Source organism: Carassius auratus, chromosome 25 (assembly GCF_003368295.1).
Source record: "Carassius auratus strain Wakin chromosome 25, ASM336829v1, whole genome shotgun sequence".
NCBI classification, from domain to species: domain Eukaryota; kingdom Metazoa; phylum Chordata; class Actinopteri; order Cypriniformes; family Cyprinidae; genus Carassius; species Carassius auratus.
In genome coordinates this window covers 13974793-14251236 of record NC_039267.1, presented here as the reverse complement: position 1 = coordinate 14251236, position 276444 = coordinate 13974793, and the positions used below count along the sequence as shown (strand labels likewise).

The 276444-nt window shown below is 36.4% G+C and overlaps 2 protein-coding genes across 4 annotated transcripts; one reads left to right on the top strand and one right to left on the bottom strand.

Moving 5' to 3' along the window:
• Positions 1–90462: 90462 nt before the first annotated feature.
• On the bottom strand, positions 90463–92306 carry c2cd4a (C2 calcium dependent domain containing 4A). The gene is made up of 2 exons (XM_026203466.1): positions 92062–92306; positions 90463–91949 (listed from the first exon to the last, which is right to left on the bottom strand). Exon 2 carries the CDS (start codon positions 91916–91918, stop codon positions 90554–90556), a length of 1365 nt encoding a protein of 454 aa, XP_026059251.1. The 5' UTR covers positions 91919–91949; positions 92062–92306; the 3' UTR covers positions 90463–90553.
• A 5030-nt stretch (positions 92307–97336) lies between these two features.
• tln2b (talin 2b) lies at positions 97337–258811 on the top strand. 3 transcript variants are annotated; one of them, XM_026202816.1, is made up of 58 exons: positions 97337–97442; positions 169490–169663; positions 171884–171981; positions 172074–172203; positions 173201–173353; positions 173580–173722; positions 185290–185417; positions 185689–185752; positions 187296–187400; positions 190453–190608; positions 191157–191258; positions 191450–191526; positions 197266–197449; positions 199080–199193; positions 199345–199453; positions 201461–201669; positions 201957–202055; positions 202850–203017; positions 205311–205605; positions 208541–208707; positions 212929–213057; positions 215133–215246; positions 215335–215448; positions 215531–215665; positions 216690–216818; positions 216898–217000; positions 221580–221788; positions 222290–222409; positions 222599–222796; positions 224788–224927; positions 227565–227658; positions 229586–229675; positions 229763–229885; positions 230248–230391; positions 230509–230670; positions 230854–230994; positions 234666–234847; positions 236597–236729; positions 237964–238065; positions 238443–238613; positions 238815–238961; positions 240256–240357; positions 240435–240554; positions 242159–242305; positions 245523–245689; positions 245822–246005; positions 246450–246575; positions 247763–247879; positions 248647–248832; positions 249171–249278; positions 249362–249467; positions 250017–250022; positions 250856–250980; positions 253285–253410; positions 253762–253824; positions 253926–254108; positions 254194–254319; positions 255850–258811. In XM_026202816.1, exons 2-58 carry the CDS (start codon positions 169528–169530, stop codon positions 255976–255978), a joined length of 7638 nt encoding a protein of 2545 aa, XP_026058601.1. In that variant the 5' UTR covers positions 97337–97442; positions 169490–169527; the 3' UTR covers positions 255979–258811. The 3 variants fall into 3 exon arrangements, with proteins under 3 accessions (XP_026058601.1, XP_026058602.1, XP_026058603.1); XM_026202817.1 differs by lacking the exon at positions 97337–97442 and adding an exon at positions 142626–142703; XM_026202818.1 differs by lacking the exons at positions 97337–97442; positions 250017–250022 and having other exon boundaries at positions 169528–169663.
• The last annotated feature ends 17633 nt before the right edge of the window (positions 258812–276444 follow it).

Below are 276444 nucleotides of genomic sequence, written 5' to 3'. Positions count from 1 at the left end.
TGCTGTAGCCCTTAGGCAACGTCTGTTATGTGTGTTTTTGGATGCGTGAGGGGCATTTGGCCAAATGGTCAGAGAACAGGACGTATAAAAGGGGCGTGATCTACAGCTGAGGTTATTCTCTGATAATATCACCAGGGAGACTCATGCAAAACCCAACATCACACCGGGGGATGTCAGACATCTTTGCCAGTATTATGCAAAGCCCCCCTGCCTGTCAGATTGCTTGAAAGAGCAGAAGCGTGTGTTTTCCTTTCTAATAAAATGCCCCTTCGGTCTCTCTTGGTCTGCCCCAGCCACAGGAAATCTATCTTGAAGTGATTATTTCATCAGAGTGGTCAGGTCCCCTCCGAGGGCCCGGCTGTGTGTGCATCTGTGTTCTGTGTGTGTTGCTCTCTGGAGGAAGTCTTTCATTCGTGTAACAGGCATGAACGATTCAACCCTTCGCTCATTTAAAGGGCTTTTCCTGCAGTCTGCAGTCGACACCTCTGCCTTGAGGCGATGAGCCATGATGGGGTTGCAATGAAAGCCGCCAAACAGTAAATCCTTCCTTTTCGTTCACCTCTGCTTTAACACCAGCTGTGGTGTGGTGTCTGTCAAAGTCTCAGAACCACAGAATTATTTTTGTGCAAAACTAAACATGATAGTACCTAAACAAACTACTATAAAAGAATCGGACTGAAAAAAATAAAATAAAAATAAAAAAACAACAATAAAGCAGCAAAACATAAATTAATAAATAGATACTGTACACTAAACCAAAACAAAAATGAAGCAAAAAGCAAAGCAAAATGCCAAACAAAACAAAACAACAAAGCATGGCAAAACAAAAATAAAACAAAAACTGAACACAACCAGCGAAAATAAATTAATTAATAAACAAAAAGAAAAGCATCAAAGCACTAAACCAAAAACCTGAACACTACAAAGACAAACAAAATGAAAGATAACAAAACAGAAAAACCCTAAGCAAAACAATAATAAAACAAAAACTAAACACAACAAAGCAAAAATAAATAAATAAAACAAATTAAATAAAAAGCAATAATATAAAAATAAGGAAACAAAAACTAAAACAAAAATGGAAAGGACAACAGGGCACAACAAAGCAAAACTAAACTATACTTTTGGCGCACTACCAAAACAATAACAATCCCGTGGTTTGATGACGCTAAGAAGGAGCATGATGGGATTTGTTGTCTTCTACCCAACCGCTGACGGCCATCAATCAGATGGAAAGATAAATCATGGATTTAACGGATGGGTTAAAGTTTTATAAATGTTATGTTTGATGTCATAATTTTCAAACACAAGTTCAACGATTTGCGCGAGTAGATAACATACAAAGTCAATGCAAAGACGCGTTCAGACTATGGATCAGAAGCATCCTAGTGCGGGTCTAGAGATGCGATGCCCCACGTTAGGCGTGTATGCCCCATAATACTAATCTTGTTGGTCTTTATAATAGCATACGTTTTTTTGTAAAGATACAAATCAAAACAACTCACCTGTCGAGTAAAACACAAGCGAGATCAGCATCTCTTTCTAGTTGAAGTTTGTCAAGAAGCGCTCTCCATCTAGAAAATGCAACACCGATATTGATCCTCGCTCTTTTCCTCCTCTTGTTCGTTCGGTTGGCCCGTACGCTTACGTTTACGGGAGCTGTCCTTGTCGACAGAACCAACGGCAGACAGTGAACAGTAATTATGTTCCATGATTAAGTAACATAATCCACCATGAAATGTGCAAGAAGAAGTAAATAAGGAGCTGCTTGAAGCAAGCTAGTGGTTTGCTGGACGCTAGACACTACTTCCGCATTTGTCCACGACACGGTTGTCATGTGGTTTCTACGTCAGTAAAGACGGTCACAAAGGGATAACGTCATTGACAGGCGACTGCACTGCCCCGTGTCACTGTTTAGAACGGGGATTTTCTCATAATTTACAAGTAGTTGAAAACATTAGAGATATTGTTGGTTATCAGCTGGAAAAAATATATAACACTAGCCTAGTGGCTTTTGGATATTTTACTGCAAAAATCTTACAAATTGTACTTTTAAAGCTGCGGTAGGTAACTTTTGACGCTCTAGCGGTTAATAAACAGAACTGCTTGCGTCTTGCGGAAGAACATCGTAGCCGGAACTACTTCGCTCTGTTTATGTCTATGAAGAATCACAAAGGTACTGGGTTACTCCGCCGCGGTACCCCCGAAGCAATCTAAAATAGTCTGAATATAAACACTTATTATAGGTGCACCCTAGTGATTCAGGACAAGCTAAAAACACGGTTTGGAAAATGGATTCATGGTGTACTCGCTTATCATATACATTTTTCTACATTTTGAACACAAACAAAGTTACGGACCGCAGCTCTGATTGGTTGTTTCTTACCGGGAGCGATGGAGTTTCTGCAAATGGCAATAGGACCACTGGGAGGAGCCAGAGGAGCTTGATTTTTTTCACAGATTATCTCTCATATTCTACTGTCAGGACATAATGACAGGTTTAATAAATATGTAAAAAATATATTTTTACAAAAGTTACCTACTGCAGCTTTAAGATCATCAACTTGATTGTGGACAAAAATGGGCAATGTATGAAATCTCCTAGCAGAATTCAATAATTTATCACTAAATATATAATATATTAATATATCAAGAGTTTATTTGAAGAAACAGCTAACTCTTTTTTAATTAAAAAAATCATGTTTTTATTGTGTTGCATTGTAATAAGCAGTTTTTGTTACCTAATCAAAATAACCTAACTGCAATTTAACTAAATGCACAATTAAAAAAAAACATGTTTTCTGAAAACTGTTAAAAACTGAGTTATCTGTTTTTGTAAATGAACTCTTCATATTCTATTTTTTTGCAACTATATTTTCTTTTTTAAGCATATGTTTGTTTGTTGTTTTTTTTCTACAAACCAAAGTTCTGTTAACAATAACAACAACAAAAGTGGGTATAGATTTTGTAAATGTTGCAAGCTAGATTTAAATTCTTTCTGTATTGGCCACATTTTTGACTTCTCAAGTCTGCTTTGGTAAAGATGAATAGCAATGATCCATAGGTCTACGGTGTGGTGTCATCTCGGGGACGACGGGAGGAGATGATAACTGCTCTGATAAATGGCCTTATACTGTCCAGCTCTGCCTATTAAACATGTTTCTTATTATCGATCAAGCTAAACAACCTGATGGAGGGGGAGAGAAGTCACCTTGACATAATTCTATCTATCAATCATTCCTGAGGCCCTCGCAGACACGGCTGGCACAGACTTTAGCACAGACTGGCATTATGTTCGGGAAGAAGAGCTACTTGATCTTAGGTGATTAGACTGATGAACTGTCAAGCATCACATATAAAATTATATTTTTGACTCATTCCAATCTAATTTACTCTGGTTGGTAAAATTCTGAACTTCTTTTCAAAAGTATTACAGACATTTTGGCTATGTTTGTTTCTCTGGTTCTTTTTTCTTCTCCCAATCTAAATGCATGCTAGCTATAAAAATATAGGCTTGGTGAAAATATACGTGCTTGGTGTATGGTTAAGCTCACTCCCCTTCTAGACTTCTAGACTGTATTACCATAATACAGAAATCTACCATGAAAAATTAGTCAAGAATGAAAAGTCTAAGGAGCTCAGATATCGCGTAAGCCTAAATCCTGGGGCTAAAAATAGCCCAAAGTTCAAAATATGGGCATACTGTATGAGTGTCATTGTATGCTTTCTGGATTTCTAGAAAATGCTGTTTGTTGATACCATTTAAATGTCATTTTCAATGCTATTTCATGTGGCAAATCAAGCATATTTTTCATTTATCAATCACCAGGAAATATTTTCCCTTCCTTTTTTATTTATTTTTTGGCATTTCTACTATTGTTCTAACCTCAGACTGCTTTCTCCCACACAAAACAACTGCTGATGGGCCTTCATCCTTTGTGTATAACCCAAGGCCAGAGTTTCCAATGGAACTGGAATGGAAAAACACAGATCTTACATATTATAAGTCATTATGGACCATGTAAGAACACTGTATAAAGGAATGGAAGACTTTCAGATCTCACCAGGATCCATGGGGACTGCAGAGATGGTTTTCTCTCTCAGAAACTTGACTAGGAGCCGATACCTCTGATTCCAAGGATGCACTTTTTGGAATTTCAATCATATGCACATATAGAAGCAAGAAAGCTCTTGGGCAGCATGGCTGGGACAGTGCTCTTCAGCTAATTGAGTGCCTTCAACACCATTTGGATTTAACAACACCATCAGAATTCATGCAGTATGTTAAGTTAAATATTTTAAACTAACAACTTTTTGGTTGATTTTGGTATGTTCCTCATAAACAACTATCATAAGGCTTCATAAGACTTGAAATATTGTTATATAGACCACCTTTTATGCTGCTTTTTTTGGGCCTTTTAAGAGATTGACAGCGCTCATCCTCATTGACTGCTATTATGTGGAAATGAGCAGCTTGGACATTCTTCTGTTCAACAAAGGTTTGGATTTACATGATGGTCTGTAAATGATGACAGAATTGTTGTCTTTTAAAACGAAAAATGGGTCATCTGTAGGTTCAAAAGACTTAAACTAAATGAGCAAAAATGTAATTTAAATCACAGACCAGAGCTCATGTATCAGATAATTATAGCTAAATGTTGTCTGTTTAAAGCTTGCAATGATAAAGTAATCACAAAATAAAAAATGAAAATTTACCACCAGGCTCCTCATGAGGCTCCTTTTCTCAGCTAAAGGTCAATGACTCATCCATGTGGCTGCTGCGGCTCTCCTCTTGTTCTCCAGCCGCTCTCCAATCAGGAAGGCGTGATGAAACAATTTGCCCAACACCTGGTCTGGGATCATGCTGGAACACGCTCGGTCTGCACTCTTTCGGGTCGCAGCCGTGATGGAGCTCTCGCGGCTTCCAGAAGTTTCTGTTCTGTTGAAAGACATATGGCTAGGCACGGTTTTGCGTAACCTCTCTGAGCCCTTACCATCTGCCTGCAGGCCCAGGTGTGCCCGGTCTGGCAGGCTTCACCTCAGCTTCCCCACACCACTGGAGTGCTGTCATTCACCGCTGCACTTCAGCTGATCTCAGACCGGCTCCAAACATTAAATCAATGAGCCCCACAGTGGCATGGGCTTCAATTGAATCAACAACAGACTAAAAAATTAACTCTGTTCCTCTGATCTGTCATACACTAAAACAATATAAGGATGTTACCGCACGACAGAACCATAGACTGAATGGTTGTTTGCTGCTCCAATATTTTGAACAAAAAGATGAGGAAATCGCATTTTTGCCCGGATTGGATTCAGAATGATGATCAAAACACAGATGGAGTAGATCACTTCCATCAACACCCCATAAAGCTGCACAGTTCTATATCATATCTTGGGTCAACATTTAATTTGTTACCATTAGGAAGTTTTGATTTATATAGTGTTTAAAGGGATGAAAATTCTGTCATTATTTCCTCACCCTCGTGTCATGCCACAGCTAAGATGTTTTGAAATCGGAGAGCTTTCTGAACCTCCATAGACAGCAACGCAACTGACACATTCAAGATCCAAGAAAGGTAATCAAGACATCATTAAAATCCAGATCCATGTGACATCAGTGGTTCAACAGTAATTTTATAAAGCAATGAGAATACTTTTTCTGTGCAAAGAAGACAATAATAACTACTTTATGTAACCAATTCTTCTCTTCCGTGTCAGTCTTTAAAGTGCATTCATGAGTTTCATGATGCATACGTCTGCATTCTTTGTAACCACACATGCAGCATTATCTTAATTTTCATAAAGTAATTAATGAAATAATTTTCATTTTTGGGTGAACTATCCTTTTAATGTTTGATGATCGCGTTATTTTATACATGCATATGCTTACATATGCAATCGCTTGTTTCTGGTTCTTCTTTGTGTTTTGATCCAGGAATTTAGTACTCTTTCATAATATTTCATGAGTTTAGGAGTAAAAGCACAGAAAGCCAGAAAATTATGTTAGCAAATCATTTGTTAGCATACTCCTTGGAATAAGTTCGCGATCTACTAGAAAAGTTATTATTTTGAAATCAGCTACTATTTAATTGTATTGCTACGCTTTTCCAACACTGATTTCAGTTAGCCATTACTAAGGTTAGCCAAATAGCTATTTAGCCATTGTTTTAGCAGCAACACCATCATCAGCTAAAAACAGTAAAAAAGGCGTTTTGAAAATGCAAACTTGTTTCAAAGAGCAAGTTTTTGGAAACAATATGGTTATAACCTCTGTGTAAACAAGAAAAATTAGATTTTGTGAAAACCGCCATGTCAGGCGCATGTATGTGCACAGGCACATAGTGACATCGCCATCTACTGGCCTGGCATGCATAATACAGTGTTTTAAGTCATTCTCGTGGATCCGTGTGAACGGGAATTGCTTTGACAAGATTCTCGTCTGTATGCAAAACCGGTTTCCAAAACCAATATTTGTTTTTTTCAGTGTTTAGTACATTGTTTGTCATGTAATCATGAACTCAGTCTTGCTCTATTCTAATTCATTTTCAATTAATTCACAATGGATAAAATCCTAACCATTTTTTTTTCATTAAACATCCTGTTTTGTACAGAAATGTGAGATTTTAATAGCTTCTGACAAGAGCAGAATTTTGTAAATTTTAAAGTCGTTCTGACTTAAATACACAGACGACAGACTTCAAAAGATTTCACAGCGTCTCTGCACATATAATTCTTCTAGTTGTAATACATGGGTGAGGATTATGCTAATTATGAACAAGCAATTTATTTACGAGTTACTGGAATTCATTAACATTGATGTTTGACTATTAAATATGAGGTGTATGACTGTCACTGTTTGTGAATCTGGAGGAGTTTTTCTGGAATTACACCGAATTTACTCGTATATCTACCAAAGTTTAATGGATGAGGTCCATTGAGTTGAAATCTAATCGCAGATTTTCTACCACAGTTGTCTGAAAATGTGCAAAAGTGTGCACTGGCAAGTTCAAAAAAGCCCAAGAGAGCTTTCAGAAAACAAATGTTTTGGTTTTGTTGACAATGAAGCCATAAATATGCCATGAACACACTCTACTGAACTTGTCGGCTGTACCCCTGACCTACAGCTTTCAGAGCATGTTGGAGGCCTTGATCTATTTTATCCATTTTGCCATTTCATTTTAAAACACAACCATACCTTTATCCAGTCATGAAAAGACATGCCGTGATTGTAAAGATGTGTTCGTTCAATAACTTTAAGCCCCTTGCTGTGCCACCTGTTGCCAAGCAGGCAAGTCCTCTATTGTGCTTCCTGCCATTAAGGAGCCAGTTCAGAACAACTATAGCAACTCATCCATTACAAACGCAGGCTTCAGCTCTGCACGTTTTTGTTCCTTAAAGGAAAATAACAATTCCAGAGTCACAAGAGCATTTTGTATTTTTTTTAGGGAGGTTTTTGAGGACCTACGAGGTTGTGAGGGACGTTTTTTTTTTATAAATGTTGATTGTAGGGACGTTCTGGTAACATGGTCTGCTGAATTATCAGACTACAACATAGGATCGTACGGAGAAGGAAGCAGCGTTTGATCACTCATCAGGTGTCAAGGGCAGCTCCGAAATGCAGGCCGAGGCGGCAGCTCTTGTTTGTGTCTCGCTCGTAGCTCTTCAAAGTGCCTCTGCGGATCACCAGCGCTCATTTAAATGGAAACTTTCTTTCAAATTTTCACCGCTGCTCCTGTTGACACAGGACAGTTTCCCGAGGAAAAAAAATATATAATACAGTTATTTCTTCCTTTATTCCTTTTGCTCTTTTTTTCCCTCTGCCCTCTTCTCTCGCTCATGTTTGTGAGGATGATTAATGGCTGGATCTGAGATGCAGAACAGAGGTTATCAAAGGATTTGAGCTGTTCTACAACACCACATTAATTACATCACACGGCAGGGAAGGTGCCGGGCGGCGCTATAGGAAGTACAACAAACACGGTTTTGATTTGCACAGGAACTGTGTTCTGTATTTTCATGGAATTGCATTAGAATGTTTACAGTGTAAATTTAAAAGTACTTTATTATAAAATTCTAAGATTTGTGGTGAAAATGTAACCATACTAGACTACACTACACTGTGGGATAATACTGTGTGTAAATTACTAAAAGGAAAATGAAAATTAGTTTTTTTTCTCTCTCTCTTAAAAAAAAAAACAATTAAATGTAGAAGTTTACAGATGTTTATTGATTTTTCTCCCGAGAAAGAAAAACCCAGTAATCTCGCACGTGTTTCCTAGAGTAAAAAAAAAAAATCTGTGCTCAGTTTCGCAAAAATCCCAAAGCTGTTATTAATGCTGTAGTTATGTGCTGTATGTAGGTATATTTACAAATGGCTCGGTGTCTATTGCCATCTTAATCTTTTATGACATTTTATATGAATACTTTTTTTCATGTTTTTGAATGCAACCACAAAAATAATCAAAAATAAAAACTAAAATAATAAAATAATTTATAATGTTTATAATTGTAATCACAAAAAAAATTATAATAATGTTAATATATTTATGTAATAGACATTTAAGGAATAATGGGCAATTTTAATAATATTGTAGCAATTTGTTTAACCTTTATTTTGGGTTGCTAACTTCGGTAAATAGAAATTAACACTCTTAAATGATCTTTGCTTACAAAATATTACATTTCAAAACAGTATTATTACAAACTACCTTTTTTTATGCTGGGAATTAAAAGACAGCAAAGTTATTACAAGCAATGTGTAAATATCAGTAACAACAGACATAGCTGTGAATCCCGATTGATTACTACTAATAAACTTTATTTTTACTACTCTAAAACTGTGAACGCACAGCTACTGTAGCAGAAAGGAATACACTGTAAATTCACAGTACACTACCTCTATATTTAATGACGAAGAGATCATCTGATCCCGTCATGAAGACGTATGAAAGAAACTAGCCCGCTCCCGTTCAGTCGCAACACCCTTCAGGAGCAACAGACAACCTTAACTTCTCAAGTTAACTTTAACGAAAAGGAAAAGAATCGAATCTCTGTATATACGCCGAGATGGTAAATGTTAGCCCGCCTGCTGCATCCTACTCCATATCACTTGGCCCGTTATGAAAAATAGTTTGCTATTTTGGAACCCCCTGGCAGCCATAGTGGATCACCACAGACCCCGAGCTCATTTATCTTTTGTCAGAGATGAAGCCAAACTAACGCCATCTCCCGAAGCAGCTAAAGAATGAGGAGGGGAGAAGGGAGGTAAAAATAAACCGCCGGCACTCAGGTAACGACACGGAGAAGTCACTTTACAAGTAATGTGTGGCTTTTTAAAAGTGGAACTCTGTCGTTCCATTAGGACATTAAACACTTTTTGTTCCCAGGCAACCTGATTAGAAGTGTCTTTCCCCAGCTGAAAGTTTGGGAAGAAACATGACGACAGGGAGCAAAATAAGAGAAGTGTTTTGCTGACTGGTGAATGACTCGCTCGCTGTCCTGAAACATTAATGTCTGACAGAATCAGCTCAAATTGAGGCGCGATGGAAACCGCTGAGAAACTGTGATACAGTTACTGTATGCTTGTTTTTCTCTCTTTCTCTCCTAACTCTCACAGAGTGGTTGTGGGGGTATTAATGTAAGCTTGATCTTTATAATTTCATTGTAAGACGGTGAGACGGTGGCTAGTTGTCACAATAGATACAACTCAGTAACTATAAGGTTTTAAAATCCACATAGCATTTTTTTTTTTACTTGAATTTCACAAATTAGGATCATTTTGGTGAATTTTATCCACCAAATTTGAATTATAATAAATGTCATGTTTGTATTTTTGGGTGAAACCAATAAAACCACAATAAGATTCAAGAGCCAGCTATATAATTAAGCAAGTGTGTATTTTGTGTGTTCTATAGATTTAATATTTTACAAGTTTACTTTCTAATTTTAGGCAGTTTATAAATTACAGTAAATGTCAGCCATAGCAAAGGCTGTGTTACCCTTTTAAATTGTTGCTATTTTACAAATTGTTCAGTGTTTAACAATTGTTTTAATGTTTAAATTGTGCTAAACAGCATTTAATACATTCTTAAATGACAAGTTCCTATTGTGACAACATGCCCTGCTTTTAAATTAGCTTAATATTTTTTTACAGAATAATAGAATTTCGCTGTTTATGATTTGCTACTTTATTGTTTCAATTCCTCGAATAAAGAAGCTGTACATATTTTGATTGAATTTTCAATGGAATTTCATAATTTATGAATTGCTTCACTTTGTTTTTCATATAAAGAACAGTTTTCCCATCGAATGTGCATGTAAGTGCTGTAGTAAGGCTTGGATAAGCATTTGTTTTTACCTAATAGACACTATTTATTTTTACAAACAAATGCAGTATACTTATTCTATTTATCTGTATCGTATTTGTATACTATATTCTTAAATATAACATTAACTGGGACAATATTAATGTGAACATTTTAACTGTACCTAACAGACAAATAACCGAAAAAAAATAAAGAAATGGATTATGGCATGTGAGCAAACATGGCTGTTGCAATCTCCTAGTCTCAAATATCTCTGACTCTTCTTTGCCCGAGGCCATGTGATTGTCCATCACTCTGTGCACGACTGAGTGCACTCCCCACACGATAATTCAACCGCCTCTGAATAACACATCTGCCTGACAGGGCAATGATCGGCCCGCTCTCTCGTCTGTTAAATAATCGTCCCAGGTATCAGCGTTTATGATTTTCACTCCGGCATAGTGTAGTAGGTGACAACCACAATCCTCGTCCCGTGTGCTCAGTGTTGCAGCCGGCTGCCTCGCCACGACAAAGACTGACTGACTCCTGCTTCTATCACAAATACACACGCACCTCAGGGGAGCGCCGTCACAGTTTCGTGGCATCGGTCCAGAGAGATAAACACTCTGGCCCGGTGCTGTACCTCTGCAACTCTGTCAGTCAGGGTGCATGCTGGGATTATAAATAAATAAATATACGACCGCTCCGTCGTGATTGCCTCTCCATGCCTGATGTGGCACGCTGATGGCTCACGGCCGTCGGAGATGAGCACATGATGACCCGTCTGGAGTCAAACAGCAGCAAATGACACACTGAGAAACTGTCCCATGATGCAAAATGATGATACAACAAGATAAAACAAGTTTCTGTCTGCCTTAGTATTTCCCTTGTAGCATTTTTGACATTTCGGCATAGTTTCTACTACAATATTCCACTCAAAGGTCAACTGCTAGCAAAACGAATGTGGATTATGATAATTATGGACCTATAAATGCAATGTTTAGTTTGACTTAAAACTGCTGTAAGGTATTTACCAGATACAATTTCATAAATATATCTTTGCGAGACAATTTAAGTACACAAAAATGGCCAGAAAACATGGTTTCAAAAAGTTAGATGTGACCTCTGACCTTCATAAGCCATTTCAAAAGATTATTTATGCCGCTTTTATTCACTATTTTTATGCGCTACTGTTCAAAAGTTTTTTTTTGTTGTTGTTGTTTTTTTAAAGAAGAAATCTGTCATGTGTCAAGAAGTCAAAACAAACAGTTATTTTTAGATATATTAGTCATTTGCATGTTGTTTAAAACTTCCTACATATAGTGGATGTTGAGTTAATTGACGTTCAATTCTAATTTCAATTAGCGATCATATTTCTGAAGGCGTCTTTCTAGTCTTGCACACAGTGGATGCTCGAGCGAGCCTTGCTTTTTGTGCCTTTGTAGCACACCAAAGTTTTAAAGGGGAGGGGTAGGGGAGCACTGCTGCTCCCTCTGGGAGGGGTAGATGTTGCCCTCGTTCAGCTTTGGCCTGCTTTCTTTGTTTTATCCTATTCTGGTAACATTTTTTCAACGCCAACCTGGTAAAGTTGTGAAATGCCCATTGTTCTCCTGACAACAAGAGTTGCGGGGGTTGAATCCTTTGACATGAACCCAAAGGAGCGCTCATGATAAGTTATTGAGCTCGTGTAACCTGGGCCACTATTGCATCTGCCTTTGTCTTTTTATATCACATCCCATAGCACTGTCACAGTCATGCACAACCATTCGAACAAGTAATTAAAACTGCCCTATAAATTCAGTTGCGATATAATGTTAGCTTGTTATTTCAGCACAAACATATGGAATCCTGTTTCCCCTACTGAATAAAAAACAAAAATTCTGATATAAAGTCAGAATTGCGAGATTTAAATCCACAATTGTGAGAAAAATAAGTCTAAATTTTCTATCTTGCAAATCGGACGTGTGAGTTTACGTCTCGCAATTCTGACTTTTTTCCAAACAGCTGCGATTTTATATCTCACAATTCTGACTTCTTTTCTCATAACTGTGAGATATAAAATCAGAATTGTTAGATGTAAATTCTCAATTGTGAGAAAAATAAGTCCGAATTTTATATCTCACAAATCTGACGTGTGAGTTTACATCTCGCAATTCGGACTTTTTCCTCAGAATTGTTTTTATCTCGCGATTCTGACTATTTCTCACAATTGCGATTTTTTTATCATGCAATTCTGACGTGAGTTTACGTCTTGCCATTCTGAAAAATACGGAGAATTGCAAGTATATTCGGCAGTTTATATTAAACAATTCTAAGAAAAAAAGTCAGAATTGCGAGATGTAAACTTGCAATTGAGAGAAAAACTATCAGAATTGCAAGTTTATGTCGCATTTCTGACTTTATAACACGCGATTGCACATCTATAAATTTAATTATAAATGTAATTGTGATATTTTACCTCATAATTCTGACTTTATTTCTCATAATTGTGACTTTATATCATGCAATGTCTTTGTTAAGAAAAAATGTCAGAATTGCAAGTAAAAATTTGAAAAATTATCACAATTACCTTTTTGATTTTTATTCAGTGGTGGAAAGACTAGTGGAAGACTGAATGAAAATGTTCATGTGGAAATCATTTACATTTAATAACAACATGTGCTCTAGCTTAAAATTGTATTAGTTTAGGATAATAAATGTAAAATATTTTTATTATTCATATGTTTTATTATTATTATTTTTTTCATACTTTATTGTTTAATAAATGTATTTATATATTTTAATTATAAGTTGGCTTTTGACTTTAACACAGGCATGTTTTTATATGGCAATCACATTCAGTGAAGCACACAAACAGTTAACATTGGAAGGAATAAGAAGACATATTTTGGAATCATGAAAACCGCATATTGAATTCCTTTAAAACACAGCTAAACAGAAAGCTGGGTATTATTTGGAACATTGTGCTTGGAGCAAGTTACATATCAAATATAGGCATAAAGGAACATCCATAATCTGAAAAACCTTTCTCGGTTATGGGGCATTATTTTCACGAGTGAGGTTATGCACACGAAACACACAAAATGTTAATCTGCAGTTATGAAACAGTGTTCCCGGTTTTAAAAAAAAGAAAGTCAAAAGATGATAAAGGCATTGCAGACAAAGAAAAGAGTTCCTATTTAAAATCACAACCATGAGGATGTGATAAAATCTTTCTTTTTTTCTCCTTGCACAAAGGGTCTACTACTGTAACACCCTGTTTCTCATTCAGTCAAATTCTGAGGCTATTATAGTCATATATGGCACTAACTATAGTGTAAAACAACAAATGACCAAATACTAACATACATAAAACATGCCTCAGCGAATCCAGAATTTGTGAGGTAATGCTATCTACAAGTTTGTGAGATACAATCGCCAAAAACAGCAGTATGCTGCTTAATATTTAGACCTATTATTAGAATATTATGACTACGCATGTGCTAAAGTTTTATACAATACATTGATGAAAATGTTAATAATGAATAACATACTTTTTTTTTTGGCCAACAGAAATGGTTTAAAACAAAGCCACGGTAGATTTGTCACAGTCACGTCTTTGAGCAACACACTACAGTACCGCTGCTTCGTTTCTGAATAAATCCGAATGTTTGTTTGTTTTTAATAGGCTGATGCTTCTGTAACAATATAATTACTAACTTGGGGTTTTGGAGTCATAATGATTGTTCTGGAGATTGATATACAGTGTGCATAAAAAGCGGTATCATTCGAGAAAACCACAAAAAATATGGACCCTTCAGGGAAAGAAGTCTGTGTGTTTCACAGTGTCCAGGAATGCTGTTAATAACGAAGGGTGTTGTTAGCGAGCATGCATGAGTGTGTTTTATGTGTATGCTTGAATCCATGCGTAAACATACAAACAGACTGCAAACACTGCCCAGCCAACTGGCAGTCGCATCCAGCTGGGTTACAGCCTGACTGCCTAATGAAAGTCTCTCTCTTTATTTTTGCCTCTTTCTCACTCTAGAGACTGCAAGCCTTTTAAACTGTACACTGTATAAGAAGAACTGAGGGGGCTTGCTCTGGCTTCTGCATGCATGCTCTCGTACACCCTGATCCCCCCCAAAACACAGCAGGAGACAAACACAAGCACTGGCTGACGGTGTATCGCTGAGTTTACGTCTCAAAATACGTCAATATCGATAGCCCAGCTGTGCATCAAAAGCCCAGTAATGCAATAGTAACCTGTTTCAAAAAACTGGAATGCATTAATGCTGCAGAAGATTGCCAATAGCAGTTTTCTGAACCAACTGCTGGGGGTGAACATAAAAATGATGGCAAATCAAACGTCTGGACATGAAACTGCTGTTTGAAAAAAGTCCATATTGATTTTTTTTTCTGATAAAGTCAATTGCATGCACTTTATTCAAACTGACATGTCCTCCTCAGGGAGTCTTTTGCGTCTAGACTCACTTATGAGGTCCGTATGTCGATTAAACTGAAGGAGCAAGACCAAAAGACATCTTTATTACTCAGAGGTTGCTCTTTCATTGCTTAGGAGACCTCATTTTTTATTTTAGATTACAATTTTATGCTTAAACAATTGGTAGATATCACTGAAATACCTCTGTGGCAGCCTTAAGACTCGTTCACACCAAGAATGATAACTGTAAAGATAACTATAATGATCACTTTATTAGCGTCCATAAGCGCACAATGCAGTTTTGTCAACTGCCCCTTTAAATTCTCGAGCTCTTCAGTTGTGTCCATTCTGATTGTTTGTTAGTGTTTTTATTGTTCACCTATGGAAAAATAAATCGACTAAAATGTATTTGAAAAACATTTATTTCATGCTAAGTATATTACAAATACATTTACAAATGTATTTACTTACACCCTGCAATTGTACTTTTAGTATATTAAACTGTTTTACTTAAAGTCCACTAAATTGGAACAACTCATTTTGTGCTTGATGTACTTTAATTGTGTGAAAGTCCAACTAAAGATACACTCAAGTATATTAGATTCTACTAAAGTTCAACTATTGCAAGTATATATCAATTGTACTTTAAACATTTTGCATTTAAATTATTCAATATTATTCGATAATTGTGATAATAGAACACATATTAGGCTTAATATTAAGAAATGTGCACTACATTGTGCACTAGAAGTACTCAAAAGAGAGTTTAATTATATATATATATGTGTGTGTGTGTGTGTGTGTGGGTGTGTGTGTGTGTGTGTGTATGTGTGTGTGTGTGGAAGAAAAGGAATGTGTTTCTACTGTGGTCAACCAGGTCATCAATATTGTTCATGCCCTAACAAGCCCTCCCAGATCAAAGTGAGTACTTCCTTAACTACTATGCTGACCAGTTGTTTTACTCTTCTCCTCACACTCAACCAATTCAATGCTAATTCTGCTCATTGTGTTCCAGCGCTAATTGACTCCGGTTCTGCATTAAATTTGATTCATCATAAATTGGTCCATAAACTCAACATACCTGTTATCCAGTGCATACCACCTATTAACATCACTGGCATAAATAGCCAAACTATTGGTGGACTGGGAAGGCTATGTTCCAGAGGAGAGATCATGGATGGCTGCCAAGGACATTCTAGACCCGTCGTTGACCCAGGAGTTCCACCAGGCACACCCTAATCATCCTGCACCCAGACCAAGGGGACGGCCTCGGAAAACACCTGGATGTGTTCATAGGGGGAGGGATTCTGTAACATCCGCATCTCCCGTTTATTCATCCAACCGCCAGAGGGAGCTGTCTCCCGAATACTGAACACTGCCGCTTCTTCTCTCATCACTTCTTGCCTGCACCTGTTATAAGCCATGTTGGTTGTGCATTATGTTGCGAAGTATTGCTAGTTTACCCTGTCTCTACCAAGCGTCTATCATAGTCACGGATTGTTTGCTTGTGTATGTCTTTTGCCTGCCTTTGACCTTGTCTTTTTGATTTCTGATTTGGATGTGTTTGTCAGTCAGTCCTTGTTACACACACACACACACACACACACACATATATATATATACAATTTTACAAGGGTCATTAGCTGGGGAAAAAAACCTGTCCTAAAGTGATTCCTATTCGTTTGTCTGTGTCTCTATTATAATAATTGTAGTGTAGACTTCTGAATGTCAGTTAACTAGCAATTATTAAAACTTTATAGTTATAGTTTATCTGTATAATTAGTGTCCTTGGTTATAGTTATTTGTATTCGTATTATTTTAATTTAATATCATAATTATAAATTATTTAGTAGCACAAATAGTTGTACCGTCTATTGCACTTCGTTATTCTTCTTTTTATTTACCCATAGCAGCTAATAGGTCAGAAGTTTTGCATAATCGGAAAATTGTTACTAGTTTACTAGAAAAATATGGTTGATAAACAGCATTAAATATTTAGGGGCATAGCTTCCATGTTCAGAATATGTACACAATTTGGTCAAAATGTCACAGGAGGGCGGTTAATATAAATGTTAGCAAAACAGCTTAAATCTCTAACATTTAAGTACAAACACTGTGATGAAAAATAGAGCATTGCTTCGGACATGATTTGGTGACGTTTTACACCACAGTGCCAAAATTGCTAATCATACAAAGTAAACAAAAATGTTCCTAAAACAATCAATATATTTCTTTCCCCCCTTTTTTAGGCTCTGGTCCATATTAGTGTCCGTCTGATTTGGCCTGATCTGTCCATTTAGCATTAGCATTTAGCATGATTTTCCCCTGGCTCTTTTTCTGAAGGCAAAACAAAAGCAGAAGACCTCAACAATATGTTCCGTCTCAGAGGAGCAAGTGAGATATTATTTGTGATTTAGAAGTATCTAAACTTCCTGTCAGAGACTTTTGAAGAGACTTGCAGTGCCTCGCTCACCTGTTAAGCGCTTATAAACAACAATGTTCAGAAACAGTCTTTTTCTCAGAAACTGGCCTTTGCTCTATGGGCCTATATATCGTGACTGTAAGGTCTAATAAAATGTTCAAGTGAGAGTGAGTTTTTTAGGGGAGGGAAAGAACAGCGTTTTCCTCCCTGTGCCCCGCTTCCATTAGCACAGATCCGTTGTGTATAATGACCAAGCCCAATGCTTATCCTGGCATAAGATGTAAAGTGACTGAGCCCCTGCCTCGAACGGCACGGCTAGAGCGATTCAGGAAATAACGAGGAGCCGCGGCCCCGGCCCTGACCAGGTCTGGAAACAACTGAACGCTCATTAACAACGGACTGATGGGAAAGAGAGAAGCTAATGCAGCGAGTCAAACGGGTTTACTTTCTGTCATTATTTCGCTTCCTGTCTCTCTATCGGCTCACTTCCTGTCCCCGCAGTCTCCCTTTAAATAATTCTTCTCATGCCTTCGTAATCAGAAAACGAGAGGGTGCACTTTGTCCATTTAGAGAAACTCTTCAATGAAAATATTTAAGCAGTCTAGTCAAACACCTTGTGGAGAGTTAGAGCCTGTAGAGGCTAGAAAAAGCGGCCGTGAGCCAGGGAGCAGTTGCTGAGAATGAATGATTAGGGGCCGTCCACTCTTCGCCAAGTGCCACGCGGCCAAAGTGGCTTGGGTTTACAGGGGCGTTATCGATAATTTATTGGATCATCTGCTTTTTCTCTCACGCCAAGCCAAGATAAAGCGGAGTGAGGCCTCTTGACAGAAGCCGGCGCTCAAACTCACTCCTCCAGAGCGGATGGTTCGACAGACGCCAAAGAGTTATTTGCATCAACATATGGGATTTAGCCTTGTGACTGCATTGTAACGCTGTTGTGTTGAGAGAATGGGGCATAATTAGGCAGTTTGAAGTTTTCTTTTCCATAGAGGAACTTGAATTTGACTAATGGCTTGAGTAAAGTGAATCACATTTTGGAAAAACTCCTTTGACGGAGAGAGTTTTTGGCGGTAACAAAGTATCTTTTCTTGCACATTACAGTACATCAATTCTTAAACTCTGGTTGAATTGCCCATCTCCCGTTACACGTATACTGTATAATATGATGCATTGCAGTAAAAAAGGGATATTCAACAAGAACAAAAAGGGCCATTAAATAATTGGACTGTGAAAAGTGGCTGTTCGATAATAAGAATGGAATCAGAAATGAATGTCAGTTCATTAAATTGGCATCCAAATAGTTATTTGGTTATTGGTTAACAATAATAGCATGATGCAATTTTTTCAAAAATACATTGAAATGTAATTAATAAATATAAAGACTTGAAGACACAATAATTTTACAAAGCTAGGAGAATAATTTTTCTGCACAAAGAAAACAATATGGTCTTCCACCCTTTTGGAGAGAACCCCAGTGCATAAGCAATGTAGCAAGATTAGGGGTCATTCACATATCGCATCTTTTGTGCGCTCAAGTTTGTTCATTTAAATGAAGACAGGCAGGCGCCCTAATAATGGAAGCAACGTGGGGCTCATTTTTTTCAGGTGCATCCGCAATGCATCGAGATGAAAAATGTCAACTTTTCAGAATGCTGAAAGCACACTGTGGGTCACGTGACAACAACTAACCAATCAGCTTCATCCTTTCCCGTAACAACATTGAAAGTAAAGCTAAGATGAAGGAAGAGCTGATCATAGCTGTAAAGGGATATACATTTTTAAATAAATTTAGTAGCAATTTTAGTGCTGCAAATCAATTTATAATTTCCTGAAACTTCCGCGTCTTTATGGAGAGCACAGATCATAACTGCATAGCAATGGCAGATACCTCCAGAGAACAAGTGCCTGACCACTTGTGCACCTATTGTTTTCCACTCGTTTTAGGCGCGACATGTGAACGGCACCTTACTCTCCAAAATGGCGTTATAGGATGACATGGAGGAGACAAATAGTTGAATTGTTGTTGTTTTTGTTTTCTTTGTGCACGAAAAGCATTCTCGTAGCTTTGTAAAATTAAGGTTGAATCACAGGTGTCACATGGATTATTTTAACAATCTCATTATTATGTTTCTGAGCTTGGATCGTGTAAGTATCCTAGCTGTCTTTGGGAGGGTCAGAGAGCTCACAGAATGCATCAGAAATATCTTAATTTGTGTTCCGAAGATGAACAAAGGTCTTACGGGCTTGAAACGAAACGAGGGTGATTAATTAATGACACAATTTTAATTCTTAGGTGAACTATCCTTTTAAAGTAAGTGGGGTCCATATTATTTTCACGTTCACTCCACAATGCATTCAACGGTTTGCTCCGAGATAAAACCGCCTTTTGTAATGACAGCCTCTCTTCATTATCTTCCCAATGAGTCACTTGTGTCTTGAGCTCGACGCACAGTCGTATATGTGAACATGCTTTTACCTCAATAATTCATAATCGGGGAGGGATGCTAAATAATTGAACTGAACTTGAAGGCTTTTTTGCACAGTGGAGCTTTTACATTGGGCTTGATGTATCTGGAAGAGAGCAAGAGTGGGGAAAGAGTGCATAGTGCTAAGCTGTGTTTTCACCACTCGTCTCATTGATCAATAATTTAGAGAGACCCTCTGACTGGGACCGGTGCACGCCAAAAACTAGTCAATGACACAACCCGAAATCCCTTTCCACGCTCCTTAATCCACCATTACCTCATACTGCACAAAGGCACGCTTGAATTCTGCTAAAATGGAAGTGGGCCTCCACAGTTCTAGGAAATACTGAGGCAATATTACAGTAAGTGCCTTTCATCTAGGAAATGAGGATTGCTGGTGGAAAAAACAGCATAGGCAATACCAACCAATGTGGGCACTGCAGGGCATCCATGCTCGCACGCTCCCTGGCTGATGGGAAAAAGAGCAGCGGCTCAGGGCGGCGCTTTATCACACGAACAAGCTCCTGAGCTCCAGCCCCACTCGCCAAACCATCATCAAAGGCTGCGGTACAGAGAGAAACTGCCCCGTGGACTCTGATCTCGGGTTGTTAAGGCCTGGCAAGTGACTAATTAACACAAAAGAAACCAGCGGGGCCTGCGGAGCACTAGGATCAACTGAGGGATGCTTGAATGTACCTGGGGAGCACATGAATTCATAAAATGTGCAGAGGCTCGTTTAAATGGTATGCAGATGCACTTTTGGGAGGGTTGCATCAAGTCCTGGAGACTAGAGATCCAGAGGCAGTTTGAGGACATTGATTGCGCTTCCTCTGATCTCGGTTTGCAGACAAACAGGTATGGGTAGCGCAGAGGGTGTTAGCAATTTATACTTCAGCCAGACTTGATCTTCAAGTGCAAATCATTTGTGCTCTCCTCAAGTCCTTCTAGGGCAAAAGAACAGAACACTTTAGCAGTTTTAAAAAGATGGCTTAGTATGGAAATAAAATATGCTTTTAAATGAATAGTTTTAATTTTATTTGTTCTTACAAATGTAGTTATAAAACCTGTACAAGTTTATTTTTTTCTGTTTACCTCAAGAGAAGATATTGTGAAGAAATTCCCACAGGTTTGGAACAACTTGAGAGTGACTTAAGTGTGAACTGAATGTAGTGGGTTTTTTTTTTAAGACTGTTTATTGCAATCAAATTAAAATCTATTGCTGTTTATAGTACATTTACATTAAATTAGATTGTACTGAGTGTACTGCCTAATGTACTGACTAGCATTTGTGGCAAACTAAAATATGCTTTAATGTAATTCCTATTGAAATTTTATAATTATAATCAAATACAATTTTTTTTTTCCTCACATTAAAATAAGTGTACTTCTATAAAGCACAACAAATGTTTATTAAAATCGAATGACTGACAAAATATAATATAATATAACTTTTAATTTGACATTATTTAAATGTGTTAAGAGACGGTCATGAAAGTATCTCGAAGTACACTTAAGAGGCCTTTTATTTAATATGTTATATAATATTATTATCATATTTATTAGAATTGTATTATGATTATAATTAAATTTAAACAACATTTATTCAATATTACTTAAAGCAGATATTATAATATCTGGAAGTACAGCTTGCATTGATTACAAGGCTTATCAATGTCATTTTGACCAAAATAATTCAGATGGCTTAAAGTGGATATGTGAGTATGACTTAAGTAGGTTTTAACATTTTTACTCATCGACAAACCAATAATACTTATACAGGGTAGTGCCACTCTTAATTTCTGACAGGAATGAAAACAATATGAGGGACTGAAATACAATGGATTGTACTGATATTTAACAGCACATTGACTGTTTGGTGACACAAAATGTTCTGAAAAGCCTTCAAGGGACAAAACCCCTGAAAACTTTTTTAGTTCTGAGTTGTGAAAATTGCGACCTGGGATCTTTATACAACACATGCTATTGTAAAGACTAAGACTATCCGTCACAGCCTTGTCCTGCATATAATTCAATATGGCATCTAACCAGACTAAGGCCTAAGTGAGAGCTTCCATCTACTGGCTCGAGACATGGATTGTTTGTTATTCCCGCCTGGCCCGTGGGATTACTCAAACATTGTTCAAAGCTCAAACCAAGTCAAGCAAACAAACTGCCCGAGGATATGAGCAACCCTCACCACTGAGAATCTGAATATGACGACATCTCCTCCATTTAGAGGTCAAGCTGGGCTTTGTCTGATCTGATTGATGATTCAGAAGCTCACTTAGGACTACTGAGGAAAATACATGTCACCCTGCGCTGCTTGGTCAGAAAAACAGCATCTGATCGCTGGTGATAGATGGATCTGTTGGTAGCCGGAGCTTGTGGAGATGAAGACGGCACAATATGTCCGAGGCAGTGGTGGTTAATCTTCATCTGTGGTCAGAGGTTCCTCGTGTCCTCTGAAGTTCATGTTTCCTGTATTGATTACAGGCTGCTGGTTGGGCCCCCCTGTTTTGAGGGGGAAAAGTTATCTGTGATGAGTTTCTCAACTGACTTACCTCTATTGTTCAGATAATGGATAAATAGCTCAGCACTTGATAGAAAAACCACAAAGGACATCTCTCTAATATCTCAACTGTTTCCCCAAAATCTCCAGTGATATCATATGGAGCGTAAATGGAAGCTTTTGCACAGGTTTCCTGCTTCTCAGATGTTTCTCCTGCAAAGAAGTCCCTTCATTTCATTATATGATCAGTTCATGCATTTCCCAGCAAACGAACACATGACCTTGGCATTGCTAGCGTCATTTTCTCTAGGAACTCACTTCTGCTTCCTCCAGAGCTCCAGAAGAGATCTCAACAGACTCTCAAACTGTGCTCAGACTTGCCAAAGTATCAAATCTACAAGTAAAAAAAAAAAAAAAACTTTATGTATAAAAATATAGAAGCAATCAAAATGAGAATTACACTAGAAATTAGGTGATATAATAATTACTAAAATATACTATACTAATTTATATTTGGTATATATCATATTTTAAAGGAAATTTAAAGTGACTTCTGAGATGAATAATATAATATTACTTGATAATAATGCTAATATTATCATATAAACATTTATAAAATATTTATCATACTCATTTTATTATTATGTCTTATGATAAAATGTAAAATGTAAATAAGCATTACAAATGTTTTTAATACTATAGGCCTACAGCATGTCTCTGTTATATGTAAAATAATAATAATAAAAGTATTTTTCTAAGGAATTTTAATTGTATTTTTTTTATATAAAAATTTTTTCTAAGGAATTTTAGTAAAGTAAGTGACTTTAGAGAAGAAGTAATATAATATAACACTTTTATATTTCTGTCATTATATTATGAATTATTCCTGATTAAAATATTATAGAGTATGTTTCTTTTGAATGTAAACATGATGAATGTTTTTTTTTCCAAAGATTTTTTTAAAACTGACTTCTTAAAGAATAACATTTTTAACTCCTACTGTAATAAATATAATTGTAACTATAAATTATCACAGACTATATTAAATTATTAGATAAATCATGTCCCTGCATGTGTAAAAAATTATATTGTTTGTTTCTATATTTATTTTTCCTAAAGATGTTTATAAGTTTATAATACATTATACTACAGTATAAACATTTTTATGTTTATTATATTATCATTATGTTATAAATCTTACTGTATTGTACAGTGTGTCCCTGTTCTATGTAAACAATGATTTTGTCTGTTTCCACATTTTCTTTTCCAAGGGAATTTAAAAGTGACTTCTGAAATGAAGTTGACTCTTCACTGAAACACTGTGAACTGTTCCGTCTAAATAAAATATTCCTCTGGGAAACTGAAATAGTCCTCTGTGAGTTTGACCTTACTCGGCTAGTCATACAAACCATTCGTAATGCTAATAAAAACATCTACGTAGCTTTTGAGTTCTGAAAGGTTTGATCAAATATGTAAAAACATTCAATTGAATGTCAAGCTAATACTGAGCACAATAGACCGCCTTTTATAAACACAGACATGGAAGAGAATCAAAAGACAGCAAGTATGCCACCAGCCGCCATGAGAAAGGGCCGCAGCGTCTCACATCTCTGTCTTTCTTCAGCAGAGAAAAAGACAACAGCGGCAGCTAAAACGCAGTGCGTAGTCACGCAGGTTATATCTACGCCTGTGTTCTACAAACACATGATGGCAACAAGCACTTAATTTGTGGTTAGGCCTTTATAGTGAGGTGTGCTTATCCCCACAGGAGTTCATTATATCCACAGGCCTGCTTCATTGTCTTCTCCCCCCCGACACACTCCTCTTGTGGGATGATTTAATGCAATTCTCTCGGTAATAAACAACTGAAGTGCATGACCACAAATACGCTGCATATATTATCCTCTTGGTTTTTTTTCTCTCCTTTTTTTTTCCCTTTTTGGAAGGTTATTCTATCATGTAAATGAGTCCGTGCCAAAACATATTTTTTAGCCGCTGTTATTATTCTCGCTGAGTATCATTTGCAGTCAAGAATGTGATTTTTATTCCCCTTCGGTGAATTGTTACAGATTATTTTATTTTGCAACAGTTAGGCCTTTAAATATGTGATGAGATGATTATTTTAAATATGACAATATTAATGTCAAATGCAACACATGACATCTTAAATAAATGGCTCAAAAAAAAAAAAAAAAATATTTTTTATTATTGAGAAACGTAAAAATTCAGAAATTTTTTCAGCTACTAATCAGCATCTTGATATGCCACACCAGTGAGGTGGATGGATTATCTCGGCAAAGGAGAAGTGCTCACTAACTCAGATTTAGACAGAGTTGTGAACAATATTTGAGAGAAATAGGCCGTTTGTGTACATAGAAAAAGATTTTTGAGTTCAGTTCATGAAAAATACTTTCATATAGATTCAATGGATTTATTGCATTTTGAGAAAAAAAAGTATAATGGATTTATTGCATTTTGGGAAAGAAATAATAACATTTTAGAATAAATCTTATTTTTTAAACAAAAAACAACAACAAAAAGAGTTTGGTTCCAAAACGCAATAAATCCACATATATAAAACAAGAATTGTAACGTTTGGAAAATTATAAATTTTAGTACTTTCTATTGTTTTAGTTTTGGTAAACTATTATATATCTGGTATGAACTACATTTTTAATATGATACTTAATGAATCCAGACAAAGTGTCTTGTCTTTTATTTTGTTTGAATCAGTGTCCAGACTGTACATTTACTAGAAACGCACTTTGTGCAAATACTTATGAACACTAATCAATAAAGTTACAGATCTGAATCTATCTTTGTATGCACTCTTTGATTTTATCTCTGACTGCTTTTACTTTACACACCCAGTTGCTAGACAATGGCATCTAAAAGTGTGTTCTCTCACATACAGAGCTGTGTTCTTTAAAGCCTCGGTTCAAGTGTTCGTTTTTAAACCTTTGCCTTGAGCTGCGGCGACTGCGGACCATCTGTGGCGGCGGAGGGGACAACTGTTGCAATCTAAATTAGCCAGCTCCATCATCTTGATACATCAGTGGAGTACCTGGGCTCTCGATGACCTTTCCCTCTCCCTGTACCCAGCCCTCTGTCCTCGCTAATATAGATGCAAACAGAACTGGGTCAAGCTCCAGGTATAAATCTTCCTTGGCAAGGCACAGCACTGTTTGCCAGGTCTCCACTGCGGGCACGTGTGACGGACAGAGAACGAGAGAGAGGGAGAGACGGAGAGAGAGTGTATAGGGAGCAAGGCTGGAGGCACGGATGGCATCGTCACTGCCCGTGGGTAAAGAGCAGGCGGTTGCTGCCCGAAGGCCTGCCTCCTGCTCAGATAGCAGTTGGTCTGTACCTTGTGTTTGGTTGACAGCAGAGTGTGTTTTTATAGGAGGGCTGACAAAGCATTTATTTCCTGTGCCTAAAAGTCATAGAAAAAAAAAATTAAACGGTTAAGTATTAAACACAAGTGTGTAGCAATATAACTGTTCACACACATTCAGTATATTAATATATATATACTGGGCTAGTACTGGGTTGGACCCCCTTTCGTCTTAAGGACTGCCTTAATTCTTCATTGCATAGATTCAACTTGGTGTAGGAAACATTCCTTAGAGATTTTGGTCCATGATGACATGATAGCATCACACAGTTGCTGCAGATTTGTCGGCTTCACATCCATGATGCGAATCTCCCGTTCCACCAAATCCCAAAGGTGAGTAAAGTGAACTCATTGTCATGTTCAAGAAACCAGTCTGAGATGATCTGAGCTTTGTGATATGGTGCATTATCCTGCTGCAAGTAAACCATCTGAAGATGGGTACACTCATAGGCGGAGTGCGTGTAAGGCTGGGGAAGGCTTAGTCTCGCCCTGGCCACAGGGTCTAATTGCAGAAATGCCACTAAATAGGACAAAAATGCTCCTGCACAAACAAATTAAGTCTATTGCTAACTAAGTGAAAATTAATAGAAAGTGTCGACTGCGGCATTAGATTTAGATCTGCTAATGTTGCACCGTTTTTAATTCTAGGCGTTTTTACAGTTTTGCGCATTATAACCAATCCCACACTATTCTGTTAAGCTTAGGAATCCAATGGACATTGAGTCATTGCTGAAACTCATCAGCTCTGTTGAGTGCGTGTGTGTTCGGTGACTAAAAACCATAGACTGTATAAAAATATAAAAACAAACCAGACTTTTGTGAAGAGATTCATTCAGTGTAGACAGCTATTTTTTTTGAGAGAGAGTGCTCAAACTCACGAAAGGTCAAAGTTAGTGATAATGTCACTTTCTGTAGGCTATGTAATTTATTTGCCATTTGAATAACCGTGAAAAGGAAACGTTGTATAATTATCAATTTATGTTTTAATTAAATTGTAATCAGGTTAAATACAAATTCAGTCCCATTAAACATATTTTATTAGCCTACATGAAACCCATGTCTGGTTCTTGCCTAAAAAGACATGATGTGTGTATTTAATAGATTTTACCGCTTTTAGCCTTACCCTGGAGTTGCTTCAGTCTCCGCCTATGGGTACACTGTAGTCATAAAGGGTCAGCAACAACACTCAGGTAGGCAGTGGCATTGAAGGGGCCCAAAGTGTGCCAAGAAAATATCCCACCACCAGTGCCCGGCCTGAACCATTGAGACAAGGCAGGATGGATCCATGCTTTCATGTTCTTTACACCAAATTCTGACCTTACCATCTGATTGTCGCATCAGAAATCGAGACTCATCAGACCAGGCAACATTATTCCAATCTTCTATTGTCCAAATTTGGTGACCCTCTGCAAAGTGTAGCCTCCGTTTCCTGTTGACAGGAGCACCACAAGGTGTGGTCTTCTGCTGCTGTAGCCCATCTGCCTGGGTTCGATATGTTGTGCATTCAGAGATGGTATACTGCAAACCTTGGTTGTAACGAGTGGTTATTTGAGTTGCTGTTTACTTTTTTTTATCATCATCACCAGTCTGCACATTCTCCTCTTACATCTAACATCAACAAGTAATTTTTGTCCACACAACTGCTTTTCACTGGATATTTTCACTTTTTCGGATCTGTAAACCCTAGAGATGGTTGTGCGTGAACATCCCAGTAGTAGATCAGCAGTTTTTGAAATACTCAGACCAAGAACTTCTGCAAGTCGTCTTCACCACATGCACCGAGTTGCTGCCATGTGATTGGCTGTTAAGTAATCTGTGTTACCAAGCAATTGAAAAGGTATACCTAATAAAGTGGCTGGTCATGGTGTGTATATATGATAAAATTTTGTTGTTGTTGTTTACTCCAAAAAAATTAATTAAAAAAATGTGCTGCTAGGATTAAATTGTATTTCCATAGACTGAAAAAAAAAAAAGATGGACAATGCATCTCCACTTCCTTCCACAGTAGAAAAGTGTAGCCAAAATATCCCAGTAATGGCTGCTGTTATCTTGGACCATATATTTCATTTGGAGCCGGAGTCTGAGAAGTAGTGAATCATTTGGAGCCCGAGTCTGCACAGTTGTGATTCATTTGGAACCCTAGTCTGGGCAGAAGTGATTCATTTGGGGCCCGACGGTTTGTTCCAAATGGGATAAATCGCCCTCCGTCGTGCACTTCGAAGTGAAAACAATCATGACTGTCATATTGAAGGGTCATTCCAAATCAAAGTGCTCAAAACTGGCCACTTCATAGGGCCCTTCGAAATGAAGGATTTCGAAGGGTATAACTGATAGACACTTTGGGCTTCCACGAACCTTTGCGCAGTTTCTTAGCATGATGACAGCGCCTCCGTGTGGGCAAGTGATGACGCAGAAGGGCACTTCAAGAAACAGTTGTTTGGTCTCCTACACCCTTCAACCCTTCGAAGCTCTCACTTTTCAATAAGGGCATAGGGATGAGCCATTCTGAATGGAACGCTGGGCGAGTGCGCACAGTAGTGAATCATTTAGAGCCCGAGTCTGAGCAAAAGTAATAGTAATAAACCCCTCCCCTCAAATGCAGATGAGCCAATGGCAGTCGAGTAGCAGTTGCATGAGGAGCAGAATTCGGACATCTTTAGGTTACAGCACCATAAAAAAACAATGTGTCTGTGGTACTTGTAGCACTGATTCCAGGTATACAGAGAGGATGGGCAATAGAATTTATTTTATTGCATTTCCTAAACTCAAACAAAACAGAGCAAAATGTCCCTAAGCATTTAACCCCTAATTTCAATGAAGACAAAAACAGTCCTTTCCTGTTTGTCATACTCTCATTAAGTTACAGCTAATGTCATCTTGTGTTTAGGCAAAGTATCTCTGGCTAAAACCAGCTAACATTAAAGTTAGTGAGTCAGTGCTATTATAAACCTAAATAGCGAACTGTTCTCACATCATGTACAGTGCAAGTTAAAAACACATAAACGAAGGTCTACATTTCACTGTATCTAAATATATATTAAATCACAAAAAGAAAAAAGACAAAGAAATAATAACTGTGTAACGGTGTGCAGCGGTTAAGAGCAGCGGGGAGAAGACACAGCCCTGAGGAGCTCCAGCAAACAGTGACTGACTGTCACAAAACTGACAGAAATTCAATGACATCGGTATAATGTGATTGTTTATCAAGTCACATGATCCAAGTTGGCCTTTAAACTTTCTCTAATGTTAAAGCATGTTTTTATTCATCATGTTTTAGAGTGTAGTTTAAAAAGAAGAAGAAGAAAAAAGCAGAAATGGTAAACTTTGTGTTATTTGTTGCCTCTGTAAATCAATTTGCTCTTTTCGTAGAATTTCATACCCAAGATGTTTTGGAGGAGATGTGAGAAAGAAATAGAAGTTATATTTCCCTTATTAGAAGTTAATCAGATTGATTGTGAAACTGACATTTGAATGAAAAAACGAAACAAAAAAACGTGTACATACAGTTGGTTTTCAAACCTGAAAACGCGATTCAAAAACATGCTTTGTTCCTCACTACAACAATAAAAATATTCCTGGCTTTCTCTGTTTTTTTTTTGCTGAATGAAATCCGTCCTCACAGCTATAAAGCGTTTAGGCATAATTACGTTTCAATCACCTTGTGCAAAGGACAGTAGTTTTATGGACATCATGTCTCTTTGGTGACATACCGTCTGTTTAAAATTAAATCCTCACTCCAGCATTACATCTGTGTGAAATCATAACTCAGGTTTGAGAGAACACAGGCCTAGTCTGCAAAATACAGTCCTAATCAATTTTACAGCTGCCTTCTGGCACGGCGCAGGTAATGAGAAAGAAGTGGCTACAAATCTGAACACTGACAAAACCATGAGTGACTAGCTACTCTTTTTTTCATAAAACCATTGAGGCTTTATTGCTTTAACATCTGTTGGAGCTTCGCTCACTCAATATTTACAGCCGGGTGCAGAAGTGATGACATGATTTAAATGGACGTTTGCTGAGGCGCTTTTTTATGCGAAGGCTTTTAGGAGCTGTCTTTTTTACAGTGACGACGGGTCGTTCCATTGCCCCATTCCGCAGGGGTGTTGTTTGGAGAGATTTCATGGAATTGTGCCACTTTACCAAGACAGACCTATTCCATAGGCTACCATTAGCCTCATGCTCCAACGTACACACCTGCGACTGATATGTTCTTTCCTTTGAGCTTCTTTGCTTATGTAACATATAACTGGCCCTTGGGTGCTGTGAGGCAATATGTGCTGAAACCTCACTGTCCTTGTTTGTGTTGTGTTTTTTTCTGTGCTAGCTACTAGCGCCATGTGAAACTTGTCATTTTGAGTTACTTTAACCCTTAAGAAAGACTAGTAAGTGAACTACTGACTGAAGTTAGCAAGTTAGAGACTGAGTTCAATGGCAAAATGCTATGTAGCTCTGCATGCTATAGAACTTTCTACTACTGTCTGATATGGATTTTTTTATGAGGAAATCTTAAATTAAAGTTAATAGTTGCAAGAAAAAGTCTGAAATGGATTTGGGGGTTAATTCTTCTGTAGAACCTCCTTCGGCAGCGAAAACTTTGACTAAACACGTCTTGTAGCAGCCAAGCAGATTAGCACACAAATTTGAGAAGATTCATCCTTACATTCGTTCATTGATATTTTTGGGATTCCTTGAAAGAACAGTTATCACGCCACTGAATATCAATCGAGTAGGTCTAGAGAATTCAGAAAAGAAAAGTTTTCACAGTTATTTTGCAGTTAATGTACTTAATACAATACAGAAATGTAAAGAGATAGCCCCCCCCCCCCCCCTTCTAAAATTAAATGTTACAAATGTTTTTTAAAAAATAAATATGTCCATACAGTGGGATTCAACAGAGTCAAGTTTTGTTTTGGACCCCATTCTATAAACAAAAACAGTAGAAACATTCTTCAAAATATCTTCTTTTCTGTTCCACTAAGGAAAGAAAGTAATACAGTTTTGGAATGACAAGAGGGTGAATAAATAATTAATTTTCAGTGAATTTTCACTGGGTAAACTGTTCATTTTAGAATCATTCTAGAGCATTTCATATTGATCACACACACAAATATGGCTTACAGCCATACCAGCCTGGCTATGCCCGATCTCGTCTGATCTTGAAATATCAAACACTGTCCTTTTCAGTTTTTTTTTTTCTTAGGATAGCATAAGGGAAGACAAAAAGAGAAATAAAAGAAGAGTTTTTTTTTTCAACAACTGCTATAGCTCATTCTCATCTGCGGAAAATGATCAAAGAAAAAAAAACAAAAGCTTCAAAACCAAAGTACTGCAGCTTTCTGTAACAATCAGTGTACTTACAGTAAGCCAATTAGACCATTACAATTGGTCTTAAAACGCCACAAAACATTTATATCCTTGAATCTGTGTTCTGGCAATTAAAACAAACTGTCACAATTTAAATACAACAGTTTATCAATCAATCAATCATTCTGATTTGGAAGATCATTCAGTCTGGTTTAGTAACTAGATCAACTGATTTGTTGAAAATATTTAACTCAATAGAACTATTTGTTCATAAATACTTTAATACTTTAATCATTAACGTGTCAAAGAAAGCTAGATCTTGCATAAAGCTATCAAATGACTTCAGAAGACTTGGAATAAAGTGCACAAGTCACACTTGTGCAATATTTTTGCATTCTCTTTTAAGTTTTAGTCAAGTCTCAGCCTTTGGTCATTGTAAAGACAATTTGAAATTTTTTTTAATTTTTTTTTTTTTTTTTGCACCATGCAGCAACATGAGGATTAGTAAATGACAAAGCATTCATTTTGGGGTGAACTATTCACTTACAGAATTAATAGACAGATTTTTCATGTGTGTAATAATTCGTTTTTTCCGACCAAACAATTGTAGAAAACCTTGAAATGAAACCCCTAAACAATAATTAGGCTGGACTCAGAATCATGTAAAGAAAGTGTTTACATCACATTTACATCATTTACTCACACCAGAAATCTTTTAATGCATCATAAAGGCAAAAATGAAAGAGAATTCAAAATAAATCCTATTGATATGGCGCACTTTCTCCTTGAAGTTGTTTTGCATACTTCAAAACAACTACACATACTGGAAGTGCCAGAAGACAAACTGCAGTACAGTTCAAACAGATGAAATCAATGATTATGGAGAAGCATTACCCACAGCGACGGCTGAGTACCAGTGGAGTCTGTGAACCAGGAGTTTACACCAGGGGTTTTGGGTCCTCTTTTGCACTGATCTCGAACCTGTTTTTCTGATGAGTACCTAATGCTATATTTTCAGAGATCTGGTCCAAGATCAGCATAAAGAGACACCCACCCTGGGGCTCTAGCAGGGACTAAAAAATCCACCTGCACGAGTGTATGCATCAGGCGGACTCCAGGCCGCTCGGCAGATAAATCGTGCTCTCTCCGAGCGGGACTGTGCCGCCCTCCAGGTGCTCTCGCTAGTCGAAGTGATATTTCCTGCTCTGCTCCTCGCAGCGCTGTGCCATTGCCCGCGGATGCAGCAAGACTAAATGAAACACGGACACTGTACAAGTTTCCAATCAAAATTTCCATAATTCATTTCCATGCCATTTTTTTTCCTGGAGTGCATATTGGAGGGAGGGAGCGGAAACCCCCAGCACACTCTCTCTGGGAATATGAATCCTAATCCTAACATGGACTGAAGAGCAGAGTAACCTGCCATCAATACACTGACATTTTCAGCCACTGAACACTTCACCCAAAAGTCACATGTGGAGATCTGAAAGATGCATTTGAACTGGAGATACCACTGATCCATTTAAAATTACCCAGGCTTAAGCATATATTGTAAATGCTGGTTGACTTGCTGATTAAAAATTATATTATAAAAAGTTATGCTATACTACAATGGGGGAAAATTATTATTATTATTATTATAGACAATACAAAATATTTATAATCATTATTAATAATGCTAATTGTAATATTTTTAATTCATTGTTAATAAATATTATTACAACAACATCTAATTTTAAAATTGTTGTTGTGGTTTATGCATTATTATTTATAATTAATATTGGTGTCATTTTAATTACATATCAGTACAATACTAATTAATTATGCTGTTGTAGAATAATTATTTTATTGTGATGCTTTAGATTTGATATTTATTAATCATTCTAAATAATACTGTATTATCATCGTTATTCTTTAGAATAAAGGCAAAATAAACAAGAATATTTATTACTGCTATTATTGTTTTTATTATTATTATTATTAATATTATTGTTTTTATTTTGAGTTACATACCCTTAGATTACAATACAAAGTAATAAGAATGATATTATTATTAGAATTATTATGATTTTTCTTTAGAATTACTTTTTAGTAGTTTAAAAAAAATATTTTATTATTTTATGTTATTTTTTTTTTTGAATAAATAACAATAACACCAGTAATAAAATCACACGTAAGAACAACAAGAATATTAATGTATTATTGTTATTAATTATTATTATTTTTTAATGAATTGCATAACATTAGACAACAATACAAATTCAGTCCAGTTTTATATCTGCAGATTTTCCGTTTTCAACCAGTAATTGTATTTTAACATCATGAACTGATGGACCAAACCAGCTGTCTGTGATGCTTGGCATGCCACAACTTTGAAAAGCCTCCACAGCTTGCCTGAGCATCAGCAGCGTTTCATCTCAAAGCTGCTTCCTCACAGTTGTTTCTTACCTTATCAATAAATAACGTCTCGCTCTTTTCCTCCTTTCCCACTATCTCTTTATATTTATCTGACTGGCTCGTTGGCTTCTTCACGTCTTTTGGCTGCCGTGGGATGTCTAGAGGCTGCTGTAAAGAGCAGTAGCTATTCTCTTTTTCTGTACGGTTAAACGTTTCCCGGCAGTTCGGTTGTAGTTTCTCCCTTAATGCTCTCCAGAACCGATTTTTCCTCAAACCTTTTTTTTTTTTTTTTCGGAATCGTTCCAAAACGACTGGCCAAGCAGATAAACACGTTTGATCAGGACTACTTTGTTGTTTACGCTGTATTTCCAAAAGAAACAAAAGGCCTCAGACTTGCTCAACCGGCGTAGCAGACGCACAAACACGCGCGCGCGCGCCGCATGTTGCTATGGAGACGCGATTAAAATTTAACCGCGCTCTGGAGCCAGACTTTCTGATCCTTCATCTTCGCCGCACTTCCACCTTTAAATTGTTTATGTCTCCTTTACATATAATGCATTATACATTTTATTGACGGTTTTGTCAAAGAGCTTTTTAATTAGAACTGGCAAAGGAGTACATTTCGCAACATAACCAGAAACGCAGCCAACTTCCAAATCCAAACCGTTCCTCCCGCTGTCTCTGTCTTTTCCCGCTCTCTCTCTTCTTTCTCCGTTGAAAGGGCCTGGACACCAGGTGCTCATGTAGATGTAGAGCATTTTTCCCTGTGGCGTGATAAATTGGTCCACATAAAGAGGGTATTCATCCAAAAAACTACAGTCTGCCTCTCATGGTCCTGTGTAGAGAAAAAAAAAACAGACAGAAATGCAACTGATAACGCTTAATAAGTCGGCATACACTTCGCAGTCACTGCCATATTGCCCACAGGTTGGATGTTTGTGTGTGAATGTAAGGTCTGTCATCGTTTACTTTTCCTCATGTCCTTTCTAAACCTCTATGACTTTCTTTCTTCTGTGAAACATGAAAGAAGATATTCTGATGAGTGTTTCAATTGTTTTGTCATACAGTCAAAGGAGTCCAAAATATCTTCTGTGTCCCATATATACATTTAGAACGATATGAGGGTGAGTAAATGATGACTGAATTCATTTTGGGGTTAAATATACCTTAAGAGATGTTATGAAATCAAAAGTCAAAAGTTTTGTGGCTTTTAGTTCATATATCTGTTAACATTAATGCCGTAGTGTACTCAAAACAGTTGAAAAAAAAAAAAAGAAAGAAAAATAAAAAAATATTTTAGCAAATATACACACATCAATATGCAGACATTTTGAGAAAACAGGGCAAAAACGTAAACTTATTTTAAGGAACAACAACAATTTATTAGAATAATAATTATTATAAGGCCTATTATTATTATTATTACCATTATGTTTTCACAGAAGGCTGCATATTAAAATATTATAGTAGTAATAGTAGTAGGCCTAGTAGTAATTTAAATTATTCATAAAAAAATAATATTATTCTATTACTGCTGTTATTTAGACTTAATTTATTAACAATAATAATAATTGTAAAGACAATATTATTTATTATAATTCTTATTATTATAAGGCTATATTGATCTTTTTCTTATAAGCCTGTGTATTAAAGTAATAATGTTAATAATAATAATAATTTGAATTATTCAAAAAAAGTAAAGCTATTATTTTTAAATATTAATTCAAAATGATATTATTTTATTACTGTTATTCTTTAGACTTAATAATAGTTTTACAGAATAAATATCATATTCATTATTATTATTATTATTATTATTATTATTATTTAATGTATTTTTAATAATATTTTTGTCTGTTTTCTCAGAAATCTGTAATAATAATAATAAGAAGAAGAAGAAAATATACTTTTGATGTATTGTAGGTCTATATTTTGTCCCCTTTACTCAGAAGTATGCATATTAATAATAATAACAATAATAATAAACCAGTGTAGGGAGCTTGGGCAATGCTGCATCACTCTTGTGTGTCTGTACATGTGAAGATCTCTCCTGGATTAAATATTTACAAGCACAATACAGCAGTGACAGCAAACATCACTTCTGCTCTTGAAGGCTCTGCTCTCTTCAAATCTCCCTCTGTTGAGTCCCGTCACCAGAATCCTGCTTGCCGGAGCACTTTTTCTCCACTGGATTACAAAGATAGTATCGCCGCCTGTTCGACGATATCGGCCCAATACTCAGTGGCAAAAAAAAAAAAAAAAAAAAGAGTTTATTTTCTTCCCTCTCGGTTATCAGCCGAGGATGAAGAAGACGAAGAAAAAAGCTGAATCCTCAGTGGGAGATATCGCCTGAGGTAAGACACAGGTGGATGAAGCCAGGAGCAGGGTCACGGTAAAGATTTATATTATGTACAAAGTAAAGAACAAGAAGAAAAATGGCCATCCGTGGAGCATTGCAGTGAAGCGAGTGAACCAGCTGTTCATGAAGCGCAGGGGGAAGTGGTCAGGTAAGACAGAGGCCTGGAAATAATAATCACAAGCCCATCTGCTGACCTGAGACTGTATGGCCCCAGGGCCCAAGACACATCGCCCTCCGTATGGAGCTTATCGCCCCAACAGGAGTACCGCATTCAGCCCAGGCATGGGCTCGGTGGGCTCCTGACACACGGCCACATGCTCCTATTCTGTGTTTGCTCCTGATACTGTGCTGAAACAATGTGAATGCTGCTAGGTTATTGCTGTGACGGCTTTATGCAGGGGGTGAACGTGGACGGGTGTGCAGTTAGGGTCACTTCTGTCCCCGGGGTCGATTTTCATCAAATGAACACATTGAAGTGTTTTACCCTTCCACTAGATCCAGATATTTAAACCTAAAATCAATTTTTAAAATACATTTTTAAAACCTACTGATATGAAAGAATAGTTTTATAAATATTTCATATTAAAATAATTTTCAGCAAAGGGACAATAGTGTCTGTGATGAGTTTTAGATCAAATGAGTATATGTAAATAAATAAATAAATGTAAATATCACTTGTAAACAGAATTTGTAATTTCCACAACTGTAATTTGGTTTAATAGTATTTAAAAAATAAAATAAATAAATAACAAAACACACTAATTTCTTAATAAGTATTATATATTTCAAAATATTTAATTTAATATATATAATAAATAATTTAAAAAAAAATTCTCATGAGTTGGTGAATTTGTCATCACAGAAAACAGAAAATCAAGGTAAACTGATTGTCAACAGAGCATTTTTATTGTGCTCCATTTCCAATCAAGCTGCAATTTTGTCAAATTATGCAAAACATTAATTGTAAAATTTAATGTATGAAAGTAGGCTATTACTGTATATTAGCTATAAAATTAGCCTTAAAAAGACAAAGCAATCATTTCCACAACAAAATACCAATATATATATATATATATATATATATATATATATATATATATATATATATATATATATATATATATATATATATATTCTTTGAGATGAGATGGAGATCAAATTTATACAGAAAAATTACAGAAATCTCTCAAATAGAAAAATCACATTAAATAAATTAAACTAGTGGAAAAGTAAATTTTTGAAGAAAACGTACGTTCCTCACAGCACCAGAAGTGGCCATGGTTGACGAAACACCCATCTACATTCACCTGCGTGCGGCGTACCTGGAAAATGAAGCCTGTTGTCTTTCTGTTTATACAGACTGATTGCTTTAGATCCCACATTTGTCTAATGGCTGTTATCCCACAGCAAGTGTGATGATTTATCAGACTTGTGTTAAATGTGATGAATTTCACGCTGCGGAATAATACACAGAGGGCGCTTTTCAACATCAAAGCTGAAATGCCTTGAGAAAGCCGATCCAGGAGCTCATATGTCTAAAAGCCAAACTAGTTTAATTTAACCATTTATTTGGCGGTTAATAGCAGCTTGAGATGGCACATTAACGAAACCTGGGATTAAAACATTTATCATATTAGAGTGCTTATAGCTGATTTCCAGCACACAAATCCGTAATGGCCTCTCCTGGAACAAATCAATATTGTGTTACACCATAATTGACCGATTAGGAGGCTAAGAAGAGTGAAAAGTCGAATTATAATTATATGTGATAAAAATAAAGGGCTGGAGGAACGTGAGGAGAAGCCACAAAGATGAGCCGAACTAGAAGGCCCCTAAACACTGGCTCCGATCTCACGGATCCACCACTCGGCGCTCCCTTTGAACCCACTTAACAGGATATATGACAGACGCGAGTCTTCAACGCGGCCCCGGCTGCTAATTATGAGTGCCAAAGAAGAGGATTTTTAAACTAAACCCCAGCATCTGCTGCAAGAGGCTACTTTCCATTGAGATGGTGAACATGGGGCTTTAACAGTGACAGGAAGTGAGCCCCGGTCCGGCATATGAAGAACATACAAGTCATAAATCACAGTGGTGTAGGACAGGTGCGTGGGCCAAAGACGAGACGCTTGAGGAGGGAAGCACTGGAGTCGACTGCATGGAAGGTCTATGGAGATCTATGGAGAGGAAGTTATAAGTAAATGTATACTTAACAACCAAGACCTTTGACTCAGAATCCAATACAGGGCCTGATGGGCTTCCATAAAGGTTGAAGTTGAGCCTTTTCTTAAGCTCCGCCTCCTTTGGTTACTGTTGCTCGCTCAGACAAGCTTGACAGAGCATCTCATAATAGTGAAGATACTGGTGAAAAGAGGTAAAAATAAAACCATGTTATTCTTGGCTTGAATGACATTATACAAATATTACACAGTAACACAATTAAAAATGGAGACTTTGAAGTCATTAAAATACTTAATAAAACTTTTAAGTTAAATATTAGTTAATACAATTAATTTAAAGGTATAGTTCACCCAAAAATGAAAATTTGATGTTTACCTGCTTTGTGACTTTGTTTTTTTTTTCAGTAGAACACAAACAGAGATTTTTAAAACAAACCATTGCAGTCTGTCAGTCTTATAATGGATGTGAATGGGAATCACGGCTAAAACATATAATAAAAATATATGTTATATATATATATATATACACAAACAAAACCAAATGAAACCTTGCGGCTCGTGATGATACATTGATGTGTAAAGAGACAAAACGATTGGTCTGTGCAAGAAACCTAACAGTATTTATATAGATTTTTTTACCTCTAATGCACTGTAATGCCTGAACTGCACAGCGAGTGAGGTGTCTTCTTCTTCTTGCTTGATGGCGGATCGCAGACTTATAAGTGCATTACCGCCATCTCTCAAAAGCCTCATGTGCAGTTTTGTGGAGGCGCTCATACAGTTCAGACAGGTCAGTGCATCAGAGGTAAAAAACTATATAAAAACTGTTCATGTTGACATCAACATGCTTATATAAATTTACATTTATAACACTAAAAATAAAATAATTTGAATATAATTAATGGTAATTAAAATCTAATAATGGAGAGTCTATTTGTAAATAAAGTTAAAATTTTAATTACTACCATTAATTTAACATAGGATTTAATTCATGGTCATTTAGTAGAATATCTGAAAAAAGCTTTGCAAGCAATGAAAATTTTGCGATACATCCAAAATTTGTCCACTGTCAATAATGTGTAGTGTAACAATGTACTGGTCACATTCAAGTCACTTTAAAACCAAGCAGCTTTCTGGTGATCGATCTGGCAAATGTGGGTGAAAAACCTGAATTTGTTTTGTCTTGATGCGAAACTGCAGATCACACTGTTTTGTCCATGAAATTTCACAGAGCATGGTAAATGTGATCATGCCATTAGTGACAGGTTGTTCAACAATTGCTAAAGTAGGATAGGTCATCTATGTTTTTAAGGCAGGGCTTAGCAAAAGGTAAGTTAAAACCAAAAACAAACAAAAGCAGCCCAAGGAATCTGTTTATCATTCACTCAAATAACCGTTTTTAAGATCTTTATAACTAAGAACCCCTCAAAGCAACACACTTAATTTTGAAGAAAATGTTCAATAGCAATAAAAAATGTAATATAATTTAATATAAATAATGATTATTACGAAATTAAATGAAAAACGTGACATTTGTACATTAGATGCAGAAGTGCCAACGATTTTTCTGTAAAAGCTCACAGAAACTCATACACACGTGAGATTCCTGACGTGTGCATTCAGTATGCGTAACACAAAAGCAACCTTTATTGACTCTGATGGAGAGCAATAAACAGATCATCAACCCATCACAGCCATCATATTGCTGACCTAAACAGATGTTTTGTCTTACAGACAACAGCCTGTGAAGTTCGCAAGCAGGCTGTCAGTGACGATAGTATTGATGCAATTTTGAGGGCTGAAGAAAACAAGAACTTTGCTGAGGTTCCCACTTTGAAACGAGAAGGAGATCCACAAAGCGAAGGCAAATTTTAATTACATCGATTCAGCTCCCCAAAATGTATAATTCTTCCACCCAGTCAGCACAGTCTGTGTTTTCTCTCACAGCCAAGGGGAGATGGTGTGTTTTGTAAAGCCTTGCACTTCACACAGTCAATACACAAAAAGCACCAACACAAAAGCTCAGTTTTGCCGCTATCAACATAATAAGTGAAAGTTCTGTGACAGAGGAGGCAAAAAAAAACATGCACATTATTCAAAAGCTCCACTTAAAAATGATCACCATCGCAAAATGGCAGGGAGGAATATGAAAATATGTAATTATAGAAAGAAGTGAGATGTGTGTTTACCCCATAGTGACTAATTTCATATTTTATTAACACTTCTGTTTTCCTGCAGCAGACACATCTGCCATGCTGATCCACCATTTTGCAGAAGGTAGCATTTCTTTTTCTAATAGTAGACATTATGCATACAGATAGCCTTTCAATGTCAGCAAGATGACAAAGGAAGAAATGCATAGCAGACATATGTGGTTCAAAACTCAGGAGAAAAGAAAACATCTATGATTCTCTTTTTGGGATTTTAAGGCCTCAATAAAAATGGTTTTATTATTCTGGTTTTATGGTTTTATTAGAGACTGCGTTCGGCAACTCGCCCGTCCCCGGCAACTCGCTCCAGCCCACCGCCTCGAGCGTCCATGGCGGCACACAAAACAGCGCACCAGCCCCTCACGGACGACTGGCGCGCATAAATAAAAACCAAAACATGAAATAAGGCCCAGGCCTGGTCCTTTCTCGTCTTTCATGGTCTCCGCTCCAGTTTTATATCCTTCCATCTCCTATGTGGGACTCGAGACCGGTGGTGGGTCGCAGGTGTAGCTCATCTCCAATCACTACACCTGGCCTCACTCCTCGTTCCCACGTCTCTCGGCCCCGCCCCACTCGTCACAGTAACTATTTTACCTACTGGCAATTTCGGATGAATTTGTACAATGTGATTGATCCAGAAATATTAGATTTTTTGAAAACAAGCAAGCATGAAGGTGCACCTCTAAGCCTAGACTTCAGTAAAATATAAGCTAAACATACAAATGAGATCATATCACCAACTCTCAAAAACATAAAATAAAAAAAAGAGGGTGTTGATATTAACTTTATGCTCAAGGACATGACACTGCAAGGTATTTATTAGAGAAGTAATAATGTTAATATTTCTAAAGATTTTTTTTTCTACACAAAATTGTGGTAACAGGGTTACCTCTGCACACCTCTGCAGCATCACGTGGCGGTCAGGGACAGTACCTCTGGAATAGCAGACTGGGGTGGTGGTCCCTCTTTTCAAGAAGAAGTACGTGTTAGTGTGGTAGAAGTACGGAAGTGTGTTCCAATTACAGTGGGATCACACTCCTCAGCCTCCCCAGGAAAGTATATGCCATGGTACTGGACTGGAGAATTTAGCCGATAGTTGAACCTTTGATTGTGGTTTGACGTGGAATGTCGAACACTGGACCAGCTCTACAACATCTCCAGGGTGCTGGAAGGTTCATGGGAGTTTGCCCAACCAATCCATATGTGCTTTGTGGATTTGGAGAAGGCATTTGACCGTGTCCCACGCATCATCCTGTGGGGGTTGCCCTGGGAGTATGGGGTCCAAGGCCCTCTGCTAAGGACAATCCTCTGGACAGGATTTCTAGGTGCAGCCAGGGGCTGGAGGGTGTCTAATTTGGGGACCACATGATTTTGTCTCTGCTTTTTGCAGATGATGTTGTCTTGTTGGCTTTATCAAGCCAGTACCTTCAGTGTTTGCTGGGATGGTTTGCAGCCGAGTGTGAAGCGGCTGGGATGAGAATTAGCACCTCCAAGTCCGAGGCCATGGTTCTCAGCCGGAAAAGGGTGGTTTGTCCACCTTCAGGTTGGTGGAGAGCTCCTGCTTCAAGTGGAGGGGTTCAAGTATCTTGAGGTCTTGTTCAAAAGTGAGGAAAGGATAGAGTGGGAGATTGACAGGTGGCTAGGTGCAGCTTCTGCAGTGATGCGGTCGATGTACCGGTCTGTCGTGGTAAAGAAGGAGCTGAGTTGCAAGGTGAAGCTCTCGATTTACCGGTCGATCTACGTTCCTACTCCCACCTATGGTCATGAGCTGTGGGTCTTGACTGAAAGGACAAGATTCCGGATACAGGTGGCCAAAATGAGCTTTCTCTGTAGGGTGGCTGGGCGCCCCCTTAGAGATAGAGTGAGGAGCTTGACCACTCGGGAAGAGCTCAGAGTAGAGCGGCTGCTCTTCCACATCGAGAGGAGCCAGCTGAGGTGGCTCGGGCATCTGTTCTGGATGCCTCATGGATGCCTTCCTGGGGAGGTGTTCTGGGCACGTCCCACCTGGAGGAGATTCTGGGAAAGACCAAGGACACGCTCTAGGGACTACGTCTCTCCGCTGGACTGGGAACACCTCGGTTTCCCCCCGGAAGAGCTGAAGAAAGTGTCTAGGGTGAGGGAAGTCTGGGCGTATACTGCCCCAGCGACCCGGCCCCAGATAAGCAGAAGGAGAAGAAGATTTTATGAAATACTGTACAATTATTTTCAAAGTGCTTCTTGTTCTTGTCAGTCAGTATTCAAGAATTTATAATACTGACATTTCTACAAATTTTTTACTGTACAAAATCATAATAATAGGGTTCACTATTTAAAATCCTTTCCCTGACAAATGCAACTAAATATTATTAGTACTTTATATAACCCTGAAAAGTCATTATAACTTCATTTTAACGGGATGTTATTATGATAACAGTGTTAAAAGCCTGGAACCAACTTCAGATATTTTAGTAAACTATTATAATTTTTTTATTATTATTAAATTATAAATAATAATTATTATTATTATTATTAAAATTATTAAAACATTCTGAAATATTATAAAATATTAAAATGTAAAATCAGTCTCAAAGTGTTTCTCATTATAGTTATACAGTATTCAACAATTAACAATTCTGATATTTCTACAGATTTTTTTACTATACAAAAATTGTGGTATCAGGATCGATTAACATTATCCCCTGCAAACAAAACCCAACAAAATATACTTTTTTTCTATTACTATAACAATTGGGTGGAAAATGTGCTGAATTTTCATGAAATTAATGTCAAAGTATTCTTAATGCAGGAAAAGAATATTTAAAGCAAAATGTAATCAATCTTCATGAGATTCATCCTGTTTAAGGGTGCAAAGAACATGTCTTTGTAGCCCCACTGCATTTATGATACAGTTTACTGTATTACATACGAATTGATCTGTTTCACCACTGCATGCCCAGCTCTCAGTCAAAAAAGAAGAAAACAGGCGAGGAGAAATGATCCGTGTTCTACGGATTGCCTAAGGCATGAATTAGTTTCCACCTGCCCTCCTCTGTTACGCACTTAGCACCCTCTTTTTCTCTGTAATGGCAGTTGGCGAAAGCCAGGGGCTAAAATAACCTCTTTCTGTTCACTGGCTTGTTTTGAAGGCTGAGTGTGGAGGTGGCCATGGATAATTTTGTTGGGTTAACTACTCTGACCTAAAGGTAACTGTCATAAAAAGTGCTGTCATATGCCTTTTATGTCTCCCTTCCTGTGTCTTTCTTTAGTGTGAGCTAGTCTGCTGTGAGAGAACGAGAAGAAAAAAATACAACTAGCTGCAACGGCAGCCACACAAAGCTTTAAGTCGACATTAAATCAAAATTTACTTCTTTTTTCAATTTCCTTAATACATGTTGAATGGTGCTGATTCTTTGGAGCCAGTAACTGAACATTTTACTACATATCCTGTCTCTGAACAGACTGATTCTTTATGTAATTTAAAATCAGCTTTTGATGCAATGTTCAGATGCAACAGTATCATTATAATTTGTACAAGATGAAATCATATAACAACTAGGCTTTTAATGGTTACTTTAAGTTTTTGACCAAACTGTATAAAATCTTGCAAATCAAGAGATTAGATATACTAAATATATTTAGAAATGTTTAGTAAAAATTATATCAATTCACACATTTGCAAATAAAATCATATTTTTGACTAAAGAAAACCAAACATGTGGCTGGTGAAATTATATAAAGCCTATTTTAAATAGCTGCAAAGGAAATTGATGGGAAAATGTCCTAAAATTGTGTGTGGCATTTTTATGGTTAATTATTTAGTTATTTATAAAATAAATAAAACATTAGTATTACATTTATTAAAAATATAAATAAAAACATACATAACCAATTAATTTATCATTTAAATAATTTACATTTAGAAGAAAAAAAAGTTTAACAAACAAAGCCCCAGCTATAGAAGGAAGTGATGTAGTTTTGTTTTGCTAAAATCTTGCTACACTTCTTGCTCTATAAATCTAGAAAAACAAATGAACAAACAAATAAATTAATTAAAACAAAATATATATTAGATGGGAGTGGTCTTGTTTTGCTTTGCTTGACATTTTGTCATTCTTAAAAATGTACTTCATAAAAAAAAAAAAAAATGTCTAAGCTATGTGAAAATGCTATTGTTTTATTTTTCTTAAATCTGCCTAGACATTTGTTCTCCTTAAAAATGTACTTGATGAAAACACAACAAACAAACAACATCTATAAATGAAACATTATAAAGGTTTGTTTAAGATACAGTAAACTATGCAAGACTTTTGGTTCTTTTAAACAATGTGCTTGATGTAAACAAACAAACAAAAAGATAAAAGCACAAACATGTAAACAAACAATATTTAAGTGATATTGATTTGTTTTGCTTAAATCTCACTAGACTTCTTGTTCTTCTTAAAAATGTACCTGATGAAAACAAACAAACAAATCAGATATAGATAGGAGTGATCTCTGTTTGTTTTGCTTAAATCTTGATAGACTTCTTGTTCATTATGAAAACATTTTAAGGCTTGATGCATAAACTTCCTAGCCTAAATCTAGAGTGGAAATGGTTTCATATTGAGTGCCAATGCCCTGCCAGTAAAAAAAGTTTGTGTGATCCTAATTCAATAATACTCAACCCTATTAACATCTGATTAGTGTACAACTAACGCGCCCATCTGTGAGGTCCATCAGTTTTGAGTACTTCTCAACTCGACCTGAACCGTGGCCTCTGAAATCACCGTTAATTGCACGAGGGAATATGGATGTGAAAGCCCACTGCGAGATCCAGGCAGGGCTGCTTGAATTATCAACCAGCTAGGTTGATGTTTCAACTCGCTGAAGCTTTGACAGCGCTTTGTACTGAATGATTGTTCTCCAGACAGCTGAGCGAGGTAGTGCGCTCGCGCTCCGTGTTGTTTGAAAACCCAAAAGGATACGGAGCAGCATCATCATCAAAGTCCAGCACGCCTTCCATGTGTCAGCCAGGCCTTAATCTCCCTCTCTTAGGGCAACGTCTCTGATCACTCGATTCAATCGATGGTGTTTGAATAAAGGAATATAAAAGATCTAGCCTGCAATATTTCAGTGCCATACAATTACGGAAAAGTATCGGGCGGTTTTATGACTCTACTTATGACAGATACTATCAATCACTAGTTCTACCAACTCACACAGTAGATAAAGTTGATATTAGCCTAAATAGGACACATCTGCTTCTGTTAGTTGAGTCAAAGTTTAATTAATTCTCAAGTCGTTTTTATTTTTAGATGCCGTATTTTTATTTATTGCCATGTGGTAATGAGGTTGAATAATGGAAATGTGTTGCAGTTAGCTGGGGGTATGCGATGCATCGATGCGCAACACAGCCATAAAAAACCCAAACGTAGCGCTCTGCCTAAACCCCACTTTGTACCTTTTTCGTCTTTTATATCACCTCAAGACTCCGGTTTACACTGGAGAATCACTGGAGGATCATTTTTTTCCTCACAACTTTTTAAAGAGAAAATTAGTCTTCTTCCCTCCAGCGGAGTTCAAGGACAGGTCTGTACAACCCAGAGAAACACACAGCAGCTAAGACCTTGGCTTTAGATGGAAACGGCATCTAGGGACCCTTTCATGCCTGGATTGAGCTTAGACAGAGGCGTAACCTTAAGCCCTTTGCTTCCTAGATCAATAGGAGTTGAACCAGTGCAAGTGCTTTGTCTTCACTGGTCCCTTTCCCAACAGTTAAGCCCCACATCTTTGAGTTAGCTGAGTTAGCAAGTCACTGGTTTAAGCTAATGGGCAGTGTTAGCATGGCATTAGAAACAATATCTCGGAGTACGAAGATTTCTATATCAACACTAATTGATTGCATGTAAATGCCATTTTTAGGGCATGTCAGGGTGGTACAACTCTTAATAAAAAGAAAAAAAGAAAAGAAAAAACAACAACAACAACAACAAACAACTCTATTAAAATCTCAAAAAAATTAAATGAATAAAAATTCTGGCAAAGAAACCTTATTAAATTACACAGTTTAGCTTAATTATTAATTATTAATACATTTTTGGGGGAAAAGTCATTTGGTGACACCAAAAACAACAACAACAACAACAACCATATTTCCTGATTGTGTTTCAAGGTCAATGAGTGACATAAGTGACCTAAAATATCTGATATTTGTGGTATGGCTTTCCCCAAAAAATATAATGATATTTAATGAACAAACAGTTTGATATTTGCAAGAATCTTTTTACTTTGAAAAATACAAATCTTTTCGAAAGAAACTGAACAAGCAACAATTATGCAAAGTGTAAGGAAAATGTTTTATTTGGTTACACCACATGACATCAAATTAAAACTTTTCTTGGAAGTTTTTTTTTTTTTCAACATGAATAGAAAAGTACATTTCTAAGAACTTGTCACACATTTTTAACTTTTTAACTTTATTGTCTACACTGTCATTGACGAATGTTACATAAAACATTTTGAAAAAAAAAAAAAAAAACTAGAATTGCATCTATAAAGTGATTCTGTTTTGTGGCTAATCCGCTTTCTGTTTCTGTTTAATAACTCTCTTGTACATTCACATCTCTCAATTGCCTTTCACCGATCATGTCCCACAGTAGGGAGTGACGGCTATAAATTCATGCCTTACAAGACTTTACTATAATTAGCCTAGCGTGAAAAGTTATTTCCCTGGTCAGATGGTCAGCGCTTGAGGGCAATATGTCACACCGCGTGGGCACAAAAGGTAGCCAAATAATGCCTATTGAGGACCAGGTGCAATGGCGCAAAAATTTAGCTAGAGTCTGCCAATTTTAGGCAATGCTAAGCTAAATGAAGTTTGCCAGGCTGCTAGCGAGAGACTAGTATGAGACATAGCTCTACAATTCACCCTCATGGACCAATTGGTGCCTCCTCAACCAAACTTAAGGAACTTGATGTCCTTGAATGACTCCAGAAAGTTACAAAAAAAAAAAAGGAACAGAGGGAGGGAGAAGTCAATGTCCAACAAAGCTGAAAAATCAACTATGGATCTCTGTAATACGTTCCAACATCAAATCTAAAGACGCTGTTTGGCTTCAGAACTAAACAAATGAGGTTTGTCTCCATAATGATGTATTTGAGCAGAGCGCTCCATGCAAGGGCAAGACCTTAATCTGTCTTCATTTGTTTGACTGCGTGAACTCAACTCAGTTCTTTTTAGTGGATTTGGGCAGCCTTTCAGACATCTAATGTACTTGGCTGCATCAATAAATAGTATATTGTAAAAGAACAAAATCAGTGGTTTTCCACATATTATCATGCTCTATGTCTTCAGATATAGCTTTACCTTTGTTTTAAAGTGGTTTAAAAACTTTTAGTTTTTAAATAGGATATATAATGAATTATTTATTTATTATAGTATATTTATTACATATTTATTGAATATTTATTAGTAATTTCTTAAATATATATTTAAATTAAATTAAATTAAATTCAAACAAATTAAATTTATGCATTTAGCTGACACTTTTATCCAAAGCAACTTACAGTGCATTCAGGCTAACATTTTTTTTACCTAACGTGTTCAAATGTATATTTTATATATATGTCACACACACACACACACACACATTAATTAATTAAAGGGGCTAGCCATGATTGCTAAATGGCATCTCATTTTAAAAATAATAATAATATTCAATTATTCAATATAAAATCTTTCTATATTTTTATATATAAAAAATTATAACTATTTAATTAACATGAAAACATTCATTCATTCAACATAATATAATGCAAGCTTTACCTTTAACCTTTAAATGCAGAAAAAAAAAATCATTTAAAATTTAAAATGACAAATTATTATAAATAACTTTATATGAGTTATAAGTGCAAGGTTGTTGTAAAACTAGTAAAACATTTTTTCTGGCATGCTTGCGGAACCTATGACCGTCTGTTGACCTCTCACATCATTCCGCCTCAAGTGATCTCCACACCCTTTCACTTCCACAGGGATTTCACACCATTACGTAAAATTGCATTATATCTATTGTGTATCATATGTTTTCATTTACTGTAGACACAAGATTCTTAATCAAAAATGGTAGTTAAATAAGCAAAATGATGTAATAAAGATGCTTTATTTCCTATCCTTCATGCCCCAATCATTAAAACTTCCCGATATTTATGACTGCTGACTTTCTCGGAACAAAGACTGAGTGAAAATGTTTAAAATTCAGAACAGTTTTTTTTTTTTTTTTTACATTCCTGTTGAAGTTTTGATCAATGAATGCAATCCCAATCCCAACCAGCACAATAAAACAAAATGGAAAAAGTCTGAAAGTCTGGAGGTACCGCTAGTTATCTGTTTCCCAGCTGAAGTTTTTGGGTTAGGATAAAGGAGTGCGGTGTCCTTGTAGAATATGGATGATAAATTGTTCTTGCCGTATTGATACCGTGGTTATGAATCTTTCAAGGTAGACGGAATGTGAGAAGAAAGGCATCAGAGAATAAACATTAATGACGGGTCAATTTTTTGCGACTCCCAGATCAATGCATAAATAAATAATCATCATTCAGTGAAATGTATTGATTGTCCGCTAATGGGTAAGATCAGGTTATTTATCACATTTCTAAACTTGATTAACAGCGTCCTGACACCTTTTCAAAACAACAGGAAGTAAATGATGTGCAATTTAAGACGAAACAATCATATTGTGATTGTACTTGCTCTCTTAGATGCTGATAACTTTCTAACTCTACAGTCTTTTGCAGACTGAACCAGCAGCCCAGCAACAGGACGAACATCAGTATGGACCCTCGGTGCGTGGTACGGGTCGTGACCTCTTTACACGCGGCCCCGCGGAGGCCCGGGTCAGCACACACCTGAACCCTACCCCTCACGCTGGGCACCCGGGCTCAGAGCCACTGAACCGGCCTGACCTCCACTCCACACTCTTACTCCTCTGAGACTTCACAAACAACACAGGAGACACACACTGGCACTTATACTAACATATACTTCACCGTCCGCAGCCAGCCAGGGGAAATACGGACAGAGATGAATGTACAGACACTCAGTTTATAGATGATCTTATGGGTTGAATTTGTATGCATGATGGCAAGAAACTCTAATTAGCTTTATTAGAGATATTGCTATTTGTGTTAGAGTGATTATACACTATGTAAAAGTTGTACATAAAACAAAAGATTAGTAAATACACTTTACGTTAAATTTAGCATTACTTGGCATTTCTTTGTAATTATTCGCGTAATTTACTAGCTGTTTACAAGTAAAAACTGATTTTAGTGTATTTATGAGATTTATAAGCACACATGAATGCCACAACAATACCATAATTACACAAAAACTCATTTTGTCTCGTGTTCCTGTAAAAAAAATTTTTTTTTAAATGTATTCAAACTGAAATTATTTAAAACAAGAAATATATATATATATATGGTTTTATATATAAGAATGGTTAAAGAACAGGTTTATATTTAAAACTGAAACCTTAAGATATACTCTCTGAAAGGAAGTCAAATTTTATTTAATTATCTTTATTAGACAGAATTTAAAGGGTGTTTTGACAGTTGGAAAACAAGACAAAAACAGAAAATGCTCATTTATCCAATTTATGACAGGACAGCTTGCATGACAAAACTACATTTCCCATCATTCTCTTCTATCTTTTTATTTTGTTATCAAATGAGCTTCTTGTCTTTGTTGAGACATTGGAAAAGGAAGTTCTCCATTATGTCTATTTTACACCAATCTGAAGGAACGCTGTATTGTACTTGTGACTTCTAAATATCTCCCAACTTCCCAGGAGGACCTGAATGCATATCCTTCTCCATTAAGCCAGGCCATTAAAAATCAGCCTGTATTTTGGTCAATATCACCATCTTGTGGACATGAACCTGTCTGTGCCCAGGGTGTCTCGAAGAAGAAAAATAGCTCAAAGAAATCACATTACCTGAGATCTACAGAAGAGGAATCTTAATGCCACACCATACAATGACATTCTAGGAAACCACAAGCTTTCAACACAAGTTTGGTTTGTTTTTTGTGTTCTAACATGAACATGCAAGCAAGTTTCATGAAATGATTTACAGAGTGACCTACACAAAATCCAAACATCAACACTTTTGAGAAGGACTGAAACCTTGCTCTTGTGTCTGGAAGGAAAGGAAATCCCTGCATCCATGTAATGGAAATCCCTTCCCAGAAGAACATTTTATCATCCATTTAGCAGACGCTTTGATCCAAAGTGACTTACAGTTCATTCAGGCTATACATTTTACCAGTATGTGTGTTCCCTGGGAATTGAACCCACAACCTTTTGCGCTTACCTTTTGTGCTATTTCTTCCCATACAAGTCAATAGGCTTCAGAAGTTCTACACATAAAGTAAGGTGAAATTGATCCATACTATTTGAGTGATATATTTCAAATCTAAAGTGGCACAATCACTTTGTACATCTAAATAAAAAACAGAAGCACACACATCACAGGAAAAATTCTCAAACATGCTGCCCAACAAAAAAATATTGATAACAAAAAAATTAAATAAAAATGTATAACAGACACACAGTTATTAAATATTTATGTTTTTGGAGCCTAGCCTTTACGCAATTACTTTGTTTGAATTATTTTTATTTTTAAAATGTACATATTTACACATAAATAAAATGTTTACATTTAAAGATTTTAACAAATATTTTTAAATATCAATTATTTAGAAGATTTTCTGTAGAATCAACATATGCATGCACAGACTACATCAAATAAAGCAGCACCTTAAACACTGGATCATGCATGTCACATGACCAAACGTCAGGATTTTTGTGATTTCATTTAGGAGTGAATTTATTTAAATATCTTCTGTGGATTGCAGATGAAATAATCTCTACGTGAGGGTTAATAAATAATGAAAATTTTTATGTTAAGGTGAAATATCCCTTTAAGACAGGTGGTTTTTGCTTATTAACTAAATGCTGGACAAGCTCACATATATGTGACTCTTTGGTGCTTGCATTCTTTTGCCAATATGCTGTATTAAGAATTGACACATATGTACTAGATATCGCACATTTACAAAAGAGTGGGATTGTCCAGAGACTTTCCAGGAAAGAGTAACTGGTAAAAGAAGAAACGCTGTAAACAAGACACTCTCATGAGTGAAGTCATTTGTCCACATCTTCACCTGCTCAGGGTCAGACAGGAAATGAGATGACTTTATCATTGTTGTCACTTTGTCTTTGGTTGGTTAGGCAGCTTCCTCTCATGGATTGGCTTCGCGGATGATGGCGCAGGTGAGCCCCGCCGAGAGATCGCCCACCTCTCTCCAAGAGCCCCACTTTTTAATATGCAACATCTGTGCCGGGGAGAGCATTCCAAAATGGCTGCTCCTTGGAGGATGACAGCGGAGTCTGCTCAGAACTTGGGCAGGGGGCGTTTGTTACTGGGAGGTTATACACAGATGTTAGCGATGTTCACAATGTCACTTTGTCCTTTGTTACAATGGCCCGGGGAGAACTATTTTGGGGCGAATACTTCTTTGCTTCTACTCTCCACCGAGTTTCCGCTGTCCATCTAACAATCCGGCTCTCGGATCGTTCAGGTCAGTGGACTCCCGATCGACCAGGTGCTATAGCGGTAATCTGACATGCAGCGAGAGCTCAGAACTCTACGGAGTGCCCGCATGCTCCACCAGCAGGCTTATCCGAAAACGTAAGAATGTGAGCGAGGAGGTTTGTGCACCTGCCGCTCCTCTGGGATCTCTGGATCTTAGAAGAGGAGGCCTGGGGACTTGTTAGGCATCACAGGGATGCTGGAGATTTAGGGGAAAGTGTCTGTGTGTGACTGCCTGTGTATCTTGTTGAGCAGACCATCTCTCTGCAGACACTGGAGGATTCACAGACGAACAAAAACACTGTGAGAATGATGACGGAGCCCTGAATAAAGACACGTGGAAAGAGCACGGTGACAGCTGAGAAACGCAGACCTGTGTACTGGATGTACACACTGTGTAAATGGGTATATATCTAAGTGCTACGCTATTTTTAATCTTCTTCAGAATTTTCTGCAATTAATTCAGCTCGAGCCGCTCGAGGGACAGTTCTCCCAGAAATGAAAATTCTGTCATTATTCACTCTAATGTTGCTTTTCCCCCCTGGAGAATCTCTCAAGAATGTTCACGTAGCTCTTTTCCACATGACTCTAGAAAAATAACTGTAAACGTGGTCCATGTAATATTTGCCCTATATTCCAAAATGTTCTGAAAACATACAGTTTTGTGTGAGGAACCAAAACATTTGAAAAACGGTTGGGTTTTTTGTTCCGTTGCCATCCATTCACATGCATGCGAATGCATCAGACTGGAAACACAATCTTGTGCGAGAAGTTTCACATTTTGCTGCATTTCTAAAGTTCAAGCTTGGTGAATTCTGACCACAATCACATGAAACTGCTTCACACTGGAAGCACTGAACTGTGACCGACCAATCAGCTGTAAGCATGAATTCAGCAACAGTTAAATGGATGAAACCCATGTATCCAAATTAATTTATAAAAGGAAATCAAGCTCGTTAAAGCTGGAAGGATTCTTATTGCCTGTGATTGTTTTTATGATTCATCAGTTATCGTTAACATTACAGTTATAATGAGGACTCTGGCAGATCAGACACATCTCAAGCTGACATATACAGTATATAAATAGGAAACAAAAATTGTGTCTGTCTTTTCTTCTCTATTATTACATATATCCAAGTAAAACTGTTTTGTCCATGTAGAATTGAGTTTGAGGTTGTGTTGAGTTCTTCAAGCTTGCAAATCCTTTCATTATAACAATGTGTAGATACGATGTAAAAAAGATATTCAAAGTGCTGTGCAGACAGCTTCATTGATTAACAGAACATCGTAAGAGCGCGATGAACTGAAGTGAATAGCATCTGTTAGTGATTATAGAGGTAGCGCTTTTTGCGCGCATTCTAGGCTGTATAATACAGTGTGTCTCAGAACGGATATATTAACCCCAGAGATGAATGAATCATGTTACGTGTCATGATTTTATGTCTTGATGTTTTAAAATAACTCGCTTATGTACTTTTCCTAGGTTTGCCAGTGCAAACTGCCACACATTACCATATTTTCCGAACTATAAGTCAAACTTTTTTTCATAGTTTGGCTGGTCCTGTGACTTCTAGTTAGATGCGACTTATTTATCCAAATTAAATTGACATGAACCAAGAGAAATGAACCAAGAGAAATGAACAAAGAGAAAACATTACCGTCTCCAGCCGTGAGATGGCGCTCTATGCTGTTCAGTGCTCCTGTAGTCTACACTGAAGACATAGAGTGCCCTCTCGCGGCTGTAGACGGTAATGTTTTCTCTTGGTGCTTGGTTCTAAATAAATGCCACTTATAGTCCAGTGCGACTTATATATGATTTTTTTTCCTCATCATGACGTATTTTTGGACTGGTGCGACTTATACTCAGGTGCGACTTATAGTCCGAAAAATACAGTAGTATAAATGCGCGAATGCAACGACTTGAGATTTTCTCTTAATAATACATTACATTTTCAGTTTTTTTTTCCTCGGCAAACCCTACCGTATGCCTCAAGTACACTTGCGATATGGAACGAGTTGCATGGGATAATTTTTATGACATTTGAATCCTTTTTGAATCCTTTTTGTAAAAAGATTAAAGAAGTTTAGGCTACAATTCATTAAACGGACAAGTGCAAGCTTATATAACGTCTTCTTTTGTGATCTGAAAAAATAAGGTAGCCTAATATGGCTTTAGAACAGCATCTAGTTGACTAATTATTTACTTAAAGGGATACTCCACCCCAAAATGAAAATTTTGCCATTAATCACTTACCCCCATGTCGTTCCATGAATGTATTGCTGTTCCTGCGTTCAGTCGCTTACTAGTAGTCTAAGCGCAGGGCTCCAGACTGTAGCCGAATATATACTAGTGTCTGTGAATATTAAACTGAAACATACTATTAAATATTTCTCCTGCAAATTCTATATCTCTATACAGCTGTACATACAGATAAACACCCAGGTATCGGATCAGTACTCGGTATCGGCCGATACCCTGAGCCCAGGTATCAGAATCGGTATCGGGAAGAGAAAAAGGGTATCGGAACATCTCTAATTCTCATACACAGTCAAGTGTCTGAGGCAGTGTAATTTATGCAATAACCGAAGCCTAAAATATAACCTCACCTGAAACTTCAACACGATTCTTGCTGCCACTCATAGATCCTTTTGGAATTGCAAATCTAGTTTCATTTTTGAGATTTAAATTAAATAAATTATTATCTAATAAAACAGGAAGGACAGGCATGAACACACTCACTTTATCAACAGTACAGTGAGGAATAAAGCATGAGCTAAGTCACAACAACTGATCCCATCTGTGCGACAGCGGGGAACAGTCTAATTCAACGCCAGTTTATTAATATTCCCCTTCTTTAAAGAACAAAAATAATTCAGCGATGATCTGAAGGGGTCTGTCAGTGGGATTACATTGCCAGTTTTCAACCAAGACACTGAGGAGAAACCAAGAGCGGGAGAAATTAGAAATGAGTAAAGAATATCCGGCGATGGAGAGCTTGATTCTTTTTGCATGCTTACGAACACATTCATATTTAATGCTCATCATCAGGGGCTGCGTTTGAGCATAGGAAGAATGCGCTGCTATTTTTCCCCCACACCCCTTGAGCCAACTCCTTGTGACAGCCCTCCGCTCCATCCTAGCAAATTATACGCATGAGTTCACGCGAACAAAAACAGCCCAGTGCGAGCGGAGCGAGGCCCGGCCACGGCCGCCGTCCTGCGACAGGGGAGGGGACGGTCGAGCACGTCACTTCAGATCAGCCGTCTCTCCATACCTTGCATCATCTCAGTTAGAGGATGAATGTAGAGTAAAGGGAGTTGAGTGAAGATCCCAGCTGCCGTCGCAGGAGAGGACAGAGATAATGCAGCCATATGTGGAAAATGGCATGAGATAAGTAGCCGCTGAAACGCTGAGGTGGCTTTCCAGAGGCCTTTGATGCTTGTGGAGATGCGAGTTGACTACAGGCCTTCTGAGAAGACTAGTTGTCTTGACATACTGTGTATCGCTCAGATTCAACTTAGTCTATTTGATGCAACAAATAACAGCATGCATGCTGATAGTAAAACTATAGACATGCAATGCGAACAACACGTGATTTAATAAAAATATCATTATAGCTGGATATTAAATCAACATCTAAGCATCTTTAGATCATTGAATTCAAAGGCACAGTCTTTTATCTGCGTATGATAATGTATTTAATTTATGCTGCTGGCTTGGCAAGGCTACAGCACTAAACTGATGATTTTTAAAAAATTCGTTTTTTTTTTTTTCTAAATTCTTTGAACAAGGTAAAATAAAGATGAAACCAAAATAAGGTAATCTTTTTAATCTGTATATTTAATGCACTATAAAAGTGTCCTAATGCACACATAATGTTGTGAACATAATTATACATACAATGTATAATTATATTTATGCTCTTATAAATATTTGTAACCAGATATTATTAATTATAATACTGTACTATAAAAAATGCATGAACACAAAAATAAGATAATTAACTATTTGAATTCGTATTCTTAGCCAAAGTAAAGACTTTTTAACTTTTAGTTTTTTTCTTAATAAAAACAGAAATGAAAATGACATTTAAAAAAAAGTCAGACCTCTAAATGCATAAGGAGCAGTATTATGAAAATAGTATTTTATGAAAATATATAACACGTGTACTATAATACATTAGGATTATATTACATTTTCAGTTATTTCCATGGTTAAATGACCAGTAATGTAGCTCTCCAAATCAAACTGTAGTGTATGTGAATGTTGATAATGAAGAAGTCTTTCCAGCAGGATTCTAGAGGATCATCCTCACATCCTCACACAGTGTTTATATAGAGTGCAACAGCACCCTCTCCTGGCCAGCTCTGTTATGACACCTTTAAGATGAAGAGTTTGACCACTGGTCCACTGAGACCTGATTAGTAAATCATCTCTTCTCTGGCCTCCTTCTCAAGGATATGAGTTGACGCCGAAGGAGACTTGAAAAATTGACTATCGTAAAAATAAACTTGTCTTGGAAGATACATGCTCAGCGAGCCCCAAATTGGCCCAAATTTAAAGCTATATACATAGACATCCCTTCAATTACACTGACTCGCAAACTACACAGAGGACGGAGAACCTTACAGGACTCAAAGCCTGGTTCTTTTGATTTATGCACGACAACAAAGCCGTTTTTAATTGACTCTGGAATACGATAAATCAAAGTTGTGCATCACGGTGTTCAATTAAAAGCAGCGTGCATCAATTATGAATGAATAATGAGTTTTTGCATACCCTATTTGAAGAACCTACGGATGACAGATTTGGCTTTAAACTAGTGCACTGGCGTTTCAAATCTGGCATAAATAAAAGCGCGAGAAAATAATCGGAAACATAATTTTCATACATTTTTATAAGGATTCCGCCGGTTTGGTTTGTACAGAGCTGTATGTGTTCGCTCAAATTAGTTGTAGGGATTTGTTAGGAACCTAAATCCTGAAAAAAAAATAGCATAATCCTTTTGTGAAAGCTTTGGAATGTATTGCTGTCACTCTGCCTTCTGAACAAACAGCACGAGCTGGATATGTCTCCTAATTGCTGTAATGGAAGACTTCTTGTTGAGGATTTATGAAAGGTGCATACGCATTACCTCCAAGCATGTTTGTGTTTTTGTTGCAGCTTTTTTTTTTTTTTTTGCTCAAAACCACATTCAACAACACGGAGTGCCATCCATATTCATGCGATATTTGCTGGGAGGCATTTTTGTGTCTCCTAAAAATAGCACGTGGAAGAAAAAGAGACTCACAAAGCCACAATGCTGCGTTCGTACGAGCTTTCTGGAAGGAAGCCGGTAAACAAATGTCTCCTCATTGAACCCTCCGCTCCGTCTGCAGTGTAAACAAGAGTAAATCATTTGCAAGGTCACTTTAAGGTAAAGTTCAGGGTGTCGATACACGGGAAGTGATGAAATAACGTCGCGCTCTGTGCCTCTGAGGTCTCACACTTATTTCCATACGACAGCGTGGCGTCTTATGAGCTCATAACTCATGTCACGTTTTTGGCGCCTAAATGATTGCGTAAAGTAAGAGCTGCGAGTGTGTTTAGTGTGTAGCGGTAACAAATTTATGGATTTCGGTATTGGCTTGTGAATATGTCACTCTGATTTGTATGATTTAGATGGAAGGTTCAGGCTTTTATGGTAAATGTCACAAGTGTTTGCTCAGATAGAGAGCAACCAGAGTTATGTATGGTGCATAAAAAAAAAATGTTTACCCACCTCATACACATCCATTTTCAAGCTGTAGATGAGTTTGTTTCTTCATCATAACAGATTTGGAAGAATGTAGCATTATGTCACTTGTTCACCAGTGGATGCTCTGGGTGCCGTCAGAATGAGAGTCCAAACAGTGGATTAAAAACAAAACAGTAATCTAGAAGTAATCCACATTACTCCATTCCATTAATGAATGTACTGTGGAGAGTTGTAATAAAGAAATTCATCAAGGCGCTTTAACTTGATTCTGTTGATAATAATACGTAATTCGTAAGAGTCCTCTGTTGTTCTCTCAACATGAACATATTTGTTTAGAACCATTTTTGGATTGTTTTCGCTTGTAAATGGTATTTAATTTGTGCATATTTCTCTCCTGATTCAGAAAATGATTACTTTTTCATTTTAAAATACAGTTTAAAATGCCTTGAGGGGCTTTGTTACAAACAGTTTTTCACATCTCAAGACATTACCTGATGGACTGGACTGGATTATTGTTTTTATCAGCTGTTTGGACTCTCATTCTGACGGCACCCATTCACTGCAGAGGATCCGCTGGTGTGCAAGAGATGCAATGCAAAAGTTTTCCAAATCTGTTCTGATAAAGAAACAAACTCATATACATCTTGGATGAACTATTTCTTTAAAGAGCATTGTAATGATATTTGATCAATATTTTGCATAATCGTCCTTTAATTATAACCTATATAATAAATATGCAAATATATAATATAAAACAGCCTAATAAACAATAATTTTACACTTATTCTGAATAAATTTAAGGCAAATGTATCCAAATACTACCTTTCTTTAACACATTTGATAGTAAATGAGCTTTAAATATGCATTTTTTTTACCACACAAAAGAAGATAGTTTGAAAATAGTTTTAAATGGACGAAATAAGTTGGAACATTCTTCAAAATATCTTCTTTTGTGTTCCCATTTTTAATAGGTTATATGAAATAGAAAATCGGGAGGGAATTTGTACCTTTAATATATATATAATGATATTTTAAAACAAAATTGGTATTGTTTTTTAAGAGAGGGGCATGAGGGCAAGTGAATAAGCGAATGATTTGAATAATCTGAGCTTTCTCAAAACAGCAGGTTATCACTGCCTCCAGTAGATGACAGCACTCGCTTAGTCTTTAATGGTAACCACCTTTTGTCATTCTAAATTAATTCAGTCTGTTGTGAGCAAAATATATTTCATTCTCTATTACCTGAGAAACCACCAGCATTTAATTAGACCTACAATACCAGATGGAAAATACTGACCTCTGTCAATTTAATCCTTTACATATATCACATATAATCACTTAATGGACCTTCATTTGGTAGATTAAATGGATAAATGTTTCTCGTTTAGCTTTATGCTTTGGTTGAAAAGCTCGGTTGTTTCTTTTGCATGCTTTTAGATTAAATTAGTTGCATCAGTTTTTAGATTTTTATCACTCTGCTTCATCCGTTTTAGCCAATGTGCTTCCGATCACAGGCGATATTGGTTACTTTTAAGGTTTAAAAGGTTAAAAATTGCGTCCGGCTGGAAAAGCTTATTTCTGGGAAGCTGGCAATTAGCTGCCGTGCCTGAGGCGGTGGTCTCAAACATGTATGTACACACACACACACACACATGCATTTAGAAAATCATGACAGACCTGCAACTGGATATGGTGACATGGAAGATGTTGACCCAGATGTGACCCAGAGCTGAGCCTCAGATCAGAACCTCAGATATGATTAGACAGGGATCAAGCTGGGGATGACGTCTGATTGATTATTAAATGATGTCTGACTGGGAGAGAATAGATTATAAGAGATAAAGAACATGTCGCACGTCACACACACACATATATACTGTATATATACACATACCCCCTCCCCAAAAAAAACTCATCCTTTTACTGATATCATGAATTTAAGACAGTCAAATCACATGTATAATTATGTAATTGCATGTGTAAACTCCATTTTTAATATTAAATTAAAAAAAAGAGTAAAAAAAAAAATGTAAAGACATCGACTCTATAACAAGCCACACAATTTGAGATGTCATTGAAGCCAGTTGCACAAACGGTGAGGGACAAGTTGCACACCAAAGTTTAATACTTAAGGTGTGTTTTGAATCAAAAATCAAATCTATGAATTTATTTCATGCCGTCTACTGTCAGTCAGGGATATCGTTTCAAAATAATGAGACAGAACATGAGCTGGATCTCTTTTCATAGGCAGGCGACATGCTCCTTATGAGCCTTGATGTTGACAGCATGCAGGGCAATTAAGACTAGAAATGAAGCACACGCGGCACAGTTTACCCCTCTATGAGCTGTTCAGATGCCAGGGGCTACACTGAGCTGTCAACCTGTAGGATGTCTCTACAGGTACCTGTCACACACACACACACACACACACACACATCCAGCCTGTCATCGCTTCCACCATTAGAAAGTGACATGTGTACAAACAGCCTCATGCTACGAGATCTACAAAGCCACCCACATGGCATGTGGATTGTGACCTTAAAGGCAGGAATCAAATGCGTGTTGAGCCAGTAAGCATGCAGACATGTGTTTTTAATACACGTATACACATAAATAACTTTTTATTCATCAAAGAAAATCTGAATTTTAGCTTCAGGAAACCTTAGCAAAGCCTCATAACACCTTGGCTACAAAACACATGAAATTAAATAACTCCGCAACCACAGAGAACGCTTAAGTAAAGGAAGGGTAGGTGAGTTGGTTCAAAACTGATTCGTTTTTTTGTCATGCTGGTTGAAAGTCTCTTCATATCATGAGAGCAAACAATAAGTGAAGTGGTCTAAATGTTTTTATATGCATGTATATTGTCTCTGGAAAGCGTAGGACCATAAAATGTTCATCCACTTTGTATTGTGTTGAAAGCCAGAATATTAAATGTCATGGATGAACATTTACGGAGTAATCTATGATTTTGTAGAGGGGGGTCACAAAGGCCATTTTCACCTGAGATACAGAGCCAAATTACAGGGGGGTAAAAATTACTTCAGAAAGATGGCAGCATTATAATGTTATTTTTATACAGAGATAGGTAGGTCTGTTGGTAAAATCTGTTGACTTCAGCGATCAAGATATCTTATGTGCCAATCGTGACCATTCAAAATGGTGAAAGGGCACTTTTCAAGTTTTATCTCTAAAGTTTGCATGCCTGCAACTCAAAAGTATAAAATATATTTTAATGCCCTTTTAGATATTGTATCTTAACAAACTTTTATTTTGGTATCTTCATTTTTAAGGCCCTATATGGTTCGGTTCCAGAGATATTGGAATTTTAATATGGCTGCAGGAGTAAATCGTTAAATTGTAAAATTGTACATATTGCACAAAGAAGAATATGCAGTGTTTTTATACATTTAATTATTTATAATTTTATAAAAAAAAGAATTAATTTAGGCTAGCATTAGGTTTTTGTGAAATTGACACCGGTGACAAGAATTATGAAATATCAAGACCTTATTTAAAGCAATATATATATATATATATATATATATATATATATATATATATATATATATATATATATATATATATATATATATAGTGATACATGTCTTTATTGTGAAATAAAATTGCTCATATTGTGAAATAAGATTTTTTTCCTATTACCCACCCCTACCTAGCAGCCACATAGGAGCACCTCAGCAACAAAAAAACTATCTAACAACAGCTCCGCAACCACACCGAACACATTAGGAAGCACCCTAACAACTACATTATACCTTAGCAATCACCAGAGTTCTCAAAAAAACATCTAGCAACATACTAACAATGAACAAGGACTTAACCTAACAAGGCCACAGCAAACACCCAGAACATCATAGCAAAAATTTACGAATTAGCTTTAGACACTACCCTCCCTTAGCAACCACTGAGCAACACCCTAGCTACAACATCAAACAATTCAACCACACAGAACACTTAAGTAAACACCTAGCAACACCCTAGCAACCCTTCAGATCTCCTTTATCACCTAGCAATGTCCTACCTACTCAGAATACCTTAGCAACCATCAGTATGCTAAAACAATTATCTAAAAATATCATAACAATAAGCAATAAACAATTAACAACTTAAAAACTACCTAGCAACCAGTCGAAACACCTTAGCAACCATCTAGCCACATCTTACCAATGACCTAGAGCACCTCAGCAACCACCAATCAACGCCCTAGCAACCAGCTAGGACAGCTTAGATAATGCATAGTAAACACCCAGAACACTCTAGTAACCCTCTAGCAACGAGTCAAGACACCTTTAAAAGAACTATCTACCAATGCCCTAGCAACCAGCTAGAACACTGTAGCAACTGCCTAACAACCACCCAGAACAGCACAGACATTAAATATATTTTTATTTCTGAGACATGATAATGTCAAGACAACATTTATAGTTTATTTTGTCAAACTTTTCTAGTTTTCACTCTGTTTTCTTGAAGGTCGTTCATGAAAAGCGGTGGTTCGTTATAGTGTTTTAAAGGGTGCTAAGAGAAAAACAACAACATCCGTATCATGATTCACAGTGGAATATTCAACACTGTTAATTGCAGGCAGTATTTTTCCACAACACTGTGACATTTTGAAGCGGAAACCCTCTCAGACAAGGTGAATGGATTGGTTTAGCACTTCAAAAGACACTTTACAAAATACTGATTCAGCATGAAAGGGCCTTGTGCTAGCAGAGGACTGGCCCCAGACACCAACCAACCTCTGATGTCTATGAAAGGCCGACATGAAGCAAATATTTAATGTTTGAGTAGTGCAAGTAACAAAAAACTAGGTATTTGCATAAAAAAAATACGTGTGCCAAAACTCACCAACTTAGCTTCAACAGAGGACAATTTAACAACTGCTCAACAACCACACCAAACACTTTAGTATCCACCCGAGCAACCACTCGAAAGATCCTAACATCTTAAAAACACTCAGAGCACCTTAGAAACCACCAGAACACTCAAATAGCCATCTAGCAGCATCCTAACAATGAGCAAAGACACCCTAAAAACCAAAGGAACCACTCTAAACAGCTTAGCAACTATCTAGCCACATCCTAGCGATTACCATGGCACTAGAAAGTTGCAGGTTGTTGCCAGGGCACTGATATGTGGTTTATTATCTTGATTTTAATGTTAGGGGTGTGTTAAGATCACTTACCTTGAGTATAAACGAAATATGAAAGTGTGTTTCAAAAGGCGCATTCCATTTGTACTCCGAAGTTGGAAATTCTGGATTCCCAGTTAGAACTTTCAAGTCCTAAAGTCACAATTGTGAGTTAACATTACACTTACAAAAAATTAAGTTGCAATTTCGAGATTTAAAACTTACGTTTTTTCCTTCCATGGCAAGCACCATTAATAAGATAAAATGAACCTGTCAAAACATGACTAATGGACTTGTAGGTGTAAGTCAGTTCAGACAGGGTGTAGACTGCCCTACATTAGCAGCATAACCTTTATTAAACTGTGACATTTACAGGAGTAGTTCACCTGATGTACCTCAGCGGGTTATGAAAGATCCTCTCCAGACCAGACAGACCAGACATTCATTATTAACACTCGTGATGTTAAACCACATTCAATGTACGATTAATTCAATAAATGGTTTTATACAGACAGACTTTCCAAATTTAGGTTCTCGCATTGAAGGGATTATCATTTAATGCTGTCCTGTTTAATCAGAAATCTGACATTTCACCTGACACTATCTCACCCACCCCCACCCCCCCACAGAACATTTTAGAAACCACCTAGAAACCACTTACAACAGGGTTTCTCAAAATGTGTCCCCTTGAAGGCCACTGCCCATCTGAGTTTTAAACCAAACCCTGATTAAATGTATCTAATTTTACAAGGAATTGGCTCTCCAGGGATGGATTTCAGGAACCTTAATCTAGAACCTGGGCATCCTTGAAGTTTCTAGTAATCCTTTATAATTGACCATGATTAGCTGGTTTAGTTGTGTTTAACTAAAACTGGATCTAAACTCTGCAGGACAGTGGCTGTCCAGAAAAGGATTGGATACTCCAGAACACCTTAGAAACCACCTAGCAATGGATTAGCAACAACTCAAAACACCTCACTAACCTATTCAAATGACCAAGCAACCACCTATAACAGGGGTTCCTAATCCTGCTGCTCAAGGGCTAACATCCTTCAGAGTTGAGATACAACTTTCTCCAGCACACCTGCCTAGATTTTTCTGATTCAGGTGTGTTTAAATAGGATTAGAGCTGATCTCTGCCAGACAGTGGCCCTCCAGGAGCACAACTCACAAAATGCTAACCATTTTAAATGCCCTAGCAGCAACATAGAGCAGGGGTGCCCAATCCTGATTTACCATGGCATTACCATTGGATTCTATCACTGTGCCTTGGTACTGCCACAGTACTTTATAAGGGTAGACAAATATCTTGAAATTGAAAATAAACCGAGTGTCTTGCAAAAAAAAAAAAAAAAAAAAAATCAGAGGCTGTTCCAAAGCTTCCACGTGGCTCTTTTAAAGTCAGGGCTTCTTTGTGCTACTCTCAGATGTTTTGCAGAGCTTTTGACATGCTTGACTGCTGCACTTATTCTGCTCTCGACTCCTGATCTCTGAAGCTCCTTCAAAGTTATTGTTGGCCTCTCTGTGGCTTTTCTCCCATGTCTGGGGGGTTTGATATAGCTTCCATTTCCTGATAACCCAATATGTTGTGCCCGTTTGGGCATCCAAGAACTATAATAATGTTTTTTTAATCTTTTCCTTATTCAAGCATTATTTTGATTTTATTTGTTACCTGTTTGGAACACACTTCAGACTTCATGTTTACAGCTATCCTTCGTCAACAATTATTAACTACTCGGGGGTTTTGTACAAATATGTGGCAGAAATAGTGTTATCCGCAGGCAGAGGCAATAGCTGTGCCTCTCAAAGGGACAGTCTTCCTTAAAAAGAAAATGTGTCCCCATTTATTCACCCTAATGTGATTCCAAATCTAAATCTCAAAACTTTCTTCTGTAGAACACAAATGGAGATTTAAAGATTCAAGCTTCAAAAATGTAATACAGGGGGCTGTTTCATAAAAGACGTTAAGAAAAACATTTTAAAAGTATTAAAACCTAACATGAAATAACCGAAGAAATCAGTCTGTGTTAAAGCGGTTTCAAAAACGGAAATTTAAGTTCACGCAATCTGACCAATTCGATTCAGTTTCAATGAGTCAAAATAATTTGATGTGCATGCTTAAACATCCCTTAATGTCGATCAGGAATCAAATCAATCCACCATTGCAAACAGTTAATTTTTGTGCTGTTTAATGCATTGAATTGAGACATTTTATTTTCCTCAGTGCATAACTGATACATCACAGGTATATTTTTCATCAAGTCATGCGAATATATCCAGTTTGCAGTCAGGAGTAGGCGAGGAACGAGCAATGCTGTGTGCAACACAGACAGAGCAGAATAGAATAATAGCGCAATAATTCTGAATAAAATAAACATTCTGCAAAAAGAATTGTTGCCAGTATGTGATAACTCATTTTCATTCACTCATTTAGTGGACTATGTTAGCCACCATATGATCCCTGTGGTATTGCAATATATCCTGACATCTGCTGGTGTGGATGGATGAAAATATTGTGTTGTGATTAGATGAGACATGTGAGAACCAGTATTTGTTTGAACATTTTCATACTTTCATTTTGTGAAGAAGAAAAAAATTTTACATCGTATTTGAGTTCCACAAAAGAAAGTAAGTTATTTGGATTTTAAAAAAAAATCATGGGTGAACTAACCATTGGCACGTTTCCACTGAAATTACCCGGAACATTTGTACTTTCTGCATTTCCACCATGGTGTACCGGGAAGATTAGGCAAATAGACTGGTGACATAGGTCTGCGCACATTTCTCAATACAAAGTACGCTGATTTTGGACCTGCATCCTCCTCGGTAGTTCAGACTTTGTGCATTCGACTCGGGAGTGTGATGTCTGCAACGACGCACGTCCGGTAAATCTGCAAAAAGCAGCGAACTTAACTTCAGTCAGCTCGCCTTGACTACTGCTATTTTCCTCACTGTACATTTACAATAAAATGAAATAGGATATCAAATACCACTGCCTCTTTTCGTTTTCATTTAAACATAATAACAGCTGCAGAAATGTACTTAGTTCAGGGATATGTGTGTATATAAACAGCCATTACAATGAAACGAAATATTATATAAATTTGCCTTTTTTATTTTTATTTTAACATATAGATAAATTGAATACAGACCAAAGAAAACCTGTTAGATTTACCCAAAATGAATTATACTTTATTTTTAACCACTAAAGAGACATCAGAAGGTCTAGCCGAGGTGAGGCTGCTTCTCGTCGGATACATGATCACTGAGCTCTCGCTGATAGCGTGGAGCTCACCGTCTACGAGATCGGCGAAACACATTTTTAAATAGGCGCTGTCTTTATAAATAGACCACAGATTTGAGTTTTAACTAAATTCTCACCTGAAATACTTTAAAAATTACATTTCACGACACAATAAAAGTAATATTTAAAAAAATGATCCGAATAAATGGTGGTTGAACTCAACCAATGCTGCGTGAACTCAACCAATCAGGATGTTTAGCGCCCAAGTCCCGCCCCCGAAAGTTCCGGAACTTTGAAAAAGTATCACCTCACCAGCAGGGACTTTCTGAGGGGCATTTTTTTACCCAGAACTTTATTTAGTTCCTGGTTCCTGTGGTGGAAACACACCGAGTACCAGGCCAAAGTCCCTAGGTCCTGGGTAAAGTTCCTGCGGTGGAAACGGGGCACATGTGAAGAACACAAATCAATGTCACATTTAAAGGGGGGGTGAAATGCTCGTTTTCACTCAATATCCTGTTAATCTTGAGTACCTATAGAGTAGTACTGCATCCTTCATAACTGAAAAAAGTATTTAGTTGTATTATATTAATAAGAGAAAGATAGTCTGTACCGATTTTTCCCGGAAAAACACGAGCGCCTGTAGGCGTGACGTGTGGGCGGAGCTAAAGAATCACGAGCGCGAGTAAGCTTTTGCGTTGAGAGCGTTTGAAAGCTGTGACAGCTGTGAAGGCTGAAACTGAACGAGAGCAGCAGCAGCAACGACTCGCTCCGAGCGGGGCTCGAACCCGGGTCTCCGATGGGAGGCGGACACAATAACAAGGAGGCAGAGATAGTTGAAGCAGTTTTACTCACCGCCTGCGGTTCCAACACACGATCGTGACCCTTTTTCGTTGGGATTGCATCATCCTTAAGAAATAAACGATACGCAAATCCGTTGTCAAACTGGGCCTTGTTTGTAAAACAAGCATCTTCGAAATGCAGGGAACAAACACAAACACTTGCACAACTCCGTTGATGCTCTGTAAAAATAAACTCCATCCACTGGTCCCTTAATGCTGTTTTTTCTTTGGTAATCTGTGCAGGGTTGTCTTGCCCTGGCAACCAAAAACACACTCCTTTTGTGACATTTCGCGACGCTCTCGCTCTGATCAGTGATTGTCTGTGCTCAGCCTCTCAGTGCTGTGCTATACGGGAGCGCGCGCTCTTCCAGCAAACGTGCCCTCAGGACCCATATAAGGAAATTCCGCTCCATCTAACGTCACACAGAGCCATACTCGAAAAAAACTTTCCGAAACTTGTGAAAAAAAAAACAGTGTAAAAAACTCAGTATGCATGAAATAGCATTACACCCCCCCTTTAATAATCAGTTTTGTTTTCAAGTGCTTAAAACTTAAAATATGGAACTTAATTTCAAATGAACTTTTTAAATTTCAATAAAATTGCTAAATAAGATTCAGTTAAGGCTCTGGATACTTGTGCAAAGCACGTAAGTGGTTCAATAACTAAATAACCCACTACGTGTGTATATGCTTTTTGAAGCGTTTAATGAAGCCACTGTAGCTCCTTGTATTCATGTGAGTGAAACCCTTTACCTCCGCATCTGAAAGAGTAGGATTGAATATTACATTCTCTGTTTGGTCTAAATGACGTTAATTGCTGCGATTAAAAAGGCTTTTCAGATGAATGCGGCATGGATTCCTCTCCCTTGTTGTGTCTTTAGCGGAAAGCGTAGTCACAACGATGGCTCCGATGGTAGGTGGGTAGGTGTGTGTTTTGGCTAGTTGTCTCATGCAATAAGCTTCTTCTCCCACACAGTGATTCACAAAGCAGCGTATACATATACAAAGGCTAATAAAACAAAACAAACAATAAAAAAACGGTTTACTTTCTTTATCGTACAACATTAAGCCTACTTTATTGTTTGTAGAGCTCACATTAGAGTTATAGTACCTACATTTAAAAGAAGAAACAGAATTTTAAAGGGATAGTTCAAGTAAAAATAAACATTTTGACATAATTTACTTACCCTCATGTCTAAATCAGTTTGCCTTTCTTCTGCAGAACACAAGAGATGATATTCTGAAGAATGTTTGTTCTGTTTTTATTTATACTTTGGATCCCAGACTTTCACGGTATGAACAATTTATTATTATTTTTTTTTATCATTTTGTACAAGCCAAAACATTTTCATTTTTTATGTGTGTGCATATCAAAACTGTAAATTCAGCTCCATCCATAAACACAGAAATCTATAGGTTGAATGCAGAAACATTAGGGGCCATTTAAGATGAGCACTGCCGTTTTACTAAAACAACATCCCACATGATAAAAGGTTTTCTGGATCATTTCACGTTACCCAAGAGTCACCTCACTTCTCATTTAAACATCTTGAGCTACAAGCAAACAGCCCAACACTAAGGCCCTGAATTAGCTTTTCCCCCACAGTCTATATTTAACCAGATGGTTCAATCTCTAATTAAATCAATGCAATGTGATCTTTCACCACCATTTCATTTGCAAAATGCCACACAATAAGATTTTAATGGGTGAATATCACAAAATCTGTTACAACATGGCCTTATTCGTAACTATTTTACATTTTGGTGAAATGGCGGCTAATTCTTATGAATTTGTACAATCTAATTTGTGTACTTTTTATGATCTATGCCCTACTGATGGTTGTTTAGAGGTATACTATATGATTACTTTTTAATTTGTGCATTTCTGTATGATTTGCATCTGACAAATTCATACGAAATCTCCACTTTATATTATACTTGCATTTTCTAGTTGCTGCATTTCCATTACAGAGTTGTACAAAACCTTTTTAATATTTTACAGATGTCAATAAAAAACTATTGCATACTGATGTTATGCGAATAACACAAAAAATTTTACTCTCATGATAAGTCATGGCAACAGATGTTGGTAGGTTTACATATATGTTTTCAATTGCTGTTAGCTATTAAAACATCAGTGTTGTTATTGTTAACTTGAACGAAAACTGTTAAAAACAGTAGAAATAAAACTGACTAGAAACTAAAACTGAAAAAAAAACTAAATATTTGGAAAAACTATTTAGAAACACTTTTAAAACAAAACAAATAAAATCTACAAAAGCACAACAAACTACTGAAAATGTACTTACCCTAAACCGTAATAAATAAATACTAAAATACAACAGGTTACCACTGAAATTGTGTATCTGTAATTGTATATACAATTCAAAACGTGGAGCTGAAAATAATCTTTATACATAATTAAAGTTGATTTCTAGATTCAACAATATTTACGATTAATATTCAGATATTGTTGAGCGATATAGTGACAAAAAACATTGTCAGGATTTTTTTTCTCATTTAAAATAATAAATCATTTTAAATAATTAAAATAAATCTTTTTAAATATAGTTTCTGCTAATTAGCAAAGCTTACAGTTAACATAAGTAGATACACTCTGGGCTTAAAAAAGCATGTTTCTCAACAACAGCGACAAACAAAAAGTTAATCAAAAATGACCTGTAGTAGATATCTTTCTCCTTGGTTTTGTTCCATTTCACCATTGTTAAACATACATGTATAATTTTTCATGCTTTACCCAATTGCTCTGGTCTTTCCAGGAAAAAAAAGCTCACAATATCAAAACCTGTTGTAGAACTAGCATTATGTAATACAGTGAACTCCATGAATCATGTACACGAGCCGGGATACTGTACAACAAAACCACAGAGGGTAAAATAAGGAAGAATTCACAGCGGGAGCTCTAGCAATGACAATTTAAAGCTCTTCACCTGCTGCGGCCCCACCGTGAGCCTCTCTTTGCTTCTCTGAGCACCTGATTATGCTGAGAGAGGCTGCTTTGCGCCGCGCTATTGTGAAACAAATATCTGGATGTCGTCGGCACATCTTTCCCCGGTTTATTCCTGACATCTCCAATAATAACTTCCACTCACGCTTCAATGATACTTATGTTATTCGAGCACTTTCTTTAGCGGTTAGCGGTGTCTGCTGCATCTATTTTTGAACCAGGGGAAGTTATTTAAGATGTTCACTTAGAGTGAGATGTTAATTTAATTACTGCTAATTATTTCAGTTTTGTCGTTTTACTTCTAAAATATTGTCACTGTAAAACAACTGTAGTTCTGTTTCTATAACTACGGATAATATTGAAAAAGAGCAACCATATAGACTATAGAGAAATGCCATACTATGGTATCAGATGGTAATACCATGGTACTTTCATACACTTTCACAATGAATGATATCATGTTTATGTACTATAGTTTTTTCAAGGTAGCTCATATAATACTATTGTATCACTATAGTATTTTTTTTGTTATTTTTTTTTTTTTGGTGTAATCTAAAGTAGCATGGTATTTTTTTGGTGATAAATAATAAACTTGAAAAGGAAAACTGGGACATTCTTTCGATAAAATAAAAACGGCGTTTTTTATTTTTGGCTTAAATCTACTTTGCTTTTAAGATGAGATTGGACATTTTGTCTTTAGCAATGGGATTTTTCTCATTATTAAAGACGTTTCATGTCATTGGTTGTTTTAATCAAGACTCCACTGGTGAAAACTGATATGTCACGCAACAGGATTCAGGTTTCCAGAAATAACCACGAATTAATTTACATATTCGCAAAATAAGTGGCTGTATTAATACTGAAACTTGAATTAAATTCCATTGGCGTCCTGTAGGGGTCGCTGCTGTCACAGAAAAGCAAATATTCATTCAAGTGTTGAGTGCCTTATTATAATAATTTGGAAAACACTTATGATTTATGTAGGTCACTTACTATAAAAAATATCTGTTTTCTAGGTATTTTTCATGCAATTTGTAGACTCATATGCTAATACAAAACAATTTATTCTAATTCTCCTCCTAGAGACTTCAAAGTAGTTCTCAAGGTTTTAATGCATCATAAATGTCCTTCATACCTAAAATTAGGCTGTTCTGAATTCATGAATTTCACCAGCCTGTCATCCCAAAGTGATACCAGCCGTAATTATCCCACCTATAACATTCCTCTTGCATTTTACGTTCAGTGGTAGCTGTAGCAATCTGAAAACCTGATTGGCACCTATTGAGATTATTGCTGCTATCATTCAGCTGTTGCAGCTTTTGACGAATGAGGACACAATTTAGCGTTGAGTGTTTCGGAGAAAACCACTCCAAAACCTTTTTCTGTTGGACAAAATTTCCCTCCTACAGCTGTTTGAAGAAGGTCAAGGGCGCTAAACGTTAGCAAAGCTATTCGTTATGCTAAGGCTACTTTTTAGGCCTATAGTGACTCTAAATCAATGTGTTTATTGCTAAGTAACTATAACAGTAAACTTGTTGTCGCATATTGTTTTGTTTCAGTGAGCTGGCAGACACGTATCTTATTTTTGACCATGATTGTTCATTAAGCAGCACAGTATGGGGATCAGATGTCAGCCACCTGGATATAGGTGAGTCAGTCGCACTATTTGGCTTTGGCCTTGTTTGTGAGACAGTATTTCTTCTTTTGCACAACATGGCCAGTGAGAGAGATTCTAATGATGGGTCATCTTTTTGCAAACTGTGCTTTTTATTTGCTGTTTTATTTGCAATTTGCTAATAATTCTTAGTATATTTACACAAAACCCACTACTATGATGCTAAGCTGTTTATGTGGAGTTGATAAGGTGTTCTGAATGTATTTACCGTTTTTTAGTCTGTTAGACAAAAAATGATCTGTCTAGAAAAATTATAGCACACTTTTCCACAACCATTCACACGATTATGATTCACATCTGTTGGGACAAGTTACACGCCAAATTTTAATACCTTTTCACACTAATATTATTGTTCGGCACCATGCAATGCATTTTTTGACACTAGGTGGCGCTTACAGGAACGCCGAAAAACCTGGTGACTTACTTACAGTGTTTGCGCAACCTTCTGACACCTGTTTGTTTGTGAAAAGATTGGAAGTCTGTTTGTGAGCGCCACCAATTTGTAGTTTCGTGTAACAGCAGCGGCTCTTGGCATGTGGCCGAAAACACAAATCTCAATGGTTGGCCAGTTTAGTAGTCATAGTGTGATGGGAAAAAGGATTAGATCACCTCTCTGAATAAAATAAATTATATATGTCACACTACCAACATGAAAATGTTCTTGACAATCTGAACAGACATTTAATGGCCATGTATATAAAATTTAAATATTAATTACACCATATTTTCACACTAAATATTGATTTTGATGTGAATAGCAATTTAGGGTTAAAAAAGTATTAAAATCTTGAATTTTAAGTAAGAGTTATAGCAATAGTAATGTGCTTGTTTAGCAAACACCGCTAAGTGTTCGCTCCAATGGAACACATTTTTGCGTTTAAAAATGTAATGCACAGGACAAAATGAACTGTAAAAATGTTTTAAGATGCTTTTTAAAAGTTGAACTATTTTTAGCTTACCAAATATTTGTGTATGTGTATTTAAATATAAAATCACAAAATAAGCACTGAAAACATGTTCTGTGTAAAACAGCTAATGCTGCTAATTAACATTACACAAAAACTACACTACTAGCATTGCATGTGTATTATTCATTTCATTTAAAGGTAGAGGTTGTAAGACCTGCCACTAGAGGGCGCACTACCAAAACAATAACAATCGCGTGGTTTGATAACGCTAAGAAGGAGCATGGAATGATGGAATTTGTTGTCTTCTATCCACCGCTGACGGCCATCAATCAGACGATGTGAAAACGATTACCACTTGTTCAACAAATATATACACTCGTGTACATTCAAACACAATAATTGGGCATACACAGCAAACTCGAGTTCAACGATTTGCGCGAGTAGATTACATACAAAGTCAATGCAAAGACGCGATCAGATATGGATCAGATGCATCCTAGTGCGGGTCTAGAGACGCGATGCCCCACGTTAGGCGTGTATGCCCCATAATACTAATCTTGTTGGTCGTTATAATAGCATACTTTTTCTGTAAAGATTCGAATCAAAACAACTCACCTGTCGAGTAAAACACAAGCGAGATCGGCATCTCTTTCTAGTTGAAGTTTGTCGCTTAGCTCTCTCCATCTAGAAAATGCAACACCGATATTGATCCTCGCTCTTTCCCTCCTCTTGTTCGTTCGGTTGGCCCGTACGCTTACGTTTACGGGAGCTGTCCTTGTCGACAGAACCAGCGGCAGACGGTAATCAGTAATTATGTTCCATAATTAAGTAACATAATCCACCATGAAACGTGCAAGAAGAAGTAAATAAGGAGCTGTTTGAAGCAAGCTAGTGGTTTGCTGGATGCTAGACACTACTTCCGCATTTGTCCACGACACGGTTTCTACGTCAGTAAAGACGGTCACAAAGAGTAACTAACGTCATTGACAGGCGACTGCACTGCCCCGTGTCACTGTTTATAATGGGGATTTTCTCATAATTTACAAGTAGATGAAAACATTAGAGATATTGTTGGTTATCAGCTGGACAAAATATGTAACACTAGCCTAGTGTTTTTTTTTTTGGATATTTTACTGCAAATATCTTACAAACTGTACCTTTAAAGAGTGCTTTTGTTGGTGTTTCAAATGTCATTTTTTATCTTTCATTGTTTAACTTCTTATATTGTGTCGTTCTAATTGTAAATTGTATAAACTGTATTTTAAGAAGTCTGATTCTATATATGAGGAACATGTTAAATCTCTACTGTATGTGTTTGACTTCTAAATAGTGTTTGTTCGTGATAACACCCTGGAAAATGATCCTCTTGTGCATGTGCCAGTCTCACGTGAGGGCTGTGGCACATGCAGGGCTGATGGTTTGGCATAGGTGTACACTGATGCATAAATGCCTGAAAGCGACCAGGGCCTGGAAGAGAGCCTGAATGAGCAGCAGCCACCGGTCCATCAGTGAACTATCAAATTAAAGTATCTGAATAAGGAAATATCTCTAAGATATAGCCATTTTTTTTATCTTATACAGCCTTATGCCCAGTGCTAACAGGATCTCATTTACACTATGGTATTTTTATCTGGCACTCCAGAGTGGCTTACTTAAAGTGATTAAACATAAGAGACCGCCATGGTCAACAGATGGAAAGCATGATATTCAGAAAGACATCTGCCAGGAATAAAAAAAATCATTACCTGTAAACAATAGTTATAGCTATAAATGTCATCCCAGGTCATTTATAACAGTTTATAGTAGCTTCAATCAACGTGTCATTATTACATAACATGTTACATATATAGTGCAAGTCAGTTGTACATGTTCTCTTATATATTCTCTTATATCTCTTTATATATATATAATTTTATTTATATATTTATTTTTGATATGATATTGGCTTAAATAAAATAAAATTAAATAAATCTGAGAAAAAGCCCAGCTGATATTTATGGTCAGTGTGGGAGTGTGGATAAAAGCCCCTTCCAGATGAAAGGCAGGATCTGTGTTTTTTTTCTCCCATCCTTTCCAGCCTTTCTGTGTTGCCATGGATGAGAGAAAGAGAAGAGACATTCAGGCACAAAGGTGCTTTTTTTTATGCTAATTTGGGATGGTTTTCTTGCTCTGTGGGCTGTATTGATGAACTGTATTTAACAGTTTGCAACTCTGTGATTGCTTCTGTCTGGTGTTTTGAATTAAAGAAAGGGGTGGAATAAGTGGAATTATGACTGCTTATTTAATTCATATATATATATATATATATATATATATATATATATATATATATATATATATATATATAGTTTAGATTTGCTGCTTAAATAATATAATCACAAGGAAGTGATTACTCTGTGTGTTTTGAGCTTTGGATCTTGCTGTAATCTCAGTGTTTTCAGCCCTGAATCAACATCCAGGGGGTTTCCCGTCAATTCTCAAAATCGGGCTGATCCCTGGGCCTCCAGGAGGTGCTGTTTGCATATTAAGAAATAATTATTATGTATATTATTATGTAACATCCTGCTCCATAATAATTAAGCGCACCTGTTCTAATATGATGGAGCCTGGAGGCATAGCTTATTTGACTTGATCCAGCCCCCTATATAGGGTCAATCACCAGAAAGCCTAGGAGTTCATTGGAGCAAAGAAATTGTATATTATATAATTATATGGCAAGGAAAATATGAGGTCATATCCATAATATCCCTTGCATATATGAAGTCAATGATTTCTGGAACAAATGAAGTAATAATAGTTTTTAAAAAACTTAAAACGATAACAATAAACAACAATAAAAATAGCAACAAACAAACAAATATGGTATTTGTATATTCTAGAATATATGTTGTGGAAATTATGTGTCGTAAAAACATAACGTGTTAGTAAAAACTTAATAATTGTAACCAATTGTAATTTTAAAAAGGCATGACATATGACATTTTGTTAGTCCATTAAAAAAAAAAAAGGTAAATTTTAAATTTTTTATTTAATATATAAAATCTCAACAAAACAACATCTAAAAAATCTTATCCTTATTACAAATCTTAGTGAATTATCTTTTGACTAGACTTGCTAATTGAAAATATTTGTTTTAATGGCATATTAATCCATAAAAAGTTACATACAGCTACCAAATTCCATCTACAAAACATGAAAAATCATATCATGCATAACCATTATTTTTCCTCTAATTTAATACTTTCTTTATTCATAAAAAATACATTTTTAATTTTAAATAGACTTCACTCTATTTTCGTGGTGGACTGTAATGTGTTTGAAGTTAAAGAATCAGCCTTAGACCTGCATGATTGTTGATTGTGGACACCACAGCTTGTCAAGGCTATTGCCAGAGTACGTGTTCTCACATGCATCATGTCTAAAAGGTGTATCCTGTTTACACAGCCATTATTAGATCTTCACTGTAATCAGCATCTTGTCATGGTTGTTAAGAGCAGAGCCGGTCATGGTTGATGTCATCTCCATAACATGTATGTGTGTTTGGACACGTATGTGTCAGGATTACAGCGACTACATAACCCAGGCCAGCTGCAGACGTCTCCAGACGGGTCCAGTACGTGCCAGACTCACACGTGCCCAACAAACTTAATAACCCCTCTATACAGTACCTTCCGAACTAGCCAATTCTACATTCAAAGGGATAGTTCACCCAAAAATTGGCTGTTAATACTCATCCTTATCCCATCCAAGATATAGATGACTTTTTTCCCCAAGAAGAACAGATTTTTTTTACCTGAAATTGTGGTCCTTGGTGATTAATAACATGCTAGTCATCAGCTTCCATCACTTTTAGAGTCAAAAAAGAAGAAACTCATTATTACCAGTGATCTTTAGCCTCAGGCAAATGGTCCAGAGTCCGGATTGCGAAATAATAATTCTTTTGAACTGGTTGTTTTTGGTAAACTAGTTGAATCAGTTCACCAAATCGAACTGAACTGTTTTAACAGTTTGCGGCTCGAGCAGCACAGATCTACTAAATCTTACTTAATTAAAACTCACTTGCTGATGTGTCTGACAATTAGTGAGCCTGTGATATGCATATGTGTGAACCAAGCACTTGAATGAAGGGGCGATATGAAAGTTTTTAGGGTTTCTTATTGTTTATGTTAAAAGGTTAGTTGATGAACACTAGCCTATTCACTTCATATGCAAAAATCCACATTTCACATCATTATTGGGTGCAATATAACTGTGTATATGTTACATCATTGCGTGATTATGTAAATGAAACTAGTGAACTGAACCAGCTCATTGAAATGAACTGTCCAAAAGAATCAGTTTGCGGAGAAGAATAAGATTTCCCCGTTGCATGATACTTAGGATTACAGGTAATAAATGTAATAAATAATGATCAGTTTCTTGCACAGGCTGATTGTTTTGCTTCATAAGACCTCAATATATCATCAGGAGCCGTAGGTATTATTTTAATCTTCTTGTTTTTATGAATAGCCAAGGGCCATGATTTCAGCTTAAAATCTTCTTTATTGTGCTGCTGGAGAAAGTAAAAGTCACCTACATCTTGGATGGCCTGAGGGTGAGTAAACTTAAGGCTGGTTCACACGGCAGGATAATTAGGCCGATTTTAGCCCCGATTCACCCCTTCCGACAATCTTAGGATGCTCCGATTATCGTAAAATAATCTGATCAAATATTCCTGCCGTGTGTGGTGTGTTAAGACCGCTCTCCTCTGCTCGGAAGAACGTCGGGACCGCTCCGATCTCAAATCGGGGATATCCAACATGTTGGATTTATTTGGCCCGATTTCTTCTCGTGTGTGGTGTCCCCCGAGGACAAACAGTCACACAGCCTGTGGACTGTGGCGTGTAGCCAATCAGAGAGTGAGGTGACGAGGCGGTGAGGAAGTACCGGGAAACAAAATCAAAACAGCCGGCGTATATAATAAAACAAATATAACAAATACAAATAAAGTCGATGGGCATAACTACATCCACAACTGCAGTCCACCAGAGTACATGGAAACGAATATATGAACGTTTATTTCAACGGTTATTAATCTGTGTAGTACGTAACAACATTTCTATGAGATAAAACAACAACTTTCCTCCATATCATGATGTAGCAAGTATAGTCCATGCTCGCGTTGTCTCCACCTCTTTGACCATCGCCTTTTCTTGTTTTTCTTATGTTTTTTTTTCCGTTAAAAACAAAGCACAAACTATGACCACTGCATCCTCTTCGTCCGCCATGATTGTTTACTCTGAAGTCACGTTTGATCTCGAGGGATTTTGCGAGATTTCCCGTCTGACCTGGGAATGCTCGGGAGTCAAATCGGTTCGTGTGTGATGTGTTGATATTGCCGTGTGGCTGCACACCACACACTGAACGACCAAAACTGTTAGACCCGTGATTTTTTATCGCCGTGTGTGGGGTCTCTCAGGTTTGGAAAATCGGCCGACAATTTTAAAATCGTCCCGTGTGACCCAGGCCTTACAGAAGATGTTAGTTTTGGGTGAACTGTCCCTTTAAGACTGCTTATATGTGTACTTGATGTTAGCATAGTTGTCAAAGATTCTGCAGTTATAAATGCTAGCGGCATTTATGATTTTTTATGAGGTCAGAACTGGAGAGACTGTTAACTCTTTAAGCCAGCTTCCTAACAATTGGGAAAATCAATTGATTTAGGATGTGTTCAGCATGTCATTAAGTCATAAACATGACAGAGGAACATTGTGACCTCCATGCACAATCAAATATATGAATCAGACAATGAAAGGTTCACCAAAGTGCAAGTGTAATATGAAACTGTAATTGACAAGGTGTTAATAACAGTAGATGCTCAGTGCAAAAGGTGTTAATCACAACATTTAAAGCCAAGTTAGTCAATGTGCTACAACACTGTACAGCACACTACATAGTGACACTCTGGCAACCATCTAGAAATCAACACTAAACACCTTAGAAACTGCACATCTACACTATCAATTACTCCACACACACACACAAAAAACATTAGTAACCACATATCAGTGTCCTGGCCACTGCATAGTAATATGCTATAATGGAGAACACCTTAGAAACTGCATAGCTACGCTCCATCTAGAAATCCAGCCAGAAACCACCCAGAAAACCACATAAAACATATAGTTCGGCAGTGTCCTAGCCACATTAAAACACAGAACATCTCAGAAGACTGAAAAACACACATAACATGTTTAGAAACTGCATATTAACACATCGGAAGCCCCCCAGAAAACCATCCAAAGCCCCCATCAACCATATAACAGTGTACTAGCATCTGCATAGCACTGTGCTAAAAAGATTGTATACCTTAGCAACTACATAGCGACAACATGGCAACAATCTAGAAATCCACAAAAACACTTCAGTAACTACATAGCAATTCCCTGGCAACCACCTAGAATTCCATAGTAACTGCAAAGTGTGAATGTGCAAATAAAAATGTGCTAATAGAAAACCTCTTAAAAAGCACCCTGGCAACCACCCGTGAACCACACGAAACTCTTCACAACCACAAATTAGTGATTAAGCGGTTGCATAGAAATGTGATAAAAGCACGGAACACTATAGCACCTGCATAGCAACACCCTGGCAACCACCCACAAAACAACATAACACCTTAGCAACTGCATGTCAAACCATCAACCATCAGTCGTCCGTGAGGGGCTGGTGCGCTGATTTTGTTTATTTTGAATTATTAAAATGTTATTTGATTGTCCGCCGGTTCCCGCCTCCTTCTTCCCGATGATTAGGAAGTTTATTATTACATATATATTAAGGGTGTAACGGTACGCAAAAATCACGGTTCGGTAGGTAGGCCTACTTAAGAGCAAAGAGCAAAGGTCCGTTTAAATTTGTGTGGGAAACATATACATTTTCGTGTTTCCAAACGAACATATTAAGTGGCGGAAGTCTCCGTGTTCAAGGATCTTGTCTTCAAAACAATATCTATACTTCATGTTGAGCATAAATATAAAGCCTACTGATAAAGGACACCATCAACAGTATTGACGGCAAAATTTAAAAAAAATTGTTAAAAAAAGTTAATAGTAATAAACAACCTGCAGTTTAATGTTTGCATTTATTTCCCTTACTGTACTGAAAATGAACCGAACCCTGACTTTAAAACCGAGGTACGTACCGAACCGTGATTTTTGCTTACCGTTACACCCCTAATTATTTATATATATATATATATATATATATATATATATATATATATATATATATATATATGGGGTGTAAATGTCAGTCACTATGTGTTCCTACAATTAGTCAGAATGTTTTTGTGGATGCACATCCATGCATGCTTCTTGGGAGTGATAGAACATCTGTTCAAGTGGGTACCTGGATAGCAAGGACCAGTGGAAAGGTGGAGAGCAGGGCTCAGGCGGCCATGTGGAAGCCAATCCTCAAACGGGCATTGTGCCTGACTGAGACAATTCATTTTAAAATGCTGTGATGCAGGAACATGAAGATGCACTCATAATCGTGTCCTGCTGATTACTCTCAATGATCGAGACACACTGACTCTAAATGCAGAAGGCCGACAAGTTCAATTAACACAAAATGTACTGTAAACACCTAACACGACAGGCAAATAAATTGATGTTAAATTGAGAGGTCTCGCTACTCCCTTGATGAGGATCAGGGCCTACAGAGGCTCGCCGCTCAGGTCCCATGTTATTAGGATTTGAAAGACATCCAAATCAGTCCCAACAGAAGAACCTAGACCACAAAATGTTTGTGTGTGTGTGTGTGTGAGGGAGAGAAAAGGCATTCGTGTGTATGTAAAGTTTGATGATGTTGTGTAGGGTAAAAACCATGGTTCGCACTGCAGACCTTTCGCAGCCAGCACAAGCACAATTATTACGGCTTACATGAACTGTGTAAACAGACTGTACAAGGATCTTTCATTTTATATTTATGATACAAAAGGAAGATACACAACAAAAGAAAAAGTATATTCACGTTGTAAAAGTCAAACATGTGATATGCTTTTCAGAGTACTGATATATTTGCATACATTGATGGCAATTCTTTTATGATCCTCTGTAATGGAAAATACGTTTTTTTGATTGCATTTGTTCTGATTATCACTATATTACTGCTGTGCTTTAAAGGTTTTGGTCAATCCTAAACCCTAAATATTGACCTTCAGTGCATAACTCATGCCACACTGTTTGGGCATCAATGCACATCAAATCAAGCAGTTTGTTGAGGAGAGATGTGATATCATTTTTCATCAAGTTTTTCTAAGGACACATTTCTTTTGCACATTTGCAAAGCCATATGTTTAAAATCTTACGAAACGTCTTTAAATACACTTTAAAAGGCACTTTAGCAATTGCATAACAAAGCCCCGGCAACCACTCAAAATACCACACACAAAACATCTTTCTGAATGAAAGAATCTTTCAAACAAACAAACTAAATAATAGATTATATAATAATATAATAATACTCAGAAACTGCTGACTGTGAATGAATCAGCAGAGCTTGTAAGAGCTTTTGTCATCGTTGAATCTTTCTCAGACGTTTCCAAATGTCGAAATTGGCTTGCGCATCTATCTGTGCAAGATGGTGTACAATGACTCCGATGATTTTCTCAAAGTTGGGAATAATCAAAGGAGAGCTGCGGTCCTCAGTTGGGCAGGAAAGGCTAAACCTGCTGGCCCTTGAGTGTCAAATGCACATTCACCAACACCGAGAAAAAATAGGCCCTTTATGCGCTGCAGCATCTCAGGCAACCAATCAGAATACTATAATGACTGCATGGCAATGTGCAAACAAAACAATTTAGCAACCCCATAGAAACACCCTGGCAACTGCATAGCAACACTTTAACAACTTTAGAGCAATGTGCAAAAACACACACACACAAAAAAAAAAAAATTAAAAGCTGCATATTAGTGCTCTAGCAACTGCAATGTAATGTGCTAGAAACCTCAGAAAACACCTTAGCAACATCAACAGTGCACAGTACACCCAGCAACTACTGTGCCAAAACACATACAAAACCACATTTTCATTTGAGTTTTCAAATCCTTCTCTTTCCAATCAGGAGAAATGAAATTAACTTGACTGTGACTTCACCATGTCACAAGACTTCTCAAATAATCTCTCCACAAATAACGCAACCTCAAATGTAAACTAGATGTTTAATTGGCAAGCCAAGCCAAGACCCTGTCAAAATACAAACAGACGATAAGAAAAAAATACTGTGCTTGTATCACCTCCATTGTTGTTGGAACTGCATGGAAGGAAGCCAACGAAGTAAAACAAACATGCCATCTTTTACCATGTATGACTGTTTTTACTTTATTCACTGAAGGAAGTATTATTCCTTTATTAAAGTTTATTAAGGGAAAACCATCATTCATTAAACATGCAAATAAAGTGGCATCTGAAACGGTCACTCCTTGCAACAAAATGCACCATCCGATATTTGGTATAAAAGTGGTCTGGTCCTAAAACAACAGAAAGCTGTATCGCTAACAGCATGATGTCACAGCCATTACAGAGAACAGGAAGACAATTTGCCAGTTGTCAATTGATGTCCATGTTGACTCTCATAGATTGCAAATACAGCCAGATGCGACCGACAGTGATGTTGAACATAATAAACTCTGCTCTCACGGATAACCGATAGCTAATAACCGGCTTATGAAAATACGTCCACGCAATATGTCCATTTATTAATGAGGTGGACAAGTGACAAGCTAATCATTTTTGTTTTCATAAAACAGATGTTGCTATGCATTAAATCGTCACTTTGACATCATGTTTGACTCTAAAACTGTTCAATATCCATATCAGAACTGCATGCTAGTGAGTTTTACAACAAGTTTCTCCTGTCAAGGATCAGATAAGGCTCACCTTTTCCTGTTATTAGCATTAGCTCACAGAGTACATCCTTTTCTTTCTGGAAAAACAAGAAAAAGCTAAAACTGTAAAGATACTGACGTAATGGCAACTGTTCTGTTCTGTCGTAACTGTTAGTTTAGTACTCTGTGTGCAAACACGTGATAGTTCTGGATGTTTTTTACTTTAAACTTGAATTTCTGTTAGCGTGACTAGCCAGACAGAACATTACGACCAGGTATGCATTTCCGAGGAGGGGACGATTCAAAACCTGGCTCCCTAATCAGGCACTTCGAGTTATCTAGCGCTGTGCCTGGCACAAAGAGATTACAACATGTTTGCTCTAGCTGGTGAAGCTAGTTGACTCATGCCACACTGTTTTTCTTGATGCATCACATTATATAGTTTGTTTGTTTGTTTGTTTTTTTAGGAGAAATGTTGTTAGCAACACCCTAGAAACTACATTGCAACATTCAGAACACCTTAGCAACCACATAACAACACCCCAATTTGATGTCATTTAGCATTTATGATTAGCTACTTAATTCTTTTGTTAATCTATAATGAAACTACTTATGAATAAAAAGTACCATAAATTCCCCGAACGTGCACCTATGAAATATGTTTTATGAGGATTGCAAGTGTAAGGCCAGTGATTGGCAAATCTTTTATGAAGTTTTATTGGTTAATTAGGATGTAATATTCCTTTCCCAGGAATATAAGATTCACCTGCATAACTAAGCAATGGATCATCTTGCTGGACACCACAGAGGATTCGTCTTCCTGTCCAGAAAAGACAACCGCTTGACAAATATTCATATGAATCCAGCATCATCTGCAAAGCTTTGGAAAGATCTGAATAATACCATGAAACACTACATATTCATCAAACATTTCAGCTGAAACACTAAACTGTGCATTACAACTGTGCATATGACAAATGTGCACAAAATACCAAAAAAAAAACCCTCCTATTTTCATTTATTTATTAATTTATATCAATTGCATTATAGCAGCCGTATAGAAAGTATAAGATTAAAGGTATAATATAATATAATATAATATAATATAATATAATATAATATAATATAATATACAAAATAGCAGAATATAAAAGTGCTTTGTGGCAATATTATCATACATTTTAGGATATTAAATATAATTAATCTAATGAGACTACGTGGACCCTTATTCTTTATAGATACTGTAGTTCATATATTATATTATATTATATTATATTATATTGTTATATGTCATATAACAAAAAATATATAAATTTTTGGAGGAGGTGGATATGTTGTATATCTACAGAAATAATTTAAGTTGTAATGTCAATTCGCTTAAACATAAGCTGTTAATGAAATATGAAGATAAATGGTTTGAAAATGTTTTATTAAAGCCAAAATTAAGAACATATATGCATATAAAACAGATTTTTAGTCCAGAATTATATGTTACATCTCGTTTACCTAGAAGCCAAAGATCTTTGGTTGCACAGCTGAGATGTGGGATTTTGCCTTTAGCCATTGAGGTTGGTCGATTCAAAAATACTCCAGAGGAAAACAGATTGTGTGTGCTATGTGATCTTGGTGAAGTGGAAAATTAATCTCATTTCCTTTTGTATTGTACACATTATGATGATCTAAGGGAATCTTTGTTTCTGGAAGTTACACGACAAATTTCTGAAATATTTTGGTATGCTGATGATCAAAAATGATTGTGCTTGTTTAACTATGATGTGTTTAATTTTGCTAACTTTGTTTCAAAGCTTGGAAAAGAAGGCAAGCCAGTTTATTTAATTAGATTTAATTTTGTTCTGTGTAGGATTATGGGTTTTTATGGGTGATTATGTGAATAAATGAGAATACATGTGTATAGGATTACATACATGCATGAATTTGAACACATATGTACTATTATTATTATTAATTATATTACTATTATTTGGGGAGCAATGTATTCTATGTACTTTGGATCTGTCTATCTGGTACATCTATCTTGTATATTAATCCTCTTACTTATGATTATTAATGTTGGTGTCTTGTAAGTCCATGCGGGCTGGGCGTAATTATATGCATGACACAATAATGAAACTTCATTCATTCATTCATTCATATAAAATATAGTGCTTTATTTAGCAATATAAATATATTTCAAGTTATTAATAAATAATTTAATGGGACTAAATATACCCTGATGTATAATATAATATTTAAAAAAATCATAATAATACATTTCATATGAATAAATCAACCTGATTACATTAACAAAAGGGTCAGATCAGGTATGAACAATAAAAATGTGAAGAATTTCAAAAAATGTCACTTCCAAACCTTGAAAAGTAATATAAATTAATAAAATCTTAAATTCTTTCTATAGCCAATATAAATTTTTCTATGAGCTATAAATGCCTCTTCGTAAATGCAGTTAAATGGGTGGAAATGTCCTGAGAATAACATAGGACACTTTTGCACAGCAGTTTCACAATGAAAGGCAATCCAACACATGGCAATCAGCCACCAACCGGCAGTGGGAACCACCTGTAAATCCCATTAGTAACAGGACCATGTCAACTGAATCAACATGGAATATAAAGATGGCTGCTATATCTGCTCCCACACAGGCTCTATTGCAATGGCCTGTTGAGCAATAAACATTGCTCAGATCTATGTGCAACGGGGCGGCGATACAACACAGCAAATGCTGACGGTAACCCAGACTGAGAAAACCCATTACACCAAGCTCCTGAACAATAAACACAAAATCAAGGTGGTCTTACTCCTTTATGTTAGCGCTAGAAAGGGGGAGAGGGGTTAAACATATGCCACTAATGGAAATCACAAGATGGGGCTTCTCACATGATCGTCATAAAGAATTGTTAAATAGACACATGCAACATTGTGGAGTACAGTATGTACAGTCATGTAAAGAATATAAGTCAACCAGTCATGATCGCAATATAAACCCAGCCAGTGGGTTTAGGAAACTCCGAATGGTTTTGCATCACCCTAAAGGGGTTAATTGGCTTTGTTATATACATACAGGTAAATATTGAGTCATTACAAAGAATAAAAAGACACTATAGAGATACAGCATTTAAAAATGATTTGTTCCAAAATTCTTAAGTATGGTTATGTGAGTTCATATGATTTGAAAACAACATGGGGGTGAATAAATAATTTTTTTCTCAAGTCAATCTCTGTATATAAAAGCAGTACCTAATAATAATAAATAATACATAAAAGTGAAATTTATCTCGATACAGTGAATGTAAAAGAAATAGTACATCCATTACATAAACATTACTTTCCCATCTAAGATAATGATTATAATTATTATTATAATTTTTTTTTTTTTTTTAATCTAAACAGATTTGGAGAAACATAGCATTTCGTCACTTGCTCACCAAAGGATCCTCTGCAGTGAATGGGTTCCATCAGAATTAGAGTCCAAACAGTTGATAAAAACATCACAATAATCTACAATTTCACACCACTCCAGTCCATCAAGTAGCCTAACATCATTTTATGAAGTAAAAAGCTGCCTGTCTGCAAATGACACTTTTTTATTTCAAATGAGTCATCTATCCATAACATTGCTTTCACCTTGTCAGACTCAGGAGAGAAATATGCATAGATCAAGCACTGTTTACAAGAAAACAACCCAAAATGATTCTAAACAAATATGTTGGGGAATTTCTGTGAGAGGAAATTTTTTTTTTGGAAAAGTGTTATTATTTGCACTGTTAAAACGTCTTGATGGATTTGTTTCTCACAAACACACAGCTTTCACTTCACAAAATATTAATTGATGAACTCGAGTGGTGTGGATTACTTGTGAATTACTGTGATGTTTTTATAATCTACTTTGGACTCTCATTCTGACGGCACCCATTCACTGCAGAGGATCCATTGGTCAAGTAATATAACGCTGAATGTCTCCAAATCTATTATGATGAAGAAACACACTAATCTAGATCTACATGGCTGGCCTGGGGTTGATTAAATGTTTAGTAATTTCCATTTAATTGGTAAATTATGTCTTTAAGTCCCAAAACCTCACAATATTAGGGAATTTTCAAAAGCCCCTAGAAAAGCAAAATAAATGAATGCAATTTGCAAATCTTAAAAAGTCATAATTAGTAATTCTAAACCTTCAATGGTCAAAAGGATGATGGACACAAGGAATTGTTTTAAAGGTTTTTGTTTGTTGTTACCAGAGATTTTAACACATTAAATATGATAATGTTGTCAATTTTTAATTGGCCTGTACATTATTATCCCCTTAAAACATTTACTTTTTACTTTTAACCTTTAAATCTAACTACGATATTTTATTATTTTTCTTAGTTTGCATATTCATTGCACATTTCTTGGCGCTTCTTTATAGCGCTCATCCCCAGAGCCATACTAAAAGCTTTAAGCTTAATATTTAACCACAGATATCACTAACCTAAAATAGCACCAGATGCTCTGAATGATACATCAGCACTGCTGAAAGCAATGCATATCACTCCAGAAAATGAGTTTATGGTCCTGTCTGCTTTCTATAAAAACAACCAGACAGACTATTAATAAATAGGCTGCTGAGGTAAGAACTGTACTTTGGGCCTCTTAGCTAAGTAGAAATACAAGCAAAGAGACATTAATAAATTAAATTTGTCCTTGAAAGCCAGATCAGACACATTCAGTGGATGTATTTAACAAATACTGTGACTAAACCAATGTTTTTTCCTGATATCAGGAATTATGCATAAAATAAGCAGCTAAGTAATGCAATCTACTTTGATTGATGCCAAAGCAGATGTACTCGACCAGGCTGATTGCTCATGAATTAAATGCATAATTAAATTGAATTTGAGGACATAATAACAATACTACTGAACAACAATCAAAAAATGCTATACACTGTTGAACAGGGACAGAAAAGAACATTCATTCATCTGGAAGTCCAAACAAATAGCAGTGATTGCTGTTGACAGTGCCTAACTGTGCAGAGCTCGACGTGGCAAGACTTTGGGCCTATCCATGCTGAAAGGAGTTGCCTGGCAACCATCAGCTCGCTCTCTTTCCCCATAGAATTAGCCTGGACTTTCTGGAAAAATGTGTATAAAGTATAACTAACTACAATCTCTCTATAGAGGAGTCTACAAAGGAGTATGATTTGGGGTGTTATTTCTTGCACTGCAATGCTACTTAATGCATTTTACATGCATTTCCAATTACATGCTATTTATAGTGCATAAGGAATCATACTTAATTTAAAAATTTTACTAACATGTCGACATAATTAAACGGACAATGATGGACAATAAAACAGGGAAAAAGACATAAAAACTTTGGAGTGTCTATTAACACTAAGGGGGCGTTTACACAACAACATTTTCAACCAAAAACTTTAAACGTTTTATGCATTTTGCCTGTTTGTTTACACAACAACGGCATTTTGGTGACGGAAAACGCTTATTTTTGAAAACGTGTTTCAATGTGCAACTTTTTGAAAATGCCACCGTTGTCGTTTGCGTGTAAACACCTGTGACGAGGGGGCGGGGCCGGTGGAATGATTGGAAATGAGTGACACCTGCTCGACCCACTGGTCTCGAGTCCCACGGAGGAGATGGAGGGATATAAAACCGGAGCGACGACAGTGACGGACGAGAGAGGACCAGGCCTGGGTTTTAGTTGTGTTTGGTTTTTATTTGTGTGCGTCAGTCGTCTGTGAGGGGCTGACGCGCTGTTTTGTGTTTATTTTGATAATTAAAATATCGTTTGATTCTCCGCCGGTTCCCACCTCCTTCTTCCCGTGATCATGGAGTTTTAATTCGTTACAACACCTAATACAGGATTCTTTGAAAACGTTGATGTCATGTGCATGCGCAGTATGTGTTAGGTATGTAGACATGCGCAGTACGTGTCGATTTTAAAGGCAAATGCAAACAAACATACACAACATTGGTGGAGTATATGTTACTGTTGTTGCTGCTCGAGTTAACTAACGCTTCTTAAGCAAAGTATGGATTTACTTCACCAGTATTACAACCAACAAGCGGAGATGCATCATATGCAACATATAATCGTCACTTCTCTACGTGTACTGTTTACTAACTAGGAGATTGCGCCAAATACTGGCCTGGCGTACGTAATACAGCGTTTTTGGCCATTTACACAGATATGTGTACAAGTAAATTGTTTTGAAAACGCTGTCGTGTATGAAACTTTTTAAAAAGGCAAGGGAAAACGTTTCCTTTTTTGAATACATTGTTGTCGTGTAAATGTATCCTAAGTGCAAAAAGTCTGCCTTGTTGGCAGAGGCTATTTACACTAACTCCACTCACCAATGTGTGAACGGAGGTCAATGAACAGTTCCAGTGATGTAGATGTATTGTAGTCATTTTGAATGTGACCCCCCCCCCCCCTTTTCAGATCTCATCAGAAAGGCATTTATTTTCAAATAAAATTTTGAAAATAAGTGCCTAATAATTTAAATTAAACATATATTAAGAAATGTATATATTTATAAATAGCCTTTATCGCTATTTGCACTTAGTTAAGTGCCCATGTTATACCTAGAGCAACCATCCAAAACTTGCAACATGCAAATACATAAAAATCTAGTTTAGAATGGTATTTTTAAAATAATTTTAAATAATACGTTTTAGTATACAATTTTTACGTAATCCAAAAATATATGCAATATTAATCATCATGTATAGAGTTACATTTGGTAATTAATTACTTTCTAAACATGACTCTTCATTAGATTAGTTTAAATGAAATGATTCAAAACAGTCATCCATGACCATCTGTCAAAAGCATGCTATGAATATTGTCATAGTTATTGATATGCATGTTCTTCATGTATATGTTAAGAGGCCTGAATTCCCTCTTTCATTCATTTCCACTAATGCGTCTCTCTCTGCATATTGATATCATGAATAACACTGCACATAACCCAGAGCAGGCTGTATGTGGTTTTGTTTTCAAGTATTCCAGCACATGCATAAATGCGACAGTTCGGCTGGGAAGCACATGACAAACCCATGTGCTTCAGGGTGTTATGTGATCAAAGTGCTTTGCACAAGAAAGAGTGCTTTATATGCACACTAAAGTAAAATGATAAGAGATGGATGAGTTTGACAAAAAAAATATATATATATTCATGGGTTTCTTACACTCCTAAAAATAAATGTGCTTAAAATGTTGTTCACAGCGATGCCGTAAAAGAACCATTTTGGTTTCACAAAGAACCATTCAGTCAAAGGCTTATTAAAGAACCATTTCTTCCTTACTTTTTTATAATTTTAAGAACTTTCTTACACCAAAAATAACCTTTTGTGAAAAATAAAGGTTCTTCAGATTTTAAAGGTTCTTTATGCAACCCTTTAGACAAAAAGGTTCTTCTATGGCATCATGAAGCCCCTTTATTTTTAAGAGTGTACTGTATGTGATACATTCTGTGAATGCTAACTAGAATGGTAATTCTTTTAATGGAGTGGGCCACTTTGAAAACCTGATTTTGTTTTATTTTTTTATCAGTATACTCAGAAATCAATCTTTGAAAACAAGCTGGAATCATTTTCGGTCTTGAAGTGGTTAAGATCAGGGGTTACGTGATTTTTTATCAAAGGAAAATTATAACCTTCCTTTTACTAAATGCTTGCCTAGCTGGCAAGCCTTGGCCTAGGCAGCAAGCCTGTTAAAAAAAAACTGCTAGTTTAATGAGAATGAGCCATCTTCTTCTCAAGTTACTCCGGGTATTTATAATCCCTGCAAAGGTCAGCAGGAAACAACAGGTTTAGATGAAATCAGAGAAGGTGAGTTCTTTTGCAATCATTGCGACTTGTTATTATTTACCTCCTCCAATGAAAGATCAGTGATTGGTAAGCCCCACCATTTAGGTATTACTGACGTCTCAAATGGCCTAGCACTCTTTTAAGTTTAATGATGTGGAAGCAATCCATCATCAACACTCTCCACCTGTTCTCCACTTGGGTTGAGCTGTTAAAGTGCAGCCACTGTAATCCCAACTAATATCCACCCCACTTACTTTCAATCCCAAAAGATACCTCTGTGAGGGGGAAAAGGAATCCATTGATTGATATACCTTGCCTAATGTAATAGTTAAAACAGCATCCTCATTTGTCTCCCACAAGAGCAATTGATCAGTGATTTCACCATAACTTGTATATTGCATTTAAAAATCTTGTTACATGTAAACGGCTATGTGTCAGGGTGTAGTGTCAATCATGCCGCTCAAGATGAGACAAGGAAAAATGGAGGCCATTACGGAAGCTTTTAAGACTGCCGTGCTTTGATTCAGTCACAGCTGTTCTTATCATGAATAAAATATTATTGGTTGACTGAATACCTAAAATCATTCTTCCCGTCGAGAACAAAAGACCACAAGATTGATATAGTTTTTGTTTAATAAAAAAAGAAGTCTTTGGCAGATAAACAGATTTGGAATTAAATAACACTTCATATAATATATACAAATACATGCACGTACGTACTCACACAAAATAAATTAAGCAGTTGTTGGATTTATAATGTGACAATGCTAGTGAGAGGAAGATCACAGTTGCCCAAAATATAGTCTCTTTTCATGCTGGACATCTTGTTAACGACTTTAAAACGGAGCCACCTCTGGCAGAGATCATCCTCCGTTATACCGTCAAAGAAAAAGTCCTCATTAAAGATTGGATTGCGGCTTTTCCTAATGACCGTGCTGCGCTGTTTCTGGACTTTTCCAGGCATAAGAGAGAGACTGACGCTGCAGTTAATGCTTTTAGGGTCCACTGACAGAGCGTACAGGCCTTCCGCACTTATGAGGCGGACACGCAGTCTCTGGTTTTCAGGGCAGTACTCCGCCGACAGCCGCAAGGTACCGTCCCTTCCTACGGGCACCAGATTCTCCTTCATCACCCTCTCCCGGTGCAGAACTAAGTCCATGGGGAAGATAGCCGGAGGCGCCAAGCCGAATCCACATGGGAGAGGTTCAACAAGGCCTTCGGATGCTCTTCTCATTATATTGGGGCTGTTGTCCGTGGAGCTACCCTCATCCGTTGATAGGGAATTGTTTCTGGACATGGCAACCTTCCGGAGGTTGCGGTAGAGTAGTTTCTCATGGTTAAGTGCTTTGAGGAGAGAAGGTTTTGGTGGGCATCTGTTCAGGAGAGGAGAACTGAAAGGGGAGGACTCTGCTGAGGAGGTGGTATCACTATCTAGAGTTCCCTGTCGGTGCAAAGTGAAGCCTTTCGGAGAAAGTCTAGAAGCAAGAGTATTCAGGCTGAAGGAAGAAGGGGAGGATGAAGATTTCAAAATGGGGGAAGCTGATTTGGAGCAAGTGTTTGATCTACTTCGCGGAAGAACCAAGGGGATTCCACTCGAGTTGGGGTCGTTGTGGAAAAGGGACTCCTTTCGCCTGGTGTGGGGACTTTCAAGCAAGGTGCAAAAGCCGTAGCAGGTTTGAGCTTTAGCTAAGTGGGGCAGGGAAAGTGCAGCCTGGCTTTGAGGATCAGCATTGGTGGTTTCCTCATCACTACAGCCGTTGTCAAACGGCCCATCATCAACACTCTCCACCTGGATTATATGGTTATTGGAAAGCTCTCGGGCAATGACTTCCTTCTTTGGACTTCCTCTGTCACACAGAGACACTCGGATACATGGAGTCTGCCTCCCCTGCTCCATACACTTGCCCTCAACTGGGGTTGAGATCTTGGGGGGAATGCAGAACTCGGGGATAGTGTCCGGGGTAATGATGTTGGGACACAGCAAGACTTTCTTGGATTTGTCAATGGATGTCTTGTCTCCGAACATGATGTCACCGATTTTGAAGCTGTATTCCGCTATGGGAAGTGGCAGGTTGGTCCTCTCGACGGACACTCGGATCTTCTCTACCACCCACATTGGAATTCCGTTTGGACTCAAAGTAGGAACTCTGCAAAAGTGGAAGGTCCTGTAGTTATAAAACTTGTCCACTTAGATTTATTCCAAAATTGTGCAATAGTCGAAGTGTCAAAAGTTTATACAAAGTTTTGAAGGCTGCTTACCTTGTGCACCGCCAGTGGAGGTCTCGAGCATCGGTTTAGACAGGACTTTGTTCTACACACTGCATTAAACAGGGTCTTCAGGGTGATAGCCGAGACTCTCTAACCAGCAGCTCAGACTCTCTCCTGTTAGACCAGCTTGTCTTTGTGACTCATGTGAAGGGCTCTTGGTCTTTTATAGAGGACAGCACTGTGGGTGGGGAAAAGGGCTATTTGAACACACCCTCGAGTGGTAAGAGAGGGCTGCCCTTCTTACAAGGCTATTGGTTCCTATAGAAATGCAAAAGCCATGACATTTTAATCTAAGCAACCCAATGCTGGGAAAGGTAAAGGCCAATGCGATAAGATAATTGCAATAAATTCCAACGCATTTGGTTGGTAAAACAAAGTCATGTGTGCGTGTTTGATTTTCCATTACTCTGTGTGAGAATTGTGATGTTAGATGAGGGTTATAGGTTAGTAATGATGCACATCCAAATGCCTCTGGCATTTCTGATGCAAAGACATCAATACTGGAAATACCAGTGACAGAATACAGCCTATGATGTATCTAGGTCAGCAAATATAAAGGTCTAAAGCAAATTTACTGAGCTTACTAACACTAACTTACAAGCTTGGTACAATAATATATAGTTGCATAAAACTCTATTTGAAAGGGATCTGCTGACTGTAGGATTTGTGTAAGAAAGGTTGTTGGTTAAAATTAAACAATTTTTGTCCATTTTGCTATTTTTATTCAGAGATATTTTCATATCGGATGAACTGTTGGTTAGTCCACATGCTGAAAGTTTTATAATATAAAGATTAGCGACAACACTCTTTACTTTAGTAATTTTTTCATGCAGAAAAAAAAAAAAAAACGTTTTCATGCGCGATCTTACACTGAATATGCTTAATACTCGACAATGTGTATTGTCATTAAAACAAGAAAATGCAGAAATATAAAAGTGATACCTTTGCAAGACATTAATGGAATAACAAATACAGATATTTCATCGATGCCCTCTTGCGGCAGGATACAGAACCGCTCTGCAAAACTTTAATGTTGGATTTGCTGTGTAGTTCTCTAATTCTCAAATATCTCTGCAATATCATATTAGTTGTATTTCACCAGATATTTCCTACATATTTGTTTTGATAAAATGTGTGCAGAGTAGTATTAGGTTATGTACCTTCACATGGGTTATTTACAGTATCTATCTCAAACTAGACAGCTGTATATGATGTCATGTTTGGTATTCACATCTTTGTTGACTGTTAGCTCATGGTCAGAGTTCAAGGGGGCATTGCAGTAACCTTAGAGAATCAGGGAGGTGGATAGACGTAATGATCCTAGAGTGTGGTGATGCCTCGGAAATGGTTTCTAAGAACTGTTGTGATCAGACTGAGTAATATTTAAGGCCTTTAACAGCAGGAAAGGCTGACTCTAATGTTTGAAAAGCATGAAGTAAACAAGTGCTTCAATGCTGATAAAAGTTTTTTAAACAACACTTAGAAAGTCATTTAGAGATTACAAACAGCTGTGCAGGACATAATTGCCTTATGAATAGGATTGTGTGATATACCACAGCAGAAGTCACCCCCTGCTGGTCCCACACCATTATGGTGGATGTTCTTAAAATTACTGCACTTTAAAATTGAGTGAATATAACACTGCATTAGGCCAAATGGGCAACTTCAAACTATTTGAACAAGCTTTAACCAGGTTTCAGTGCATATAAATAAAATTACTACTCTGTTTATCTTTGTGGTAAATTATAGTTACTTTTTAAGAAAATGAATTCTTATTTTTAACTACATAACAGAGGGACACATAGGGGCTGTATACACAACAACGTTTTCATCTAAAAACTGGAAACTTTTAGGCATTTTTCCTGTTTCTTTACACGACAACATATTTTGTAAACGGATTTCAAAGTGCAAGTTTTTTAAATGGTTCCGTATCATTTCCGTGTAAACAGACTGCGCATGTGTAGTACATTTTAGGTTTGTAGACATGCGCAGTACGTGTCGATTTTAAATGCAAACGCGAACAAACATATTAACAACGGCGGAGTATATGTTACTGTTGTTGCTGCTCAAGAGTTTGCTAACGCTTCTTCAGCAAAGTGTGGATTTACTTCACCAATATTACAACCAACAGCGTAGACGCATCATAAACAACATATAATCGTCACTTCTCTACGGGTAACTTTACTGTCCAACTACTGTGGTGGAATTCTAAATACAGCATTTTTGCCCATTTTCACGGATATGTGAGAATCAGGGGGGCAGGGTTTCACATTTTTTTGAAGCACCCCTGGGCGCCGCCATTGGCTAGCGGACCCCCACCTGCTGTTAGCATTCCATTGACTCCCATTCATTTTGGCACCACTTTGACAGCGAATAACTTTACATCTGAGGCGTTTAAAGACTCCATTTGTCCAATAATTATTTCTAAAGAAACACGAAAATGTATAAAAGGCTCCATTACCTTGTATCAAACGTTATGGTCCCGTAGAAGCAGTTAAAAAAAAAAAAATAGGCTAATGATTGCGTCATTACCTGCGACTCTCTGTCGCACAGTAGATAAATTACCGTATGGACAGGAGGAGAAGCTCGCAGACAATCTTTTACTGTCTATGAGGCTACCGGGGGGACGTGGAGGCATGAAGTCAGGGGAGATAATTAATCAGAATACTTACCAAAATTTGCTCCTGTTCGCGCTCGCCTTCTCTGCAAGATTTGGTGGGTGATTCAGATTTCCCCTGGCACAGCTATTAGAAGACTTACAATTGTCAGACAGGTTGCTCACGTGACATCCACGTCATCAAGTTCAGTTTGAGTCTGCGCAGTACGCTCGACCCCCAGGAAGTGCGTGCTCCTAATTGACTTCATTTTTCTCTGTTGAATCCAATGGGGTGGCTGTGTCCATTTCTTTTACTGTCTATGGTGAAAATGAGGATCTTTTGAAAATGTTGTTGTGTATATGTGAAACTTTTTTTTACATTTTCACTACATTATTGACGTATACGGGGCCTTTGATCACATCATACATCTGAGGAAAAAAAAAAGTTGTATGCACACACCATTCACAGTTCTTACGTTTTTTTCTTTGTTTTTTTTTTTATGGGTCTCTTACTTTGAGCAGCAATTGGTTTTAATGATCATGGGTCACCATGTAATGAACATCATGTGTTTTAGGGTCACCTTTAAATGTGACCTCAGAATACCACCCTGAGAACTATTTTACTATACTGCTAAAAAACAAAACAAACAAACAAACAAACATTAGAGGACAAGAATGCCTTTAAGAGCATAACATTAAAAAAAGGCAAGGTTTAAACCCAGCAGGTTTCAGTGTGAACACTAGAGGACAGCATCCTGTTAGTTTTGGGACTAAAGCTTCTCCATCAAATGACACTTTGAGGTCACAGGGGCATGGAGATAAGCTGACTGCGCCGATGACTGTTCATGACTGCTTCTTTATTTACATTTCATAAATAAAAATTAAATAAGTATTAAAGTGTGTGTTTTTGTATGCATACTAATTTAAATGTAACATTTGTGTAAATATGTGTTAAATACACTTTTGTGTTCCATCTGCGAGTACCAGTCACACACCTTTCACAATTCTTTCTTTTTGCATTTGACAGTACATAACTTCTAATAATACATCTAATTTTCTGCTCTATTAGCCTCATTAGCAGTGCTTGCATATTCATCATGTACACAAGCGAGCAGCAGTTCAAGCTCCATCACCACGACAACACTATCAGTTACAGCCACAGTTCCAGATGAGCTACAGTGCACACACATACACACACAGAGAGAGAGAGACCAAATGAAACCAAATCAGAGCTTATATATGACTGTATGCTTTAGGAGAAATACTCAATACATACTTCATAATGTCCCAGACTGGTCACTGCAATAAAGGTCACACTGTGAGCAAGACGGACTGTGGACAGACGTCTGTGAAAGTCTTCAGGGACCGGCCTATAAATGTTTGATGACAGCTCTCTCTGAGTATCACTAACATATGGAACCTGAGCATCTCTCTGAAAAAGACAATTGACTCCAAGCCTGTTTTTTTATGTTTAAGTTGTAAATGCAACACTATGATGTTAAGTTAAGCACATTTAAGAAGTATATTATCACAGGCTGACACAGTATTGTCTCAGACATATCTAGCCTCAGTTATGGAGCCTTCATTAAAAAAAAATCAGTAGGTAATATCACGTTATATCAATACACAGTTAGATTTATACTACACACTGTAAAAACATGGTTTTCTAAAGTTGCATAAATTCAGCAAATATTATTGGACTAAAAAACTAAAAAGAAAATAGTTTCTTTCTACCAAAAAAAAAAAAAAAAAATCACATTTTGTAAAAAGTCATGTTTAATTCAGTGTGTTACTTGCCATTTCTATTTAATTATGTGTGAAAATTACTAGAAATCTCTGAGTGAGAATATTTTTCTGGTTTTGGCCATTCTGAGAAAATCATGGACTGCCAAAAACAGAAATGAAAATTATTTTGTGCATTATTTCTACGGTAAAAGTGTAGATTCTTGCTTTCTTATTTATTTGTGTGTGTAAATATTTTGTGAAATATTTCTAATTTATATATATATATATATATATATATATATATATATATATATATATATATATATATATATATATATATATATGTGTGTAAATTATATTGTAGATTTTATGTATTAATTTTATTATCTACAAAAAAATATTTATATATTATATTTAACTTATAATATATATTTAGTGCAGAAGGACTGATATTTGGGTTTTCTGAGAATATCAGCATCTGCTGAATATATATATATATATATATATGTGTGTGTGTGTGTGTGTGTGTGTGTGTGTGTGTGTGTATGTATTTCTACAAATCTGTGTGTGTGTGTGTGTCACATTAAATTATAATGTATATTATGTATGTATGCACACACACACACACACACACACACACACATAAACACACACACACACACACACACACACACACACACACACCCATATGAATTTTAATATCTTTGTTTTGTCCACTATCTTACTACTACTCCTGCTTCTTCACTATGCACATTTAAAGGTCCAGGTTTAGAGATCCACACAAGTTTCGCTCGCTCTACACACACTGATGCATGCATGCATGTATTTAGATTAATATATGGGTGTGTAACGCTGATAGTAGGCAACGAATCGTTCAGTAATCGCACTTGAGCTGAAGGATTTATCTCAACATCCTATCGTCTCGATGGGGGACCCTAGTAACAAGAGGGGCGGGGCTTCGTGTTCCAGAGGCAGGACCGCAGCTCAGCTCGCGCTGCCTCTAAATCAACTCAATCATCTCTCGCGCACGAGAGCGCGAGCTGCCTTTCAGGTAAGAAATCCTGATATTTTCCTTGTTCTTATTTGCAAATTAGTCGTTTTGAGGCAACGCACGTGTAGTTCCTCTCTCGTTCGGAGTTCACGCCGCTTTGGTGTTGATTTATGGTGGACGTGTTATGATGGAGCCGAATGAATGGGCGGTGTTGAGTCTCGTGCTGCGTGCTGTTTGAATTCTGCAATCTGTCAGTGAATTTGAAGCCACTGATATATTCTTTCTCGCATGGGAGTGGATTAACCGTGCATATTGATGATCTGTCATAATTTCGCCTGTTGACAGGTTTAATATGTTATTCTCGAAATTTCAAAGATAATTTAAGATATTCTAGATGCATGGAGAGTTGCTTGACACAGTTTTACCTTTTCTGAATAAATTGTTGGAAGTCACGCTGATTTTGGGTTGCATGGAGTCCCACAGCGTTCTGACATCGAGGAATGGGGTCGCGTAGCCTCCCTCTCACGGATGATGGATGGAAATCTTTGGAAATGATATACGCCCTATTTACATGCAATGTGCCAACGCAAGCTGTTTGCAAATGACTTAAATGCAGCGATTTGATAGAATCGTTTTTTTTTCTGGACCTGTCCAATGAACCGATTCACAAAACTGTTCTGAATAATTCGGTCCAAGCACTTCTCGAGTCAACAACTCAGCGACTTACTGAAACCAGAACCGTGACTGAATGGTGTTTTTATTTATGGAATATCTTTGCTGTATACAACATTCTGTTCGAATTCAGTGCGTTTTCTTCGAATATGACCAAGTCGCAGTGAGCCGGGTTAACTATTCGTTTGATTCGAACACGTTCGATCCGTAATGAGTCGAAATCCCAGGAGTGTGCTGATTGGGTGAGATGATTTTGGAGGGAAACCAGAATTTGACTTATTGGGCGAAATTTAAGTTGCTTGAGTAAGAATGACATAAAATACTGAATACATCTGGTTTTATTAACGAGCATTTAAAAAAAAAATTGTAGTGTCGTTTGAAGTAAATGCAATTATTATTGGCATTTAAAACGGTTATTATCAATTTATTATTTTATTTTTCTTATCTAAATAATGAGGTTTACTTTTTTAATATGTCACAGACCCCCAAATATGAACATCTTAATACCAGGGCCCCCATCCTAAAATTCAAAAGACAACTCTATGTGGAAAATTAATAATATTTAAAAAAATATTTGAATAGTATTTTTTATATATATAATGTTACATTTACTCTTTTTCTACACACTACTGTACTGTCATATTTATTATGTAATAATTTATTTTTAAAATCAATGTATTTGTTTAGGCTGATCTAATTTCGCACTAATTTTTGTACATTTTTTGTTTTTTACAAATTTTCCCTTCCTCTAAACCAAAGTACAACCAACTGAACAGAAAAATTAAATGACAATAAATAACATTAGCGATAAAACTTAAAATCCAGTTAAGCTTTTGTTTTTTAGTACCTTGACAGCACCAACAGAGCTAATAAGTGAAGTTATCATCTACGTGCCCACATATAGCCTATGTCAAAATTGTAAAAATAAAAAAAAAATTAGTTAAATAGCCCACTCTTTTAATATTTTGTCAGCTTCAGGTAGCCATGTTGAATTAAAAATTGTCTCGTCTTTGACCATTTTCACATTTACATTACATGTTGAGACCACATGTATGGTAAATTTGGTAGGGATCAGGCAGAAGAAAAATTTTTTTTTTTGCAAATGTAGTTTATTTTTTATTTTTTATGTAATATCCCAGATGGAATGCGTGTCTTGAACTTACAATGTTGTATCAAGAACATGGCTCTTGGTAATTTGTAGATTAATTGTACTGCCATTACATAAAACTGTCAGTTTAGCCCAATGGCTACTTGACTGCAAGAGCATCATAATAAACATCATTATGATAAGCCAGGAAAGCTAGCAGGTAACATCCCAAGATGATGCATTGAACCCTCACTACAAAATGCATTCTTGTCTATAAAATAATGTAGCCATATTTGCTTTAGAGTCGCACACACATCTTTTTTCCAGCAAGCAATATCAAAGCATCACACACTGTATACACTTTAATGGCAGTCTTCTCCAGAGTTAAAGCCTGAAATGGATTATTGTCTTAGGTAATCACATATAAATGGATATATGGACTGTTTGGAAGTCATATCCATATATAATGCATTTCAGGCTCTTTGAAGAAATCAGAGTTTTTCTCCGGTGCAGTTTCACACACCTTGAAATCCATACTTCAAAGATATGACAGCTCATAATGTATGAATGTACCTTAGAGCAGTGCATATCAGTAAATAAGAGACTGAGCTAGCAAAGCCAGAGGCATCAATAGATCTGGATTTGATCATTTGGTGTGATCAATAGAATTTAAATGTAAACCGAATGATTGAAAGTGCATTTCATTTCTTCATGCGTCACATAAGGCAGGATGGCGCATACAGTATGACTGTGACACAGATAATATGCACTTTGACCTAGTTTTAACATAGTCAATCAATCATGCCCTTATTGCTTCCAGCTTGGTTGCTTTATAAAAAAATATCTATCTATCTATCTAAAATTTATCCAAATTGTATTTATATATTTATTTATTTGTATCAGCTGATATTGCATATTTAATTATTTATACTCATTTCTCCATTTTTACATATAGATTGCCATCATCTGGTGCTAACTAGATTAAGTTAATTTAATTACTTAACTCCGTTAACTGTTGTTATGTTTATTATTTTATGTGATATTTTTCTTACAGTACATTATAATTTTGTGGCGCCTAACTGCAGTTTTAGATTTAAAGCTCTTAAAATGACTTACGTTTTTCATGTCATTTTACTTCATTTAGAAAAATGTATTTGAATTCAAGTAAATTTCAAAAAGTTGGCCTATTTGCAACAAAAATAATCATCAGCCTATCAGTATCAGCCTTCATTTTTTATGTCAGTTCATCCATGAATGAGATTATTTCTGGGCACAACAGACTAATTTGGTTGCATTCTTCTGATTCATGAAGTCTGACTGGTGAAAAGGCCTCTGGTACTCTGACTTGACTTGACAAAAGAGAAAGGATGAGTGTTTTTGTGATGAAAGGGCACGATGGGAATTAAAATTCATGGTTAATGGACAGAGAGCTTGATAGTAAAGGTTATTGCTCATTATGTGTATTGATTATGTTCAGCCTCTTTTTTTTCAGCTGGGTGATGTAAAGATGTAGTGCGTATCAACTGTATCTTGGTGGAAGGTTTCTTGTTACTTATCCTATATCTCTCAAAATTGCTTGTATGGCCACTTTGTGTAGAGTATATCATTCAATTACGATTTATTCTTGCTGTTGGTTTTTCAAAAAAAGGTCAATTTGTCAAGTGAAATGTATGAAATCATGCTTGAAATTACTAGTTGGTCATGCTTTACTTTGCATTAAACTGAAATCTTATTCAAGTTATGAAACTTTAAAAAAAATTGTTTCCATATCATCGGAGAAAATACAGTTAGCACCTGCTTTCTTCTGGCTGTATATCCCATATGTGAGGTTATAATTAGCTCTCGCTCTAAGTGTCACAATCTGGGATGCAGCTTTTTGCTTGCCAACTAAATCTGATAAAATCAACGGCACCAGTGACACCACACGCAGAGGACAAAACGAGAATAAAATGGAGGGCATTGGGAAAAGAAACAATCAGCTGAAAATGTAAATTCATGGCAGGAAGGCTGGCTTTGGCTCTTGATGATCCAAAAATATTTCCTGATGAAAAAAGATGCTGCAATTTCTGTGCTAGTGTACAAGAATATCTCATGAGAGTTGACTACTTGACTAATAGTCCAACAACTGACTAGTCGAATAGTGGGCCCTATGACATTTTCTTTCTTTTTTTATTCTCAAATTAAGTTTTTTATGAAGTGTTTCCATTAATTTTATGGATCCCATTTTAATTGTTTCATTCAGTTTTAATAATCAAAAGCATTTCTAATTAATTGATTTCATAATGTTTTTTTATTATTATTTTCTTTCTTTTTTTTTCAGAAATACTGTGTTGGGGATAAAACATTTTCGGCTAAATAAATTCTGGTAAATATTCCTTCAAAAATAGTCTTTTAATACAAATTTTAGTAGTAGTAGTAGAACTATTATTACATTTAAGTAATATATTTCTGTCACTGTTTCTTCAAGTTAAACCAAACGTTTATTTTGATGGGTTGCTGTCTCAAAAGATGCTGTAAAGTGACTCTCAGAGCAGTTCCAGAGATTTTTTTTAAGTGTTCATGTATGAGTCAGAGAAATTTGCATTGCGAAAATCACCGGGCCCTATACAGAGTAGTTTGTTGTTTTTAGTTTTAATATTTTAGCTTGCTATCATTTAGACAGGTTATGCAGTATATCTCCTTTACGTCTTGAAGTTTAACTTTAAGCCCAGAGTAGAGCTACACGATTAATCATTAAAAGGTCGCGATTTCAATTCAGACACCCTTTCGATCTCATTTCTAAATGACAACGATTCCCCGAGTCTGTTAAACCTTTGACAAAGTCTTAAGCCGGGCATACACTGTGCGATTTCTGTGCGATTTCGGCAAGGTACCAACTCACACTGTACGAGTAGATCGCGTGCGATGTAAAGCCAAGGCTCATGATTTTTATGCACTCACTGTACGGTCCGATCGTAGAGTTACGATTTGACTGCTCACACTATACGTGGGGAATCAACACATAGAATCCCTCAGAAACCGGATATTTGTGGCTGTTTCAGAATAAACATGCTTTTCTGGGATAAACGCACTGCTTTGTGTCGCCATGGTTTCGTTTATGGTTTCGCGCAATGCGCAGTGAGGGAAATGCGGAAAACCGGTTCGTAGCCCTGCTTCAATAGTGCGATACCTCACGAGAGGCGACAAAAATTTCTGACATGTCAGAAATCCATCCGACCAACCGATTGCCAGTCGGGAGAGGATAATCGCCTCTCGTTTGCCCTTGTACACTGCTCGAACACTGAACGACAAACGACGCACGAAAATGCTGAAAATTGTCCCAACCCGAAAAAGAGTCGCACGAGTAAGAATTCAGCTCAAAATCGGATGAAAATCGCAGTGTATGCCCGGCCTTACCGGATCATTCAAATCTGTGCTCGCACTGCCGCTGACACAGAGAGAGCAGTTAGCATTTTTGGTTAAAAAAACATCTTCATAAACGGTCTTTTCAACTACACAGTATTATTTCTGTCTTACATTCATTTATATTATCACAGAAATACTGGGATAAAGTTTATATTTCAGATAAAAATATTGATGATTATATGGCAGCGATCAAAATAGAGCAAATCCCATTTTGAAAGTACTGCACTTCAAATAACGTTTGGGTCGATTGCACGGCCAGGTGGCTACAAGTGTCTTAAAAATGTTTTTGTCAATGAATGAATTTTTCATTCAAGAGAATCGTTCAAAAACGCTGATTCGTCCAGTAATGAAACAAGTGAAGTAGGTTTATGAGTGAGTCTTTGAATCAGTTATTTAAACAACTTTTTTATCATTTTAATATAGAAAATTGGGATCTTAAATATATTATATATACACTACCAGTCAAAAGGTTTTGAACCATAAGATGTTTTTTTAAAGAAGTCTCTTCTGCTCACCAAGCCTGCATTTATTTTAGCCAAAGTACAGCAAAAACTGTAAAATTTTGAAATATGTTTACAATGCTTTCTATTTGAATCTATTTTAAAATGTTATTTCTTCCTGTGATGCAATATTGAATTGTCAGCATCATTTCTACAATCTTCGTTGTCACATGATCCTTCAGAAATTATTTTAATATTCTGATTTTCTGTTCAAAACACATTTATTATTATTATTATTATTATTATTATTATTATGTTGTAAACAGTTGAGTAGATTTTTTTTCTTGTTTCTTTGATCGAAAGTTCAGAAGAACAAAATGTATGTGAAATAGAATGATTTTGTTATAAATGACTGTCACACTTGATCAATTTAAAGAATCCTTGCTAAATAAAAGTATTCATTTATATACATTTGTGATAATGATAACAGTAATAATAAAAAAATATATAATTAATAATTTCTTGAGCAGCAAATCACAGCATATCAGAATGATTTCTGAAGATCATGTGACTCTGAAGACTGGAGGAATGATGCTGAAAATACAGCTTCGAACACAGAAATAAATGACATGTTAAAATACATTTTCAAGTAGAAAGCAGTTATTTTTAATTGTAAAAATATTTCTCAATAATATTATTTTTGCTGTATTTTGGATAAAATAAATGTAGGCTTTGGTGAGAAGAGGATTATTAAAGAGAACTGAATTCCAAAGAACTGTTCCATGAATGCTAAGCCTGAGCATTTCCATTTAATCTTACTGACGAATTCCGTAGCGCCCCATTAATAATGTATTGATTGATTGAGACAAAGTACTGTGAAAGCACAACTTTCAATATGCTGGAAAAACTTGTGGCAGCAACCAACTTCATTCTGAACTCCTCTGAAATGGGTATGAGGTAATATGATTGGGTAATTAATGTGAGTCATATCATCTTACCTCTTGTACATTCTATTCTCCCTATGTGTTTTCACAAAGAGTGTAATTAAAATCATGCTTTCTGAATCAGTTTCTTTCTTTTTTTTGTTGGATCATGGGCCTGCTGTTAAGGAGGTCATTATCAAATGGCTTTAGATTACATCGGGCCATTACGTCTTGGGATATTTGGGCTGTCCTCCAAAATTGAAATAGTGAAAAGGCGGGAGATTGTTGTTTGACTGTTGTGGATGGTTGGCTAATCTGGCTAGATTAAACTAATACTCTTTAACAGGCCTATAGGCCTTTTTGCATTAGCAAGGTGCTAATGATGTTGTGAATCCCTAACGATATGCCATATGGTAAAGGATATTAGTCCAGGATTTAAAAAAGTCACCTATTTATAGTTATTGGGGTAGTTCACGCAAAAATCTACACATTGGACATCAAATATTCCACTTCGATTTTGTTTTGCATGTTTTATGAATTGATTGTGAGTATTTTTATACATTTTTTTCCCAGTTTGCTTTTATATTATGGAAAAGAGCAGCTTGAACATTCTGCAAAATGTCTCCTTGTATATTTCATAGAAAAAAGACGCATAAACAAATTAAGGCGAGTTTGGGGTGAGTAAATCTTCAAAATGCTCAATAAAAGATTTCCAAAATTCCTGTTTAAATATCCCATAGTATTGTTCTTTGGGAAAGTGGAAAAATAGTGGTGTTACTGTAGGTAGACCAGTATAGTTGGCAGCCAAAGTGAAGATTTTAAAATGTTTTCTTTTGGGTGACGTTTTACGTAGCTGATTTCTGAAGCTTTTGATTATAATGTTTATTGCATATGGTTCATTAGGCTAATTGAATCAAATTTGCTCACTTCACTTATGGAATTGGTTCTGAGTAATTAGTTTGCATCTTAATGAGCAGTGGTTGATTTGCTTGGTTAATATGTGTTTTGGTTAGGTAAATTAATGTTTTTACCATATTAAGACCACTTAGTCAAAATAATACAGTACTGAGCTGTACTGAGCTGATAAAGCTTTGTGTTTTCTGCACAATAAGCCTAGTCATTATACATACAATGGATGGAACATATATAGTTTCTTGCTTGTTAGTTTAACTGGGTAATTGTTGCCCAGTTTAATGTTATTAATTGTAATAGCTAGTAACTTGCATTTAACACAATTCAAGAGCCCTAAATGATCAGCTGTATTGTATTAACTAGACCGACTCCCCCTTTCCATCTGCAAATCAATTAGCAGGTGCTTTCCCTCTTTCTGTTGTTGCAGTTGTTTCATCGCCAAGAATAACAGGCCTGGTTGGAATTCCTCAGGAAATGTTTAGTCGATGGACCAGGAGACGAAAAGTTTCATTGCTCATTGTTAGTGGAGAAAATCAGTGTAGAGTTTGTCCAGAAATTAGTGTGATTCTGTTTTTTTTTATTTTTTTATTTTTTTTTTATGGTTGTACTGTTTAATTTTAGCTAAACCTCTGGGTTCTCCATCCCACTGGTAGGCTAGGTTACCCAGCAAACATCATACTGGTCTATGATGATTTTTCGCTCCACATCCAAAAAGTACCTTTTATAACAGGATCTTTGATGGATTTCACTGAATGGGCAAAAATACACTTTCTTTAAAATACCACTATTTTTGTTTTCACAGTAAAAATAAAGACATATATATGGTATGGTATATATATCTTTATTTTTACTGTGAAAACAAAAAAAGTGATATAGCCTATTTTTTGCACTTCAATCAAATCTCCATGGATAAATTAAGTCCTCCCTTACTTTATTTTGTAGTGGATATTCATTGTCACTCTTATGGAGTTAAGTTATATTTTAAGTTATATTTCTAATGAATCATGTTGTCTTTAACACAAGGATAATTTATGAGCTCCTTCAAAGATTTTAATTGCATGGATCCATGTTGACTATGGTTTGAGCAGTTAAAATTAGCTCTTTCATTCACTTGCCAGCAGATAAAAGGAAGAAATGTGGTGTTATATCTTTTGTTCCCAGTGAGGCTGTTTGGCTTGAATAGAGGAACGTTAATCGGGCTTGTCCATATGAGGAGTCCTCATTGAATGGTTCTTGTCTGGCCTGGTCCTGCTTGTAAAGGTCTTGGGTGAGGATTGTGTTATTGTCAGCTCTGGTACTCTGTGGATTTGTAGTGTATGGTAGTGGAGGACAATGTGGTATTGTGTGTTAAGGTCTATTTTGGATAAGTACGTCAAGTGCAATCGATGAAAATTGTGCCATTGGAAAGCACGGAACGTTAGCGTATTTACAGCGCTATACTCTAAAACCATTAGTGGTAGTTGCATGCCAGCTCTCGTTAAAGTCAAGATGACAGAATGTTTCCCACGAGTGCTTATGCAGTTCCAGAACCACACCTCTAAACTTATTTTGCCTTTCTTTCCCAGTGTTTTTCCAGAGAACTAAACTCGGCAGAAGAGCAAGGAACTGGGGGGTGGGTGTTGTTTTTTTTTTTTTTTTTGGTTCTATGGGTCTCATTGTTGGAATGATTCTCTCCCCCTCATTCACATTTTCTAGCTCTCCACTCACTTCCTCTCACCTCTCCTCACAGTCGGAGGACACTCAGAGGGGGCTCGTTCGGGATCGGAAGTAAGCAAAATAAAAGGGAAGACCAACAAAGTGTGTCCGAGTGTTCGGGCGGTGCTCTGTGATTTGACTGGACTCTATCTCTGTAGCTGTTTTGTGGATCTGTTGCTGGGTTACTGCTCAGGGAGCATGGGGTGTTGGGAAATGGGTCGGTCATGGAAGTCATTGTTTGGTCAACTTTGGAAGGTTTGTACAGTTGCCAGGAGTTTTACCCTGGAGACTTGTTGTTAGAAGATTGTTGCTGTCCATGTTTGACAGATGTTGATTATGATAAGGACGGAGGTGATTATAATTGCAGAGTACATGTTGGTGATGGCAAAAGTGGCAAAGATAAAGATATTACTGTTTACTCTTGTGTGGGCTGCAGTTTCACAATCATCATCATCACCGTCAGCAGTATTTATATGTGCTGAAGACTCATGTGGACTTCAAGGTAGAAATCAGCGACTTGTAAGATCTTGGAGCCTAAACGTTTTTCTTGGTTAAACGTAACTCTCACCACTGACAGCTTCACTGAATTGATGCATCAAATGTGGTTTGGATACAGAGCCACCATCAGTTTTCCTTGGTTTACATAGAAAGGAGGTTTATAATTACTGCACCACCAGCTGCACCATACGGAATTGCAAAAATAACCAGATTTGTACATTTTCTGGGGAAATGAAACTCCACAACATGATTCTGGTCAAGCTTCATTAAAGGGATAGGCCTAGTTCACCCAAAAATTCGGTCATTAATTACTCACCCTCATGTAATTTCAAACCCGTAAGACTTTTGTTGTTCTTCGGAACACAAATTAAGATATTTTTGATCAAATCCGAGAGCTTTCTGACCCTGAATAGACAGCAATGCAATTGACATGTTCATGACCCTGAAAGATAGTCCATGTGACATCAGTGGTTCTACCGTAATTTTAGGAAGCTACAAGAATACTTTTTGTGTACAAAGAAAACAAAAATAACAACTTCATTCAACAATTTCTTCACCTTTTCCACGTCAGACTTTAGCGTGACAGTATCACAACGCATTTTTACTGATGTCATTGCTACCTTTCTGGGTCTTAAACGTAGTAGTTGTGTTGCAGTCTATGGAGGGTCATATTGCTCTTGGATTTCATCACAAATATCTTAATTTTGTGTTTCAAAGATAAATGATGGTTTTACTCATTTGGAACAACATGTGGGTGGGTAATTAATGACAGAATTTTTTTTTTTGGGATAAACTATTTATCCCTGCTCCTGGATACCCACCATCCTGCAGAATTTAGTTCCAACCCTAATCAAACACAAGCAGCACATCTAGTTCTTCAGGATCACTTGAAATGGAGCAAGTACCTTTAAGTAAATTTCTGTGTGGTGGCTTGCTAATGTAGTCCGAGTAGTATTAGGTGGGTACTTATAGGCCCAAATCAAAAGATTCCACTCCAAGTGATTTTCTTATGCCTGTGGCTTAATTGCCTTATGGTATTTTACTATTAGGGGTGGCACGGTTTGCTGAAAAAAACCCGAACCGTTCGGTTCACCCCACACGGTTCGGCACGCGCTGGGACCGCGGTTCAACTTAAATCTGACAAAGCATCTGTAATATGGTTTGCAATAAATAAAACGTAGAACAAACTGGTTTCAACTAATATATGTTTCTGTTGATGCATGCGCATTCTGGATTCCCAGACATTACAAGGATAGCGATGAGGAAAAAAAAGAAATAGAAAAAAAAAAAAACCTGGACGAATCATTCACTCTTGATCATTGTGAATGCCTTATGCTGGATTGAGCAGTCATTTATTCCGTCATCACCCAGGTGCTGATAGCGCACGTGCACACAGATGAGATATGAACAGCACACGCTAATATGTATTTAAACTAAACTAATTTAAGCTTTGTCATATTTAAGAGCCAGAGGACGCGAGCTTGCGCACGCAGTGAGAAGAATTGTGCATGCATTCACCTAAAGCGTGCAAACCCGCGCTTCAGAACGTGCCCAAATATCTCTCTGAAGTGTTGTTTAAATAGACAAATTAACACAAAAATGATGTCAAAATGCCCGTTATGATAAGTATCCTACAGCAGACATAGCCCTCTGAACATAGGCCTACTGTATCAGTACATTGTCTTAAAGTGCCTTGATATTAATCAAACATATACCGAACTGTACCGAAAACCATGACTCTAAAACCGTGAAAAAGTTGAACCGTACCACTCCGATGTACTATGGTCATTTAGTAAGTATAGTCATTTAGAAAAATTGTACCTATGGTTAGCCCAGCCCCAAACTCACACAGACACATCATACCACTTAATCAAACGTAGCAATGTTTTGATAGAACCACAGAAATCGGTGTTTACACTCTTCAGGTTTATAGCAGGCATAGTTGTCTCTTCTCTTGAATCGGATGGGTATATTGCTTTGTTTTTGTTTTATTTAATTTTTATTTGCTTTTTATGTTTCATGTTCCCATACGTAGCCTTTCTTATGCAGTGAATATGAATAAAGCTGCAAGATAGACACGTTCTGTCAGATGTTTTCTTTCATTTCTTCATTTTTTTTTCATTTCTGATTTGTCACAAATTTTATCACTAAATTGCACAATTTAGACTTTTTTTTAAATAAAAATATTCTCTAGTAATATTACACAAAGGTGCACTTATTCAGTAGTATTGTATTGAGTCCAGCTGTTTACTCTGTTTAAAGACTCTCCCTGGAGAAAGACAGCAAATACAAATATTGACCCTTGTGAACTGTTTTGACCCATGGGTCAATTCTTTGTACAGCCTTTGCAACCTTAAAGCAGAGGTCAGAGGACGCATGCTGGTAGGATAGACAAGACAAAGATACACACTCTTGGGGTTTTATTGATGGATTTTGAGGGCACAGCTGGTATGATTGCTCATATATTGAGGACACTCTGGTAATTGGCTTGGAGGAAAAGTGTTTACATATTGTCCTTTCATTAATTTTCTGTGGGACATCATGTGATACTGTCTCGCTCTCACAGAGCATTATGGAAAAGGGCAGTGGTTGATTCCCTCAGGCCACTGTTCACACAATGTGGAAATGAACTCTGGGAAAGTAAAACCTCAATGAATATGAAGCTTCTGTTAAGCAAGGCTTTTTCCTCATTCAATTTACACCATTTAAAGAAGTCTGTTGGAAAAGTTTCAAACATTTTTGCATTTCAAAACGGTTAATTGATTAGCCATAGTGTTCACAGTTTTGCTTAACTAACCCCCTGCATAAAACCTGCTTGCTTAAAGATATAGGCTAGTTCACCCAAAAATGAAAACTACCCCATGATTTACTCGCCTCAAGCCATCTTGGGTGTATATGACTTTCTTCTTTCAGACTAATACAATCAGAGTTATATCAAAAAATGTCCTGGCTCTTCCAAGCTTTATGATGGCAGTGAATGTGGGTCAAAATATTGAAGCAAAATAAAGTCCATCCATTATTAAAAAAGTGCTCTACACAGCGCCAGGGGGTTAATAAAGGCCTTCTGAAGCAATTCGATGCATTCGTAAAAGAAAAATATCCGCATATAAAACTCAAATTTGTATCTTTTGCTAACTGTTTTACACATGTTCATGAGAGAGTGGCGTTTCAGTGGATGACGTAAGATGTAGGACGTAGCATAAGCTCCAGTGAGAAGTGACAAATGTGGAAGTGCAAAGGAGAAAGCAAAGCAAAACGCAAGTCACAAATTAGAAGTTCTGAATGAAGATTAATGAAGAAAAATGTTAAAGGATTTCAATATATCCGAGGAGATAGCAGAAAACAAAACTTTGTTCTTGCAAGGCTAGCTGATTCTCACTGCTGCTTAGGGGATGCCTGCATCATCCATTGGAATAACGGGCATACGACAGTTAGCAGAGGCTGGAGATTATGGTTTGTTTATTGTTTTAAAGTTTTAAATATGGATAATTTTCATACACACATGCATCCTGTTTGCTTCAGAAGGCCTTTATTAACCCCCTGGAGCTGTGTGGAGTTCTTTTTATGATGGCTGGATGCATTTTATTGGACTTGAATCACAACACCCATTCACTTGCCATTATGAAGCTTGGCAGAGCCAGGTTTTTGTTTTTTTTAGATATATATTATTCATCTGAAAGAAGAAAGTCAAAAACATCTAGGATGACTTGAAGGTAATTAAATCATGGGGTAATTGTCATTTTTTTGAGCGAACTGTCTCTTTAAACCCGCCTGAGATTAAAAACAAGCTGTTTTTATAAACTTCCTAAAAATAAAATATACAAATTCCAAGCATAAAGATTGCATGGAACATCTGTAAAACTGTTTTAGCTACACAGAGCCGTTTTTAAGTGACATGGGAAAAATTGGAAACCACTTCCTTGTTGGAATAATGAAGTGATCTTTTGGAACATATGTTTGCGAAAAGTATTTTCGTAATTTCGTTTAGTGACGCTAGTTGGGCAGAAACAACTTTAACTGACCTAGAAACAACATGCCACATCCTCTCTGTATCAACTAGCATCCCTCAGCTCCTTCTGTTCTCTCCAGCTAAGAGTGAGCGTGCCCATTGTACTTTTGGCAGTGTCACTATGACTCCAGTCCATTAAGAGAATTAGCATGGGGCTCTCCTGAGGCAATGCTGGATGGGATTGCCCCACCAATCAGCACACAGACAGTCCCACTTGGCAGCTCGTCCCCTCTGGAGTCGTAGGTTAATGACAGGGCTGTTTAAGAGATTGCTCAGTACACAGCTCATTCAGAATGAAGTGGAGAGAAGAAACGGCACGATAAATTGATCCGGTGCTGATGGGTTTCTGTCTGATCTCCGTACGGAGGCATTGATTCTGTGTTACTGAAGACTTTTAATCAGCATTTGCGGGTAAAGAATGGCCACCATGGTTGGAACATTTATTGTTGTAGATACTAATAGCTGTGATTTTTGAATGACTGGATGCAAAGAAACATCTAAAGATCTTCTATCGAGAATCACATGCAGTTATCACCTGGCTGGAGGATGTCCTTGTGAGTGTCTAGTGAGAATGTCATGCCTGTTCTCTGTTTACTGCTGGGAATACTGCTGTGCTCTGCTGAGCTTTTGTGTGACAAGTTGCTGACCCAGCAACAACAGCAGCAACCTCTCTTCCTCCGCCTCTCTTTCTGCCGTTCACTGTACTCCACTTGTCTACTTCCTTTCCATTCCTACTTGGAATGGATTCACAGCTTTTCTTTTTCCCTTGTCTTTTGTCAAATGCTGTTCTATCTCATGTCTTCTCTTTTCCTTTCCTTACCTTTTACTTGCCTTTTCAATGCATTCCTATCCTATCCTAGATGCTTTTACATTTATTTCTATTTCTTTGCCTATCCTATTGCATCTCTTTTTCTTCCCTTACTATCCTATCCTATCCTATCCTATCGAATACTATACTTTGTATCCCTTCTTGTTTATTTGCTTATCCTATCTGTACATATCTTTTTGCATCACTTTTTGCCTATCCTATCCTATCCTATCCTGTCCTGTCCACTGCTTTCATATCACTACTTGTTTTTTTGCTCATCCTGTCCTTTATTTCTTTCACATCCCCTTTTCTTTACCTTTTCTGTTGACTAGTTTCTTATCCTTTTCTTTGCCTTTTTCTGTCCAATCCTTTCCTTTGCTTGCGCTTCCCTTCCTGTTTCTTTGCCTATTCTGCACTCTTAAAAATGCTGGGTTATAAACAACCCAACTTGGGTTATTTGGCAACCCAACACTGGGTAAATATTGGACAGAACAAATCAACCCTATATATATTGTGAGTAAATCACTTTCATATGCACAAAATCTTCACTCTGGGTGACTAAATGATGTATAATATTAGCCAGTGGCTAATAAATTCTCAGATTTTACTTGCCAGTGTGTGAGTTGTAGGGTTGATTGCACAATCGATCGGACCAACCAAAAAACAAAAAAAGTTTCGAAAATGAAAATAGGGAATCGATTTTAACCAAATATGTACACTATTAATTTTAAAATAATTCAACAATAAAAAATATAGATGTAACAAAACTCAGAAACCAGCAGAAAAAGAAAATAAAGAATTCTGAAAGTGAAATATGCCTTGCGAAAGCTAGACAGAAAATACCAGAAATTTTACGCGCCTATAAGACCCAGTGACGTCGAAAGCGACCTCTTATGCTGCGTTCACACCAAACGCGAATAGAGCGTCTGGCGCGAATGATTTCAATGTTAAGTCAATGTAAAGACGCTTTTATGCGCATCTAGAGCATAAGTGTCGGTTACATTCAATAAAAAAACACACATGGCCTGTTCTAAAGTCCATTTAAAGATTAATTTTTTTTTTTACAGTTGTTTGAAATGGATTGAATCATTATTTAAAATAATCTTGGAGATTTTTGAATTGCCTAAATCATAAATGCAGCCGGGTTGAAGCCTGCAGTGATGTTTTTCTTTTGTTATGGCAGCCGTCCCCTCAGCTAGGGGTGCTCCGATCACGATCGGCCGATCGTTATGACGAGATGTCAGTAAAGCCGGTTCTCTAATCAGCGGATAATTCCATCAGGTGCGTGATTTCACAAAGAGCAGCTGTTACTACACAGAGCCGTTGTTAATAGAGAAGATGCACCAAAAAACGCTGAAAATGAAGTGGATTTGCGCATCTTCTCTATTAACAACGGCTCTGTTGCACCTAAAAACAAACAGTACTGAGATTAGAGAACAAATTTTAACATCAAATTAAATTACACTCAGTATTATAATGAATAAAATCCATTTATGTTATGTAAGGCAAAAGCATTTCCAGCTAAACAATCTCTGCTGACACAGCTGACTTACATCTCTAACCTATTAAAATGACCCTACAAGCGTAATCCAGCATTTTGTATTTGGGTTGTTTTTTTGTTTTTGTTTTGAGTGTACCCTTTCATATTTTTCCTTTTTCCTTTGCTTTGCTTTCCTTTCCTTTCCTTTCCTTTCCTTTCCTTCCTTTACCTGTCCTAACCTTTCATATCTTCTCACATTCCTTTTTTCTTTGCCTTTTCTATTTAATCCTTTCCTATTGTCGCTTCTGTTTAATCCTATCCCATGCTGTCGCATGCCTTCTGTTTCTTATTATTCCCTTCAGTTCACCCCTTCTCATTCTATCCTGTCATCTAGCATCCTATTTTCAAAATCACTTAGCAGATGGTTTGCCTAAATGGGTAGTCGACTAATCAACCTCTGTATAACTGTTTGGGTTTTGGTATTTGATAGATTTGGATTGATTTGAGGTTCACCCAATCAGACATTTTTCATAGGGGCTGTTTGGAAGGGTTTTCATGTTTAAAAACGGGTAGATGGAGTGCAAGGGAATATAATACAAATGCAAATGTCTGCTTTAAAGGGGATGAATCAAAAGGAGCAACTTTTATGATGGGTTTTACCATGCACACTGTAAACTAGTCATACATACATGTAGACAAACTAATTAACCTTACTAATCGACAAGTCTTCTGTTGGTTTACTTATTGACTAGCTGACCATTGTGACTTATCAGACTTGGATGAGATGTGTGTAAACACAGCATGCTTTCACCTGAGACATACACACAGCTTACAAAGAGAGAGTTTATATTGTGTATCATTTATATTACGCATATTGCATAATCATTGACCTCGTCTTAAGGTCACACTTAGGTTTTGTTCCTTCTGAAGATAGCAGAGAAAAGGCATGAGTGATATGCCAGCTTTCATATCAGAGATACATGTGGTAGCTTGCTTTGCAAGCTCTTTGGTCAGTGTGTGTTTTTTGATGTGTCTGCAGTGTGGACTATCTCACTGCAGGACCTCTCTAATTCTGCACATGAGCTTTTTCATTACCCTCTACATTAACTGTCCGTTCTAATCGCTGGAGCAATTAGCAGCCTGAAACGGTGCATATGAGAGGGTGGAAGAAAAGTAAACGTCAGGATCTCTAAGGAATCTTACCTCCACAGTATACTTATGATTATTTTGTCCTCTAAAAGATAAAGACATCATGCCTGGGAACAAGAATAGCTGAAGACAGCTGTTTGGTTCTCCAGGTGTCTTATGTACTGAGCTGTTTGCCTGTGTGTATGTATTTGCGCTTTTGATGAAGAGCAGGGTGGAGGACTTTTATCAGGACAGTAGTACAACCACAGAGCAGTGGTGAGTGAGCTGCCTTTGAGGTGCTTTTGTATCAGGTAGAAAGGCACAGTATCATATTCCTGTGTACTCAATAGCTATATCCAGCCTCCTGTGTTCATGCTTACCTGATTGTTACCGGCTTACAGATTGTTATTCTGCTAAATACATGTAATAAAATGATAGTCTTTTGACAAGGCACAAAGTATTTATGTAATATCATATTAAGCAGATACCTATGTTGTTGGAAACACTACTTGGGGTTATCGGTCACATCAGATTTCCAACCCTGTTGCTTTTTTCTTTTTGTAAAATGGCAAAAGTAGCAATGTCAAAAATATCAAGGATTCAGTTGATACCAAAATAAAAACATATTAATTGCATTAAACGTTAAGCTACATGATGTAATTTTAATTGGATAAGATTTATTATATTATTGTTTACACTGTGTGTTAATATACTGCAAAGAAGTGTGTTCAGCAGCATATTAGGTTTTGCTGCAGTCCTGAAATTTGTATTGAGAATGAATAATGACATTTTAATGGTAGCGGCATTGATTATTGATATTTTGATAATCTGAAGAAGATTTTGTCCTCTACATTAGGGCTCATTTTTATTTGTAAAGGGTGACATGGTTTGTGATTTGATGATATTATTGATATTATTTGATATAGTAAGCATGCATTTGTTGTTCAGACAGGAAATTCACTCACTGGATAACCAGACTTGATGTCGGAGGTCAAAGTCATCCTGTGTCTTTCAATATAACTTCATCAGTTTTTCCATTATTTTGCCTGTTCGAAACAAAATCTCAACACAAAGGGAATAAGCATTGTGTTTGCTCTCACAAACTCAAGTTGACATTTAATTTCCTATTTAAATTTAAGAAGGGTAAGCAAACCTGTGCAGACCCTCTTCATCTCCATGCCAGAAAGCTGCGTAAAATTCAAGCAATTCACACGGGTGCAATCAAACAAATATGCTGAATCTCAATTTGCATAATATCCATCCTATGTAGTCTTCAAGATAAGGATTTGCATATTCTTAAATCACGTTTTACAAAACATCTCTGGGATGGTGTACTTTTTCTGGTGGATTTTTAAAGTATGTATCCGTGCATGCGTTTTTGGTAGTTACCCATAATTCCTTGAGCCTACACAAGATGTTTGTTTGCGACGGTTCTATTTTGGATATCAAGACTCACTTTGTGCATAAAACTACATATATTGCTACATGTATTGTATACATATTTCAAGGTTTTTAGTTTAGCATTTCAGCTATTACCCTGTCTTGTTAGCGAGACAGAATTTGGCTTCATTTGGAACCAGTATACAATTTTTTTCTTTCCCTTTGTGGCTTTATATTTACATCCGACTGTTTTTCACCCTTGTGTTTAATATATAATACTCTGCTCATTAAAGTGTGCTGTATTCATGCACTGCCTCATTATAAGGAATACGAACAGAGTGTTGGCCCCTTGAGAGCTTTGCTCATGAATGCTGGGTAAAGGGTCTCTTTTATTAATGGTAGAGGAATACAAGGTGCTATGATTCACTGAGGCAAATGAGTCCGTTAATATCAGTTGCAGATAAATACACAGTCACAAAAGGACATAAGTACTAACACGTACCAAAGCAGCAGCCAAAATGAGCAGAAATGCAGTTCTGAATGTAGTGGGTGGCGAGAGATGTGGTGCAGATGGTCTTGTGTTGTAGACAAAAGAATGGGTCACATGCTCAAGTGTTCATAATGCCATAATGCATGATGGAAAGATATGGGAAATGTAGACTGGTGTGGCTTGCCATTGGTAATGGAGTGGCACAAGTTTAGATATGATTCAGTGGTTATCCCGCTCCACCTGCATCCAACTGAAAATCATGGAAAACAAAGGGATGTTGGTGAATAGATGGCGAAAGACTTGGTGTTGCAATTAGATGGAATCATGAATACACACATTTCGAGCTTGTTCGGTTCTGGTTAGTCTCAGCACACCTGCAGACTGATGAATGAAAACATTCAAGAATGGAAAGAGCTGTCCAAAATTTGCAAGCTTCAGTTTGATTTACTGAACATTCCCAATTTCTTGTGTAAATGTTTTTCTGTTTTAGATTATCTAGTGATACTCTAATGATATGTGCACGCTGAAAGCGATGCAAGTATTTGCATCATGTTACTCGCTTACTTAATAAGTTACACGCAATTGAGGTGTATTTTGATTTACCCATCTATTCGCGTCTTTATATTTGACTTTGTATGTAACTTGTATTTGTTTTTGTGCAAATAATTCAGTTTGCTTTTGGTATGCACATACCATAATATTCACTTAGACTAGTTAATCTCTAAAAAGCACCAACAGTTTAAAAGTAAAATCCGTAGCAGATCTAAAAAGTTAAAACATTTTATTCTATACATTTACAGTGTTGTGAAATGTACTTTGTGTTTTTAGACAAATTTAAGATTTATTTATCAATCTTAAGATTTGGATTATCATGTAGTACAAATTTAAAGGGATTGTGATGGATTATGCCATTTTATTATCTTTTTTATTCATTAATATAATAATATAATTTAACTATACTATCGTTACAACAAATTTACAATATTGCCGTATATTAAAAGTATTATCATTTATAAATGCCTTAAGTCTTCAAAGTTGGGTGAATTCTGATTGACTGCCAATTTTGAAGACCTGATGCATTTATAGTGATAATACTTTTAATATACAGAACAATATTGTAAATTTGGTGTATCGGTATAGTTATCAGCCTTGGTGTGAATAGGATTTATTTTGTTGTTGTATTTTATTTGTAGTTTTAGTTTTATTCATTTTTGTTTAAATGTATTTGTTTTTAATAAATTTATTTAAAGTTCTTGAAAAATTTACTGATAATCAGTATTTTTCTGATATTATAATCGTTTTAGCCATTTATTGATTATTGTTTAACAAACATAATTCAGTTTTTCATATTAGCCGGAATTTTAGTACTGATGAATACCTTAAAACATTTGTAGGAATGTAGGATTTCATTGATTCCATCAGGAATCAAGAATTGTATTGCGAAGAATTGCATTAAGTATCAGAATGGAATCGGGAGGGTTATTTCTTTGAAACAAATGAACTAATGATTTGTAAGACCATGAATAGGGCCTATTTCTTTCATGTTGACCTATCACAAAGCAAGTTGTGTACAGTGTGTAATAGACCAGACTTCATTCCAATAGTCACATATCTCAGAGTTCTGGTTTATAATAGTGCATTATTTGTATTGTTCCACAGAAAATATTTTATGCACTGCATGCATTTTTAAAGATCCTATCATAAGTGCCACGAGCTGAACTCTGAATCCGTGCCTCATTTGCCAGCTTTCATATCATTCCTTTTCAAAAGAGGCTATGCAAATGTCACATGATAAAAAAGTTATACAGAAGGATATCTAATAAAGATGTTGCAGAGGCGTTTAGGTTATTTTGAATGATCGAATCGTGTGCCTTCCACGCAACACTAAGCACTTAATCTCCCCCTTAAAGTGACCATGCATTACCTGTTATCAGTCCTTCAGTCACAGCAAGAGTTAATTTCCTTATCACTGATCTCAAATCAGTGCTACAGGCAGGACAACAGAGGCATTGATTTAATGACTGTCAGTATCACTGCAAGTAAACCGCAGACCGGGGAAGAGCTAATCGCAGCAATGGAAATATGTGCAGTATTTACAATTTGATTTGATTTCTCTGTTGCCAGGGGAGAAAGGCTGTAGTGAATTATGAGGCCGTCATGCCAACGCAGGCGCATTAATCCACAGGGTGTTTGGCGGGTGCTCGAGTTGCTAAAATGTGCATTGTTTGATGAGAAGCCAGATTTGGGTAAAACTCCCGAGGGTCTCCTTGACGGTATAGAGTGCAACAGTCTGGTTCGAGAAGTAAAAACTCCATTCATTTTCAACATGGGGAAATAATTTTTTTAATGATTACATACTTATAAAACGATAAAAACAGACCTACTGTGAGCTCCATGATTGTTAATCACTGGTATATGGTTTAGTTAAAGTAGTTAATTTGCATCATTTAAACTTCTCTTTAAAATAATCCAAATTTGACCAACGTTTAACAGCTGAATTTGTGCTGAAAAACTACATTACCCATGATTCTGTACAGAAAATTCCACCAATCGGAGGCCACATACAAACTGTAAAGTTTCAAGAATCACAGCTGCATTTAAATACTGAAGTGTATACACTAAATTGTTATGCTCAGTGACTAAATCACTGTTGATGTTTGGAAGGCTGGTTTACAGAGCATGTTCTTAAATAGTATCAATATCTTATTAAAGGAATAGTTTACTCCAAAATTAAAATTGTCAATAATTACTCACTCTTATGTCGTTCCTAACCCTTAAGACCTTCGTTCATCTTCAAAACACAAATTAAGATCAAATATTTGAGATTTTTGAAATCTGAGAACTTCTTCCCATAGACAGCAAGGATCTTAACATGATCAAGGTCCAGAAACGTAGCAAGGACATCATTAAAACTGTCCATGTGACAACAGGGAAGTATGTGTCATGATATTATCCACAATGGCAGCCCACCACATACAAGATGAGGAGGAGAAGAATTGTTGAATAAATTCATTATTTTTGTTTTCTTTGTGCTCAAAAAGTGTTCTCATAGCTTCCTAAAATTACGATTGAATTCTTCTTAATTCGGCTGTGGAAAGTGGTCGTCATTGTCATAAATTACTGAACTGTGTGTGTGGATTAAGCACTAAAAGTTGAATTGACATACAATTTTAGCAGCAAAACTCAAAAAATCATGGCCAGAAAGTTGCGGCAGGAAAAAAGCTTGCAAGAAAGCTCACCACCATAAAGCTCACATTGCAATAAACGTAGTCTTAATTAGTTCTATAAATGTGGTCAACTTCAATTAAAAAATTCTATATAATTTATTTGAAAAAAATTGTTTAATAGCTGAATTTGTGGTGAGAAACTACATTACCTGTGAAAATTCCACCAATCAGAGAATTGCGCCAAAAGACCTTCGCGCAAAAATCACTCCTGTGAAGCACCGCACATGACATAATTGCGTAAATCTCAGTATGCTGTCAAAATACTATGCTATTTTGAATTTGTAAATATAAAAATAATGCCTAAACATTGACTTTTGAATATACATTTTTGCAATATAATGCATTTTAAAGGGCAGATGTCTGCAAATACGTTATAAACCGAAATCTCGATTTATGTCATAAAGGCGCCCAAACAACAAGCTGAACATGTTCCCTTAAATCATGCACCTTTCTTGCTAAACGTAGCCCTGGCATGCTTGGCCATGTGTGGACAGACGAATCTGATTCCTTTCATGACTTTTAGGTAGTGAGCTAAGCTTAGAGACTAATTTCATTACCACTCTTCCCATCAACCCCCACTGAATAGAAGAGCATCACTAATCATTCAGAATCCTTTGAGGGGGTGGGGTGGGTACGAGTGGTTCTTTTTTAGTCGGAAATGCAGTGTAGTGCACACTGTAGTTTAATTTGCTTGTAACTCTGACTGAATACTGTGTAACTCTACACCAATTTTTTATTGAAATGGAATGTTTTGGGATTTCATTAGTGATTTGTCTTTTGTCATTTAGAGTCCCTTGACATATGTTATCCAGACAGACACTTTATGGATCATAACTGTGTCACGCAATCATAGAAGTGCCAATATCTCATCTAGCCCATAAAAAATCTTGAATTGTGTCATCTTAATGATTCTAAGTGGCTAGCACTTACACCGGATGCGAGCATCGTGGTACGATAAAATTCTATAGAATCTATTATAATCAGTGATGCTGTCTACTCTGGATACAGCGTGACATGAAACGACAAAACCCTGACAGTAAACCACTGTGGCATTCTATATCTGACGTACTGACACAAAGTTAAAATAATTTTTAACGGTCGCTTTGTCACGTACAGTATAGACAGACTTTAGCTGTTGCGGCGCGACAACTGTCGTGTCCGGTGTAGACATAGTGTTATTTTGCATTTAAATTCTGCCATTTTTGTGATTGATAATCATTAATTAGCACTGATTTTGCATTTGAACTCTGATATCTCAATGAATTAAACACGTTAAGTAGCATTTATTTTAATTATCATGTCTCAATAAATACAATCATCAGTATCCCTTGATTAAATATCTCTACCTTAATGATTATAATCACAGATTTTAAATAAAAAAAATTGTATTTAAAAATATCTGTCACAGATTTTTAGTTGACTCATGTCTCCATGAACACATTCATTAGCTTTCAGTGATTTTTTATTGAATTTTGATGCCACACATTTGAATTATTCCAAATGTATTACAGTCACCAATTCAAAAAAACAAAGTTATGGTAGTCACAAAAACCTGATATGTTTTTGTTAAGTGAAGTAAATTGGTGCAAAGTGTTATCAAAGTGCCCTAGAAAGTCCTGCCTATGGCCTTCCTGTGTTGTTCTGTTCATAAATCAGATTCCAGTAACATCTGCGGCAGTAATGGTAATGTAGCCCAGTATGGAGAGACAAAAAACGCATTGATTTCATTTCCTGGCCCTCTGTGCAGCTTTGGACTTGATTATACGGGAATGTCATATCTAAGAGGAAGATTAGAGGAACCTGTGTCTATGGGGACTGAGACTATGTGCTCTGCCTCACAAGTAGAAGAGCTTTAGTTTAAGAGGTCTGTTTTCCCTCCCTCACACACAAAGCTCAAATATAGCCCAAGAGAAAGACCTCATGCTTGGTTCAGACTGAGTTTTCGTGTAATTGGTCAAGTGTCTTTGTCTCTTTTGGCGTACCGACAATGAAACATATATCTGGTGCTGTCATGTCTGGCAGGGATCTTTCACTTTAATTAGATAAGCTCAGAGTTTTCCATTTTGTGGTTCGCCGAAAAGTCAGAAACATTTTGTGTGAATAACCTTGTACAACATATGTGCCATCGTTTTGGCCAATTTAGAAAAGAAAAAAAACTTGGTTTACCTTCAGAATAAATTATTGGTGCTGTTGTGAATTTATTCTCCCAAAGAAGAATTTGTTTATCTTTTGTAATTTTCCCTCAAAAAATTATAATTTAATTCACCTTTAGAATGACTTTTCTTTTCGACTGTAATCATTGGGTTTAATGTGCAAGGTATCGCTTAATGCTAAGAAGCTATTTAAGTATTGATTTAGGCTAGGTAATGCCACCAGTTTTAAAATCTTATCAGTACTAACTAACTATTCCAATTTAACACAATTAAATTTATGGCAGTTCATTTAAAATGTTTCCTTAATAGCTTTCAGTCTTTTGCCTAATATCCTCACTTAAAATAACATTATAGAAATAAAATGGGTTGTAAATTCTGTTTATGTTGACTTCAAATATAAACCTACAAATTTAAATTTCCATGGTTATATGGCTAGCTGGTTTATAAAGTAATTAGCTAGTTAAAGCTGATGATAAAACCGAGACCATGTTTCAAACTGACTTTTTTGTCTTGCTTTTTACAGCATAGAATAGTCTAAGGAACAGTTAAAGATAATTAACTAGAATCACAAAACTGCTTGTTACCAGAGTAAGTTTATCACAGAAATAATTAGACATTAGTATTTGTTATTTATTAGAATTTTAGTTAAATTATGTTTGAATTTATGTCTGTATAGGTCTTTTATTAAGTTATAGTTTTATTTCATTTGATTTATTTGAATACTTCAATAAACTAAATGGAAATGAAATTATATATATATATATATATATATATATATATATATATATATATATATATATATATATATATATATATATATATATATAACTAAATGGAAATGAAATATATATATATATATATATATATATATATATATATATATATATATATATATATATATATATATATATATATATATATATATATATATATATAATTTCATTTCCATTTAGTTTATTGAAGTATTGGGTGTTGGGTGGTTGTTCTGCACGCTTAGTAAACAAACTACAGCTAGTCCAAAATGCAGCAGCAAGAGTTCTTAATAGAACCAGGAAGTATGACCATATTAACCCGGTCCTGTCCACACTGCACTGGCTCCCTATCAAACATCGTATAGATTTTAAAATATTGCTTATTACTTATAAAGCCCTGAATGGTTTAGCACCTCAGTATTTGAATGAGCTCCTTTTACATTATACTCCTCTACGTCCGCTACGTTCTCAAAACTCAGGCAATTTGATAATACCTAGAATATCAAAATCAACTGCGGGCGGCAGATCCTTTTCCTATTTGGCGCCTAAACTCTGGAATAACCGACCTAACATTGTTCGGGAGGCAGACATACTCTTGCAGTTTAAATCTAGATTAAAGGCCCATCTCTTTAACCTGGTTTACAGGTATACATATACATAACACACTAATACGCTACTTATATCCAAACCCTTTAAAGGATTTTTAGGCTGCATTAATTAGGTAAACCGAAACCGCAAACACTTCCCATAACACCCGATGTACTTGCTACATCATTATCTCGAGGTCACCGTAGCCACCAGATCCAGTCTGTATTTCCAGATCAGAGGGTCACTGCAGTCACCCGGATCCAGTACGAATCCAGACCAGATGGTGAGTTACAGCCCCAGATACAGATCCCCTGTAAAGACCTTGTCTCAGAGGACCACGAGGACAAGACCACAGGAAACAGATGATTCTTCTGCACAATCTGACTTCGCTGCAGCCTGGAATTGAACTACTGGTTTCGTCTGGTCAGAGGAGAACTGGCCCCCCAAACTGAGCCTGGTTTTTCCCAAGATTTTTTTCTCCATTCTGTCACCGATGGAGTTTCGGTTCCTTGCCGCTGTCTCCTCTGGCTTGCTAAGTTGTGGTCACTTCATATACAGCCATTATCGTTAATTTGATTGCAAATGAATGCACAGATACTATTTAAACTGAACTGAGATGATGACGTCACTGAATTCAATGATGAACTGCCTTTAACTGTCATTTTGCATTATTGACGCAATGTATTTTGTTTAAAGCGCTATATAAATGAATGTGAATTGACTTGATTATTAGACCAACTTCTATTCGTATTAGACAGAACTGTTAACGATGACAAACAAGAGAGAGAGTGTGAGCACTTTGTGCACTCAGGCTTAATTATTCTGAACTGGAATTATATTTAAGCTCTCACATGGTGTGCCAAGTATTGTTCATTCATTGTAATGTATGATAATGGTATGAGATTTCGCTGAAGGCATCCTGTCAAACAGGAAACAGTCAGTGTACTGAACGTGTGGGATGTTTTTGAGTAGGTATGAGATAAAACCCCCTCAGCAGGAGCACCTGTCCATCCTTTATCCAACGGCATTTGTTCTGAAATGTGACCCTCGTCTTTATGCCCCCTTGAGGGAATAAGTGTTCAAACTCTATAGCCATGAGACTTTCTGTGGTATAAGCAGTTCTTCTGATACTGTCATATAAAGCCGTGCTTAAATAGCTTGCCCTTTCATTATATCCTTGTGGTACAAGAAGCTTGAAAGCATTTTTGACTTGTATTAGATTTCACTGAACAAGCTTTACCCATGTTTGTGTTACGAATAGATTTACGAATAGATTATAACTGTGACAGTTTCTTTAGTTAAACCCATAGCTATAGTTTCTAAATGTTTCTTATTTTAAAACAAATATCATAATTTTTTTTTATTTTAATTATTGTTAGTCAATATTGGATATTTAATTGTTTATGCCCGTTTCCTCTGTTTTTAAATTCGTTTTTTAGATTGACGTGATTTTCCATGAAACGACCATAATGTAATTTTTTGTTTGTTTGTTTGTTTTGGGTTTCAGTTTTGTTAAATTAATTTGTTTGGGCCTGTTGTTTATGTTTCTAGCACTTCTTATAGGCTATCTTTTATTTATTTTTTATTTGTTCTTTTTTAATTAAGCTACTGTTAATTTAAAGGATTTTTTGTGGAGTGAGGGGAACTACAGTAAAATAGCATAACTATGTTTATAGTGTTTATTATAATTTTTGTAAACATTTTGCGTCTGCATTAGGCCTATTTCTAAATGAAATGATAAAATGCGACTTATTAATATGCTATGCAACGTTTTTTTTTCTCTCTCTCTAAAAAAACAAAATTTTAATATTTTGATAAATTACAGAAAATAAATGACTTCATAAACCATTTAACTGATTGTATTAATCGTGTATCGATTGTATTAATCATATTATAAAATTCTTAACGATTGATTTTGGGAAGTCTTAGTTGTCCTAAACTTTCAGATTTTCCATGAATTAGTTGCATTTTTAATGTTAAAACATTTTTGCATTGTTTTAGCGTGTGTGTGTAAACACTGATTTTAGTTGCTGTAATAAGAGTAAGACCTCAGCTCTCTTTAATACGGTGACAGGGCTCATGGGCCGCAGTTGTTGAAGACCATTTAGCTAATTACACTCTCTACATTTAAGAACGTGGCATCAGTGGTTTGTTTATACAAACCGAAATGTTCTTAAACTTATTTAGCTGTAGATGTTTTGTTCAGATAAAGATTGCACAATCTTTTGTGGTGCTGCTACATTTAACGTCTGAAATCTTTATCCATATTAGGTCATATAATGAACACAGATGACTAGACAATTAAACTACCTTTGCCAGGAGACAGAGACGTTTAATGAGCCTGCAAAGTTAAAAGCGACTACTTATAATGATTTAACTTCCCTGTCAGATAGGGTTCATTAAGTTTTCCTGAAGCATTTCAGGAGTTTTTCCACATTGTCGGTTTGCATCTATGTAGCCATGGAGGCTGCCTTTAAAATGTCTATAAAACGTTGTCGAGCCAAGAATGCCCATTGCTTTTAGCGTCCATGTTAATTAGAGCCGAACAGAGACTTTCAGAGGTTTTTCATAGTAGCAGCTTAATTGTGGCGTTGTAATGAGGAGAACCAGCAGGATACGGTGATTTTAGGGTTCGAGATCTGCTAGGGTTGGCAGGAGCTGGCCTCGCAAGTCTTAACACTTGATTCTGGATTCTAATTGGATGAAATTTTGTGTACTTGTGACTGTAATTTAGTACAGTAGAGATGTTACTGTATGCATTATATTGTGTAAAACTAGGCAACTATTTGAATAAAATGTTTATTTGGTTATTTGTGGTCAGATGTCAAATTTGTTAAATTGTGTATTCTTTAAATATAGTTTTATGTATGTATTGTACCTAACATTTTTTCGGTATAGATTTATATTTGTTTTAAATTAGGGGTGCACGATATATATTGGGCGATGATTAATGCACATCTCGTCAGTAAAGATGGTTCTTTAATCAGCGGTAAATACCATCAGTTGCGTGATTTCACATAGAGCAGCTGTTACTATACCGAGCCGTTGTTAACTGACTAGCTGCGTAAATCCATGTTCACTATCAGCTTGGATTTGCACAACTTTTCAGTTAACAACGCTCCATTTAATAACAGCTGCTCTATGTGAAATCACGCACCTCATGGAATTTACCGCTGATTAGATAATCGGCTTTACTGATGAGATGCATATATCATCGGCCGATATATATGGTGCACCCCTATTTTAAATACAAATTTTTTCAGTAATCAAATAATTTCTATTTTAAAAAGTATTTATGTAATATTATTGTAGGAAACATTCCTGAAATGTTTTTAACTTTCCAGGATTTTTTGGAATCTTCAAGGAATTTTTGAAAGTTTGCGGACATTTACCACTTTGTAATCATAATTATATAATATATAATAAGTACAGTAATAAAATGATGCATTTTAATCGACAGATTAATGGGCAAGTATTACATTATACAAGTATTATTTTAGTAATATTTATATAGTATTATAGTATTTATTAATATTTGCCTTTATTTTCCTTAATATTGCCTTAAATTTTATTTTAGTTTAAGGTTTAGTAATTTTGTGTGCTTTTCATTATTTTGAAAGATCTATTTTTAGCCTTTTATTTTTTTTATTTTTAGTACTTAAAATGATTTCTGTTATTTCATAAGACAAGCTTTCTAATTGGTTATAGTTTAAATGTTTCACCTAATATTCATATTTTATTCAATTAACTGAAATGCTTTTTAAAATATATTTTACTTTTAGTTAACAATAACAACTCTGCAAAATAATTGTTAGGTGCAGCCCTAAAAAATCGAACACTAAAATGGCTGCGCTTATAATTCGTATAGAAAATAAATGAATTGGAATATAGACAAATGCAAAATAGCAGCATGTTTGCTGGTGGTCTCAGACTTCAGGACCCCTGTGTAATAGGCTACACAGCATGCTTCTAAATTCAGTGCATGTGATGTTCTAAATACTCAGCTGTGGATTCTAAATTAATGCTAATTAATGTAAGCCATCATACACACATGTTGTCCCTGTCTGCTTAACACAGACTTTAAACAGAAACAAATCTGTTTAGCAGATTGTTGATTTGCTGATTAATTCACCTTCATCAAAAAGGAAATAATCTATTTTTTCCACTCGCAATCAAAAGTTTTTAATGGACGCATAAAGCGGACATATTGAATTATTCCTTGAACAATTTGGGATTTTTGTCATTGTGATTGTAGGATTGTGACAGAAACTTGGCCCAGTTTGGATCAGAGTGCTCTGTTACCCACAATCCCCTGTCCAGATATGCCTTTCTGTCTGTTCTCAGTGAATCGGCTTACTCCAGACATCCATCATGTCCCTGAATAGCGAATCCTCAGGGGCTGAAACACAGTATCATGCTCTTTCCAAACAAGGGGCTTCTTCCACGCTAGCAAGAGATTCTTGCACTACCAACTGGATGTGACGTCACCGAAGAGCAGTGACCCCAGCACAGTGTCTCTTTTATTCTTCTGAATTCTTGGAAGATGTGAACTGGTTCTTGGTGTTCTGTAGCTCCTGTGTTTCCGGTCTTCAAATGGTTTTTGTTACATGTCTTCTCTATCTTCTGCTTCATGGGAGACGTCTGTTCACCACATGCCATCTACATACAGATGGGCACTGTTCATTGACTGCAGTCTCTCACAGAATAGTTTTATGATGTTTTGCTGTTTGCTTGTTGTATGGACATACACCAAAAAAATAGCCAATAGTGATGTGCAAAGTTCGCCGTCATGAACAAATACAAATAAAGTCATCAATCTAAAAGAATGAAAATCGATTGATAATTTCTCACCCTCATGTTGTTCCAAAACTGTGACTTACTTTCTTCTTTGGAATACAAATGAAGCTATTTTGAAGAATGTTGACAACTGTTTGCGTCCACATACTGTAAGTCAACCGTGTCTAAAACAGACAACATTGGTTCAAAACTAGGAGCGTGCAATATTTTTGTCTACGTTATTATCGTAAATGTTTTATGGTTGTGTAAGCTGACATTGAGTATGTCACACACTTTGAAAAAAAACTAGATAACCACAACTTCTGAGTTGTGCCAATTAAAATCAAGTTCATCTTCAGGTCTCTCTTCACAGCAGTTCAGTCAGTGTAATGTTTGAGTACATGAACTCCGGGATATTGGTTTGTTTGAACTCAGAGGAAGTGTCAGACACATTAAAAAAAGTTAACAGCTTAAGTCATTTGTGGATTAATGCGTATTGGAGACGCGAACCGTTTAAAACAATTCAGTTCGATTTGGTGAACTGAATGATTCGTTCGCGAACCGGATATCCAGACTGTTTTGATTTGAGCTCTCTCTCACAACAGACATGGAAGAGAAGACAATGCAGAATAACGTCATCGTTTTTGCTATTTTTGGACCAAAATGTATTTTCAATGCTTCAAAAAATTCTAACTGACCCTCTGATGTCACATGGACTACTTTGATGATGTTTTTCTTACCTTTCTGGACATGGACAGTATACCGTACACACAGCTTCAATGGAGGGACTGAGAGCTCTCGGACTAAATCTAAAATATCTTAAACTGTGTTCAGAAGATAAATGGAGGTCTTACTGGTTTGGAACGACATGAGGGCGAGTTATTAATGACATAATTTTCATTTTTTGGGTGAACTATCCCTTTAACTAACAACTTGTGTCATTGGATAGTTGGTTTTTTGGGCAGCTAGTCAGTTCTTTACAGTTTGCACTTTAGGGAAAGTGTTTTTCTCCATTTATGAAATATGGATACCTAAATTTGTTGAACATGCATCTTGGGATTTGAGTTTTCCTGCCAAATGGATGTCATCTGGCCATGAGCAGTGTTTTCATCCTGATCTGCCCTTGACAGAGCTCCAGTGATCGCCGTTGAGAGCCATAATAGGAAGTGCTCTACATTTCTCCTTAGGCTCTTTCCAATGCTTCCCGCAACATCTGTATGCCGCTCCACTCAGGAAGGGAGTTGTATTGGGAATGTCTACCAAGTGAGATTTATAAATCATTATTATGCAATGTTATGGATTTGTCCTCCGGATAGTGAAGGCAATTCAGGAGGTAGAGGAGTTGCAATATGCAGGTAAAGGGTTCAAAAGAGCTCAGTCTTCCAGCGTTTAATGGCTCTGTCAGCACTGACGTTTCCCCTCCTGCTGTTTTTAAAGAGTGCAGGAACATAAGTGTGTCATTTCATCACTTCCCATTCACTGTAGCCGACAGCTGAGGTGCTGATTCCTAATTTACATATTGCACAGGAAAACCACTTTGGCCTATTGCCATGTTAGAGTTCTGATTGGCTTGTGTGACATTTTTCAACCAATTAGAGTCCCGATACTAAATAATCTGCTGAAACAACTTGAAACTTAAGGCTGATTTATACTTCTGTGTCGGACCTGTGCCCTAGCTGACGCATAAACGCATTCCCTTACGTCGTAGCCTGACGTTGACGTGGACCGCAAGTGCTGTGACTGGTCTGCTAGAATTCCTCCCTCCGTACGTACTTGAGTTTTTATGTGCACTTGAATATATTTCATGTTGCAACTTATTTTATCAAATAAAACAATGCTACATGGCATTATACATCAGTAGTTGTCAGCGACAAACAATGTTGATCTGGCGTGGTGCAAGTCCTTGTGGAGATGGAAAGAGTACCATCTTCTCCTGCTCCGTTGTTGTCTCGTTTTGTAGTTTCAAATAATGATTTAATGATTTGACATTTTTGCATTGAATTCTTGCAAAAAAAAAAAAAAAAAAAAAAAAATTCAAGGATTACAGGTACATGAGCTGATTGTACAAAGTGATGATAATAATATGTACTGTGCTGATGATAAAATGTACGTCTCATGCAATGTTCGCTTAGGCCAAAATTATACTTTATTTATTATGTGTACGCTAGGGTAAATGTACAGGTGCGCACATTAATAAATATCCCACCATTCATTGGTGTACAGGCCGTACTCATTATTATATGTTTGACCTATAACATAACTAATTTTTTGCCGCAGGGCAGCAATTTTGAGTTAATTTTCTGTCATCTTCACAGTACTGTAATATAACGAGTATACGGAGTAACATATCTATGGCAAGATTGTGAAAGCAGCACATAACAGGCACTATACTTGTTAAATGTTGGTACGATATGTCACATGACTAAACGTGCATCATCGTTTTTCAAAAACCTACTTTTTAAAGTCTACACTACAACACAAAAGTGTTATTTTCATATGTAACCACTTTGAGGAGGGCTTTCAAAAAGTTTGTTTTCCTTGACAAAAAAAAAACAGCAGCGGTCTTAGCATGGAGAGAAGGTCAAAAAGGAGGGAAAAAGACCCTTGCCAAATGTAAACTTATTAATGTGGAAAAGGCCTGAGGAGACGGAAATAAATCAACAACAAGTTTACTAAAGACAGCAAAAAGGCATTAAAAGATACTCTAGTTTAAACGAGTACAAAGATATTTTTTTAAATTTGTGAAGAGAAAAGGTGCAGATACTGGACAAGGATACATATTTTGCATGTGTCAAAACCATATGTTTACAGATACTATATTTGAAGTATACTTTGTGGACGCTATCATATCAAGTAAAATGTGTTTGACTGTGTACTTAATCTAACATATGCTTAAAAAATAACCCTAGTATACTTTGAGCTAGTGTACATGTAAAAAAAAAAAACGTACATTTACTTTTAATGCTTAAAACTATGGTTTTATAAGATCAGATCCAGAAGGGAGGCTGTTTATGTTCTTGGAGGCACACTGACGTTGTGTTTTAGGGTGTGAGCTTGTAAAGGTCTCTTGTAATGAAATGAGTGGGACGCTTGGCATTTGAAACAGTTGTCAGGGACAAATGCCAAACTGATTTAGTCTACATCGTTATTGTTTTTTAAGCCTCCATGGTATGTAGTGGATATACAGGGTTAACAAATACTAATTCACCGTTGACATTGCATAATGTGCATATTTAGTGTTGTGACATATTTGAAAATGTTTTCAATGAGAAACAGCAGTCTGGTTCGTTTCAATATATTTCCCGGAGAGGTTTTTTTTTCTTCAGGAGAGTCCTTCTTGTATATTATCAATTCTGGGGTTTGCCAGCCTCCACAGAAAGACATGCTGTTATTCAAGGCATTCTGATGCTTTGCTTGTGGGCGGGGTTTGTTTTAGACATGTATCCGTTTCTTTCAAACTAAGCATCGCAATCCTGTCACAACAACATGTAAATATTCCCAGGCTGTGTGTGAAAAGACTGTCTGCTCTTTCAGTTTGCATATACTTCATATACTTATTTCCCAACTTTTGGACAATGCTTTGAGTTCTCCGGCATGTCCACTTCCCTTTTTCTGACAAAATGTTTAGCCTTTTTTTTGTCCTTTGAGGTTTCCTGAATTGTGTAATTGACTTTTCAATGTTACGTCTGTCAAGCCCTTGATGTGGTCCAGACAGTTCCCACCATCTGATTTCACATGTCTCTGCTCTTCTGTTTTTTTTTAAAGCATTTCAATACTGGTGGTTCTCGGGGTGGGCAATATGGGAAAAATTTCATATCACAATTCTTTGTCATGTTGGTTTTACTATTTTGCATGTTGTTTGAGCATTACAGCCAAACTAATTTCCCTATTATAAAGACAACGCCTTTCAAGGTAACAAAAAAAGAATTGTAGATGTTTAGGCCAAAGAGGGTTTTTTAATAACAAAGATAAAAGAATGACAAAGATACACATTACAATAACACATACAAATAAAAGTGCTTTATTTTAAGGTACAATAGGTGTATTTAGCAGGAGCATTCAAGAAATTGAATGACCAAATATAAAAATAAAATACTATATGAACTGATTCATAATAGGTGGTTCCATTTAAAAAAATAATAATAATAATAATAATACTAATAATAATAAACATCTAGATCTATTTATTTAAATTGTAAAGATGCTTTGGAATATTTTTTTTTATTTCTTCAAATATATTCAGAAGCTAATTTTTATGTATTTATTTTATTAAGCACATAAACTGTAAACATGCTTCAGAACGATATTTAAAATCGACCTTTTTTATTTTATTAGTGTTCTAAAGTGGCTTTATTTAAATATATAGGCGCATATTTTTTATTTTGTTGTATTCAATATATATAATATAAGCCTAATATATTTTTTAAATATACATGCTTGTTTTTGTATTTAAATAAACATAATAAATTTATATAAACAATATACACGGACATTTTGTGAACAAACTTTTATTTTGGATGCGATTTAATCGTTTGACTGCACTGATTCATTTATTTATTTATATTCATGTATTTATTTATGTCAAATGTTGTTAAACTTTGGGTAAAATATTTATTTTATGTTCTAAAGATGATTGTTTTGTTAATTGTGTTTGTTTTGTTTAAAATGTAAAGATTCTTTGGATATAATGCTTTGGCAAAATTTTTTTTTTATATATTTAAATGTTCTAAAGCTGCTTTAGAATTTGTTATTTTGTTCGTTCATTCATTCATTTAAAATGTAGCAAAACTGCTTTTGAAAAAAAAAAGTTTTTTCTTTTGTATATGTATGTAAAAATTTAAAGATGCTTTGGAACAATATTTTTATTTTATTTTAGTTTAATATTTTAAGCCATTTTTGTTTCTTGCTATCAAAGTTAATTTTATTTTTTCCCCTGCTCACTCCAATTTAAATTAGGGGTGCTCCGATCACGATCGGCCGATCGTTAATGCGCATCTCGTCAGTAAAACCGGTTCTCTAATCAGCGGATAATTCCATCAGGTGCGTGATTTCACATAGAGCAGCTGTTACTACACAGAGCCGTTGTTAACTGAGAAGATGCACCAAAAAACGCTGAAAATGAAGTGGATTTGCGCATCTTCTCTATTAACAACGGCTCTGTATAGTAACAGCTGCTCTATGTGAAATCACGCACCTGATGGAATTAACCGCTAATTAGAGAACCGGCTTTACTGACGAGATGCGCATTAACGATCGGCCGATCAGGATCGGAGCACCCCTAATTTAAATTAACCCCTTTGGTGCGAGATAATTTGACTTAAGGGTAAAAATGTGTCATAAATATGTAGAACATGGCCCCTTTAAGATTCATTGTAGGGAAGGCTGGTTTCAGACTTGTTGAAATGGCCAGATTATCTCCAAGGGAGGCCTCTGTGTCCATGTATCATGCTGAAAATTAGAAAGGCCTTTGCGCTCATTACGGGAATCAAGTTAAAGAGAAATGCTAGGGCTTGACCAGGCCTCAGGCTGTAACCCCCTTCACCAGACTCATAACCCGCTAATGACTGGTTTCAATGACCTCCACATCACCCATTCGCCCGTATGCATGCTGCTACAATGACCAGCCCCTAATGTCAGGGCCCGCCGGAATCACATACCCCACCACAAGTGATCCTTTGTTCTGTTAACAGTCCCCATTTAAACGAGTGACACGTGGAAGAAGACAACCAGCATGGCCTGTGATTTAGTGTTGGGTGATATGGTAATTTTTCAAATCGTCATATCGTCAGCCAGAGAGATCGACGATACATGATATTATCATGCATGTGTGGAGCAAGAGAGAGACTCTTTGTTCTTGTCATAGCATAACTATTTGGTGTTTTAAACCGCGCAGGTGCCCGAGAGAGAGCCTATGGAATCACCAATAATCAAACAAATATACTTTCAAACATACTAATAAACTAATGTTAAATATAAAAATAATGTATTTAAAACCGCTAGTTCATATATAGTCGGATGCAACTGTAATGCTGCACGTCCTGTAACACCGCATCTGCACACAGAAGTTATCAGTCTAAATGTTCTGTAAAGTCAGTAAACAGTGAAAATCAATAGTAGACTTTAAGTCCAGCAGTTTAACACTAATATTGGGCATAAACAAACACGTTAAATATAAATTATTGAAAACAGGTAAGTTGATATATTTGGAGTAAGTGTGTGTGTGTGTGTGTGTGTGTGTGTGTATGTGTGTGTGTGTGTGTGTGTGTGTGTGAAATGCGGTGATGAAGTGAAATAGCTGGGCAATTTGATAGCCGAATTATAATAAGCAGTCTAATAAAAATAATTGTTATTATTGTTATAATCTAATACATTAATAGAAAAATGGGCCTAATATCGTCTTGATTATCGGCAGCTAAATCTGCTTATGTCGATATCTCTGCCTATCGTCGATACACGATACTATCGTCTATTGGTACAACCCTACTGTGATTAGATCTTAATGTACTCAAAGTCACACCAAGCTTGGTTCGTCTATCGTGAAAAGCCAGTCTGCATTTAGATGCTGAGTGAATTTGCCCTTTATAAAAGTACATTGCATAATAGATATAAAAACTGAGCTGAATTCTTCTCTTTGGTCATTATCCCATTGCCATTAGCAGCATTTGGAGGTTTTATAGTTATGGAATAATTGCCATTAGCAGCATTTGGAGGTTTTATAGTTATGGAATAACTATTTAACATGCAGGCTGTCAAGAGCTCCCAGCAAGAAGTGCTTAGATCAGTGGCAGTGATTCAGCAAGATCATATTGTCAGTCGACTTCCTGTTTCTAATGGTGTGTTTGCTCCCTTTTCAGTCGTGGTGATTTGATTTCTGTGGCCAAGAAGGCAGGAATTTAATCATTGTTCTGTTCTGACATTTTATTTATTCATTTGTGGATTATATATACTGTAGACACAAAGAAATGCATTTTTTTGAGAGGATTTTGGCTATGATGTGTCGAGCTCTGGCCTAGCAGCTTGTGCACTTGCGTCGACACATAAAAACATTGCATTATAAAAATCTGTTGTGTTACAATGTATTAATATTGTTGTTATCATTATTAGTAGTAGTAGTAATAAAATTGTATATGGTTGCTATTATTATTATCATCCATATAATATAATAATGTATTGATCTAAATCAGTAGTTCCCAACCTTTTTCAACTCGCGGCCCACACAACCAAACATATATGTTTGTTCGGCCCACTGCAAAAAAAAAAAAAATGAACTGACCCTGCTATTGTTGTTCGGTTAATAACTTAGTACTCAGAAGCTAGATCGTTAACTGTATTTATTGAATGAACTAGGGCTGTGCGATATGGACAAAAGACTTTGATCAATTTTGCTATTTCTAATTTAATCACAATTTTATGACACATAGCGCGTTGGTGAAACTCATGCATCTAGCAAGAAGTTAATACACAAAATAATCATATTGATTCAAGCATTTAACATTTCTGAATTAATTAAATGTCAGTAATGAACAAGACTGCACAAATTATATCGATCACGAGGAAGGTCCTCGTACAGTTAAGTGGATAGTGTACAACACCCCATCAGTTATATTCAGGTCTATAGTGCCACCTGCTGGCGCAGTTTTGTAACTTCTTTGAGAAAATTAAGTCGTTATAACGAGAAAACGACTTTGGTTATGTCGAGATACCGAGAAAATTAAGTTGTTATAACGAGAAAATGACTTTCGTTATGTCGAGATAACGAGAAAATTAAGTCGTTATAACGAGAGCTTTGGTGATATTCCATTACTGCAATGTTAATTTCTCGGTAGAAATTATATAAAAAGTGGAAAAAGTTTATCAAAAACATACATGTACACACACTTACCCCTGGCTGCAACTTTCATGCGCCATCTTTATTTTTTGGCTTAACTGTCACAGAATGGAATGCACAGGATTGTGGTATATCAAAGGCAGCGAAGGATACATCTATGCTGCCTTCAAAAATCGGCCAAATGAAGGCATCTCAGGAGACAGGAACTGAAGCTAACGTTGAATGCAGACGTACCTTGATGCCTTCCAAACTTTGAATGCGTCGTCCGAAGGCAGCATTTTTAAGTTTTCGGATGCAGCCGTAGACTGGTTGTGTCTAAAATGAAAGTAAACAGTTGAGAAAGAAAACGTTTACGTGCCTGTATTTTAGATGCATGCAGGCCTTAAAAGGACAGTAGGCCTATTAAACATGCAGCCTACTGTCATTACAGGGATAGATCACCCTAAAGGTTTTCCGATTAATCGTTTTTTTAAATGACGTCAATTCGATATTTATTCTCAAAAGCCGCGAATCGATCTTTTCCGGTAACTATTTCAGCACACATTTAAAACGAGATCTGATTAACGAGAATCTTATTATTGCTCTTTTCCACTAGATATCACCCTCTTATTTACCTTGCGTGATGTTTCAAAGGAAAGCCTGTCATTCATTCAATGCTTTTCATTTCGGAGATACTGTTGATGATAACCAAGAACAAAGCCATCCGCGTGATTTGCAACAATGCTATAGGAACACTATAAATCTGAGGAAAGCATTTGAGATCACGCATAAGGCACCATGATTTCCGCAATCAATGAATTAATGGTGTGTTGTTTTTTTCAAACGTGCTCACATACTAAAGCGCAGAAGATGTTCGCGATATTTTTAGCTTATCTGAATCAGTACACAGCCCTATTAATATCTGCCATTAATTTTTTTGTTTCCTCGAAAGGCTTTGTCTTTATTAAAGGGAAATTAGTTTGGCTGTAATGCTCAGACAACTTGCAAAATAGTAAAAACTACGTAACAAAGAATTGTGATTTAAAATCGTGAATCGTGCCATTTAGTTCAAAAATACAATCAGTAATAACAATAAAAAATAATACATTTATGTGATACAAAATATATGATCAATAACAACATTATAACTCTTATAATAATAATTCTTATCATTCATTGCTTAATGTTAATGACAATGTGGTAGTAATAATTAGCATTTCAGTCAAATATTCAGTGCATTTTTCATAGCCATAAAGAGGTAAAGTTCACCTCTGACCAGCCTTTGACCTCTTTTGCCTTTCGTTTTTGTCCATCATGTCCTGTCCCTTCTCCATTATCCATATGAATAACCTGGAAAAAGGCAGTGAGACTTTAATCTCCAGGTGCAGGTGTTCAGACTCGAGCACTGCTTCAGTGAGGATTAGCATTGACTGTCACAGTCAGTCGCTCGGACTCCTTCCAAAGGTCCCTAATGATACGCGGTGATCTTTTGTTGCTCCTGTGGAGGCCCGCAGCTGGGAAAGAGGCCTGGTGCACCGTGACTGGGGCTCAACAACAGCCACCGGCCTCGGGAATGGCCCAAACTCAGGTTGCCATGGAAACCCGCGGATGTGAAGCATTAAAAAAAATCCGTAGCGTGGCATCCCTCTTCATGTGTTAAAGCGCTAATCCTTTAGCTGCTCCCAGCCTCCTCCTGTCCATCTTGCGCTTTAACCGCCGTGGAAAGCTCTTGGGTGTTGTGGGCATTTCAGTCACAGTTTTGGCATCATATCCTGACGTCCTTCCAGACATGACTTTGTTTCAGAGCAGAGATGGGCGTTTGAGCGCGAGAGCAGGAGTGTGTTCAGAATACATACACTGTGACCCGCTGAACCCGAGCTATTAGTTTCAGGGAACAGGGAACGCATGACTGCGAGAACACCTTTGTGTTTAATCTTGCTTCACCAGGACTTCAAGGCTGGTCAGACTGTTCTGTAATGTGACTGGTGTGCTCTTGCTCTACTGTAATTATTGAGTCATACTATTAGTCTCGTGATCTGGTTTAGTTTCAGAGGCACATCAGTTATCCCAAATAGCATTATTATTATTATGCAAACTAACAAACAACAACAATTTGCATAATAGATAACTATATATAATAGATAATAATATAATACTTAAGTAATTTGTGATACATTTATTTTTGTAGTTATTTTGTTTATTGACTTTCAATAATGTACTATATTATGTACACATTACATAAATATTATGTAATGTGTTCTAAAATATTATTAATAGTATTGTTATTATTAAAAGCATATTGTTATTATTAAAAGCAATAACAATTTGCATAATAATATTTTGAAATGTATTCTTAAATTATTATTGAAATAATTAATATTAATGATTTAACAATGTTACTTCATATGATGATTATAATAGTAATTTATAACAATACATTAGTCCATACCGCTATTTAAAATTAATATATTTCTTATTTAATATTATCTATTTATTATATTTGTCTATTTGTCACCTTTTAAATATTGTATTATATTCAAATTTATTGTTATTATTATTATGTAAACTAATTACAATAATAATTTCCATGATAGATATGTTTTTTAATTAAAAGGAACTTAAAATTGTGACAATAATAGTCATTTATAACCATGCTGTTTTAAAAAATAATTAATAATAATGTCCTTAATTTATTAAGTTCTATAATAAATGAATCAGAAATCTAATATTAACAATGTATTAATTTGATGATACTTTATTATTATTCAGGTAACAATATTTGCATTGTCATTAATAATAGTAGTTGTACATTAATAAGTAAATAACAGATGAATATAATAAATTATTAGTAATTACATTTATAAAGTGATAATAACAACAATAACATGCAAAATGCTGTTTCACTGGGATTTCATGTTTTTTGTTCTTTTTGCCTGGAATATCCAAGCAGTAGTAATAATTATTTTTTTTTTTTGGCAGTTATATTTTATGGGGGAAAAAAAATGTGTGCATTGTGTTTGTCATCCAGATCATGTAGTTCTACTTCTCACCTGACTTCACTAGCAAGACCGCTATTGTTAACCAGCTCCACTAGAAAGACCATGCTAGTCATCTAGCGTCACCAGTTAAGTTTAGCTGTATGTGTACTGTATGTATGGCAGTTTGGCTTTGCAGTAACACTGTTCCGGTTATTCAGTATAAATCAGCCTGGCATTCGCTCCGTTCTCCAGAAACGCCCTTATTTGCCAGCCATCCAGCATCACTGCACTCCCTTTGAGCACTGTGAAGTGAATAATGTTTTGGAGGATAAGCCGACGTTGTTTGCTACTTGAAGTCAATTTAAACTTAAATTTTTCATTCTCGTTCCAAAGCTTTTAGTCTGAGCTGTGAAAGGAAACGTGTAAGCTTTGACTCCTTTATTCTGCCTTCAGAAAATAATGGTTGGTTCTGGTTTGCTTTGGACTCCCAGCTTTGCTTTTCATCTGTAGCGCTGACTCTGGTTGTTGACCAATCATTAATCACGGCGGTGCCCATACAGTCAGACACTGCCAGGCTAATTGAGAGTGGAGGGAAAGCCAGCCTTGCTTGGGTGCTTTATCTAACAGCTCACTGAGAGGCTTGCTCTGTTTTTCTCTTCTTCAGGCCCTGGCAACATGGAGAGGGTAGTTTCAACTTGTTTACAGGTGTAGTGAACAGGTAAACGGATAAAAACGACCTTTTAGCTTGAATTTGCTGGAAATGGCACGTTTTAGTGAAGGCTTGATGTCAATTTGCATACCTCGAGATATTGAGTGACAACTGATATAAATATGCATTTTATCCAAGTAATCTGTTTTGCTCTAAATAAGGTCTTTGTGAAATACAAATTTTTGATACCATAGAAATTAGGTTTGCACGATATTGGGAAAAAATTACATTGCGATATTTAATTTTTCTGCGATATATATTGCGATATGAAAACTAATTTTTTTCTTACAAACAAAAACAGGGTGAGCACACTTACATTCTCATTTTAAGATTCATTCATTTTACATTCTCATTTTCAAGCTCTAACCTGTTAACATGGGAGCCGCATCTAGTGTGGCGCCGGCCGCGCGCCCGCGCTCTCTTTCTCTCGCGCGAGCGCTCTCTGGCCCATACAGTTAATGAATAACGGATCAACTATGACAGCTTACATCGTACATCCTGCGATGTGACTATCGTGGATTCGTACATTGCGATATCGATGCTTAAACGACATCGTGCAGCCCTAATAGAAATTTCATAACTCTTGTCACCAGTGTCAGTATCACCAAAAAATAATACTAGCCTAAATAAAAAAAAATGAAATAATAAATTAGCTGTATATAACGCAGCATATTCTTCCCTGTGAAAATTATGTATTGCTTCTTATTAAAGTAAAAAAAAGTGATTGTCAAGAGCAGTGAGAGATTTTCTTTTTTTTCTTTTTTTATTTGATTAACCCGAATGACAGACAGTAGGAATATTAGACTGCTGTCACTTTAAGAGCTGCTCAAATCCAATATACTCTGTTACAAAGGTGTTTACTTTCTCAGCTGTTTTCTTTCACTTATGACCCAAATTACTGCGTTTATGAGGATACTTGCAAAAATGGGCATTTTGAGACATACATGTGTATTTTTTACGGTCTTAAGATAAAAAAGTTATCTTTCGCTATTGATAGCATTTCAATAGCATGAAATTACTTGTTTTTAAACCACAGTGCTTAAAAATGCATGCAAGCAATGTGTTTTCGTGACCTCTTAGCACAGCAACGTTTTGTGAACATGTAACCACGAAAGAGACTGTAGTCCAAAATCTTTTAGATATGAAGTCTGCATTTTCTGCAATCTAAATTAATGAATGGCATAAATATATTATTGTTGTACAGTAGAAAGCGCTTCTCAAAGTAATAACAATGATATAGTAATAATAATCATCAAATGTTGTTAAATACTTGCTTGCATGTTTAACTGCATCAGTCGAGACTGTAGTGCAGGGCTTTTGTTTTGCTAAGAAAATAAAAGGAATTGTTTTATTTTTATTTGATTTACAGCATTTTCAGAGGGCCTTATTATTGCATTAAACTTCCTTTAAGCAAGATTAGACATCTTTTTTTAAATTTAATTAAACCATTCAAATGTAATTAAGAAAAGTTAAACCCAAATAAATAAATGGCAAAACACACAAAAAAAATAAATAAATGGAAAAATACAAATTTGAGAGAAATTCTTACACACACACACACACACACACACACACACACACACATATAATAAATATTATTATTTTATTCATTTTAATGTTTTTTTTATTTATTTTTTTAGCTTTTTAGGATTAATTTAAGAAAAATATATATTTAAAGATTGAATTTTAAAAAATTAACCTAAAAATTACACTTATTTTTAAAATGTTTAATAAATTGTTGGGGGGTGATCCAGAAAAAAAAAAAAAAAGTAAAACTTCAATTGGAAAAATATAATGAAATATTAAGTTTTTCATTGGGCCCAACAAATAGAAACATCCTATGATCTAGGGTTTTTGTCACAGAATTAAAGTGTGAAAAATGGTTCGAAACCTGAGTTTGCGAGTGCGTATATGTTGTGACATCGGTTAAATGAGTGGAGATGTCCTCTTCAGATAAAGATGACACATCTGTGCTCTATATGCAGCATGTATATGGACAGGTAGGGGTGCTGTCATGGCAACAGTGGCCATCCAGTGCAAATGTACATCCAGCAGCATGTAACCCCAGTCACTTCTCACTCTACTGGCTTTGATCAGCAGCACTCACTGTATTTTTCATTCCTGGAGCCGTGAAATACACAAAGTCACGGTGTAGACAATACACTCAGTCTTTGGCTACCACAAGCTTTTTCTCTCCTCTCAGCTGGACTTATACGATTGAAAACCGTAATACACACCATCTAGTTTATCTAAACCTGTCAGACCCATTGAGCCGCACCATTTTTTACTCTAACTCGCATAAACTCCTCGCTTGAGCGGCTTCAGCCTCTTTGTCAGCCGTCCTGACTCCTGACTCAATCTCCAAGCGTCCCTCTCGCTGTTCCTCCTGTTTAACTGAGATCATGTTTCCAAACATCTCTTGTTCTTTGGTTTCAAGACCTACTCCATTACGTCACAGTCACTGTCAAGGTCTCGCTCGCTGTTCTTGACATTACAGCCAGCAGGGATTTTAACCCAGTTCTAGCTTTCTCCTGTTTAGATGGAGAGTCAATGAGATTTGGAGAATGAGAGATTTGGAGCTCATTTATATCCATCTATCCCTCTTTCCATCCAGACAGACAGATTATCGATAGACATATTTTACTGTGTTAGGAAATAAGACTTATTTTATTGTATATTATATTATAGGTTAATTTAGGTTGTGAAATGTCATGTTGTGTGACTTACCAAAAAAAAACATAATTATTTGTGAATTAATTATTTATGATAACCTATTTTTTAAAATACATTTGAACAAATATAATAATCATTTCATGACATTAAGACTTAAAAAAAAAAAAAAAGGTTTCCCAAAACCATTTGAAACCAACATGGATACAGCGAATACTTTTCTGAAAACTTTGGTTTTAAACCTAGATTTTTAAAAGCTTTCTGGTTTTCTTTATCATGGACTCTGTCATTTGTCACTGACCCTGGTTCACTGATTGGAAGATTGCAGAGTTGTGATTTACTGTCCTTGGCAGACAGCGTGGGATTTATGTTGCACAAGGTCGTTTCACGTGTGGCTCACTGCTAATGGGTTAGAGGCTAGGCTAGCTGATTCGATTCTGCCAGATCATGTTCTGATGTCGCTTAATTGGCCATTTCTTTCTAAACTCATCAGAGGAATGTGATAAACTTGTAATATCCTTTCGCCCCGTGGTGTTTTTTTTATTTTATATGTTTTATTACTGTGATTTCAGCTGACTTGAGACTTGTGTTATGTGTGTTACTCTGTCAAAACACACTTTTTGGCAACAAGATTTTTTTTTTGTCATTTCCTTTGAAGGTGGCAGAATGTTGCGAGCCAGCAAGTGAACCTGTTTTAGGTTCGTCTGGAAGCTGTTACAGTGAAACGTGAAGAGGTAACATTCTCTTGTCTTTTTCAGACAAATCGTCATGATTTCTTACCCGAACAGTTGAAACGTTTAGTTCTGCTGAAACTCTAAACCTCCACCTGTGGTCATTCAAAACAGTGTTTTGCCCTAATATAAAATAAAACCTTTTACATTTTATGTGTGAAAATCCCCATTTGCATAGCTCATAAATCACAGAATTGTTTTGAAAGGTATATTCTAGTGGGTCATTTGACCCGTACAACTCTTGTTGTGTTGACCAGGTTGAGAGATGAGCACTTCCGAGCCTGAATAATCAGTCGATTTGCCCGTTTGCCACATATTTGGCATAAAATCTTTGAATTTCATTTGAAGGACATAGGGACATTTAAACTAGATATATGTGTATTTTTTTATAATATTGAAATAGTATGAAATTATTCATTTTGAATGGTTAAAATGTCTATGCACATTTGCTGAGGCTTCGGAGATATTTCAACTTTATTTTCTGAGGTTTTCGTTGAAGTTTAGTTTTGTTTTCTGAGGGTTTTTAGGTACTTGCAAATTTTTTTTTTTTTTTTTTTTTTTTGTAGGTACTTGAGTTGATCTTTTTAAATGAGGTTTTTGAGGTACTTGAGTTGTGTTCCTTGATGTTTTTAAAGTAGACCTACTTATTTTGCTTGCAGTCTATAAGGTTTATAAGGTTTTGTTTTCTGAGGTTTCTGGGGTACTTGTATAGTTATTTGGGATTTCTTTTTTTTAGGTATTTGAGGTTTTTGAGATTTGAGGCTTTGAGATACTTAAGTTTTGTTTTCTGGGGTCTTTTTGGCTGCGCTAGTTTTGTATTCTGGGATATTTGATATACTAGTTTTGTTTTCTGAGGTGTTTGAGGTTCTTAAGGTAGGCCTATTAGATTTTTATGGCAATAAATTTGGTATTGTATGTGATGGCTAAAATTTAGCAACGTTGAGCAAATGAAGTAACAACATTTTTTCCCCCTCTTTTTTAACCCTTCAGAATATGTGACCAATCACGGAAAGTAGGGACACAAGTCGGTTCTGGGGCCTTTTGAGTTATTAACAGATTCTGAAAGTGTAGTCTCCAAGCTTTCCAACGATGTGTAACACATGGAAATCTGATAATATTTGGAGAAGTTGTGGCCATTTGAAGGTAGGCACTCAAAAAAGCTCAAAAAGCTGAAAATAGCCTCTAAAGATTTTGCAGTTCTCACTGCTGCGAGTGACAGTGGGGCTCATTTACATCTCATTTAAATAAGCCATACCCCCTTTAAAGCGCCCCCTGTAAAGCTGCTTGGTTGCATAGCAACGACAGACACAACGGGAAAAATCGGACCGCATACTATTAATAATAAAAGAGAATGTGCATCGTAAATGTCAGTAATTTATCTTTTTTGACTTTTATAAAAATGATTTAGAGGCTGAAATATGTGAGTTTTATCTTTTTTAAAAAAAAAAATCTTTAAAATGTGGCCATCATTTTTAATGTTATTATTTTAATGTTTATGTAAACAAAAAGTACACATTGATGCTAATTTTATTTGTTATTTGCTGGTTTTCTACATAAAACTTGGTGAATTGATTTCATTGTGTAGCATTAGGACTTTTTTAACAGGATTCTGTGATAACCATGAGCTAGCTAATAACAATAGGTAGATATGGGAAGGTCTAAACATGGACTAAACATGAGATAACGTGTACGTGTTCTTAGAATGAACACAAAACGACAAACTTTGATGTTTATGGAAACTCACCCCGGGGTCTTCTTTGTGGATGTTACCATCTCCGAAGTTTGCACTGTCCGTCTGTTTGCCTCTTAATGTTACGGATTTTCCCCATTTCTCTGTCTTTATCCCCATCAAATGTTACTATCGATATAGCCTCTGATATCTTACGGTCCAACTCGTCTGACGCCAGTCCAATACATTCTTCCTCATCGTCATCTTCGCTCAGTTGTAGATTAGGGATATTATACAGTCTTATTATGCCGCTTTCATCGTCGCTCAGATCGTCTTCAGAATCAGTGAGCACTTGTTCATAAGCATCCGGATTGTCGAAGAAGTACTTCAAAACATTTTCGGTGTAACGGCCACGGTTCAGCTCGTCTGCGATCATCTTTGCGGCGTACATCTTCATTGAATTTTGATATCTAGCTAGAGCCGGCCAGAGCGCTGCATACTAAGTAGCCACGCTTCCCTCGGAGGGCGGGGACAATAACAAAAGAAACAAAAGCCGGCTTATCCAGTATGGAAATACAGACAGACAATGAAACGCCCCTACTGCATGCTAGAATCTCCGACAAACAAGCTGATTTCAACCTCAAAATGTACGCTTTTAAATATACCAATACTGCTATCTCAAACACGGAGAGGCTTCTTTGTGATCTCAACTAACAGATTCTGAAAAAAAAAACGAAAATCACCAATTTTGAAAAAAAAAAAAACGCTTCTTTCTCATTTTGCTCGAAAGTTGTGCTGCCGACTTGTGTCACTGGTTTCCGTGACAGGTCACATATTTCTATTCTAATTGTGTTTCTTAATGAAATTATTTCCAAACAGCTTCTGTGTACCTCATGTAGTACAAAGTATAGCACACAAACAAGCAATCATTCATACAGTTTCCAACTTCCAACTCATTATGTGGCCAAAGCTGAAAACGACTTGAATTTAAATTTAAGTGTGGTCAGACACCTGTCCTATGTAGGGGGAGGTTATTGGGTAAATGATGCTAAGTAAGTGGACCAGACCTTATGCTGATAGTCACAAGTCCAGCTACATGAGACTATAGTTCATTCTACACACTCCATCACTGTATACAATATGACAAATTAGTTTTCTGCCTCTATCAACAAGCTTTCCCTTCATAACTGTCACTTTCTATTGACATTCATGAATACTTTAGGTTATCTGGTACATTTACGTTTGCGATACTATATCTGTCTGGATAGGTCTATAGGAGAGGAGCAAGGGAGGGAAAGAGAGGGATTGAGTGCTAGTAATTGAGTCTTTTGTTTTTTTTTCTTTCATGAGTGAGAGTGAGAAGGAGAGAGGACAGAAATAGCTCAGAACAACAGGCGAGTGTTTTTGCCTGATTTGATTACATTCCTGGCAGTGTGTTTTTATATTTCGCTCTTGAGGGAGCCGCTGGAAGGTTACTGGAGATCATCAAACCTGCTGCCCCATCCTCCCGCTGATTGAGATTCCCTCCAACAGCGGCCTGACGAGAAGTCTGCAGCGTTCAGTTGTAGGAAAGCTTTCTGTGAGGTTAATTGATAATGCCAGCTGTCCAGTCAACATCACATAATTCACTGAACCCCAGTACACCACTGAGAAGGGAGGTCTGGCTGTCTGCTTCACCATCAAACTGTCAGTTTGGGTGGACTTTAATCTGAGAAAAATTTACACTGTAAACTTTTAACAAGTTAAATGGACTACATACTCAAGCTTCCCTGACTAGGCTGCTTTGTCCGTTTCAGAGTGAAGGGCGGCACTGTTTACACACGAGCAGCTCATGATCCTGTGTTTTCAGCAGCTCGGTTTATGGTAAATACAGAAAATCTCTGCATACTGTGAGTTTAACATAATTTAGTATTGCAGTTTGTGCACTAGGTTCACCTTACTTAGACATTTGCATAATTTCCACTGTTTTTGTGGACAGAAAATTTTGGGACTCACAGCTCAAAGTGCTTTACCTAACTTAAAATTGTAAAAGTTTCCTACTTCAGTGTGTTACAAACATAATTTTGATGTCTTTGCAAAGAAGACCATCTGGGCTTTACATCGACCAGATTTGATAATGCATAAAAATATTACAAGTTATAGACACTGAAGTGTCTTGAATTTTTTTTTTTTTTACCACACTTAAATATTTTTTTGTTTGATATAAAAATACATTTAATCAGTCCTGGAGCAATCTAGAAAAGTAATGGGTTAAAAGCCACATGTCTCATGAGTTTTTATTTCAAATCTGAATAAGATATCATGAAAAATGAGACTCCTGCAAATATTTTTATGAGACTGTCTACACCCCCCACCCCGCCCAAATATAAAAAATATTTATCAACTGTATTGAAGGCTTCTACAAACTGTTTAGTCAGTAAACATACCACTGCATAGTAGGGCTGTCAACGGATATTCTAAATTCGAATATGTATTCGAATAGTTTTTAAAAAACTAATTTCAAAGGTGAAAATTAATATTCAAATTTAAAAAAAAAATGTGGAAAAAAAGGCCTGCGATAGTAGAGGCGTGGTAGTCTGCTTTGTGAGTGGGCGCGCTAGCACGCCTGAGGGTTCAGGGACAGGTCACAGCCTCACAGGAGTTGCACTGTCTGGCACAGCATCACTGCTGAAAGTTGACGAGTCTTCATGGAAGACGCCAGCAAATGCACAGCCCAACTCGACTGCAGCAGAGAAAATGAGGTAAAATTGTTGACCCGCGAGATAAAGTTGTATGCAAGCTGTTTAATATCCAGTTAGCATACCATTCGACCACTAGCAACATGAGGTCACATCTCAAAAATTTGCACCCAAATGAGCATCGCATAATGTGTGGAACTCCAGTTAAACAGTCACGTCTTGACACTTAACGTTACTTTGCATCGCCCGCTGCAAGCTCTTTGTCTGCAACACGACAAGAGGCCATAAGGGATAAAATAATTTAGTTCCTTTGTAAGGACATGAGACCGATCAGTATCTTGGATGGGGCAGGCTTCGGGGAGTTCTGTCAAGTAATGGATCCGAGATTTGATTATTTATCGTTTCATGTCAAGGAAAAGTTCCATGTTTACCACAGCACAGCTCGCTCGGAGCATTCAATGCCAGTTCTATATGCTGTAAAACTTCAATTAATGTTAATAATATTTGTTTCAATCACTGAATGAAGCCTGCTATATTTGGGACAACAGTCGCGACCTTAAATTGCTTGCACAAAAATAAGTTTGTTCATTTAAACCATTATGCGCAGAGAACGTGAGGGTGAGAGAGCATGAGGTCTGCAGTCTTGGCCATTAGTTGATTTCCTTGTTTTTGTGAAGGTAATACGTTTTCACATATGTTTAAACTTAAATAGACTATCTATACAAGTAGTTATGTCTCTTTGTATTATTTTGGCCTGTTATTGACGTAATTCGCGTCATTGACAACATGCGCAACCAGATGTTTGAATAGTTTGAATATTAGTGTATTTTTAGAGGGAATATTCGAACGTCATTTTTGAGCAATTTTGATAGCCCTACTGCATAGTTTTTCAATTATAAAACACTAGACAGAAACTTAGACATCATATAAGTGATTTATTTGAGCACTAGAAAAATACGATAAGAATAATTTGAGTAAGAAAAATAAGAATAATAAGAAAAATAAAAGAAATCTAACTTTGTTTGCCAATTACAGAAAATCCTGAGATTGCTAGAAATGCAGCATTTACAATGAATTATGATGCAAATAAGTGCTGCTGTGCTGATGGCCAGTTATACAGATGGTAATAACACAAATGCGCCATATAGTAAATAATCCACTCTCTCTATTCATATAGACGCGTTCACTTTGATATCCATGATCATACAGTAATAGCGAGCTGATTCTCGCTTATTTTGCCATAAGTCTAGATTTTGTTTGACATCTTTACTTAGTGATTATTTTGACTTAAGTCTGTTCTAGAGACATGTTACAACTTTTTGATAAAGCTCTCATTGGTTTTCTTTTGGAAATATGTTTCAAATATATACTGAATGCATTTATGACTGTAAAGCATGTCTGTGTGTGTGAAAATTGTGATTAAAATCGAAATCGCAAAATTGATCAAAAAAATCGTAATGGTTTTTTATCCATATTGCACAGCCCTAATTACAACTTATGTAAATTTGTGTGTAAGTGTAATTAACAACAGTCATGTGTTTTTATTCAAATTTGTATAATGCTTTTCAGTTTTTACATTTAAAATTGCTACTCCTAATAATAAAGCTAAAAAGATGTTTGAGCAGAAGTGATCATGTCCAATCCCACAATTCTCTTTGTATTCACAGACCGTTTTAAAACTGGTCACCACACCACAGCGTCTGGTAGATAGGACTCACCACTGTGCAAAAACATCTTTATTTGGCTAGTGGTGGGTGTTAATTTGCCACCCTGCTGATGTTTTGTAATTCTCAAAAATTAGCACATTTGTATTAACATACACTTTGTCAAGAATTAACAGCAGTTAACTAGTGATTGTTACCGATTAAGTAAATAACCCAAATAAACGCCAGCAAAATGTTAACTTAATGGTTAGACGTAGAGTCAGTAGTGTGCCATTAAGCCCTAGAGAGCAGTTTGAGTACTGAATCCAGGCTGTTGGGGAGTGAATTGTAATGGAGAGATTATTGGGGAGCTGGAGTGTGTTTTTAGGAGTTAGTGGGTCTCTTACCCTGTGAGGCATGGTTAAGCACTACACACACACACATACACACACTGTGGCCATGGCAACCCAAGCGGGTGGGTGTATGAGTATATGCAGCTGTTAGGGGGGAGATGAGATGTTCTCTTCCTCTCTCACACTCGTTCTCAATGTCTCGTTTCTGTCTCTGTAATAAGATAAGGGGGGATTTTGAATGTATTATGTATTCTTAGTCTTAATGAATCCTCTCATGGGCTCTCACTCAGTCTTCTCCCACAGTATGTCCTGGGATCACAACCTAACGCTAATTAACTGGGAGTTTAACTTTGAAGGGCAGGAAGTTGCTTTTGGCATGAATGTCATTTTAAAAGTGCTGTGAAGTGGACGTAACTGTCAAAGAATGACTAAGGTGAATGTTAATTATGTGGTGCACAAATCAATTAAAAGGATCTGTCACTGTTTAGATAGCTAAATAGTTTTTGCGTGTACCATAGTATAGTACTTGCCCTGCCTATTCATTCAGATTTGTAGCAGATAATATCAAAGTCAAAACTCAATCCTTTTGATTATTAAATTAAAAAAAACTAAAAAGAGCTTGTTAGCATAATTCTTGTTAGTTAGAATTGTCTCTACAGACTTTCAGCTAGGTCACAAGGAATCATCTTAAATCGGACTAAATCACACAGAAACCTCTGAAGATGAGATCAGCTCCAGAAAGGGTTGATCTCAATGTAACTGTGTGTTTGGAAGTGCTGGAGGCCAGTGTGAACATGGTAGACATTGAAAACACGGACTGTTACCACACTGATTAGTTTGTGAGATCCAATGAGCTTCAAAGAGGCCAAATTGCCATATGGTTGAGGGTGAATTTCAATGGGGATTGGAAAATGAAAGCGAGAGCTGGTGGTGGATGTTCTACATTGTGGGGTATTTTTAGCATCTGAAGAGCCTCTTTTTCGCTTTTTCTCAGAGACAAGGATTCATCATTTCTGTCAACTAGCATAGCACTAGTGTAGGTCTAATAAACTGAACCTGCTCAACTCTAACTGTTTCATTTTTGTTGTTTTAGCTTTAACTTAGCACTTTTAGCATTTATGGTTATTAATTGGAAAATGTTTATCCGGGTGGGTTTGGGTGATTGACTCCAAAGCAACAGGAGAAAGATTAACCTGGTGGACCATCTTCCTTCTATTTCCATTCTGGTCCAGACTGGTTTGTGCTGGTGTTATCAGTTTAGATGCACTGCTCACTAGCAGTACTTAACTGGTTAAGCTCGTTGACTAGTGAAGCTAGATTACCAAGAAAGTATTGCTGGTTAAACTAGTTAAGAAGCCTCTTGGGGATACCAGCATCCAAAATTCTGCTAATGTTTCAGCAAGTTTTGGAAACCTGGTTAGGACAGGTAGACTGCTTTGACTAATAGCTGTAATAGTTGACTAGTAGTTGTAAAATGATCCCACAGTTTGGAGACTTTACAAGAATCCTATCTAATGTCCACTTCATGTGCTGCTTCCATGATAATAACCTCTTTCTCATTCAAGACCGCCAACCTCTCCTGAAATACGATTGACCCAATTATCACACAATGGTGTCAGTTTTATCAGAAGACCGAAAAATCTGCCAGGATCCCAGTGCACTGTAATATAACTAAGATGCCAATGTCTTGAGCAGATTTGACAATTATCTTTATCTCTGGGTCAAAGTGCCATTGCCATTTGCATTCAGAACTAGAACAGGTATTTTCCACGTCCTCTAAATCGTTGTACGTCCGTTCCATGCAAATCACAAACTTCAACCCCAAATAAAAGTCTTCTTTAGTTCAAAAAGCCTGTCTGAATGATCAAACAATCAATTACATCGTGTTTAGGATCATCAGGCTTTCTCACTCTGTCCTGGTTTAGCTGGAGCCTGTATTAATTTGCTACATCAGTAGAAGTCCTTAAGGACTTGTCTGTGTCCCTCCTTGTCTCAATGTGTCTAAGCGCTTTAGGGAGGGGCTAGATGTCCCAGAATGTCTTAAAATACCCTGACTAACCTTCCCCTTCTACTACTGAAAGACTAGCATTACCAGCATAGACTGTATAAAAGCATGGATGTATGTTCCGTTATGTCACCCATTGGTTTCCGAAGAATGTTTTTGAAGCCAAAAGTGGGCGGAGGCGCCTGTCGCCATCTTAGCAGCACATCACCGAGCGTCACTCCCGGATAATCGAAAATGGGCATAAAGGCGAGAGCTGGTTGCTGAAACCACGCCCACCTAACTCGACAGCAGTGCCAATCCACCTGTCACTCAAGTGACCACGCCCTTAATTAATTCAGAATTTTAAGGATTAATATAATTTAAACGGATGAGTTATAAAAATAAAAAAAATCTCTCTCACAGTTGCCACTTAGGGCAAAATTAGCTATATAGACCCAAATTATTTTTTGTACCAGGCTGTAAACATTTTTTACTGCTGCAAAAATGGGCATTTTAACATGGGGAGTCTAAGGGATTGACTTCCTTTTGGAGCCAGCCTCCAGTGGCCATGGAGCGGAAGGTTGCCGCTTCGTTACCAGGTAAGAAGTCTTGTTTTTTTTTTAGCAATGATAAACTTGGTTATGTAGCCAAGTTTGACTTTGATGTGGATTCTTATCAGCCCTATCCCACACTAACTCTAACCTAAGTCTCAACCTACCATTACCTACTCATTTAGGTGTAGGTTGGAAGGAAATTATAGGTTGATATGAATGTGAGTTGCTAGTCATTGTGAGGGGAAAAAAAGGATGTCCGGTCTTGATGCTTAATTTGTTTTATTGCAGTGTAGCAGTGAAGACCCAAGACAAAATACCCACAACAAAATACCCACAATTAATGCAAAATGAGTGCAGTTTGTCAAACGGTGTACCCCACAGGATGTAAATGAATTAGCTTTTGGTGTAAATCAGGGTTCCTCAATAGGCGCCATGGGAGAGAAAAATGTTTGGCCCGCGCTAATTTAAAATAATGTGGCATGAAAAGTCAAATGCAGCATCAGAAAGCGACATTAACTTACATTGTGTCTACAATAGATGAGAACAATGTAGATGAAAAACATGGCAAGTGTAAAGTAAAGAAAAGTGGACACTGAAAATAGAGGATTCAATTGTGAATGGACTGAACAGTCTTGAATTAGTGAGTGAGTGAGTGATATCATCTTTGTTGTGGATGTTGGTTCACAGTGAGTCCAGTTTTAATTAGGGCTGTCAAATGATTACAATTTCATGATTAATCACTATTTGCAATTACACCTGAATCCTAACCATTTTTTTTTTCTGAAATGCATACCAAAAGATAAATAACAGGACAAAGATACATAAATTTCATGTATTGATTCATCAATATGTGGTTCTTTTTTTCTGAATTTCAAAAGTTTAACATTTACTTAGATCAAATTTACCTGAGCACTATATCAAACCATGCCATTTAACTACAGATAGTGTAAGAGTTTTAGGTGAACCACTGGTTAAATATAGCCACATATCTATGAAATTATGCATAGAGAAACTCGAAAGCATGAACTCAGAAACACAAACATGTGCCACCATCACATAAGCAGCACTCTGGGCACTCTTGTTTTTGGGAGGTGTTCATTTGCTCTGCCACAATACTTTAGGATCCAGTAAAATACTTAAGTGCCAGTAAAACCAAGTAAAAATGCATATGCTTTTCCAAACAGCTGTAATTTTCGCTGCATTGCATGTATGCGTTCTGCGCATGCGCAGTGTGAAACACAGGACGCTATAACAGGAAGAAGCTCCAGCGTATCAACTACCAAAGTCTTCTCTGTTTATCGAGCTTGGCATCGAGAGTAAATGGGGTAAAACCTTAAGCTTCTTCTGTGTTTTCGTTGCGGCGCTCGCCGCTGTTTTTTACTATCTTGAAAATTCAGAGATCGACGAGACTTTCCTGACCTGAATAATTTGTCACACTGCGCATGCGTGAAATGTGTTAAAAAATTTGACGTAATTAACAACAAACAACTAATTAACGTCGTTAACGCGCTATTTTTGACAGCCGTAGTTTTAATGTAAGTTTGCTTTAGCCTAATTTATTTTCAAGATCTGAGGTAAAATATGTATTGTTACTTTGGCTATAAAGGTCATGCAAAATATTCAAACTCACATTAGACACTTTTTACATTGAATAAAGCACAATCATTACCTGAGATTATCACTGTCTGTGCGATATGGACAAAAAAAAAACCTATCACCATTTCTTTGATCAATTTTGCGATTTCAATTTTAGTTATGAGTTTGACACACGCAGACATGCTTTACAGTCATAAATGCGTTGAATTTGAAACATATTTCCAAAAGAAAACCAATTTGAGCTTTATCCAAAAAAATTTAACATGTCTCTAGAACAGAAACAAGTCAAAATAATCACTAAGTGTGACAAAAAGTCTTGACATATGGCAAATAAATGAATTTGCCATATCCTGTGTAACTTATAGGGATTTTTTTGCCATGCATTGGTCATTAGAGCTCATTGTAGCGGTGCCTTAGGTTTTGAAATAGATTTGTTGCGCCAGGTTCATACGTACTCCGTTTGCAGTGCGTATACAGTATGTGTAAGTGGTGCAGAAGCAGCAGAGAGAGTGCATTATTGTAACGCGAAAGCACATTAAAATAATGCGAAAGCACAAATCTCTTCACTCGCATGCAGATTATCTTTGTTCTGTCACGAAACCAGATTCGCGTGCTCAGATACACGATGCTCTCGCCCCGGAGAGAGTGCGCACACTTAAAACGTATCTCCTCTCGCTGAAACTGTGTCCTGTGCACTCACAACTCTCTCTATGCTCATGCACTAGATATACATTTTTTTCACACCATTCTAATTTAACCTTTTTTTTATCTTTCGCATATTTTACTATGTGCTGTGTGAATGCTCTGATCCGTTAAAATGGGCTTGGAAAAAATATTAATCACAGACAGTGATTAATTATCATTCATTTTAAATGTGGCTACAAATAAACAGAAACAGATATAAGTGTATTTATGTGTGATTCATTTTGAGTACTAATAAATTAAATCATTATGATCAATCACTTATTCTATAGTTAAAACATCGATGCTTTTGAATTTGAATATTTAACAAAGCATGCAAACAAACGGCCGCTTTTATCATGTTCCTGTGTGATCGTGCATGTTCCAGTGATTTATTTCCTTATTAGTTCCTGAGAGGCGTTAAAAAAGGGCGTGTTTTAGTGACACGCAGCAGAGCTTCAGGACCGACTGTGGAAACCCTGCGCTATTCTGGCCTCAGTGCTACTCGCTTTACTCTTTACGTTTTTGGATTGTTGCTTCAACTAAGAAACGTCATAAGACACAGGTAAGAACTCTGTAGTTGTATTGCAAATTAGTAGCAGCTTACTCATTGAGGAACGATCGTGATTTTGTAAAAAAAAAAAAAAAAAGACATAAAATTAATTATAAAATTTAAATCACTACATATAATTGCTTAGAAGGTTATAGTGTGCGTTATTTGTTTTCTCTTTAACTTCCTTCAGCTCTTTTCATGTTTGGGAGGTCGGATTGTACAAATTATTAAATACTCTCTCAATTTTGAATATCGTCCAGACAACAATTTAGATATTATCGTATAAATGATATATCGCCCACCCCTAATACAAACTAATTTATAGATTACAATTAATATTGGCATACAAATTAAGTTGTTTTCCAGTTTCTGCAAGGTAGAGTACTGTATGCATATGGTTAATCCAGTCTCAAATTTATGCTATAATCACAATGCACTTAAATTTCATGCTTAATGCTTATAAGACACGCATGCTTAAGATAGACTACTTGCCGTTCCTGCAGCGACCCATAATACAGGAATCGTAATGAAGCTATGGCAATGATTCTGAGGTACAGGATAAATCAGACACGGCTCTTTACAGCTCCTGTATTTATGAAGGTTGATTAATGTGCGTACCGAGAGGCAAGCTGTTTTTAAAGCCGTCTGATTTATGGTTTTTCAATTACTCCCAGTTTGATGACTCTGAGATCGTTAATATGAATGTCATCATTTGCAGTGGGGTTGTGGATCTAAACACAGTAAGCATCATTAATAGCTTGCCAAAAGAACAGTAAACAGCTGCTGGGACATATGAGAACGCTTTTAATTGGTTGCCAAGGTTTACAGTTTCTAGGGTGTTCTGGATTGTTGCAAACCTGGGAGTTGCTAAGTAGCTGCTATGAATACTCTATTCGGTTGCTAGGGTGCTTTTTATGGTTGCTAGGGCATTGCTATAGGGCACTGTTAGTTTGTTCTGGTTAGTTTCTAGGTAGTTGATGTGGTGTTCTTTGGGGTTGCTATGGTGTTGATGTGCTTTATTTGAGTGTTTCATGTGTTTATTGCTAGGGTGTTCTGGGTTGTTGCTAGGGCATTTATAGGTTATATATTTATAGGCATTTATAGTTGTCAGAGCCTAAAGGGTTGTAAGGCTATTTTAAAATGTTTTTAGGGTTTTGTTAGGCTATTGTTAGGTGATTGCTAGAGTGTACTGGATGGTTATTTACATTCATTTAGCGTCATAAAAACTTTTTGAGATGCAAGTGCATTAAACCTCTTAAACGGAGTCTCACACAGCTGTGGTATATGTGATATTTTAATGTATACAAACCCAATTCCAAAAAAGTTATGACACTGTACAAATTGTGAATAAAAACAGAATGCAATGATGTGGAAGTTTAACATTTCTATATTTTATTCAGAATACAACATAGATGACATATTAAATGTTTAAACTGAGAAAATGAATAATTTTAAGCAAAAGATAAGTTGATTTTAAATTTCATGGCATCAACCCATCTCAAAAAAGTTGAGACAAGGCCATGTTTACCACTGTGTGGCATCCCCTCTTCTTTTTATAACAGTCTGCAAACGTCTGGGGACTGAAGAGACAAGTTGCTCAAGTTTAGGAATAGGAATGTGTCCCATTCTTGTCTAATGCAGGCTTCTAGTTGCTCAACTGTCTTAGGTCTTCTTTGTCACATCTTGCTCTTTATGATGCACCAAATGTTTTCGATGGGTGAAAGATCTGGACTGCAGGCTGGCAATTTCAGTATCCTGATCCTTCTTCTACACAGCCATGATGTTGTAATTGATGCAGTATGTGGTCTGGTATTGTCATGTTGGAAAATGCAAGGTCTTCCCTGAAAGAGACGACGTCTGGATGGGAGCATATGTTGTTCTAGAACTTGGATATACCTTTCAGCATTGATGGTGCCTTTCCAGATGTGTAAGCTGCCCATGCCACATGCACTCATGCATCCCCATACCATCAGAGATGCAGACTTCTGAACTGAGAGCTGATAACAACTTGGGTTGTCCTTGTCCTCTTTAGTTGGGATGACATGGCATCCCGGCTTTCCAAAAAGAACTTCAAATTTTTATTTGTCTGACCACAGAACAGTTTTCACTTTGCCACAGTCCATTTTAAATGAGCCTTGGTCCAGAGAAAATGCCTGCACTTCTGGATCATGTTCAGATATGGCTTCTTTTTTGACCTATAGAGTTTAAGCCGGCAACGGCGAATGACACGGTGGATTGTGTTCACCTACAATGTGTTCTGGAAGTATTCCTGAGCCCATGTTGTGATTTTCATTACAGTATCATTCCTGTATGTGATGCAGTGCCGTCTAAGGGCCTAAAGATCACGGGCATCCAGTATGGTTTTCCGGCCTTGACCCTTACACACAGAGATTGTTCCAGATTCTCTGAATCTTTGGATAATATTATGTAGTGTAGATGATGTAGTCTGACATTGTAGATGATAACTTCAAACTCTTTGCAATTTTTCTCCGAGAAAACCCCTTTCTGATATTGCTCCACTTTTTTTTGCTGCAGCATTGGAGGAATTGGTGATCCTCTGCCCATCTCCACTTCTGAGAGACACTGCCACTCTGAAAGGCTCTTTTTTTTACCCAATCATTTTCCCAATTGACCTAATAAGTTGCAAATTGGCCCTCCAGCTGTTCCTTATATGTACATTTAATTTTACGGCCTCTTATTGCTACCTGTCCCAACTTTTTTGGAATGTGTAGCTCTCATGAAATCTAAAATGAGCCAGTATTTGGCATGACATTTCAAAATCTCACTTACAACATTTTATATGTTATCTATATTCTATTGTGAATAAAATATAAGTTTATGAGATTTGTAAATTATTCCATTCCTTTTTTACTCACAATTTGTACAGTGTCCCAACTTTTTTGGAATCGGGTTTGTAAGGAAGAAAATACAGACGGGCGAGACCACACACTTCAAATTTAACATCAAACAAAACGTGCGTCTCTCACAGCACATCCTGTGCAATGAAGCCCATGAATGTCCTTGTAATTCGTTTCAACCTTTCCGAACTTTATGAAAGATTTTACGGAAGGTTCGAGTGTTGTATGCGTGTGAGGAATTGGAATCTAGCAGAAAAAGGGTGTTTCTAAAGCAAACTCTGCATTATCGTGCATCTGGTTAACACCTAAGCTCAGAATTGATTCTGAAAAAAATATCAGAAATGCTAAATAACCCAGCCCCAAGGGTTTTATGAAATTACAGTATGTGATATGTTGAGCCATGGTGCTCATGCGGCTGGCATGAGTTTGAGTATGGCTTATGCCATTACCCAGTTTTGTTTCTTCTTTCTTCCTATCATTTCTTTCCAATTGTTGTCAATAAAAGTGGAGAAAAGGCTATATGAATCACTAACATGTCCTGATATGGCTTGATGAGACAAGCATGTGCTGTACATATGAATGAACCAAGGCACCAGATGAAAAAACATTCAAAGAGAGAGCAGGAAATTACAGGGATGAGTCAAATAATGAGCCGCTTTGGTTCAGATTCTTCAGATGGTCATAGTGATCTGAATGTTGTGAAGTGAAGCGAGTGCTGTCTAAATGTTGAACGGGATTCATGGAAATTCAAGGCCACGTCCTTCTGTGATGAAAGATTGGTCTCTAAATGAAAAATTGCATCATCATTTTCTCATGTAATTTCAAACCTTTATGACTGAACACAGAAAAAAATATATTTTGAAGTTTCAGTTTCACTATTTTTTTTTTTTTTTTTACGTAATGGGGTCAAAAATAACATTGGGTCACTTTGACTTCTATTGGACAAAACAAATGTCATTCAAAAGTTAACATCAGTAAGATTCTTCAGTAAGATATGATGCTACTAAAAAAGAACATTTTGTAGATTTGGTGTAATGAAATGTTCATGGCAGGGTTTCCCACACATTGATTTGTGTGGCGGGCCGCCACAATATCAGAACTGACCGCCCCAAATAGATTTTCCAAAAGGCTTTAACTTCATTGAATGAAGACGAGCACTGCAAAAACCAGTGCGGGTGTTTTTATATCACTGTATTTCAGGAGGAAACCGACTGTATTTACTAAATTTTCGATTTCATTTTCATTTAATCTTGTATGTAATGCTTGATAAGACAGCGTTTGTGAGTTCAGCTCTGCTTTGCAGCCATTACCGGGGAAACCTCCCTTTCTCCCGCTCTTAAAGCGCCTCCTGCTGACAGAAAATGAATTTGCATATAAATGTATATATGGGAGCAGGGGAGTGCTGCCACAAATAGAGGGTAAGGCTGTCGGAAACACTGCATGGGGTTTAAGTTTCAAAAAACACAATATTTTCCACAAAATGTACATTATTGTTTCTCTATGCCCCACATTTCTGAAATGCGTAGATTTTTACAAAGCTCATCATTCTGAAAAGCGAGGTGTGATCTGATTGACCAGCTATCCTGTGCATTGTAATTGGCCAAATAACTCAATTGTGTGAAGGAAATGTTGTGCCCCTTACAATACTGTGATGCTGTGTCCCTGTGTGATGAGACAAAACCAATAAAACCCATTACAAATTAGGCATTTGTTGCATCCAGTGGGGACATAATTACTGATTATGACTTCTACTGTCTTTTTATGTGTTGCATTGCGCCGCATAAACATTAAACCATCTCTGCATTTGTGATTGGAGAAATGACAAACAAAAAGCCTACTCTACACTATTGATTCTACTTACAGTCTGTGAGTCCGCAATATTTGTCAGAACACCGGCATTGTAGGCTACTCTCCCAGATAATGGTCCTGGTCCTCCATAAAATGCGTTGCACACATCTGTTGTAAATACACTGATGTCTAGTCATGTCCTCTTTTGGAATGCCAAACAAAGTAGATTCACTTCACAACGAAACACACAGTGTCTCCCTGACGTGGTGGCGGCAACAACACTACAGCGAGAATCAAAGTTACGCCGCCTTTCTTTGCGTGAACATTTGAGCGGTATTATGCAAATATTTCCAACATTGTAAAGTAGATGTAGGGTCATGTTTAAATGAGGCGTTTTAGGAGGGCTTGGACAAGTTTTATAAAGAATATCTCTTTGGGTTTGAGACTTTAGTCTTTGCAACTTTAGGGATCTTATCTATTCACAAACAGCTTGTAACACTCCAAATCGCATCATATGACCTCTTTAAATGAGTCTCTTTCATATACTCATCAAGGCTGTATTTATTTGATCAAAAATACAGAAAAAAAAATGTGTATTGTCAAAATATAATTACAATTTAAATACAGGTTTTCTATTTTAATGTACTTTAAAATATAATTAATTCCTGTGATCCAAAGCGGAATTTTCAGCATCATTACTTCAGTCTTCAGTGTTGCATCAACTTTCAGAAATCATGCTAATATGCTGATTAAATATCATTGTCGGAAGCAGTTTTGCTGTTTTATTTTATTTTATTTTGTATTTTTTCGGAACCTGTGATGCTTTTTTTTTCAGGATATTTTTTTGATGAATAAAAAGTTAAAAGAGCAGCATTTATTCAAACAAAATATATATTTTATAAGAGTATGTCTTCACTATCACTTTTTATCGATTTACCACATCCTTGCTGAAAAAAAAAGTATTAATTTCTTTAAAAAAGAAAGAAAGAAAAAAAATTACTAACCCCAAAGTTTAAAGAGTAGTGTATATTGTTACAAAATGATTATATTTAAAATAAATTCTGTTCTTTTTAACTTTTTATTCATCAAAGAATCTTGAAAAAGTATCACAGGTTCCAAAAAATACGAAACAAATAAAAATTATCTAATATTAGTATAATATTTGTATAGTTTCTAATATTGATAATAAATCAGCATATCAGAGTGTTTTCTGAAGGATCATGTGACACTGAAGACTAGAGTAATATTGTTGAAATTCAGCTTTGCCTCACATAAATTATATATAAAAGTATATTAAAATTGAAAACTATTATTTTAAATTGCAATAATATTGCACAAAATTTTAAAAGAATCTGTATTTTGATCAAATAGATACAGCCTTGATGAGCATAGAAAACGAAACATTAGAAACCTTCTTATTCCAAACTTTTGCAGAAGATCTTTTTGGATAAATGTTCCCTTGAATAACCGTAAGTTATTTATTTACATGCGTAAAGATTTCCTCATTCCGAGCTCAGATCATCATGTCCAGTTTCACATTCAAATTCACCTGTGCTCTGTGGAAACCCATCAGTTGAAAGCAGCATTATGTCTAGTGCATACCAGAGCAGCTAGGTAATGCAGATGATCACTCTGATACGGAGCTCTTGTGTTTGTGTGTGTTTGAGAGGGAGCGTGCCGTAGATCGCCCTCATGTCTTTCCATATCTCCATCTCCCTCAAAATATCCTGTTTGTCTTTCCAAGTTAAAGTTCACTCAGACCATACCCAAATAGATGGAGTGTTTTCATTTGACGAAAAAATGATATAGAAGAACAAGCCCTATGATCATCCCTTTATTTATTCGACCTTTCGTCAATCTTACCTTTTGATATCGCCCTTCCTTTGTTGCGGTGCCAATGTTTATAATAAATGTGAGTCTCACAAAGATAGGCCTTGTTTAACGCAAACGTCACGGCCTCTCATTGCTAGCAGCTGGCCGGCAATGTTTACAAATCACAGCTGGAGGTTCTTCGGTCCGTCTTCCGTCAAAGCCGTTCAGAATTCTTGTTCCAATTCCGAGCGCAAACGCTTCCAGATTGTTGCTCTACAGGGCCTGACTCTCATACCAACCAGGGCATGAGAAAATGGTTTGGGAGAGCACATAGACACACATTCGCGCACAGTGTGATCATTAGCAAAGATTCAGAAGTTTGTGACTCGGCGCTTTTAGATGTTCGGAGAGGGATGGTTATTTGGACATCTGGCGGAACTTCTACTAAACGCATTAAGGAAAATTCGTAAGAATTAGAAAACCATATCTGCTGTAGTACTAACTGTCAGTCATGTGTAAACAGTAAACACAATGCTCATAGCAACACATGTTGAATAGTTTAGACTTAACAGAAGACATATTACGAGCTGACACTGCCGACCAATTCTAGATGAACCATAGCCATAGACGTCATACACCTGGACAAGCCTTGGAAGAGTCAATCACCGTATGATACATTTTGTACATGAAAAATGACAGGAGCTGATTGATTTTGCTGGACATAATCTGGCTTTTAGGACGTGCAATCTGATTGACTGTCTTTCTGCAATTTCCTGGATGTTTATGACAGTTTGCTGGGGGAAAAATTTTCCCCCAGTGTTTTTATTAAACAGTATTAATTGTACAAAGGGTTAAGTTATAGCTACATGCACATTTTAATGTTAAAAAAATCTATATGTTATTGTAAACAAACAATAACAACAAATTTGAAGCAGTTTAGAGGCTTTGACTGGAATGGATGGTGTCATTATTGCAGTTTTATGGACTAATTAAAATATTTACATTGTATTACTAAAATGTTATATACTACACTGTTAATTTTACTTTCATTTTTTATGGTTTGTTTTAGATGTGTTTATCTTATTTCTATATTTTCTATGTTTTTTGTTTGTTAGTTTGGGGGGGGGGTATTTTTATTTATTTATTTTTTATTTTATTTTTATTTTTTTGTTTGAGTTTGTTCTGTTTGGTTTAGTGTTTTTGTTTGTTTGTTTTATTTTTACAATTCAAAATAACAGTTTTCTATTTTAATGTTTAATCATTGCTATTTATGTCAAAGTTGAATCATCATCAACATCAGAAATCATTGTGATATGCTGATGTGCTGCTCAATAAATATTTATTTTAAATTTTTTTAAAGGTAACCTATGTTGCATTTTTTATATGATTCTTTATTAATAGAAAGAACAAAAGAACAGCATTTATTTGAAAGAAAGTTTTGTATTATAGTTTTGTATTCTTTATTGGATTTGAAGACTTAAATGTGCTGTATGTAAGTGTTTGACTATAATTAAGCATAACAATACCATAATATGTTTGCAGATATTTAACAAACAAGTTAACATACTTGTTTATCCGAAATCAATGCTACAGTCAGGTTATTCTCCTTTGAAAATATGCATTTCAGGCCAGATTTTAATTCACCGTCAAGTGCGCTCGTTCCTGTTGGTGTCGTCAATCTGGCAACCAGCGTGTGTGTCAAGTCTGAGGAGGGGCCAGGTGGAAAACCCTCTCCAATATTTAGAATTTGGACTGCAATACCCAGTGGGGTTGGGCAATGTCACCAAATTTGGCATCGGACGATGTTTAAAGTGAAACGATGAACAATGACATCGGCGGGGGCGAGTTGGGGGTTTTGTTTTTTGGGGGGCATTGGGGGAGGTGTGTCCGAAATGTGAATCGTTTTAATGGAAAACAACTAATGATTCCTAACACTGTGTCTACAACGGGTTCTAACGGCATGACAAAATGCTATAGAACCACTGATCTATAATAGAGATTCATTATATATAGATCAGTCAATAGAAGTGTAATCATTGATGCTGTCTACACTGGATGCGGTGTGGCATGACATCACAAAACCCTGACAGTGAACTGCTGCCACGTTCTGTTTATGAGATGCTGACACAAAATTGAAATGATTTTCAAACGTCCTTTTGTTGTGTCCAATGTAGACAGTCTTTAGCTGATTTGGTGCGGCGTGGCGCCACATGGCAACTCATCCTATGTAGACATAAGGAGGGATGACTGAGGATGATGGGGAATGATTTGCAGATCCTCGGTACCACTGATAAACATAAAATCTTGTAAAATGTGTAGTAAGTATTAGGGATGCACCGATCATGATTTTTCATGGCCGATTCCGATACCGATTTTTTTACCAACAAACTGGCCGATTCCGATACCGATTTCCGATTTTTTTTTTAAGCAACAAACATGAAAGAAGGAAAGTGTGCATAAACAAGATGTTTATTTGGTATTTAATAGGCCAAACTGGCTTTTGACTATTGAAAACAATAACTGCAACCATCTGAAATTAACAGCAGTAACTGCACAATAAGTAGCCTACATTCAATACAAACATAGATGTTACAGACTTCAGCATTTAGCTTTTGTTTATTGGGCTGAAACTACAAAGAAATGGCCTTAAATTTAAAGATTAACTGTAACCATGTGAAATTAAAGGCAATAACTGCATAGTTTTACAATACAAACAACACAATCAACACAATCAACACCAACGGCTGATCGCTTCCTGCAATCTGTGCTTCGGACATGAAGCTCTGCATTTTCAGTACTGATCGACTGCACGTGTCCTGCGCACAGATTTCGAAATACTTCCACACAAATGACATAGTGAACGATTACAATGTAGTCTGTGCACGTGGCCGCACTCACGGAAAAATCGGCCTAAAGAAGACCAAAAACCGGCCGATTGCCGATCGCGTATTTTAAGCAAAAACCGGCCGGTTCCGATTTATGGCCGGTCAACCGGTGCATCCCTAGTAAGTATTGCTGCTCCATAGTATAAATAGAGTATGTGCGATCGCGACTCTCCAAAGTGCTAGTGAAACTAAAAAGTGATCATGCATTTGTGTATTCAGAACTAACAAACATTGCTACAAGTATGACTGCATCATATAATAATTGCTGTTATTAATGTTCATCGTCTGACTGACTACGTCTTGTATTAATTTTTCTGAAAAATCCTGTCATATGCGCACAAACTGACAGTCACCACTTATAAGCTACTACTAAATATTATAGAAACGTAATTTTCTGTAAATTTGCTTTGTAATGACGAGTATTGTAAAAAGCGCTATACAAATAAACTTGAATTGAATTGAATTCTAAAGGGGGTGGGGGGGGGGGTCACGATGCCAGCTCAACATCGTCATGTCTAACAGCCATTGGCAATGGACGATGGCATTGTCTGTCGGCCAAACCCTAATACCTAGTTCAACCACTTTGTGTCAAACCTACATACAGCACCTTTAATGCTATCTTTATTAATATACGTTTCCAACACAAATCAATAAAAGTGATTAGCTATGCATCGTTATATTAGTTGTTAATAAGATGCAGTGTGTGCAAACTTTACCTATAGTAAGAAGTTTAGAGATGCAAAATATGATGAACTCATAGACCTTAATCAAAGTCTTTCCCTGCTGTAATACCGGTTTAGGTGAGAAGATCCAGACGACTGAAAGTACACTGTCCTTCCGACTACACACTCTGTAATGAATTCAGGACTAGTGGCCTCTGGGGCTCTGCTCTTTGCTTTTGTTATTACTGCAAATCACCACACTGCAATCCCTTCCAGATGGCCCCATCTTCTCCCTCGGCCCAATTGAATTGCCAGTTTTTATGACTGCATCCCCAAACATGTTTTCATGCATCTTTTTGTCTACATCCGGAAAAAAACTTAAAATTCTTTTTTTTGGTAAATACAACAGTATAACTTAATATGGCTGCAGTCGTGGAGAAGCCCTAGCTCTGTTTAGAGAGTATGCCCTCGAGAGGCACTTTAAAGTCCACCGTTAAAAGCAGATGATGCTTAGAAAGCATCATGTCAGATTTCATGTCTGTTGCTGAGGCAGGAATGGCCAATTAGCTGATCTTGAACTTTCTTCAAGGGTCACCGAGGAGAAGCGTTGTTCTCGAAAAACAGAAGTTAAAATTGTTTAAAAAAGATAGTATTAAATAAATAAAGTGATGGGATTACAATTACAGTTTCTACAATTATCAATTTGTGAAAAGTCAGACTTACAATTATTCCTGTTATGTCAGAAATTGTATTTTTTATTCTAGTGTGTTTGTAGTGTGTTAATAACAGTTTCATTTGTTTTGGTATTTAGATTTTAATGTGTTTGTGTTTGGTTTTGTTTATTTTTCTATTTAATTATTTTTATTGTTGTTATTGTTTTTTGGTTTGGTTTGGTTTCGTCTGGTCTGGTCTGGTCCAGATAAGCATTACCACTTTTCCAGTGGGTGCATAAATCAAATGACAGATCAAGTACATTTCAGTGAATCTACAAAGCTTTAATAAAATGACAATTAATATCAGGGAAAATCATCAACAGTTATTTGTCTGATTCTTGCAGTCCGAGTAGGTGTTTCATCAAGACTTAAGAGCTACAAATTAAAGATTTGAATGTTAATAGCATAACATTACAGTTATATAAATGGCTGCTTACCTCACCCACCCCTTTGACAATTCCTCTGGCGTCCCTCCACCTCCCCAATTCCACCTTCACGCTCTATAATTAAATCAAGCTGGGGGGTAGTGTTTAAGGAAAGAGGCTGAGTTGAGCTTCTCTTACTTCTCCAGTGTAGACAGCAAATCAAATCTGTTTGCAGTTTATCATTCTTAAAGTTTTGAACATTTGAACCTCTCGTTAAACCACAATCACTTTATTATCATAGTGGCTTGTATGTAACCACCTTGGAATTGACCAGAATACCCTAGAAACCAACTAGCAATGCCTTAGCAACCAATTGGAAAACCTTAGCAACCACATAGCATTTAGATGCAAAACAGTACATTTTACCATATTTAAATCCATTCCCTATATTTTTCGACAGTTGAAAAGTGCACAGGGCTTTGGTTAATTCTTATATGACTGTGGCGGTTCCTGGTTTCCTAGTGTCCCCCAGGAGTCAATTATTACTGCATGTAGAGAGTCCCATGCTGTTTAGGGGTTGAACAGTGTGAGAGGTGGAATGCTTTGAGCCTGGCTGGAAGTTCGGTAAGAAATGAGAGGTATTTTGCAGCGTCTGTCACGAAAGGCCAGAAGGAGAAATGGGAGTGCCCAGTCTAGGACTTCTGGGATTTTGTAGACGGGAGATTAAGGGGGCAGGTGGTATGTCACTTTGCTCGCCTTCTCACAGTCTTTAGCTTTCTCCATCTTGAAGACTCCGTGTCATATATGAGCCATAGATTTGCGGTCATGTGCATTGTGAATGCCAGTACATTAGCAAGTTCAGACGATTGTTCTCACAATCAGTGAATGTGAATGTGAACTGATCAGAAACACCTCTCTTCGGCAATTTTTTTTTTACTATGCTTGAAAAATCTAAGATATGTTCAGAAATTAATTTAAGCGAAAAATAAATGCATAATATTAGTGAAATAGTTTTAACGTGGTTTATTGGAACACTACAATTAGCAATGTAGCAGCACATTAGTTGAGAGCGGAGATTAACAAACTGTACATCTTAAAACATGCTTTAACCTCCCACACTCATCCATCGCCATTTTAACCTTTGTATGTGACCCACATATCTGTCAAGTTAACTGATTATGTTTAATGCATGGGTTGGCATAATTTGTGCTCGTGGCGGAGCATTCTCGGAGCGAGTGAAAACCTCAACACTGCAACTTTCCAAAAAATCCGCTCTAAGCTCCAGGCAAGCTCCGCTCACATACTCTGCTCACAATACAACTGAAGGGTCAATGATGTATAAGAGTGCCTGTAAAAAAAAAAATAATAATAAAAAAATATTATACACACCCATTAAACTATCAAAAATACTGTTTAAAAACCATTACGTCTATGGAATGTGCCCATAAAACAATGGAACCCAACGTGTATGTGGTCTCTGTGGGACTTCTCATCTGGTCCAGAATACCTCTGAATGTCCCTTGTGTGTCCTACTAGGAATGAAAGTAGTATATACAGAGCTATTTTCCCTGCTTATTATTGCCTGTATGTGTGTGTGTGTGCACACAGATGCACTCTTGGGGACTGAGTGAGTAGACAATGTGGAGCTCGTTCACAAGTCCATTATCAAAAAAAGATTAGTCCTCTCTGTCTTCTGTTAAAGTATTCCTTGCGCTGGTGAGATACTATCAGACAGACACATCTCACTTCACACTTGACTGTAAATCACTTCAGCTGGACTGTTTGACTGTGATTTCTGGGCTCTTTATAATGGTTTCTTTGATTTGAGAGTAGTTCTCCTCTATTTGGTCTGAGTTTCTGATTTTTATTTTAGTTTGATACTGATTTTAAAGTACTTTGTCAAGCGGGGTCTTTTACTACAGCAGTACCCACATTCTGGTGTACTCCACCATGTGAGGCCTCAGAGAAACAAAACAGTTTTCTTCAAATTTGATGCATATAAGAATCTGATACCGGTGAGATGGCAGTTTGATTTTGGTTATGAGATCATTGTTATCTTATATTAATTGTAAGTCTGATCTCTTTTGCAAGTATGCGCTCTGTTAGGAGTAAGTTCTGATCTGCGTTGTGTGTCTGATATGTTACAAATCAAATCTCTGGTACGAATCTTATCTCATTTATGAGTCCGATCTCTTCTCTAAATCTGATCTCTCTTATAGATTTGATCTCATCCAAGTCTGATCTCTGGTATGAGTCAAATCTCTTATGCAATCCTGATCTCAATTCTGAGTCTGATCTCAGTTAAGAGCTGGACCTCTGTTATGAATTCAATCACTGGTATAAATCTCATGTCAGTTACAGATCAGATCTCTGCTCTGATTTCTGTTGCAAATCTGATCTGTTACAGTTCAAATCTCCGGTATAAATCTGATCTGTTGTGCGTCTGATGTCTGGTACAAGTCAAACCTCTGATACGATTTAAATATCAGTTATGAGTCAAATCTCTAATATGATTCTGAAGTTTCAAGAACGATCTCTACTCTGAATCTGATCTCTGTTGCAGATCTGATCGCTGCTTTGAGTCTGATCTGTTGGGAGTCACATCTCTGATACTAGTCAAGTCTCTTTTAAAAATCATATCTCAGTTACAAACAAATCTCTAGTGCAAATATTGTGTGTGATCTGTTGCAAATTAAATCTCTAGTACAAATCAGATCTGAGTTACAAGTCAGATCTCTGCACTGAATCTGATTTTTGTTGCAGATCTGATCTTATCTTAGTCTGATTTGTTACAAGTCAAATTTCTATGAGGATGATCTCTGGTATGGGTCAAATCTCTTCTACAATCCTGATCTCAGATATAAGTCTTACCACAGTTACGAGTATGAATGAAATCACTGATGCAAATCTCATGTCAGATCTTTGCTCTGAATCTGATTTATGTTGAAAATCTGATCTTTCATTTGAGCGTTATCTGTTACGGGTCAAATTACTGGTATGGTTTGATCTCAGTTGTAAGTCTTGATACTTTAATACAATTTTGATCTCAGAAATCTCAGCATATGCTGATTAGGTATGTTTTGAAGCATGACAGCTGGTTTGAGCTGGTTGAAGCTGGTCTTTATTTGGTCATGTGCTGGTTTAAGTTGGTTATTGAGCATTTTAAACCAGCTGCCATGCTTCAAAACATACCTATCCAGCATGATTTCAGATCTGATCACTTACTTGATTTTGATCTGCTGGGAGTCAAATCTCTGGTTTTTATCTGATCTGTTGCAAGTCTGGTATGATTACTTTTCTTTTACAAATCTAACCTTAGTTCAAAACAAATCTCGGGGAAAAATCTCATGTCAGTTACAAGTCTTGATTTCTGCAGATCTGATCCCTGATATGAATCTGATCTCGGTTAATACTCATGCCTCTACTCTTATATCTTTCGCCAATCTGATTTCGGCTCTGAGTTTAATGGTTATGAATCTGATCTTGTGATTTGCTTATCTCTATTGATACCTTGTAGCGTCAATCAATCACTACCATAATTCACAAATATTCTATATATTCGCTATAACCACTTTACCTGATTTTTAAAACTGAAAGGTTTCTCTCTTGTGCAAAGATTACATTTCATAGCTGTGATATTTGGTAGAGGTTGAGTGATCTTAGGCTAAACACCCAGTTGACAGTAGAATCTTTTCCACTGCTCAGTATTTAAAGGGTTACTAATCTAATAACTATTATAGACGTCTCTTGGCAGTAAGAAGCTCATATTGTAAGCCTACACAAAGCTCTGATCTTCCTCTCTTATCTTCAATGGCAGGCATATTTCATTAATCAGTGCTAGAGTTGAACTCAACTGCAAATCGCTTGTTCAAATTTACTTCTGCTCCAGTTAATCCAGATTAAACATGTTTTGATGTAGTGGTGTGGACCTCAAAGAATGAACGGGTGTTTTTCGTTGCAGAGAATTGACAAAATGTTTCTTCCGGTCTCTACAGGTGTGCTAGTGGGTGCTCCCATTTGAGCAGCAGTCACAATGGTGGCCCTGTCGCTGAAGATTTGTGTGCGACAGTGCAATGTGGTCAAGACCATGCAGTTTGAGCCCTCAACTCCGGTTTACGACGCCTGCAGGATTATTAGAGAGCGAGTTCCAGAGGCCCAAAGTGGACAAGGTAAGATTTGCAGAATATTCCACTAGGCTTCCCACCATTTTCAGCTCTTCCATGAGACTACAACTCCCCCCTTTGTGATGTTATCAAAACATTTCTGTTTGTTTGAGCATCACAATCAGCCAGACATAACACTGGCTTAATCAGTGATGTGTTTGGGGGCGGGACTATCTTTTTGTTCAACCAGTGGTAGATGGGGGAGTGTTCTGGAAAGTTTTCGCAAGTCTTTTAGTGTCGTTAGAAGTTAAAATTGTACACTTGACTCTTTAACTAGCCTTGATTACCAACTGAGAAGACAAGAAAATTTATAGGCACAATAAGTTAATACATTTTGAATAAACATTTTTATTTTATTGGAATAAAATACACTGAATTATTTAAGTTTAAGTTAAAGAGCACCTATCATGGAATTTTGAAACTTACCTTTCATGTAGTGTGTAACATAGATCTAAGTGAACAAAAACATCCTGCAAAGTTTGAAATGTGACAGTGCACCGTATATAAAGTTATTGTCTTTCAAAAGTAAGAGTTGACTCTGAGTCATTTTTATGAATCGTTAGAAGACCAAAGCTTTTCTCTGACTAGATGACGTCAACTTGTCAAGTTATTTCAATACGATACGCCCAAATATTTCGCTACGAGACACTGTGTTATGAAGTGCGACTCAAAAGCAAACTTTTTTCATCTGCCCAAGGATGAGCATTTGAAGACTAAGTGGCTACAATTCATATATACAACTGTACCACAGAAGTATAGTCCGAGCCTTGTGCTTTGTTCACGCCATTTTGAAGACGATTGCTTTACCAACTTAAATGCAATCAAACTTGGATTTGCGAGCCGGCTGATATTGAAGGAAGGTTCAGTTCCAAGTGTATTTTGCATCAGCTTCCTCCTCCGTATCACAACCTGTAAGTGTTATTAATAATTGTTGCTTTTATGTTTTATGTAGCATGCTTAATAATTGTTTGGTTTGTTGTGTAAGCACCGTTTAGCTTCTAGGTCTTCAATGACAATTGCATTGAGATATGTGAATTTGTCGTTTTTTCTGAGTTTTCTTTAAGAATAGAGTCATACCTCGTAGTAACGTAACGTTACTGCATTTTTTTTTTTGGTAAAAACGTTATGTTTATGCATCGAGTTAACGCAAACAAAGACTGATTGTGCTTTTACAATATGAACTCTGGGCTATACTCGCTAAAGTCACGTAAAGGCGGGGTTTTGAAAAGTGAATCACTAAACGAATCATTTGAGAATCGCTGTCAAAACAGGTAAAAATAAATGCATATTATAAGCAAACTAAAGTCTTTTTTGTCATTGCGTGAATGCAAAACTGTTGTTGGGGACTTCTAAGACAATATTTGGAACATTTTAAATGCCATAATAGGTGCTCTTTAATTTTGGATTCATATTTACAATTTCATAATGATCACATCATGTGTGTTCAAATTGCCACATTTTGTCACATTTTCTGAGGAAAACTCTGGAATTACTTGGAATGGATTTAAATATGGTACAATGTGTAAGAGAAAACAAGAATACTACAGTTTTTTGCGGGTGATTGCATTAACAAAATATTCCTTAAACACACTTGGGGCAGGGGGAACTTTTTATGTTCAGTCTTAATTTAGCAAAAATCTGCAGAGCTTGACAGAAGTTTGGATTCGGGTTGTGTTTATACCAGCCTCTTCACATCAGTAGATGTTTCTGTATCCACCATGTCAAAACTTGGGCGGTAAAGTGTTACACTACAGTATGTGCAACCTCAGCTGATGACCAGTTCTGCTTCAGAGGGAGTCTGATGGATAGGTGCACTCTTTCTCTTTCCATCTCCACTCAAGTCATCAAAGGGCCACAGAGTCAAGCATTAATGTTCTGTGCTCACTAGAGCTTGCAAAATGGACTCCTGTGTGCTATCAGCTCAACAGGAGTCATCACTTCGGGATGAGTCTGCAGCTTAGCCACTCTGTGGGCATTCATTATTCGGCAAGCTACAGTTATATCAGTGTTTTGCAATGCGATACACATGATTGCTGCCCTCAATGAATTGGCTTCACCTTATAAATGTCAATTGTTTTTTTAGGATCAAAGACAAACTGGTTTGTGGTTTAATGAAGAGTCTGCTATTTATTTCTACCGTATTTTGTAGACGTAACCGGATCTCTTTGATTTAGCATCTGCTTCCATGTGGCAAATTGTTGTTTAATAATGAAAAACGTATTGCAGCGTCGGATTACGGGCTCTTCCTGTCTGATGATGACCCCAGGAAAGGAATCTGGTTGGAGTCAGGGCGCACCCTTGATTACTACATGCTACGTAATGGGGTAAATCACATTATTCTCTTCAGACTTTCGTGAGTTTATTTTTCCATTGTGATTCTAAGCTTAATTTCAGCATTTGTTCTCATTATGTACAGGACATCCTGGAGTACAAGAAAAAACAAAGACCCCAGAAAATCAAAATGCTGGATGGAACCATCAAAACCATAATGGTGGATGACTCCAAAACAGTAGGGGAGCTGTTAGTCACCATCTGCAGTAGGATAGGTGGGTCCTTCTTTTATTCTGTAAAGTTTGGCATAAATACAGCCCCTCACGGACGACTGACGTGCACAAATAAAAACCAAATACAAAATAAAGCCCAGGCCTGGTCTTCTCTCGTCCTTCACTGTTGTTGTTCCAGTTTTATTTTATATCCTTCCATCTCCTCCGTAGGACTCGAGAACGGTGGGTGGGGCAGGTGTCGCTCATTTCCAATCACTCCACCGGCCTCGCCCCGTTCCCACGGCTCTCAGCCCCGCCCCCCTCATCACAGAGTTTTTCTTCATTTCTTATTTGTTTCACTTAACTTAAATTAACTTAAAACCTATCTAACTTAATTTAATTAACTTAAAGGTCTGTATTTGGTAATGTTGTATTAGGTGTTTATTTGTGTATGTTAATTGTATCTATTTTCACATTTAGATCATTTAAATTGTTTTTTTTTTTCTATTGCAAATCTCAAAATAAATATAAATTTTTCATACTGTATATTATAATGTTGTGGTGCCTGAATTCACTTGTAGTATTTAGAATGATCGATTTTAGTGTTTATTGTTTAAAACTGAGAAACATGGTATACAATTTGAATATTTGCCATTTATTGGTATCTGCCAGGATTTTATATATCGGTACACCACTAGTAACAATTAAACAAAATATCTTTTATATTGTTCTCATTATCTCCAATATTGGATTTATGACTTTTAAGAATCACATAAAAAATTACTTTAGATGCTCCTTTTCAGTTTAAATAGCCAGTATAAGTGACAGTGTGATACTGTCTTAAAGCTTAAAGCATAATAAGCCTTAGCCTCCTCATTTATATTTCATTTAATTAATTCAATTCTTACTATTTTCCTGAATGATTTACAGCCAAGCTATTTTCATAAATTCATGTAAGCTGAATGATATTTATTTAGTTTCATACAAAACCTGTGCTAGAGAGTTTAAAAGACTGACAGATCGAGAGATTGTCTCATGCTGATTGTCTCATGCTCCACAGGAATCACTAATTATGAGGAGTACTCACTGATCCAAGAGCAGGTGGAGGAGAAGCGTGAGGATGGGATGGGAACGCTGAAGAAAGACAGAACCCTCCTGCGAGACGAGAGGAAGATGGAGAAGCTGAAAGCCAAACTTCACACAGATGATGATTGTGAGACTCCTGGCAACTGTGAAAATAAAACATTAGCAAACAAACACCCCGCCAGATTCACCCACACTGAGAGATTATTTTACAGGCTTAAAGAAATTTTACACAGTCCAGATTTTTTAATGGCATAATAGCTGGTCTCATTTTGATTTGAACTGTGTTGTTAATATACGATTTAAAAAAAATGTTTTATTGCTAATGCTAACATGGTCAAATGTTGCATTCCCAGTGAACTGGCTGGACCACAGTCGAACATTTCGGGAGCAGGGCGTAGAGGAGAGCGAGATATTACTTCTACGAAGGAAGTTCTTCTATTCTGACCAGAATGTAGACTCTCGTGATCCTGTCCAGCTCAACCTTCTCTACGTACAGGTAAAAGCTCAGTTTTGATCCCTTTTTGTGCCCTTTTTCTATTTTAGACCACATACTGACTAGATGTGTCAAGTTTTTGCCAAAAAGCTAAATATGCCACAAAACATTAAGATCACAGCCAATCAGATCATATAAAATATACAGTTATCTGGAGCAGGATTTTTAACCAAAGATATTTCACTGTGGGCGGAGCTAGTCAAAATTACGTTTACATTTGAGTAGGGCTGGGACAACGCGTTGAGGTCATGGATGACGTCGACGCAAAAAATACGTAGACGCAAAATATGCGCATCGATTCGTCGACCTGTTTTTATTTCTCTAAAAAACGTTTGCAAAATGTTTACCTTATGTGCGCTGAATATATGCAATGGTCAGATCAACATTCTGACCAACATTATATAACCAATCCAGGGGTTTTTCTGCATTGATCTTTTTTTTTTTGGCGACTGTCAAAGCCTTATTTGATCAATGAGTGACAGTGACAGGGCGCGTACGAGAGAGAGCCCCGGCTGCGCTCGCGCACTCACAGTCTTCAAACTACACGAGCGCTGTCTTGCTCACTCTCTCTCTCTCTCCCTCGTGCATATTAACCAAAATCATTAGACACGATAGAAAAAGGGCGGAACACCAAAGTTTCACGTGGAGAATTCTGAGATTTTTTTTTCTCCATGACAGGCTGCTGTTAATTTTTTTTGGAAAAGCACTCTCTGTATTAGCTTAAAGCCCTCAAGTTTACATTGGTTACTGTATTCTTTCAATTGCTCTAAACAAGTATTTTGGGTGACCTTTTTATTGAACGCTAGACATCAAGTTGTTGTTATTTTCATCTGAAAGAAGAACTTTTTTTCAGTAAGCTAGGCCCTATGTGTTCAGTAAGCTTGTTTCAGTAAGCTGTGTTTTCAAGGCTTCAAGGTTTTATTGAATGCTATCTCTATACAAGTGCAAAGTAATGCGCTCTTAGTCAGTCTTTTATTTTGTAATTTTAAGAGCAATAAACATATATTGCAATGTTAAGGAATTCATGTTTTTTTCATTCAGATATGTAAATCAACATGTATAAATTGTTAGTAGTCAATTAATGGGGAGATAATCGAAATCGAATCGGTCTGAAAAAATTAATCGTTAGATTAATCGATGCATCAAAAAAATAATCGCTAGAATAATCGTTTAAAAAATAATCGTTTATCCCAGTCCTACATTTGAGATTTTATCCAAAGCAACTTACAATTGGGGGATACTTAAAGCAATTCTTCTTAAAGAAGCAAAAACAGACACAGGAAGTGATTTAATTGTAATTCCAAGTTTTAGGCATTGTTCAAATAAGTACAAGCTAGAAGAAGGAATATATAGACAATTATTATTATTTATTTTATTTTTTTTAATGATGAAATCAAGTAGCTTAGAAAGAGATGTGTTTTCAGCTGTCGCTTGAAAATTGTCAGGGGTTCAGGATTCCAGATAGGGGTGGGTAGATCATTCCACCGTCCAGGAATTGTGAACGAGAATGTTCTGGAAAGTAATTTTCAGCCTCTCTGTGATGGTACCATGAGGTGTCACTCACTAGCGGATCTCAGACTTCTGGAGGAGATGTAGATTTGAAGTATTCATAGGAAGTAGGAGCTTGCTGAGCCTGTTGCTGTTCTTTATGCAAGCATCAATGTCTTGAACTTGATCAATGTGCTTTTGGATACCTCCCCTCTCCAAGCCATCCTGAAAGACCTACCAGTGACATAGGATTCAAATCAGTGAAGTGAAATCCCTGTGATGTCCAATGATGAGAGGGCAGTCAACATGTCTTTCAGGGAATGGGTTTCATTTGCCGAGATTTAGAGTGACAGCTTCTTGACCTGAAGTATTTTGCCCTGATGCCCTGTGTAATTGTTGATAATTATGCTTGATCTTAACAATAATAATCAATATCATTGACTTGTTTTCATTCTCTTTTACCTCCATTCTATCTGTCCTCTATCTGTCTTTTTGGCTGGTTTAACTGTATTGCACCAGCCAAAACCTCTTCATCACCACCTGCTCTAACAATTAATTCATTTCTCAGAGCCACTGTCTCACAGAAATTTAGGAGTTCGATGGTTTTATGAAAGCAGTGAAATAGTGACACAGCTCTTATGAATGAATTATTGGTTAGCCCAGAAGGCAATGTGCATATCTTCACAGTTGCTGATTTGTTGATTGTCTTTTCCACCACCGTAGGCAGTATGGATTACTTTTCCCTCACATCTCTTCTTAATTAGGCAATATTTTCAGAGTTTTCCAATTTCAGATCGCAATAAACGTGAAGTGCCAGAAAGCACAGAGAATCAAAATCATAAGTATCTTTGTGGGAATTTAGACCAATGGGATGCTGTTGGGGGTGGAGCTATACAGCATAGCACAACATATTTTGATGATTAGTTTAGCACAATAAAAATAATTTTTGTTTTTGTAATCTCCTGTGGTTATGCTAGTATATCTTAACACTTGTAAAAAAAAAATATATATAACAATAAGTGAATAAGCACAACTGATAAAACCTTCTCTTTTTTTCAAAAGATTTAGCTTTTTTTATATATCTTTTGATATTTTATTGCATCATGCAGAGTTTACACATTTTTATACCTTGTTCAGGTGCTTTTTTTGGTAATGTATATATTTTATTTATTATAATGGATGTGAAAAAAAAACTCACAACAAATTTGATGTTTGTTGTATATCTGTTTGGGAATTTGTACCGATGAGGTTTAGTTGTTTTGGGGGCAGAGCAATAAAAATTTTAGGGCTGGGAAGAATAGCGTGTTAATTTTGATGTTTAGGCTAGTGCAATAAAAATGATCACAATTAAAGAAGCATTTTTTGTAGCACTTCCTGAAGCTATGCTAATGTTTTTCATGACTTCTTGTAGCTAGCATTAAAACATGTTAGGGTTGGGGGGTTACAACTTTTAAAGACACTATTGAAATTATTGTTTGAAATTTTATTACATTATACTTTTACACCTTCTCCAAATTAGGAATTTTTTTGCATAATTTTTTTTTCTTCAGGTTACGAAAGTGAAAAAATAACAGATCATATTTTTATGAACCAATGAGGTTTCATTGTAGGTGGAGCTAACCAGCATGATGCAACGAAAATAATAAAGCTGATTAATTTTGTTGGATGGTAAGTTTAATGTGATCTGAAAACATTTATTGCAAAACACAACCGATAAAACTTTTTTTTTTTAATAAGGAAACCAGAAAATGAATCGTAATATTTTTTTCCGTCATGCTAAGTTTGCACATGATCTTACATTTGATGTTGGCACACATTCACACAAGCATATTTCGTTCTCTCTCTGGTTTGAGTCAAAAGGATTTGTGTCACAAAGTGGCCAGTGGGTCTTCATGCATTATGTTTATGTATGTAAATGTGTGCGTGAGTAGAGCAGTGTGAATGTGTGTGTCTGCTCAAGGAGCTCTGCGCTAGTTCATAGTTTCCCTGGAGGCCGTGAGCTGTTGTAGCAGACGGACCGCAGTACTCTGACCGGCCTCTGGAGCACACGGCTCGCTGCAGATGCATTAGTGTGTCTGCCTGAGGATTTCAGAGCAACTTCCTACTGACAAACACACACATACTCTGTCACCTGCACTTAATAACTTATATAAGATGATGGATAAGCTCTTTTTTTGCAAATATAAGGTCAGTATTTCTGGGTTTGAAAGGAAAGCATGGCTGTATCCTTGTTATTAAATGTATGTTTTTAAGCACATACTGTGCTTAAACAATACACACACAAAAACTGTGGCAATATCATGGTGCATGCTGTGGTACTTATGTAACCAAAAATCATAGTTTACCATGGTAACCTACATACTACATTGTATTACCATGCATGATGTTTTTAACCTTGGTACTTTCCAGAAAATATGGTAATACCATGTTCAAAAACATTATGGTACCACATTAATTTACCGTGTAGTATAGAATGCACATGATACAACATGGAATTTTAAAAGAAAACCATGGAATTAGCATGGTACATTTAAAAAAATCTAAATGGTATTACCATGGTACTTTGTTAAAGGTCCCGTTTTACGCACTTTTTTGAAGCTTTGATTGTGTTTACAATGTGCAATATAACATGTGTTCATGTTTTGCGTGTAAAAAACACAGTATTTTTCACACAGTTCACCTATCTGTATACTGCTGTTTTCACTGTCACAAAAAACGAGATAGGTATAAACGGAGGTCGGAGCCAGCTCCAAATGGGCGGGTAAGCTCCAAATGGGTGGGACTTCAGCTCCAAGTGGGCTGTACAAACCTCCAGAGCCTTTTGATTGGTTTATTTAATGTCATGGGGTTAATGCACGCTGCGAATCCCCCATCCCCCCCCCCCCCCACCAAAAAAAAAAAAAACAAAAAAAAAGAAGACGTCAACTTCCCAAGGCTTTTCAGCGTCAAGAAAGAGGAGTCTGAAGGGGTAAGTTTAGACTTGTACAACATATTACAAGTTGCGAAAAAGTGCAGTTGATGTTTTAGTCTTGACGTAGTTAAATCATGATTACAAGATCATTGCATTCAAGTTTGAAAATGGGAGGACGTTCATGTGCAATTTTTACCTTCAAAACTCATATTTACGATTATTCCAAGAGCACGTTAAGACAGCATTAGCAGCACAGATAAATTACATCTTTATTGTGTCTGTTACCCTTTTGTGCTAAATATTTCTGCAATACATATTTTGGATTTACGCTGCAGATTATGGACACTGAAGACTATAAGCAGGTATTGTTAACGTTATGTAAAATATGCAGGCCTATGTATTAACTGCACTGATATTTAAGCGATCAATAACTATTAATAGATTTAGTACAGTGTTCTATCAAAGTTAAAACTCCTAACTGATAATGCTTGACTTTAACAAAGCTGGTCATTGTTTCAAAACAATTTTAAAATGTTATCTATTTTTACGTGTAACGTTAATCCATATAATGTAATGCAATTGAAATATTTGGTTTAATTACCAAATTCATTTTTCAATTTAATAATCATAACAGAGTGGATATATGAGAATAACTGCAGTGTCCACTACCATGCATTACATATCAACAGGTGTAGAATTAATTTTGTCATTGTAGGAAACACAAACAAACAAAAACATTATGTGTAAACTTTGTGTTACAGAAAGTTCAAATCTGGGTGGCCAGAAGTTACATTTCAGTGATCTGGTTACCGCCTCTCTCTGCAAACCCAAAGGATCACTTTCCTGTAAACTTGTTTTTGTTCTTTCTATGCATTTTTGACTAATATGTGTGTGTATGTGGGTCTTTGTGTGGATAAATTATGTTCATACTTTAAAGGTGGACATTTGCAACAGTGCTTGATGTAAATCTAGGGCTGTTAAGATCCTTAAAGACCCCACCAACCCATCTGCTACAGTCAGGCAGACCCTTCTGCAGTCTGATGGCAAAAACAGAGAGGCTCAGGAGGAGTTTCTTCCCTCATGTTATCAGACTACTAAACATGGACATTAAACACACTGAACTTTATAGACTGGTTGTTTAGGGCTACCCAATAACTCTCTGCACACTGCGCTTTTTTGACACAACCTAACTATGCAACTCCTCCTCACTGTGAAAGTGAAGTGAAAGTGAAGTGACATTCAGCCAAGTATGGTGACCCATACTCAGAATTTGTGCTCTGCATTTAACCCATCCGAAATGCACACACACAGAGCAGTGAACACACACACACTGTGAGCACACACCCAGAGCAGTGGGCAGCCATTTATGCTGCGGCGCCCGGGGAGCAGTTAGGGGTTCGATGCCTTGCTCAAGGGCACCTAAGTCGTGGTATTGAAGGTGCACATTGTTTACATCTCTGCACATCATCTGTTTAGCAGTTTCTGTGTACCATCTCTACAAATCATCTGTGTAGAAGTTTAATACAGTATATTGTGTATATTTCATTATTTGTATTTAATTTAAAAACTTTGTATTTTTTCCCTATTGTTTCATTATTTGTATTTAATTTTCTCTTATTTATTTTTTTGCACAGTCTAAAAAGAGTATGCCAGACCTACATTTCACTGCTTTTTGCATGTCATATAACAAATAAAACTTGAATTTTTAATGGTTTGGAGCGTTACCTGTGATTGATTTGGTGATTAAAAGGATATTGGGAAATGAGTGTCTTAAATTGGACTTTGGTACCAATAATATTTTCCAAGTCTTGGAATGTTTTTTTATTATTATTATTATTATTATTATTATTATTATTATTAACTCTTGTATTACTATTTAGATTTTTTTTCTTTTTTTAAATTAAATGTTTATTTGTAAAATGTACTTGCTCGTGTGGCCTTTTGTAATGTTGTTTCACCTAGAGCCAAGGGGATTGTAACAATCTAAACAATATAATTCTCCCTCAGATTTCAAACTTGCATTAAAGAAAAACATTCACATGCAGTAAACATTTTATTGCTCTAAATTACTAATTCATTTTCTTGATACTGATATAATTATACAATTAATATCATTTAATATACTTGAATGTTTGCAGTTGTCACAAAATTATATAACCTCTTGTTATTAAAATTTAAACTACAATGAAAAACAATAAATCAGTTTTTCATTAGTATCGCTAATTATGCCATCCTCATTCGCGCGCACCCCGGCAATGACGCAATGTGAAATTTCCGCTTAAACCCCGCCCATTTGTAAAGTCCCGCCCACTAGCGGCAAAAGTTCCTCCCACTTGGAGCTCTCCGTGAAGTCCAGCCCACTTGCGGCAAAAGCTCCTCCCACTTGGAGGTCTCCGGGCTGCAGCGATACCTAAGCTGTGTCCAAATTCAGGGTCTGCATCCTCCTTAGGATCCTTCCTACCCGGTTGAAGGAGGATGGGTCCTCCGACGACCGCAAAAACCGGAAGTCGGTGTTTGTGAATTTGGACAGCCTACCCTTCTTTCAGTTCCCTCCCTTAACCGTTGCTCATATCCTGTCGCCTAGCAACCGTGACAGCGCCAAGCAAGAAGCGGGTGAAGAGCTCATCGTTCTCTCCCCGGAGCTTTATAAACACTTCTGTCTGCTCTTTCGTCCTTAGAAGCGTTAAAACAGCTTCAATCACTAACAAATAAGCTGTGTGTAAGAGGATATTCACACAGGCAGTAAGGAAGAAGCTAGTTTACGAAAGTAAACGTTTTTGTTTTTTTTTACATATACACGTACACATGTAAAAAAAAAAATGCTTAATGCTAAAACAAAATGCCTAACTAGAAAACCACTCAAAATATATCTTTTTGAAAAGCCAGTTTTTAAAAAACATCGAAAATAATACTCCTCCCCCACTCCGCTACCGCTCGCTTCGTCCTGCCGAAAAGAATTATGGGATAGGTAGGACACGAAAGGATCCACCACACCCATCCTTCGAATTCGGGGAAAAGGAGGACGCATTTGTGGGCCGCATTTGAAGGATCCTACGAATTTGGACAGCCTTCGTCGCGGCGCTGTGACGTAACATCCTTCAAATGCGTCCTCCGAAGGATGTAGACCCTGAATTTGGACACAGCTTGCAAAAAACGGGCTGATGACTTCCTTGGTCTATGAAGCCTCTCCTTCAGAAATACGTAACGAGTTCTGATTGGGCCAGCGGTTCCTGTGTAGTGATTCGACACCAGCTTAGAGCAGGCTGACCTCCTGGAAACGTGATTGGGCTAGAACGCACGTGCTGGAAATGTATTTATAGTCACAGGAGCGTTTTTACTGACGAGATGCGCATGAAAACCGCATTTGTTTTTTTTGCACAGCCCTAACATCTAGTTAACAAAGCTAAACAGCGTTGCCCTTTGTGTAATAAGTTACAGAAACTGTTAAACACACCAACTTAAATAATAAAATACACTTACCAGTTGTGGTCCATAAACAACGAGGGAACTGCTCCATCTTTCAAGAATAATCTTTGTGCAAATCCGGCATTAAACTGATTGAGATTGAGAAAGTTGTCCTCAGCAAGCTGTCCTCAGCAAAAAATGAGCTGCACATAGTTTTACATGTGCATTATAATTTTCGGGAACTGAGTTAAACATAACTTGTAGCCATTGATCTCCAAGTACAGCGTTCCTGGGAAGCCCAAACAAAGGTGATTGGACTCAGATAAAAAAACAGCGTTTCAACAACATGGCGACAAAAACAAACAGCTCTTCCTTCTTCTCCGTCGGAGCGCAACAAGGCCACGCCCCCTGTTTGTGAATTCATGTGGGCAGAGGTTAGTCAAAAAAACTGTTTTAGTGACCTTATTACTGCAGGAACCAGAGGGCTGTAGTCCAAACGGGTCGTTTTTTGTAGGCGAATTCTGTTAAATCAAATATCTCACTTGGCATTGAACTTTGAGATTTAGAATTTTACAGATATTATTTATACTCTAACAACAACATTACACACTAACTAAAGTTTAAAACATGGGATCACGAAGAACGGGACCTTTAAAGAAACCTAGAATCATAATGATATTTGTCTTCTTAACATAATAATCATGGTGCCCTGTTATATATAATAAAGTACTATGATTAGTGCATTTGTATAGTATTCCTGCTGAGGAAAATGAGCAGCTAAAACATAGCATTAAAATAAAATCTGGTCAGGTCTATAGACACCATATTACTATGATTAATTTATTCATTTAACATGTACTTAAATTACTTACTGCACAATTACCTTATACTGTTACCTAGGACCGAAAACATGGAATTCAAATTTCTACTTCAGATTTCCTTCAAAAACATACCATGGTATTTTATCATATTTTTGCACCATGGTTCTGCTATGGTGCCATGTCAAGACACATGGTATCTCGTATGAAAATGAACCATGAACCATAACCACAAAATAACTGTAGATTTGCTACACTAACCATAGTTTAACCATGGGATTTGTGGTTAAACTGTAATGGTAATCAATATGCCAAAAAAACATGGTTACTGCACTTTTACTGTAATAAAACCATGGTTAACTTTCATAAAGGTAGTGCTTTTATGAATGGGTTTCTTAGTATTAAATAAAAAATCTCTACTACTACTGCTATTACCATGATATTTCCATGATGTTTTTAATACCAAATTTGTGTAAAGTCATGCCCAAAAATATGGACACAGTCGGTAAATATGATCAAAGAAGGCTGTGAAAATTAATCTGCATTGTTGATCCTTTTGATCTTTTTTTTTTAATTCATAAAAATCTAACCTTTCATTGGATAATAAGAATTTAAAATGGGGGGAAATGTCATTATGAAATTAATGTTTTTCTCTAATACACATTGTTCATGTTATTTACATTACTCTACAGTTGTTGTTTTTAAGAATACCAGGGACTTTTTTTGTAATCGATAGATTTACTGAGGGGTTTTGTATGTCCATGCTGGAAAAAAGGTGCATGCGAGTCACTACACACACACACACTCATGCATACTGTAACACTTCTCCTCCCTTTCCTCAGTCTCCCTCCGTCTCACTCTTCCTCTGTAGTAAACACACACGCCCGCATGAAATTCTCTGACATGGTGCCACACACACCCACATACTTTGAGAAACACACACACACACTGACACTGCTGCACATGCATGCGCTCAGGAGTGTTTGGCAGGCTGAAGGGGATTTCTCTGCTCCGCACGAGGGGCGTGACCGCATCACATCTTAGTTTGTCATGATGTGTTCCCATAAACCCTCACTGACTGTATCTGCTACTGTTACCATGTTTATGTCATCTGGGAGCGATGCGAGATGATTGGTGGATGTCCTGAGGGTGGGGCCCCTCACACACGGACTTGTTTATGATGATGTAAAACTTCCATGACCTCAGTCCCCACTCACAACATCAGCCAAGTATACACTCTCACAGGCATGTGTGTGTGTATGTTTCTGCCTCTACTCTTCTAATGACTTCATCCAGATTGTTTGAAACTCACAAATAGATGCCGCTTGTTTTGTAGATGCTCACTTGGTGGTTGCGCGGATGGCACTAAAATGTTTCCGTAAGATGCACCCTGTCGGGTTTTTAAACTGAACTACACTCAGGTGTACATCAGGAGATGCTTGAACAGATGGGCCGTCAGCTTTCATAGCGGCTATGATATTAGACTGGACTCAGTGTCACCACACAGTGTTATTGAAACATCTTAAAGGGATAGTTCAGCTAAAATGATAATCTGTCAGTATTTACTCACCCTCATGTTGTTCCAGTCCCATATGCTGTTATTTTACTTTGTGGAGCTCATAAGAATATTTTTTAAAGAACCTTCATGAAGAGCTTTTCCATATAATAGAGATTCCTGAATTGTTTTGGCAGACGAACCTCTTTGGTGATGATTTCTTAAAAGTACCACCTGTGATTTTTGAGTAAATACTTCAATATTTAATGACACATTCACATGTTTAATGGTTTTTTTTAATGTTTTTTTTTTTCAACCAAAATCAAATGTTTAATTCTATTTTATTAAGTGTTTTATTTAAATTTTTTTCAGTAGTTTATTTATTGTAATTTTAAGTATTTTGATTTAATCTTTAGCTTTTCATCAACCCCCTGCATTTCCTTCACAAACCATAATTTTGAAACACTTTGTTTTGTTTGTTTTTTGGTTTAGTTTCGTTTTGCCTTGGAATTTTTTATTCTATTTTATTTTTCATTTATTTAAATTGTTTTGCATTTGGATTGGTTTAGTAGATTTTAGTTTGGCCTGTTTTTATTTTATTTGTATTTTTATATTTTTTTTTGGGGGGGGGGTATTTGTTTGTTTGTTTTCTGTGTTTTTCTTTGTTGTTGTTGGTTGAGCTTTGTTTTGCTTTGTTTTTATTTATTTTTTTGTTTTTGGTTTGGTAGAGTTAAGTTTGGCCTCCATTTTGTTTTGGAGTTCTTTTGTTTAGATTTTTTGGGTTTTCTGTTGATTGGGTTGGCTTGGTTTATTTTGGTTTTGTTTCGATAGGATTGGTTTTGAACTTGACAGATATTGTTATTAGTTGTTATATAGTATTCTTGTATAAACTTGTTTGGAAAAGTTTATTTTAAATTTCAAACTGCCGAGAAAAAAAAAAACAAGCATACAGATTTGTAATGACATGAGAGTGAGTAAATTCGGAATGACCGAATTTGTATTTATAGGTAAAGTACTCCTTTTATTTTTATTTTTTCATTTTCATTCAGTTTCTGCTGAAATAGAGAAACTAATGTTGCCCCTATGATTGTGTCAGTACAATCCCAGTAAGCCGTTAAAGAGTGCCTGTAGGAATCACGTGTTAAGAATTGTGTGCTACTGCTTAAAAAAAAAATGTCAAGACTAGAAGCCTTCCTCAACTCACAAAATAATTGTTTTCTTGCAGCTTTATGTTGCTAAATTTTCTTATTAGCGATGCACGATATCATCTCCGCATAGAGATTATTGTGTTAAAATACTGATCTGAATATTCTTTAAAGATGTTGATGGTCCTTCAGATATTTTTGTCTGCTTTTCTGCTTAGTGAATGCACCGCATACTTTCTGTAACATTTTTTTTTAGCACCCACATTACATTCTGTAACATCTGCTCTTGTTTCCTGTCTCTGTTTCAGGCCAGGGATGACATTCTGAACGGATCCCACCCCGTGTCCTTTGATAAGGCCTGCGAGTTTGCTGGAATTCAGGCACAGATCCAATTCGGTCCCCACGTGGAGCACAAACACAAGCCGGGATTTTTAGAGTAAGACCACATGCCTTGTAGCTGCGGTATCATATGCAGCCCATTCAACACTGTCACACGCAAACAGGCTCTTTCAGTTGTTATCTGATTACATCTTAGACCAGACAATTATTTGCAAGAATTCTGTGCTGTCTGGAAACCTTAAGAATCGGTGTGGGGGCGTACGTTATGAAGATGTAATTCCCGCCAGGATGACCTCATGTGTTTTGTTCTGCTCTGATGGAAAAATGTTTGTGTAGTATAAGAGTAAATATGTGAAATGTATTTGCAGCCTGAAGGAGTTCCTACCAAAAGAATACATCAAACAGAGGGGGGCGGAGAAGAGAATTTTTCAGGTATGTGACCCTCTGATGGCTTTACACAATCCATTATTCTAAGAAAACATACTATTAGGCACTGTCCATGACTAACATGCAAAAAACAGCCTGAAACCATTAAAAATGAAGGGGTTTTGAATATTTCAGGATTGCAGGAGGTCAAGCTGAATATTACATGAGCGGTTTTATCTTCTGTTCATTCTATGAGGTTTTGAATTTTTGCAACCTTGTTATCAATTTTTGGAACTTGTCTAAGTACAGCCTAAATTCTATTGAATACCATGATTTGTGTATTTCCCCTTAATTTCAAACTTTTATTTATATACTATATATTATTATAGTATATAAATAAATATATATTATATACTATTATATAAATCTGAGTAACAGGGTTGAAAATTAAGCTGAAATTACAACCTAGCTTGTCTGAAATCAAAGCTTTGTTTTTTAATTATTGATACATTTCTTATCAATTAAAAACAATGTTTTTGATTTCTTTCAGTTTTTGTTTTCTCAAACTAACTTTGGTAACAGGGTTGAATGGTTGAGCTGAAAACCGCAATAAACAACAGTGGTTGTTTAAAAGATTTAATTAAAGTTTGTTTTATTAAAATTGTTTTATTACAGTGTACAAAATATCAATTCAATAGATAATTTCAATTATGTAGATAAATGAATGATTTTAATTATCATTTGCAAAAAAAAAAGAAATTTACATACATAGTTTTTTTTTTTTTTTACTGTGAATTCAGCTCAACTATTCAGACCTATTTCCAAAGTTATTGTAAGAAAACCAAAAAGGAAAGAAATCAAACAAATATTTTTCTAAGTAATAGGAAGTTTAGTAATAATGACAAACAAAACTTAGATTCCAGACAAACTAGCTCATGATTTAAGCTTGTTTTTTATTTTAACTCTGTTATTCAGATATATGTATGTGTCCCGGCAATTGTTCTCGGGTCGCTAGATTTTGGCTCTTTCACACTGCCAGTGATTACCCAAAATATGTGTGTGCTTTCACACACAACACTTATAGGTCCCGCAAAGTCACGTGACATTAGGAAGTTACGTTTAATCAAGTCGAAAACGCTAGATACGTTAACTTTCATTGAAGCTGGAGAGCGATCTCAGCTTCAGCGCGGAAAGTGAGGAACTAACTGATCTCTGCTTCATTACAGTTTGCACTTTTTTTTTTCCGCGAACACTGATCTGCCTTCAAAACACCTGGTAAAAAAGTTGCACAATAATGTGCGTCATCACTAAGACACACCCTTTACGGCATTAGTTCTGGTTTTGGTTCACATATATTCACATATATATGTGTATATTTATATATGTGTGTGTGTGTGTGTGTGTGTGTGTGTGTGTGTGTGTGTGTGTGTGTGTTTAGTGTTTCTGAGTATTTCTTGTCATAACGTGTTTTTTGCATATATTGAGCTCTCCAGTGTGAATGAAAACCTTATTTAAAAGCCAACATACTGAGTTAGCTCATACTCAAAAGGTTGTTGGTTCTAATCCCACAATGACTGAGAATATCCTCATATCTTGATCTCCTCATCAGGATCACAAAAGCTGCGGTGAGATCACAGAGATTGAGGCAAAAGTAAAGTATGTGAAGCTTGCCAGGTCCCTACGCACATACGGAGTGTCCTTTTTCCTGGTAAAGGTGAGTATTTTCCAGTTCAAACTTTAGATTCTGATTCTGTTCTAAGTTTTAAAATGCAGATAAATGGTGACAAACAGTTCTGCATGTAGCCAGCTAATATCACACAACATAAAAATGTTATTATTGCCTTTGTATAATCTTGTGCCACACAATATCATCTCAAAAACATCATCTCAAATTGTAATTTTTTTTCTTTTTTTTCTCGCATATTTCTGTACCTCATTTTGGCAAAAAGAATGACTGTCATCACATTAATTATATTTGAAAATATATTAAAATAGAAAATATAATATTCATGGTTTTCTGTTTTAATGGGGTTTTTGTATTTATGAAGCCTAATATGGAGCATAAAAAACAGTAAAATAAATTTGACTGTGAAAATATCCACAAAATATTTTTTTTGTTAAATGAGAAAGTGTCAAGTAGACATTACAAAGAAATATTACATTGAATTCTTTGGAACAAAATTTACTGCACAAAAAATTTAGTATACAACGGCCTAACATAAACTGTTGAACATAAATGAAGATAATTTGAGAAACATCTCAGCATTTTTTGTTCATGCAATGAAAGTCATTAACCAGAACAGCTCCATTACCAGCAGTCTTCAAAATACCAAAATACCAATAGATCAAATAAATGCAAGCTTGATGAGAAGAAGAAACTTCTTTCAAAAACATTAAAAATAGTAATGTTTCCAAACTTTTGGTCTGTACTGTACTGTATATATATATATATATATATACGGGGACGCATGCGCAGTATCATCAACTCCTCGGTTCTCGAATCGGACATGTCTGACAGAAACGGTTCTCAGTTGAGTGTACTGGTGATCCGAAAACCGATGCAACTGGTTCTTGACTCGAGAACGAGAAACGCTTTGGCAGTGGGCGTGTAGTTAGTTATCTGGCTCTGCTGCACAAATTTTCCCCCGGCCTTTATTTGTCCGTGTTTACCATGTCCCCGGCCACTATAAGAGGCCCGGCGTTTATTTGACTACCGGTTTTTATTTGAGGAATTACGGTATATTTACAATCCTTTTAATTCATGTACAATTATTTCAGAATTTACATGTAAGTGTTTTGCTAGTTTTGTATTTAGTATTTCGATATACTTTTTTGAATTTTAGTATAAAAGAATAATATGTATATAGTTTTTGGCCACAGAATACAGCAACTGACCAATCATAATCAAGTATTCCAGAGGCCCTTGTAATTAATTGTTAGAATCAAGCAAAAAAGCCTGTGTGTATTTATCCATATACAGGGTTCTTGTTTCCGTTTATTCCAGTTCTGTTTGTGTTTTAAAGACTATTAAGCATTCTTAAGCTGTACGGCACATAGAGGAAGATTTACAAGCTGCCTGCTCAAGGATCAGTTTCAGGTCATTAGTGGAGTGTTGCTAAGTGCCCGGTTTCAAATTAATTGCACCTAACAATAGATTGCGCCACTCTGAATGAGCAACAGCACCGTCCCTGACCAACGCATATAACTAGACAATGAACATTTACCAAAAAAAAACTATATTTACCCACGTTGCATAAGCCTCACCCTTGAAAAGCGATGCCATTCAGGGCCATAAACAATGTCTTTCTGTGAGGTAAGTCGTTATTTATAATGCACTCTTATCAGAGGTTGTTATTTTCGACCCACAGGTGAAAACAATAGCCTGGAGATGTCCGGCGCAAGAGGTCATTTAAACGTTTAGTGTTTGTTTTTATTATGTATTTGTGCGGCGGTAAGAGTCCTCTGGCAGGATGCCATCAGCGGGCAATTGTTTTGGGTCGTGTGTTTGTGTGTGAGAGATGAAGGGAAATGGCAAAAGGCACCAGGCCATGGTCGAGTAGCACATATACTGTAGTCTAGTTTTAGACGCTGCCGCCCATTTCGCAGCTGCACTGCCTGATTGGATGGATGTTGTACTGTGTAATATGCATTTATCCATGCTTTGGGAGCTAATATCATCGGTATCAAGGTGCAACTGTATGGTTTAGTGAACCAGATTTCCATTTACTGTATGTATCATGTATGATAGTTATTAAAGAACAAATAATCTTGAAGTGACTTATGAGTTTGAGAATCTTAAAAAGAGTCAATACACATACATTCAGAATAGGAAATGTCACTAAAATATCTGTGAAATGCTGCTCTAACATATAAGCGTCAAAATAAATGTTTGGTTGAAATATGTGTGCTATCCGAGAGAATGTTCCAGTAACTGCATGCTAACTTATGTTATCTTTAAAGACCCAGAGAGATCGTTTGACAAGTAGAGTTTTTGTTCCTGTGTTGACGTATTTCCTGTTGAAACAGGAAGTTTGAGGAGGGGTATCAAAGGCCTCCATTTGTTTTTTCAATATAATATGTTTTCGTTATGTCACAACTGAGAACATGATTTGCTTCATGGTAATTGTGGAATCATGAGATATATATATATATATATATATATATATATATATATATATATAAGGGCTGGGCAAGTTAACGCATTCAACTAATTAATGCCGACAATTTATTTTATCGCGCATTAACACACATTTTTTATTATTAATATTATAATTTTGAAAGCCTGTTGCTCATAATCCTCCATCCATTAGTATGTATATCTAATCCAGTTTTTATCTGCGCTCTCAAATGCTCATGAAGAAGAGTGCTAAAGGGCGCTTGTGCGTTCGGCTGAGTGATGTAACGTTAATTTCGCCTCCTCTCGGAATGCTTTTATGACGCAAGATTAATGTAAACACAGCCCACTGTGAACACCCTTGTAATTCACTTCAAACTTTTCAAACAATTTAAGTTTTATTCAAAGAATTCCAGATGTACATAGTCATGCCCAAACAATCTGTTACTCTGCAGACACTGTGGTAAAGCATCATAGAGTTTAAATAAGGACAGTGAACTGCTTACAGGGCGATACTCTTTCAACGTGATTAATGAGCAAAGCAAATTTTGTAATCACATAAATACCGAAATGAAGTCAGCATTCAGCAGCCCATTGTGTATTTTGGTCCTAGCCACACAATACACAAATGCCGTGTGTTATTTTTCAACAGGAGAAGATGAAAAGCAAGAATAAGTTGGTCCCGCGTCTGCTGGGCATTACCAAAGAGTCAGTGATGAGGGTGGAGGAGAAGACCAAAGAGGTGGTGCAGGAGTGGCCCCTCACCACAGTCAAGAGGTGGGCAGCCTCACCTAAGAGCTTCACACTGGTACGTTACGTTATTCACTCCATTTAACACGAGCCACAGTGTGTTTGGATTCTCCCTTAGATTCTGCATTCACGTTATCTGCTCAGTAGGTTTATATAGTTCTGTATACAGTGAATGAAAGTATTTGGTCACTTAATATTGTACTTTAAATTTCAATTGTAATAAGAAATTACAGTAAATTAAAATGTAATGCATACATGTACATATTTGAAAATAGTATTTAAGACTGTTCTTAATATATGTTTCCACACATTTATATTGAGCGGTATTGACCGTAACCACCACATCATTGTAAAACAATGTTGTTTTGACTATAATCTAATAATAGTTGTTTTTTCCTTGATAAAATACCTAAGTCTGCTACTACTTGAGTGTTTTAACCTTGCTGTGTGATGCGCAGTTCTGCTGCACCATTAAGAGCCACTTTTAGCATCTCTTGTGCAGCACTTGTGCTTCAAGGACAGTTGACTTACTTCCTGTCAGACATCCACACGGCCTTTAGATGTGTGCTTCTCATATCGGTTATGTGTGTGTGTGGCCTCATGCAGGATTTCGGTGAGTACCAGGAGAGCTATTACTCTGTCCAGACCACAGAAGGGGAGCAGATCTCTCAACTCATCGCTGGATACATTGACATCATTCTTAAGAAAGCAAGTCACTGGCTCTTCAAAATGACTGAAAATGTCTTCAAGAGAATATTATTCACATTTTCAATGTTTAAACTTTCTGCCGTGATTTTAGTTTTTGGTTGAACTATCACAAAGTGATATATCCTGTAGATATTCCTCCTTCTTTGCAGTTTATTTACTTACTAAAATATTTTCCTTCCCTTGTTTTACAGAAACAGAGTAAAGATAGATTTGGTTTGGATGGTGATGAAGAATCCACCATGCTGGAAGAATCTGTATCCCCGAAAAAGTCAGTGGAAATCTCTTTTGGAAATGGAAATCTCTCTGTTTTTGGCCCATGATACCTTGTTTTCAGGGAGCAAAGCAGACACCTATGGAAGCATATGGGTAGCATTATTCAATTTGGGATGTAATATGCAAAATGGCAATGCAATATGTAAAATGGCAATGCATTTCTGTATATACATTTCCATTTTCCAATACATTTGTGCAACGTTTGGTGCAAAATGAAAATGAAAATTAAATTACATAATTTTCATTTGCCATTTACTTCACCAGTTTTAATATGTAAAATGAATATTAATTTTAACGCTTTATAAGTTGCAAAATTAAAATGAAAATGTATTACAGAAATGATTAGATATGTCTAACATGTTAAAGCAAAAACTGTGGCAAAATGATCATTTAAATGCTATTTTTCTTAATTGCATTAACACTCACAGTCAAGACACTTACGATTGCATTTTCATTCGGTGTCCCGCAATGAATGTAGCAAAATTCAATGTGCACATTGAAAATGCATTCCAAGCCGATCACGTGTCCCCGCCCTCGCGCCACGTCAATCATTGTGTGAACAAGGCGGGGCTTGCAGAAGGTCAGAGACTCAAATCTCAAGAAGAGGATTCAATCAAGTGAGACAACATGGACAAGACAGTTGGTCTGTGTATGTTTTGATCATTTCGGTTTATGGCTTCAATATTTCATTCGCACTTGTGGGCGGAGTTGAAACGCTGCTTTCATCTGATTGGTCGAATCGGATCGGTTTTCATCTGACAGCCTTCAGCTCGGTCTTGTCATTCTTTCAGGCAGAATAAGAGTCAGTGCGAGTGAAGCACTGTAATGTCTGAAACCACCGCTCACTGTTAATTAGCATAATATTTGAATCAGATGTAGCTGGGCACATAATTCGTGCTGCTGAGACCTGCAAATTATTTATAGGTTGTAGTATTGTACGAATATTGTCCCACTGATAAATACAGTGCAAATAGTTCTGTCCCTTTGGATAACAGTGAAGTGGAAATAAATATAGTTAAATTTATGAAATAAAATTAAATAGGATTTTTTTGGGGAGGTAAGTCTGGCCAGTTATACAAGCAACACGAGTCGGACGAGTCTAAAGATATAAGCTGAATTGGGTGAAACATTAAAGTTCTAGTCTGTGTCAATTACTCTCATAATAAATAATAATAATAATGTTAACTGTATTTTTCGGTATAAGTTGCATCAGTCCAAAAATACGTCATGATGAGGAAAAAAACATATATAAGTCGCACTGGACTATATGTCACATTTATTCAAGACCAAGAGAAAACATTACCGTCTACAGCCGCGAGAGGGCGCTCTGGGGTAGGCTACAGGGGCACTGAGCAGCATAGAGCTAATTTTACTATTTTTATTTAGAAATGTAACTATATTCATTTTTACAATTATTTATTAATGTCACACACGCAAACACACACACACACATACCTAGTGCCTTATGACTTAAAAGATGAGAGTGGTAAATGTTACAGACATGGAACTGTTCAGTCTATTATTGATTTTAATTTCCACTTCACTGTTATCCAAAGGGACAGAACTATTTGCACTGTATTTATCAGTGGGACAATATTCGTACAATACTACAACCTATAAATAATTTGCAGGTCTCAGCAGCACGAATTATGTGCCCAGCTACATCTGATTCAAATATTATGCTAATTAACAGTGAGCGGTGGTTTCAGACATTACAGTGCTTCACTCGCACTGACTCTTATTCTGCCTGAAAGAATGACAAGACCGAGCTGAAGGCTGTCAGATGAAAACCGATCCGATTCGTCCAATCAGATGAAAGCACCGTTTCAGCTCCGCCCACAAGTGCGAATGAAATATTGAAGCCATAAACCGAAATGATCAAAACATACACGGACCAACTGTCTTGTCCATGTTGTCTCACTTGATTGAATCCTCTTCTTGAGATTTGAGTCTCTGACCTTCTGCAAGCCCCGCCTTGTTCACACAATGATTGACGTGGCGCGAGGGCGGGGACACGTGATCGGCTCGGAATGCATTTTCAATGTGCACATTGAATTTTGCTACATTCATTGCGGGACACCGAATGAAAATGCAATCGTAAGTGTCTTGACTGTGAGTGTTAATGCAATTAAGAAAAATAGCATTTAAATGATCATTTTGCCACAGTTTTTGCTTTAACATGTTAGACATATCTAATCATTTCTGTAATACATTTTCATTTTAATTTTGCAACTTATAAAGCGTTAAAATTAATATTCATTTTACATATTAAAACTGGTGTAGTAAATGGCAAATGAAAATTATGTAATTAAATTTTCATTTTCATTTTGCACCAAACCTTGCACAAATGTATTGGAAAATTTAAATGTAAATACAGAAATGCATTGCCATTTTACATATTGCATTGTCATTTTGCATATTACATCCCAAATTGAATAATGCTACCCATATGCTTCCATAGACACCTTCTTGTCCCACTTATAAATGTGTTGTGCTGATATGTTGATATTTCTACAAACATCCACTTTTCAATTATCTGAAGTACAAAATCACAGTAACAGGGTTGACTGTTTTACAGTGTAATTTGAGTTTACAACACTTTTGCTCAAGGTTGTGACACTATAAAGAGAATGTAATAGTTATATTTAAGTATATATATATATATATAAGTATCTAGTTTTCATTAATTACTTGCTTACTATACATAATCATGGTAACAGGGTTGACTATTATACAGTTTAATTTGACTTAAGCCTTTTGCTCAAGGTCATGAAACTAGAAAGAGATCATGATACTTATATTTCTACAAATATCCCATTTTCTTGAATTGCTTACTATACAAAATCTTGGTAACATGGTTGACTGTTTTACAGTTTTTGATTTTAAAAGCCTTTTGCTCAAGGTCTTGACATTAGAAAGAGAACATGATGCTTACATTTATACAAATATCCAATTTTCCTAAATTAATTGCTTGCTATACAAGATAACAGTAACAGGGTTGACTCTTTTCATATTTGTGCGATTTAAAGGTTTCTTTTCTCTTTGGAGTGTCAAGGTCTTGGTGCATAAAGAAGATCTGTAAAGACTAAAGCCTAAAGTCTCAAATCCAAAGAGATATTCTTAAAAAGATTAAGTCAACCACTCCCTTCTAAAATGGCTCGTTCTAACACGTCCCCACATGTCTACATCATGATGTGAAAAGATTTGCATAACGCCACCCAAATCTTCACACAAAGAAAGAAAGTGTTACTTTAATTCTCGATGTCACTGTTGTAAAGACGCAGAGTGTGTACACAGCGCAATGAGGTATGCAACGTTTAAAAACACAGTATAAGTCATTATAATAAGTAATTATGTCCCCATTGGATGCTACAAATGCCTCGTTTGTAATGGGTTTTGTTGGTTTTGTCTCGTCCCGCCTCATTATCAGATTATACTACCAACACTGCATTTCCCCTACAGTAAGGGTAGGTGTACATGTTAATAAAGCCTCACACTTTATTCATATCATGCTGGAAGCAAAATCTGATAGGTAGCACTTTTCGCTAACGAATTATGCTACCATCTGTTTTAATGGGAGGTAGCAAAATCTGACAGGATTTACAAAAATGACAATGACAAATGATGACGAATGTAACAAAATAATCAAAGCATATTATCCACTGTTTTCCACAAAATGAACATGAAAATGTTAGTAAGGATCAGTTTGGTTTGGTCTATGATAAGGAATCCACCTTGCTGGATGAATCTGTTTCAGGCAACAGCCATTTCATAATACTTTTAATTGCATTGTGATTACACACCTAAAACAATTTATTTATTTTTTTGAATCACTGTGTTTCATTTGTATTCACCTCATAGTGGCACTAAGATGTCTAATGACATTGGAGGAAATGCTCGGGCAGCACGCTGCCATTTTCGATCACAAGGAGATGGAGACACATTTTTCTCCTCTTTTACCCTTGATGTGGAAGGCGCTGAGGGCAAGAGAGCGAGATTATTATTTCCACAAAAAGCGCTACCTCATCAGCAAAACGTAATTTAGGCTATCAGGTTTCTGGAAGAGAGAGATAGAGATAGTGAATGTATGAATATTTCCCTTCCTACATCGCTATTTCTCAGCCGCTCAGTAAATATATCTTGGTATTTATGTATTTGGGTCATTCTGAGTAACTGTTGTCTTTTGCAGTTTGGGTAAGTACATTTCTGTAAATTTTCAAACATTCTAACAAACAAATAAGTGTTATTAAGAAGTCAAAGTAATTATATTTATAATATAATTATGGCTTCAGAAAGGTACTATATAAAGATTGGCAGTAACAGAGATGACAGTTTTTACTTTAGAAAGAGAATGCTGATATTTCTGCAAATCTAGTTGTGAATAATCCATTATTTACTATTGAAAATAATTTTAACAGGGTTTGCTGTTCAGTCAAAATCAAATTTCAAGGTGCTTCTTAGATAATTTAATTCTGATATTTTTATGAATAGAAATTATTCAATTATCTGAAATTTTCTATACAAAGTCACAGTAACAGGGTTGACTTTTTTATATTTTAATTTGACTTTAAAAGCCTTTTTCTTGAAGTCATACCACTATAAAGAGAATAATTGATGTTTCTACATAACCAATTATCAGTAATCAGTTACATACTATACAAAATATTGCTAATGGAGTTGGCAGTTTTACGGTATAATTTGACAATACAAGCCTTCTGTACAAGGTTGTGAAACTAGAAAGTGAACAAAATACTTCTATTTCTACAAATATCAAATTCCTTAATTGCTTACTATTCAAAATCACCATAACAGGGTTAACTGTTTTACAGTTTAATGTTTTTTTTTAAAGCATCATTTATCTTTGATACTGATAAAATTAGCCAACTTTTAATTAAACAGGTTCTTACTACACACTACAAAGATGGTAACAGGGTTGATATTTATCACATTTGATAAGGTTTTCCAAACAAATGTAAAGTTCCACAGTTTTTACACTGAATTAATTTTACTTTACATGCATCTGTATAGTAATACAGTGATAAATAGCAGTATTAGATTTAACTAATAGATAACAGTAGTAATACATTTAGCTACACGTTTTTTGTACAACTTTATTTATTTGTTAATGAAAAGAAAATAACACTAATAACATGACAATTTATGAAAAATAAAACTATATATTTGTTTCTTACATATAGTAAGATCCAAAATTCTAAAACTGTTTGGAAAATCTGGTCTGAACTTTTTCTTTTTTTAGGATTAAAAGATTTTTAAAAACAAAAAGAAAAATATTTAAAGTATGGCCCCATACTTCAACTCCAGCAGTGCTTTTACACTCAGTGGCTGGGCTCTGGTTCTATCAGAATGGGATGTACAGATGGGTCACGTCCTCTCAAGCGCTGCCTGAAAAGTGGTTGTTATGGTCGACGGCATCCCACTTCTCTCAGCTGGAGAGGGGGACACATCGGGCATCAGTGCCTGAGTCTGTCCTTGTGCCAGCCTACTCATGTTACTTCTAGCACTATAATCCAAAAATTGAGGCCTCTCACAATGAGCTGTAATTAAGCAATAGTGCCTGAAGCGTCTGTTTTCCTGGTGCGGATAGGGAAGCATCGCTCAGCTGGTTTTAATGGCTGTCAGTAATTACCATAACAACAACAACAACCATCATTCACAGATATAAGGGTGAATGCAGGCTGACAGCATCTGATAATGTGCCATTACTTCTTCATAGGTCCACCATCCTCCAGCAGCAGTTTAATCGGGTGGGTCGAGTTGAGCACGGGTCGGTGGCGCTGCCTGGCATCATGCGCTCGGGGTCAATTGGGGGCCCCGACACATTCAACATGGGCACCATGCCCTCGTCTCAACAGCAGATCACCATGGGACAGATGCACAGAGGACACATGCCCCCTCTGGTGAGAATGTGCAACTGCAATGATGTTTATATCACGGTCGCATCATATGCAGAGCAGTTCTGCTTTCACGGTTCCATCTGTTGCCTAAATCTTCATTGTGATTTATTTGTGCCTAACATATTGTAAATTAGACTGTCACATTTGATAATTAGGATAATTGGTTGTTTGTTGCTTTCAGGTCTTCGATTGTGGCGACTAGGTGAATTATTAAAATTGATGGTTACGTAGCATTTATCAGGTCTTCTCTGCACTGCTATTTTAGTCTACAAATTTTAATATTTAAGACACTATTGTACTTTTTATTTTTACTGTAGTAAATTGTGTTTTAATTAATTTTTATTTAAGTTTCAGTTCGCTATTTTAGTTTATCTAGTTAAACGAAGTGAAAATTAGATTTTTTTTTTTTTTTTTTTAAGTAAATAACTTTGTTAACCGATAACATAAGAAGCACTGTTTCCGGGTCCAAGCCTCAACTCACTTCACTTGAGAATACAGTATACTTTTCAAAAACAATAACATCATTTTTTGTATTCAAAAGTTAGCATTTTCAGGTCCCCAAAACATTTTTGTTGTGTAAATTAAATGGATACTCCACCATTAAATGAACATTTTGTTATTAATCACCATGTCGTTCCAAACCCGTAAAAGCTTTGTTCGTCTTCCGAACACTATTGAAGATATTTTGGATGAAAACTGGGAGGCTTGTGACAGTCCCATTGACTGCCAAGTAAATTACACTGTCAATGTCCAGAAAAGCATGAAAAACACTGTCAGAATAGTCCATCTGCCATCAGTGGTTCAACTGTAATGTTATGAAGCGACGAGTATAATTTTTGTATGCAAAGAAAACTAAAATAACAACTTTATTCTACAATTCGTAATCCTCAGGGTTTCTCCGCATCATTCATTTTAGAGAATATCCGCTAAAAACAAGCAGCGTACGCTGTATCAGCCGTGCCACAAGGAAACATTTTCGACATGTATTTATGGTTTTATTTGAACAAGAACAGCGTGTCCTTGTGGTACGGCTGACACAAAAGTTTGTATGTTGCGTTCAGCAGATATTCTCCAAAATGCCACTAAGGTGATGCGGAGAGACACAGTGGAGACAAATTGTTCAATAAAGTCATTATTTTTTAAGTCGTTGTGTTCCGAAGATGAATTAATCTTTTATAGGTTTGTAATGACATGGGGGTAAGTGATTAATGACAACATTTTCATTTTGGGGTGAAGTAACCCTTTAATGGTCAAAGGTTTGCCCATGCTTATCTTCATTTACTAATTTATCTTCAAATGTTTGTGGCATTAAACCACTAGGTGTGTACAGCATGTTAACGTGCACATTGACAGTACCATTTTTAGTGAATTTTTTTTTATTTTTGTGCAGTCACTTCAAGTTTTTTGGGGGATTTGCGCCGTTTTGACAGACAGAAAGCTCCTTGGTTTGAAAGTGACTGCTGTGTGAGCAATACATAACTACACCATTGACTGTTAACTTTTCTCCCTTAAAAATGTATTCATACACTGCAATGTGCTAAATAGATGCATATCTACCTTGTGTTTGCGTACATCCGTAGAATTTATTAAAAGCCTATTTTTTTTTTGCTTAAAATGACTCCTGTGCCGTCAGAGTCTGGCCCAGCAAGCACTGATGGGAACTATCAACACCAGTATGCAGGCTGTCCAGCAGGCACAATCTGACCTGGGAGAGGTAGACGATCTTCCACCACTAGGACAAGATATGGTAAGAAATTATACTAAGAAAAATACACTTTTTTTAATGCAAAGTGTGCAACTAGTGCAAAAATAATGATGTTGCATTGCTGTGAACCTTATTTCTTAGAAAAAAGACATGATTATGCTAATATTCACTGTCCTTTCACTTCTCCAAAAAGGCATCCAGAGTGTGGGTTCAAAACAAGGTGGATGAATCCAAACACGAGATTCACTCCCAAGTGGACGCCATCACGGCTGGAACCGCGTCAGTGGTCAACCTCACTGCCGGTATGTAACCGAATAAGAAATTACCCATAAACCTTCTGGACCTTTATTGACATTCAAAACAATACATGGTGTCATTTTCTTTTCAGTACTTTTTACTTTTATGTAATACAGTTTAATAAAATTGTATTGAAGTAAATAAAATAAAAATTCCATTTGTGCATCTTTTCAAATTGAGCTACAAATATGACAAATTCTGCAAAAACTGCCGTTATTATTTTAGTGTGTATTATGGAAGAATCACATTTTTAAATTATCCCTAGCAAGGCAAACAATGTGGTGGAAATGAAATTTATGTTGGAAATGATCATAACTTTCCTAAAAATGACTGCTGTGATGAGTATACACTGTTGGACATTATTTCAGGCCATAAATGAATACACATAATTTGTCCAATACCACTAGTGGATGAAAAGATGATGATTTAGAAGAAATTGACACATGCATTACCTACTTTTCTTGGTTTATACCAGCAACTGATGAAGGAAAAATGTTTCCTCTCACTGCTGAATAATAAGTCACTCTCCAATTGCACTAATAAATATTTCCATTAATGAATGTGAAGTTTGTTGTCCTGAAGCTGAACTGTTTGGCAGGATTTGTGTATTTCTTCCTACGTTCTGGAGAGCCTCCATGCAGACCAGACCAGGTTTTTTGCTGGATTTAATCTCCTCATGCCATCTGTTTGATAGTGCAGAGATTTGCCTGTTAACCAGCAGCCCGGCTCAAACTTTACTGCTTTTTTGCAGCCTGTGCTTTACATCTGTTCTCATGCCCTGAGGATCTTGTTAGGATATGATGTGAAGTGTGGATGTGTGCACTAGAGATGGAATGCATGTGTGTTTGGCTTCATATGGATCTCATTTTGAGTGAGATCACTAATAATGATCACATTATTAGCACGTTGCAGATCTGAGTGGTGCTTGTTAAAGCCATGAAAGAAAAATTGGCTCGACTTGCTATTGGGAACAATTCATCAGTTTATCGAATCATTGTTTATTTTTCCTACTTATCAAATTTGGTCTTAAAATACTGAAGTCAGTAATATAAATATATGATTTATTACATTTTTAAAACTATCATTTCGAAGCTGTAGTTTTGTAGTGTTAATTTCATATTATTTACATACTATTATAGTTGTAATTATTATTTGAATTAATTTCATTTTTATATTCTTATTTTTAATTTTAATTTTTTTTTCTTTTCTATATGCAGTAGCTTTAATTTGTAGTTCTTAGTTTAAATAATTTTAGTATTTTAACGTATTTATTTCAGAGATATCGTTATTCATTTTTGTAATAGATTGTCTTCTAATTAAAAAATAATAATAATTAGTTTCATTTCAATTACTTATAATGATTTTTAGTAGTTTTGGTTTCATTTAACAATTACAGCCCCTGTCGAGTTACGCAGAACTTGTGAAATTATGATTCAGTTGAATTAAGTTAATTTTATATTCTCAGTTTTTATTGTAATTGTTAAATTAAAATGTAAAGTTTAGTAATTTTATGTGATATTTTTCAATATATATATATATTTTTTACTTTTGTTTTTAGTTTAAGCAATTTCAATACTTAAATTTGTTTATTTCAGTTATTTCTAATTTTTATTTTAGATAATTTTTGTTCTTCTAATAGTAACATTTTATCTTGTTTCAGTTTAATTTAAATTGCTGAAAATAATTTTTTATAGTTTTTCAGTTAACAGTGACAGTACTTGTCAAGTTATGCAGAAATTGTGAAATTCTGATTTAATTATGGTTTAATTGTATGTATTTGAGACACAAAATAATAGATATCTTTAATTTTATTAATACATTACTTTTTAATAATATTTTTAATTATCCTTAACAAGACAAATGAGCCTTTTTAATTCAGAAATATCAAAGAAAAATTCATTTCTGCCACCACCATTTCCAGAATATGTGAATAATTACTGACAGTGTGTTTCTGGTTTTGAGTGAACTCGAATCTCTCACTCTTTGTCCATGTCTCTTTCCAATCCTTCCAGGTGACCCTACGGACACGGATTACACCGCCGTGGGCTGCGCAATCACCACCATCTCCTCCAACCTGACCGAGATGTCCAAAGGGGTGAAGCTCCTTGCGGCTCTGATGGAGGACGAGGTGGGCAGCGGGCAGAATCTAATGGGGGCGGCCCGGACCCTCACAGGGGCTGTTTCTGACCTGCTCAGAGCCGTGGAACCAGCTTCTGGAGAGGTGATGAATGCAAGCATGCAAACCCTCGACCCCTTCACATCTAATCCACCAATAACGCACTACTGTTTACAGGCGGATTTGATAATGAACTCGTTAAGCTGTGTTTTTCCATCCTGGTTTTCGGAGCGCAGTCACAATCTGTTTACTTGTTTGGCTTGTGCTCGACAGGGTAATTGTAGTGGGGTGCAGAGCGGATAGACAGGATGTGATTAGCTGTGCGTTTGAGTTTTGAGACATTGCGGTGGCATTACGAGGGTCATTTCTTATGTGCCAATATCACCCCACAGCCCAGACAGACGGTGTTGACGGCGGCGGGCAGCATCGGCCAGGCCAGCGGAGATCTTTTGAAACAAATGGGAGAAGGAGAAACTGACGAGAGGTTCCAGGTGCGTCTTTCTTTCTGGAATAAATGCACAAAGATAATAAATAAATAATTTTTGGTCATACTTTATTTTAGGGTCCAATTCTCACTATTAACTAACCATTAACTATGACTTTTGCCTCAATTAACTCCTTATTTTCTGCTTATTAATAGTTTATAAGGTAGTTGTTAAGTTTAGGGTATTGGGTAGGATTATAGATGTCATGCATTATATGTTCTTTATAAGCACTAATAAACAGCCAATATGTTAATAATATACATGTTAATAAGCAACTACTTATTAGTGTGAATTGGACCCTATACTAAAGTATTACCTAAAATGTCTTTAAGGAGTTTGGTTATTTTAGAATGTGTGTAACTGACATCTAAAGATATTTATCAGATGTTTGTACACAGCAGATGTTTTCCAGGTATCTGGAAATATATATCTGGATAAAATGGGTAAAAAATGAATGGGATTTTTCTGCAAAAAATGGGATCTGCAACTTCTGTTGTGCTCTCTTGTTTGCCTGCATTCACTGATTGGTTCATGTCAAATCCCTCAGCCAATCACATGCTTCTCATCTCATTATTTCTTGGCAAAGCAGTTTTCTCTTGTTGTAAACACTTTAGCGCCCATTTTCTACACGTAAAATTTGATTTAGTGTGGTTCAGCTGATGCTGTCACAGTCAGTTAGCCTCTGAAAGCCTTTTATTGCCCTCTGTTTTATTCTGTTAAACTCTATCCTTGTTGTTTGATTCATTAGTCTTGGCCAGGTTGCCTCACAGTGTGTTGCTCTGATGACGAATATGTTTCAGGACATTATGATGAACCTGGCTAAAGCCGTAGCTAATGCTGCTGCCATGCTGGTGCTGAAAGCCAAGAACGTGGCACAGGTGGCTGAGGACACGGCGCTGCAGAACCGAGTCATTACCGCCGCCACGCAGTGCGCGCTCTCCACCTCACAGCTGGTGGCCTGTACAAAGGTACTTATCAGAGTTTATTGGGGAGTGAATGCTGCTGGTAATTTGTAAATATTACTGATGACCTTTAAACTAGAACACACTTAATACACTAGAACCACTGATCTATAACATAGAACTGGATTGCTCATGACGTCATGAAAGTGAATCTCTAGTGTGCGAAAACATTCTATTGAATTAATAGGAATTTGTATGATTTTAATGAGAAAACATCACCTAACAAGTCAGCGTTTATAAATATGAAGTATCTCTGCACATTATTACAATGCAAACACCCTAGGCATGTAAACGGTAAATTTTTAAATGTCGGGAATTTCCCCTATTAAAAAAAATATTAAAAAGCTACGTTCATTACAGTAGTGAGCATCATGAACACGATAAACATCAGACGGACACAACCTCAACATATAAAACAAACGACAAAGTGTTCGTTCTGAAATCTGAATTTATTCAGAGAAATAACTGACTATATACAGTATGGATTTAAAGACATAAAGCTTTATTTCCCAGATAGTAAGTTAAGCTTTTAATTTCATTATAGAGCAATATTAACAACATAATTGTATTATTCATTGTAATGTATTAAAATCCATTTCTGATACTAAAACGTTCATGTTTAATCATTCCTGAATAATTATGTCCATAAAGAAATAAGGTATATTTTGTGTTGGATCGTTGTCTAACTCATCAGTGCGCAGCAGACACACCCACCTAAACGATTTAAATATATCGCTTATCCTGCCCCAAAACACCCTAAACACTGCAGATAACATCTGAAGTAAACATTAATTTATTACACGTAACGTAACATAAAATCGAGTCCCGTTTGACTGATTTGCTTCAAATAGAGTTATTTTAGAAAAGCGGCTTGAATGTAACTCAATGGTGCTCTCTGCTGGTAGGGATTATTAAGATGGCGGATCGAACACTACCGGTGGCTTCACTGTCTGTTGGCAGTTTAGAACGCAATGAGCGATCCAGTCATATATATATATATATATATATATATATATATATATATATATATATATATATATAGAGAGAGAGAGAGAGAGAGAGAGAGAGAGAGAGAGAGAGAGAGAGAGAGATCAGTGACTAAAACACATCTGTCTGGAGAGAAAATGATCTATTTGTTGATGTTAGTTGGCTAGTGTTTGGGGTCTGTACTTTTTTTTAATGTTTTTCAAAAACGTCTTGTGTTGAATTTATTTGATTACAAATGACCGTAAAAGCTGAAATCTTGTGAAATATTTATGCAACTTAAAATAAATATGTTTTCTGTTTTAATATATTTAAAAATATTATTTATTCCAGTGATCAAAGCTGAATTTTCAGCATTATTACCCCTTTCTTCAGTATAACATGATGCAGCTTTGTTTTTTTAATGTGATGCAACTGATGCAATTCTTTTTGAGACTATATATATATATATATATATATATATATATATATATATATATATATATATATATATATATATATATATATATATAATGAATATAAAGTTCAAAAGGCAGCATTTATATGAAATAAGAAAATGCCACATTTTAAATAGCTTTAATGTTAAATGGCTTTAATTTTGGTCAATTAAATGCATCTTTACTGAAGAAAAGTAATCATTTCTTTAATAAAAAAAATCTTACTCATCCCGAACCTGAATGGTAGTGTATGGTATGACATAATTTGATCATAATATATAAATATATATACAATTTTTTGCTTAAAGTAATAAAATGAGCAAAATATTCACTCAAAGTGCACATAAAAAAAACTTAATGAAAGGAAAATTAAATTCAAAATATAATAGTTACAAAGAAACACTACAAACATTAAGATGCATAAAATATATTTGTGTTTATTGGATCCAATCTGAAAAATGCTAAAGATATAATCTTTACTGACGCGGTTAGCACTCACACTCACTGATCTATATATAACTGAACTGTGCTCTTGCCCACCTCTTCCAACCGAGTCAGGGACTCCTAAATGGAGCGATCACACTATACACACACACACACATATTTATATATAATCATCGGAAATGTCCTATTTCCAACTTATAAAGGCATGATTATGAGCTTGCTGCAGTGATACACCAGTTGGTCACTATTTCATTTTCCTTTAATTTTTAATAATGTGTCATGTTGTTTTCTGTCACTTATTTCAGTTTGGAGTTCATATTTTCATTTTCAGCTCTAAAAACACACACTTCCTTACACTTGATGCCCAAAATAATCTGTCGCTATTCTGAACACAATGTCTTCTGTCTGTTTCGGTGAATGTGCGATTGTTGTAGGTGGTGAGCCCCACCATCTCCTCCCCGGTGTGTCAGGAGCAGCTGGTGGAGGCGGGCCGTCTGGTGGAGCGATCGGTGGAGGGCTGTGTGAAGGCGTGTCACGCCGCCTCAGAGGAGGGCGAGCTGCTCCGACAGGTGAACATGGCGGCTGGAGCGGTCAGCCAGGCCCTCAGCGACCTGCTGCAGCACGTGCGCCACTACGCTAGCTGCGGCGAGCCAATCGGACGCTACGACCAGGCCACCGACACCATCATGACCGTGACGGAGAGCATTTTCACCTCAATGGGGGACGCTGGTGAGTCTGTCCAGAACCAATAGCTTCCTAAAATTTGCCAGAATAATCACAATGGGTTTGCTAAGGTGTTTTGTGGGGTTAAAAGTGCTCATCTTCAAGTGTGACTGATCCCTAGATGCGACCTAATGTAATTTCAGAGTTTTCTTTGCCTGCGTTCTCCACCAAAAAACATTTGGTTGAACAATAAGTAATAGCACACCTCTTTTCAACAAGCTGCCGAATTTGAGCTATCATGCACATTGCTGGAGGAATTATGCGCCAATGTTTATTACTTGGGGTTAAGGGATTGTTCAAATCCCCTAACCACACAAATGAGCAATAAAACAAGTGATTTTTGCCTTGAAAAGCGCCACTAAATGCAATAGATGGGCCTCTACCACAGGAAGTAAAACAATTCCAGGCTACAGAGAATTAATTTAATAAATGGAAATCAAAGTCAAATTAGCATACAGTAATACGCAAGAGAGCTTTAATATCTTTCAGGCACATCGTCCAAACAAAGCATATCTGTGCTGTGACATGATAGGATTAGCTTTTCCATATTCAGAATTGCACAATTTTTATGGTGTTCCTGGCCTCATTTTGAAGCTCTCAGTTGTGCGCTAGCATCTCACCCGCTCACAGCCCTAATTCAGGTGAAGCGTAAGCAACATTTATTCTCCAATAGCATGAGCAGACAAATATTTAGCTTGCTAGCTTTGCTCAACCTTTGTATCTTGTACCTGTTGTTTTTCTGGGAGAATTTGACCCCAGTTTATTTTGACTCCGTGATGTCCTTAAAAGTGATTTTGTCTGTGGTCTGAGCTATGTTTTTGGGCTGTTTTCAAAACTGAATATGTTTGTTATGCTATGGCCGTACGTCTAAAGAATCCTCAAAAGATTCTGTGCCCGAGAGGTTTTCTAAAACATGTCATATAAAACCACTACAGAGCATCTAATCTGCTCTCAATCACGCACGCCCTGTCTTTGAACTTTTTAAAGGAAAACACATGGCAAAAGCTGCCGGTGGGGTTGACTGCAACTGTTCAAGTTAAACATGGAACACGATAAACAACCTGAGCCAACAAATCATCATCATCAAAGATTTGTTTACCTAGAAAGTTCACAATAAATCAATATTTGACTCTGTTTGCTTTAATAAATGTTATGGTTTGTATTGTGCATGATTCATCAGTAGTAATTTGCTGATATTTTCTTTTTTTGCTGACATCACTCAAGCCATGTGACCTTAACATTACTTAATATTTGCAATTGGATATATTTAGCATTTTGAATAACTTAATAATTTATATTACAATAAATAATAAATCTATTTTTTATAATTTAAATAAAAAAAATATTATTCCTTTTTTATTGATTGTTTTACAGATTAATCACTCAAAATGCACTCAAAAATAAATTCATTAAAATAATTTCAGAAAATATAATATCATGTTTTAGATCCAATTTGAACATTAAGAGGGATTAAATCCTTCGTATTTTTCAGACAGGATATGGATAGATGGATGGATGAAATTATAGAATTATATCTAAATATATTTTTTTAATTCTAACATGAAAAGTATGATCTCTTTATATTATTGCAAATACAATAAACAATTTTATTGATGATGATGCTTGATATTATTATTACTATTGTTGTTAAGGCCAATTTATTTATTTAAAAAATAGTTGACTTTTTTTTTAAGTTTAGCTAAACATTTGTCATTTAAACATTTACATTTACATTAATTCATTTAGCAGACGCTTTTATCCAAAGCGACTTACAGATGAAGACAGTGGAAGCAATTAAAAACAACAAAAAGAGCAATGATATATAAGTGCTATAACAAGTCTCAGTTAGGTTAACACAGTACACGTAGCATGGGATTTTAACTAATATAATAAATAAAAAGAAAACAGATAGAATAAAAAAAAATAATAAAATAATAATTTTTAAACAAAATAATTATCCAAACATATTAAGTAATCTATTCATAAATGTTTTTTTTAACCCACCAAATACCATTTTTTGGTAAACCACAAATCAAAGAAGTTCAGAAATGTGAATTTCAGCAACCAATAGCCAAACAGCTTTTTAAGCATTTTTTTAGGCTACTGTTTGCAGTTAATTAACCGATTTAATGCAAATAATGGCAAATGCGCTGCATTTATAAAAGAAGTGTTTCTGTTTAAATACATTGAGATGTTCTCAAAGATGAACCTGACCTCTAGTCTCCACATCCCAGTCAAAAAGCATCCTCAAACATGGAGTTATTTCAGAAGTGAGGTTGTCGCCTACATTCAGCTGCGAACTTGTATTCAGCTCTGACTTCATTCTGTTACGAAAAGCCTACTTTTCATTTTGAAGTGAATCAAATCAAGCCCAGCCTTTTTTCTCTCTCTCATTTAACTCTGAAATGGAGAAAATAAAATGGCTGAATGCTGCTTGATTTAACAAGCTTACTATTTTCACACTGAATCCGTCCTATGTTTCGAGAGGTGAAACACCCCTTAAGCACACCTCTCTCCCTTGATAATCTTGTCAAAGCTTGTATTTCTGGATCTATGTAGGTGTTCGGGAAATACAGAGTCCATTTATGGAAAACGAGTAGGCACGCTTTTGAAAGGGCCCTTGATCAATGATGTACTTCAGGTCATACGGGTGCACAACCATTTGAGCGCTTTGGTTCCTGAAGCGATATGCAGAGAGAATGCAGAAAGATTGATTTTCAAAGAGAGCAGCTTCAGCGGAGCCAGATTCACACACATCAAAGAAACGTGAAATGGCTGTTGGTTTTTTTTCTCCTCCAGTCTGGAGTCAAGGACAGTGAGTGAATATGCTGTGGATGGAGCCAAGAATATGCCAGTAGATGTTTCTGAAGAAATATAAAATCTGGCCACACAGCATGCTGATATTGTGGCATTTAAATGGCATTTATTTTCACATTTACAGGTGAAATGGTACGACAGGCGCGGGTTCTGGCCCAGGCCACCTCGGACCTGGTGAATGCGATGCGCTCCGATGCCGAGGCTGAAATCGATGTAGACAATTCCAAGAAACTGCTCGCGGCTGCCAAGCTGTTGGCCGATGCCACTGCCAGAATGGTGGAAGCTGCGAAGGTATGAAAACTAGAGCAAGATACAAACTCTGCATTTATAGTATAAAAAACACCATGATTATTATTTGTTTTGACAGGTACCATGACAATTTCCACCAAATAATATATATATATATATATATATATATATATATATATATATATATATATATATACATTTTTTTTTTTTTTTTTTTCTTTTGTGTGTGTGTGTGTACAGAAAATGTGGATAAATAAGTTAAATAATAACAATGTATATTTATGTATATAAATATAAATTCAATTTCTTGCTTTTTTTAACCGTCTCTGAAGTTTAGCGCCCCTAGTGCTACTGATGTGGCGGCCAGTAACCTATTGCTTGATGAATACCTATGGCTTCGACAATATTTATGATATTGATCATTTTTCACACCTAATAGTATATATGAATTACTCATTACTTTTATTTGAAATTAGTTGTATAACTCCAGGGCCAGTTCTACGAAGTGGGAGAGGGAACAAACGTAAAGCAAGAGCACCTCAGTGCTAAGAGGACCAGTTACTGCTTACACACTGCAAGGTTACGAGAGTGACATCCGCAGTGTCGACATTTATATGCGGATGTCACTATCATTGCAATAACCATAACAATGGGCAGGGCTAAAATATGACCAAATAGATATATATTAAAGGCTAGAGCACCCTCACTGATTTCAGAAGCACCTTCAGTGAACTGATTCTAGAACCAAGCCTGTCTGTATCTGAAGTAGCAGGAGAAATTATTATTTAATATGTATATACATAAAAAATATTCAGAAATATTATATTTGGTATATATTTCCCCCTATATATTAAAGTCTCATGTAACGCTGTATTGTGGACTAAGTACTTTGAGCAACCATAAATGGTCTTCTCCAATAGATAGCACACAAAATTATCACAAAATTATGCTTCAATATATAATGAAATGACGCTAAAGCTCCCAGGATTAAAATCATATTTGCATTAGGTCTCTGCATTGTTCCAGAGATGGCTTTAGTTCTCAGCTGCATGCAGGAGAAGCATTCCTTCTAATTTGGCCAAAGAAAACTATTAAATTGACTTGTTTCTATATTAATTTTTGCATTTTTCAGATGTTTATTAAATGATCTTACTTTTTCAGGCAGCATTCTGTATACGGTCCAAATTTCAACTTTGGTTTTCAGCATAGTAGTTTCATTTTGTTTGTTTATGTGTTTTCTTTTTTGTATGTCTTGGGGTTTTGTTTTGTTTGTTGTTTTGGGTTTTTTGTTTTGTATTGTTTTTTTTTGTTGTTGTTGTTGTTTTTTTTGTTTGGGTTTTTCAGTTTTGTTTTAAAGTTTTTGTTTTATGTTCTGTTTTATTTGGGGGGTTTTTGTTTTGGGTTCATGTATGTATGTGCAGCATGGTAATACCATGTTTTCTGAACATTTATCATGGCTGCTCCATGCTTTGGGACATTTACCATTGCACGATCATGTTACTCTTTGGAATGCCTTGTCATATCATGGTAATAACATGATATTTAATCATTCAGTACTATACCAAATGTTTAACATGATACCATCTATGGTACTGCCACATATCTTTTTGAAAGTGTAAAAAGAATGCTTTTGTTTTTGTTTAGTTTTGTTTTATATCCAAAATCAGAAGGACCTAGAATCAGCAGCCTCGCTATAATGTGCTTCTCCTCATCACTGCTTCATCTTTTATACCTAAAAGAGCCTTGGGCCATCATTTAGATTCGACTCGTGATAAGGTGGACCACAGATTCAATTTTCAATCTCCATCAGCAACATAGAGATGTATAAATGGTCAGGATAGGATTCTTATGCAGCCATATGAAGTGCAGGCACATGGTTTGTTAGGCACATTTAATACAGGATACATTAATCACAACATCACTGCCATTATCAAACGTAAAGAGGAGGAATGAGCCACAGACGGTTTCCTTGGTAACAGAGATGGAGAAGACGGCCCCTAATTCCTCTTTGCATTGAATGTTTGTAATGCGCTGTAAATGCGCGGATGGAGTAGCTAAGAGTTCTGCTGTCGTTGACAAATTTCCCATCACAGGGCTGACCGAGTCTGGGATTTATCTGTGACAACTTTTTCCTCTGAGAATTGCCTTTCACTTTCTGTTTAACCATTAAACAAGGAGATAAAGTGGAACAAAGAGAAACACCAAGGCTTCAAAATGGCACATTAGCTACTAGTTTTTAAAGTAATATGCAGTTTGTATTCTGTCAGTGTTTATATATGACTATATTCAAAATATAACACTGCCTCTGTTTAAAAGTTTTGTTCTTGATTATTATATGATTGAACACTCATAGATGAGATACTTTTAAATGTAGATTAATTAACTGTATTTGTGATTTGATACCTGGATACCACTTGCTAACTACTGTAAACATGCAATGTAGGGAGGTTATTCAATAACAATATAGCATTTTATTTTAATTTTTTTTGGGGGGGGGGGGGTCAGTTGAAAGTCTATTTCCAATTCATAGTGACATGTTCTAATGTTTTATTTAATTATTGTGACTGTATTTCATAGTTGTGCCCTTACAGCTCCCAAATGTTCCTTTATTTCTATAATTGTGATATCTCATAATCTTGACTACTGTATATCTCACTTTTGTGTTTTTATTTCCCATAATTGTGACTTTATATCTCGTAATTATGGTTTTATTTACAATAATTGTGACTATATCTCACAATTGTGGTTTTATTTCCATAACCATAATTATATCTCATAATTGTTACTTTATATTTCACAATCGTGATTTTTATTTCCTATAATTGTGGTTTTATTTCCCATAACCATAAATATGTCATAATTATTACTGTTTATCTCACAATTGTGTTTTTATTTCCTGTAATCGTGACTGTATCTCACAATTGTGGTTTTCCCATAATCGTGACTGTATCTCATAATTGTGACTATATCTCACAATTTTGGTTTTATTTCCCATAATCGTGACTATATCCTGAATTGTGTGGGGGTGGTTATTTCCCGTAATCGTGACTGTATCTCATAATTGTGACTATATCTCAAAATTTTGGTTTTCCCGTAATCATGACTGTATCTCATAATTGTGACTATATCTCAAAATTGTGGTTTTCCCGTAATCGTGACTGTATCTCATAATTGTGACTATATCTCACAATTGTGGTTTTATTTCACATAATCGTGACTATATCTCATAATCGTGACTATATCCTGAATCGTGGGGGGGGGGGGTTATTTCCCATAATCATGACTGCATCTCATAATTATGACTTTATATCTCAAAATTGTGTTTTTTTTTTCAATAAATATTCAATAACAATATACGTAGCATATTATTTTTTTTAGGAAAAAAAGAGTAAGTTGAAAGTATATTTCCAACTCATAGTAAAAAATAAATAGGCAACTGTGACATGTTCTCTCATTATTGTAATGATTTATTTAATTATTGTGACTGTATCTCATAGTTGTGCCCTTACAGCTCCCAAATGTTCCTTTATTCCCATAATTGTGATTGTATCTCATAATCATGACTTTATATCTCACAACTGTGGTTTTATTTCCCATAATTGTAACAATATCTCATAATTATGACTTTATATCTCACAATTGTGTTTTTATTTCCCATAATTGTGACTATATCTCACAATTATTATTGTATATCTCACAACGTGACTATATCTCATCATTGTGACTTTATATCTCAAAATTGTGTTTTTATTTCCCGTAATCGTGACTGTATCTCATAATCGTGACTATTAATCTTAATTGTGTGTGTGTGGGGGGGGTCACCGTTTGACCTATATCTCACATCTGTGGTTTTATTTCCCATAATCGTGAGTATATATTTCATAATCGTGACTATATCTTGTAATTGTGGGGGGTTTTATTTTCCATAATTGTGACTATATCTCATAATTGTGACTTTATATCTTTTGTTCAATAACTGCGACTCACAATAATTATTGTGGTTTTATTTCCCATAATTGTGACTTTTTTGTAGTTGTAGTTTTATTTTTAATAACTGTGACTATATCTGATAACTGTGACATTAACATTGACAATAGTGACTATATCTTGTAATTGAGACACATTGTGTATATTACACATAATTGCAACTTTATTTTCAACAAATTCAACAATTTATTTAACTTTAGACTGCTATTAAAACCAGTTCAAAAAAGTAGGTGCGGTACATAAAACTAATCTAGTACCTGTGTTGTTTTTGTGCAGGGTGCTGCTGCATACCCAGAAAATGAAGACCAGCAGCAGAGGCTGCGAGAGGCAGCTGAAGGGTTACGGGTCGCCACCAACGCAGCCGCTCAGAATGCCATCAAAAAGAAACTCATCCACCGGCTGGAGGTGAGGACATGTATTATGCCACGTCCTGTTCAGTGTCCACTCTGTGTTTAATCCTGCCTCGTATCACAGTTTTAACATACTCAATTATATGTGTGTGTGGGGGACGCTAATAAAATGTAAAAATGGATTACTGTACAAGCTCAACTTCATCCATCCCCATTTTTTTGTGTGTTTAAGGCAAAATTCATATTAGCAAGGAATAAATGGCTTTTCATCAGTCTGTATGTGGTAGCAGTCTTTCCATAGAGGGTATTTTTCCATCGGCCGACAGTTTCAGTCAGTGGGATCCAGCGTTCTGGTTCTGTTTGGTCTCTTCACATCAACAAAAATGGCTTTGTTCTCGAGGTTATTTTTTTCTGTCTCTTCCATCTATCATCCTTCCTCACACATGGAATATTCTTTCATAAACCAAAGAATCTTTTTCTTGTTGCTCGCCTTTTTTGTTCTTACTTCTAAAGAGTTGCATGCTGCCACTGGATTTTGCTAAATCCTTTTATGACGGACATTGCCAGAAACATCCCAAATGCTCTACAATCCTTACTGAACCTGTAATGAAATTCACTCAGAACAGTCGGGTCTTTGTCTGGTTAACACTACATCTAACCCGTTACAGTGATGCCAGATGTTTAGCGCATGTTATGCTCAAAATGCACGTTCACTCATCACCGCTGCTGTGTGAATATGATGAATCACAACACCACAGAGACCCGAGGAAAAACTGGGATTAAAGTCCAGAACCTGATTTGAAATAACCGAATAAATCAATCGGGGCTAAACGCTATTGAGTCTCACTAATTTGTGCACACTTATTCTTAAGCAGACCTTAATGTCGATCGTGAATCAAATCGATCCATTATGGGAAACAGCGAATATATCAGTGCTGTTTAATGAATTTGATATGTTGTGTTTTCCTCAGTTACAGGTATATTTTTCATCTGTAAATGTTAGAAAGTCCTGCAAACATCCATTTTGTTGTCAGGGGTGGACGAGGCGCGCGTGAGCGTCATAAAACCAGATAGAATGGCTGCATGGCTAGAAACTGTAAAAAAAAAAAAAAATATATATATATATATATATATATATATATATATATATATATATATAATAAGTAGAGTAGAGGATCTTAGCTTAGCCTTACAGTTAGCCTGCTTTAGACCAGGTGAGTTTCCCAGCATGAGTTGCAACAGTGACTAAGCTTGATCTAGGTCTGTGTTAAATTAGTTTTATGAAAACAAATCATTTGAAAAGAAGTCAGACTAACTGAAGTAAGCTTGGCTTATTTGGTTAACTTGTTTTATGAAACAGACTTCGAGGCATTAAAAGTGATCAGATTTTCTCCATTGCGTCATATTGCATCAAATTGCATTGTGTTGAAATGATTCGAATTGAAATCGGATCAGACTGCATCATAACAGGGGTGAATCATATTGCATTGCATGGTTAGCTACTTTATACTTCATTCGTATCTTTAATGTATCGAATCATAGGCTATGCATTGAGATGCGTATCGTGTCATGAGATGCACATCCCTAGTTTGTAATATAAAATTATTATTATTAATATTATTTTCTTAAATACTTTTTTTTATTTACATTTAAATTTTACAATAGTTTTATTTACTATTTTTATTTAGTAATAGTAGTGAAATAATAATAATATTAATAACTACTACTGTTATTATTATTATTAATAATATTTAGACCTAATTTATTGTAAAATATATATATAATTTATATATTTTCTAATCAACAGTGTAATATAGCAATAATATTTATATTTGTATATATATATATATATATATATATATAATTATATTTATTTACATAGTAATAGTAGTAGTAGCAATATATGTATTATTATTTTTGTTGTTGTATTGTCAGATTTATATATATTCACAGCATTTTTGGTCAAATAGTGCTGTCCTACTTTTTTTAATCACAATTTGTTTTTATATAATAATTGCTATTTTTTTATTATGCAGCTCTACCCAATTTAATAGTCTGCCACCGTTTGCACATTTGCGGTGTTAGTAATTATTAAAACTGTAGTTTGTTATTGTTATTTGTCTGGAACAGAATGCAGCTAAGCAGGCCGCAGCCGCAGCTACCCAAACCATTGCCGCCGCCCAGAATGCAGCTGCATCCAATAAGAACACCATGTCACATCAGCAGCTCGTGTTCAGCTGCAAGGTATTGTGGGTAGTTCTGTTCTGGTTAGTTCAGGATTTTTTAATTTGAATGAAACTTTTCCGACTGTGGATTTGTGGATGCTTTTCAGGCAGTGGCCGACCATATCCCACAACTAGTTCAGGGAATGAGGGGCAGTCAGGCCTACCCGGAAGATCTTGGTTCCCAGCTCGCCCTTATCATCGCCAGCCAGAGTTTCCTGCAGGTAAAATGCACATTCTGTGTTTGTTTAACAGGCTCTGATTTGACGTTTAAATGATCCTAACATTGTTTCTGTCTCCAAACAGCCAGCAAGCAAAATGGTGACTTCTGCTAAAGCAGCAGTTCCGACGGTAACCGACCAGGCAGCTGCGATGCAACTTGGTCAGTGTGCCAAGAACCTGGCCACCTGCCTGGCAGAGCTGCGCACAGCTGCACAGAAGGTGCCCACAGTTCACTGCCTCCTAGTAGATCCAAGACACCTTTAAATACTGAAGCATATTGTAATAATAACCTTGCTGCAATGCACTACATCAGGCATAGAGATTCATCCTTCCATTACTCATGTTTTAAAGGGGCAGTACGGACAGAAATGATAGGTTTCTCATAATCTAAGGTTAATAGTTTTCTCAAATTTTAACAGTTGAATTTCGATGGGAATCTGAGCAATTGGGAACTTTTCAAGAGCTCTACAGACAGTCAATAAAACTGTATTAAGCTGTGAAAGAGACGCTGTTCTCCAGGAAGCTTTCTGTGTGTGCAATCAGTGACGGAACAAAACACGGACAAATATATGCTAGGACAAACTTTGGGCTTCTGGTGTGTGCTTAAATGGACAAATACAAACAATAATATTTCAATATGTCCGTCTTGGTGAGATTTCACCAACTAATCCAGTCAGTTATATCTTAAGTGAACATAAACAGTTGGGAAAGTAATTGGGATTGTTTGTATATTAGTTCTGTGCATTCAGTCTTAAAGTGACTGCAGCCTAATGAACCTGCTGCCGTCTGAGTCATTTAAAATTAATCAAACAACGAATGAAACTGAGAGAATCATTCACTTCTCATCACTTAATAACTGTAGTAACTCATTTAAGAATCGCTTTATATTTAATTAATGCTATGCAGTGTTATATTTTTTATTTGAAAAAAATAATAATAATAAAAATAGAATAAAATACAATGACAAATTAAATAGCAAATAGACTTACATTCTTACCAGCTACTGGAAGGTAGTTATTTTTTTCCTTTCAGAAAGACATTTAGCAGCTAAACAACTGATTTATTGTTAAAACAACAGTAGAATCCACTAAACGCACTGTACTTCGGTCCCTCTGAGCTTTGTGTTCAGTCCTGTCAAAAATAAAAAATGGCACTACCCTGTCTAAGGTTTATGGACAATGGAGCTTTTTCACGAAAGTTGGCTGAAAATGTTTGTTTGTTATCTTTGTGTATTGTTTTATAGGCTCATGAGGCGTGTGGTCCTCTGGAGATCGACTCGGCTCTCAACGCTGTTCAGACGCTCAAGAGTGAACTACAAGATGCTAAAATGGCCACACTGGAAGGACAGCTCAAACCGCTACCAGGACAATCGGTAGGTGAAATTTATCACATAATATGAAATCTTCAGACTTGTTAGTGGTAGTACTTAACGTTACATCTTATGTCTGTAGTTGGAGAAGTGTGCTCAGGATCTGGGAAGTACGTCTAAAGCTGTGGGCTCCTCCATGGCCCAGTTATTGACCTGTGCTGCCCAGGGCAACGAACATTATACTGGTGAGCTGACTACTGTTGCTTTTCCGCGTATTAAACACAATATTTCCGGAGAATATATCAATCCTGAATATGAAACGTGCAGTATAGCAACAGGATTTACACAAGTAGGACACGTTCCTGGATTAATTTTGGGTCAAGTCCTTGATTGTTTGGTAGAACACAAACAGCAAATCTTGATCCATGAACGTGTCTTGTTTTTGTAAATAATGTTAAATCGAATGAAGTACTATTTGATTTTAAATAAACACTCCAAACATGCTTAATCTGAAGCAATTTACAATGCGTTCAAGATATATATTGTTAAACTATATGTGTTTAACGGGAGTCGAACCAAAGACCTTGGCATCCTTAATAAAAAATCTCTACCAGTTGAGCTAAACAAAAAGTAGTTAATCATCCATGTTTTTAATCATTCAAGTTACTTTTGCAATTTTTTGCAACAAAATGGAGACATTTGCAGAAATGTCTAAATTCTTCTCCTAAAAATGCATCTATGAGATGCTTGTAAACTGGCAGTTTTCCCAACAAAGCTGCTTCTTCCAAATTAAAGGCATGAAAACTGAGAGGAGAGCGATGCAGTAACTTACCTGCACCACCCATCATTTTTTTACTCCGTCTGGCTGGATTGCTGCTCTCAGGAGAGCTTCTGAAGACAGATTTTAATGGCATGCTCGAACAAGCTTCTGCAGCTTCTCAAGCCAAGGGTATAACTAACCCCCGTCCCTCATTAATCTTATTTTCACTAGATTTAACATACCATCAGCAATTGGGCTCTACTTGGCTGGATAATGCAATTTGATGCAATTTTCCTGCATTGGCCCTTTCTTTTTTTTCACTTTCTGTTCTATAAGTAAAGGCCAGTTCCCATATGGCACCTTATTTTCTTTCCACACTCATTTGCTGGAACAGCAGGGGCATTCTGGTTCAACCATGCTCCAAAATGAGGCTTAAAGCTTTATTTGGAGCAAGATTTGAAAAATGTCCCTCATTTTGCATTACAGTTTACTACAGTAGGTCAGTAAATGTAAAAACAAGGGGAAAAAATAAATGTTTTTTGTAACTTATAAGTTATGGATATGCTAGACTGTGCAGATGTGGATGAAACCAGAATAATTTTTTATGACTGATACCAGTATTGATAATTAAGAGGAGAATGTGGTTGGAACTTATAACACGCATAACATGTGGATATGACATAGACGGACTACGTGAGAACCACTATGGATGATAAATTCAATCTGCTGCCTTGTTATTACTTTCATGCACTCTGCGCTATAATGTGATGCATGCAAAATAGATTCGGCCATCACAAAGTCTCCATCCACAAACAGACGTACATCGTCTGCAGATAAAAGGTATTTCATTGCTCTTTAACATGTAATCTGACCGGCCTATATATGTGCAATATTTTAAACTAGCCCTCACTAACTGAGTTTAAAGCCTCAGTTATGTTAGAATGCATCTATTCTTGTTGCAGTTTAAAACACAAAATAGTTATGCTATGACAAGAACAAAGAGTCTCTCTCTTGCTCCACCCATATGCACGATAATATCATGTATAGTCGATCTCACGGGCTGACGATATGACGATTTGAAAAATTACCATATCGCCCAACACTAGGTTGGACGCCATTTATAACGCAATAATGGTATAAAAAATTAAACCAAAAAACAATTAAAATTGGCAAAACTAGAATGAACATTTATTTGGTAAATTTTCTCTTTAAAAACAAACAATCTGAAGATTAATTAGGATTTATTGGATTTGTCCAGTCAGTTATTGTAATATATATTATCTCATACTGTCAAAAATCAGCCGATTAATTGTTCAGAGTGATATATCCTGTGAACGCTATGGTAAATATAATATCAGTATGTCAAATATAATTCATGATCTTGCCGATATATCGGTCGATAATTGATAGATATAATCTCAGAATGCTTAATAGTTTCCAATTATTGTCCAGTTATATATTGTTCGATTGCTATGATAAATATTTTCAGATTGCTAGATATCATTGTAGTCTGCACATTTTACCAGAACACTGATAATTATAATCTCCTAGTGACAGATATTATAGATTAGAGGATCTGATCAATAAATAGGTTGATCATTATAATCAAAATAATCTCATAATATCAGATAATGGAAGATTAATCAGACAATAATTGGCAAAATCAATGGCTTATCACTCAATAAATAATCTTATCACTGAGATAGATATAATGTCAGTGTTAAATATTGGCTGATATATCGGTCAATCAACATGCTAGAAAGATATAGTATTAAATGTCAAATTTATGTAGATTAATCAGACTGGCCAATATATTGGTCAATCACTATGATAAATATTAGATTAGATTAGATTAGATTCAACTTTGTCACTGCACATGTAGGTACAAGGCAACGAAATGCAGTTAGCATCTAACCAGAAGTGCAATAAGCAGCAACTACAGAATACACAAGGTCTATAATATGTAAAATAACTATACAGATAAGTATTATGGACATAATTTACAGATATTAAATACTATTAGCATGATATACAGATAAGTGTACTATGAACATAGTATACAGATGGATTATGTAAAGTGTATGTACACTATAGGCAGAACTATGAACATAATTACACTATTGCAATGGACAGTAAAGTGCATAGAAAATATTTCAGTGTGCAAATGGATTATTCAGTGTTCCTGGATGAACAGACAGTAATGCAAGTAATAACAAGTTACTGTTTTTTGCTTGTTGTGAATAAATAAATAAATCAGTCAGAGTGTTGAAGAGGGGGAGGAGGATGTGTGTGTGGTGTGGGGGGTGTTGAGGGGTGTCAGAAGGCAGAGTTCAGCAAGGAGACAGCTTTAGGGAAAAAGCTGTTCCTGAATCTTGTGGTCCTTGTCCGGAGGCTCCTGAAGCGCCTCCTGGAGGGCAGGAGGTTAAACAGTCCATGGTCAGGGTGAGAGGAGTCCTTGAGAATGCTGCAAGCTCGACGTAGACAGCGTTTGCTCTGGATGTCCTCAAGAGCAGGAAGTGGTGTCCCTGTGATGCGTTGGGCAGTTTTCACCACCCTCTGCAGTGCCTTGCGGTCAGCCACTGAGCAGTTCCCATACCAGACTGTGATGCAACTGGTCAGGATGCTCTCAATCGCACACCGGTAGAAGTTCACCAGGATGGTTGAAGACAGCTGGTTCTTCTTGAGTGTCCTGAGGAAGAAAAGGCGCTGGTGAGCCTTTTTGACCAGGCTGGAGGTGTTTGTGGCCCAGGACAGTTCCTCCGAGATGGTGGTTCCCAGGAACTTGAAGCTGGAGACTCGTTCAACAACCATCCCGTTAATGTGGATGGGGTCATGCGTGCTTCCTTTCTTCTTCCTGAAATCCACAATGAGCTCCTTGGTCTTATTGGTGTTAAGGAGCAGGTTATTGTCAGCGCACCATGTGGTCATCTCAAAAACTGTTCAGTCTGGTTGATGCATATTGACTTTATTAATTGGTGATACATTTGCCCAATTGCTATGATAAATATCATCTCAGAATACAAAGTATAGCCCTTTTAATGGGATACTTCGCCCCAAAATGAAAAGTTTGTCATTAATCACTTACCCCCATGTTGTACCAAACTCATAAAAGCTTTGTTCGTCTTTGGAACACAATATAAGATATTTTGGATGAAACCCAGAGGCTTATGACTGTCCCTTATAGTCTACCAAGCAAGTTACACTGTCAAGGTCCAGAAAAGCAACATCAGAATAGTCCATTTGCCATCAGTGTTTCAACCCTAACATTATGAAGCAACAAAAATACAGTTTGTAAGTGAAGAAAACAAAAATAACGACTTTTTCAGCAATTCCTTTGTCAACAGTGTCCTCTGTGTCTCTACATCACTCAAACTGCCTACACTCTTCTGTGTCAGCCATGCCACAAGGACTCGCTGTTTATACATGTATTTATTCTTTGATTTGAAAGAAAACAGCACATCCCTGTGGCTAAGCTTTGGTCTAGCTGTTATATCGGTAGAACACTGTAATCGATATAATATCAGAATCTCAAGTATTGTACAGTTATGGTATACAGTATTGGTCGAACTCTTACATCAGTAGATTACTGCAATATATATATATATATATAGCCTAAGAATGCCAAATATCGTCCAAATAATCAGTCCGACTGTTTATCGGTATATCGATGTATAGATTACTGTAATATATATATATATATATATATATATATATATATATATATATATATATATATATATATATATATATGTTTATCGGTATATCATTGCCAAATATCGTCCAAATAATCAGTCCGACTGTTTATCGGTATATCGTTGTAATAGATATATTCTCAAAATGGCAAATATTGGTTGATTGATCAGTTTGATGATTATATTGGTAGACCACTGTGATAAATATAATCTTGAATTTCCAAGTATTGGCCTATTAATTTGTCTGATGATTTTATTGTTAGATTACTGTGCTATGTATAACCTCAGAATGCCCAAAAATTGTACAATGAATCATCCTGGTCCTTATATCAGTGATAATATATAAATATGCAATTGCTGTGTTTGCGGCAGGTGTGGCAGCAAGGGAAACCGCTCAAGCTCTGAGGACATTGGCCCAGGCCGCAAGGGGGGTGGCAGCGAGTACCGTGGAGCCCCAAGCTGCAGCGGCCATGCTGGACTCTGCCTGTCACGTGATGGAGGGCTCGTCCATGCTAATCCACGAAGCCCACCAAGCCCTAGTGTGCCCTGGTGATGCCGAGAGCCAGCAGAGATTAGCACAGGTAGGACGACACACATTACATGCATTTCACCTTTAAACAACACGCAAATAACGACAGATGTCCATCCATCTGCGAGAACATTTATTCAATGGCAAGCTTAAGTTGAAGTTTGGTTACATAGTTATCCAAAAAAAGTATTTATTCGTCTTTATATTAGGCCAGAATAGTTTTTGTTTTTTTCAGCAACTGTGTTAAAACCAGATCAATCTCCCATCAGCTCCCTCTTGGCAATTATCTCCAATAAACTGAGAGTTTTCTATCGTCTCTCTGTTTCTCGGCGGTCCTTTTTCTGGAAGGTACCAGCGTGCCTTCTGATTCGCACAGGTTCCTTTGGGATGCAAACATATTGCTCGGCATATGTCTGTGACAGTGGCATAAATTAGGGACACGGATTTCGCTGTTGTGCCGAGGGGCTGATTTGAATTTTAGATTCATGCCACAAAACTCCGGGCCTTTGTAGAGTTATTGATGGGAGTGTCTGTGTTTGTTGGTGTTTTTCAGGTGGCGAAGGCTGTCTCTCACTCTCTGAATAACTGTGTGAACTGCTTGCCTGGACAGAAGGATGTGGACATGGCTCTCAGGAGCATTGGCGAGGCCAGTAAAAAATTGCTTGTAGAAAATGTACGTTTTTTTTTTTTTTTTTTTCAGTTCTGTGAAGCTAGTAGTGAGCCTAAACATAAAACGGTGTAAATGATCAGAAACAATGTTATTATATAAATTGTCACAATTTATAAATGCTGTTCACAGAAATTCCATCTGATCATGTTTCATGAATGAGGCCAAACAGTGATCAACATTCACTTTTTCCAGCTTCCTCCGTGTTCCAAATCCTTCCAAGAGGCCCAGACGGACCTGAACCACACGGCTGCGGAGCTCAATCATTCAGCCGGGGATGTGGTGCAGTCTTCACGTGGGAGCAGCAGCCAGCTGGCTGTGGCTTCTGGGAAGTTCAGCCAAGACTTTGACGAGTTTTTAGATGCTGGCATCGAGATGGCTGGACACACTCAGGTACAGTTTCAGCACCCTCTTAGAGCCGAGAGATGATTTTTGACATACTCCGCCCACAGACAAATCTCATCGGTTCATTTACATTCATGCATCATTTAGCAGATGCTTTTATCTAAAGCAAAATACAAAAAAATAACCACCTCTTCAAAGAGCTAACGATATTCATAATACACAATGGCAGGTTTATTAAACAGCTAGGTTAGGTACAAAATCCCACTTATGCATCCTCGCATTTATCAAATATTTTCTTTCTCAAAGTGAATTTGTTTCTCAAAGAACATTTTGCTTTCAGTGAAATGACAATAATTAACATTTTTCATGTACAAATGTATGTTATTTTTCAAAAGATGAAATATGTTTTTGAAAGAAGTTACTTATACTCCCAAAGGCTGAATTTGTTTAAAAATACAGTAAAAAAAAAAAAAGATACATTTCACAAAAATGTTTTTGAAATTTAAAATAGGTGTTTTCTATTTGAATACATTTTAAAATGTAATTTATTCCTGTGATGAAAAGCTGAATTTTCAGCATCATTGCTCATCACTCGAATATGCTGATTTGATGCTCAAGAAACAATTATGGTTGTTATCAATGTTGAAAACAGTTGTGCTGCTTAATATTTTGTGGAAACATGACACATTATTTTAAGTTCTTTGATTCAAAGAGCAGCATTTATTTAAAATATTTTTTGTAACAAAAGTAACAGTAAAGACTTTTAGAATTTAATGCATCCTTGCTGAATAACTATTCCTTTCTTTCAAAAATAAAATCAACTTTTGAAAGTTATTATACACAGTATATATGTCAATCAACTATCCAAAGTGAAAAAACAAATGGCGGTCACATTTTCTAAAATGATTCATTTGTTAATTAGCGCCTCACATCTAATTCACTCAGGCACATAATTGTTCCAGAGAGCATGAAGATGCTCCACCCTAATGAAATCTTTGATGATGTTCTGGTTCTGCATGTTTTGTTGATTAATTTGGAAAGGCGGTCGAGCAGAGGGGTTGATGGAGCGTGACATGCCCATTAAAGGATGACTGAGGGTCTGGCAGGACAAAACCGGCCAGAAGCCATCAGCAGATAGTCCAGCTCTTTGAGACTAATGCCCATCGAAATTACATGTAAAATAAGTGCCACTGCTTGCTCTTTTCAAGGGCAAAATTAGAAAAATAGTTAGTTTAAGGTAACCAGCTTCAGGAGATTTTTTTTTTTTTTTTTCAGTTTTATAGAACAAAAAGTTGAGAAAACTCAAAAATCTACTACAAAAGCAAGTTGAAAAAGCTCTCAAATCTCCTGAAGCTGGTTACCTTAAACCTTTAAGTTTTCTAAACTTTTGATTTTTTTTTTTTTGCAGTGAATCAACTCAGATCGTGAATATTAAATACGTGGAATCATGTAATTAATATTCAGTAGACCTACAATGCTTTGAAAGACAAACAGTGGTTTACCACCTGTTTTGGTCTGTTCTTTACACAAAGCTGTCATATGTCTACAGAAGATGTGAAATATGTTGCTTAAGTAAGCCGTGTGGACCACGTTTATGATACTTTTATGATATTTTACATCCTTTTTGAAGTTTGAAAGCTTCCTCATTTATACTTGCATGGATCATATTACAAGCAAGTTTACATTTTTGCAGTTTTTACTATTTTTCTCACAATTGCTTCCTCACAATCTTAAAATTGAGTTTATAACAGAATTGCAAGTTAGAATTGTGAAATGAAAAGTCAAAATTACCTTTGTTTTTATTCCATGTCAGAAACAAGCTTCCATAGAAAAGTGTCGAGTATGTTATTAAAAACATCTTTTATATTACTTTGAAGTGAGTAAAATTAAATGAGAGTAGTGATTTTTTTTAGGTAGCCCATCACTTTAAATTTTGTGACCATAAAATATAACCTGTATTCAAAGAACACTGCACATTTTTCTGTTGAAATAAAGTTGAAGAACAACATAGGCTGAGCTGGCGTCTTTTGTTTCCATAGTCCAAAGATGACCAGATCCAGGTGATTGGCAACCTGAAGAACATCTCTATGGCATCCAGCAAGCTGCTGTTGGCCGCCAAGTCCCTCTCCGTTGATCCAGGGGCGGCAAATGCCAAGAACCTCCTCGCAGCTGCGGCACGGTAGGAATGAGCTTCATTCAGCGGTCTAGGGAGAGTTTAGTGATCATTAACCAGTCAACCTGAGGGGCAGCCTGCAGGCCAACAACAAAAAATTAGATATTCAGCTGAATGTTTTTGCAAAATGAGACACTGTGTGAATGAGTGTGTGAGTGCATGCCTAGCTAACCATGTTTTGGGGACATTTGTATCCAGAAGTGTATTGTTATTGTGTATGTTTGCGTGTGTGCATGTTTTGTTAGTGTTCGAGTATTGTTATTGTGTATGTTTGGGTGTGTGCATGTTTTGTTAGTGTTCGAGTATTGTTATTGTGTATGTTTGGGTGTGTGCATGTATTGTTAGTGTTCAAGTATTGTTATTGTGTATGTCTGGGTGTGTGCATGTTTTGTTAGTGTTCGAGTATTGTTATTGTGTATGTTTGGGTGTGTGCATGTTTTGTTAGTGTTCGAGTATTGTTATTGTGTATGTTTGGGTGTGTGCATGTATTGTTAGTGTTCAAGTATTGTTATTGTGTATGTTTGGGTGTGTGCATGTTTTGTTAGTGTTTGAGTATTTTTATTGTGTATGTTTGGGTGTGTGCATGTTTTGTTAGTGTTTGAGTAATGTTATTGTGTATGTTTGCGTGTGTGCATGTTTTGTTAGTGTTTGAGTATTGTTATTGTGTATGTTTGCGTGTGTGCATGTTTTGTTAGTGTTCGAGTATTGTTATTGTGTATGTTTGCGTGTGTGCAATCTGTGCATGTATTGCTATTGTTTGAGTATTGTTATTGTGTATGTTTGCGTGTGTGCATGTTTTGTTAGTGTTCGAGTATTGTTATTGTGTATGTTTGCGTGTGTGCAATCTGTGCATGTATTGCTATTGTTTGAGTATTGTTATTGTGTATGTTTGGGTGTGTGCATGTTTTGTTAGTGTTTGAGTAATGTTATTGTGTTTGTTTGCGTGTGTGCATGTTTTGTTAGTGTTCGAGTATTGTTATTGTGTATGTTTGGGTGTGTGCATGTTTTGTTAGTGTTTGAGTATTGTTATTGTGTATGTTTGGGTGTGTGCATGTATTGTTAGTGTTTGAGTATTGTTATTGTGTATGTTTGGGTGTGTGCATGTATTGTTAGTGTTTGAGTATTGTTATTATGTATGTTTGCGTGCGTGCAATCTGTGCATGTATTGCTATTGTTTGAGTATTGTTATTGTGTATGTTTGCGTGTGTGCATGTTTTGTTAGTGTCCGAGTATTGTTATTGTGTATGTTTGCGTGTGTGCAATCTGTGCATGTGTTGTTATTGTTTGAGTATTGTTATTGTGTATGTTGGCGTGTCTGCATGTTTTGTTAGTGTATGAGTATTGTTATTGTGTATGTTTGGGTGTGTGCATGTATTGCTATTGTTTGAGTATTGTTATTGTGTATGTTTGCATGTGTGCATGTTTTGTTAGTGTTCGAGTATTGTTATTATGTATGTTTGCGTGTGTGCAATCTGTGCATGTATTGCTATTGTTTGAGTATTGTTATTGTGTATGTTTGCGTGTGTGCATGTTTTGTTAGTGTTCGAGTATTGTTATTGTGTATGTTTGCATGTGTGCATGTTTTGTTAGTGTTCGAGTATTGTTGTTGTGTATTTTTGCGTGTGTGCAATCTGTGCATGTATTGTTATTGTTTGAGTATTGTTATTGTGTATGTTTGCGTGTGTGCATGTTTTGTTAGTGTTCGAGTATTGTTATTGTGTATGTTTGCATGTGTGCATGTTTTGTTCGTGTTCGAGTATTGTTGTTGTGTATTTTTGCGTGTGTGCAATCTGTGCATGTATTGTTATTGTTTGAGTATTGTTATTGTGTATGTTTGTGTGTGAGCATGTATTGTTATTGTTTGAGTATTGTTATTGTGCATGTTTGCGTGTGTGCATATTTTGTTAGTGTTTCATCTCTATGTTGTTTTTGTGTTTGTGCGTGTGTGTTTGGGTGTGAGTGATTTGTTTGTTAAAATGTTTTGTTTGAATTTACATGTATGTGCGAGTTTTTGTTTGTGTTTTGTTATTGCTGCTGTGTTTATAAGTGTGTGTAAGGTTTGTGTGTTTTGTCCAATGTCCCCCACACAAGCGTAATAATACAGCATTATAGACATAATACTGAATGTCATAAGGAAAATTGAGAATTGTTTTGGGCTTGAGTTACATATACGGCTGGAATTAGGGGATAGAAAATATTATTAGCTCAGTATAAAAACAATAGAAGTGGAAAATACCTATCATGATGAAAAACATGTCTGTTTGCGTGTGTGCGCGCTCGTGTGTGTGTGTGAGAGCGAGAAAGAGGAGTGCTGCAGAATCCTCTCAGGTATCACCGGAAAGCAGCTGCTCCTGAGGGTTTTGAGCTAGATTGATTTAGTTTCCTTAATGAAGGAGAGGGCAGACTGACACACATACACTCTAACACACACATACACACACACTCACTCTAATCTTGGCTCATATGAGTGTAACAAAACCTTGTTTTATCATGATTCTCATAAATTTGTAAGACCTCAATGGTAGTGTCTCCTTCCTGCATTTAGGGAGTGAAAGCTCAATGAGAAAAATAGATTTGATAAGTGAAGTCTTTGAGGAAGCTTTTTGTGTCATTCTGACTGTGTGTGATTTTTCTGTGTTTCAGAGCGGTCACAGAGAGCATTAATCAACTCATCACACTATGTACCCAGCAGGCACCAGGACAAAAAGAGTGTGATAACGCTCTACGAGAACTTGAGGTACTAACACGCACTTAATCTCTCAAAGTTTCATCTGTTATATTTGAGATGAGTATTGGTGAAACTGATGATTTTGTACTTCTATGAATGTAAAGAAAAATAATGAATTGCTTTTTTATAAACATAGATATATGAATATTACTATATATATATTAGGGGTGTAACGGTTCACAAAATTCACATTTCGGTTCGATACGGTACACTGGTGTCACGGTACGGTTCGGTACGTTTTAGATACAGCAAAATGAAAAAATTGGCAGACAAATATCCTTGATTTTTAAAAAATGTTTTATTTATTAAAACTAACAAAGTATGTTTTGTTTTTTTAAACCTGGGTTTTCCACTACAGAGTCAGGTCTCATATCCGCGGTTATAACGTAAATATACCAATCGCCGCGGTGTTGTCTTTTGCCCTGATTGAATCCGTTGGAAATGTCTGTCTAAATGCTGCGGGGATAGTTTGTTGGGTGTATGTTTACCCTTTTTTTCGTCTTGTTCCAGATACTGACACACTAGGGTGATGTCGGCGTAAATGTGTTGACATGTTTGAAGTATTCCCGCTGATGTACCCTATTGTCATGTAGCAGATGCGACATACCGTTGTTTTTTTTATCCACCCTTCTCTTGCCATCACCATTATAGTTTACAGGGAATCAAAAGTGCACCCAAACACCAGACCTGTTGGTTATTGGAGGATCTTCTATTTCTTGTCTGTTAAACGCATTAGACATTTTGCAACGAGCCTTCAGCGCGTACTGAGTGAGCGAGCGCCTGACTGAGTAGCCTAACATAAACATATAAGTTGGTGTTATTTTTTCTTCGGTGGTGTCAGGGGCGTTGCCTGTTACGTCGTTTGGGTCATTGGGCTACCTTGTGGAACGCATATCATTATATTTCACACACTTTTTTATTTTCCAAATGTAATTAATAAGTCCAACGAACCGCTCGGTACATAATGCGTACCGCGTACATAATGTGTACACCCCTAATATATATATATATATATATATATATATATATATATATACACAGTCATGCCCAAAAATATGGACTCTCTGGTAATTATAGTAATTAAAGAAGGCTGTGAAAATTAATCCGCACTGTTAATCCTGTTGTTCTTTTATTTAAAAAAAAATTATGGCCAATGTGTATTAGCGAAAAACATTTGTTTCATAATGATATTTCCCCCCATTTTAAATTCTTATTATCCAATGAAAGCTTAGATTTTTGTGAATTTTTTTAATAAAATATCAAAAGGATTAACAATGCAGATTAATTTTCACAGCCTTCTTTGATCATATTGACCATCTTTTTGGGCATGACTATATATATATATATATATATATATATATATATATATATATATATATATATATATATATATATATATATATAATATATATATATATATATATATATATATATATATATATATTCCTCATTTATATTCATATTTTTAATACATACTTTGAATTTTTTTTCACATATATTATAACAAACAGTATGAAATAAACAAGACAAGTCCTGTTTTTCCTGTTAGATCTTCTGTGGTGGTCTTATATAAATAAGATCAATGTTAGATCATATTTGGCCATATTTTTTTTATCAAAAACAGCGTTTTGTTTTATGCTTTTGTGAAACATTCAAATATACCAGCCACAGGCAAATTGTGTGTTAAAGTAGAGCCAACAATGATGATTTGTGATCTGTGAATCATGTCAGCATTAATCATTGTGAAATGGGTTGTCTCTGCCCTCCACAAAATGCTTTTTGTTCATTTTCTGAGGTATTTGGTGGTGTGCTTTTTATTAAATTTATGAGCCTTGAAATTCTTTGATATACTGTAAGTTAGAAAAACCTCAAATATCTCAAAGCAACAGGCATGTTCAGCATCTTATTGACCTTTCCCTCTCCCACGTACACACAGGCTGTTCGAGGAATGTTGGATAATCCCAATGAGCCGGTCAGTGATCTCTCTTATTTTGACTGCATTGAGAGCGTTATGGAGAATTCCAAGGTAAAGAATCCATCACAACATTCCTGAATTCTTTAAAGAAATGTGTTCGTTCCAAATGTTTACACGTCTTGCCATCTGACTGAACAGGTTCTCGGGGAGTCCATGGCTGGAATCTCACAGCATTGTAAGACGGGAAACGTGCCAGCGTTCGGGGATTGTGTGGGTGTGGCGTCCAAAGCGCTGTGTGGGTTGACTGAGGCGGCGGGACAGGTGAGCTTTTGGCTTGATACTCTCCGAGGCGCCTCCCACAATGCATTTGAAACATTATGCTTTAGAAACGCAATTACAAATTCAGTAGCTAACTTTTATCAACAACATTTGATTTAATCGACAACTTGAAAATGCTTTTGCAACACATTTAGCTTTTGGCTAAATTTCTGAGGCTGAGGGAAATAATGTAAGACGGGGCTTGTTATTGTAATATAATATAATATAACATAATGATACAGAAAGAAAATAATAGAGTAAAAGATTCAAAACATAGCTGTACTACTATTAGTTATATTTGTTTTTTTATATATATTTTATATATATACAACTTCTTATTTCTGTGTGCCTTTGTTTTTCGCCAGGCCTCTTATTTGGTAGGAGTCTCAGACCCCAACAGTCAGTCTGGTCATCAGGGATTGGTCGATCCCATCCAGTTTGCACGAGCCAATCAGGCGATTCAAATGGCCAGCCAGAATCTGGTGGACCCGGCCAGCAGCCCATCCCAGGTGACTGTCTCTTTTAGTATCAAGTTTTATTCTTTCTTTTTTACTTTTCTGGCCATATTCTGATTGGCTTTTTGAATCTTTGTGTCTTGAATTTCCTTATTTTTTTTGTTTGTGTAGGTTTTGTCAGCAGCTACCATTGTTGCAAAGCACACCTCGGCTCTTTGCAACGCCTGTCGTCTGGCATCTTCCAAAACAGCCAATCCTGTAGCCCGGAGACATTTCGTGCAGTCAGCCAAAGAGGTCGCCAATACAACAGCTAACCTTGTCAAAACTATAAAGGTACAACCTTCAATTAATTACCAAAAGATCATTCGGTACCAAAGTTAATTGATAATTGATTGAATCGTGTTCATTAGCATGAAGAATGTGAGCTTGTCTGACAATTTGCAGTTGATAAAGCTTTATTTATGAGTGAGGATTGAAGTGTTTCAGCAGATGTGATCTCTCTGCTGTGTTTCTCAGGCCTTGGACGGGGATTTCTCAGATGAGAACCGCGAGAGATGCCGAGTGGCCACGACCCCACTGATAGAAGCTGTGGATAATCTCTCCACCTTTGCCTCCAACCCTGAGTTTGCCAGCATTCCTGCGCAGATAAGCCATGAGGTGATGATATACCGAATACCACAATATGTCATTTATAGTTTTTTGTGTGTGTGATTGTGTGGGTACTCCTATTTAGAGCCAAATGATTAATCCTGAACCAAATGAGAAGTACAGACAAATCTAAAAATGCCAAAACAATGCTCTGGGGTTAGGATTTGTCAGACAAACTGTGTAATAGTGGATCTTTCTGCAGGTTACTGCCGATTTGATCAAAAACATTGATTCAATTGATTTCAAACATGGAAGACTGTAATCGGTTTATGAAAATGCTCCATATAAACACCTCAGTCAGAATAAAAATGGCCAAATCGAATGAAATTGTAATCGGTTTGAGAGGAGTGGGATAAACCTTTCTATAAACCCAACAAAATTAAAATCCTGCCATGTAAACACATTAAACCGATGACTTTGTGGCATTCTGGATTTTAGGGACACTGACACTACAGTAGAAACTGAAATAGTGGAGGCAGAATAAGTGTACATGTACACAAGGCTATTCAATCAATTACTCAACTGATTTGTTCAAAAGCAATTACTTTGCAAACATTAAAAAGTATGTTCTATATAGTATGAATTTTTGTAGTATGAACATAATCGGTACATGCTACATCCATCATGTTTTCTGTCGTGTGACCTACCAGCATCAGTTCATTGCTTTACTTCAATTCACAAATATTCTCGGATGCCTGATGAAGTAGGCCTACTTTCTCTTTTTCCACCGTATAGTATTATAGTAGGGAAATATGTAATTTCAGACGCAGCCTGTCTTTATTAGTGACTCATAGAACTGTACACTTGACCAATTTGATTAAAAGCAATGACTCATTACAACAAAACAATTGACTGTCTTTATGAGTGACTCATTAAATTGTTTACTCAACCTATTCCATTTATTCAGCAATTACCAATTGACTGTCTTTATGAGTGAGTGATTGAATCGTTTACTCAACCTATTCCATGTATTCAGCAATTACCCATTGACTGTCTTTATGAGTGAGTGATTGAATCGTTTACTCAACCTATTCCATGTATTCAGCAATGAATCAATTGACTGTCTTTATGAGTGAGTCATTGAATCGTTTACTCAACCTATTCCATGTATTCAGCAATGAATCAATTGACTGTCTTTATGAGTGAGTCATTGAATCGTTTACTCAACCTATTCCATGTATTCAGCAATGAATCAATTGACTGTCTTTATGAGTGAGTCATTGAATCGTTTACTCAACGTATTCCATGTATTCAGCAATTAATCAATTGACTGTCTTTATAAGTGAGTGATTGAATCGTTTACTCAACCTATTCCATGTATTCAGCAATTGATCAATTGACTGTCTTTATGAGTGAGTCATTGAATCGTTTAATCCACCTGTTCCATGTATTCAGCAATTAATCAATTGACTGTCTTTATGAGTGAGTCATTGAATCGTTTACTCAACCTGTTCCATGTATTCAGCAATTAATCAATTGACTGTCTTTGAGTGAGTCATTGAATCGTTTAATCCACCTGTTCCATGTATTCAGCAATTAATCAATTGACTGTCTTTATGAGTGAGTCATTGAATCGTTTACTCAACGTATTCCATGTATTGAGCAATTAATCAATTGACTGTCTTTATGAGTGAGTCATTGAATCGTTTACTCAACCTGTTCCATGTATTCAGCAATTAATCAATTTGACTGTCTTTATGAGTGAGTCATTGAATCGTTTAATCCACCTGTTCCATGTATTCAGCAATTAATCAATTGACTGTCTTTATGAGTGAGTCATTGAATCGTTTACTCAACCTGTTCCATGTATTCAGCAATTAATCAATTGACTGTCTTTGATTGAGTCATTGAATCGTTTAATCCACCTGTTCCATGTATTGAGCAATTAATCAATTGACTGTCTTTATGAGTGAGTCATTGAATCGTTTACTCAACGTATTCCATGTATTCAGCAATTAATCAATTTACTGTCTTTATGAGTGAGTGATTGAATCGTTTACTCAACCTATTCCATGTATTCAGCAATTGATCAATTGACTGTCTTTATGAGTGAGTCATTGAATCGTTTAATCCACCTGTTCCATGTATTCAGCAATTAATCAATTGACTGTCTTTATGAGTGAGTCATTGAATCGTTTACTCAACCTGTTCCATGTATTCAGCAATTAATCAATTGACTGTCTTTGAGTGAGTCATTGAATCGTTTAATCCACCTGTTCCATGTATTCAGCAATTAATCAATTGACTGTCTTTATGAGTGAGTCATTGAATCGTTTACTCAACGTATTCCATGTATTCAGCAATTAATCAATTGACTGTCTTTATGAGTGAGTCATTGAATCGTTTACTCAACCTGTTCCATGTATTCAGCAATTAATCAATTTGACTGTCTTTATGAGTGAGTCATTGAATCGTTTAATCCACCTGTTCCATGTATTCAGCAATTAATCAATTGACTGTCTTTATGAGTGAGTCATTGAATCGTTTACTCAACCTGTTCCATGTATTCAGCAATTAATCAATTGACTGTCTTTATGAGTGAGTCATTGAATCTTTTACTCAACGTATTCCATGTATTCAGCAATTAATCAATTGACTGTCTTTATGAGTGAGTCATTGAATCGTTTACTCAACGTATTCCATGTATTCAGCAATTAATCAATTGACTGTCTTTATGAGTGAGTGATTGAATCGTTTACTCAACCTATTCCATGTATTCAGCAATTAATCAATTGACTGTCTTTATGAGTGAGTCATTGAATCGTTTACTCAACCTATTCCATGTATTCAGCAATTAATCAATTGACTGTCTTTATGAGTGAGTGATTGAATCGTTTACGCAACCTATTCCATGTATTCAGCAATTAATCAATTCACTGTGTTTTTGAGTGAGTGATTGAATCATTTATTAAAATAATTAGTTAAAAAGGACTGATTCATTTAGAAACAAAACAAGTGTCTGTTTTATGAGTGAGTTATTGAATTATTCACTCAAGCAATTCAATCAGGAAAGAAACAACACAGCGTGGGTTGCTCAGAGACAAGCAAAGGTTGATTTGTTTGTCTTTTTTTTTACCATCAGTCAATGGTTCCAAAAGTAACTGCAAATATCTTGCATTTTACAAGTATTTCCTTGTTAAATGTGCCTACACTGACTTCGTAAATAACTAGATGACTTCTCTGTCTTTGAAATGTTGCCTGTAATCTTGTGCCAAAACAAAGTGGTTTCTCTCCGTGCACTGACTGTTTGACACTGAACTTCCTCACAGGAAGTCTAAAAGATCAGTGAGTGCAGGAGTTTTGCAAGGGTTTTTTTTTTTTTTTTTTACCCAAGTCCCTGACAATTTTATCTCCTCAGTCTGTTTCTGGGGTTTGTGGGAGTTTGGTTCTGTTCCTACAGCAGCTTCTTGCATGTTTTTAATCTAGAATTATTTAGGACTGAAAGTGTGTTTGTATGAACATTCCAACAATTTTGGTGATTCATCACTTTTTTGCATTTTATGTTTTTTGATGGATGGGTTATATAACGAATATACATATATATACATACATATATATATATATATATATATATATATATATATATATATATATATATATATATATATTATGAACATTGTAAATACATTATAAAACTTTAAGAATTATACAATAAAAAACTTATTTCTTACCATTCCCAGGGTTCAGCAGCGCAGGAGCCGATCGTTCGCTCAGCCCGTTCAATGCTAGACAGCTCCACCCACTTATTAGAGACCGCCCGCTCTCTCATCCTTAACCCCAAAGACCCGCCCACCTGGTCCATCCTGGCAGGCCATTCCCGCACCGTGTCAGACTCCATCAAGAGCCTCATCACGTCCATCAGGTCAGCAGCATGCAAATAAACACCTGATTCAGCGGTTTGGTGAATGTGAAAAGCTTGCAGCTTCAGTCTCCATCAGGTGATAAATAATAATAATGCGGGTAAAAGATGAGTTTTAATTTCATCTTGTAATAAATAACTGAAGAGCAAGTGTTATTAACAGTAGCAGCTGTTCAGTCCTCAGACATGCTCTCGTTTTCTTCTCAAATCTTCCCGTGCATGTTACAGCTCCAGGGGGAAGTGATATCTCCAATAAGTAAGCAGTGGAATGGAAAACCAGGGCAAGCCAATGAATAGAGAATATTATTATATTAAATTGATACATAAACAGTTCAGCACATTAATGTATAAATACATAAAACTCTCATAATAATCATTTAACAATTTCACGGGTGTGTTTTATTTAGTACACTTTTAAATATACAGTATATTTAATAAATACAGTGTGTCTCTGTTTATTATTTGTTGTCTGTTTCCTAATATGATAATATCTTGTTTAGATCTAGTTTTTAATTAGACGCACTAAAGTTTGGCATCAGTTAGATTAGCTTTATTGAATATAAAAATGTTTTATTCAGGAGGGATGCGTTAAATTGATCAAATTGACAGTAATGACATTCATAATGTTACAAAGATTTCTATCTCAAATAAATGCTGTTCTTTTGGACTCTCTGTTCAGCAAAGAGTCTTGACCGGAGTGATGATGCTGAAAATGTATTAATTCAATATTTAATTAATTCAATCTTTTACATAGAAAACAGTTCCCAGTGTAACCATTTCAGTAAATGATTTGTTCAACAAAATTATTTCTGTTTTACTGTTTTAGCATAAGAGCATAAGATATATCTTTTAAAAATATTTAAAAAATATTACTGAGTATTAAAAATGTTTTGTTTTTATGTCTTTAATAATCAATTAACCAACATATAGCCTTTTCTTTCTTTCTTTCTTTCTTTCTTTCTTTTCCTTTATTTTACAAAATCGCTTGTGCTTTAATTCAGTTAACAGTGACCATAAATAAATAAATATATATAAATATATATATATATATATAATTTTTTTTTTTTTTCAGTAAATTTTATGGTTGTTTGAGAGGTTTTGATAAAAGCTTAAAAAGTCCTGCATCTATGAAAATAATTAATAGTAATAATAACAAATAAACACGGTAGTTTACATTTAATATTTTTCTTTTCCAGAAGCCGACAGTAGTTGTACAATAGGTCTGTTTTTTTCTGAAGGGTTGATTCGAAGACTCTGTAAATAATAGCTAAATAACAGACTGTGTCTGGTGTCACTGGGTTGTATTTTGCAGTAAGTGACTCTTTGTGGGTTTCTCTCTCCACTGAGAGCACTGAGGTTGATTGATGTAGCTTGAGGAGACTGAACACACATCAGACACTCATCCATGCTCCTGCACGGAGAGTATACAGACGACCTGATCTGAGAGCAGTGACGGTGTCTTCTCGACTGTAACGCTCTCAGCAGAAGCAGGAACAGCGGCTCGGCACGCTGCCCATCTGGCTGCCCTCCACACACTGTCCTCCCAGATCAACCAATCAGAGCTGGAGCTCAGCCAGCCCTGTGTGTGTGTGTGAAAGAGAGAGAGCAAAAACACCCACGTCTGAACTGACTTTCCTGTTTTCTGAAACTGTAATGTACAATAACTGGATTGAGTTGAAAAATCAAATTCAGTTAAGCTGAAAAACAGCCCACGGCAACCCTGTAGCAAGCTCGTCTCCTCTGTTGTGACAGGGACAAGGCCCCTGGGCAGCGGGAGTGTGACCAGTCCATCGACAGCATCAACAAGAGCATCAGGGACATCGAGCAGGTGTCCCTCGCCGCCGTGGGTCAGAGTCTGCCGCGCAGAGACGACATCTCTCTGGAGGTACACCAATAACACCTGTCTGTGTCAAAAGCTGCCAGCACTCTATAGTAACATTACGTTTCATTAATGTTGCTCTGGTACACTCTTACTTTCTATTAGGTCTACAACAGCTTGTGTTGTGACATCAAGTGTTATGAATCTATGGAGGGCTAGGAGTGCTGCTTAAAAAAACAAAACATTACAAATTAAATGAATCATCAGTGCATTTATTTACAAATTAAAATGTAAGTACATAAAATTTTTCAACTACAAATTTAACAAATAAATAGACATATGCATGTATTTTTTTTGTAAAAAGTACATTTTGAAATAGAACATTTATATAGCATTGTATAAATGCTATGCACTGCCATGTTGTTCAAAAAAATTGAAGTTCAAATATGGGAGCAGCTAATGAACTTTCAACTGGATTTTAAGACACACACCTATAAAATGTTGCATTTAAAATTTTCATTGAACTACATTTTTAAACAATTACACTTTTTTTAAATCTATTTATTTGCTAGTTTTACAAGTAATTTCTTTACTTTAAGCCTCCAGTTCTCCATATCAGAGATTCAGTGTTATTTTAGCATTATTTAAATACTTCTATAATATTCATAATTTGTAGTAGTTGTCAGTTTTTAATTGTTTTAGTTTTATTTAACAATAACAGCCCTTTTTTGATTTGTATCAAAATGCCTTTCGGGGAATAATAATTGTGTATTTTAGTTTGTTAAAAAACAGAGTTTTTTGTTAAAGTTTTTTACTGGTGATAATGTTAGTATTATTGTTAGAGAGGGCAATGTTGTTCCTTTTTCCATTTAATATCTCAACTATGCATTGTAATATAGTTTTTATGACCAATTTCACCCTCTGAATCAAGCAGATTTATTGTACCTTTAATAGTTTAATAATTTGATACCGTGTCTTTAAAAGTCACAACTAGTAACTCTTACCTGCAACTTTTGCCTCTGTAAACTTCATCCAAAATATCTTAAATTGTGTAGAAGAACGAAACTTTTACGGGTTTGGAACGACATGGGGGTGAGTGATTAATAACCACATTTTCATTTTGGGGTGAAGTAACCCTTTAAGTGATCTAAAATATCTAAGGCAAAATAAGGCATCTCTATGTCTCTAATAAAAAGCCAATATGCTAGTAACATATTTTTTATATTATATACCCACTTTAACCTTGGTATGCCAGTATTATTTTAGTATTTTACCATTTTGGTGATTCTGCTCCCATCAGGCTTTGCAGGAGCAGCTGACGTCCGCCGTGCAGGAGATCGGCCACCTCATTGACCCCATCTCCACTGCAGCGCGAGGGGAAGCCGCTCAGCTCGGACACAAGGTAACGGACACACTTTAAATGTGGAACGGCAAATAATGTTGCCAAATACCAAATGTTCCTGGATCAACAACCTTCTTCATACTTTCATATATTACGTCTTTTTTGTGCAAATCACACAGTGCCACTTGAACAAACAAAGTTTATTGATCACATTATGACAGCATGTCTAAAAACAGGTTTTAATTAAATCCGGCTTTGTTTGTTGCAGTGAGACTGATGCCTGCTGTCTGTAGTGTTTGTCAGCTTGTCGTTCCAATAAATAGCTGGAGAATAAAGAAGTTGTATGAGTTCACTCTATACATCGCTCTTGCCTGAAATATACACAGGAAACTATGTTTGCATGCCAGATAGTCCTTACACGTGTGTGTTTTTCCCAGGTGACTCAGTTAGCAAGCTACTTCGAGCCAGCGATTGTGGCGTCGGTGGGACTGGCGTCTAAACATGCCGACCACCAGCAGCAGATGAACATACTGGATCAAACCAAAACCCTGTTTGAATCTGCTCTACAGATGCTCTACGCTGCCAAAGAGGGCGGAGGAAACCCTAAGGTACGACCCATGGGAAGAACAACACATGGGGGGGGGGGGTTATGAAAAAAGCTTGATGTTCTGAAACCACCTGCAGCATCCGACGACACATTCCCAGAGCTTCAGACTTTTGTCATCTGTATGTTAATGAAGTGGTGCTAATGGGTCTACATTGGCCATCTTTAACCCATCAGCCACCATTTATTTTATTTTTTTTTGTAGGCGACCCACACCCATGATGCCATAGCTGAAGCGGCCCAGTTGATGAAGGAGGCAGTTGATGACATCATGGTGACCCTAAACGAAGCGGCCAGTGAGGGCGGGATGGTGGGCGGCATGGTGGAGTCCATCGCTGAGTCCATTGGAAGGGTTAGTGACTCCACACTGAAAATTAGTGGATGACTGTGTTTCCAAGTCTAATATATAATTTATTTTTCTAATATCAAAAAAGTCCATATAATGATAATAATAATCCTTAAAAAAAATTTAATCCTACTATTATTTTTTTTTTTTGATGATGATGATGATTAACATAAACAATAAGTGTAAAAAAAAAATTAAAAATTAAAAAAAATAACAGTTTGACCCATACAGACAATTAAAATATATTATAGATTATTTATTTATAAATTTTGGTGCCAGACATAAAAAGGAAGTCATTATTTACTCTCAAATTTCACCTGCATTTGTATATCATAAACACTTAAATATAGAAACATAAACTCATTCACAGTCTTATTTAGTCAGATATATTTAAATGTGTTTGTGTTTTTGTAATGGCTACTAAATGGTTTAATCAGCGTTTATATATAATATTTCTAAAATTATTTTAAATCTTGAAAGCAGTAATGCTATTGACAAATACTAATAATATCTAAAAAATAAATACTTAAAAAAAATTGTTTTTAAACAACTGCGTTGAGTGCCATTTACATGTTTGCGCAATTTTGTATTTGTATTTTTTATTTTAGTGTTGATTATTAAAAATGGATAGTAATTAAATTTAAGTTTGGGCTCTGGTGTTAATTGTAACCTTATAGTAGGGCTAATGTAAAAGGGCTCTCTATAGATTAGAGCAGAGGTAGATTTTTATAGATTTCTATTTTTATGAGGTACATTTAAAAAACATTTTAATTCTAATCAAATTAATTTAAAGAAATAGCAATTTGTTCAGTAAAACATAGTTTAATAAAAAAAACACCCCCTTTATATATGTGTGTGTGTGTGTGTGTGTGTGTGTGTGTGTGTGTGTGTGTGTGTGTTTTTAATAATTTATAATAAAAAAAATTGATTTTTTTTTTTATGTAAATTCCCCTTTTTATTAAAATCTATTCTTTTTGTAGAATGCTTTCTGATCAAAGGCACCTCTAGCTGGCACTCGTATGTTAATGTGCCACAGATACTACAGCTGCCTCTCGATCTCATTATTAGACTGAATTGGCACAACATCTCCATTTATCAGCTCTGGATGCACGCAATCTTTCATTATTCTGTCATGACTCACGCTGGAAGACAATGGCAGCCAATTGAATATCTGCACTCTGATCATTTTCTGCGGGATTGATCGCAGCGTCGTGCATATGAATCACGCAAAGATGGTCATTTGTATTAGGACTGGATCCAGCTTTACATCACTGTTATTCGGGGTCTCTTTACTTCGCAGATGGATGAAGGTACACCGCCAGAGCCTGACGGCACTTTTGTGGATTACCAGACCACCATGGTGAAGTTTTCAAAAGCCATCGCCATTACTGCACAGGAAATGGTGAGGACGCTCACTTAAAACGCTTCAACATTTTTAGTCACAGTATCCCAGCTTATGCTTCTGTTATGTGACCCTAGATGACGAAGTCAGTGACCTGTCCGGAGGAGCTGGGTGGACTGGCGTCTCAGGTGACGGTGGATTACAGCCAGCTGGCACAACAAGGCCGTCTGGCAGCTGCCACTGCTGAGCTAGAGGAGGTGAGGATCAGTGCAGCAAGTGTGTCTCTAGCCCCACAGGAGCATTGATCTGAGAAATGCACATTTACAGACACGCTAATGGACGCGCAGATGGCCTAACCCTCACATAAACTCCAGACTTAAGGAAACAGATCACTGATTGTTCTTCTGTGAAACACAAAAGCAGGCCTTTGGAAGTCAAGAATGCTCTTTAACATACTGTGCAATGAAACGATGAACTATTGAACTTTGAGAGGGGGTAGGGAAGACCCTAAATGTCATAAATGTTTTATATGACTTGTGCACAATATTATTATATAGGCCTGCATTTTGACAAAAAAAATGCATTATATTACCTAATTTGATAAGACTGAGTTCAAAAATATAAATAAAAACTTTAATTCACAGGGTTTTTTTTTTTCACTAAATAAGAATAACATTTTTCATTTATCAAAATTAACGCACTTCTCAACACCAGAAGGTTCCATTTTAAAGACAAAATGAAGTATTCAAACTGACTTATCTGCACATACATGTATATATTTAAGAAAAATGTTATTTTTATATATTAAATATATTTATATATAATATAAATTATATGAATACAAATATACAGTATGAATGTAAATACGTGTACATACTTTCAAAATATACACTTATATATTTATACATACATTTATATATAAATAATAAATATATACTGTACACACACATATATTATCTAATCAAACTTGTTTATTTTGGATGCAGTTAATAGCGATTAATCATTTGACACTAACAATTCTTAATAGTTTTAGATGTATTAATATATAAGGAAAATAAGTGTAGAAAAACTAAAAGGAAATAAATAAAGTAGTTGTTCATTAAAATAAAGTTAATATACTTTTGTTCTAACAGAAAGTTAATGTAAAAATCTTTTAAACCATCTTATTGGCACTAGTGTACTATAATCAAATTTCTGAAGCCATTCGATAGATTTGTGTGAGAAATAGATAAATTTGTGCTAGGGTATTTTCTGAAAACTTAATAATTATTCACTCTGAAATCTCATCCACAATAGTGTATCATAAGCACTGAAATATAAGAAAAATAAACTTATTCACACCTTCCTATTTAGTGATTTAGTGCAAAAACATGCAACTTGGTCAGTGTAGTATACTGTAGCTAACCTTATACTTCCATTTTGCATGGTGTTAATCCTGTGAACAAAGGTGCGAATATCAGCTGATACATTTCACACCTTTGCTCTCTTCACTTTAAAAAAAAAAACACATGGACGCAGTAGCCACCAGCTCTCTTCACTATCTTTTTTTCACATAAGCGGCTGATACTGTTACCATAGCAGCCGTGCACCCCCACAAGCATTAAAAGCCCGTTGTGATATTCATAATGAAGAGCCACCCACCCATGGATCTGTGTGTCAGGTAATGAACATACAGTGCTTTCGGGCCCCCTCAAAGGCCGTCACAATCACTTCTTAATTATTGGATAGAGCTTGGTTGAACGGAGGCAGTGGCTTTTAGAGCCGTCACAGAGCACGAATACATTCAGATTCAGAGCCAGATTCACTCTGATTTGGACGCGAGCTCACTCTTTCTTAGACTTGATATCATGGCTGTTTCTAGGTGGGATCTCAGATCAAGACTCGGGTGCAGGAGTTGGGTCACGGCTGCATCTATCTGGTCCAGAAGGCCGGAGCCCTGCAGATGAGCCCGACGGACAGTTTCACCAAGAGAGAGCTGATCGAGTACGCCCGCGCCGTCACAGAGAAGGTAGGCTCGCTCGGGACCACGGGACGCCGTTTCTTCTGTGTAGTTTGCTGCATTACTTTGTTTTGTTTCTATTTACTTTTTATCACGGTATTAGAAAATAATTTTGTTTTTAAAGCCTCTTCTGACTGCACTTAAAAAAACTGCTAATTTATTTAGAGGTATGCTGCACTTGCTAAGGCTCATATTTACATAGAAAATTATATTGAAACTAAAATTGAGACCAGAATATCATACGGACATTAGAGGGGGTGATACCACCCAAAACGCCTTAGTAATAACATAGCAACTACCTAAGACACTTTAGCATCACTTTGGAAACCACCAAAACACCCTAAAAATAGCATAGCAACACCCTGTTGATTACTGACAACACCATAGGAATAGCATATAAACACCTATGCTACCACCCACAACAACCTAACATCACACTGGCAACTAGAGGTCGACCGATATATCGGGCCGATATTTGTCATTTTTTTAGTAGCGCCGATTTAAAGTCAGGCACGTCGGTGGGCAGCCCCATGCTATTGGTGCGCTGGAAAGTGCTACTGCACATGTGAAGCACTCCAAGCCAAAACTTTTGTAAGATTCAACAACAGACCTGGGATATAAAGGTAGTCAGAGAATTTCACTCTGTAAATGGGGTGGAGAAGTTGGCAGCTCTCACACACACTCCAGCGTTACTCCGCCCCGCTCTCAGACAGCACCGCGCTCGGAGAGACAGCTGTGCTGGAGCTGCCCAGAACGGTGAATGACATTTGTTTTGAGACATTGTTTTGATGCAGACAATAGCCAGGTTCCCATCCAACTCATTTGCATTTACGGATGTCAATATTCAATAATTTCCATGATCGATCGTAGTTTAAATTAACGATCAATTAATAACCTTAAAGCTGCAAAATGCGTCTGCAGCGATGATATTATTATTATTTGCAAAAGCCACTTGGAAAAAAGCTTTCTCACCCGAATTAACCGGGTTTTAGTCTGAATAAAATGCTAGTAGCAGGACTGTAAAATGAATAGATGTGATTATGATCATTTGATAGCGTGCCATACGTTTGAGATCATTTATACTTTGCAGACTGTTTCCCATCAAGGAGACCGCTGAATGCGCCTCTTTAAATGGTTTCGTGGTGTTCGTTGTTGTATTTTAAAACGCAATTGCAATGCTTTCAAATGACACTATAGTATTAAAAATAAAATGATCCCAAACGTAACTGTGGCGCTTGTGGCTGTGCTGCGCAGTCAGTGAACCGCTTTTTTCACATCAAACATTTTATGCAAGTATTATGACCAGTACATTATTTGATCCTGTTCTGCAAAATGTTTAAATTGTTTAATTGATTTTTTTTTTTTTTGGTTAACTTTGGATAATTTTTTTTTTTAATACTGTGCAGTGCACAAAATTAAGATTCGAGAGATGGTTCAAGTCAGTGCTCAATAAATGATGGTAAGTTTAGAAATGTTGTGCATCCACTTATTATTAGTGTGACATTTTAGAATGCAAATGAAGGGGAAAACTTCAAGATATCGGCCCTAAAAATCGGCAGCACATATCGGCCATCAGCTGACCCTGACCTCTAAACATCGGCATCGGCTTTAGAAAAACCCATATCGGTCAATCTCTTCTGGCAACCACCAACAACACCCTAAAAAACATAGCAACACCCCTGTTGGGCAGTCACAACAGCCTTCCAATCACATAGCACCACCCTGTCGACTACCCATAACATCCTAGCAACATAGACAGTTAAACACTGTAGCAACCACCGTTATTGCCCTAGAAACCACATATTAATGTTATTGATACCCACTACAACAATCACAATGCAACACTTTCAACTGACCACAACACTCTAGCAACCACATAGCTACAATACTTTAAAAAAGCAACACCTGTGCAACCACACACAACACCCTAGTCATCATATAACGACACTCTTCCAGCTAAACTTGCTACATGATATCAACAGTATAACAACAGCCATAGAACCAGCAGCAACACTGTAGAAACTGCATAGCAATGCCCTGGCAAACACTCACGCTCAGACAGACACAATGAGAGTCTCCTGCTTATTTTTAGTGACTGCACTTTTCATTCTTTGTGTTCCAGCTGTTTTGCTACTGTTGTTGGAATGAATGCCGGAAGCCCCAGTTGGGACTGTATACAGTAGATGACATTTGTCAGTGTGTCAAATTGTCTTTGATTACATCTCAGTAGCTGGAGTCGGTCTGTCCCGCTGTGCTGGTGCTGTGACCCCTCACTGCTTTAAATGAGCTCTGTTAAATGTGTCTACGTCCCCCACCGGCCCCATTCAGTTCAAACCTCAGCTCTCCCTGCAGTCATTTCTATATTAAACATGAATAGAGATGTTGCATTCGAATCCCTCCTTATTGCTTTTCATGTACTCGTGATGACAACTCGTGATGTCGTTCTTTCTCTCTCTCTCTCTCTCTCTCTCTCTCTAGAAAAAATACATATTTGTATTGTAATTGTAAATAAGTTGTCAAAAGGATACTTCATGTAATTGCTTGATTTAAATCATTTAAATTGTTTCATGTATAATAATATTTATAAATAATAATGTTGGTACATTTTTATATATAATAATTTAAATAGTACTTAGAAATGCATAATTTATTGTTATATTTTTAATAAAAAGTATACTATTTTTCGAATATTATAATTTTTAATTTTTAATAAAAATCATAATATTTTTACTTTATAAAACAATTTCTCTTTATAAATATCTGTACTTCTTATTGAATTTTTAATTATATTTTTTATATACAAGACATTCTGAAATTATTGTTATTATATATCAATATTATCATATTTGTATATTTATTGTCAATTTATCTAAATATTGTTATCTATTTCTGTCGTCTATTTAAATTATGTAATTATATTAAACAATCTTTTAAATCTGTTTATTTATAATTATAATACAATACAACGTATGTAATATATGTATTTCTAATTGAACTATTTAAATTATATAACAATCAAAACCTTACAAAAATATTATTGTTGTTATTATTTGTGCAAATAAAAAAACTGTAATTTTAATGTTAATATATTTAATAGATTGAATAAAATAAATGAAAAGTTATTAATTTTGTTATTAATGCTGAAGTAAAGTGCTATAGGCTTGGAAAACTGTCCCAGCTCTGCCTATGGAGTTTATAATGAAGTGTGATCCACTCTCTCCTGCAGGTGTCCATGGTGTTATCAGCGCTGCAGGCTGGTAATAAAGGAACTCAGGCCTGCATAACTGCAGCCAGTTCTGTCTCCGGCATCATTGCTGATCTGGACACAACCATCATGTTCGCCTCTGCCGGCACGCTAAATGCAGAGAACGAAGAGTCTTTCGCAGACCACAGGTAAGACCTAGTGGAACATAACAGTTTCAGCATCTCATACATAAAATGTCAAATGTTTGCTTTATTAACGTCAGCATAATCTTGGGTGTCTCATTGAGTTATCTGAAGCCTATTTGTTCCTGCACACTTCAGAGAGAACATATTGAAAACCGCTAAAGCTTTGGTCGAGGACACCAAGCTGCTTGTGTCTGGTGCTGCATCGAGCCAGGACAAACTAGCCCAGGCGGCCCAGTCCTCTGCCAAAACCATCACACAGCTCACTGACGTGGTCAAACTGGGCGCTGCGAGCATGGGATCAGAGGACCCTGAGACACAGGTGCGTGTTTCACGGTTATAATCTGTCATAATATTTTCACGGCACCAAAATTTCAGACATTACCCAATGCCCAGTGTGTTCTAATTCTGTCTGCGCCTATATTTTTATCCTGGACTATATTTATCCTTTTTTAACCCCTGACAGAGAGTGTAATGAGAATATCATTAGCTCATTAGATTCTCAAATCTCGACATTTGGGTGCAGACACTCTCTGACTCACTCTAACAGCCAGTGGCATGTATCATGACACATCTTTGCCCAAAATCTAAATTACCAGTTGAGGATTAAAAAATCATAATTTATTGTATGGTATTATGTAAGTGGTTCTGATATAGAACTGCACCCCTGGAGGAGTGCAATGCATTATGGGAGTGGATAAAGCCAGTGGCATATCATGACTAAAGGTGGTTGTTATAAAGTCTTCTCTCTCTATATCTCTTTCAGGTTGTACTGATAAATGCAATCAGAGATGTCGCTAAAGCTTTGGCTGAGCTGATTAGTGCCACTAAATGTGCCGCGGGCAAGGCAGCCGACGATCCGTCCATGTATCAGCTGAAAAGTGCCGCCAAGGTATGGTTGGTTGAAGAATGTCGTGTGCATGTCTGTACGTTCCTGTTTGTAAGAAAGCCATTATGTGTCTTAGTGAGGATCATATCTTATTCCGATGACTATCCCTGTGTGTGTGTGTGTGTGTGTACACCTGTCTAACAGCTGGCCCTGTCTCTCATTTTCTTGGCTGGGTGCTGTCTCCTTTAGCTGTCATCTTGGTGTGTGGCCACAAATCAAACCCTATCTTACAGTGATCATAGTGTGTATGTGAGTGACTCAGTGGCCACGCAGCGGGGTACAGAACCAAGCTGTGTGTGTGTGTATGCAGCATAAGGACTGCTTCCTTCCCTTCTCTTCCTTTTTCTGTCTTCTCTCCCAATGCCATGTATGATCTGGTACATGGCAATACGAATTAATTTTGTAAAGCTAATAAAAAAAAGAAAATTACAACGGCACTCGTTTCTGCAGTTATTCTGTGGATCAGTGCATACTGTTTATCATGTGAAGTGAATAGAACTATCTATAGGCTTGTTTAAACAGAAAATGAGCACTTTCTAATCCCTTAATTATTCACCTGGTGCTGTTTAACCTCTTGGATTAACTTCCACATACATGCAACATGATATGTTTTATTTAACATACTGAAATAATGAAGTGTTATGCAGTTGTGACCTTAATGGAAATATTTTTACATTCTTCCAACATATGGTGACTTCAGTTCCTCTGAGATTTTGCTTTAGACATTGTATATGTTAGTTTATTCAGTGTGTGTTGAAAGTAGTCATGGCATCCCTCAGGGCTTTGTCTTAGGCCCTCTTTTGTTTTTAAGGTTTCCTTCTTTTTTCTTTTGTGTTTAAAATGTTGCCTAATGCAAGATTTATAATCCATTACAGACCTCAGCTGTGGTCCATTAAAAGGTCCCGTTTGATCACCTGACTATATGCTGATGTTTTGATGTATGATTTACAGTAGATTTGAATGTTTTACCTTAAAATAAACATTATCTGGTTGACCTGTCTTATATTTCACTGAACTGTTCGATTTAGCTGTTCTTGTCGTAGTATTGCATCTGACCATATTTCATTTTCTTAGGTGTAAAACTGGCCACAAAACTGTTGTCTAGTTGAGTGCACGTATGCTGTGATCAATAAAGCAGTAAACAAGAGTCCCAAGCCAGTCCGAGACTTTGACTTCCCTATGTTTTACAGGTGATGGTGACGAATGTGACCTCTCTGCTGAAAACTGTGAAAGCGGTGGAAGATGAGGCCACTCGCGGGACGAGGGCTCTTGAAGCCACTATTGAGTGCATCAAACAGGAACTCACTGTACGGAACTTTCTTTGTTTGAATATTAAAATATTCCAAGAGATAATGTGCTTTCCACACTTGAAAAAAAAGTCCCTTAAAAGGGAACATACAGTCATTATTTTTTCACCCTCATGCTGTTCCAAATCTGAATGACTCTCTTTTCTGGAACACAAAAGAAGATATTTTAAAAGTCAATGGGATCTAAACAACATTGTATGGATAAAACAAAACAGAGACATTTGTCAAATTGCCATCTTCTATTCTTTTAAGCACTTGGAAATAGTTAGTACATGTCATGCTCATTTTGATTTTAATTAAGATTCTAATACAATCAACTTGTATTACAATCTGGCTGTGAAATAGTAACAATTAGGTCCAGCCTAATTAATTTTAGCCCAGACAGAGTTAAAAACTCATCCATCTGTAATATGTACTGGTAATACAGAATAATACACCATGCGAGTGTTTGCCTGTCCTCCACCTACTCCTCGTTCTCCTTCTCCCATGGGCATCCCTACTCCACTTATCACAGGCCGTGTGACAGATTGAAATAGTGGTACAGGAAGGCAAGAGATTTATCTTTTGATTTAATGCTCCTGTTATCAGATGCCCATCAGGACTTTAGGAAATCCTGATGACATTACTGTATTAGTGCACAGAAAATCGTCCCTGGTAATGTGACCGATTCAAAAAATGTACGATTCACTTAAGATCTGTAGATGTTATTTCTGTTATTCATCAAATATTTCTTAATTTCCCTGACTGTTGCATAATCTGCTTTCCAGTTTTTCCAGTCCAAGGACGTTCCGGAGAAATCTACCACCCCGGAAGAGTTCATCCGCATGACCAAGGGCATCACCGTTGCAACAGCCAAAGCTGTGGCAGCAGGCAACTCTGCTCAGCAGGAGGACGTGATATCCACTGCCAACCTGAGCCGCAAAGCCATCTCCGACATGCTGACCACCTGCAAGGTGCTTATCCACCATCACACGGACATATGCCCTTTCACACAAACACAATCTCACCGTATGCTGACCAACTGTAACACTTGAATTCCAACAAAATGTGTTTATGTACACTCTTCATGATGTGCAATGAATGCCGTTTGCTCTATTTCTCAATGTCATTTGGCACTAACCTACTTTTGACTCCTAAATTATGCCCTCTAGTGTCTTCATGATGTAATGCAGTTCCCTCATTCCACACATTCTTATAAAGCTAGAGATTTTTCCCTCAAAATCCCCAAAATCTGCAGATTCCATCCGGAGCTAATCATCAAGTACTATAAATGTGTGTTTGTGTCTTGCAGCAAGCCGCGTACCACCCAGAAGTGAGCGAGGATGTGAGGAATAAAGCTCTGCTCTACGGCATCGAGTGCACCACCGGATACATCGACTTGCTCGAACACGTCCTGCTCGTGAGTGGGCGCGCAGACAGCTTTTACAGGATGTGTTTGTGCTTGGGTTTCTGTGATTAACCTCAAGTGTTTACTCCACACAGGTCCTGCAGAAACCCACAGCCGAACAGAAACAGCAGTTGGCCGTGCTGTCCAAGAAAGTGGCGGGCTCAGTCACAGAGCTCATCCAGACTGCCGAAGCCATGAAAGGTGAGCACGCACAAAACGATATGCTACAGTAATTAAAATTTTTGCATTTTTTGGTCCCAAAGTATTTGTCTTTATTGAATATTGATGGAGAAACACAATCCTTAATATTCTGGAAAAAGTCAGAATCAGGAGAGAAATATGCACAGATCAAACACCATTTGCAAGTAAAAACTGACAAAAACAAGTTCAAACAGATATCTTGATGTATTTTGATATGAGAGAGCAAAAGCAGATGGACATTTTAACTTCAATATTGCCTATTGCCTTTTTTATATATTTATAAAAAAATTCCAAAATCCAAATATAATGAGAAAAATCAAACACATTTAATTTAATTCTGCCAATGATGGGTTTCCATATTCTGCTGAGGTTTCCGCAAGCACAGATCTCTTGCGGGCCTGGTAATGGTTTATGAGTTTGAGAGGTAATGGGGAAAATTTCAGGACAATTGAGCTGAACTTGTGCAGGTTTAATGGAGCCATTGGGCTGATGGTGCTCTCTTGCTCTTTTCTATAACACTACTTTGTTGTTTTTCCTTTTCTGCCACAGATGGAGGTGAGTATGATACACAGTGTTGTTTTTCTCCTCTGTCAGGCCAAACACATGCAGACGGACTTGAGTCACTGACCAGCATGGACACACACACTCATACAATGAGTTAAAGTGTGAGAGAAAAGAGAAGAAGGGATAGCATTGAATTCCCTCAGGTTTAACATAATCCTCAAACACATTCTCACCATCTGTTTTCACAAGCTGTTTGAACAAAACAGAGGTCTTTTAGAGCCTCTTGAACGTCAGTAAATGAGAATGTATTTGCAAAGCACATTTGTTACATGAATGGCAATTAACGTAAAGATGTGCTTGTTCATCTAAGCAATTAATGAATGATTGTGACTTTAATAACCTGCCAGTCAGCACTAAGAACAGCGTTTATCCTCAAGTTATAGTTATTAAAGGTTGTGTCATCCTTTTATTATCATAAATAATACAAACTGCTGCCCTTACCAAAATTTCCCATGGTAAACAGTTTTTTTCTAATTTAAAAGAGAACTTATATTTGGCAAACGTGGCTTTTTTTTTTTCTACCTTGCATAAATATATATATATAAACAGTTTCTGTAGAATATTAACATCTACATAGTGACTGGTGTTTGATGGAAAGTTCTCATTTTTGTACGAGTCTTGTGGTGGAATGTGATTTTCTCTGTACAGGAGGTTATTGGTTCGAATCCCCATCGCATGGTTTTTTTTTTCTTTCATTTTTTTCTTGGTTTATTTTGTCATGTCATACTATGTGTTTACTCTTTCCGTGTGAATGTATTCTATATCAGTAATGTACGTGATTTGAAAATGAGTGTCATGTTGACTTAGTTTGCTCATCCTCTCAGGTTCAGAGTGGGTGGACCCAGAAGACCCCACGGTGATAGCAGAGACAGAGCTCCTGGGTGCTGCTGCGTCCATCGAGGCCGCGGCCAAGAAACTGGAGCAGCTGAAGCCCAGAGCCAAACCAAAGGTATCCTTCCATCCATCCATACATTTTCTGAATCCAAACACACACACACTGCTGTGCTCAGCCCGCCAGCACAGCTATGTCAGATCAGTTCCACCAAGGGCTGCGGGATCATTTCATTCCTGTTTTTGTATTCGGGGGGGGGGTGTTATTTTTGTCATTTTAGGACTTCAAGACTTGGATGTGGTGTGGAACACCAGGATGTGGTGTTCTTGTTGGTGTTTGGGAAGTTTTGCTCACATCTGTGTAGCTTCGTCATTGTTTTTGTACGTTCAAAATTTGAGATCGAAAAGATCGTCTGGTTTTTGGTTTGTTGGGCTGTTTTGTGATCTGTCCTGCATCTCAATTATTCAGTAGTATCATGAAGTTTCATTTTAGAGCATGCTGAAACTCATCTCCAAGAAGGTCAGCACTTTTTAGAAATGATTTTCCCTGAAGCACTTTTATTGTTTCATCCATCTGTATTATAGCTCAGCTGTCAGTGATGCTTTTCACCTAAAAACCATTCATCCACATTTTGCCGCTCAGAGCTGAAACCGTTTCCCCCCTTGGGTGTGTCAGTGACTCACATTTACTGCCACAGACAGAACACTGAACAGAGAGACAACATCCATCTATCGTCTTGTATATCTGTCTGTCTGTCTGTCCCTCCAGCTGCTCTTTAACACTCTGTCTCACGATGTTGTGTTAGTCGGATCAGGTTCATATATTCTGGAAAAAAGGATGAACAGGAGGCTGTTGTAATGTCGTGACCTTCAGTCCATTTCGACATTCATTGTTGATTTTTCATTCCATTAGCCTCTGCAGAGTCTGATAAACCACATTTCAAAGACTGTAGCACATTATAGCACATGAAGGTGCTTGTTCGCTGTTACATGTTTTACAATGATGCTGAAATTCAGCACATATCAGGATACAATGTCCTTGGTGTTTATTATCGCCCTTGGAGCTTACGGTTTCCCCTATCTTCATTCCTCACTTCCCTCTTTAGCGTTCCCTCCTACTGTATATCTATCCTTGTCTTTTCCCTGCTGTCCCAGCATGCCCTGCTCTCTTGTGCTCTCCTATCCTCTCCTCTCTTTCCCCCACGTTCTGGAGGTGAGGTAGACCTGGAAGCCTTTCTGCAGGGCTCTGTTTGATATGTTTGATATATTAGGTTGTTATTCTGTCCAACTATATATCAAACATATTCCTACAGTGTCCTGCTCTGTCTCCAGACTTGTGTGTGTTCTGTTTATGACTTGTTCATGAACGTGTGTGTGTTTTTGGGGCTTCAGACAGATCAATTTGTGTAGGTAGCATGCAAGGCTATGTCTTAGGTCCGTTAGAGTTGTGCCGTTTCCTTTGACGCTGTTGATTCTGAACAGTGTGAACCTAAGTGGCACCTCCATGCCACAAGGTGTCACTCTCAGATCACTTTGTCGAAGTTACATCTAACCTTTTCCCTATTATCAGCTTGGGCTGTGTTTGAAATAGCATACTGCCATACTACTAAGACTATTATTGCAGTACAGTATGTAGTATGCTTTTTGCACCACATTTTCATCAAAGTTTTAGTATAACAAGAGCACATAGTGCACTTGTTGTAACCATCCATTTCCAGTTTGATAAATTAACTAGAAGAAATATCTGCAACATTTGCAACATCACTAATATTTATTTCATCATACTTTTAAAACCGAAGGGATTCAACATGCAAAGTAAATGTTATTTTCACATCATGTGACAACAGTGTGGCATACTGCTGTATGGTTTTCACTTGTTTTTTTTAAACAGTTATATGCTGTACAGTATACTGTAGGCTAGTATTCCATTATAGTGGAATAAAGAGAATGTACAAAATAGCATATTTACCATACTATTTGTGATATTATTGCAGTATGCATTATGTATATTGTCATAGCATCCACACTGCATAGTTTACCGTATCCCACAATGAAATGCTCCTTCCATTTCACATTTCATGCATACAAAAATTAACATTGTGTACATACAATATGTACTGGAAATGTATTACAAGCAGACTAGTAATATGCTGGTTATGAACAAACTAATACTCTTTGTTTGTGTAGTGCAACATATGTAAATCTGTCTTTCAAAGGAGTTTGACATAATGGCTTGGTGAGAAGATTCTTGCCACTCCATTAGCATAGATAAAGCATTTCATCTTTATAATAACTGCATATATTTGTAGGAAATATCATGGTTTCATGTCTAGCCATCAGCCAGTGAGCCAAGAGTATTCATTACAGTTAATAAGGCCACAATCTACAGTTTGTTACGTCTCTTGCTTTCTTATTTACGCAGCAAGCCGATGAGTCTCTAGACTTTGAGGAGCAGATCCTGGAAGCGGCAAAGTCCATCGCTGCAGCAACCAGCGCTTTGGTCAAATCTGCATCGGCCGCACAAAGAGAGCTTGTAGCACAGGGCAAGGTACTAAAATCATGGAACATAGGCTATTACATTTGTCTACTTTTACGATGTAGTTATTGCTATTAATAAGTAATTGTTTGTTTTAACTTGAAAACCTGAAACAGAAATTGCCTGCGCAATTATCTGAACTAGACGAAGCTGAAGCACTGAAATTATTAAATCTAAAATGCAATGAAAATAAAACATTGAAAACCACATAAAATTACTACAACTTTACAATTAAAATGAAGTTAACATTTTAAAAATAAAATCAAATGATATAATAGTATACAACATTATATAATAGGACATGAATAATACTGAAATGGCACTGCTACTTTAATATTTTTCTGTATTTATATTTTTCTGTAGGTGGGCTCCATCCCTGCCAATGCAGTAGATGATGGCCAGTGGTCCCAGGGTCTAATATCAGCTGTAAGTTCTTAAAATCAACAATTTTAATTGAAGTGAAATTTCTTTTTACAAGAAGCATCAGCTAAAAGACAATTATTCATTTAAACCTTAACCTCTTTCAGGCCCGAATGGTTGCGGCCGCCACTAGTAACCTGTGTGAGGCTGCTAACGCTTCAGTCCAGGGTCACGCCAGCGAGGAGAAGCTCATTTCCTCCGCCAAACAGGTGGCGGCTTCCACCGCTCAGCTGCTGGTGGCCTGTAAAGTCAAAGCAAACCAGGACTCAGAGGCTATGAGGAGATTACAGGTTACAGTCACTTGAATGATACAAAATCATGAGAGATCCAAGTGAATTATTCAGTTAAAAAGAAATTGGTTTTGTGTTTGCACAGGCTGCTGGTAACGCAGTGAAGAGAGCGTCTGACAACCTTGTGAAGGCAGCGCAGAAAGCAGCCTTTGATAAAGCCGAAGACAACAGCGTGGTGGTTAAAACCAAATTTGTAGGAGGAATTGCTCAGGTGAGATTCTTTCCAGTTTTTGAATATTCCTTGACTTCTGAAGTAATGCTGTGCTCCTTTCAAAAGAAATGTGACATTTATGGATCTACCAATCCGTCAGCCGGGTTTGAAAGCTGTGTTTTTGTACCAAGCATCCACAGCTGCCATCTTACACTGGGCTGCCGTTTCCGCAAACAGCTCATTTTCACATTTCATCCCGGGCCAAATGCACATTAATTAAAGACTGTGTGTCTGCCCATTCAAAGCTTCCTTCCTCCCAGAATGCTTTCATGTCTTGTGTTCATCTTGAAAGGGCATTGGGATATTGTGAACATCAGAGAAAGCCCGTTGAGTGTTTGCATGCAACATTGAATCCTTGCCAGCACAACAAAAAGAAGAGTCAGCCCCTCTTCAGATGCTCAAGACTTGATCTATCCATCTCATTCCTTAAATGCACAAAAATGTTACTGTCTTTGGAAAATATAAAGGGATGCCTATTGCAGATCCAGACTCATTTTTTTCCAGCATAGTTATGCTAAAATTACACATTGCACTAAAAATATGAATCTTTTTCTCTCTTTCACTGAGACAGCAGCTGAAGGAAAAACTAATTAAAAAAAAAAAACCTGAAAGGAAACGCATCCCTTGGCTGTAATTTGTAAGCTTTATTTATGTATCATTGTACCACAAACGATTTGGCTGTCTTCACCTAAGGAAACTTGTTTTAAACAATCCACAAGACTGATTAGAGAACGTTTTTTAGATCTGAAACTTCAACATTGAATACAAACATTGGAACTCATTTTTGAAACATGAAAATAAAGAATTTCTGTGTGCATTGTTTAGAAACCAGTTCTTAAATAAATTGTTGAGTTTATGCTTGGAATGAGCAGAATAAATCTTTGTAAATCATTCTTGCATTCATGTTTACACTCATGCAATGCAAGCGTAACTAATTTGTTCAAACCATTCATAATGATTTTCCAATCAGGCTGCATTTATTTATGCAGAAAACACAAGAAAAAAAACATTTTTGGTAGCTGTTGCTAAAAAATAAAAATTATGTAATCTGTTGCATTTGTCACCTTCATGCATAAAATGAGCAGAATTCATTTGTTTAAGCCATTTTTGCAGAAATTGCATTCATCTGCATTTGTTGCATTTATACATCACAAGCAACCAAACCTGTAAAACACATTATTGCATACATTGCCACAATGATCAACAGTCAGGTTTTATTGATTTGTGCATGAAACAGAAGAATGCATTTCATAAAACCTTTCCATTACAGTAATTTGTTGCATTCATATCACATTCATGAATGCAACAAGAACAAGTTTCCCATTTCATTTGCATTTGTCGCTTTCAGGCAACACAAGTCAAACAAATGTCTGTAAACGGCTTTTAGTAAACCTTTGCATTCATGTCACATTAATTCATGAAACATGACCAGAAATAATTTGTGGTTCAAAAGCAGTAAACCATGAAACCATTCTTAATTTTTCACAAATATTGCACATTCAGTGGCTAATAGTTTTGCATTGTTTCCAGATCATTGCAGCTCAGGAGGAGATGCTAAGAAAAGAGAGGGAGTTAGAAGAAGCCCGGAAGAAGCTCGCCCACATCCGACAGCAGCAATACAAGTTCCTGCCCAGCGAACTGCGAGAAGACCAGAGCTGAACACGCCTCGTCTGATTGGACGCGACGGATCATGATTGTTACGGATGATTGGCTGCTCCTTGTATGCAGAGCTAGAGATGTCACACATCATTGATTGTGTAACTGTCAGCTGACTGGTTAAAGTTAAATGTGATTGGCTCACACGGGATTAGCGCCACTGACTGGCTGTATGTTGGAGTATGAATGGATTTCCTCTTACATAGGGCTGATATTTTATGTTCGTGTTTTTTTGCGTGACTGTGTGTTTTACGTATCAATAGTATGCCACTCATTGGCGATAGCCTACCATAAGGATCTCGATAACTAAACTTACACAATGCTAGTGCATCAAGTTTTATAATGTGAAACTATTAATATCTGAACCTGGCAGCCAAAAACAAGACAAATTTTCCTCATGAAGTATGATGTCAGACCGTAAGCTTTCATTATTCGCACGAGTCGCGTGACGATAAGCTTCGAACGCCTCTAGAATGCACTGCTCGAGAATCCCACTCTAGAACTGTATTATGTTCGTAAGGTTATGAATTATAGGTAGTTATAAGGAAAGAATGTTCTGGTGTGCTTTGTCGTGTTATTTATTGTTAGCAGAATTAATAGAGTAGCTTCCCGCTTCTCTTTGCGTTTGTTGGTCTAGTTGTGGGCTAAAATGAGGTTGATTCATGCAATTAGAGTCCTTTTATTAAGTCCTCTCTTCATACCTCAGCTGTGGCCCAGATTATCACAGTTCCCATGATTCCTCTGTGCGTCTAAACTTAGTCAGGTGGACAGGAATGAGGTTTGCCCAAACACAACGGATATGTTTGGAATAACACGCTATCACACTACTCGTACCATTTCAGATGGCATTCTGTATCCCATAATGCAATGCCAATTGTCTTTTTTATTTTCATTTCTGTTTTATGAATGAACAAAATGTAATACTAGCCTCAATTTTGGCTGGCATACTAACCAAATACTAGCCTTTTTTTAACACGAAATTGGATGAAAATGCAAAAAAAAAAACTATTATAGGGAATAACAGTATACGTAGCAATGTTATATCCCACAATGCATTGTGGTTCTTTTTTTTCCAGTGTAATGAATTGACAAGAAATAATACTAGCTTCAGTTGCCATAATACATACATATATTTTATGTGCGTCAAACTTTTTGAAACCTTTTCTATAAAATTTGGATTAAAATGTGAAACAAAAAAGTAGAAAAATTTACTAGACATAATTAAATGTGCATAAAAATAATAATACGGTCATGTTTCAACACACAACACGCTACACTACGTTGCACAGTATGCAGTATGAAGAAACTATATAACTATATCCCACAATGCAGTGCGCTCAAATTCGTTTTTAATTTCCAGTGTGATGAATAAACAAAAACCTAACACCAGACACAGTTTTGGCTGAATTCAAAATACTGTAGCATGCTACATATCTTTTATTCGGGGCAAAATGTAAAATGAATCTGAAAAACCTTTTGAAAACGATCCGAATTAAATATGAATAATTATGAGGTTGTGCGTCAACAATTACTGTTTGCAAACTGTGCACTATTTAACATACTATTTTTTAAATAGTAGATCGTAAAAACATGCTGGCATTTCATTCCGCTACGCAAGAAGAAAAACTTTACGCAAAATGCGCCAAACAAACTACGTGGTGACGTCATGTGACGACAATGCACACTTACCGTTTTAAATGTTTATTATCAGTAAATCGTAATAATAATCCAGACTGTTTCACATACTGTTTTTAAAACAATAGTAAGCACTATATAGTATATACTGTGCAGTATGCAGTACGCAGAGCGCTAGTATTCCATTCCGAACGCAGCCAGAATCTAGTGTTGTACTTTCTAATATCACAGTTCTTAACGCACAGCTGTTATGAACAGCGGGAAGCGCCACATCAGTAGCTTTGTTGGATTCAATGGCGTCAGTGTAGTCTTACCTGCAAATAACACGTCTCTTCTGCTTATTGTGTGCTTCGTGTGTGTTTAAGGTTTGAAAATCCCAGTGGAATCTTTTACGAGGGCGAAATTCCCGTTTCATTTCCTGTTTGCATTGTGGCACTTACAAGCTGAGAACTGACCGTTGTGACTTCAGATCTGGACTGCATTGTGTCATAGTGCCTTATTCTGACTTTCTTCAGTAGCTCAGTGTGTGCAAGTTGCTCTTAAATGCTGCTTGCGGACCAGATTTCACTGGAATTTAATGTTTAAGTGTTGGGGATCAGCAACAGAGCTCCGTCTAACGATACTGAGCAAGTATAAACCTCGTCCGTCTTCAGATGTCTTTTGTCCATTTCAAACTAGCTTTGGATGTGTACAGCGTTGCTTCCAGTACTGAGGTCTAAAGATGCACTTGCCTCATACTGGCCGCACTATGAACTGTTCAGACTTTTAGATGAAAAAAAGTGAACAAACCTTGATTAGGAAAAGGAAGGATGTCATTGTTTCTGTCAGCACTGACTGCTTTCAGCTTGTCCACGTGAAGAAGAATATTAAAATGTCCCAAAAAAGAACAAGGTCATCTTGCTTTTCATTTCAATAAACCACTATGTATGAAGTTTTGTTTGTTTGTTTACTTGGAGATATAGCTATAATGAAGATATTGCAATATGTGGTTGAACATGTGGTGTCTTTCAGTGGAGCCGAAGAAAACAGCAAGAACTATCGCCTTCTTTTGACATAGAGTTAGGGCTGTCTTTAATCAACTGACATAGTCACATTAATGATAATATTAATAATGAACATTAAAATGCTGTATGTATAATATTTATCTGGTCATGAAAGTATTTTTTGTATTGCCCTGAAAATAAAGAGTTTCAACAAAGTCTGATTTGTGAAAGCATTTTTTGGGGAGGTGGGCGTTTATAATTAGACAGGATTTTGAATATTATTAATAGTACATTTTATTTTAGTGTCCTTGTTACACATCTTACATGTACTTACTATAGTAGTAACAGAAAATTGTACATAAGTACAAGCAACTATTTGAGAAACCAATTCCTAACCTTAATTATATAGTAAATATTGGTTAATATTTATTAATATCAGTCAGTAATTAGTTGTATAATAATTACACTGTAATGAGGGCACATGCAACAATTGTATGTTATATATTTAAATGTAATTATTCAGTTGTAATTATTTTGAATATATACAGTACAGACCAAAAGTTTGGAAACATTACTATTTTAATGTTTTGAAACAAGTTTCTTCTGCTCATCAAGCCTGCATTTATTTGATCAAAAATACAGACAAAAACAGTAATATTGTGAATTATTATTACAACTTAAAATAATAGTTTTCTATTTGAATATACTTTTAAAAAAATATATTTATTCCTGTGATGCAAAGCTGAATTTTCAGCATCATTACTCCAGCCTTCAGTGTCACATGTAACATCCAGTCTATCACAAATCATTCTAATATTCTGATTTATTATGAGTGTTTATGAGTGTCCTTGCTGAATAAAAGTATTGATTTTATTTAAAAAGAAGAAAGAAAGAAAAATTACTGACCCCAAATTACTGACCAGTTGTGTATATTGTTATTACAAAATATTTATATTTTAAAAACGTAGCTTTTTTTTTTTTTTTACTTTTTATTCATCAAAGTATCCTAAAAAAGTATCACATGTTCTGAAAAAATATTAAGCAGCAGAACTGTTTCAAACTTCAGCTTTGCATCACAGAAATAAATGATAATTTATAGTATAATACATTTAAAAACAATTTTTTAAAATTGTAATAATATATCACAATATTACATTTTTTTCTCTGTATTTTTGATCAAATAAATGCAGGCTTGATGAGCAGAAGAAACTTCTTTCAAAAACATGAAAAATAGTAATGTTTCCAAACATTTGGTCTACTGTCTACTGTACTGTATATATATATATATATATATATATATATATATATATATATATATATATATATATATATATATATATATATATATATATATATAATTATTAACAGGTTTTAATGAACTGTGAAAAAAAACCTTTCTTGAAAAAAGAAAATTGTAAAATTATTATTATATAATGTGCCATGGTTTTATTAGTATAAGTGTTCTTGGGTTTTTGGCATATTGATTACCGTTTCTATAACCACAGTTTTACTACAAATACCATGGTTACCATGGCATACTGTAGTTTTTACTACATTAGTGTATTGTAGTATAATATACCCTGTTGTTGTAGAAAACTTAGTACAGTATTGGGTAAAATAATTTGTTGATATTACTAGAGTTGTTCTATTACTACAGCCACTATAGAATAATTACATTAAAATTAATTCAAGTACTTTAGTGTGGTTCAAAAACGCTCTAGTATTTACTAGAAATTATTACAGTATTTTTCGTACGGCAGTATATTTTTTACCTTTTTTTTTTCAATTTCGCACTGTAAATTAATCTTAAATTAATAATCTTAATAGTCTTTTTTTATCATAGAACTATATTTTATTTTATTTTTATACATATCTACAATAAACCGCCCAGAAAAGCATAGGAATCTACAAACTTTTCTTTAAGTTTGACATAAACTAGACTCAATAAATAGCTGAGAGACTCTTCACTGAAGCAGACTAAATCTGTCGAATTCTCTGAGGTAATTATATCCAAGTAGTCTTCACTGAACCAAGCAAATGCTTACAGATGTTTTTACGACTGTCATAAACATTTAGTCACAGAAATGTGTTCACAGGCTTTCACTAACATTTTCTGCATTTTAATCTCATAAATATCCGAGCAGCATAGTTAACAACAGCCGTGTTTGTGTAGCTGTAGATGCGACACATTCTCTCCAGCAGGTGTCGCTGTTACTCCTTCATCTGTTGTGGTCTCGGGCAGTCTGGGAATTATATTGTGGATGGCTAAATTACAGGCTGTGTGACCAAAAAAGGACATGTGGCAGCTTTTGGTTCGTCTCCCGAAAGCGAACTATAAGAGAACAGCATGTTCGACCAAAATGGGAGAGTAAAAAGAGGGTTAAATCAAACATGAGGTGAGATGAGGTGAGACAGCATTAGTTAGTCTGTTAGTATCCATTAGTTCCCGTATTCTAGATATTAAATCCAGAGAGAGGAAGTCCAGCAGACTAGAGTAAAGCTTGTTTAATGAGCACCATATTAGGCTGCTAAAGTGTATTGTATGAGTCCAGCCTACTAAAAAAAAAAAAATGTGGAGCCATTCAGTCTCTATAAAATGCACAGCACACAGCACTAGTAATAGGAGGGATGTTTTGGGTTTTGGCTCAGATTGAGTCCAAAATCCATTAGATTTAAACCCTTTTCCTTCACTATATAAATCTGAATGTTCACTAAATATTACTGTTCACACTGTAACTATTATCAGGAGCTCAGCTGAGGTCTGTATGTGTGGAGCGGCGCTGAACCTGAGCTGCTTGACTCTTCTAAAGTCTGATCTGAGGCATGATGGGAAACCTCACTTAATGATGCGAACCCTGTGTGGACTCGCCCGGTAACTCGAAAAACCCACATTCACACATGCAGCAAGATCAGACTGTATAAATTACTGTTTAAAGGGATAGTTCGCCTAAAAAATACAACCTCTGTCATTTACTCACCCTCAAGCCTGACTTTATGACTGACTTTTTTCTGCAGAAATGGGTGTCTGCCTTTAAGCCACTGTAAAACCAATTTTGTTGATGCTGAATATGAATATGGGGTGGAATAAAACATGCCTTTAGGATGATTATCAGTGTTTATAATGAATGAACCCAGCTTTTCACTTCACAAGATATTACTGATGGACTGGAGTGGTGTGGATAACTTGTGAATTATTGTGATGTATTTATCAGCTGTTTGGACTCTCATTCTGACGGCACCCATTCACTGCAAAGGATCCATTGAAGAGCAAGTGATGTAATGGTACATTTCTTCAAATCTGTCTGATGACGAAACAAACTGGTGAGCTATTCTTTGAAGGACTGTAAAACTATTTGCAGTCCATTGTTGTTTATGTGCTAATATTGTGTGCTAATACTCAACTGTATGAGCAGCACATGCCGTACTGTCGGTTTCCTGTCAGCTAGACACATTTTTGTTAAATTAGAGGCTTTGTTTAGATTGCTGTAATCGTACCAAAGGAATGACGCTGGTATTGAGCAGGCAGTGGTCACATTTCTGTCTGATATGCTTCAGTGATTTATGACTCATGAAGCTGCTAATGTTTCAATGTAATATTTGTTAAGCAAAAATGCTCTTCTCAGAGAATCTTACACACGGGAATTTCTATTTTTACACATTTGGTTCTTGAATTGATTAAGAAATGACGTGTGAAGTTTAGAGGATGGAATGCAAGTTGGAATGTTTCAACCTTCTAGAATTTAGTAACAGGAATCTCAGGCTTTATGTTTAATTAAAAAAAAAAACATTTCATTGTTAATGGACAATGAAATTTTCATTGTTTTGTGAAAATTGAATTGGCCACACATCAGGGTTATTGTAGTTAACTAAAACCACTAAAAATAAATAAATTAAATACAATTTCATTACTTTTAAATAACTACAAATCTATATGGACATATTTTTACAAAATGACAAAAAAACACAACCAAATTACTAAAATGTTGACTTAAATAAAATTGAAGCGGGAAAATATAAAAATGCAAATTAGCCTAATTCAAAATGTCAATAAAAGCTATAATAGTACCTTAATGATATTAAAATAACACTGGAATACATACAGGATATGGAATTGAACTGGCAGAAATAAAAAAGTACTTTGCTGCACACAATCAAAAGGTTTTACAGCAAACAAAAAATAACATCATTCATTTGGAAAAGTTTTGATGTTTGATTTATTTCCTGAAATGTTGAATGTTTTATTTGACAACATATTGTTATGACTAAAATGAAAAATATTATTATGACAAAATATCCACTTATAAAAAATATATATGGACAGAATTTTATTTAGTCATGTATTTGGTAAACTATAAGGAAATTAGATACAAAATTGCCATTAAATAAAAATATAGTAAAAAATATGAAATTAAATATATATTTATTGGTGCAGTCAAATGATTAATCGTGATTAATCACGTCCAAAATAAAAGTTTTGTTCACATTATATATGTGTGTGTTACAGTGTATATTTATTATGTATGTATGTATAGATACACACACCTACAGTATATATATTTTTATATTTACGTTTATACATTTAAATATTCATATTCTTATATTATGAATATATATATTATTCATAGTCTTTATATTATATATAAATACATTTTTATATAATCATGGCATATTTTTCTTAAATATGTACATGCATGTGTTAGTATTTATTTATACCTAATATACACAGTATACACACATATCTTATGTAAACCAAAACTTTTATTTTGGATGCAATTAATTGCGATTAATCATTTGCAGGCACAAATTTTTATGTTAATTACAATTGCCTTAATTGTGATTAATCGTTTGACAGCACTCATTTTTATATTAAGTACAATTAATTTATTCACGATTAATCCTTTGACAGCACTCATTTTTATGTTACGTACAATTAATTTAATCGTGATTAATCATTTGACAGCACTCATTTTTATGTTACGTACAATTAATTTAATCATGATTAATCATTTGACAGCACTCTTTATTTTTATGTACAATTAATTTAATCGTGATTAATTGTTTGACAGCACTCTTTATTTTTATGTACAATTAATTTAATCGCGATTAATTGTTTGACAGCACTCATTTTATATTAAGAACAATTAATTTAATTTCTTATCCCTTAAATTCAAGTCTGAATTACACTCTACAATTTTGCATTCTAACACAATTTGAAATAAAGCACTGAGTCTGCATTTTCAATTCTATTCTACATGGTTTACGATCCTGTTAGTTATGAGATCACGCAAATGTTGCCAAGAACCAGCGTCTCTTAAAAACAGTCCGGCTTCTTTGTATAGACGAGAAGGAATCTTCTTGGAGAGCAGGGGCGGATCACAAAACTTTGTTTTGTGTCAGAACTTTCCCACTTTCATTCATAAATTCACCCGTCTGTGTTTGCAAAGCAACAGGGATTGAATCACAGAATTCAGTCACAAATAGAAGTTGCTTCATAAAGCAGAACGTCAAGGAATTCGGCCATTTGAATGAATAATCAAAAGTAGGGCTGAACATTATATCAAATCCCAATATGGACTAGTGTCTGTGAATATTAAAGGTGTTGTTCTACACGTCTCTGGGAATGAGCCCTCAATGTGTGCTCTACTACAAACACACACACACACTGTGGCACGCGTGGTGTTTTCAGCTTTTCACTATATTGACACATGATGTAGGCTACACATGTGCACTCCAACGCGCTATGAGAGGATTTCACCATTTCATTTATTAAAACTATCGTCATTCATTCATATCGTATACACAGACAGAAACCTTTACGACAACCTGTCAAAGTTACATTTTTGTATAACTTGAAGAAATTTAAACAGAAATATAGTAGTCTACTATTGCACAGTAGAATATGCTATACTTCAAGTAGGCCTAATAGCTAATAATAATAGTTTATTAAAAAACACAGAAACTCTGTCTACAACCCACCACAAATTTAACCCAAATAAGTTCGGTCTAACTCAAGAAGTATGTAAGAAATTGCACAGTAAAATATACTTAAAAAATATCTACTGAAACGTTACTTTAAAGGAATATCACAAGTTTTCATAGATGTTTTAATTTAAACTTGCCAAACAATAACATCATATTTATAAAAAACCATTTCTAAAAGTACATTTGTATTTGTGCCTATAATGTTTATTTATTTATTGTTATTGTCAGCTAATAAAACCTATGCTTCAGGGATCATATTCATATAACATCTAAGGCTAAATGTAGCTCTTGACTGGTTGAGTTAGATGGTTAGATTAAAATTTCCTTCAAAAGTTCCTGCCCCCTTCTCGTCACCCCATCAATATTTTTTTAGATCTGCTCCTGTTGGAGAGCAAACTCAGCAGGCGTGATGGAATGGTCCGGACTTGTGAACATGCCTATTTTAGGCTTGTTCATGAAAGGGTTTACCCAATTTCCGTGTGGTGTCCTCTCTCAGTAGCGAGTCTCGTGGGATGCTGTCTGTGCTCTCCAGGGTGGCTGTTTATTGTCCTGTGAGAGGTTATAACAACTCATTTCCAAATACAGCGTGCTGTCATCTGTTCTTAGTTAGCCGTGTCTGCTAAGACCAGCATCGCTAATACTAATACTTAGAATTAGGGATCTGAACAAATGTTTAAAACCCATTTACTTACAATGAAGAAGGGACACAGTCGATTTCTAGGGTCTTTTTCTGGCTTGGACCCATAGGTAAGCAACTAGCAACAACTCATAATGGCCTAGAAACCTCATGGTAGCACACCTAAAGGCAAATTATGAACACCTTGAACAAAAATTCAAACAAAAACAGAACATTCAAAATAATTCATAAAAACTGTAGTAGTAAAATAACTAAAAGGTACAAGAATGGATTCAGAAATGTACATTTACTGTAGTAATTTTATACTAAAATTATACTAAAATTAAAGAATTTATGCATATCAAATGCAGGACTCCATGCAGGACTCCATTTAAAATGTTTTCTCTGATTTCTGCTGTTGGCTATCGGATAAGGAATCTTCCATGTTGTTCCTATAACCGTGGTGTGACTAGGTGTCGGTGTTTCTGAGTCAGCCATGATGCCACTGATATATCTGGATTAAAGCTGGACACCAAATACTTGAGGTGAGGAGCTAGTGTCTTTTAGCACCCTAAAGCTAGCACTGGTTTGAAGAACACTTTCAGTCATCTGGACACACCCTTCCGTATTCATTACACCTCTCTTCAGACTGGAACATCAAACTGTCCTCACAAACGTTTTATAGTCCAGCATTTGATCCTTTCAACACTTCACAAATAGATCAGCATTGGTCGTTTTAAATGCTACATGTAAATTTAGCCATCACAACATTATAGTGTATGGTTGCAGGTTTGTTTTTTCTAGTCTGGACCAGCATGGAAGTTCAGTTAAGATGGTCTGAGCACTTTAAGAAGTGCCAGAGACAAAACCTTAGAGATGTTGGCAGCTATAGTGCACCATTTATTTGTGCTAGCCTGGAATCATCAGAATTAGGTTTTGGGGTAATGCAAGACCTTGTTGTCTCGTTCTTAGAAAGGAAACCTCCCAATCCAGAAAGTTTTTTGCCAAGAAAATCTAGCAATTTAGCAGAAGAAAAAGGCCTGCCGTAAGCATTTTCTTTCTTTTTCTGTCTCTGTGCTGTGGCTTTCCCCACCCAAACGCTACTAAAGCTGAATAAACAGCAGTGAACAGAGTTTCTGGAAATATGCAGAAAAAAATGGGTCTCTCATTTAGACAAATGGCCCACTTTTCAGAGAATTCAAATGAGCCTGCAAGAACCAAATAGCAGGTTGGAGAACATGTTGCTTTCAGTCAAAAGGAGAAACTAAAATGTTCACAGTTGAAGTGTAGATTATATTGAATGAGCCTTAAAAAAATCTATATTTTGTTTAAATAGCAATGTCAGTAGCAAGCTGTTTGGGCTGGTGTAGCCTAACATTAAAAGCTGTGGGTTGGAAACCGAAAGTTATTCATTTTCTACCACAAAAGTGTTCTTTATGAAAGGCTGTAGGTTCAAATCCCACATGTCATTCATAATCTAATGAGAGCTGTAATGAAATGCTGTAGCTTTGAATTCCACACATTATTCATTATCTACCACAATTGTGCACTTTGTGAAAGGCAGTAGGTTCAAATCGCACACTTAATTTATAATTTGCCACAGTTGGACTCTTTGTGAAACGATATAGGTTCAAAACGCACACTTAATTTATAATCTGCCACAATTAGACTCTTTGTGAAAGGCTGTAGGTTCAAATCCCACATATAACTCATAATCTAATGAAAGCTGTAATGAAATGCTGTATGTTCGAATCTCACACGTAATTCATTATCTACTACAATTGTGCACTTTATGAAAGCCTGAAGGTTCAAAACACACACTTAATTTATAATCTGCCACAACTGGACTCTTTGTGAAAGCCTGAAGGTTCAAATCACACACTTAATTTATAATCTGCCACAACTGGACTCTTTGTGAAAGCCTGAAGGTTCAAATCACACACTTAATTTATAATCTGCCACAACTGGACTCTTTGTGAAAGGCTGTAGGTTCGAATCCCACATGTAATTTATAATCTAATGAAAGCTGTAATGAAATGCTGTAGGTTTGAATCCCACACGTTATTCATTATCTACCACAATTGTGCACTTTATGAAAGCCTGAAGGTTCAAATCACACACTTAATTTATAATCTGCCACAACTGGACTCTTTGTGAAAGGCTGTAGGTTCAAATCCCATATGGGGAAGTCGTGGCCTAATGGTTAGAGCGCCGGACTCCCAATCGAAGGGTTGTGAGTTCTAGTCTCGGGCCGGACTGAATTGTGGGTGGGGGGAGTGCATGAACAGCTCTCTCTCCACCTTCAATACCACGACTTAGGTGCCCTTGAGCAAGGCATCGAACCCCCAACTGCTCCCCGGGCGCCGCAGCATAAATGGCTGCCCACTGCACCGGGTGTGTGCTCACAGTGTGTGTGTGTGTTCACTGCTCTGTGTGTGTGCATTTCGGATGGGTTAAATGCAGAGCACAAATTCTGAGTATGGGTCACCATACTTGGCTGAATGTCACTTCACTTTCACTTTCATGTAATTTATAATCTAATGAAAGCTGTAATGAAACATTGTAGGTTCAAATCCCACACAGAATTAATTATCTAATGAAGGCTGTAATGAAATGCTATAGGTTCAAATCCCACATCTAATTCAAAATCTGCAACCACTTTGCTCTTGATAAAAGTTTGTAGTTTCAAGTATTCCATAATCTACCACAATTGTACTCTCAATTAATAATTCTAGGTTCAAATCCCAAATAAATAATTCAATATATAGAGGCCCATTTCTAACTGAGAGTAAAAGCATAAAAAGGGAATTTGACTTTTTCTCCTAAATGTAACTTGATATCTCCAAATGTGATTGTACAGTATGTCTTGACGTTTTGTCTTGTAATTGCAAATGCATATCTCACAATATTACATTGTTTTGCATTGTGACTTTTAATCTCAGAATTGTGTTTGTTATAATTGTAAGATAAAATAATTATTTAATTAATTTTACTTTCTTGTATTTCATTTATATTATCTTCTATTCTATCAAAGATAAAAGAGCTTTAATGTTAACCATGTTTCCCCTATCTGATTGGAGATCTATCAAAAAATCTGCCCCTTGATTTTCAGACTTTCATCAGACGTCCTCTTTCATCTCTTTCACGATAAGGTTTTTCCTACTCATAGCTTTGAGGGGATATTACACATCACACTGCTGACTTTTAACATACCATGCCAGTTTTTATAAAACATCATAAGCTTAGCATCAGATTTTATGACTAAGTCCAGTACAGTCAGCAGAGGAATTAATCTTAAATGAATTCCTCTGATCTTGCCCTCTTTCCCATTTCTTCCAGCTCTCAGACAAGAAGTGTGAACCTCCCACCAAGACTGAACAGCCACAACATCTGCACAAATACAGACAGGATCATGAGGGCCTGATCTGGGGTGAGAGGACAGCTTGTCAAGAGGTGTGGGTTTCTTTGGTATGTCTCACTTAACACAACTTGCAGCTGTGACGTAGAGTCACCGTTAACATTTGTGTGTACCCCAAGTGAGTGTGTGTTTCACTCACTCAAAACCAGGAATGCCCTTGGCTTTCTATGCAAGTGTCTAATGTCACAAACCAACAGACAAAGTTCATGATTCATGGAGTCAATATATTTTAATTTTGGCCTTTGCATGTTGGTAAGCTAATATGTTATAGTGTAACGGGTACACAAATAGCACTGGTATATTCCAATAGAGTCTGATTTTAGCTAAAGTGTAATGCATACACATAGCATACAATATTTCAACAGTTTTGTGTTACCATTTTGCTAAATTAGGGATAGTTCACCCAAAAATTAAAATTTTTGTTTATTTGCTTACCCCCAGAGCATCTAAGATGTAGGTGACTTTGTTTCTTCAGTAGAACACAAACCAATATTTTTAGCTCAAACTGTTGCAGTCTATCAATCTTATAATGTAAGTGGATGGGAATCATGGCTAAACATACAATAAAAACAAATATATATATATATATATACACAAACAAAATCAAATTAAACCCTGCGGCTCGTGACAAGTTTTCTGTGCAAGAAACCGAACAGTATTTCAATAATTTTTTTACCTTTGATTCACCTAATTTCTGGACTGTTAGAACTCTACTAAGCGCGTACTCAAGCAGGAACGTGAGGCATCTTCTTCTTGCTTTATGGTGGATAGCAGATTTATAGGTGCATTACCGCCACCTATCTGTCAAGTGGATCATTGACACTCCTAACTGAAATTGTAAATGGAGTGTCAGTTGTCCATTTGAGAGATATGTGGCAGTAATGCACTTATAAGTCTACGATCCGCCATAAAGCAAAAAGAAGAAAATGCCTCACGTTTCTGCTTGAGAATGTACTTAATGAGGTTCTAAAAGTCCGGGCATTGCGTGAATCAGAGGTAAAAAATACTATATAAATACTGTTCAGTTTCTTGCACAGACCAATCGTTTTGTGTCTTTACATATGGAATTACATTTGTTTCAATAATAATGAACGAAACTTTATAAACAGAACGTAACTTTTTTAAGAAACTATCAAAAATATGCCATTACAAAAGAAGAAAAACACAAAAATTAACTCAGTCGCACAAATTTAACAGGCTCTTCAAATATGCTTCATTCTTTGTTAATGTTTTTCAAAGATTTGTTTTCGCTAATCATGGATTCTAAATTCATTGCCACATATTACGTTTACGTTTCACAGTTTTTCGTTTGGTGTTTAGACACAAACCTCTCGTGGGGGCGGGCTTAACAGTGATCTACTCTGATTGGATAGTGAACTTTTGATGGACAGGTGCTCTCTGACCAGGAAGTACAGACATCAGTGGCCTAATGGTTAGAGAGTCGGACTCCCAATCGAAAGGTTGTGAGTTTGAGCCCGGGCCGGCAGGAATTGTGGGTGGGGGTAGTGCATAAACAGCTCTCTCTCCACCTTCAATGCCAGGACTTAGGTGCCCTTGAGCAAGGCATCGAACCCCCAACTGCTCCCCGGGCGCCGCAGCATAAATGGCTGCCCACTGCTCCGGGTGTGTGTTCACAGTGTGTGTGTGTGTGTTCACTGCTCTGTGTGTGTGCACTTCGGATTGGGTTAAATGCAGAGCACAAATTCTGAGTATGGGTCACCATACTTGGCTGAATGTCACGTCACTTTCACTTTTCACTTTCACTCAGTGGCGCACGCCGCGCATATTGGAAAGCTCTCGCGGTGATTAAATCTGGTCTCTACCGCAAAAAAATTCTTTTTCACAGACAAAGTGAAAGACATTTATTTTAAGGTCATACACAGGTTCTACCCTGTAAAGAAGTGTATACAAAGATTTTAATATGACATTGATCTTACATGCTCTTTTTGTTCGAGTTCTGAAGAAACTGTACACTTATTTTGGTCATGTCACTACACTCAGAAACTTTGGGATGATATTGGTGTGTTTGTCAAGTGTAAGATTTTGCCAGGCTTCTCAGTACATATGAAAAACATTATATTTGGGTATTATGACTCTGATCCCACAAACGAAAATAACAGTTTTGTTAGTAATTAAAAAAAATGCAAATTATCCAACTGTAAACCTGTCTTCTCTGTTTTCCTAAAAGAAATGGAAAACTATATGAATAAAATCTCAGTGTCTAATAAGAAAGCTATAAGGACTGTCAGATTTGCTCTGCCTTTGATCTCCTTGTTTAATTTTGTTTAGATTTTGGCCCTCTTTTTATTCTTTATGTTTTTTTTTTTGTGGTGGATATTATGTGGTGTATGTTTATTCCTTTGTATGTTTTTGTTTTTCTGCATTTATAAAAATAGAAAAAGAAAAAAAGCTCTTGCTGCGATTTGTATGCAATACGTCGTGCTTTGTGTTACTAAATATAGAAAAAATATTTGCCTTCGATCGTCTCAGTAAAGATGAGCTTTCAGGAGACAGAGACATCCTGCCTTCGTTTTCATTTTTTTTTTTTTCTTCTTTTGTAATGGCATATTTTTTATAGTTTCTGAAAAAGTTACGTCCAGTTTTACAAAGTTTCGTTCATTATTATTGAAACAAATGTAATTCCATATTTACACCTCAATGTATTGACATGAGCCGCAGGGTTTAATTAAACCTAATGTTTTTTTTTGTTGTTTTTTTTTATTGTATGTTTTAGCTGTGATTCCCATCCACTTAAATTATAAGACTGACAGACTGCAACGGTTTGAGCTAAATATCTTGGTTTCTATTCTGCTGAAGAAAAAAAGTCACCTACATCTTGGATGCACTGGGGGTATGCAGGTAAACATAAAATTTTCATTTTTGGGTGAACTATCTCTTTAATGTCTTAGTGCTAATATGTAATGTGTACAAATAACCTGCATTAAAATAAGTGCATAGGAGAATCAATATATAGCAAAATATATCAATCAAAATATATATTCCCATAGTGTTTGGTGCTAAATCAATGTGTTAGTTCTAACATGTGATGCAAATGTAAATTCATTTAATCTTAAAAAATCTCTGAATTCATTGCAGTGCATTCTGGTGATGTTTTTTACCTACCTGTAGCCATCTTTTATGTCAGATGATGCATTAGAATAGAGGCTAAGTAGACAGCACACTACGTTTAGCAACAGACAGGTCAAAGAGCTACTTCAGAAGTGCATGTATCCTCAGCTAACCATCCAGTCTCCTCGTTTAGCACTAATTGATTTGTCCCGACTTGGAGAGTTGAACATGACACGTGGTCAGTAATGAAGACGAGCACATACCCAGAGGTTTTATAGCTCAGTGAAATGGAAACAAAACTATTTAGGAAGCTGTAAACTCAACAGCCGGAGCTCATCATGTCAGCACTCAACACCCAGCCCCATATATGGAAAGATCTGCTACGGCTCCCTTGGAAAGTTTTAACCTACTTACATCCAGGAATGGAAAAAATGGGAAAAAAGTTCAGTCAATGTCACAGCTGCATATGCTAACACACATATTGAATTGTCTCAATGACAATTTCACAACCAAGCTGTCCAAATCATCTGACTTCAGATCTGAATGTCCTGCTGCTGAGACTAGATAGATAATCATTATACATACCTTAGTTTAGTGGAGTTTGTCACCAGAACAGCTTGAAAACATTGCAGTGAACCTCCTAAATGAGGCTCATCAGTGCAGAGAATTCCTGATCTCCATCCGGCCATGATGCCGTTATGGAATCTCTTATCTTGAGGATGCAAAGTAAAGCAAACTGCCAGTAAGTGCTTTGTTGACTCCTTCCCAACAGTGTCCAAGTGTTCAGCACCGGAGTGCTGGATTTCTACGCTGATTTCATAGCTAGAAAAATTGTTGATTGACAAGCAATATTAGATTTTTAGTATTTTTAACTTGTTTATCCATTTATTTTCGAGTGGAAATGCATCTACTGAACATCTGCAGGAGAATAATCGCTGTCATCTCTTGTCTCATGTGAATTCCCCTTTCTGGTGATGGTGGTCTGTCTAGTATGAGATACGGCTCTGAGTTTTTTCCAGCTGTGTTAGTGGAACACAAACAAACACTTCTTAGTGAGGAACCCTCACTAGCCCGCAACTATTCAACCATTAAGGCTGCCAGCCGCATCAAACTGACTTTCAAACAAGAAAAAATAAATCCCTCAAATGAATCACATTCCACTGCCATAGCTACTTGTTTTTCACATTATCATGAGTGACGTAAGATGCAGAGAAGTTTGTCTGCTTATTTTCCTCTCCATTTTTACGACCAGAGAGTTGCTTTACCGACAGATAACAATTTGGCCAACAGCTTAAAATGAGTGGAGGAGATATGTAGTTCCAAGAGAGACTGGATGCTTGGTCATTTGACGGCTGTTCATTTGAGAATACACACAGTGTCTTGCCACATTACAATGAAAGGCAGAATAAAAGCCGTGATCATTCCATTGTGGTTATAAGAAGAGAAGAGCATTGTTGGTGTAATGTTTTTTCAAACTAACTTCTCTTGGCAGAACATCCTGATAGCAGTTTCTCACATAATAGTTATAATTTATGTAACACAAAAGGCTGTTCCAAAGTAGAAAATTATGCTTCTCTACAAAACCTCTTTTTTGACAGAAAGATAGTCTGCACTGTGACTAATAATTGGTACAAAGAAAAAAAGGAAAAGTGGACTTCTTCAAATTGTAGTATTTTTATTTGGTTCTGGAGAATATATTAAAAAAAAAAAAATTCATAATGTAACTTTTACCCAATGCTATGTTACTGTTTCCAGTGTGATAACATCATGTGTGAAGTTGCAGATGTGTATTGCAGAGCTAGCACAAGACAAGCATTTGTGATTAAAAAGTGTATATATTCACACACACACACACACACACACACTGGTCACTTTATTTGGTACACTTTGCTAGTACTGGGTTGGACCCCCTTTTGCCTTCAGAACTTCCTTAATTCTTCATAGCAAAGATTCAACAAGGTGTTGGAAACATCCTCAGAGATTTTGGTCCATAATGAGATGATAGCATCACACAGTTGCTGCACATCCATGATGCGAATCTCTTGTTCCATCACATCCCAAATCTTCTCGATTGGATTGAGATCTGGTGACTGTGGAGTGAACTTATCCTCATGTTCAAGAAACCAGTCTGAGATGATTTGAGCTTTGTGATATGGTGCATTATCCTGCTGGAAGTAGCCATCAGAAGATGGGTACACTCTAGTCATAAAGGGTTTACATGTTGTTGAGTGAACCCAAATTGAATCTAGTAATTAAAGATATGTATGTTGAGCAGTTACTACAGACGAGGCTTCTGGGTATTGAAGTTGACAACCATTTAACATGGTCTAAGCATATCAGTATAGTTGTGCGTAGGATGTGCAATGGTCTTTTTGTGGTGAGAAGGTGTTCTCACATGCTTCCGTTTAATATGAGGGCGGATGTTATAAAATCCCTTGTCTTGTCACAGTTGGACTACGGCTCAGAGGTTTGGTCATGTGCTGCGGTGAAACATATAAAAGATTTACAAATGGTCCAACGTAGAGCAGCGCGATGTGTACTTCAGTGTCCATTCAGAACTAATGAGATCTGGATACATAATACACTGTCTTGGTTAAATGTAAAAGAAAGATTTACAGTTTCCTTGCTAAATTTAACATTATTTTAACTAAATTGCCAAAAGTACTTTATCGTAGGCTATGCTTTAGTTCTCATGAGCATCAATATGCCACTAAATATGCTACAGAGGGTAGGTTTATACTACCCAAAGTAAAAACAAATTATGGAAAGAGGACACATTGTAGATACATTGTCAATGCACACAGTAAACATCAGTTTAAAGTCCTTTTAAAAAGGCATTTGTTCATAAATTGAAGTCTATTGCAAATGGTAAACTTTTATTTCACTATAAATTATTTGCTTACAGTGTCATGACCAAATTGTATTATTGTGAAAGAAGATTATTTCATATTTTAGAATTATGACTAAACTTGGTCTGGTGTTTATGAGTGTGTGTATGGATTTGTATGTAGGTATGTGTGAGTAGCGGTGTGGTGTTTTAATTGTGTTAGTGTTTTGTTTTGCATAATGTTATTCATTGAATATTGGTGTAAAAGTCTTGTAAGCGGCATGCAGGATTGTATTGACTCCGGGAAGAGTAGCTGCTTGTGTGCAGCTAATGGAGATCTAAATAAAAACATAAACCATGAAGTGATGGATGGACATGGTCAGCAATAATACTTCAGGTAGGCTGTGGTGTTTAAACGATGCTCAACTGGTACTAAGAGGCCCAAAGTGTGCCAAGATAATATCTCTCACACCATTACACCACCACCAGCAGCCTGAGCTGTTGAGACAAGGCAGGATGGATCCATGCGTTCATGTTCTTCACGCCAAATTCTGACCCTGCCATCTGAATGTCTCAGCAGAAATCTCATTAGAAAGACTCATCAGACCAGGAAACATTTTTCCAAACCTTCTTGGAAACCGGTGTGGTCATCTGCTGCTGTAGCTCATCTGCTTCAGGGCTCGACGTGTTGTGTGTTCAGGGATGGTATTCTGCAGACCTTGGTTGTAACAAGTGTATATTTGAGTTACTGTTGCCTTTCTATCATCTCTAACCAGTCTGCCCATTCTCCTGGTATTTTTGTCCATTTTTGTTGCTGCAATGTGATTGGCTGATTAGCAATTTGTGTTACCAAGCAATTGAACAGGTGTACCTAATAAAGTGGCCGGTGTTCATAATATACAGTATTGTTCAAAATAATAGCAGTACAATGTGACTAACCAGAATAATCAAGGTTTTTCGTATATTTTTTTATTGCTACGTGGCAAACAAGTTACCAGTAGGTTCAGTAGATTCTCAGAAAACAAACAAGACCCAGCATTCATGATATGCACGCTCTTAAGGCTGTGCAATTGGGCAATTAGTTGAATTAGTTGAAAGGGGTGTGTTCAAAAAAATAGCAGTGTGGCATTCAGTCACTGAGGTCATCAATTTTGTGAAGAAACAGGTGTGAATCAGGTGGCCCCTATTTAAGGATGAAGCCAACACTTGTTGAACATGCATTTGAAAGCTGAGGAAAATGGGTCGTTCAAGACATTGTTCAGAAGACCAGCGTACTTTGATTAAAAAGTTGATTAGAGAGGGGAAAACCTATAAAGAGGTGCAAAAAATGATAGGCTGTTCAGCTAAAATGATCTCCAATGCCTTAAAATGGAGAGCAAAGCCAGAGAGACGTGGAAGAAAACGGAAGACAACCATCAAAATGGATAGAAGAATAACCAGAATGGCAAAGGCTCAGCCAATGATCACCTCCAGGATGATCAAAGACAGTCTGGAGTTACCTGTAAGTACTGTGACAGTTAGAAGACGTCTGTGTGAAGCTAATCTATTTTCAAGAATCCCCCGCAAAGTCCCAGAAGAGGTTACAATTTGCCAAAGAACACATCAACTGGCCTAAAGAGAAATGGAGGAACATTTTGTGGACTGATGAGAGTAAAATTGTTCTTTTTGGGTCCAAGGGCCACAGGCAGTTTGTGAGACGACCCCCAAACTCTGAATTCAAGCCACAGTACACAGTGAAGACAGTGAAGCATGGAGGTGCAAGCATCATGATATGGGCATGTTTCTCCTACTATGGTGTTGGGCCTATTTATCGCATACCAGGGATCATGGATCAGTTTGCATATGTTAAAATACTTGAAGAGGTCATGTTGCCCTATGCTGAAGAGGACATGCCCTTGAAATGGTTGTTTCAACAAGACAATGACCCAAAACACACTAG

Coding starts and splice junctions, on each gene's coding strand:
- c2cd4a (XM_026203466.1), bottom strand. CDS start 91,918: ATGTGGGTGGTAGAGAAGATCCGAGTGTCCGTCGAGAGGACCAACCTG.
- tln2b (XM_026202816.1), top strand. CDS start 169,528: ATGGTGGCCCTGTCGCTGAAGATTTGTGTGCGACAGTGCAATGTGGTC. Junction 246,576..247,762: donor AGCTGAAAAGTGCCGCCAAG/GTATGGTTGGTT, acceptor TATGTTTTACAG/GTGATGGTGACGAATGTGAC. Junction 253,825..253,925: donor CCCAGGGTCTAATATCAGCT/GTAAGTTCTTAA, acceptor AACCTCTTTCAG/GCCCGAATGGTTGCGGCCGC.